The 288,358-nt window shown below is 42.9% G+C and overlaps 1 protein-coding gene, 1 non-coding gene and 1 pseudogene across 2 annotated transcripts; all 3 read right to left on the bottom strand.

Moving 5' to 3' along the window:
- Positions 1 to 62,392: 62,392 nt before the first annotated feature.
- On the bottom strand, positions 62,393 to 284,022 carry fndc1 (fibronectin type III domain containing 1). Its single transcript, XM_080182267.1, has 23 exons — positions 283,896 to 284,022; positions 227,811 to 228,005; positions 227,563 to 227,631; positions 179,536 to 179,604; positions 174,980 to 175,153; positions 174,662 to 174,760; positions 170,828 to 170,951; positions 154,910 to 155,100; positions 143,193 to 143,300; positions 140,566 to 140,754; positions 130,783 to 132,573; positions 119,853 to 119,971; positions 119,636 to 119,747; positions 118,496 to 118,900; positions 102,830 to 102,913; positions 96,960 to 97,088; positions 88,859 to 89,089; positions 87,221 to 87,332; positions 80,105 to 80,184; positions 75,267 to 75,296; positions 71,401 to 71,562; positions 65,111 to 65,233; positions 62,393 to 64,381 (listed from the first exon to the last, which is right to left on the bottom strand). The coding sequence occupies exons 1-23, from the start codon at positions 283,957 to 283,959 to the stop codon at positions 64,251 to 64,253; spliced, it is 4,791 nt and encodes a 1,596-aa protein (XP_080038393.1). The 5' UTR covers positions 283,960 to 284,022; the 3' UTR covers positions 62,393 to 64,250.
- LOC145337481 (U2 spliceosomal RNA) lies at positions 160,518 to 160,707 on the bottom strand. The gene has a single exon (XR_013885363.1). It is a non-coding gene; the product is annotated as a U2 spliceosomal RNA (small nuclear RNA).
- LOC145337474 (lysine-specific demethylase 4A-like) lies at positions 187,414 to 203,527 on the bottom strand (annotated as a pseudogene).
- Positions 284,023 to 288,358: the final 4,336 nt, after the last annotated feature.

Genomic DNA, 288,358 nt, shown 5'->3' with positions numbered 1-288,358 from the left:
GTTCTAGTTTCACCCACTAGTGGAGACAACTTCACTGCTTCTATCTTATCTATTGCCTTCATAATCTTATATGTTTCTATAAGATAGAAATCAAATCATAGAAATCGTACAGCCCATCGAGTCTGCACCAACCACAAACCCACACAGGCCCTATCCCCACATATTTACCCACTAATCCTTCTAACCTATGCATCTCAGGACACTAAGGGGCAATTTTAACATGGCCAATCAACCTAACCCACACATCTTTGGACTGTGGGAGGAAACCAGAGCGCCCGGAGGAATTCCCACGCAGACACAAGGAGAATGTGCAAACTCCGCACCGACAGTGACCCAAGCCTGGAATCGAACCCAGATTCCTGGAGCTGTGAGGCAGCAGTGCTAACCACTGTGCTACTGTGCTGCTCATCTCCCCTCATTATTCTGAATTCAAATGAGTATAGCCCCAGTTTATTCAGTCTCTTCTCATAAACTAATCCTCTCAATTCTGGAATCAACCTAGTGAATCTCCTCTGCACTCCCTCCAGTGCCAGTATATCCTTTCTCAAGTAAGGAGGCCAAACCTGTACACAGTACTCCAGGTGTGGCCTCGCCAGCACCTTATACAGATGCAACACAACTTCACTGTTTTTAAACTCCAAGCCTTCAGCAATGAAAGACAATTCCATTTGCCTTCTTAATCACCTGCCGCATGTGCAAACCAACTCCTTGTGATTCTTGCACAAGGACACCCAGATCCCTCTGCACAGCAGCATGCTGCAATTTTTTGCCATTTAAATAATAGTCCACTTTGCTGTTATTCCTACCAAAATGGATGACCTCAAATTTACCAACATTGTACTCCATCTGCCAGACTCTTGCCCACTCACTTAGACTGTCTATTTTTTTGCAGACTTTCAGCGTCCTCTGCACACTTTGCTCTGCCAAACATCATAGTGTCATCTGCAAATTTTTACACAACTCCAAATCATCTATGTAAATTATAAACAATTGCGGTCCCAACACTGATCCCGGAGGCACACCATTAGCCACTGATCGCCAACCAGATAAATACCCATCTACTTCCCACTCTTTGCTTTCTGTTAGTTAACCAATCCTCTCTCCATGCTAATGCATTACCTGTAACATCACTCACCTTTATCTTATGCAACAGCCTTTGGTGTAGCACCTTGTCAAATGCCTTCTGGAAATCCAGATACACCACATCCACAGGTTCCCCATTGCCCACTGAACATATAATGTTCTCAAATAATTTTATCAAATTAGTCAAACATGACCTGCCCTTCATGAACCCATGCTGCGTCTTACCAATGGGACAATTGATTAAGAGAAGTCAGCATGGCTTTGTGCATGGGAGATCTTGCCTTACAAATTGTTGGAGTTCTTTGAAGTGACCAGGAAGATTGGTGAGGACAAGACGGTAGACATAGAGTATATGGACATAAATAAGACCGTTGATAAAGTTCCACAAGGTAGGCTGCTATGGAAGGTTAGATCACATGGAATCCAGGGACAGCTGGCAAATTGGATTTACAATTGTCCTGATGGTAGAAAGCAGAGGGTAATGATGGAAGGGTGCTTGTCAAACTGGATGCCTGTGACTAGTGGTATGCCTCAGGGGTCAGTGCTGGCCCATTGCTGTTTGTTATTTATATCAACAATTTGGATGAGAATGTACAAGGCATGATCAGTAAGTTTGCAGATGAAACCAAAATAGATGATATTGTAGACAGTGAGGAAGGTTATCAAAAATTGTTGCAGGACTTTGATCAGTTGGGGAAGTGGCCAAGAAATAGCAAATGGATTTCAATACAGATAAATGTGAGGTGTTGCATTTTAGAAAGTCAAATCAAGGTAGGACTTTCACAGTGAATGGTAGGACCTTAGGGGGTATCGTGGAACAGAGGGACGTTTGGTGTTCCGGTGCACAGTTCTCTAAAGGTAGAGTCACGGGTAGATAGGCAGTGAAGAAGGCTTTTGGCATGCTGGCGTTCATCAGTCAGGGAACTGGGTATAGAAATTGGAAAGTTATGTTATGTTATGAAATTGGAAAGTTATGAAATTGGAAAGTTAAGGCATCTTGAGGGGAATTGCTTGATAGAGCAGACGCAGCACGGTTTCGTTAAGGGGAAGTCGTGTCTGACAAATTTACTGGAGTTCTATGAGGATGTGTCTAGGGCGGTGGATAGAGGAGAGCCGGTGGATGTGGTCTTTCTTGATTTTCAGAAGGCGTTTGACAAGGTACCTCACAAGAGGTTATTGCAGAAGGTCTGGGGACATGGAGTTGGGGGTAGGGTGTTAGCGTGGATAGAGGATTGGTTGTCAAATAGGAGGCAGAGAGTGGGGGTCAATGGGTGCTATTCGGATTGGCGGTTGGTGACTAGTGGAGTGCCCCAGGGGTCGGTGCTGGGGCCTCAGCTATTTACCATTTATATAGATGATCTGGAGGAGGGAACCGAGTGTATGGTGTCGAAATTTGCTGATGACACCAAGATTGGTGGAACGGCAAATTGTGCAGAGGGTGTGGAGAGTCTGCAGAAGGATCTAGATAAGCTGGGTGAATGGGCCAGGAACTGGCAAATGGAATTTAATGTTGGCAAGTGCGAGGTGGTCCACTTTGGTAGGAATAATGGTAGGAAGGATTATTACTTACGTGGCGAAAAACTGCAGCATGTGACGGTGCAGAGGGACCTCGGGGTCCTTGTGCATGAGTTGCAAAAACCCAGCTTGCAGGTGCAGCAGGTGGTCAGGAAGGCAAATGGGATGCTGGCCTTCATAGCGAGGGGGATTGAATATAAAAGTAGGGAGGCCTTGCTGCGACTGTATAGGGCATTGGTGAGGCCGCAGCTGGAGTACTGTGTGCAGTTTTGGGCGCCGTACTTACGCAAGGATATTTTGGCCTTGGAGGGAGTGCAGAGGAGGTTTACTAGGCTGATGCCGGAGTTGAGGGGGTTGAGCTATGAGGAGACACTGAATAAACTAGGCTTGTACTCGTTAGAGTTTAGAAGAATGAGGGGCGATCTCATTGAGACGTATAAGATGATAAATGGGATGGATAGGATAGAGGTGGAGAGACTCTTCCCGCTCAGAAAGGACAGTAGGACTAGGGGGCACAGCCTCAAGATAAAGGGGGGTGCGGTTTAGAACGGAGTTGAGGAGGAACTTCTTCACTCAAAGGGTGGTGAATCTCTGGAATTCTCTGCCCGTTGAAGTGGTGGAGGCTACCTCGCTAAATATTTTTAAGACGCGGGCTGATGGGTTTTTGATAAGAGAGGGGATTAAAGGTTATGGGGAGAGGGCGGGAATGTGGAACTGAGCCACGACAGATCAGCCATGATCTTATTGAATGGCGGGGCAGGCTCAAAGGGCTAGATGGCCTACTCCTGCTCCTATTTCTTATGTTCTTATGTTCTTATGTTGCAGTTGTAAAGGACACTGGTAAGGACACACCTGGATTATTATGTTCAGTTTTGGTTGCCTATAGAAAAGGCGTTATTAAACTGGAGAGAGTGCAGAAGACATTTACAAGGATGTTGTCAGGACTCAAGGGACAGTTATAGCGAGAGATTGGACAGGCTACGACTTCTTTCTTTGGAGTATAAGAGACTGAGGGGTGATCTTATAGAGGTGGATAAGATCATGAGAACCATGATAAGATGAATGCATTCAGCCTTTTTCTCAGGGTTGGGGAATTGAGAACTAAAAGGCATTGGTTTAAGTTAAGAGAGGGAAGGATTGATGGGAATCTGAGAAGCAACTTTTTTACACAGAAGAATGAGCTACCAGAGGAAGTGGTTGAGGCAGGGACATTGATAACATTTAAAAGGTATTTGGACAGATACATGGATAGGAAAAGTTTAGAGGGATATAGGCCAAATGTTGGCAAATGTGGTTAGCTTAGATGGGCAGTTTGGTCAACATGGACCAGTTTGGGCCAAAGGGCCTGTCTCCATGCAGTAGATTCTATAATTATATGATTAATGATTTTAATGTAATTTAATGACTCTATGACGATTTCTGTCAACAAGATTTTTAAATACAAATCTAAATGCAAAGTAATAAAATGAGAAATAGGTTTTAATGTGTAGTTATATTTTTGAGGTTCCACCAAAGAAATTAGATACAACAAATCAAATTTCATCATAAAATGCAAGGCTTAATTCAAATAACCAAATCCAGAGACTGGAACTAAATTTGTGAAGCACAGCAAGACTCAAAAATAGTGAATGGTATCTGGCATATGCTGCATTTCTATTTTGATTCAATTGGGGAATGTTTTTAAATATTCTTTAAAATTAAAGACCAGAGACCTTCAGGGACAATGGAGAAATAAAACAAAGATTTTAATTGACTATGAAGGATCTGTTAAAGTATTGAGTCCATTTCTGAAGTATAGGCTATTCCAAAGATGGTTAACATATTGGGTAGAAGTATAAGTTTACATACTCCCATGGTGAAGACTGGAGCTCATGTCAACTTTATCTTTATGATGAGTTGCCTGTCTCTTTCATTTGGGCCAAATCTCATTAGTACCAGCTCTAAAAATTGATGGCAGGATTTGCCACCTCACCACCCCTCCCCATGACATGTTTTGTATCAGTGGAGGGAGCCTGCCATTGGTTGGTGGTGGAAACATCCAGCCTCATATCATTCCAGTAAATCTACACTGCACTCTCTCTAAGGCCAATACATTGTTCCTCAGCTATAGTCCCCTGGATTGATAATAGTACTCAACGTGTGACCCAACCAGGACATTATAAAGCATGACTTCTAGACCCTTGTATTTGGGTCATCTAGATTCCATTAACTTTTTAAGTTATCTTTTGTTCATAACATTTTGTTGATCTGTGTATGCCCAAAACAGATGAGCCAATTGTCTACATCAAAAAATACTTGCCACTGTTTTGCCCAATCATTTAATCGATTTACGACTTGTAATTTTATGCTTTCAATGCTGCCTATCTTTGCATCATGGACAGATACGTCCCCATCTATGGTAAAATTATCTCAATCTCGTGTCTTTCAGAAAGAGTGGAGTGGAATGTACAATTTTTCAATCTAAAACAATGGCTCTTGAACTAAAATAATAATCTGGATATGACATACTTTTTTCTATAGAGGGTTACAGCATGGAAATAGGCCCTTCAGCCCAACTTGTCCATGCTGCCCCTTTTTTTTAAAATGCCTAAGCTAATCCCAATTGCCCGCATTTGGCCCATATTCCTTGATACCCACCATACCCATGTATCTAAATGCTTTTTAAAAGATAAAATTGTACCCGTCTCTACTACTACCTCTGGCAGCTTGTTCCAGACACTCACCACCTTCTGTGTGAAAAAATTGCCCCTCTGGACGCTTTTTGTATCTCTCCCCTCTCGCCTTAAATCTATGCCCTGTAGTTTTAGATTCCCCAACCTTTGGGAAAAGATATTGACTATCTACCTTGTCTATGCCCCTCATTATTTTATAGATCTTTATAAGATCACCCCTCAGCCTCCTACGCTCCTGAGAAAAAAGTCCCAGTCTATTCAGCCTCTCATAACTCAATCCATCAAGTCCCAGTAACATCCTAGTAAACCTTTTCTGCACTCTTTCTAGTTTAATAATATCCTTCTTACAATAGGGTGACCAGAATTGCACACAGTATTCCAAGTATGGCCTTACCAATGTCTTGTACAACTTCAACAAAACGTCCCAACTCCTGTATTCAATGTTCTGACCAATGAAACCAAGCATGCCGAATGCCTTCTTCACCACTCTGTCCACCTGTGAATTCACTTTCAAGGCACAATGAACATGTACTCCTAGATCTCTTTGTTCTAAATCTCCCTAACAAGAGATCTAGTTGATCTCTCCCAGACTTCTTGCCACACAACCTCAAACAGACCATTGTCCGCAGCAAACTACCCAGCCTTCAGGAGAACAGTAACCACAACACCACACAACCCTGCCACAGCAACCTCTGCAAGACATGTCGGATCATCGACGCGGATGCTATCATCTCACGTGAGAACACCATATGCTAGGACCACGGTACATACTTTTGCAACTCGGCCAGTGTTGTCTACCTGATAGCTGCAGGAGAGGATGTCCCAAGGCATAGTACACTGGGGAGACCATGCAGACACTACAACAACGGATGAATGAACACCACTTGATAATCACCAGGCAAGAGTGTTCTTTTCCTGTTGGGGAACACTTTAGTGGTCATGGGCATTTGGCCTCTGACCTTCTGGTAAGCATTCTCCAAAGTGGCCTTCACGACACATGACAACGCAAAGTCACTGAGCAGAGACTGATAGCCAAGTTCCACATACATGAGAACGGCCTCAACCAGGATCTTGGGTTCATGTCACACTATCTGTAATCTCCACAACTTGCCTGGACGTGCAAAATCTCATTAACTGTTCTGTCTGGGGACAATACACATCTCTTTAACCTGCGCTTAAAGTTCTCTCCACTCAGATTGTCTGTACCTTTAAGACTTGATTACCTGTAAAGAATCACATTCCAATCATTATTCTGTAAATTGAGTTTGTGTCTTTATGTGCCCTGTTTGTGAACAGAGCTTCTACTCACCTGATGAAGGGGCAGCAAGCACTCCAAAAGCTTTTGCTACCAGGTAAACCTGTTGTACTTTAACCTGGTGTTGTAAGACTTCTTAAGAACATAAGAACATAAGAAATAGGAGCAGGAGTAGGCCATCTAGCCCCTCGAGCCTGCCCCGCCATTGCAGACAAGAAGACATTTATTCAGACACTTATGCAGATACTTATTCAGACGCTTATGCAGACACTTATTCTGTCAAGAATCCAATTTTTATCCATTTAGATACCTCACCTGGATTCCGTGAGATTTAATCTTATGCAATAACTTACTATGCAGTACCTTGTCAAAGGTCTTGCTAAAGTCCATGTAGACAAGGTCAACTGCACTGCCCTCATCTATCTTCTTAGTTACCCCTTCAAAAAACTCAAATAAATTTGTGAGACATGATTTTCTACTCACAATGCCATGCTGACTGTCCCTAATCAGTTCTTGTGTCTCTAAATGCCTATAGATCCTGTCTCTCAACATACCTTCCAACAATTTACCCACCACAGATGTGAGGCTGACTGGCCTGTAGTTCCCAGGCTTTTCCCTGCAGCCCTTTTTAAACAAAGGCACAACATTTGCCACTTTCCAATCTTCAGGCACCTCACCCGTGACTATCGATAATTCAAATATCTTGGCTAGGGGACCCGCATTTTCCTCCCTAGCCTCCCAAGATATATCATGGGATATACCTCATCGGGTCCCACAGATTTATCTACCTTGATGCATTTTAAGACTTCCAGCCCCTTTCTTTCCGTAATATGTACACTCCTCAAGACATCAATATTTAATTCCCCAAGTTCCCTAACATCCATGCTTTTCTCAACAGTAAATACTGATGAGAAATATTCATTTAGGATCTCACCCATCTCTTGCGGATCCGCACATAGATTATCTTGTTGATCCTTAAGAGGCCTTACTCTCTCCCTTGATACTCTTTTTTATTACTCTACAATGCTTTAATTGCTTTCACTAAAACTCTGGGTTGGAAATCATCTGGTCCTGGGGATTTGTTGCTCTTTAATGCTGGTCAATTGTTTTCATTACTGTTAATTTGCTTGCAGTAAGTTTGGCCAGTGCTAGATCTCATATATACTGTATCTAGATTAGCCACCATACCAAAGGAGTGCCGTTTGTCAAAGATACCATCATTTGGATAAGATATTTAACCTAGCCTATCTATTCAGATAATTACTACAAATCCCATGCCACTATACAAAAAGACCAGAGATTTCACCTGAAGTTTTGGCCTGCACTTCTCTCTCAATCAACACCATCAGTCTTTTGTCTCATTGTTAAGCTCTGCTGTTCACAAAATATAGAATCATAGATACTTATAGCACAGAAGGAAACCATTTGACCCGATGTGCTACTAGAGGTGGAAAACTGTCATGTCAGCCAAATCCCACTTTTTAGCTCTTTGGTATGCAAGCATTGTAGGTTATGACACTTCAAGCTCAATTTCAATATTTGCCACTGAGCCAATTTTGGATCCAAATTGTTATTTTCTTATTTATTCCATGCGCTTTTATTTTCTGACCAGGCTTCCATGTGTGATGCAACTTTATCAACAACTTTGTTAAAATCCAGGTTCAATATATCAGATGCTTTTTGCTCATGGACATTCCCTGTTACCTTCTGAAAAAATCCAGTCAGTGGAGTCAGACATGACCTTCTCTTTACAGATTCAGCTGACTGTTCTTGATAAATCTGTGGTTTTCCAGATGATGATTTATACCGTTCTTCAGAATTTGCCCAATACTTAAGTTAAGCTAACTGGCCAGATATTTTTCTTTAATGGTACATTAATCAATCAGGGGCAGCAGGAAACAAGGCAGATGGACCTACTTAATTTTACTGGAAACAAAATATGAGGTTCTCAATGGAAGGATGAAAGTAGGAAATTAAGGTTGTGGTGGATTTAAGGTGGACTGAACTTCTCAATGGCAGGCCGCGGGAATCTTTTTGTAATTCATTAGCATGTCATGCATATTCATTAAAATGTTATTTCACTAGATTTAATGGTATCTCAGCAATGAACCCTGCAGTGAATGAGAAAGACACACCTTCAGATTCATAACTAATAAAAGGTGTTATGCAGTCTAAGAGGGTGTCTTCCTGATGGATAAGGCCTGCTTTTCTTCCATGGGGACTTTTGGTGGACCAGGGGAAAGCAGGCAATGGTGTATTGAAATTGGGTGCTGGCTCTGCATGGTTGACTCAGGGAGAAGGGATGGGCCACGGAGGACATACAAGGCCTCATAGGAAACAGAGAGAGGAAACTGGACTACACAGAGAAGGTCAATATCTACAGAATCAGGATAGTGGGGAGATCCAGTGTAAGAGGGAATTTCAATGGAGATGCCCTGTCATCATCAATTTCAATGATGATTTCTTGTCTGTGGAGAGTATCAGAAGGTGAAAAATGATGGAGGGACATCAATGAGGTTTTAAAAAAGGAGGGGATGATGCAAACATTATGATTAAGGAGGGGTGTGAAACATTTGAGGTGATAAACTTAGAGAAAGAGGAAATACTAAGGTCAAGGATAATGGAAGAGTATGGTGGGGGGCAAATCCAGGGTCCATGATAAGGTGGGGGACATGGATGCTGGAGTCAATAGTGATGGGCAGCAGGGGTGCCAGAGCCAGTGCTGATAGGGAGCAGCCTGAGGGTGAATGAATGTTGAGCAAAGATGTTGGGTCAGCGATGACAGGTAAAGAATAATCGAGTGAGGGTGGGGCTGATGAAGGAAAGGTCAAAGGTGACTGAGGGAAGGTGCAGGCTGATAGTTTCAGCTCCAAGGTCAAAATGGGGTAGTATAGGGATATAGCTGCGACAAACAAGATTTCTTTGAAGTACAGGTTGAGGACAGAGATGTTCACACAGTGCTGTGGGTGGACCCCAGGTTGTAGCTGATGCAAATGGATCCCCATTGGATAAAGGGCTTCATAGCAGGAGAGAATGGTCATAAGGATGATGCTGACCAGATATTCGCCTGCCTCATGTTCGTAGTTCATCTCAGGTGGATGAGGTGGGTCAAATGCATCTAGTTATTCTGCTAACTCTTGTGCAACTGGAGGGGAGCCAGCAGAGGACAGCGCAGTTCAAGCACAAAAATGGCTAGAATTCCAGTACGGTGCACTAGCAGAAAATCAGACAGTCCAGTGTGTTAGTAACCAGGAGCCAGTGAGTCAACAGACTCAGAGATTCCACTACATCAAGGCTAATTTTTAATCAGTAAGGGAATCAAGAGTTATGGGGATAAGGTGAGTAAGTGGAGTTGATAATTATCATATCAGATAATCAGATGGACCAGTGGGCTGACGAATGGCAGGTGGAATTTAATTTAGACAAATGTAAGGTGATGCATTTTAGTAGATTGAACCAGGGCAGGACTTATTCAGGTCATGGTAGGGCGTTGGAGAGAGTTACAGAATAAAGAGATCTAGGGGTACATGTTCACAGCTCCTTGAAAGTGGAGTCACAGGTGGACAGAGTGGTGAAAAAGGCATTCGGCATGCTTGGTTTCATTTTAACATTGAATACAGGAGTTGGGATGTCTTATTGAAATTGTACAAGACATTGGTAAGGCCACACTTGGAATACTGTGTACAATTCTGGTCACTCTATTATAGAAAGAATATTATTAAACTGGAAAGAATGCAGAAAAGATTTACTATGATGCTACCAGGACTTGATGATTTGGTTTACAAGGAGAGGCTGGATAAACTGTGACATTTTTCTCTGGAGCGTAGGAGTCTGAGGAGTGATCTTATCGAGGTCTATGAAATAATGAGGGGCACAGATCACCTAGATAAACAATACCTTTTCCCAATAGTAGGGGAGTCGAGAACTAGAGGGCATAGGTTTAAGGTGAGAGGGGAGAGATACAAAAGTGTCTAGAGGGGCAATTTTTTCACAGAGGGTGGCGAGTGTCTGGAACAAGCTGCCAGAGATAGTCAAAGAGGCAGGTTCAATTTTGTCTTTTAAAAAGCATTTAGATAGCTACACGGATAAGATGGGTACAGAGGGATATGGGCCAAATGCAGGCAATTGGGATTAGCTTGGGTTTAAAAAAAAAATGGCATGGACAAGTTGGGCCAAAGATGCAAAAGTTGGGCCAAAGATCCATGCTGTAAACCTCTACGACTCTAGCTTAGTTATGATCACATTGAATGGCAAATCAGATTCGATGGGCCATATGGCCTTTTTCTGTTCCTATGTCTTATGGTGTAAGAGGAATTTTCTGAAGGGTGTTCCCCTTGGGGTGCTCTGTGTTTGTTGAACCTCACTCAACCAATACATAGACTGTGAAAGACAGCATATATTTAAAGAACGAAAAGGAATTTATTTGCTAATGCATGCATCAGGAAAGAGACACAGTCTGTCTGACCTAATATTGCACGGTAAAAGTATTACATTATTCTGAACATTTCAATATCCCACTTAGTCTTGTCAATCAGACTGGAGGGCTCAATCACAATATTCAACACTATTACCTTAGCCAATGAAGTTCCACATGTCAACAGGAATAGGAGATTATTAGCTTATTGCCCACGTAGGTACCTTTGCCTTTACCAAGGAAACTTAACTCACATCATTACCAGTAACCAAGGCCATAATGAACACCTGTGATTTTTAATTGGTGAAAGGAGTCAGTCTTTTCCTGGAACCTGAGCCTCCTTTATCAGCTTGAGAAATTGCTCCAGCCTCGCTACCCACGAACGAATTTATTCCCTTAAGTAGCAAGCCTTTGATTAAATTTGCCTTTTGCATATCCAAAAATAGATAACAGAAGCTGCTTTTCTGTGCTCCATTGTATTCAAGAAGTTGGTCTGTCTACCACTGTTTCCCATCATGCTGCATTCAGAATGAAGTTGGCCAAGGCGCACAATACAGGGTTGAAAATACAGTTTAAGCTTATAATACTTGGTTAATTTGTGGATATACAATTTATAATACCTTTGCAATTTATAATATCTTTGCATATATTGTTCATATGGAAAGAGCTGCCAGCGGAGGTGATAGAGGCAGATATAATTACAACATTTAAAAGACATTTGAATAGGTACATGGATGGAAAAGGTTTAGAGGGATAGGGACTAAACGCTGGCAAATGGGAATAGTTTGGTTTAGGAAACCTGGTCAGCATTGATGAATTGGGCCGAAGGACCTGTTTTCATGCTGTATATCTCTATGACGATAACTATTCACTAATGCTGAGCAAATGGATGGCTGGTTCCTGTGTGACAGGTAATATCCACAGAAGACCTGGCTCATGCCACCTGTGCAAAACCCACAAAGCCTATCAGAGAAGAGATATAATATCATTAATGCCTCAATAAGGGCAAGAGCAGACTTTGGCCTATTGGAGATGAGGTTTCACTGTCTGGGCACTGAGCTGGAGTGATGCCCACAGGCTTCAGAGGGATCATTCAAAAAAGCCTCCAGCAACTCCATCTCCAACTTAGTGCAGCAAAAGATGAGGGATTGGCATTCTGAGGAGCTGAAGGTTCCTCAAACATGGAAGAAAAGCCTGATGATCCATAGGGACTGCTTGTTGCAGCTGCAGATGCCAGCCAAGTTTGTGACACCGTCATTGTAACTTGATTCCAACAAGAATGAAGTCTCCTGATCTCTTCCTCAATAGATGTCATGGCAGCAGTGCCAGCAAATTGCTTCCAGAACAACCTACATTCCTGTGGCCTCTGCTACTAGAAGGAAAACAACTGTTGTGGTATAAGCAAGCCCAAATGTATGGTTTTGTCAAAGCCACACACACCTGTTATATGGAAGGAAGTTGTACATGACTCAGTGACACTCAATGTAAACACTGCCAAGAACTTGTACGTAAGCCTGTAATATATGGAATACCTCAGATACAAACACAGCTTCTGATGGATGATTAAAGTGCTAACATCACAAAATGACTTGCCAGCCAGATTCCAAACCCATAACTCAATAAAAGTTACCTTAAATAGAAACCCACACATATCAAGAGACTCTAAGAGTCCATGATTTCTGAGGGCGCATGATAAATGGTGTTGCCATAGGTCCACATCACCCAGCATAGATCATCCATGGACATCCTTAAATACAACAGTTTGTACAGCTCCCTGCATGACCATTCAACACACATGAATGAAATGAGCCAAGCTATATATTTACATATAATTTATAATATCCAGAGAATGAAAAGACACAAGTGCCTCTTTTGTGTTACTAAACTTTTTTCACTTTACATTTCCTAAGTCCAATCCTGACATCTGCAGCTGAGGTTCAGGTAGCATGTAGAGTGCTATGCCCCATTGCCTGAGATGACCTTTGCTGCTCTCCTCTACTGGTCTGAGGCCTGGAGGACTTTGACTTGCTGAAGGTATCTTGCACAGGTGCTCCTCCTCACTGTCAGTATGTGATGGCCTCCCTGACTCCAGAAGGGAAATTTTGCCCCCCTTTCACTTAGACATCAATGTGCAGAACTCATGGCAGAGTGATGGAATGCAAGTTCAGTTGCGTATTGACAGCCACAAAGTGTTCTAGATGTGGCTCACGTGGGAGTCACCAACCTCTCCAAGAAGGAAGCAATAAAATCATATGCTGGAACCTTGCAAGAACTCATGGCTTTGATGGACACTGTTCGTTCAAAGTTGTGTATAACCTTGAGCATCTCAGATGTTCCTCTGCCTGTCTCTGCATCGCTGTGGCCATTCACAGAGGTCCATCATCATCCTGGGGCTTGGACCTGGCCTCCATCAGTCCTCCCATATTAGTTAGATCCTAAACTGTCACATCCTCTATCAGCTGTGGGGCTGTGTCAGAGATGCGATTACCAGATTGTGACCCCAAGTCTAATTGTGAAAGTATAATAACCAAGGTGACGGTCTCTGTGCAGGTGGAGGGGAGATGATGCAATAGTGAATCTTCTGACTGCTCCATTTCATCATCCTCAGAGGTGCAGGTCATACTTGCTGCAGGTTGCTTTCACTGTCTGCTGTGACTGTGAGTAGCTGTACTGGAGGACACAAAGAATCCACTGATGGTTATACACATTCCCTTTGCCCATCAATCTATCTTGTCTGTACCCTATATATACCAGGCTGGTGACATTCCCATCCAGATACCCTGAAATAGGGCCTCCCTGTCAAAACAGGATCAGTTACCATCTTCCCCTGCCAATCCCTTAACCTCCTCTTCAATGAGGATCTTGATTCTGATTTCTGGGAACTCTTCTGCTGATTTTACCCACTCCTGAATTACGCTCTGTCCTGCAGGCAGACAGAAGAACTGAATGTCATTTCAATGGTTTCCTAACCCCCGAGTGAATATGCAGATCTGTCACTGCCAAGGCAAACTAATGTCCGACACACGGACTGTCCTGCAACTGGTACAACTTTCAAAGTGTGAACTGGCTCTGACACATTAATGCACATGTTCCATTTGGTATTGATGCCTAGTTCCCACCCTCCAACCTGACCTCCTTTGTAATTCATTTACATTGATTGGGGTGGCACGGTGGCACAGTGGTTAGCACTGTTGCCTCACAGCACCAGGGACCCGGGTTTGATTCCTGGCTCGGGAGTCTGTGTGGAGTTCGAACATTTTCCTCGTGTCTGCATGGATTTCCTCTGGATGCTCCGGTTTCCTCCCACAGTCTAAAGATGTGCAGGTTAGGTCAATTGGCCATGCTAAATTGCCCCCCTAGTGTCCCGGGATACATAGGCTAGAAGGATTAGCGAGGTAAATATGTGGGGTTGTGGGGATAGGGTGTGGGTGTGATTGTTGTCAGTGCAGACTCAATGGGCTCAATGTTACGCCGCTGTTCAAAAAAGGTAGCAGGCAAAAGGCAGGGAATTATAGGCCGATTAGTTTGACGTCTGTTGTTGGAAAAATGCTTGAATTCATCATCAAAGAAGAAATAGAGAAAAATTGTTTGATCGAGCAGACGCAGCACAGATTCGTTAAGGGGAAGTTGTGTTTGACGAATTTATTGGAATTCTCTGAGGATGTGACTAGTGCAGTAGACAGAGGGGAGCCGGTGGATGTGGTGTTTCTCGATTTTCAAAAGGCGTTTGATAAGGTGCCGCACAAAAGGTTGCTTCAGAAGGTTAGGAGGCATGGAGTTGGGGGTAAGGTGTTAGTGTGGATAGAGGATCGGCTGTCTAATAGGAGGCAGAGAGTTGGTATCAATGGGTGCTATTCTGATTGGCAGTTGGTGACTAGTGGAGTGCCCCAGGGGTCGGTGCTGGGGCCTCAGCTATTTACCATTTATATAGATGATCTGGAGGAGGGGGCTGAGTGTAGGGTGTCAAAATTTGCTGATGACACAAAGATGAGTGGAAAAGCAAATTGTGCAGAGGGTGTGGAAAGTCTGCAGAGGCATCTAGATAGGCTGAGCGAGTGGGCGAGGGCCTGGCAGATGGAGTACAATGTTAGCAAGTGTGAGGTTATCCACTTTGGCAGGAATAATAGTAAGAGCGATTACTATTTAAAGGGCGAAAAGCTGCAGCATGCTACGGTGCAGAGGGACCTGGGGGTCCTTGTGCATGAGTCGCAAAAACCCAGTCTGCAGGTGCAGCAGGTGATCAAGAAGGCAAATGGGATGCTGGCCTTCATAGCGAGGGGGATTGAATATAAAAGTAGGGAGGTCTTGCTGCAACTGTACAGGGCACTGGTGAGGCCGCAGCTGGAGTGCTGTGTGCAGTTTTGGTCGCCGCAGTTGCGCAAGGATATTTTGGTCTTGGAGGGAGTGCAGAGGAGGTTCACTAGGCTGATACCGGAGATGAGGGTTAAAAAGAAAAAGGAGGCTTATGTTAGGATGAGATTGGAGGGCTCAGATAGTGCACTAGAAAGCTTTAGATTGGCTAGGAGGGAGTTGAAGAGTGAGTTGAGAAGGGCTAAAAGAGGACATGAGAAGACTTTGGCTGATAGGATTAAGGAGAATCCTAAGGCGTTCTATAGGTATGTCAAGAACAGAAGGTTGGTCAGGGCAAGATTAGGGCCAGTTACAGACAGCAGGGGGAAGTTGTGTGTGGAACCGGAGGAGATTGGAGAAGTATTGAACCAATATTTCTCTTCGGTGTTCACGCAGGGGGACATGAATATAGCTGAGGAGGACATTGGGTTGCAGGGGTGTAAAATAGACAGTATTACGGTTGATAAAGAGGATGTGCTGGAAATTCTTGAGGGGCTGAAAATAGATAAGTCCCCTGGTCCGGATGGGATCTACCCTAGGATTCTCTGGGAGGCTAGAGAGGTGATTGCAGAGCCTCTGGCTCAGATCTTCAGGTCGTCATTGGTCTCTGGTGTAGTCCCGGAGGATTGGAGGATAGCGAATGTTGTCCCATTGTTTAAGAAGGGGAACAGAGACTTTGCCGGGAATTATAGACCGGTGAGTCTTACTTCTGTTGTGGGCAAGGTTTTAGAAAAAATTATTAGGGATAGGATTTATAGTTATTTGGAGTGTAATGAATTGATTAGAAATAGTCAACATGGTTTTGTAGCGGGTAGGTCGTGCCTTACTAACCTTATTGAGTTTTTTGAGAAGGTGACCAAAGAGGTGGATGGGGGTAAGGCAGTTGACGTGGTATACATGGATTTTAGTAAGGCGTTCGATAAGGTTCACCATGGTAGGCTTCTGCAGAAAATGCAGATGTATGGGATTGTGGGTAATCTAGGAAGTTGGATCAGGAATTGGCTATCAGATAGGAGACAGAGGGTGGTGGTGGATGGTAAATATTCATCATGGAGTACAGTTACGAGTGGTGTGCCTCAGGGATCTGTTTTGGGGCCACTGTTGTTTGTAATTTTTATTAATGATCTGGATGAGGGTATAGTTGGGTGGATTAGTAAATTTGCTGATGACACTAAAATTGGAGGTGTGGTAGATTGTGAGGAAGGGTGTCATAGTCTGCAGGGAGACTTAGATAGGTTGCAGAGCTGGGCCGAGAGGTGGCGGATGGAATTTAATGCGGAGAAGTGTGAGGTAATTCACTTTGGTAGGAGCAACAGATGTGTCGAGTACAGGGCTAACGGGAGGACTTTGAATAGTGTGGATGAACAGAGGGATCTAGGTGTGTGTGTACATAGATCCCTGAAAGTTGGGAATCAAGTAGATAAGGTTGTTAAGAAGGCGTACGGTGTCTTGGCGTTTATTGGTAGGGGGATTGAATTTAGGAGTCGCAGTGTAATGTTGCAACTGTACACTACTCTAGTGCGGCCGCACTTGGAGTACTGTGTGCAGTTCTGGTCCCCGCATTACAAGAAGGATGTGGAGGCGTTGGAGAGGGTGCAGAGGAGGTTTACTAGGATGGTGCCTGGTATGGTGGGGAGGTCCTATGAGGAGAGACTGAGGGATTTAGGGTTGTTTTCGTTGGAAAGAAGGCGGCTAAGAGGGGATCTTATTGAAACATATAAGATGATTAGAGGTTTAGATAGGGTGGATAGTGATAGCCTTTTTCCTCGGATGGAGAAAGCTAGCACGAGGGGGCATGGCTTTAAATTAAGGGGGGGTAGCTACAGGACGGATGTCAGGGGTAGGTTCTTTACCCAGCGGGTGGTGAAGGATTGGAATGGCCTGCCTGCTGCAGTTGTAAATGCGTCTAGTTTGGGGGCGTTTAAGAGATCTCTGGATAGGTTTATGGACGAAAAGGGATTGGTATAGGCTAGTGGGTCATTGTTTTTGTAACTGGTCGGCGCAACATCGTGGGCCGAAGGGCCTGTTCTGCGCTGTAATGTTCTATGTTCTATGTTCTATGAGGGGGTTGGACTATGAAGAGAGACTAAACAGACTGGGTCTGTACTCGCTGGAGTTTAGAAGGATGAGGGGGGATTTTATAGAGACATATAAGATAATGAAAGGGATAGATAGGGTAGAGGTAGAGAGATTCTTCCTGCTCAGAAAGGATAGCAGGACCAGAGGGCACAGCCTCAAGATGGCGGGGGGGTCAGTTTAGAACGGAGTTGAGGAGGAACTTCTTCACTCAAAGGGTGGTGAATCTCTGGAATTCTCTGCCAGTTGAAGTGGTGGAGGCTCCCTCGCTAAATATATTTAAGTCACGGGTAGATAGGTTTTTGGTAGGCAAGGGAATTAAAGGTTATGGGGAGAAAGAGGGAAAGTGGAACTGAGCCACTTCAGAACAGCCATGATCTTATTGAATGGCGGGGCAGGCTCGAAGGGCTAGATGGCCTACTCCTGCTCCTATTTCTTACGTTCTTATGCTGAGTAGCCTCCTTCTGCACTTTATGAATTCTATGAAGACTCTATGATCAATACACTTTGTAGTGACTAAGCCATGCCACTTATAGGGGGTCACAGGAGGTCATTGGCCCTTGTTCTGCACTAGACTCAATTTCATTTGTGGATCCCATGATATCTAAACTCTATTGCTGCCTCAGTCCAGGCTGTCTTAATTAGACATGAGGACTTGCTGCTGCCATCACTGGGAAACAGGGCCAGTTGCATAGCCAAGAAGAGAACTGCAGGAAGATACTGTCACATGATGAGCCCACTCACACAGCCAAACTGATGCTGCAGGATTGTAGATGAATGTCTTACACTGCACTTTAAATATGGCTCCCAGATCATCAACCCTGTCAGCTAACAGTTAGATTTTGAACTGTCTGCCTCTGCCACAATTGGCTATACACCCCATCCATGAATATCTAATTGTTGTGTAGCCAGTCATCCCATCAATGAGAGGAAATCCCACAAACGTCTGATCCCACTGTTGTTATACTGCGACAAAATTTCAGCCCATGTCCAAATCTTCTTTCGCTACACACAAGTTAGATTTTTGGTCTCTAATTGGCTGCACAATTTTCTTAGTAATGCTTTTTCTTGTGATATATTTATAAAACATCTTTGATTTTACTTGCCAATACATTTTCAATGTCCTCTTTTTGATTTTCTAATTCCTATTTAATTTTACTCCTTCACTTTCTATACTCCTCTAATTAGGTTCTTGGTGGCAGACACAAGCTTCTCTTTTATGCCATAGCCTGTGCTTATGTTCCTTGATATTCAAGGGGCTCCAAATTTGGCAGTATTATTTTCATTCTGAAGCTTCACCTGATTGCCCCCTAATGCTGAGACACTGGCTATTATCTTTTACTCCTTAGATACAGAGGTTGTCCCAGGGGGCTGAAGAATTTCAAATGTTATATCCTTTTTCAAAAAAAAGTTTCAGGTTAAGTTAGCAACTGCAGGCCAGTTTAACTTCAGTGGTAGAAAAGTTTTAGGAATAATAATCCAGGACAAAATTAACAGTCACTTGGACAAATGTGGATGAATTAAGTAAAGCCAGCATGGACTTGCGAATGGCAGATCATGTTCAACTAACTTGAGATTCTAATAGGTCACAGGGAGGATTGATGAGGCTAATATGACTAATATGGTGGTGTATATGGATTTCCAAAAGACATTTGATTAATGATTAATAACAGGCTTGCCTGTGAAGTTAGAGCCAAAGGGGTAAAAGGGCCAAGAGAAAATTGGCAGGAAGCAGAGAGTAGTGGTGAATCGTTGTTTATATAGTGGTGTTTCCAGAGGTCGATATTAGGACCACAGATAGTCTGGATATACTTTAATAACCCAGGCTTTGGAATGCAGGGCACAGTTTCAATATTAGCTTGGAAACTGTTAGGAAGATAGTGATAAATTGAAAGAGGGCATTGACAGACTTGTGGAACAGGTGATCAAGTGACAGCTGAAATTTCATAGAATCCCTACTCTGCAGGAGGAAGCCATTGGGCTCTCTGAGGGCCCGATTTTACCATTAGGAGTCTCAGGGCCGGATCCGGGTGTAATACGGATCCAAGCCCGGAATCCTCTTTGCAGCGCGCCTATACGCTTTTTGTCGGCTCCAGTTCGACTCGCGCTGTGGGGCGGGGCTTAGCACTGCCGGAACGATCGGAGCTCTGAACTGTGCACGCACAGTTTGAAAAAAAGTCCGAAGCAGCGTGCCCTGGGGTGGGGGGGGGGCAGGTCAGATGTATCTCAGGGGTGGCGGGGGCGGGGGGGGGGAGCGGTGGGGTGGGAGAGGGTGGTGGCAGGTTGTCTGGTGGTGGGGGGGAGGTCTGATTGCTCACTAGTCGGGGGAAAGGGGGGTAGCAGTGGGGTCCGCTGTCACTCTGCAGGTGATCCCTCCTCCCCACCAGAGGAATGAATCCCTCTTCCTGGAGTGGCCACACATCCACTCCCCACCAATCGCCCACAGAGTGGCAACAGACGCCCTCCCCCCCACCCCCGCCCAACCAAGAGATCCATCTGCACACCCCCCCACGTCAGTGAGCGATTGGACCTCCCTCCCACCACCAGACAATGATCAGCTCTCTTGCCCCCTCCCCCCTGAGATACATCTGACCCGTCTCCTCCTCCCCAACCCCCGCAGAGGATGCTTTGACCCATCTCCTCCTCCTCCCCTTCCAGAGATACACCTGACCTGACCTGCCTCCTCCCCTGCCACCCACAGGATGATCTGTGTTGTTAGAGAGCCATTGCAGGCTCTGAATCCGCTTCGGAGGTTCCTCTGCATGGTAAAAATCGGCTTTGGATTTTTATTTAGTAGGTTGCTCACAGCGCGGATCTGGAACGGACCAGAAGATGGTAAAATGGGATTTGGTGGTAGAGTTGGGTGCGCGGTTCATTAAATCAATTTAAATGCATACAAATGCACTTAAATCATCGGCACCGCCCCCCCCCACCCAGCTTGGGCATGGACCAGATCCGCGCCCAAATTGGGTGTCGGTAAAGTCACGATTTGCTTGGACCCGGATGCAGACTGCGTTAAAGGCCCAATGCCCGAATTTACCGCGATTTTGCACCCAAAAACAAGCGCAGATTGTCGGTAAAATCGCCTGAAAGTGCATCTTACCCAGAACCATCTCCTGCAATAGCCCCTAAACCTGCACATTTACCACTTAACCCACACATCTTTGGACTATGGGAGGAAACCGGAGCACCTGGAGGAAATCTACACAGATACAGGGAGAATAGTCTGTTGCAGAGATTTGTATTAACTTGAAGAGTCAGTATTCAGAACACTTCCTTTGCTATATATAAATAACTTGGACCTTGGAAAATGGAATAAATGATCAAAATTTGATGATGATACCAAAATTTGCTGAGAGGTAGTGAGAATATTACAAATCTTTGCAACAGGACCAAGATAGGCTGACAGAATGGACAGATAAATGGCAGATGAAATTTAATATAGAGAAGTGTGGGGTTTTGCATTTTGGCTGAAGAGATAGGGAGAGGCAACGTAGATTTAATGGCACAAATCAAAAGAATGTGCAGGAATAGAGAGATGTGAGGTGCACGTGCATGTTTGAAGGTGGCAGGAAATATTGAGAGAATGGTGAGCTAAGTGTGTGGGATCTTGGGCTTCATAGACAGGTGCATCGAGTACAAAAGCAGAGACATTTTACTGATCCTTTACAAAGCTTTGATGAGGCCTCAACTAGCATAATGCATTCAGTTCAGGATCATCAACCTTTAGGATGTGAAGATCTTGCAAGAGTGAAGAAAAGATTTAGCAGAATATTTGCAGGGTTGAGGGATTTTAGTTACAAGGTTGGACTGGAGAAGCTGGGGATGTTCTCCTTGAAGCAAAGGAGATTGAAGGGAGATTTAAAAGTGGTATACAAGATTGTGACAGGTTTGGATAATGTAGACAAGGTAAAATTAGCTCATAGAGCAAGGACTAGGGGACACACAGATACAGTTCTGAGTAAGTGATGCAGAAGAAATGTGAGGAACAACACCTTTACCTGGTGAGTGGTAATGACCAGGAACTTGCTGCTGTTTTAGGACTCGAGGCAATCAATGATTTCAAAGAGAAATTGGATAGTCTCCAGAAAGAAATAATCTCAGTAAGAAGTCTAACAACGCCAGTTAAAGTACAACAGTTAACCTGTTGGACTTTAACCTGGTGTTGTGAGACTTCTTACTGCGCTTACCCCAGTCCAACGCCGGCATCTCCACATCAAGAAATAATCTTGCAGGACTACAGAGATGAAGTAGGAGCCTGAGACTGACTGGATTGCTCTGCAGATAGGCACCATGGACATGAAATGACTTCCTTCTGTGCTGTATATGGATCCATAGGGGTGATCTTACCAAAAAGATTCAAAGTGTCCTCCGAGCGTGAAAGCAGGAGAGGATCGTGTCGATTTTTTGGGCGAGCTCCCAGTTGCAGTTGTATGGCACTTAGATTGCCCTGGCTGATCCCTAGCCCCCTCCCCCTGTCAGTTACAGTTCCCCCCCCTCCCTACTACCGACCCCCACGGAGCTCCCCTATGCCTCCCTCGTCATGATCCCCCTTGCTTCAGACCCTGCCCCGTCAGGCCTGCCCCTTTATTTCCCACCCCCTTTCCTGTCCGGCTCAGGCCCGGCCCCCTTGTCATTGTCCAGTGGGCAGTGCCAGGATGCCAAGCTAGCAGTGCAGAGTACCTCCCTTTAGGAGACTTCTCTCTTAATTGTCTGTTTGTTAGTTTAGTTTAATTGGTTACTTAAAAGAATAAAAAGAAATACTTTTGTCCCATATGACTGTCTGTGCTTTGTCTGTAAGCATGTGCATGACTGTGTTTTCTGGAGAGGAGGCGCCTTGTGTGATCTGGTATGGTGCAATGTACTGCATCTGGTGGGCACTGCACTGGCTATAAGAACTAGGAGCAGGAGTAGGCTATCTGACCCCTCGAGCCTGCTCTGCCATTCAATAAGATCATGGCAATCATTTCATGGACTCAGCTCCACTTGCCCGCCTGCTCACCATAACCCTTAATTCCTTTACTGTTCAAAAATTTATCTATCCTTGCCTTAAAAACATTCAATGAGGTAGCCTCAACTGCTTCACTAGGCAGGAAACTCCACGGATTCACAACTCTTTGTATGAAAATGTTCCTCCTCAACTCAGTCCTGAATAGGGCGGCATTGTAGCACAGTGGTTAGCACTGCTACTTCACAGCTCCAGGGACGTGGGTTTGATTCCCGGCTTGGGTCACTGTCTGTGTAGAGCTTGCACATTCTCCTCGTGTCTGCATGAGTTTCCTCCGGGTGCTCCAGTTTCCTCCCACAGTCCAAAGGTGTGTGGGTTAGGTTGATTGGCTGTGCTAAAAATTGCCCTTTAGAGTCCCGAGATGCATTAGAAGGATTAGTGGGTAAATGTATAGGGATATGGGGGTAGGGTCTGGGTGGGATTACGGTTGGTGCAGATTTGATGGGCCAAATGGCCTCTTCCTGCAATGTAGGGTTTCTATGAAATCTGCTTCCCTTTATTTTGAGGCTTTGCCCCTAGTTCTAGTTTCTAGTGGAAACAACTTCCCTGCTTCTATCTTTTCTATTTGCTTCATAATCTTATAAGTTTCTATAAGATCTCCCCTCATTCTTCTGAATTCCAATGAGTATAGACCCAGTCTACTCAGTCTCTCCTCATAAACCAACCCTCTCAACTCTGGAATCAACCTAGTGAATCTCCTCAACACCCCCTCCAGTGCCAGTGTATCCTTTCTCAAGTAAGGAGACCAAAACTGTACACAGTACTCCAGGTGTGGCCTCACCAACACCTTATACAGCTGCAACATAATCTCGCTGTTTTTAAACTCCATCCCTCTGGCAATGAAGGATAAAATTCCATTTGCCCTCTTAATTACCTGCTGCACCTGCAAACCAACTCATTCAGATTCCAGGTCCCTCTGCACAGCAGCATGCTGCAATTTTTTACCATTTAAAAATAGCCCATTTTGCTGATATTCCTACCAAAATGTATGATCTCACATTTACCAACATTATACTTCATCTGTCCTCACCCACTCTTTTAGATTATCTATATCCCTTTGCAAACTTTCAGCGTCCTCTGCTCTCTTTGCTCTTCCATCCATCTTATTGTCATCTGCGAATTTTGACATACTACACTTGGTCCCCAACTCCAAATCATCTACATAAATTGTAAACAATTGAGGTCCCAACACAAGGAGTAAGAAGGACTAAAAGGGGGTCATGAAAAAGCATTGGCCAACAGGATTATAGAAAATCTCAAGGCTTTTTATACATATATAAAGAGCAAGAGAGTAGCCAGGGAGAGGGTTGGCCCACTCAAGGACAAGGAAAGGAATCTATGCATGGAGCCAGAGGAAATGGGCGAGGTACTAAATGAATACTTTGTGACAGTATTCACCAAGGAGAAGGACTTGGTGGATGATGAGTCTGGGAAAGGATGTGTAGATAGTTTGAGTAATGTTGAGATAAAAAAGGAGGAGGTATTGGGGTTCCTGAGAAACATTAAGGTAGACAAGTCCCCAGGGCTGATGGGATATACCCCAGAATACTGAGAAAGGCAAGGGAGGAAATTGCTGGGTCCTTGAGAGGAAACTTTGTATCCTCACTGACTACAAGGGAGGTCCCAGAGGATTGGAGAATAGCCAATGTTGTTCCTTTGTTTAAGAAGCGTAGCAAGAATAATCCAAGTAATTACAGGCTGGTGAGCCTTACATCAGTGGTAGGGAAAGTATTGGAGAGGATTTATTCCCACAAGGAAATAAGTGAACGTTATTAGTGAGAGGCAACATGGTTTTGTGAAGAGGAGGTCGTTTCTCACAAACTTGATTGAGTTTTTCGAAGAAGTGATAAAGATGATTGATGAAGGTAGGGCAGTGGATGTTGTCTACAAGGACTTCAAGTAAGACTTTTGACAAGGTGCAGAAGGTGAAGTTGCATGGGGTCAGAGGTGAGCTGGCAAGGTGGATACAAAACTGGCTTAGTCAAAGAAGACAGAGGGTAGCAGTGGAAGGGTTGTTTCTGAATGGAGGGCTGTGACAAGTTGTGTTTCTCAAGGATCAGCGCTGGGACCTTTGCTGTTTATAGTATATATCAGTGATGTGGGGGAAAATGGAACTGGATTGATTAGTAAGTTTGTGGATGACACAAAGGTTGGTGGATTTGCAGATAGCGATGAGGACCATCAGAGGATATAGCAGGATATAGACCGACTGGAGACTTGAGCGGAAAGATAGCAGATGGAGTTTAATCTGGGCAAATGTGAGGTAATGCATTTTGGAAGGTCTAATACAGATGGGAAATATGCAATAAATGGCAGAACCCTTAAGAGTATTAATAGGCAAAGTGATCTGGGTGTGCAAGTACACAAAATGGCAATGCAGGTGGAGGAGGTAGTCAAGAAGGCATACGGCATGCTTGCCTTCATTGGCCGGATATTAAGTTTAAAAATTGGCAAGTCATGTTGCAGCTTTATAGAACCTTAGTTAGGCCGTACTTGAAATATAGTGTTCCATTCTGGTCACCACACTACCAGAAGGATGTGGAGACTTTGGAGAGGGTGCAGAAAAGATTTACCAGGATGTTACCTGGTATAGAGGGCGTTAACTATGAGGAAAGGTTGGAAAAACTTGGTTTGTTCTCACTGGAGCGACAGAGGTTGAGGGAAAACCTGATAGAAGTCTACAAGATTACGAGAGGCATGGACAGAGTGGACAGTGAGAAGCTTTTTCCCAGGGTGGAGGAGTCAATTACTCGGTTTAAGGCGCGAGGGGCAAGCTTTAAAAGAGATGTACGAGGCAGATTTTTTTACACAGAGAGTGGCGGGTGCCTGGAACTCATTACTGGGGGAGGTAGTGGAAGTGGATATAGAACATAGAACATAGAACATAGAACATTACAGCGCGGAACAGGCCCTTCGGCCCACAATGTTGCGCCGACCAGTCTTATTTTTAAAAAAAAAACATTGACCCACTAATCTAAACCAATCCCTTTTCGTCCATAAACCTATCCACCAATCTCTTAAACGCCCCCAAACTAGGCGCATTTACAACTGCAGCAGGCAGGGCATTCCAGTCCCTCACCACCCTCTGGGTAAAGAACCTGCCCCTGACATCCGTCCTATAACTACCCCCCCTTAATTTAAAGCCATGCCCCCTCGTGCTAGCTTTCTCCATCCGAGGAAACAGGCTATCACCATCCACCCTATCTAAACCTCTAATCATCTTATATGTTTCTATTAGATCCCCTCTTAGCCGCCTACTTTCCAGTGAAAACAACCCCAAATCCCTCAGTCTCTCCTCATAGGACCTCCCCTCCATACCAGGCAACATCCTGGTAAACCTCCTCTGCACCCTCTCCAATGCCTCCACATCCTTCCTGTAATGTGGGGACCAGAACTGCACACAGTACTCCAAGTGCGGCCGCACCAGAGTTGTGTACAGTTGCAACATGACGCTGCGACTCCTAAATTCAATCCCCCTACCAATAAACGCCAAGACACCGTACGCCTTCTTAACAACCTTATCTACTTGATTCCCAACTTTCAGGGATCTATGTACACATACACCTAGATCCCTCTGCTCCTCCACACTGTTCAAAGTCCTCCCATTAGCCCTATACTCAACACATCTGTTATTCCTACCGAAATGGATTACCTCACACTTCTCCGCATTAAACTCCATATCGCAGTGACTTTTAAGGGGCGTCTTGACAAGTTCATGAATGAGATGGGAATTGAGGGATATGGTCCCCAGAAGAGTGGGAGGTTTTCGTTAAGTCAGGCAGCATGGGCAGTGCAGACTTGGAAGGCTGAAGGACCTGTTCCTGTGCTTTATTGTTCTTTGACATTATCATAAAGAAACACTTAACTGAGTGTGAATTTTAGCCCGCATTAGCTGTGATCACTGACATGGGCACAAAATCCAGTGAAAATCGGAAAGTGTGAATCTCGCTGGTAAGATTTCCACCCCACTCCCCAGTGAAATAAGATGAAACACACCGTGGGAGCCTCTCATTGGTGGAGAGCAATGTTTAGTAAAATAAGGCAGGATCTGGCCCGGGTAGGCCGGGAACAGCTACTTGTGGGGAAATCAATAGAGGAGCGGTGGGGGTGGGGGCGCAAGGATGGGAGGATGGAGGGCGGGGGAGGCATTCAAAAAGGAAAATGGGGAGTATACAAGCCCAGCATGTTCCTTCTAGGGCGATAGGAAGGAGTAACAAGCCCAAAGAACTATGACCAGGTATATTCAGGGTAAGAGGGGAAGGAAAAGACCCAGCAGGTACAAGGAGAGCAAATCAGCCTAGGTATTAGTGAAGTACAGAAAGTGCAGGGTGGAGCTTAAGAAAACAATTAGGAAAGCGAAGAAGGGGTATGAGAGATCTCTGGCTGCTAAAATCCCAAGATAGTCTGTAAATTTATCAATGGGAAGAGGATAACTAGAGAAAGAGTAGGACACATAATGGACCTAAGGAGAGAGTCTGTGGATGGAACCAGAGGACATTACAAATACTTCACATCCATCTTTACCCAAAAGAATGAGATTAAGGAATGGAATTCAGAGAGAGAGACTATGAGGTTTTTAAACAAATTAACATAGGAAACTGAGGTGTTGGCAGGCTTAAAAGTGGACAAAATCTCCAGGTCCACATGAATTGTGTCCCAGGCTGTTTGGGAGGCAAGGGAAGAGGTTGCAGAGACTCTGACTGAAATCTTAATTCCTCTCCGGTCATGGGGAAGGTGCCAGATGACTGGAGAACTGCTAATGTGGTTCTGCTATTTAAGAAGGGTTGTAGAGATAAACCCAGAGAAGTACACCTCAGTGGTATGGAAACTATTGGAGAAAATTCTGAAGTAGAGTATCTATCTCCACTTGGAGAGGCATGGCATGATCAAGGATTGTCAGCATAGCTTTGTCAGAGGAAGGTCACATCTAACAAATTTGATTGAATTTTTTTGAGGAGGTGACCAAGTGTGTAGCTGAGGGTGGTGCAGTTGATATAGTTCATATGGAATCCAGCAATGCCTTTGACAAGGCATCATTCTCCCAATATTGCTTTAGCTTACAGGCAGAGTGGCAAATATCGGGAAGGAAAGACAGCATCCCTCCTCAGGCTGCAAGGCAGACTGGAGGAGACCCATCATCTTCTATCCGAGGAGATGGTGCCATCACTCCAAGGCAACAAGGCCAATAGTGCAAACATGCTGTCCACAGTGGAAACTTTGGAGCATGAGCTGCACTCCATGGCAGGAGATGTCCACTCCATGGTTTAGTTCATAACTTCCATTGTCTGAGGGCATGAACTCCGTGGTGCAGGACTTCGACTGCATGGTGCAGGCACTGGTAATAATTCACAAATGTCGGTGCTAGAGCATCTCTGGTAACAGGGTGTGGAAGTCAGCAGGCCACCTAAACCTCCTGCGGTTACACCGAGACATAATGGGAGGGTGAGAAAGAGTAAGAAACAAGTGGCATCGAGTGAACCCAGTGTTATTTGGCTTTTAACATCTTGCAAGCATTCCAGTTTAATGAGACAAACAAGAACAGTAATTCAAGTATTTCTTTATTTAATACTTCTGTTACCAATTCAAACATAAACAACTGCAACTTATCAACTCTTTACTGAACTTTAACTGAACATCAACTCTTAACTGAACATTAACTCTTAATTGTACATTAACGTCAACCGAACATTATCTTTAAATATTTAACTGAAAATAAACATTTATCGTGTTTAGGAAAAACCTTGACTAAGAAATATCCTCAATGTAGAATCTGTCTTCTTCTCTGAGGGAAATTTGTGTTGGTTAGTCACTTCCAAGTTATTACTGGCAAACAAAGTCTGCAATGCCATTTATTGACAAATCCTCCACTTACTCCCAGAAGATTCTCTCATCCAGCCAACTGTGTAACCAGAAACCAATCACATGGCTCGAACATCCAATGAAATGACTTGCAAGCAATGCAATTATGTTGAGTTCAAACTGCATGTCCACACATAACATAATAAATCGAAGCCACAATGTCTGAGCCACATGTGAACAACTTCCCTTCTTTGCCCCACACAGGAAGAGTTTCAGATCACAGCTCCCAGTCCAGAGCCTTATCCAGAGCAACTTTATGACCTGCATCTGGCTTTAATTAATCAAAAATCCCAGCATGCTTAACTCTCACTCAGAAAAGTCATTTTAAAGCCACTATTGCCATTATTGTTGTTAAATCATTGTCATAGCCATTTTTTCGCCATCCACACCAGACACTAGTGAACAGAAGTCACCAATTGTAATGTTGCTCATGTACTAAACATCACATTGTTCACCTGCAGATCCTTCACCTTGCCATGCTCCACAAACACCCCCCACACACTTAGTGCTTGTAAAGAGTGAACATGGCAGTGCCAAATCTCTCTCGCAGTGATGATGCAGTAAAGGTGTGCTGCTGGCACTTGTCCTCCTAGACCCAATCCCCTTACCACCATCTATGGAACATGACAACTTCCCCTAGCATTAATGGTCAGGCCTCTCATGTCTGGCACTCCTCCAGTGATGACAAGATGAGGATGACAAAGGGTCATGCAGACTCAAACTTTGGCTCAATTCTCTCTCCACAGATGCTGTCAGGCGTGTTGAGATTTTCCAGCATTTTCTGGAGAAGCCTGGCAGTATGGGACTTGCGTAAGAGCAGAGATGTGAGGAGCAGACTGGGGGAACCATGGGGATTGGGGGCTTGGGTGAGGGAGAGGAGCCACGTGATAGGTGTTGGGAACTCGTGAGATGACTGCGTGAGAGATTACCATGGAGGTGGGTGAAGCGTATGTGAAGGGGTGCGGTCGAAAGCATAAGGAAGCAAACTTTCCTCGGATGTGCAAAGAAGATCATTCAACTTCTTGCAGCAATGTTGTTCCATCCTCTTCTACAGTGAGCTGCCACTCATTTTGGCAGCCACTACCTCCCAGACAGGGTGGTGACCTTGGTGTGTGGGAACTTGGGAATAGGATTTCCCACTTCTGCTCCACACTATCCAGGAGTTTGCTCAGGGTTCCCTGGCAGAATCTTGGTGGCTTCCTGGCAGCCATCCTCATGACTGGGTCTAGAACAAGCACTGGGAGGTATTTAAAAGAAGTGTCCCACTGATTGCAGAGATTAAATTTTCCTAGAGCAAGTGAACCAGTGGCAAGCTGCCATGAACGTGGCATGATTCCCGTGGGTAAAAAAAATTGTTAAAGAGGCTCAATATTCCCTGAGATTTCCCACTGCCAGTGCCAGTGGGATTCTCTCCAGTTTTCTCACTGGAATCAACACTTTGAAAAAATGTGGGGAAGTTCTGCCCCTTGGAATCGTGGTGTGACTGAGTTGGGAGGTATAAATAAATGTAAAGATTGGTTCAGTACAATCCTTCAACAACTGGATTTTTGGAGTAGAACAGCCTTAAACAGCAAGATGACCAGATCCAAAAACCTGCTTTCCACATGGCTCTGAGATACATTGCAGTGATGTCAGCAACTGATCTAGATCCAAAACCCCAGCTCCAGCTGGTGATACTTCCTGCCCATCTGCCCATCCAATATACAGAAAGCATCCAGTACTTCACACTTTGAACTGGATGTGTGTGTTTTAATGGGACTGCGGTTCCGGCTGTGTTTCCCGCTAAACATCTATCTCTGTTCTTTGTTGCATCCTCAGCTGAGGACAGGAGATCATGTCTATATAATATCACCATAGGGCAAATAGGCCCAAAAACTACCTGTACAGGGATTAAATCCTGGTGTTGGTGCTATTTTGCACTACACTCTAGCCAACAAATTAAACAATCTCCTAAAGAAAAGCCAAACTAGGGACTTATTCAAATTTATCTTAAAAAAATTAGCTATTCAGCAGCCCGCACCATCCATGGTGTTGGTGATTTTTTAAATCTTTTCTCACCGACACTTTGCCTGTACCATTCGGAACTCATTATACGTACATCTTATCTTAGAGCTCTTTAATTTCCAATCACCTATCTGCTGTCCTCAAACAGTTACCTCCTTGAAGAGCTCTGACAAAGGGTCACCCAGACTCAAAACATTAGTTCTATTTTTTCTCCACAAATGCTGTCAGACCAATACTTCCTGTTTTTGTTTTGGATTCCAGCATCCACAATAATTGACTTTTATTCTTGATGTTTTTGTTGGTTTGTTCTCACAGTGTTCTTCTCACTCTCTCCCCGCTGCTCCTCTTTATCCACTGTGCTCCTGGTCCTCCCACTGATATTGCAGTACTCTCCCTTTCTCCGTTTATTTGTAAACTGATTTTTTTTTTAATGAACCTGCATTCTATACCTGGATCAAATTGTTAATCAGCAGAGGATAATGGGTTTTGTGACTGTGAGGTTAAGTGTTTGGTATTTCTACAGACTTTTTCAGGTTATATTTCAGGTTTGATTAGGTTCACCATGGAAGGCTTCTGCAGAAAATGCAGATGTATGGGATTGGGGGTGATTTAGTTAATTGGATCAGGAATTGGCTAGCAGATAGGAGACAGAGGGTGGTGGTTGATGGAAAGTATTCGTCATGGAGTTCGGTTACAAGTGGTGTGCCTCAGGGATCTGTTTTGGGGCCACTGCTGTTTGTAATTTTTATAAATGATCTGGATGAGGGTATAGTTGGGTGGATCAGTAAATTTGCTGATGACACCAAAGTCGGAGGAGTGGTGGATAGTGAAGAGGGGTGTCATAGTTTACAGAGAGACTTGGACAAGTTGCAGAGCTGGGCCAAGAGGTGGCGGATGGAGTTTAATGCGGAAAAGTGTGAGGTAATTCACTTTGGCAGGAATAAAAGATGTGTAGAGTATAGGGCTAACGGTAGGACTCTGAATAGTGTGGATGAACAGAGGGATCTAGGTGTATGTGTACATAGATCCCTGAAAGTTGGGAATCAAGTAGATAAGGTTGTTAGGAAGGCATACGGTGTCTTGGCGTTTATTGGTAGGGGGATTGAATTTAGGAGCCGCAATGTCATGTTGCAACTGTACAAAACTGTGGTGTGTCCGCACTTGGAGTATTGTGTGCAGTTCTGGTCCCCACATTATAGGAAGGATGTGGAGGCATTGGAAAGAGTGCAGAGGAGGTTTACCAGGATGTTGCCTGGTATGGAGGGGAGGTCCTATGAGGAGAGACTGAGGGATTTGGGGTTGTTTTCGTTAGAAAGAAGGCGGCTAAGAGGGGACCTTATTGAAACATATAAGATGATTAGAAGTTTAGATCGGGTGTACAGTGATAGCCTTTTTCCTCGGATGGAGAAAGCTAGCATGAGGGGGCATGGCTTTAAATTAAGGGGGGGTAGTTATAGGACGGATGTCAGGGGTAGGTTCCTTACCCAGAGGGTGGTGAGGGATTGGAATGCCCTGCCTGCTGCAGTTGTAGATGCGCCTAGTTTGGGGGCGTTTAAGAGATCCGTGGATAGGTTTATGGATGGAAAGGGATTGGTTTAGGTTAGAGGGTCATTGCTTTTTTAACTGGTCGGCGCAACATCGTGGGCCGAAGGGCCTGTTCTGCGCTGTAATGTTCTATGTTCTATAGCACCTGTGACCACGATGGGGATGGAGGTGGAGATCGTGTCCCATGTGGAGTGCTGTGAAGGCACCGTGATGAGGAGGCACAGGTGTCCTGTTTGGGAGGATGCGTGCAGGGTTGGGGGATGTGGAGGGAGGACGTGTGTTTGAGGGTTTGGTCTGTGTGGGTGTTTTTGTGTCTTTGCTATATCTTTTTTTCTCTGTGAGTTGGTTTGGCCTCTTTCAAGCCCACTCTCTCTTTCTTGTGGTTTGTTCCTCGTGGCCAATGGAGAGACTTGGGGCCCTGGGGTGTGCCATCTGCCGATGTCAGGGGTTGGGGGAGACTCGCCAGTGAGGAGGGAAACAAGGCTACTGATAGAAATGTGGGATGCTGGCTAGGAACTTGGAGTGTTCAAGTTCATTAGCTGGAATAACAGAGGATTAAATCATCCAGTTAAGAGCGGTAAGATATTTCAACATCTTCGACAACTGAGTACCCAAATTGCCTTTCTCCAAGAGAGCCACCACAGGACAGTAGACTATTTTAGGCTCTGTAGAGAATGGAGGGGAATCAATGCTTTCACTCAACTTTTCACATCTAGGTATGGGGGCGGTGGCGATACTCATCCACAAGTCCTTACTCTTGGTAGTAGCCAATGTCATTTCTGACTTAAATGGCTGATACATCATTGTCAGGAGTAAATTATATGGGACATCACTGGTGTTAGCCAATATGTATGCCCAAACTGGAACTGAAAACCTTTTCCAGTTGATTTTTGGTGCTACTTCCAGATTAGAATCCACATCGGTTGATACCGGACAGAGATTTCAACTGTTGGCTGAATCCTGCCCGGGACCACTGTATCTCCCAAGTCAGCAGAAATTATTAAATCATTTTTCATAGAATATGCGATATCGGACCCATGGAGGTTTCTTAACCCAAGTAGGGAATATTCTTTTCTTCACCTGTCCACCGAACGTATTCACATATAGATTACTTTTTGGAAGATAATAAGTTGCTCCCGGCTGTATGCTCACGCTCCTACAAAATTATTGTAATCTCGAACAATGCTCCCTTGACAATGGACTTGGTAGTGGGGAGAAGGGTGGGCCTCCGTACGCCTTGGCAATTTAACACTTGTCTGGTCTCCGATGATGAATTTGTTGGATTTCCGTTAACCCAGATCGATGATTTCTTAGATGCTCCGGGAGTCTCAGCAGCTATCTTATGGGAGACAAAGAACAAAGAACAAAGAACAACACAGCACGGGAAACAGGCCCTTCGGCCCAACGAGCCCGTGCCGCCGTCCCACTGTCTGTGACCTATTCATGATTTTAGTCTACACCTAACGTGCGAGGATCAGGGAGGTCCAATTTAGGGACAATTTAGTACCCAATCAATCAGCCTAAAAGCACATCTTTGGGGGATGCGGGAGGAAACCGGAGCACCCGGAGGAAACCCACGCAACCACGGGGAGAACGTGCAAACTCCCACAGACACAGGCCCAAATCCATGTGTCCGCACAGCAACAGAGATAGTCTCTGAGCTGTCATGTTGCCCTCGAGATGGTCCAGTTTAAGCACACTAACGACATGAAGCAATAGGCAACTCCCGAAGACATTGAAGGCTTATTTAAGGGGCCAGATCATAACTTACTCAATGCACGAGGCGAAGCAGAGAGGTAGGAGGTTATCGGAATTGCTGGGGTGTATCACCACATACACTGTGGGCCCGTCAGCGGAGATATATAAGTAATGTTTATTAATACAGGCAGAGTTTGAGACCTTGTCCTCATGTCAATGGAAGAGATGCTGTTCAAATCTAAGTGTACACACTATGAGCATGGGGACAAGGCAAGCAAGCTACCAGCTCATCAGCTGCTCCAATTCTCTGCCAAAAGTCTAATACCATTAATGCAGACACCAAATGGGGTCTGTACTGATCCACAGCAAATAAGTGAACTGTTTAGCAGTTTTTACTCAACCCTCTATATTTCAGGGAGTACCGCCAATGAGGTGGACTTTCAGAAGTTCTTTGGGACACTGAATCTCCCTGTGACGGACAGGGGAGAAACCGCGGCACTGGAGAAACCAATCGATTTTGAAGAAATTGTTAGGGTGGCCAGAACTATGTTGAGTGAGAAATGTCCGGGACCAGATGGGAACCCAATCGAATTCTACAAAACATTTATGGACAGGGTGGCTCCCCTGCTACTGTGCATGATCAATGAATCATGAGAACTGTTCTCTCCCGCAGACTTTGAGGCAAGCGACAATTTCACTTATTCTTAAAAAGAATAAGGACCTGCAAATCTGCTGCTCTTATTGACCAATCTCATTACTGAATGTGGATTCCAAATTGATCTCAAAAATTCTGGTCATTCGCTTGAAGGACATTCTATCATCTCGCCTGATCAAACTAAGTTCATTAAAAATAGATATATGTACTTGAATATTCAGCATCTGTTTAACATTATATATGTGCCTGTCACCTCCAACCTACCAGAGATGTTAATCTCGCTGGACGCTGTAAAAGCGTTGGATCAAGTGGAATGGAATTATTTATTTTACGCTCTTGGGAGATTCGAGTTTGGCCCAAAACTCACCTCCTGGATCAAAATAATGTATTCTGCCCCTCTAGCTTGGTCCGGACAAACAACGTGCATTCAGCTTTTTTCCCTTTGTCCTGGGGCACTAGGCAAGAATGCCCCCTCTTCCCCATTATTTGCCATTGCTATTGAACTTCTTGCTGGAGCTTTTGGCAACTGCAAACGAGTGGTGAGGATTGGTCAGGAGGGAATCGAGAGAAGAATATCGCTGTATTCGTATGATCTACTATTGTATGTCGGCGACACGTCCAACATGGTTCCCAAAGTCTTATCTATACTAGAGAGGTTTGATCGTATTCTGGATACAAGCTTAACTTGAATAAGAGTGAGCTCCTTCCTTTGAATGCAGTGACTCGTAGCCTCCTGTTCCACACCCTGACTTTCAAGATTGTCACTAGGCAGTTTACTTACTTGGGAGTGTAAGTGACCATCAAGTTTATTGGGCTCTTTGGAGCTAACTTTGCTCCACTCATAGGGTGGACGGAACAGGATCTCAACATGAGTCCATCCTCTTGTTATCGTTTGTGGGCCATATCAATGCGGTGAAGATGAACATAGTTTCTAAATTTTTATCTCTCTTCCAGTCCATCCATGTGTGCATCCCCAAATCCTTTTGTCACAGAATTGATTGGCTCATTTCAAGCTTTGTCTGGAATAGAAAAACCCAATAATGCAGAGGACACCCTTGCAAAGCCCTAAATGGGAGGGGGTATGGGATTGCCCTATTTTCTATTTTATTGTTGGACAGCCAATATAAGAATGGTAGTGTATTGGGTGCAGAGAGAGAGGCAATAGGAGGTTCCTCATTGGCTGCAGTTAGAATCCTCGTCAAGTGCTCCATTTTCCCTGGCTGCCTTTATATGTTCCCTGGTAAACTTTCCCTTCTGCCAGGATACTAGGAGAGCACTTGTCAAATTAACTCTTAGAACGTGGACGCAATTTAGACGCCATTTTGGGTTTCAGGCTGGTCGCTGGCCTCCACAGTATTGGCTAACCATTTTTGAAGATCTGTATACACAATAATAATCAAACCACACTCATCAATTTTCACCATTACGTCATCAAAGAACACAATCAAGTTAGTCAAATATGATTTGGCTTTCTTTAACAAATTCATGTTGACTTTCATTTACTAACCAGTATTTTTCCAAATGTTAATTTATTTTGTCTCATATTATTGTCTCTAAATGTTTTCCAACTACACTGATCACTGATCTGTAATTTCTTTCTACCTTTTGAATATGTAATATTTTCAATTCTCCAGCCTCTGGCACCATTCCCATTATTAAACAGGATTGGTAAATTGTGGTCAGATCTCTGCACTTCAATCTTACTTCTTTCAACAACCTAGGATGCATCCCATCCATACCGAGCATCTTTTATGCTTTGGAGAAAAGCCAGTCTTTATATATTCCCTCTTTATCTATTTCTATTTCTATTCCAAACTGCAGGGGGTTATAGATATTCCAGTACACGAGTCACAAAAAGTTAGAATGGCTAATGGAATGCTAACCATTATTGCAAGAGGAATTGAATGTCAAAGTAAGGGTGTTATACAAGGCTAGTGTGACAATGCCAGTTATACAAGGCATTGGTGAGATGACATCTCAAATAGTGTGTGTAGTTTTGGTCTCCTAATTTAATGCACTTAAGATGGTTTATTTGATTAAGACCTGGTACGAGAAAGGTTAGACAGGCTAGGTTTGTCTGCATTGAAGTTTAGATGATTGAGAGGTGATTTAATTTAAGTTCTTAAGATCCTGAATAGTTTTGACAAGTGGATGGGGACAGAATGAGTCCAGAGAATTTGGGATCAGCCTTTTTGGACAGAGGCAAGAAGAATTTTATCGTCTCGGAGAGTTGTGTGACTTTGGAACTCTCTGTCTCAGAAGGCAGTGGGGGCGGGATGCAGGAATGCGGGTAGGAGCCAACTCTCAGATTGAAAAGGCCAAATTCCTGAAAAGTTAAAATGAGGCTGGACGATTAGTCTAGCTAGTGCTAGAGGAAGAATCTCTGGGGAATAAAATCTCACTGTGAAAGACATTTCTGAGGTTAACAATTTCCAGGATGAGAAAGGAAAAGAGTACAAGTCGACCCTTGGGAATTGAGAATAACCCCAGAGTGGATCTTGCCAAATTGAGTGCCTACTTAAAGGACATAAGAACATAAGTAGTAGGAGCAGTAGTAGGCCAGCTGGCTCCTTGATTCTTCTTAGGCAAGGGGACCAAAAGGTTATCAGGGTAGATGGGAATGTGAAATTCAAAGCACAAACTGATCAGGTATGACTTTATTGAATGGTAGAGCAGGGTGGAGGGGCCAAATGGCCTCTTTCTGCTCCTATTTTGTATGTTTGTATTGAGGTCTGCCTGACAGCAAGCTTGGGTGGTTTGATCCTTAGAGATTAAAGGAGGCCCAGATTATTTTGCTGCAGAAAAGGTGCAATATGTCTATACTTGGAGACCATGTCAACAGCCTGTGTGCTGACAGTGGATAGGCTGTAACTCTCCAACATACCAGAAAAATATTGAAAATATCGGGTCATAAACAGTTGTGTTTTACTAACAAAATAAAAGAAAGTTAGAATCTCGAGAATTCTTTAGTAGCATTTCTATTGGGATATTAGGCCTATGTGATTCATATTATCATGGATATGGGCTTTCAGAATGAAAGGATTTCTAAGATATCCTTTAAAATCACAGAAGTAGCTAGTGTGCCAGAACTGGGGAGAATGAGATCAGCAAGACGCTATGGTTCACCACGCAGGAATGTGGGTAAGAGCTAACTCTCAGATTGAAAAGACCAAATTCTGAAGAGTTAAAATGAGGCTGGACAATTAGTCTAGCTTGTGCTAGAGGAAGAATCTCTGGGGAATAAAATCTCACTGTGAGATTAAAAATTCCCAGGATGAGAAAGGAAAAGAGTACAAGTCGACCCTCAGAAACTGAGAATAATCCCGGATCTTGCCAGATTGAATACTTGCTTAAAGGAAATAAGAACATAAGAACTAGGAGCACATGTAGGCCATCTGGCCCCTCGGGCCTGCTCCACCATTCAGTAAGATCATGGCTGCTCTTTTTGTGGACTCAGCTCCACTTATCTGCCCGCCAACCATAACCCTTAATTCCTTTACTGTTCAAAAATTTATTTATCCTTGCCTTAAAAACATTCAATGAGGTAGCCTCAACTGCTTCACTGGGCAAGGAATTCCACAGATTCACAGCCCTTTGTATGAATAAGTTCCTCCTCAATTCAGTCCTAAATCTGCTCCCCCTTATTTTGAGGCCATGCCCCCTAGTTCTAGTTTCACCTACCAGTGGAAATAACTACCCTGCTTCTATCTTATTTATTCCCTTCATCATCTTATATGTTTCTATAAGATCTCCCCTCATTCTTCTGAATTCCAATGAGTATAGCCCCAGTCTACTCAGTTCTTCCTCATAAGCCAACCCTCTCAACTCCAGAATCAATTTACTGAATCTCCTCTGCATCCCCTCCAGTGCCAGTATATCCTTTCTCAAGTAAGGGGACCAAAACTGTACACAGTACTCCAGGTGTGGCCTCACCAGCACTCTATACAACTGCAACATAATCTCTATCCCTGTAGCAATGAAGGACAAAATTCCATTTGCCATCTTAATTACCTGCTGCACCTGCAAACCAACTCCTTGTGATTCATGCACAAGGACACCCAGGTCCCTCTGCACAGCAGCATGCTGCAATTCTTTTACCATTTAAATAATAGTCAATTTTGCTGTTATTCCTACCAAAATGGATAACCTCACATTTAGCAACATTGTACTCATCTGCCAGACCCTCGCCCACTCACTTAGACTATCTATCTCCCTTTGTAGACTTTCAGCGTCCTCTGCACACTTTGCTCTGCCACTCATCTTAGCGTCATCTGCAAATTTTGACATGCTACACTTGGTCCCCAACTCCAAATCATCTATGTAAATCGTAAATAATTGCGGTCGCAACACTGATCCCTAAGGCACATCACAAGTCACTGATCGCCAGCCAGGAATACACCCATTTAGCACCCCCCCCCCGCCCCCGAAATTTGATTTTCATCTGCTAAATGAAAAAGAGAACATTCTGTTTTGTGGTTCAGGATATGAGTTTCTTACAAATAAAGTGCTCTTAGTCCAGTTTTACAGTAAAAGTCTTAAAAACATCAAATCTTGCTGTGTCATTCTTTTTGTATCAATAGAACAGGTTACTGCTCCTTGTAAACATAAATAAGACATGTTACAAGCTTGACTGATTATGTCAGAGTATTGTACAAGTGCTGCTCAACAGAGAAGGAGGGGGGGCAATCGGGAGGGTCTACCACTCACCTCTGTCTCCCACTCGCCCCATCTCATCTCACCCCCCCCTTTCCTCTCACCCACCCTCTCCTGCCAGAGGGAGGGGAATGAGGAAGAGGAGGATGTGGGGACAGAGGACAGGAGTTAAAATGGGGTGGCCAGGGGAGGGGGACTGAGGGGCAAGCCAGAATGTCTGTGCGTGACACAAACCATGAGCATGGGAGTCAGATAAAAGGAGAATTGGCAAGTAGGATAGACAGTCAGCTGGAGGTTAATAGAAATAAGCAACATAAATTTTATGTTTTTAAATTTATTTTAGTTTAAAAGTTATTTTAAAAATGTATATAAGATAGCAATGTAAAGTCTTTCAACTTATGGAGTTTATTGTTATATTTTTTGATGAATAAAGTCCTACAGGACCTAACTATAGCTTTTACCTCAGTTGTAGTGAAAAAATCTGTTTCACCTCCTCTTTTATCGAAGCTGCACTTTTCAGGAATGCGGATATATTAAGTGAAGATTTACTATGTACCCTGTCTGTAATCTGGCTCATCAAAAACTGGAGTTGTGCAAAAGCCCACATACTTTGCATCAATCTCAATTGAGTAAAATATTACCTAGTTAGTTGACGCCAGACTTGTTATCCTTTTTGCCATTTGCACACTGATCTATTCCTTGCTCCAAGTGATCCTTGATCCACTCCACCCAATTTAGCTCTAATTGTCCAGGACCTGTACTGCCTGACTCCACATGCGACGAGATATGAATTTTGGCACAGCCTGGGAACTAACATTGCCAGTTTCCTGATACTGTTCCCATATTCATTTAAACAAGAGTCCTGCAGGCAAGTGACTGAATCTAAGCTACCGACAAATTATTCTTATAACAACAAGCAGAATAGTGGAAACTGCTACACTGTGAAAATTTGAAAAAGGAATTAGCATATTGATATAATTACCCCAGATTAGTCCAAACTTTACTGCAGTTAATGTGAGATTACTCTGTCTGGTTTGTCCTTTAATAATTTCCTACACTGTTATCGCCAATTTGTTCTATTGCTCCTTGAACAAAACTAATGACTGTAGCTGCCACATTGTACAAATTGCCTGCTGTTTTATGTCTGCACTTTTAGTGTCTTGATGGAAGGACAGCCAGTACATAGCACTTCCATTAGTAGGTGGGATCCCAGCCAATTAGGTATTCATGGATAAGATGTACAGCCAATCCTGTGTGGGAGATGGTGATAAACATGCTGTTACCTAATGAGAGCAAATGTCTATGCATCTTATTTAAAAGGTGTTTGTTCCCTGCAATTCAGTGGAATCAATCTGGCTATGGGAGTGGACACCTCGAGATCACAGCTGCTACTGGAACAATCTGACATTTTCCCTCAGATAACCTCTATTGATGCTAATTTCTACTGATCAATAAATACGATTGCTGCTACCACCAGAAGTGATGTCTCCAAAGAGCCAAGTGGCTCCTCAGTTTAGACAAGCAGAGTTTCCACCCGGCCAGAGAATGTCTGGTCTTGTTTCCCAATGATGGCAGCAGAGGCCCTCAAGACTGACCAAGGCAGTCTAGACAGAGGTCGTAGCAGAGGTTAGCAGTCAGGGGATCCACAAATGACACTGGGTTCAATGCAGAAAAAGGGTCAATGACCTCCTGCGACCCCTGTAAGTGGCATGGTTTAGTCATTACAAAGTGCATCAATGTAAATGAGTTGTGAAGAATGTCAGACTGGAGAGTGGAAACTAGGCATCAGAACCAAATGGAACACGTGGATTAATATGTCAGAGGCAGTTCACACTTTGAAAGTTGTACCAGTTACAGGGGAATCCATGTGTCGGACACTAGTTTGCCTCGGAGGTGACAGACCTGCATGTTCAATCATAGAATCCCTACAGTTCAGAAGGAGGCCATCCAGCCCATTAAGACTGTACTGACCACAATCCCACCCAGGCCCTATTCCCATAACCACTTATATTTACCCTGCTAATCCTCCGGACACTGTTGGGCAATTTAGCATGGCCAAGCCATCTAACCTGCACATCTTTAGAGTGTGGGAGAAAACCAGAGCACCTGCCATCATTGGGGAGAACATGCAAACTCCACATAGACAGTGACCCGAGGCTGGATTTGAACCCGGGTCTGTGGCACTGTGAGGCAGCAGTGCTAACCACTATCTCACCGTGCCACTCAGGCATTAGGAGCCCATTGAAATGACATCCAGTTCTTCTGCCTGCCTGCCGTTCAGAGAGTAATTCAGGAGTGGGAAAGGACAGCAGAGGATTTCCAGAAATCAGAATCAAGATCTTCATCAAAGAAGCGGCTGTGGAATTGAGAGGGGAAGATGGTAATTGATCCTGTGTTGCCCGAGAGGCCCTGTTTCAGAGTACCTGAGTGGGGATGTCTCCAGCATGGTGTATACAGGATACAGACAGGATAGATTGATGAGCAAAGGGAATATGTATAACTATCAGTGAACTCTTTGTGTTCTCCAGTACAGCTACTCACAGTCTCAGCAGACAGTGAAAGTAGTAAGTATGACCTCCACCTCTGAGGATGATGAACTAGATCAGTCAGAAAATTCACTATTGCATCGTCTCTCCTCCACCTGGGCAGAGACAGTCATCTCGGTGGTTACACTTTCCTAATTAGACTCAGGGTCATAATCTGGTAGTCACATCACTGACAAACCCCATAGCTGATCAAAGATGTGACAGTTAAGGTCCCAGCTGATCATGGGAGGACTGCTGGAGGCCAGATTCCTGCTGAGTCCCAGGACTATGATGGGCCTCTGTGAAAGGCCACAGAGATGCAAAGAAAGGCAAAGGAACATCTGGCAGAGATGTTCGATTCCCCCTCCCACGATCATCAGCCCCTTCTCCCCCAACACGATCGTCAACCCCTTCTATCCTCATCCATTGCTCCCTGCCCCCAAATGACCATCGCTGGCATCCCCCGCCTGTCAGACCATTCCCAGCCCACAACCACACCTGCATAAATCCGCCCCCCCAAGAAGGCTCCCAACCTGTGCCAAGGGACATTTGCAGAGGGCATTGCCAGGACACTGACTGACCATGTCCCTCTCCTCTGGGGGCCATACTTGCCTTTGCGTCCCTGGGAAATCCCTCATCACAGGCTCATATCTGGTTTTAGTGCCACAAGTAGGCTTACATTAACATTGCAATGTAATTCCCCTAGTCACCACACTCCGGGTATACAGAGGGAGGAAACCAGAGCGCCCGGAGGAAACCCACATGTACATGGGGACAACATGCAAACTCCGCACAGACAGTGACCCAAGCCGGGATTTGAACTCGGCTCCCTGGTGTTGTGAGGCAGCAGTGCTAACCACCGTGCTGCCCATATGGTGGGGTGGGGAGGGAGGGGGAGATTAATAATATTGAAATTGATGTAAAGCCATGTACATTGAGTCCATGCCTATTACGGACCTGATGGCATCACCAGTGAGGGTTGGAGAAGCTCCGAAGTTGTGTTCTTGCTAGCGAGAACTGTGACTTCTGGATCTTGAGCCCACACTGACAGCCTCACAGATAGCAAACACTGGCTCAAGATGCTGTTCATTATCTCTATTCTCTCGCCACAGATGCTGTCAGACCTGCTGAGATTTTCCAACATTTTTCTGTTTTTGTTTCAAATTAGAGCCTCTGCAGTAATTTGCTTTTATTTCAGATCATAACAACTCGCTGTGTAGAACTATTTCTCCTTATCTTGCCTCATATTGCTTTACAAATGACCTTAACACTGCATCCGTTTATTACTGACCCCGTTATAATTATCAGGCTTCTAAGCCTGATATTCTCCACACCACACCCCACCCCAGGGACACAGATTCAATTCCAGCCTCAGGTCACTGTCTGTGTGGAGTTTGCACATTCTCCCCATATCTGTGTGGGTTTCCTCCGGGTGCTCCACCACAGTCCAAAGGTGTGTGGGTTAGGTTGATTGGCATGCTAAATTGACCCCTATGCCAGAGGGATTGGCTGGGTAAATGAGGATTACGGGAATAGAGTGTGGATGGGATAGTGGTCAGTGCAGACTCGATGGGCCAAATGGCCTCTTCTGTACTGTAGGATTCTATGATTCTTCCCATTAGATTATCCATTTAAGTTAGAGAGTACTGCCCCTGATATTTCCCCTGCACTGCACATTGGCACAGCCTCCCCTCACTGTCCCTAGCACTGCTGCAGCATTGTTGCCAAATTATCCTCTGGTACTGCCCCAGCACTGCCATCTGGCACTGCTCCCTGGCACAGTCCCCACCACACTGCCCCAGCATCGCCACAAAACTGCCCCCAGCACTGCTGCAGCATTGCCCCCACATTATCCCCTGGTACTTCTCCGGCACTGCTCCCTAGCACTGGAGTGTTAGGGGGTGTTCCTAGTGGGGAGGGGGGGTGGAATTGGGAGTGGGAAGGTGGGAGGGAGAGTGTTGCATGGGTGGATGTTCTGTGGGAGGGATGTGTTGCTTGAGATGGTGAGTGTTTGTGGGGGTGGTTCCAGGGATGGAAGAGGGGAAGGGGAGGTGTTCTGTGGAGGGATGGCGGGCAGTGGGCAGTGTTCTATTTCTACTTCCCTATACAGGGGCGTCCTTTAAAAATGGGGCTCCGATCTTTTATAAGGGAAGTTGTTGGGGGTGGGGAACCTTGCCCACCAGCAAAATAAATGTTGTAGAATCCAGCCTTACATTTATTTTTTGGCTATGTGCCAAACGATACGACAGAAAACTGCCTTTAGGATTACCAACTTCCCCCTGTTCTTCCCACCCGCTGGGAAAACTTCACTAGATATTTCACCACCACCCTCTGCTTTCTGTCACTGAATGAATTTCCTGCTCATAGCACACTTTAATTCCAGAAGCTTCTATTCTGCTAACTAGTCTATCCACAACAGCTCATCAACACTGCCTGCTACTTCATCAAAAATCAGTTATTAAACATTATTATTTTTAATAAATCAGTGCTGAGTTTCAGTCATTAGTCCATGTTCTTCTAAATATCAACTAATCCTGTCCTAAATCGGTGGGCAAAAACCTCACACTAAAGTGATGACTGCTGGAACTACAAGATTTTAAAGTGCACTTACCTGTTTGGGTGGGAAAACTTCATTTGAAACTCCTGCTGGCTGAAGCAGTTTGGAACCGGCAGTGAAAGAGTCCCTCAGGATACTGTACAGTGCCAGTGAGGATGTGGATGTGCAGGCGTTGGACTGGGGTAAACACAGTAAAAAGTCTGACAACACCAGGTTTAATTCCAACCGATTTATTTGATAGTACACTCACTAGCTTTCGGGTTAGTCCCTTCGTCAGGTGAATGGAGAGTTCTGGCCTCAGACAGAGCATATAAAGCACAGACAGTTTACAGATTACTGATTAGAATGCGAATCCTTACACCTAACCTGCTGTTCAAGTCTTAAAGTGGCCGACAATGTGAGTGGAAGGAGCACTGATCACAGGTTAAACTGATAGCCAAGTTCCGCACACATGAGGACGGTCTCAACAAGGATCTTGGGTTCATGTCGCACTATCTGTAACCCCCGTGACTTGCCTGGGTTTGCAAAACCTCACTTACTGTACTGTCTGGAGACAGTACACATCTCTTTAACCTGCGATCAGTGCTCCTTCCACTCACATTGTCGGCCACTTTAGGACTTGAACTGCAGGTTAGGTGTAAAGATTCGCATTCTAATCAGTAATCGGTAAACTGTCTGTGCTTTATATGCTCTGTCTGAGGCTAGAACTCTCCATTCACCTGACGAAGGGACTAACCCGAAAGCTAATGGGGCCCAGTGAAGGTGATAGACCTGGAAGAAGGTAAGTGCCCAGGTAAGTAGATGGGATTTGACAGAGCGGGAGAGTTGTGCAGGTCAGCAGTATAGGTCAGCAGTGTGGGTGTCAGGTCAGGGAATGGGAGCTGTCGGGAAACTAAAGAGTGCATGATGAGTCAGGAGTGGGAGGTGGGGGGTGGGGATGTGGGGGTGGGGGAGTGTGTGTCAGGGGTATGTGTTGGAGGGAATGTGTCAGGGCAGTGTGTGTCAGGGAGTGTATGTGTTAGGCAGTATGCTTACTAACAGCAACCAGTCATGGTTGCACTCATCTTTTCGAAGGGCTCTCAGTTACTGGATCCTTCCCAGCTGCTCTCTGTGTCTCTAATTGAATGTCAGACTCAATCAGGCCCTTTACAGATGAGAATTGACATTGGGATCCTGACGCTGGATTGAAAATCCAGTCTATTAATTCAGTTTCTCTCCTCACAGTTGCTGCAAACCTTTTGAGAATTTTCATCTTTTTTCTCTTTATATGAAAAATATCATTTTCACAGAACCACATAATACTACAGTGCAGAAAAGGCCCTTCAGCCCATCGAGTCTGCACCGACGCATGAAAGGCCCTGACCTGCCCAGCTAATCCCACTTGCCAGCACTTGGCCTTGAATGTTATGACGTGCCAAGTACTCATCCAGGTACTTTTTAAAGGATGTGAGGCATCCCACCTCCCAGCAGTGCATCCCAGACCATCACCACTCTCTAGGTAAAAAAGTTTTTCCTCAAATACCCCAAATCTCCCACCCCTCACTTTTAACTTTTGTCCTCTTGTAACTGACCCTTCAACTAAGGGGAACATCTGCTCCCTGTCCATCCTGCCCATGCCCCTTAGAATCATGAACAGTTTTCTCTGCTCCAGAGGAAATCATAGAAACCCTACAGTGCAGAAGGAGGCCATTCAGCCCATCGAATCTGCACTGACCACAATTCCACACAGGCCCTACCCCCGTATCCTACACATCTCAGAACTCTAAGTGGCATTTTTTTAGCATGGCCAATCAACCTACCCTGCACATCTTTGGACTGTGGGAGGAAACCGGAGCACCCGGAGGAAGCCCACACAGACATAAAGAGAATGTGCAAATTCCACACAGACAGTGACCCAAGCCAGGAATCGAACCCAGGTCCCTGGAGCTGTGAAGCAGCAGTGCTAACCACTGCGCTACCAAGCCACCCAAATAACCCAAATCTATTAAACCTCTCTTTATAACTTAAATATTCATTCTAGGCAGCATCCTGGTGAATCTTCCCTGCATCCTTCCAGTGCGATCACATCTTTCCTATAACGTGGTGACCAGTACTGCACACAGTACTCTATACAACTCTCTGCTTTTGTAAATTCAAATTAAATAGTTTCACTGGAAAGGATTTCAAAGACAATCAATGTACTTTTTTTGGATTGGTGCAATTATTAAGTTACATGAGATTTTAAAATCACCCATGATGTAGCTTCAAACCTGCTTTCCACTTGAGGTTGGTGGTAGGAGGTGGTGAGAATGGGAGAAAGTGGGTGAGGACCAACTTCAAGGTCTTTGCATGTGAACGTATTTAGTTTTCCAATGGAGAATACAGAAGGTGCTTTTATAACCAGCATGTCAAACATAACCCAAGCTCACTTGCAGCTGCCAAGTAAAGACATTTGTCCTTTGATGTGCTTGTATTTCAGTTCCTTTTGATCATTGTTTTTGTTTGATGCTTTGTCCTAGTTTGTGTGCCTGAAGCTTTGAAAAGGGGTGTTCTTAGTATTGATGTTCTCATGGTGGATCAATCTTAAATCCTGCTAACATCAGCAATTTAGGTTTCATAGACTTAATTGACATTTTAGGGGGTTGATTTCACTCTTAGCCCTTTCTGCCCACCCCTGCCTCCCAAATGCAACACCAATAGGCTCTGAGGCCCAAAGATTACATTTGTGGGCGGCACGGTAGCACAGTGGTTAGTACTGCTGCTTCACAGCTCCAGGGTCCTGGGTTCGATTCCCAGCTCGGGTCACTGTCTGTGTGGAGTTTGCACATTCTCCTTGTGTCTGTGTGGGTTTCCTGCCACAGTCCACAGATGTGCTTGATTGACCATTAAGAAATTGCCCCTTAGTATCCAGCGATGTGTAGGTTAGAGGGATTAGTGGGTATGATATGGGGGTAGGGCTTAGGTGGGATTGTGTTCAGTGCAAAGTTGATAGGCTGAAGGGCCTCTTTCTGCACTGTAGGGTCCTATGATCTAAATACCTCCCTGTTGTGTCAGAGTTCTTCAGAATTTTCCGGAGTCTCCAGCCATCCTTCACATCCTGTACCAAACTCCTGACACTCCGCCGGTTAGGTATGGGGGAATTTAAGGTTGTATGGAAGACTGGAAATGCCTCTCTAGCTTCATATAGTTACTGGCCTAGTGCTGCCAACTGTCAAAATACATGAGCAGGCAGTGATACAAAGACTCTCTGCCGTGCCTCAGCCTGGGGCTTCTCTCGGGGCAACAAAGACGATATGTTCTCCAAAATGTGGCCCCTGAGGCTCCTTAGTATACATACGTGGCTCACAGAGACAGATACCTCAAAGAACTTCACGTCGAAAAATACCAATGTGATTATTCTTTTGTAATTAAAACAAAGTGGAACACAAATTTCAATAGAAAATTAACCCATTTAACAAATCTACATCAATAAAACATAAAGTGATCCACAGCACTTCGTACAGGGTCATGGAAATGTGATAAAAATCCCCTGTGAACTGTTGTTATTGTGAGCTGAATTGCAGCATATTAAAAGTCTCCTGGTGAGCATATGCATTTTTTCTGTTTGATCTTGCCTATCTATTTGCTGTGTCCCCATATGATCTTTCCGAATTCTCCAAAGCCCTTTCCATGCATTTCTCCCATAAATTGGATCAAGATGGTGAGCTCGTGCAGGTTTATTAACTTTTAATCATCTGTCTTTGAACAATGTTTTCTGTTTCCTGCATTAATGGATTATGGTTTAAAACATAAAAGCAAAGCTTCAAAATACATTTCATCATGATGGAACCACTTCCTTCATTGGAGTAGCCAATATTTCTAAACGGCACTGTGAACACTATCACATTTTTCTTTTCACCCTTGGAGCCTTAGTATCCAGTTCATAGTGAAAGATTTAGAGATTAGGATTACATTTGTGCAGACTAAATCCAGCTTTAACATGTCAAAGTCTGCTCCTCCTCATATTTGTTATTTTTTTTAGTGTGTTTCTTTCTTTAAACTATGGTCAAAAACAAAAAGAGAAACCAGGGTAATGAAGGTCTGCTTCTGTGACTGGAGGTCTGTTTCCAAGGGGTTCACGGAAACATCCTGCTTCCTGCCTCTCAGCCAATTTTGAAACCAATGTCCCACTTTGCCTTGGATCCCAGTCTGCTGTGAGAGACCTTATTGAAAAAGCCTTCCTAAAGTCCATAAAGGCCACATCAAATGCATTACCTTCATTAACACTCCTGGTTACCTCCTCAAAAAAATTGATTAAATTGCCAAACGTGACCTTTTCTGAAAAGGTCATGCAGACTATCCTTGATTGATCCATATCTACCCAAGTACAGATATAGTCATAGAAGTTTACAGCATGGGAACAGGCCCTTTGGCCCAACTTTTCCATGCTGCTCAGTTTTTACCACTAAGCTAACCTCAATTGCCCGCGTTTGGCCCATATCCCTCTATACCAATCTTAACCATGTAACTGTCTACTTTTTAAAAGACAAAATTGTATCTGCCTCTACTACTACCTCTGGCAACTCCAGATACTCACCACCCTCTGGACCCTTTTATATCTCTCCCCTCTTACCTTAGACCTATGCCCTCTAGTTTTGTGCGTAGGCCTCAGCCAGAGTCAGCTTGCCCAACTAATCAATACCCATTCCATCTGTAGCATCAATTTTGAATTTGGTATTCTTGCTTTTGTCTTAATGAGTGCAGGACAACAAGCCCAACAACACATCTCTCCTTTTTTTGTAATATTCTATGCTACCAAGCAATTCTTTAGGAAACAAGCCGTGGTTGGTGCCTCTCAAGCTTTAAACCTCTGGCAATGGACTAGTGACCTGTTCCAGGTAAAACATCATGGAATCAGATGGAAGTCTGCCTTGTGGACAAATATGTGCAGAAGAGAAACAACAGATGTCATTATAGGGCTCACTAATTCTATACAGTGTTGAGAGGATTAATGGGAATGGAAGTGCTATAACTTGGATTGGGATACGAAGAACCAAGGTGGTGAATGGAAGGGAATAGCTTGGCATCAGGGCATGAGGGGCAAAAGTCAGTGGGTAGAGAGGGCATACTTGGCATAGCAGACATGAAGAGGAGATTCTTAGCTTACTTTTTTAAAGGTCCCCTAATACAGACTCTTCCAAGGGTCCATGAAACAGAACTCTTTAAAAACCTGGCCCAGGTCCTTGTAAATTATGGAGAAATAGAACATGTCTATCTGGGCAAACACCCCGGCCAGGTCAAGAGTGCCAGGCATAAGTTTTGGACAGGAACTGGCGCACACTCTTTAAAGGCACTCCTGAAAACCAGACAGCCCAGGAATGGATTGGGGATCCCAGAACTGAGACCAGTTGGCATTTTTAAAGGGTTCCTGAGTCATCCTGACTCAATGGAAATTCAGCCCTTTAACCGTCTTGTTCTATAACTAATGGCCAGTGAAACAGAACACCTATTCTGTCAAGCCATATGCGAGTTCAATGAGTTTTAATGAGGCTTCCTGTCATTCTCCTGAACTTAAGAGAATAGACACTCTTTTACTCAATCTCATCATAGAATTAAGGAATCCCTACAGTGCAGAAGGAGGCCATTTAACCCATCAGTCTGCACCAACTCTCTGATAGAGAATCTTATTCAGGCCCTATCCCCATGACTCCATTTACCCCACTAATCTCCTTAGCCTTCACATCTTGAGATACTAAGGGGCAATTTAGCATGGCCAATCCACCTACACATCTTTGGAGTGTGGGAGGAAACCAGAGTGCCTGAAGGAAACCCACACAGACATGGGGAGAATGCACAAATGCCACAAAGACAGCCATTCAAGACTGGAATCAAACCTAGATCCTTTGAGGCAGCAGTGCTAACCATTGTGCTCTCCTTTTAGTACGGTCCTTTCATCTGAGGAATCAATTTTCATTGTAGTCCCACTAAGGCAATTATATCCTTCATCAGGCAAAGAGAACAAAACTGAATGCAGCACTTTGCCTGCGGTCTCACCAAAGCCCAATGAAATTACCTCATTCTTGAACTCCAATCCCATTGTAACAGAAGTTAATACAGAATTATTTCGAGCAGAGTTTCATATTTTTATTACACTAACCATAACACACTGGCGCATATATTCTGTTCCTTACAATTCTTTCTAGTAAGTTCCCCATCACTAAAGTTAGACTGACTGGTCTATCATTTCCTGGTCTATCCCTACAAAGGATTGGCATGGTAGCACAGTGGTTAGCACTGTTGCTTCACAGCTCCAGGGTCCTGGGTTCGATTCTCGGCTTGGGTCACTGTCTGTGCGGAGTTTGCACGTTCTCTTTGTGTCAGCGTGGGTTTCCTCCAGGTACTCCAGTTTCCGCCCACAGTCCAAAGATGTGCAGGTTAGGTTGATCGGCCCTGCTAAGAAATTGCCCCTTATAGTCCAGGGATGTGTAGGTTAGAGGGATTAGTGGGTATATTATATGGGGATAGGGCCTGGGTGGAATTGTGTTTGGTGCAGACTCAATGGGCCAAAGGACCTCCTTCTGCACTGTAGGGTTCTATGATTCTACTGGAGTTTCAAATCATACTTCTAGTGTCAAGAACGTCATATAGAACCAAAGAGGAATAGGCTGGACATTACACATTCTGCTATCTAACTTTAAAGCTGCTAATAGCACCTTCTTTGGTCTTCAATGCTATCATTAACAGTTCCTTTGTCTAGTGTCCATGACAACATTGTCACATCTCTCCTGACCTCCCACCTATACCTGTCTATATTATGACACCTCTTCAACAGTATAAAATCCATCACATCTACTTCTCTTTAGCTCTGAAGAATTCTATGGACTTGGAACATTAACTCTGTTTCTCTCTCTTGTTATGACGCAGAAGTTAATCCCCTTTACTTTGCTTTGTAATCTGGCAGAAGTGTTCAGGAAGGTATTAACTGTTCTACATTAACGTTCAGAGGTTCATTGCTATCAAGACCTGACAATCGTTTTAAGTGAATAATTAACAAGTCATTTTATTTAACCAACCATCAAGAACTTTCAGTAAAGAGAATTTTATTCACTATCTTAAACAGCTACTTCAATATTTGTGCTCTGCATACACTCCTGGGGAGAACTCCCTCACTCCCACCATTGTCATCCCTTATGTAACAGTGTTATCACATTCTGACGTGACTACTTGGCCTACAAGCACCAAGTCCATTAGCATTAACCTGTCAGCTGGGGAAGCACTGAATGAACTGGGAACTTTCAGATTTTCACATTTAGTTAAATGAGGAATTGATGATCAAACTACATGATTCACAACAGCTGCCAGCCATATCATTACCAAATCCCTGCAGTCTGCTTTACAACACAAGAAAATAATCAATCACAAGACTGCTACTAACAATTTGACAGTACTTGATAAAAACATAATCATGCAACCAAAATAATGTAATGGAAGATCTTAACTAGTATTATGGTTTGCATGCATACAATATACTAAAAAGCTTGCTCTGGGTTATGAAATTAATCAAGAGTGTTGCATAAATAGTGAAATGATTCATCAATGTGGGCGGCGTGGTAGCACAGTGGTTAGCACTGCTGCTTCACAGCTCCAGGGACCTGGGTTTGATTCCCGGCGTGGTTCACTGTCTGTTTGCACATTCTCCTCGTGTCTGCGTAGATTTCCCTCGGGTGCTCCGGTTTTCTCCCACAGTCCAAAACGTATGGGTTAGGTTGATTGGCTATGCTAAAATTGCCCTTAGTGTCCTGAGATACATAGGTTAGAGGGGTTAGTGGGTAAATATGTAGGGATATGGGGGTAGGGCCTGGGGTGGGATTGTGGTCAGTGCAGACTTGATGGGCCAAATGGCCTCTTTCTGCACTGTGGGGATTCTATGATTCTAATAAAATTGCTGGGAAAAACACATACTGAACCATTAACATGTTAGAGTGTAACCAGTTTCAAATTTGTATTGGATGTAGTGTGACCAATAGAAATAAGATGTAAGGGTCAGCTGACCCAGTAAAACATGGAATCAGAGTGATGTAATAGTCAGCTGACTTACTGATTCACTATAAATAAGGAGCTATGTAGAATTATGGGAAGCTTAGGATGAGGCCCCAAGATTGGAGTAATGATGTTTCTTTGATTTATAAGTTGGAGTAAGTTTTGTTGTTGTTTCATTAGCTGCATTTTGTAGAATTCCTTCTGAAGAAATATAGCACAAGGTTACCACGTTAACATCTTTTATCTGCACACACTTCATGCTTCTTAGTTTTCTGAATTTTTCATCCAGAAATACCTATATCCAAATTATATTGGGAACTACACAAGTAAACTTTTAAATACATTTTGCCTTTAATAATGATGCAATAGTGTCATCATTTTATGCCTTAGAACTTGACAGTGGAACCTCCATACTCTTACCTCCAGTATTTTGCTTTCCAAATTACTTTATTATACTAATGAACTATAAATCATGTTATAATTTGCTGGATAAATAATGCACACACACAACTAGCAAATTCAGGGGATTAAGAGAATTCCTATTATTTAGATCTTGTTGGATTTCGTAAGATCGTAGAATCCCTACAATGCAGAAGGAGGCCATTCAGCCCATAGCGTCCACACCGGTCAAAGATCTGACTATACTAATCTCATTGTTCAGTGCTTGGCCCATAGATCTGGGAGTTATGGCAACGCAAGTGAATATCTAAATACTTCTTAAAGGTTACGAAAGTTTCTGACTTAACCATCCTTTCAGGTAGTTAGTTCTGGAATTCCACCATCCACTGGGTGAAAAGATTTCTTTCAACGCCTAAGGCTTTTGCCTCTTCATTAAAATCTATATCCCTGGTTATTGACCCTCTACTAATGCAATGTACCTTCCTACCCACCCGATTTCCCTTATATCTTATACACCTCCATCGGGCTCCTCACAACCTTTGCTGCTCCAAGGAAAACAGCCCCAGCTATAGAACATTACAGCACTGTACAGGCCCTTCAGCCCTCGATGTTGCGCCCACCAGTGGAACCAATCTAACAACCCTCTCAGCTAAACTATTCCAATGTTATCCATATGCCTATCCACTGACCATTTGAATGCCCTTAAAGTTGGCGAGTCCACAACTGCTACAGGCAGGGCATTCCATTCCCTTATTACCCTCTGAGTGAAGAACCTCCCTCTGACATCCATCCTATAATTATCACTCCTCAATTTAAAGCTATGTCTCCTCATGTTAGCCATCACCATCCGAGGAAAAAGGCTCTCACTGTCCACCCTATATTCAATCTTTCCTCATAGGTCAGACCCTCCAGCCCAGGCAGCATCCTGGTGAGATGTCCCAAATTTGTGACCCAGGTGAGATCCTTTAATTTGTTACTTTTCAACTGGGATAATCCCAGATTGTGATGTCTCAGGTGAGGAGGGATGAACTGGCTCCCTTTCCATATTTAACCACCTCTTCTGGTCACAGAAAGATTAATTTACGAAAAAGGATGCCTCCCTTCACAGATGTCTTTTCCCAGTGCCAATATTTATCTTTTAGAAGGAGCCAAATTAGCCAATTAAAAAAAAACTTAAACAAGACATTTACCCACATTCTGACATGTGCTAGTAATGAAAATTAAAATCCATTCTTTAAAACCACTAAAATGAATTGTAACTTAAATATTCATGTAACTGCATCAAAGTTGTTAGTAAATCCATCAGATGAGAACAGTTAACACACCAGAGTTTTTACTTTCTGCTTTTAATTTTTGAGTTAAAGATAGAATGAGTTTATTAACTAAAGATAAGAAAATTATAAATCACAAACATATACAGGCAGCACGACAGCACAGTGATTAGTACTGCTGCCTCACAGGGCCAGGGACCTGGATTCAATTCCTGGCTTGGAGCACTGTCTGTGTCAAAGTTGCACATTCGCCCCGTGTCTGCTTGGGTTTCCTCCGCGTTCTCTGGTTTCCTCCAACAATCCAAAGATGTGTGGGTTAGATGGATTGCCCCTTAGTGTCATAGGGACTAGCTACAGTTAATGCAGGAGATTATGGAGATTGGGCCTGGGGAGGGGGAATTGTGGTCGGTGCAGACTCGATGGGCCGAATGTCCTCCTTCTGCACAGTATGATTCTATAATTCTCTATACATTCTTACAGATTAGAAGTGAGATCAGAGTCCAAAGTAAGTAGGAAAAGAAAAAGGGATACAAAACAGTCCTTGACAGTAGAAAGCTGAGTGTTGCGGCCCTTGTGATTTGAGACTCACCGACTTCAACAGGTGGTTTTGAGATTCCAGTGTTCTGAAATTTGGCGGAGAAGCCTTTCTTCCATTTCAGCCCAGCTCTTTGCTGTTGTGGCTTACCTCACTGATCAGTGAGAGAGCAAGAGGGAGAGAAGCAGGAAAAGGGCAAAAGTGAGAGATATGCAAATTACATTTGCAGGAGTGCAGCTGCCACTGACTGACTGACTTTTTTGGTGTGGCTCACATTCTGACACCCTAGCACTGATGTGGTAATATACACACATACCAGGGCAGCTTTTCAGCTTTGCAAATTCCTGGAAGATGAAATATACAAATCCGTCTAGACATTATGCCAAGGAAATCTTTTTATAAGATTCTACTCATCTTTCATTATGTCGCATGTCTCCAATGGAGGTAGCAATTCGTTTTTGTATGCTTCAGATATACCTCATTTGAAAACGGTGAGGGAGGGGGTGGAATTCCATCTCTTTTCAGAGTATCACTCCTCCAGCCATTCTGACTTCACATCTTTGGCTAACTTTGGTTTGTGTGTCCATTTTAAAAAATGGACATGTCTTACTCAAAGTTTAATATTTCCAGGTTGAATTAAATATTTTTCCTTCATTATGTCTTTGGACATTTAGCACAGCAATGTCCCACGTCATATGAAAACTTTGGTTGTGCAATGATGCACACAGCAGACTTCATCAGGAACATAAAGGGTATGTATTAACAAGGAAATACATGTACAGAGGCTGGCAGCCTCACGGGCCACTCTACATGTTTGCTGCATTCTTGATGCCTTCTGCCTAAAATAGGACTCCACTGCCTGGGGTGATTGCCCATTCCCAGTCCCGATTGGTCCCTCAAGATAGGTGACCTATTCATCAATGTTCTCCTTAAAAGGACAATCACCACTGGTTGTTATGTCAGCTTTTCTACTGAATGTTGAGCACAATTTCTGCTGGTTGGTTAAGGATTTTTTTCCACTAATTCTGATTTACGTTATACAGATGGATTTTTTTACGATCTGTTTTGTAATGGGTGTTTCAAATTATCGTTTTGTAGTGAGTGATGCATTGCAGATATGGCATAGAGGTTTTCCACGCTCAATGACAAATGCAAAATCTTCCTCTTAGTTTGCCTTAAAATTTATTTTCACCTTCATACTTCTGTTTCTTACAATTTGATGTCATTTTCATTCATGAAGTTTATACACTAAAATCTGAAGCTATTTAAATGTAACTTAGGTTTATGAACTGGAAAGACAATTTGTATTCTGAGCATGAGCATATTATGAGGGTCCTCATCCTCTGAATCTGAATGCCTTGGAATTTTCTCTAAAAGTCGTTCCAATTCAGGCAGCCTCAACAATGGCCCTTCGCCCAGGGTGCCAATCTCACCTTCTGAGGTTCCATTCTCTGGATTCCTGAGTACATTTAAGCATCAAATTACAAGATTAACATTATTCCATGAAACATAACTAGAGGATGTCTGACTGGGTTTCTGCATGGATTGGAGTGACTCACAAGCACACATCATAAATTATCTTGTAACCCATCCTTCATTTTAATGTTCTTGACCGCAACCTTCCACGATGCTTTCTGTATCCAAAATGGGAAGCCATTTTTGATATTAAATCATAGAATTGTTTTGGTGCAGGAGGTGGCCATTTGGTCCATAATGTCTGCACTGCCTCTCCAAGTGATCTTCATGACTTAGTGCTACTCCCTTGCCTTTTCACCATAACCCTGCAGATTATTTCTATTGAAATAATCATCCAATGCCCTTTTGAATATCTCAATTGAATTGCTCCTACCACAGTTCCAGGTAGTGCATTCCAGACCCAAATGATTCATATGAACAAGTTATTTCTCACATCACATTTGCTTCTTTTGTAAATTACTTTAAATCTGCCCCCTGTTGTTCTTGATCTTTTATGAGTGGGAACAGTTTCTCCCCATTTACTCTGTCCAGCTCCCTCACCATTTTGAACATCTCCATCAAATTTCCTTTTCCTCTCCATGGGGAACATTCCCAGCCTCTTCAATCTATATCCTCATAATCAAAGTTTTTCATCCCTGGAATCATTCTGGTAAATCTTTTGTGTATTCTCTCTAATGCACATCATTCTTGTAGTGTGGCGTCCAGAATTGTATACAATATTCCAGCTGAGGTCTAACTAGTGCCTTGTAAAGTTCAGCAATAACCACCTTGTCCTCTATGCCCCTATTAATAAAGCCCAGAATACTATATCCTCCTGCTCCCCACACTTGTCCCACCACCTTTAATTATCTATGCACCTATTCATTCAGGTCTTTCTGCCCTTGCATCCCTTATTTTATATTGTCTCTCCATGTTCCTCTACTAAATTGCATCGCCCCACACTTTACCACATTGGACTTCATCTGCCACCTGTCTGTCCACTCTCCATTAAAATGAAATAATGTAAAATTATGCTGAGTTGCAAAGCAGGTTTACAGATCTCCATTAAGGAAGTTCTCCTGTTGCACTGCAGTTTGCACCAAGAACACCAATGTGTAAAGTAAATGTGCTTTCTAAATCCGCCCCCCAAGTATAAAATTCTGAAAGATGACATTGAAAAGTTTCACCTGGTCCCAGATTGGATGTTGGAAATGGGGAGTAAGACAAACAAGATCACAATCATCCCTGCATGCTTTAGAAGATGCCCTAGTCAATAAAACATTGCATTCTAATTGCTTCTAACACATTGGACATCACAGCCCGGGTATTTTAAGTGATGTTTCTTTGCACCAGGAAGATAAAAGAATACCCAGGTATGTCTGTCACAGCTTCTCAACTGATTTAAGCTTAGTTAATCAATTCTAACCAGAATTCTCCCTAATACTGGCTACTTAATATTGTAGTAAGCATCCGAAAAATGCCACATGTATTCATTTCCCTTCTCATGCACCTGGTGTAAGTTGCAGACACAGAAGAATGCATGCTATGAGGTCTCAAACCGCCATCTGATTTTCAGCACAGTTGTAAAAATATATCTGAATTAGTACCATAGATGTTGTTTTGCATATATTAATACTTATAAATATGAAACATTAGTAACACAAAAATACATTCCATTGTTTCTGAGAAGGGAGGTAGGTCATGCAAATTAATAACGTATGAATCTTTGCATTCACACAAACAGATAAAGGCGGCAGTCTGGCCTTCATAACCCCTTTTCATGAAGCATCACAACAGAAATCGGGCATCTTTTTACAATATTTAATAAACATCAATTTTAAATTAACATGTTTCTTCAGATGCCATACTGCACAGTTATAAATTTTGCTGGAATGAAATGAAGATGAGTAATGCTGCTACAGGGAATGAATTCCACACTCACAGTCGGGAGCCAGTCTGGTAGGGAGTATGAGTTGAACAATGGGTGATGCAGTATGGTAAATAGCCTGATCTCTCCACTCTGAATGCAGATCACTGAACCTATCCTCAATTCCAGGTTACTCCTTCCTGGGGTCAAAATGAACCGTATATTTACAATCAAACCCTCCAATGTTTGCATAATCCTTAAAGCAAAATTCTAACAAATTACTTCAATAAAGTCAACCAGTCTAATTGCTCAGGCTTCCACCAATACTGTGGATTTAATGGTCCAGGAGCCCTGGTATTAATATCATGGGACACGATAGATAAAGAACTAGGGACATTTTAAACAAAACACAAACAGGTAATGTTGGTTGGAGGTTGGGAATTAAAGGTTTAAAAAGTTCAAAAGTCGTAAAGCCTCAACAAATCAATCAATTTAGCCAATTCCAACTTACACTTAGGCTAATAGGAGGGCAATGAGCTGGCACTTTATATATGATAATGAAGCTTTGAGCCCCATTTTCAGTCTGCCTTTCAAACATAATTGTTACCTGTTTGGTTTCCTGGGCTTCAGGATCCCAGCAGTTACCTCCAGGTGGATTCAGGAGGTTAAATGCCTTTATATCTATTTCTCAGATCCAGGGCACTTATTTGAAAAGCTTTCATCACGTAATCCCCAGCCCCTTAATGACCTTACCTAAGAAGCTTTCAATCCATTTCCCCACCAAGGCTGTTCATCCCCTCACTTGTTTCAAGGGTGCTTTTAGTGAGCTTGACTTAAGTCTAAAATAGAATTCGAAGCTGCATCAAGGAAGTAATTTGTATTCAAACCTTAATTTGAAATGCATTAATCTGCAAAGAACAAGAATTAAAAAGTAGGATTTGAGCTTCACTGCACTATTTAAGAAAGGAGGAAGAGAGAAAATGAGGAACTACAGACCTCAGTTGTAGGGAAAATGCAATAAAGGATTGGATAATAGTACACTAGGAATGTAATGGTGTGATGAGCATGGATTTACGAAAGGGAAATAATGTTTAACATAGATGATTTTGAGGATGTAATCAGCTGAATAGGTAAAGGGAAACCAGTGGATATGATATCACAAAATTATTATGGTGCAGGAGGAGGCCATTTGGCCCATCATGTCAGCACTGGCTCTCCAAATGAGTTAATGCCATTCCCCTGCCATTTCCCCGTCCGCCTGCACATTGTTTCTATTCAAGTAATCATTCCATACCCCCGGAATGCCGCGATTGAACCTATTTCTACTGTACTTCAAGCTAATACATTCCAGACATGAACCACTGTGAAAAAGTTTATTCTCACTTCATGTTTGTTTCTTTTCAACAGTGAGATCTGTGCCTTCTTGTTCTTGATCCTTAACGAGCAGCAACAGTTTCTTTCCTCCGTCTAGTCCCCTCATGATTTTGAGCAACTCTATCAAATCTCCTCTTAGCTCTCTTCTCTCCACTATTCTCATTACTGAAGTTTCACAAATGATATTAGTAAATAAAATTAAACATTGACTGAGAACAGGTTAATGGGCAGAATACAAAGTTGGAATGAATGGGTCATTTTCAGGTTGGAAGAACATGACTAGTGGGGCACCTTATGGATCAGTGCTTAGACCCCAACAATTCATAATTTTATTAATGATTTGGACATGGGAATTAAATGTTATCAGTGCTCGGTCCTCTGCTATTTGTGATTTTTATCAATGACTTGGAAGAGGGGGCTGAAGGGTGGGTTAGTAAATTTGCTGATGACACCAAGATTGGTGGAGTAGTGGATGAGGTGGAAGGCTGTTGTAGGCTGCAAAGAGTCATTGATAGGATGCAGAGCTGGGCTGAAAAATGACAGATGGACTTTAACCCTGATAAGTGCGAGGTAATTCATTTTGGTAGGACAAACTTGAATGCAGATTACAGGGTCAACGGCAGGGTTCTGAGGAATGTGGAGGAACAGAGAGATGTTGGGGTTCATATCCACAGACCTCTGAAGGTTGCCACTCAAGTGGATAGAGCCATGAAGAAGGCTTATAGTGTGTTAGTGTTTATTAACAGGGAGGTTTGAGTTTAAGAGCCATGGGGCTATGCTGCAACTATACCAGACCTTGGTGAGACCACATTTGGAATAAAGTGTTCAGTTCTGGTCACCTCACTATAAGAAGGATGTGGAAGCATTGGAGAGAGTGCAGAGGAGATTTACCAGGATAATGCCTGGTTTGGAGGGTAGGTCTTATGAGGAAAGGTTGAGGGAGGTGGGGCTTCTCTCTTTAGAGCGGAAGAGGGTGAGAGGCGACTTAACAGAGGTTTATAAGATGATGAGAGGGATTGATAGAGTGGACGTGCAGAGACTATTTCCTCAGGTGGATGTAATTGTTACTAGGGGGCATAACTATAAGGTTCATGGTGGGAGATATAGGAGGGATGTCCGAGGTAGATTGTTCACTCAGAGTGGTTGGGGTGTGGAATAGACTGCCTGTTGTGATAGTGGAGTCGGACACTTTAGGAACTTTCAAGCATTTATTGGATAGGCACATGGGGCACTCCAGAATGAACAGGGAGTGGGATAGCTTGATCTTAGGATTGGACATAGCTCGACACAACATTGAGGGCCGAAGGACCTGTACTGTTCTATGTTTCTATGTTATATTTGCAAGTTTACAGATGACACAAAACTAGGTGGAAGTGTGATTTGTGAGAAGGATGCAAAGATGCTTCAGGTGATTTGGGGAAGCTCAGTGAGTGGACAAGAACAGGCAGATGGAATATAATATGGAGAAACGTGAGGTTATCCACTTGGTAGGAAAAACAGAAATACGGTATATTTCTTAAATGGCAAGGAGCTGGAAAATGTTGAACTTCAAAGAGACTTAGGTGTCCTGGTTCATGAGTCACTCAAAGCTAACATGCAGGTACATCAAGTAATTAAGGCATTGGCGGGCAAATGGCCTTTGTTATAAGAGGATTTGAATATAAGAGTAAAGATGTCTTATTACAATTATATAGTTCCTTAATGAAACCGCACCCGGAGTATGTTGTGCAATTTTGATCTCCTTACCCAAGATATATTTCCCATAGAGGGAGTACTACAAAAGTTCATTAATTATTGGGATCCTGGGAGTGTCTTATGAGGAAAAATTAAATAGACAGGGCCTTTATTCTCTGGATCTTAGAAGAATGTTAAGATATCTCATTCAAACATGCAAAATTCTCACAGGCTTCTACAGTGTAGATGCATAGAACATAGAACATAGAACACTACAGCACAAACAGGCCCTTCGGCCCACAAGTTGCGCCGATCACATCACGTACCAACCTACAGACCTATCTATAACCCTCAATCTCATTAAACCCCATATACTCATCCAGAAGTCTTTTAAAAGACCCCAGCGAGTTCGCCTCCACCACCACTGACGGCAGCCGATTCCATTCACTCACCACCCTCTGAGTGAAAAACTTACCCCTAACATCACTTCTGAACCTCCCTCCCCGCACCTTAAATCTGTGTCCTCTCGTAGCGACCATTTCAAACCGGGGAAATAGCCTCTGAGAGTCCACCCTATCTATTCCTCTCAACATTTTGTAAACTTCTATCAGGTCGCCTCTCAACCTTCGTCTCTCCAGGGAAAAGAGTCCCAGCTCCCTCAACCTAACTTCATAAGGCATGCCTCCCAGTCCAGGCAACATCCTTGTAAATCTCCTCTGCACCCTTTCAATAGCTTCTACATCTTTCCTATAGTGAGGCGACCAGAACTGCGCACAATACTCCAAATGAGGCCTGACAAGGGTCTTATAAAGTTCCAGCATTACCTCCCGACTCCTAAACTCAATCCCTCGATTTATGAAGGCCAGTACACCATACGCCTTCTTGACCACCTCCTCCACCTGCGAGGCCGATTTAAGAGTCCTGTGGACCCGGACCCCAAGATCCTTCTGCTCCTCAACAGTACTCAGACTTCTGCCCTTGATAGTGTACTCGTTCATCCCGTTGGTTCTGCCAAAATGGACGACTACACATTTATCTGCGTTGAAGTCCATCTGCCACTTCTCCGCCCAGTCCTGCATCCTATCTATGTCCTGCTGCAACTTTTGCCATCCTTCCAGATCATCCACAACACCACCGACCTTCGTGTCATCAGCAAACTTACTTACCCATCCCTCCACTTCCTCCACTTCCACTTTCATGCAGAAAGGATGTTAGGGATGTTTCCCATGCTTTGGGGGAGGGGGTGGTTCTGAAACCAGGGAGACTGTCTCAGAATAAGGAACAGGCCATTTAATGAGAAGAGGAGGAATATCTTCACTCAGAAAGTGGTGAATCTTGAAACACTCTGCCCTAGAGGTCTGTGGCAGCTCAGTTACTGAGCATGTTCAAGACTGAGATAGATAGATTTTAAGGGTTATCGGAATAGTACAGGAAAATGATGCTGAAGTAGAAGACCAGCTAGGATCTCACTGAATGGGTTTGAAGGGCTGAATGGCATACTCATGCTCTGAAGGCCTCTGACCTTTTCCCAAAAGTGAGTTCCTCCCCAGGTCTCAGATCACCTCTTCCAGAATATCCTGGGATCAGCGGCCCCTCTGGGCTACCAGTCCCTTTCAGGAGATTTGACTATCCTCCGCTGGGATCAATTCCCCATCACCAACCCTATCCACAACTTGAACAAGTCAAGCTCAGGCCTACCTGGTTCCGGTCACTGACCAGTTTCCAGTCCAACTGGAAGCAAAGCCCGATGAGGCTGGTTTTCAAGTGGGGAACTGACCAGTGATGTCATCCAAATCCTGTGTAAACTGCAGAGTTTGCAGGGGAATCAGACTTCTGGGTTTCCAGAACTTTCTGTCAACCAAGTTAAGACCCAGGCCTTGAAGTTATAAATGTAACTGAGCATTGTAAATCAAATGAAAGACCAGTTTGACACAGTGTTGTGATGCAAAACAAGTTTAAAGTGTGTGATATCAATTCAACAATTAGAGCCAAAAGCACAAGATACATTTCCGATACCATATATAGACTGCTTATTAAATCCAAAGACTGCCATCAGATCAATTTGTACAAATTAATTGTTTTAGTGCAGCTGATAGTTAAAGCACTCCTTTTTTGCCCTAATATGCAAACCACTATTTTCAGCTGATCTCAGTTTTGAAGGTTTTTTCAGGTGCAACAGGTAACAACAGATCTGCACAACGGTTGGTTAAATGTGTGGTTCTCTATACAAAGCCACAAGATTTACAAGTTGGAAAAGCAGTAAATTGTTTGCTTGAAATTCCCAAATTCTATTTAAATATGGTCTCTAAACAAATATTATAGAATACATATTTTATTTAAAAAATATTATATTTTAAAGGGGTTTACTTTGTATAATTAATCAAAAAAAACATTTAATTCAAAGCACATCAGGTGAAATTCCCTGGTCCCAAGCTCCCAGTGAGAAACCATGTTTTAAAATGTGAATGGACCAGCTGGTGCCACAGTGCTGTAGCTTTATCACTGACTGCACCCCCACTGAGCGTAGCGATTTACTGGGAACTGCAATTAGCAAATTCATTCTCAAATATTGTTTTTTTGCGCCAGCGCAATGGATGAACACACAAGGAGTTACAGGTGATACTACTTCACTACATTGTTCTGTTTGGTGCTTTTTCAAAACACCATAAATTCATTGCGCCTGCGCAAAAAAGCTATCTTAAAACACTGCGCAAGTACTGAAAAATGCTTAAAGGAAATTGTGCAGGAATATAGCAAGTAAAACTCTCTTTACTTTGGTGCAGTAGTTTGAAAATTAAGCCCAATCTTTCCAAAACACTCAGTTTACGCAAAAAATGTTGTTTTAAAAATTCTTTCCAATGTAATGGACTTTCACAGATGTGAAAAATACACTAAGTATTCTGAACTGTTGGAATTAGCTAGAAAGTGTAAATAAAAAATAGCACCACATAGGTAGCTTATCATGATTGGCATGTGAAAATAGGTTTCTATTTCAGACTCGGCACTGAAAATATTGGTGAAGGGAAGTAATGGAATGCCAAATCCCGATGTTCATATCTAGCCAGTGATGCATTCAATGTAGGGTTACAATACAATATAGTCTCCTGTAGGTCTGAGCATGTATGATTGCATGTTCAAAAGCCAGCATTGTAGAGAAGATAAAGCAGTGCAATACTTGTCTGAAACTTACCATTTTTAAAACAGGAAATGTGTGAACATTCACGCTAGTCTTATTGATGAGAATAGATCATATACCATGTCAATTAATGGAATGACAGCAGCTACAGAAGTGAATTATAAGAATGAAAACATTGAAAAGAAAGTCCAATAGTGACAATTGTTAAATGAGAATGCTTTATGAAGTACTATTTGAATTTCCTCTAATAGCTTAACATTCTGTAACAACATATTTCAGTACAATGCCCTGACAGAGATTTATCATGAGCTTACAAAGCTGGTCTAATGGCCAGGTGGAATTTTTGGAGAGTTTTGTTTTATCTCATGTCAGCAGAGCTTTTACTTGTTAACTCAATTCCTTATCTGTAGATAGAAAATGGAACCACCATAACTGAGAGCAATGATATCAGGCATATTCAGTTCAGGCCCTGGTCCTCCATTTATATATATTAAAAGGAAATGCTGTATATTCCAATCAGACTGTAATAGAGACAGTATTTGAAGTTGTGTGAAAATCATCTTGATTATTCGACACATTGTCCGATATTCTATAGCAAGGAGTTCTCTTAGTACTCTGTTAATTCAGTTAAGTGCAAGTCCATTAATAAATCTTCCACGAGGATTCATTTCATTACCATTTTCCTGGAATAGGCACTCCACATTCATACCAACCCACATAGTAATTAGAAGTCCCACCAAACACTCCAATTCCACCGATAAGGCCAAATGTCACTGGCTCTTGGCGATAACTCCGATAATAACCTAAAAAAATTCATATTGTTAATTAAGACAGTAATAAACCAGAAAAAGAATGATCAAATCCATCAGGAAAAGAATGATCAAATCTAAGTCTTAATTCTTTACAAAAGCAAAATACTACAGCTGCTGGTAGCCTGAAATAAAGACTAAAAATGCTGGAATGCTCAAAACGTTAGGCAACACCATGTATGAGGAGCAAGAATTGAACATTGTAATGTCCTAACCATGTCAGGGGTTGTGGGTTTTAAACAAAAAGAAAAAGTTGTGGTTTGCACACATAGGTTCAAACTGTTTATTCTCGAAGCTCCTGCTTGTAGAGAGTAAAACATTAAACTAAAGTAGGAGCATGTGAAACAACCCAATGGCATCACCACATCAAATCATGTTACCAGCTCATAAAGCAATCATGCAACCACTTAAATATATAACAAACTCTCTAACACAAATTATACCCAACAGATATCAAGTATTGTAAGAACCAAAACATCCTCATAAGTAGTAACAATTATTTAAACTAATGTCTCCCAGTGAGAGATAACTGACAAAAACATTTCAAATAATGGATAAAAAGGACAGGTTAACTGTTGGAGACAAAGGTATGTAAGAGTTAAATATTCTATTATTGTATCAGCCACTGTGACATCTAGATATTTTTATACATCAGATCATTGAAAATTAGAGCATTTTCTTACAAAAGTTTTAGAATTTGTTATCCAGGATTTCTCTGATTACCTGGGATGATATGCAGGGATTGTGGATACATGTGTGTTCCTGTCCTTCCTTCCAGGAAAGAATCAACAAACTGGCAGTGGTCCTCCCCTTTTCCCCAAGCGTCACCAATGCTATAAAATGTATCTGAAAATGATAAAACGTAAATGACTCTGACAACTGGGCAGACATGAACAAAAGTCTCCAATCACTGCTCATGCATTAAACTTAATTCAATTAAACTGAAACAGTCAAACCAAGGCTAAAAATGTTGACAGCCTAGTAATTTTCACAAATGCAGTTTCTGTATGAAATTGTTTTATGACTGGTTGAGAAATGGTAGATTAAAATCCCCAGTACTATGATTTGCTATTCTTAATACTAACTCGACTCTTAATCATAGCTGTATCATCAAAGGAGGGGAAAAACTCAATGGGCGGGATTTTACGGCTTCACTCGGGCGAGACTGGAAATTCCTGCCCAAAGTCAACAGAGATTTTCGTTGTTGGACCCTCGCCTGTTCCAACTCTGTGGCGGGCGAGGTGGTAGAGTTCCGGCTAATGTTTCCTTACAAGAAATGAGTGAAATAAAGTAATCCATCCTCTACTGCATTTGTGTATTTTGGCTGGAGGTACTAACTTGGCATGGGAGATCCAAAGAAAGTAACTTAAAGATCCTCAATAAAAATCTGTATGAATTAATTTCCTGAGCACAATGATGTACGAACTACCAGAGGAACAGGTTAAAGCACTGGCCAACTCAGATTCCCCACCCATATTTGCACTGTTATTTTAGTAATAGTTTCAGGCTGGCTCAGACTTTTGATCCACCTAGTTCATATTCCCTTGCTGCATTTTCAAGAACTTGGAATCTTTTTTATCAACTATTTGGTTTCTTCTTGAAATCCATTAAGATGTCACGTTCCACCATCTATGCCAGTAATGTGTTCCACCCTTTTAGTTGAAAAAGCTCACCTTACAATTCCTATTTTATGTTGCCCCAAATTTGTAAATATGATCCCTTCTGCTTTGTACACTGCAAAAAGCAATCCAAAGCTATCATCAATATAAGAATTTCTATTATATCAAGTCTTCAATTATAAAGAAAGAAAAGAACTGGGATAATTATTTTTCCCTCATATGTCCTGTCTTTACCTCCCAGAATCAATCATGTCTTCTTCTTCTTAGGCAGTCCCTTGGGGTTAAGCTTGACTTGCTTCCACACTAAAAATGGGTTCTCAGGTGACTGAGGAATTCAACGCGAGTCTGTGTTACAGGCAGGCAGACTGTGGTGGAAGAGTGGGTGGATGGGATGCCTGATGTTCTGGTTGCTGTCAACAACTTGTTCTCAGCAAACTTAAGGGGGCAATATTTTACCATCAAGTTGTGCTTGAAAACAGACGTAAAAACTTGATAAGTCGGGCATGAGGTGAGTAGAGCGATCCGCGCCCGCCTCTGCCCCCAGTCCCCCTTTACCAATCGCTGAAAATGGTCGCTGTCTGGACCACACCCGAAAACGGTGAGGGGGTGGGCAGGGGTCAAATGGCTCTCTGGTGGGGGAGGGAGGGGGTACGTAGGGTCCACTGTCACACTCCATGTCATCATTGTGGGCGGCGGGGGGAGGGTGGGGTGGTGGGGGCATCCACTGTCACTCTGCATGTGATTGGTGGGGGCCACGACTGGTCTGGATAGCGGGTTGGGGGAGTGTTAAGGGGGATAGTTATGTTGTGGGGGTGGGTGGGGCAATGTCGGTGGAGGCACTGTCAGACCTGGGACCAATGTGGCAGGTGAGCATTTTTCAATTTTTTTTTTACTGTGCATACACAGTTGAAATGCGCCGGTGGGAGCTGCAGTATTTCGGTTGTTAAACCCCACCCACAGGCTTCTGCAGCGCAATTCAGAATCGCTGAATGTTTTTTCATGCAGAGTGTGCTGATGGGGATGCCCGAGAATGGGTCTAAAAGTCGGATCGGAAACACTTCCAGACTCAGCTTTTGGACCCAAAGTGTTCCGCTCCTTTCTGGATGCTTTTCCTCCACTTTGCCCAGCAATTCCCAGGTGTTGGTAGGGATGTTGCGTCTTTTCATTGACGGTGTCCTTGAAGCATTTACTCTACCCTCCCGGGGCTCGCTTGTCATGTCAAAGCTCTGAGTGAAACATTTATTTAGGGATTCTCACATCAGGCCTGCAGACAATATGGCCTGCCCGGCGTGGTCAATGCTTTGATGCTGTGGATGTTGGCCTCATTATGGTCTATCCTACCAATGGATTTGAAGGACCTTGCAGAAAGAGGCAGCACTAACATTACTTCTCCAGGGTTCTGGTGTGCCTGCTGCAAAGTCCCTGGGTGGAGTTTCCCCAGAATGTGGCAGAATATGGTATCGGTGGGAAAAGCAGTGTTTAATCTGCCAGTGGGTTTGTGCATCATATTTTAATAACACTTGGGGGGAAAAAAAATCCTCCCAGGGTTTCATGCCACCTCCATGGCAGGGCAGCCTCTGAATACACCTGCCCCATCATCAGTTAAGCACTTTGATTAGATTGGCGGTGGAAGGGGGGGGGGCACTTCATTTAAGGGTGTCCCAAAGCTTTCCAGCCACTTCTTCATGGTCCACTGCAAAGGATAGCTGCAAAGAGTTCTGCCCCTAAATTCTCAGAGGCCTCCTTCAGCAGACTACATGATGTAGTGGAGGTGTATCCATGCACAGGGCGTTGACTTGGCCCAAGCAAGGACATCAACCCAGTGCGGGAGGCGGTGGCAGTGGTGGTAATTGCCAACCCCCTGCAAAGGAGGACAGGCATCCAGTGCCAGAAAAGGATGGATGATCTCCTCCATTCTGCCAGGGTGACTTCTCACATCATTCTAACCTCGCACACTTAGATCCCATCACACTCACACAGGGAGCTCAGTCATTTCCAGCTCAAGGAACACCACCAATCACTCTTCACACACTTCTTCAGCTAGTCTATGGCTCGTCTCCTCAGCATCTCCCTGAGCTCATTCACTATCCACACATGCCAGGCACCCTGATCATGTGGATATTTTCCCTGGTTGTGTAATCTCAAATCAGGGACACAGTCTCAGGATATGGGGTAGATCATTTTGGGACTGAGATGAGGAAAGCTTTCTTCACTCAAAGGATAATGAATGGTGGAATTCTCCAACACAGTGGGCTTTGGAGGCCAAATCACAATGTATTGAAGAAATAGATTTGTTTTAGATTTTAATGGCATTAAGAAGTATGGGGAAGTAGCAGGAATATAGCATTGAAACGAAGGATCAACCATGATCATATTGGTTGGCAGGGCAGGCTCAAAGAGCTGAACGGCCTACTCTACTTCTAGTTTCTATCCGCCTTAGCATGTGTCCTGTTTATACTTTCGCCACCCGTCTTCATGCAAGACAAGTTGGCCCACAATAAGAGTGAGAGCTCCCAGACTGTGGAAGTATGCCTGAGTTTGAAGTCCCCTCACAGTGCAAAGAGAGAACCCTTTAGTTGTCTAGGGAGGAACTTGGCCACTGTTGCACCAAAGTGGGTGCTAATAAATCAAATGAGGATCCAGAACACCGCCATCGATCACATCAAATGAACACGAGTCATATCTCTTGTATCTGAGAGCCCCTGTTTTGTGCTAGAACATAGAATCATATATTCCCTTCAGTACAGAAGGTGGTCATTTGGCCCATCCAGTCTGTACCGACCACAATCCCACCCAGGCCCTATTCCCGTAACCCTGCACATTTACTCGATAACCTTCCTGACACGAGAGTCAATTTATCATGGAATCATAGTATCCCTATGATACAGAAGGAGGCCGTTCGGCCCATTCAGTTTGTGCCGACTACAATCCCACCCAGGCCCTATTCCCCCATTCAAGGATATGGGACAAGTGCTGGAAAATGGGATTAGCACAACTTTAATGGTAGTTATTGTCAGTGCAGAATTGAGGAGCCAAAGGGCCTTTTCTGCACTGTATGACTTCCCACGCATCAGCAACATAACATACAATGATTGAAATAAAAACAGAAAATGCAGGATAAACTCAAAACTGAAGAGTCATCCGCACTCAAAAGGTTAACTCTGTTTCTCTCTTCACAGGTTTGCTGAGTTTATCCAGTGTTTTCTGTTTTTATTTCAGATTTCCAGAATCTGCAGCATTTTGCTTCATACAATGATTGGAGGTTAGTGTTAATGAGGGGACAGTTTGTCCTTTTGCTATTGCCTATTTGTTTTTGTTTAATTATGACTACTAGTTGATAGATTTATAGTAAAAACTAACGTTTAAGAGGTATTTCTTTATTCAAGACCTTTCTGGCAAAGATTAAATTGACAGGATATTCTGTTTCTAATGTGGCTGCAGTTTACTAATGAAGCACACATAAAATCTCAGAATTGTTAAAACACAGGAGGAGGCCATTGCACCAAATCTCATCTGTGTTGGTTCTCTGAATGAGCAATGTGTCCAGTGGCAATCTCTGTAACGTTCCATTTCTTCCATTTTGGTTAATAATCAAATTCTCTCTTGAATGCCCCTACCACACACTCAGGCACTTATACATACTTACATACACACACATATATCTCCCATCATCAACAACCCTTGGAATGCATTGGTACATAGTCAAATTTCTGGTATCCAGCACTTGAATAGGCAGGATTCTGTATAAACTGGAACATGAAGAGGTTTTCCGATCAATTCCCTCCAAAAGCAGAAAAATCATTACGCGTGTTGCAGGAAATGGAGATACCAAGTCATATATGCCAGTCAGTGAAAATTAGTTCTGCATTTCATCCAATTGGAAAGCTCCAATGTGATCACATGGTTGTTGAGGTTTTATGACAGGTGCAGGAAGCGTGTAAATTGGAGCCAAGGGAACATCTGCTGCAGAACTGTGGGATGTTGGGACTGGAGTGAGGGTAGGCAGCTAATAGCAGCGACTGGTGAGTTTGACTCCTCCAGTCAAAAACAGGCTGCTCAGTTCCAATTAATACAGAATTCTGCCTAGTCAAGCACTGGATACCAGAAATTTAACTGTACATGCCAATACGTTCCTTGGGTTGTTGATCATGGAGTATGTATGCATATATATTATGCATGTTATACAGGTATCTGCATAAGTCTCAACTAGGTATTTAAATATGTAGTATATTCAGAAATACATTTGCAAACGCATGTAGATGCTGTTACTCTATCATGAATAGATTGGCACTCATTTGGATAGACATATTCATCAACAGAATATGCTCTCAACTGAAATATTGTTTCCAATTCCAATGGGCAGCTCAGTGGTTAGCATTTCTGCCTCTCAGCTCCAGGGACCTGCGTTCAATTCCTGGCTTGGGTCACTGTCTGTTTTGCATGTTCTCCCTGTGTCTGTGTGGGTTTCCTCCAGGTATTCCAGTTTCCTCCCACAGTCTGACAGACGTGCTAGTTAGGTACATTGGTCATGCTAAATTGCCTCTTAGTGTATCTGAACAGGTGCTGGAGTGTGGCGACTAGGGGATTTTCACAGCAACTTCAATGTAGAGTTAATGTAAGCCAGCTTGTGACTAATAAATAAACTTTACTTTTACTTTACTTTCTGGACGCCACATTTTAGGAAGGATGCAGAACTGATCTCTGATAATGTTTTTAAGGATGAGAGATTTCAGTTAGGTGTACAATTTGGATAAGCTGGGCAGTTCTTCTTGTGGAAGAGAAGTTTGAAAATTTGACCAAGGTATTCAAATTACTGAATGGTCTGGACAGAGGTAGATAGGGAGAAACTGTTCTCACTGCTGGAATAGTGAGATTGAGAAGGCACAGATTTAAGGTGAATGGCCAAAGAAGCAAAAGTAACACGAGGAAAGACACCAGAATGCAGCAAATACTTTTTAGCTGCAATGCACAGCCCGAGTCGGTACCTGAGGCATATTCTGTTTTAGCTTTACAAAGAATTATGAGGAAGGTAAAGTTTCAGGGACACGTGGAAGAAACTGGAGATTGGAACCAGCTGAGTTGTCAGAAAATAGAACCAGCACAGAGACAACAGTCTAAGTGGTCTCCATCTGTACTATAACCATTCTACGATTCTATATATAAATGTATTTATCAATTCACTTCTGTATCAGTCATATATATGCATTCATATGTAGATGAATATAGGTGTGCAATTATATATACTTCTGCATGCACAAATGTACATACATGTACATGTATGTACCCAAGTCTACAGGTCAATCTGTATTTGCATGTGCGCATATATGTCCCTGCACATTTGTGTATGTATCTGTGTACGCATAGACAGAGGATGCAGAAAACATACTCACTTACCTCTCAGGCTTTCAGCCAGGAAGATTTTGTATCTCAGTGAGTTACAGAGTACCACACCCACAAATTTGCGGTACCAGGTGCGTTTCACATACTGTTTTCCTGAGCATTCACTGGAAGAAGGTTCAAACTTGAACGTATAAGGAATCCAAATTGGCTCACCACCTGCAGGGACAAACACACACTAACATTTGTCATGTCACTTGCAATCAATGACCCAGTGAAATACATATTTAACCTATTAGTAAGGAACAGAGTTCTCAATTTATCCTTTCATTTGAGGTGTGAGAACTGCATTCTACGCAATTTTTGATATCAGCCAGTGTCTTTTTTCATTCCTTGATGGTGTGTGGGCAGATTCAATTGCAGGTTTCATTAACTGAACTTAAATTCCACCAGCTGCCAAGGTGAGATTTGAACCCTTGTCCCCAGGGTATTAGCCTGGGCCTCTGCATTACTACTCTCAATACACCACCATCTTCTCCCAAGTTCATTATGAAATAAATGCTGTTATATTATTCCAGTTACATAGTTTACTCAGCATGCAAAGTGACAATTGTCTGAAACATTTTCTCGAACATAGCCAACTCCTGCAACTTGGGCAGGGATTGTCCCAAAAAATATTCTAAATTCCCAACATGCAGGAAAATGGAATTGAATCCTGCTGGGTTTTTTTTAGCATAGTTTTCCAGAATGAATCTCCGACACACTGTGCATCAGAGTGTCCTAGCAGAATTCTCTCTGAAAAGTGGTAGATGGGGCCTATTCCTGTGCGAGAGGCCAGCAGCATAGTGCTGATCTGTCAGTATGGAATCAGTGCATGTGCAGCGGCCCCTCATTGTTGGTCTCTAGATTGGTAGCCAGCTCCACAACCGCCCATCATTGGCCTTCTGACTCCCCATACCCTGACTGCTGGCCTCCCAGGCCTTCTGAGCCAGCCCCTATGTCTCCCGCACCATCTGCCCAAGGGCCACCGCCTGACACCCCCCCTTGCCCCCTATCTCCCAGGGCGGCCTCAATGGCCTCTCTTCTGACCAGTGGGGTCAGGTTGCCTGTTCCCTGTTAGTCGGAAGAAGGAGTAGATTGCATTGGAGGGAACCACCCGACAGGGGAGGTAGGGGAGGAAAGATGCTAGCAAGCCCAGAGTATTCAGTCCCGGGCCCACTAATCATATGGAAATATCAATATGAATGATATGATAATCAGCTCCACACCAATTTTTTGATGTTGCCAGAAATCTTTGCCAGGGAGACACACGGAGGCCATGATCACCCAATGGGAATCCCGTGAAATGACTGCGATTGATGTCTTCCAGCCCACTGCGCTATTCAAGCGGGATGTGGAGATGATGGCGTTGGACTCGTGTAAGCACAGTAAGAAATCTCACAACACAAGATTAAAGTCCAACAGGTTTATCTGGTAGCACAAGCCACTTGCTTTCGGAGCGCTGCCCCTTCATCAGGTGAATGACTGAGTGCATTAAATACAGCAAAGGCAATGGGCCCTGACTATATTCTGACTGTGGTGATGTAGAATCATGCTTTAGAACTAGTTGTGCATATGCAAATACAGCTACAATATTGGCATCTACCCAACAATGTGCAAAAGGCAGGACAATTTCATCCAATCCATTCAATTATCATCCTATTCATCTCCATCCAATATGGTGAAAAGGTCAATTGTGCTATCAAGCGGCACATACTCATCAATAATGTGCTCGCTGATGCTCAGTGTTAGTTCTGCCAGGGAAATTCAGCTCCAGACCTCATTGCAGCCTATATCCAAACATGAACAAAAGAGATTAATTCCACAAGTATGGTAAAGAATGACTGCTCTTGCCATTAAGACAATCTGCACACTGCATCAAGATGCTGTAGTAAAATTGAAGAGATTGGAAATCAGTGGGAAGACTCCACAGATTGGAGGGTAATCAATTCAGTCCCAAAACATCACTGCAGGATTCCCTCAGGTCAGTCTCTTGAGCCCAACAACTTGCAGATGCTTTAGAATGACACTCTTTCTATCATATTGGAGGGCATTAGGGAGAGTTACAGAACAGAGATCTCAGGGTACAGATTCATAGCTACTTGAAAGTGGAGCCACAGGTGGACAGAGTGGTGAAGAAGGCATTCAACATGTTTGGTTTCGTTGGTCAGAACACTGAATACAGGAGTTGGGATGTTCTGTTGAAGTTGTACAAGACATTGGTAAGACCACACTTGGAATACTGTGTATAGTTCTGGTCACTCTATTATAGAAAGGACATTATTAAACTAGAAAGAGTGCAGAAAAGATTTACTAGGATGCTACCGGGACTTGATGGTTTGAGTTATAAGGAGAGGCTGGATAGACCGGGACTTTTTCCTCTGGAGCGTAGAGGCTGAGGGGTGATCTTATAGAGGTCTACAAAATAACGAATAGCATAGATCAGCTAGATAGTCAATATTTTTCCCCAAAGTTAGGGGAGTCTAAAACCAGAGGGCATAGGTTTAAGGTGGGAGGGAAGAGATACAAAAGTATCCAGAGGGGCAATTTTTTCACAGAGGGTGGGGAGTGCCTGGAACAAGCTGCTAGAGATAGTAATAGAGGCTGGTACGATTTTATCTTTTGTCCTGAGATGCGTTGATTATAGGAATTAGTGGGTAAATATGTAGGGATGTGGGGATAGGGCCCGGATAGGATTGTGGTTGGTGCAGACTCGATGGGCCCAATGGCCTCTTTCTGCACTGTAGGGTTTCTATGATTCAATGCCATCACTGATTCATAGGATCCCTACAGCGCAAAAGGAGGCCATTTAGCCCATCAAGCCTGTACCGATAATCTCACCCCAGGTCCTATCCCCATACTCCATGTATTTATCCTACTAACTTCCCTGACACTAAGGGGCAACTTGGCATGATCAAACCAACCTAACCCGCACATCTCTGGACTGAGAGGGGAAATCGGATTACCCAGAGGAAACCTATGCAAACCCTGGGAGAATGTGCAAACTCCACACAGAGAGTGACCCGAGGCCGGAATTGAACCCAGGTCACTGGCAGCAGTATTAACCATTGTCCCACCATCAACATCACCATTGACAGAAAGCTAACCAGACCCGACATATGAATGCTATGGTTAGAAGAGCAGGTCGGATGCTAGGTATTTTGTGGTGAATGTCTCAACTAACTTCCCAAAACTTGTCCACCATTTACAACGTACAAGTCTCCACTTGTCTAGATGAGTGCAGCTCTAACAACACTCGAAGCTTGACACCATCCAGACAAAGCTCAATTGGCACCCTATCTAAAACATATTCTCTCTCCAACTTGGTGCACCATGACTGCAGTGTATAACCATCTAGAAAATTCACTACTGCAGCATGCCCATGGTTTCTTTGAAGCAAAATCTGTGTCCTCAACCACCTTAAAGGACAAAGTTAGGAATATCTTCCCCAGACAGATTGCAGCAGTTCAAGAAAACATGTCATCACTATTTTCTTAAGTGTAATTTATGGGCAGCATTGTGGCACAGTGGTTAGCATTGCTGCTTCACAACACCAGGGACCTCGAATGACTGTCTGGAGTTTGCATGTTCTTCCCATGTCTGCATTAATTTCCTCCGGGTGCTCCGGATTCCTCCCACAGTCACAAAGATGTGCAGGTTGGGTGGATTGGCCATGTTAAATTGCCCCTTAATGTCAGGGGGACCAGCAGGGTAAGTATGTGTGGTTATGGGGATAGGCCCTGGGTATGATTGTTATTGGTGCAGGCGAAATGGCCTTGTGATGTCCACATGCAGTCAATTAATATATTAAAAAAAAGGCCTATAAACACAGACTTACAAAACAGTTAATTTTGTGATTGAAGTGAGATTTCGGGTGAACTTACCAGGTGGCCTGACAATAATCTGTGGATCATCTGTAAAAACAGAAAAAAAGTGTTCAAATATTGGTGGTATTTTGATTACATTAATGAAACAGTTGTTCAACATATTAACAAGTAACTCATCCTCTACATGAAAAACACAGGGCAAGATTTTCCAGCCGTTCATGCCAGTGGATTCTCTGGTCCTGTTGCAGTGAACGGAAATATGGCTAAGTGGCAAATTCTCCATCTTTGCTGGCAGCAGTGGCGGGGTGTGAACAGCCAGACAAATCTGGCCGTAGAATTGTAAGAACATAAGAAATCAGGCAATATGGCTTTGCCATTCAATAAGATCGTATCTGAACCTCTTTAAATTCCACTCTCCCATCCAATCTCCATTTCCACTGATTACCATGGTGTCTGTGAATCTATTGCTATCAGTCGTGGACTATATGCACCGAGTCAGCATTCACCGCCCTCTAGAGAATGCCAAAGATTGACAATCATCAAAGTGAATCAATTTCTTCACACTGAGTTTTTCAAGGAAATGACAAAGATGATAGATGAGGGAAAGGCAGTGGATGTTGTATACATGGACTTCAGTAAAGTCTTTGACAGGGTACCTCATGGTAGACTGATACACAAGGTGAAGTTAAGGGATCAAAGGAGAGGTAGCAAAATGGGTACAGAACTGACTGGGCCAAAGAAGGCAGAGGGTTGCAGTAGAGTACTTTTCTGAATGGAAGGCTGAAACTAGCAGTGTTCCACAGGGACCTTTTGTTGTTCATAGTATATACAAAATGATTCGGAGGGAAATTTAGCTGGTCTGATTAGTAAGTCCACAGATGACAAAAATTGTTGGAGTTGCGGGTAGCAAAAAAGATTGTCAGAGGATACAGCAAGATATAGACCGGTTCGAGATTTGGGTGGAGAAATGGCAGATGGAGTTCAACTGGGACAAGTGTGAGATAATGTATTTTGGAAGGTCCAGTGTACGTAGGAATTATACAGTAAATGGTTGAACCCTTAGGAGTATTGACAGGCAGAGAGGTCTGGGCGTACATGTTCAACGATCATTGAAAGTGGTAGTACAGATGGATAAGGTAGTCATGCTTGCCTTCATCAGTCAGGGCATTGAGTATAAGAATTGGCGGGTCATGCTGCAGCTATACAGAACCTTAGTTAGGCCTCATTCAGAATATTGTGTACAATTCTGATCGCCACACTACCAGAAGAATGTGGATGTTTCAGAAAGGGTGCAACTGTACAGGGTACTGATGAGGCCGCAACTGGAGTACTGTGTGCGGTTTTGGTCGCAGCATTTGCAGAAGGATATATTGGCCTTGGAGGGAGTGCAGAGAAGGTTCACTAGGCTGATACTGGAGATGCGGGGGTTAGCCTATGAGGAAAGATTGAATAGACTGGGTCTGTACTCGTTGGAGTTTAGAAGGCTGAGGGGGGATCTTATAGAGACATATAAGATAATGAAGGGGATAGATAGGGTAGAGGTAGAGAGAATCTTCCCGCTTAGAAAGGATAGCAGAACTACAGGGCACAGCCTCAAAATAAGCGGGGGGAGGGGGGGGGGGTGCAGTTTAGATTGGAGTTGAGGAGGAACTTCTTCACTCAAAGGGTGGTGAGTCTCTGGAATTCTCTGCCCACTGAAGTGGCAGAGGCTACCTCGCTGAATATATTTAAGTCATGGGTAGATAGGTTTCTGGTAGACAAGGGAATTAAGGGTTATGGGGAAAAAGCGGGAAAGTGGAACTGATCCACTTCAGATCACTCATGATCTTGTTGAATGGCGGGGCAGGCTCGAAGGGCTAGATGACCTACTCCTGCTCCTCCTACTTATGTTCTCATGTACAGAAGAGGTTTACCAGGATGTTGCCTGGTCTGGAGGGTATTAGCTATGAAGAGAAGTTGGATAAACTCGGTTTGTTCTCACTGGAATGATGGAAGTTGAGGGGGTGACCTGTTAGAGGTCGACAAGATTATGAGTGGCATGGACAGAGTGGATAGTCAGATGCTCTTTCCTAGGGTAGAAAAGTCAAGTACTAGGGCTGGGGTCACAATTATTTTCAACATATATTAATGATTTGGATGAGGGAAGTGATTGTACTATTGTCAAGTTTATGGATGACACAAAAATAGATAGGAAGGCAAGTGACGAGGATGACATGGTCTGTGGAAGGATATGGACGGTTTAAGTGAGAGGGCAAAACTTAGAGATAGAACATAATGTAGGAAAATGTGAAGTTATGAAGTTTAATTCTTTCCATTGAAGTGAATAATTTCACATTTCCATACATCTGCCAGCTTCTTGGTTAATCATTGAACTGGTCTCTGTCCCTTTGAAGCCTCATTGTACCATCCCCATCGCTTGCTTTCTCACCTAGCTTTATCAGAGTTATAGAGTTTTACAGCACAGAAAGTTAGCAAACCTGGATGTATTATTTCATCTTCTTAACTGTAATCTTAGCAGAGTAGATATTATTGTGATAACTGTTTCATTGGGAGGAAGGTGGATAAGTAGAGGATGTGGATTAGCTAATTGGTAAGAGGACCAGAGGATAGAAGAACAGATTTATTTTATGCCATGGGGTATCATGCATTGCCTGAAAGAGCAAATCCCAAGGTAACTTTCAAAAAGGAACAGGATATACTACGTGGTTGCAAAGGAAAACATGTTGCAATGGGGGAAAAGCAGGGGAATGGAACTAATTACATAATTTGTTCAAAAGGTCAACATGACAGAATTACCAAGTGACCTCACAATGGATCAAGTGTACTACGAGAGTTAGTAAAGTTATTATTTAAGTAAAGGAAAACATTAGAACAAAAAACAAAGAAAATTACAGCACAGGAGCAGGCCCTCTGACCCTCCAAGCCTGCACCAACCATGCTGCCCGACTTAACTAAAACTCCCTTCCCTTCTGGGGACTATATCCCTTTATTCCCATCCTATTCATGTACTTGTCAAGACGCCCCTTAAAAGTCACTACCGTAACTGCTTCCAGTACCTCACCCAGCAACGAGTTCCAGGCACCCACTACTCTCTGTGTAAAAAATCTGCCTCATGCATCTCCTTTAAACCTTGTCCCTCACATCTTAAACCTATGCCCTCTAGTAATTGACTCTTCCATCCTGGGAAAAAGCTTCCGGCTTTCCACTCTGTCCATGCTTCTCGTAATCTTGTAGACTTCTATCAGGTCGCCCCTCAATCTCCATTGTTCCAGTGAGAACAAACCAAGTTTCTCCAACCTCTCCTCATAGCTAATGCCCTCCATGCCAGGCAACATCCTAGTAAATCTTTTCTGTACCCTCTCCAAAGCCTCCACACCCTTCTGGTGGTGTGTGGCAACCAGAATTGAATACTATATTCCAACTGTAGCCTAACCAAGGTTCTGTAAAGCTGCAGCATGACTTGCCAATTTTTAAATTCAATACCGTGGCCAATGAAGGCAAGCATACCATATGCCCTCTTGACTACCTTCTCCACCTGCATTGCCACTTTCAGTGACCCGTGTACCTGTACACCCAGATTCCTTGAGACTTGGAATTTGTGAACATTCACTGCATAATGGAAAATTGCATGTATTTTGAGTGCTCCAGATCTAACTTTCCAAATGTGTTCTTGTATTATGAATCATAAATAGGGTGGATGTTGTGCAGAATTTCCTCTGCTGCAGTGTCAGGGGGCAAGGCCTCACACTGGGTGGCCAGGCTGGGAAGTTCAGCGAAATACAAAACTTTTAGAAAAGAATGCTGCCTAATTTTGAAGAGGTTAATTGAGGGAATTTAGCAGCCTGTCTTCATGCATGGGAGAGTGAGTCAGAGAATTAGCATCACAGCATTCATCTCTGACTAGTGCATAGTGTAATTAATCCTGATATTACTGTGATTGATAAAACATGTTCTGCATTGTGAATTACTCCATATAAAGCTCAACATTCATTTTGCATTTTTAGTTTTATTTCTGGGATATGGGTAATGCTGCATGTGTTGAAATCTTCAATGACAGAAGATTGCAGCCTCCTTCTTGATAGATTACATATAACCACTAGAGCATTAAGGTCTCAAATTTGCTGTTGCTGCCAGAGATAAGCATCAATGTCAAAATTCTGGCATGGAATCAGTTCTACAAAGCAAGGATGGGCCTGTGGAAGTATCACTGCCAAGTAGAGAAAGCCCATCACTTTTGGGGGAGGATTGCTTCACTTCAGCTCCTGCTGGAGCACTGTAAATAGACAGTTCAAGTTCAATGTTGGATGACAGTGAATGAGTCCTACTGGTACCTAAAAGGTAGCTGCAGAAGATAGAAGGAGAAGGCGATAGAAATTAAGATATCTTGCTGTAACAATGGCTTTACTGTGTCCCTAGTGCTTATCTTGCTGCGAGTTAAAGTACTGAATCAGTACTGAAGGGAATTCAGCTACAGTATTGTGCTCCTATCCATCTTTTAAATATGGGTGAAGTGGGAAGAGGGTAGCTGGCTGACATCGACAAGGAAGGGGGTGAGTTGTAGCAGTAAAAAGTATAGAGCCCAGTTTTAGGGTTAAGGGTATAATGGTAAACCTCCCCATCTCAACTTCCTTGCTGCTCTTCTCCAGGAAGAAATTTCAGGGAAAGAATCAACTGTATAGTATGGAACTGGAGTTACACTAGGCGAGGCTGAATCTGATGGCAGAGTCAAATCACTGAAACCAGTTGTGTTTCACAGTCATGCTTTCCTGGTGCCAATCTATAGGCTACCATAGGTATTGAATCTCACTACTTACATCATAACATTTGAAAATCTGATCCAAACTCTCAATCGCTGGGTGGTGAATCCAGTACCATAATCATTGAAAATGTCATACCTGATTCTGTTATAAAAGTCAAGGCTTCACTGATAGGGCCATAGCCATATGGGTTCTTTGCTTGAATTTTGAAATAATATCTGAAAGATAGCAAGTATTAGCAATTAATTATTTAACTCAAGTTTGGCTTACAAGATACCAATCCAATATTCTAGTTAAAACTGATAACATGTTCCATTCTATTTTGATAAATCAGAGTAGACAAAATTTAAATCAGTATTCAGTCAGGAGCATGCAGAGATTTACACGTCAGTCGCAAGCAAACTTCCTCAATTCGAGTAAGTACTCAGAAAATATGGAATTTTCCAGCTGTTCACACCCTGCTGCCGCTGCAAGCGAGGATGGAGAATTTGGTGCTCAGCCAAATCTCCATTCACTGCAGTGGGATCAGAGAATCTTGCTGGCATGAATGACCGGAATTTCATTCTGATTAATTAAGATGCAAAAACCTCTCAGCAAAGAATGCAATGTGCATCTTTCATCCCTGTCCCAACTTAAACAGCTGTTAGCTATACTTCTGAGGTAAACATAGAAGATAGGAGCAGGAGGAAGCCATTTGGTCCTTCGAACCTGCTCGGCCATTCATTACAATCATGGCTGATCGTCCAACTCAATAGCCTAATTTTGTTTTCTCTCCATAACCTTTGATTCCATTTGCCCAAGCGCTATATCTAGCCACCTCTTGAATACATTCAATGTTTTGGCATCAACTACTTCCTGTGGCTCATCATTCTTTGGGTTAAGAAATGTCTCCTCACCTCCTTCCTAAGTGGTCTATCCCAAATCCTCAGACTGTGACCCCTGGTTCTGAACTCCCACACCCGGAACACCTTCCCTGAATCTACCCTGTCTGGTCCTGTGAGAATTTTATAAGTCTCTACGAGTTCCCCCTCATTTGTCTGAACTCCAGCAAAAACAATCCTAACTTAGTCAATCACTTCTCATACATCAGTCTCACCATCACTAGAATCAGCCTGGTAAACCTTTGCTGCACTCCCTCAAGAGCAAGAAAATCCTTCCTCAGGAAAGGAGACCATAACTGCACACAATACTCTAGGTGTGGCCTCACCAAGACCCTGTATAATTGCAACAACACATCCCTACTCCTGTACTCGAAACTTCTCACAATGAAGGACAACATACCATTTGCCTTCTTTACCGCCTGCTGCACCTGCATGCTTACCTTCAATGATTGGTGCACAGGGACACTCAGGTCCCACTGCATTCCCCTCTCCCAAGTTCAATTAGTAACCTGTCTTCTTGTTTTTGTTCACATTTATCCAAGTTATACTGCAGCTGCCATTGATTTACCCACTCACCCAACCTGTCCAGATCATTCTGAAGGATCTGTGCATCCTCGTCACAGTTCACCCTCCCACCCAACTTGGTACCATCTGCAAACTTTGAGATATTACATTTTGTCCCCTCATCCAAATCATATATTGTCAATATATGGGGTCTCGGATCAATCCCTGTGGCATCCCACTAGTTACTGCCTGCCAATTTGAAAAGGACCCATTAATTCCTACTCTTTGTTTCCTCTCTGCCAACCAGTTTTCTATCATCTCAATACACTTCCCCCAATCCCATGTGCTTTAATCTTGCACGATAATCTCTTATTCAGGACTTTGTCAAACTCTCAACCTTGTGTTTAAACCATGCTATGGTTATACTCCTTCCCTATCTGTAAAACCTCTTTCAGCCCACAACCCTCTCCATTCTTAAATTTAAAGTTTACTTATTAATCACAAGTAGTCTTACATTAACACTGTAATGAAGTTACTGTGAAAACCTCCTAGTCACCATACTCCAGCACCTGCTCGGGTACACAGAGGAAGAATTTAGCGTGGCCAATGCAGCTAACCAGCACATCTTTCAGACTGTGGAAGGAAACTGAAGCACCCAGAAGAAACCCACACAGACACAAGGAAAATGTGCAAACTCCATGCAGATAGTTACCCAAGCTGGGAATGAACCCAGATCCCTGGAGCTGTGAGGCAGCAGTGCTAACCACTGTGCCTTGTATTTTCCTCTTGCTTCGCACCTTACTGGTTGCAATATTTCAGCCTAGCCCTATACTCTGAAATTCCCTCTGTAAACTATTTGTTGCTTCACCTCATTCTCCTACTATGAGACCCTCCTTAAATTTTCCCTTTTTAATTAAGCTTTTTGTTGCTCCCTGAAATTAATTTTTCCAACATCTCAAAACTTACTTTTAAGTTAAAGGTGTTAAAAACATATTAATGTTGTAATAATTGACATAATTAAAACATCCAATGAATGTTTTTTTTTCCCTTCCTGATGACACCATCTGGAGCACTGCTCCATAAATGTAGATAGCGGCCGTTTTTGCCAAACTTTCAATACTCAGTGCTACAGAGCATCAGAGTTGAACACAATCCACTTTTTGCCAGCCATTCACTTTCCATCATGCTTGGCAGGGTAGTAATCAAATACAAACACTATTTCCTTTAGCCTTAGCTCCTCACCCTGGCTGACGAAAGCTAATTTGGCACATTCTGGATATAGAATTTGGGGCCTGCAAATCTAGTTTATGGCACAGTAGATGGTGGGTAAAGCCACTAAGATTTGGTGAGGGTGGGGAGGAGGGAGAACTTCCTCCATTTTCCATCAGTTTCAGAAGAAAATGCATAGTATTTTAATTAATTTAAAACATTCGTACGGATGGCTGCAAGTTACATTCCCTGGATTCTCCTGACATAGATGATCCCTCCAAGTAAATCATTTAAACAAATGCAATTGCATCCATGCTCTTTAAATTAAATGTTAAATCAGCTATTTTTCATCATCCTGATGGCAATATTTGAAATCTTTGTCGATGGTACATAAGTAAAATGTTTGTTTGGTAATTGCTAGGTTTATTTATAACATTAAAAAGGAAGAATACAGATTAATCGTTCCGTGGAAATGAGGTTCTAATAGAATAAAATTAAATCCTAGAAGAAAAAATGAGATTCTTTGTGAAGAAGATAGAGTTTTGAATGATATTGTGACTGACATTAATAACATATATGCTGACTGGACTGCTGAGCCAATTTGTAAGGCATTTGTCATTTAATGTTCATAGGAACATGGAACATTACTGCACAGTACAGGCCCTTCAGCCCTCAATGTCGTGCCAAGCTATGTCCAATCCCCAGATCAAGCTATCCCCTCCCTGTAATTCTGGAGTGCTCCATGTGCCTATCCAATAACTGCTTGAAAGTTCCTACAGTGTCCGACTCCACTATCACAGCAGGCAGTCTATTCCACACCCCAACCACTCTCTGAGTAAAGAATCTACCTCGGACAGCCCTCCTATATCTCCCACCATGAACCTTATAATTATGCCCCCTAGTAACAGCTACATCCACCCAAGGAAATAGTCTCTGCACGTCCACTCTATCAATCCCTCTCATCATCTTATAAACCTCTATTAAGTCACCTCTCATCCTCCTCTGCTCCAAAGAAAAAAGACCCAGCTTCCTCAACCTTTCCTCATAAGACCTACCCTCCAAATCAGGCAGCATCCTGGTAAATCTCCTCTGCACTCTCTCCAATGCTTCCACATCCTTCTTATAATGAGGTGACCAGAACTGAACACAATATTCCAAATGTGGTCTCACCAACATCCAGTATAGTTGCAGCATAACTCCAGGCTCTTAAACGCAAACCCCCTGTTAATAAACCCTAACACATTATAACTTTCTTCGTGGCTCTATCTACTTGAGAGGCAACCTTCAGAGGTCTGTGGATATGAACCCCAAGATCTCTCTGTTCCTCCACATTCCTTAGAACCCTGCCGTTGACCCTGTAATCTGCATTCAAGTTTGTCCTACCTAAATGGATCACCTCACACTTATCAGGGTTAAACGCCATCTGCCACTTTTCAGCCCAGCTCTGCATCCTATCAATGTCTCTTTGCAGCCTGCAAAAGCCCTCCACCTGATCCACTACTCCACCAATCTTGGTGTCTTCAGCAAATTTACTAATCCACCCTTCAGCCCCTTCCTCCAAGTCATTGATAAAAATCGCAAGTTCAATTTATAGGTTATGACAAACCTCAATTTGTATATTGATTCATGTTTAAATTATGTTGATTCTGGGTTTTTCCGTTCAGGAGGTTATCTAAATTAGTAATTATTATTTGCTTTGCTTGACTTCTTTATATAATTTTTTTTAGACTGTGGATTCTTGTAGCTTTTTTTAGTAAATAGCTAGGATTTCTGACTTTCTTTTAAAATCACTGGTCTTGTCCAAGAGCAAAGCAATAATAAATGTCTAAGTTACTTAGAAGCACACAGAGGTACCATTGGCTGGAAAATGGCCATTCTCACTTGTGGGATCTTCCGGCCTTGCTAATGGTAAACCTCCACTGCAAGCTTCCCAGCGGCAGGAGGTACATACAGTAGGAGGCCCCATGAATAACAACAGGACCAGAAGATCCTGCCACTGGCCAATAGTGGGCTACCACCGCCCTGCAAAACACAACATGAGGAGGGAGCTCAGAAAATCCCATCCATTATACTGATCACATCAATAAATCAACTCCAAGAGCTTTGATGTGCAATGTGAGTCACAAGCATCTTATTTCTGTTTTGGTGTCATTCAAACCACTAATGGTTCCATCAAATTCCTTTGTAACAGAAGAGCAATTTCCACATTTTGTTCTAGTCTCTAAACTTGCATTAATTAAAATTCTGAAGCAAGCAATCTGTTCAAGAAGTAATCTGGATCACCCAAGATTGTTGCTAAATGACACGGGCATGAAAACAAATCTTGTATTTTATGAGAGATGTTTGCAAATCCAGTTGGTCTTGATTTAATTATAAGGCCATATGTAATCAAGCTGTTAAAAATAAAAAGCGTCAAGAAATAACTCATGATGAGATGGTTAAATGGAAAATTATATCATACCAGTTTGGGTTCCTTCCAATGGTATGAATCAGTTGACTTTGTTGCAATTTTAGTCAATGTGTGTGTTACATTTCACATTTTAAACTCAAAGATTTGCATTTGATGACATGGCAAAAATTGACGTTAAGAGAAGTAAATTCAATCAGAATTTTGTTCACTCCCATAAAGTTTCCGATAGCGTATCTGCATTAACATTAGTTGTGCTGCCAAAAAGGATATACTCTCCGGTCATAGTCTGTTGGTTAGAAACTGTTGTCAGGACTTATTACATCAGGTTATGTTCAGTGTCAAGGCTACTAGTCAGAAGTCAGCAGCTCTGAGAAGGGCTCTCTTACTACATATTGGAAAATATGGATCTAATGCAAGCATTCATTTGTACTTTAAGGAAGTGAAGTTCATACAATCAAATAATTGTGACCTGTATCATAGAATCATAGAACACTACAGTACAGAAAGAGGCCCTTTGGCCCATCGAGTCTGCACCGACCACAATCCCACCCAGGCCTTATCCCCATATCCCTACATATTTATCCACTAATCCCTCTAACCTATGCATCCCAGGACACTAAGGGGCAATTTTAGCATGGCCAATCAACCTAACCCGCACAATTTTGGACTGTGGGAGGAAACCCATGCAGACACAAGGAGAATGTGCAAACTCCACACAGACAGTAACCCGAGCTGGAAATCAAACCCAGGTCCCTGGACCTGTGCAGCAGCAGTGCTAACCACTGTACTACCGTACTGTCCGTATCAAGTGAATTAACTATTCTCCATCTAAGAAAAAAGAGGTTGACATGAATTCGCCCAATTTCCTGAAAATCAGCGAGGGCACTTTTTGAGAACAAAGGTACAAAATTGTGCTCCTTTGAGGATGAGATTGCAATTCCTTTGATTCTAATTATAAGCAAAACTCTTTGCTTTGCAAACCAAGGTTCTGTTTCCATAACATGCAAGAATAGGATCTGGAAAACAAAACTCCATTTATGAATGCATTACACCTACTGTGATATTGTTTGGCTTCACTTCTAGTGTTAAAAATATACTGTTGATGATACTAGAAATGTTGAAATTCTCAGTCAGATCTGTTTAACTACAGGTATGTCACTGGTAATTTAAAGGTGAACCACCAGACATCTCAAGCTAGAATTAGGACCAATATTCAAAGTTTGAATTATTAAATATTTCACTGCTGGTAACAAATATTGCAATATCTTGATCTCCCTGGGATTTCCTATTCGATGGCCAGATTTTGAAACTTTCCCCTCAAATTCCAAAACATATTTAATCTGCACCATTTTTTCTCAGTTTTAGTAGTTGGGCCTGCATTAATCATCAGATGGTTTCCAGATCACTGTGACTCCATTACACCCTACGTGAGCTCAAGCTTTAGGAATGTCGTAAACGTATCAGTTCTGTCAAATTCCAGTGAAGCAACAGAATATCTCCTAAATATAACACAGATCATTTAAAGTTGCCCTACATCATTGGAGAGCGTCTCTGAAAGATCAATATATTGATGTCAACAAAATAAGGAACTGTATCTGGAACTGCCAAATACCACAGTCCAGTATAACATTAAAACCACTGAGACTAAAAAGTCCCAATACGCTATGTGAGAGGAACACTTAAATATATATATATATTTTGGAAGGGGGTGGGGACAGTGGCGTGGAGATGGTTTTCTATCTTTATGTGTAGTCTACCAATGACTACAGCTTTTCTATACGACATCTTTTTTAAATGGCATAGCAAATCACTCAGTTGCAAAATATGTTGAATACCAGAAAAAATATCAGCTAAACCTCTTGGTCACAACCCACTACATCACAATATGTATCGAAGTTACTGTGATTACAGAACTTAGAATTCCTTATTTAACTCCATTGTGGGAGAACTATCACACAAGGATTGCACTGGCTAAAAGCGACAATCCAAACTCGCTGAGGATGGCTTGCCAGCATCATTCATACACTGAGAACAATTTTTTTTTAAATCTAAGGATTGTGTACATTTTACCTCAGAACCGCATGCGGGGGTAAAGTGAAGTAGAGTAGCAAATATTGGAGTGGAACATAAACATCAGTTTGGTAAAATAGTCTGTAAAACTGTTGGGGGTGGGTCAAATACACAAAGGAAAGTTCATAAAACTGTACAAAGGAATGTTTTGCAGGAAATCACATGGTTTCTCCAGAATACCTTGTATTTGGCTTCAGATTTTCAATAGGTAAGTGTGTACTGACTACTGTAGGCTTTGTAGACCATTTGTTCTGCAGGATATCATCATAAGAAGCACTATAGACAAGATAACCTGCAATTGAAATTAAGAGAAGTAAATTCAATCAGAATTTTGTTCACTCCCATAAAGAAAATCAGTTTCAATTGGCAATCTTTCAATTTGTCTTTAATTAGAGGTTAAAATTTCCTTTCATATTCTCTCAGATTAAGCAATTTCACTCGTGAAGGAACCCACTGCTATCCACGAGCTACTTGACTGTGGATGGCTGCATCAACATCATGGCCCTGATGGAAACTTGGCAGAGCGGTGATGGTACCTTGTCCTAAAATGAAGTCTTTCCACCTGGCAATGTTTCCACCACTAGCTTTGCTGAGGCTGTGGAAGTGTAGATTCTTATCACCAAATCACACTTACCCGTGTGAGAGCCAATGGCTCATTTAGTAGCATTCTCACCTCTGAATCATAAGATTTCAGAAAGCCCATTCAAACTTAAGCACAAAATACTCACAATCCAGTATGTTACTAAGGAAACATTGCACTGTTGAAGGTGCCATCTTCCAGATGAGCTGGGGAACTGAAACCCCCAACTGTCTGCTCAGATGGATGTAAAACATCCACCCACCGCTGTCTCACGGCACTAGTGTCCCAGGTTCAATTCCAGCCTCGGGTCATTGCCAGTTTCCTTCCGCAGTCCAAAGGTGTGCAGGTTAGGTTGATTGTCCATGCTAAATTAACCCTAGTGTCAGGGGGATTGGCGGGTCAAATGCATGGGATTATGGGAACAGGGCCAGGGTTTGTGATCAGTACAGACTCGATGGACTGAATGGCCTCCTTCTGTACTGTACAAAGAACAAAGAACAACACAGCACAGGAAACAGGCCCTTTGGCCCTACAAGCCCGCGCCGCCCATTTTAACATTCAGTGAGTGCCACTTTCCAATCTTTCTTCTACCTACGACTTTTGTCTACGCCTCTTGGACTCCACAATAAAGGGGTGCAAATTTAGGGATTCTATTTATGAAAGTTAACATATGATAATAGTAAGGGGGAAATTAATGGCACTGAGGAATGATAGAATCATAGATTCCTACAGCTAAACGCCCAGGTCCAGATGATTCCTATTGCTCAGTGTTTTAAAAAATGTAGGTGAGAACAGTGCTGGTGCCCTAACGATAATCTTCCAAAAGTCTCCTGTCAGGAACCACTGTTTTAGATTGGAAAATTCTGCATGTCACACCTCTATTTAAGAAAGCAGAGAATTATTGACCACTTAATCTAATATCAATTGTTGGAAATTGCTAGAGTCCATAATTAAGGATAGAGATTTTCAGTTGGTCAAGGGGAGGCCAGTTCAGTTTATACCTTTTGCCTGAGAATGACTCCTATGAAGCATTTCAGGCTTGAAGACACTATACAAATACACTTTGCTGTTGTTGTAGTAATGATGTTCCTCAACAAAGAGATCTCTACTACCTCTACCTAGCCCAGCATACATGTGACCCAATTTGTATATACTTAAAGCCATCAGAACAATTGGGGATAGGAAATAAATATTGACTTGTGCAGCTCAAGAGAAAATACGAATAAATTCATCTTTACCTGTTACAAATTCATCGTTTAGAGGCTTTGCCCAGTCAAGAATTATGAAGGAATGGCAACCTTCAACAGCCACAATGGTGATGTTGTGTGGAGCTCGGGAGGGAGGGATGCTTTGGATCTGCAGATCATCTGGAATAATCTCCACCAGTGAATCCACTTGAAAGTGTTCCAATGCTTCTGTCAATGAACATGGGGCGGCTGGATCTTTACTGATGTAATTCACGTGAGCAGCTGCAACAGGTCAAAGCATTTATTAAAAATCATTCAGAAAAACTTCAGTTCTCAATGACAAAATACACAAAACAGGCCCTTTATAGATTTACAAGCTCACTGAACAGTATTTAGGGGCTAAAGATCTTATACAGCGATGATATTTCAACGTTTAGTTTTGGCGGGTTTCTAGTCATTGATGAAAATATAATTTGGAAGGAAGGTAACTTCATACAAAATTGATGTACTTTTATACATATGGCTGGGGAAGCAGTTATATAGTACAATGTCAAGGTGAACTATCCATTTGGCACTTCAGATGAAGCAGTGCGAATACTTGTCATACCATCAGGAATGGATCTCTTGAGGCAGAAGTTCAGTACATGGGTGATTGCCTAACTTGGATGGCCATAGTCACAATTTGAGTTGTTACACTTGTGGAGCAAGTGGCCACATCTTCCCTGGACGTGCATAGTATTCATAGAATCCTACAGCGCAGGAAGTGGCGATTCAGCCCGAGTTCACATCGACCACATGGGGCCAACTAGACTCCATCCCCACAACCCAATGCATCTACCCTAGCTAGTCCCCCTGACACCAAGGGGCAATTTATCATGGCCAACCCACCCAACCTGCACATCTTTAGACTATGGGAGGAAACCAGAGCATCTGGAGGAAATCCACGCAGACACGGGGAGAACGTGCAAATTCCACACAGGCAGTGCCCTAAGCCAGGAATCGAACCCGGGTCCCTAGCGCTGTGAGGCAGCAGTGCCAGCCACTGTGCCACATTAAGTAAGTTAATTGATGGGACACATCGATGTAAATAAATTGGATCTGAAAGTCATTACAGAGAGCTGGCTGCAGGAGGACAAGGATTGAGTCTAGAATATTCAAGTAGAATAAGGAGCTAAAGTAAAGGTAGAGTCATTGGTAATTAAGAACGGCATTATTGTAATAGTTAGAGATGACCTTCATTCAGGAGATCAGGATATAGAATCAGTTTAGATAGAGATGAGGAATAGTAGGAAAAAGAAGTTACTAGTAGGAGTCGTCTACAGATTCCCTAACCATTCATTAGATTCATTAGCGAGAAGAAGGTTGCGAGGTGACCTAATTGAGGCATACAAGATGATCAAAGTATTGGATATGGTGGACAGTGAGAGCCTTTTTCCTCGGATGGTGATGGCTAACACGAGGGGACATAGCTTTAAATTAAGGGGTGGTAATTATAGGACAGATGTCAGAGGTAGGTTCTTTACTCAGAGGGTAATAAGGGCATGGAATGTCCTGTGTGCAGCAGTTGTGGACTCGCCAACTTTAAGGGCGTTCAAATGGTCAGTGGATAGGCATATGGATAATATTGGAATAGTTTAGGTTAGAGGGTCATTAGATTGGTTCCACTGGTCGGTGCAACATCGAGGGCCGAAGGGCCTGTACTGCGCTGTAATGTTCTATGTTCTAACTGCAATCACAATGAAGAACAAAGTGTGCAAGAAGGAATATTGGGGACTTGTGATAAAGGAGCAGCAACAACCATGGGTGATTTTAATCTAGAGTAAGCCAGAAAATTCAGAATGGCAGTAGTAGCCTAGATGAGGAATTCATAGAATGTTTTAGAGATTGTTTCTTAAGAGCAGCATGTTCTGGAACCAACCAGAGAATAGATTATGCTAGACTTAGCATTGTAATGTGACAGAATTATTTAAAGACCTCAGAGTAAAAGCATCCCTAAGTATCAGTGACCACAATAATATTGAATGTTACAGCCATTTTGAAGAGTGGGTCACAAACAAGTATTTTAAACTTAAATAAGGGCAACTACGTGGGCATGAAATCTGAGCTGGTTGAAGTGAACTGGGTTACTAGGCTGGAGGATGAATCAAGAGAGGAGCAGTGGATAGTTGAAAATACTTAGAATAAATATATTCCTACTATAAAGAAAAATTCTAATGGGAGTACCCATCCTCTGTAGTTAACTGAGCACATTAATAGAGGCATCAAACTTAAGGGAAAAGCACATAATTGCACAAAGGTAAGTGGCAGGTCAGATGATTAATGGGAGTATAAAGAAAAGCAGAGACTGACTAAAAGGTTAATCAGGAGGAAGAAGTGGGGAGTATGAGGAAGATGGCTAGAAATGTAAAAAAATGGATAGCAAGAGTTTCTACAGGTACTTGAAAAGGAAACGAGTAAACAAAATGAGTGTTGGTCCTTGAAAGGATAAGAATGGGGGGCTAATAGTGGACAGTAAGGACTGGCAGATGAAATGAACAAATATTTTGCTGCTGTCTGTACTATATTGGACACGAAAGATATTCTAGTAATAGCTGTAAATCAGGAAGATGACGGGATAGAGGAACCTGGTGAAATTATGATCACTGGGGGAGCAGTACAGAGCAAACTGATGGATGACAAGTCTCTGGCTCCTGATAGACTTCATCCTAGGGTCTTAAAAGAGGTGGCTAATGAAACAATCTCTAAAACATTCTATTAATTTCTCATCTGGGCTACTACTGCCATTCTGAATTTTCTAGTTTATTGTAGATTAAAATCACCCATGGTTGTTGCTGCCCCTTTATCACAAGCCCCCAATATTTCTTCTTGTTCTTCATTGTGATTGCGGTTAGGGAATCTGTAGACGACTCCTACTAGTAACTTCTTTTTCCCACTAATGAAACATGTTGGTGTTAATTTTCTAAAATTCCTTGGATTCTGGAAAGTTCCTTCAGATTGGAAAGTAGAAAATATAACCCCTGTATTCAAGGAGGAAGGGAGGCAATAAACAGAAAAGTACGGGTCAGTTAGCTTGACATCTGTCATAGGGAAGGTGTTGGAATTGTTTATTAAAGAGGTTATAGCTGAGCACTTGAAGTCAAGGTAATCAGAAAGAGTCAGCGTGGTTTCATGAAAGGGAAATTATGATTAACTAATTTATTGGAATTCTTTCAAGGAGTAACATGTGCTATGGATAGAGGGGTGCCTGTAGATGTACCGTACTTGGAATTTCAGAAGACATTTGATAAGGTTATTGCGGAAAATTAAAGCTCATGGTACAAGAGGTAAGATACTAAAATAGAAGGTCCATAAATCAGAATAGAAGATAGAAAAACAGTGAGATGGAATATAGGAAAGAGACGAAGAATCTGGTGAATTGGTGCGATGACAATAATCTCTCCCTCAATGTCAGTAAAATGAAGGAGCTGGTCATCAACTGTAGTAAACGTTGCGGAGGACAAGCCCCCACCTATGTCAGTGGGGATGACATGGAAATGATTGACAGCTTCAAGTTTCTAGGTGTTCAGATTACTCATAATTTGTCCTAGTCCCTCCACACTGATGCTACAGTTAAAAAAGCCTGCTAATGCCTCTAATTTCTGAAGAGACTAAGGAAACTTGCTAGGTTCATTATGGCTCCCACCTATCTTTACAGATCATAGAATCCATGGCTTAGAGACAGGCCCTTCATCCCAAACTGGTTCATGCTGACCAAAAAACTCATCTAAACTAACTCCATTTGCCTGCTTTTGGCCTATATCCCTCTAAACCTTTCCTATCCATGCATCTGTCCAAATGCCTTTTAAATGCTGTCAATGCCTTGCCTCAACCACTTCTGGCAGCTCATTCCACATAGCCTCGGTGCAAATAAGTGGATCCACGGGTTCCCATTAATTCTTTTCTCTCTTAACTTAAACCTATACCCACTAGTACTTGATTCCCCAACCCTGGGAAAAAGACTGAGTGCATTAACTCTATCCATGCCTCTCATGACCTTATACACCTCTATAAGATCACCCCACAATCTCCTGCACTCCAAAGACAAAAGTCATAGCCTGTCCAATCTCTCCCTATAACTCAGTCCCTTGAGTCCTGGCAACATCCTTGTAAATCTCCTCTGCATTCTGTCCAATTTAATAACATCTTTCCTATAGCAAGGCAACCAAAACTGAACACAATATTCCTGGTGCAGCCTCACCAACATCCCGTACAACTGTAACATAACTTCCCAACTTCTATACTCAATATCCTGACTGATGAAGGCCAGCATGCCAAAAGCCTTCTTCACTGCCCTATCTACCTGTGACTCCACCTTTTGTGAACCAAGCATCGAACTTCAAGGTCCCTCCGTTGTAGTCCTTAAGGTCTTAGCATTCATCGTGAAAGTCCTTGATTGGCCTTTCCAAAATGCAACATCTCACACTTATCTGTATTGAACTCCATTTACGATTTCTTGGCCCACTTCCCCAGCTGATCAAGATCCTGCTGCAATCTTTGATAAGCTTCCTCATTCTAAATACCATCTATTTTAAAATCATCTGCAAACTTACTGATCATGCCTTGTACATTCTCATCCAAATCACTGATATAGATAACAAACAGCAATGGGCCCAACACTGACCGAGACACGCTACTAGTCACAGGCCTCCAGTTCGACAAACATCCTTCCACTACTACCCTCTGTTTTCTATCAAGCCAATTGTATATCCCATTTGCCAATTCTCCCCTGATTCCATGTGATCTAACCTTCCAGAGCAATCTACCATGTGGAACTTTATTAAAAGCTTTATTGAAGTCCACGTAGACTACGTCTACTGCCTTGCCCTCATTAACCATCCTGGTCACTTCATCAAAGAACTCCAACAAATTTGTAAGGCATGATCTCCCATGCATAAAGCCACGCTAACTACTCCTAATCAAATCCTATCTTTCCAAAGGCCTATTTATCTTATCCCTCAGAACCCTCTCTAGTAACTTACCTTAGGCTTACTGATCGATAATTCTCAGGTTTTCTTTGCCGTCCTTCTTAAATAAGGGTACAACATTTGCCACCCTCCAGTCTTCTGGTACCTCAGCCATGGCTAATGATGATGCAATTATCTCAGCCAGGGTTCCTGCAATTTCTTCTCTAGCCTCACGCAGAGTACGTCCAACATCTCCTCTACTGTAATGTGGACTGTCCCCAACATATCGCCACTAACTTTCCCACGTTCCCAAGACTTTATGTCTTTCTCCAGGGTAAACACAGAGGAGAAATATTCATTGAGAACCTCGCTCATCTCCTGCAGTTCCCACGTGTGTCCACTTTGATCCTTGAGGAGTCCTATTCTCTCTCTTATTATTCTTTTTCCTTAAATATACTTAAAAGATCCCTTTGGACTCACCTTAATCCTCTCAACCAAAGCTACCTCATGCCCCCTTTTTGCTCTCCTAATTTCCTTCTTGAGTATATTCCTCTATCCCCTCCACACCTCCAGGAATCCCTTGATTCCAGCTGCTTATAATTGAGGTATTCAAAATTGGCTTGATGACAGAAGCCAGAGGGTTAGGATTAGGGTTAGAAGGTTGTTTTTTCAAACTGGAGACCAGCAGCGTGCCTCAGGAATCGGTGCTGGGTCCACTGTTATTTGTCATTTATATTAATGATTTGGATGAGAATATAGGAGGCATAGTTAGTAAGGTTGCAGATGACATCAAGATTGGTGGTATAGGGAACAGTGAAGAAAGTTATCTCGGATTGCAATGGCACTTTGAATAATTGGGCCAGTGGGCTGAAGAATGGCAGATGGAGTTTAATGCGAGGCATTTTGGTAGAGTACATCCCTGTCCTGGTTCAGAGTAGGGTATTGGGGAGAGTTACAGAACAAAGATCTAGGAGTATAGGTTCATAGCTCCTTGAAAATAGAGTCACAGGTGGACAGAGTGGTGAAGAAGGCATTCAGCATGCTTGGTTTCATTGATCAGAACACTGAATACAGGAGTTAGGACGTCTTGTTGAAGCTGTACAAGACATTGGTAAGGCCATACTTGGAATACTGTTCTAGTCACACTATTATAGAAAGGTTATTATTAAACTAGAAAGAGTGCAGAAAAGACTTAGTAGGATTCTAATGTGACTTGATGGTTTAAGTTATAAGGAGGGGCTGGGTAGAGTGGGACTTTTTTCTCTGGAGCGTAGAAGGCTGAGGGGTGAACATAAGAACATAAGAAATAGGAGCAGCAGTAGGCCATCTAGCCCCTCGAGCCTGCCCCGCCATTTAATAAGATCACGGCTGATCTGAAGTGGATCAGTTCCACTTATCTGCCTGCTCCCCATAACCCTTAATTCCCTTATCGATCAGAAATTTATCTACCCGTGACTTAAACATATTCAACGAGGTAGCCCCCATCACTTCAATGGGCAGAGAATTCCAGAGATTCACTACATTCTGAGAGAAGTTCCTCCTCAACTCTGGTCTAAACTGACCCCCCCTTATTTTGAGGCTGTGCCCTCTAGTTCTGGTTTCCTTTCTAAGTGGAAAGAATCTCTTTACCTCTACCCTATCTAGCCCCTTCATTATCTTATATGTCGCTATAAGATCATCCCTCAGCCTTCTAAACACCAATGAGTACAGTCCCAGTCTATTGAATCTCTCCTCATAAGCTAACCCCCTCACCTCCGGTATCAACCTGGTGAACCTTCTCTGTACTCCCTCCAAGGCCAATATACCCTTCTGCAAATAAGGGGACCAACATTGCACACAGTACTCTAGTTGCTGCCTCACCAGTGCCTTATACAGTTGCAGCAAGACCTCCCTGCTTTTATATTCCAACCCCCCGCAAAAAAGGCCAACATTCCATTCACCTTCTTGATCACCTGCTGCACCTGCAGACTGAGTTTTTACGATTCATGCACAATGACCCCCAGATCCCTCTGCACAGTAGCATGTTGTAATTTTTCACTATTTAAATAATAGTCCATTTCACTATTCTTTCTTCCAAAGTGGATAATCTCACATTTGCCAATGTTATACTCCTGATCTTATTGAGGTCTATAAAATAGTCAGGGGCATAGATCAGCTAGACAGTCAATGTCTTTTCCCAAAGGTAAGGGAGTCTAAAACTAGAGGGCATAGGTTTAAGGTGAGGGGGAGAGATACAAAACAGTCCAGAGGGCAATTTTTTCACACAGAGGGTGGTGAGTGTCTGGAACAAGCTGCCAGAGGCAGCAATAGATGCAGGTACAATTTTGTCTTTTAAAAAGCGTTTACATGGGTAAGATGGGTATAGAGCAATATGGGCCAAGTGTGAGCAATTGGGACTAAGGGTTTAAAAAAAGGTGGCATGGATAAGTTGGACTGAAGGGCCAGTTTCCACGCTGTAAACGTCTATGACTCTAGCCAATACTCACGTGGCAGGCGTGGCGAGGGGTTTGGAGTTACAACTCGCTCCAAATGGGAGTGTGGAGAAGAGCTCCTGAGGCCTCAGTGGTGGGGTGGGATGAGGAGTAGTACAGTTTTGATTGGGGCACCCTTTATAAATGGTGCCCAACTTCTCAGCAGCTGGAGTTTGCCGGCATGTTAAGCCCTGCCTACCTTTATAATGGGGTGAATCACAACCCTGGCTCCCCCCAAAAATTGTTTTGGCAGAGTGTGGTAAAATCTGGTTTCTCTGGAGCAAAACATGCCAGTTTTCACTCCAGAAACAATGATGAAACCATGATCATGAGCTGGGAGGGGAGAGTCAATGACCAGGCAGGTTAATCGCCCAGTCTGAGGAAGAGTCTGGGACTTGACCACAGCAGGTATGTTCATAATGTGGCTTAGCAGGTTGCTTGTCAACCTGTAATTCCTCCCACTATTCCCAGGGCAGACAGAGAGAGAAAAGTCTCTTGGTCAGCCAGAATCTGCATGGCAAACCATTGCAGTACCTTGCCAAACATAACCATGGACCAACACACGGGAATCCTTGGGTCAGCAACACCCTCTAAGGGCATGGTACCTGAATTGAGAGAGATAGAAATATACTGAAAGCTGTCATTAATTCTGTGAACCAGATCCCACTTTGCTACCTAACAGAGAATGCATTGAGTAAATGAAAGAAAGTAGTAAAACTTTTAAAGTGGTTTACATACCTATATATCGTTCGTTTCCTGATACGTCAAACTTTGACTGGGGAATCGTGTGGAATGCCCTTGTCACAGGCTCTCTCGTTGTCTGAAGCTCAGTTGTTGTGGGTAAAGTAGTTGTAACCAATTGAAGACCTTAGAAAGCACAAGATAATCTCAATTAAAATATTTTAAGATGCGATTGATATGAACATCCAGCACAAACTTGGTTTCAACCCTGCCATCCCAAGAGGGCCCATCAATCTGGAAAACCTCAGTAGATTTACTCAGTCTCATTTACCCTGTGTCCTAAAACTAAAGTATTAGTCAATTATGAATTTGAAAGAGTGAGTAAGAGAGATATCCAAACGAGTTGCCATGAACACAAAATCTGTCCTTTTAGTTGAGTTTTTAGTCATGATTGGGGCAATCTTGAGCCCACACTTTCTGTCTGCAAGAATGGCAGCAGGGGCTCAAGATCCAACAAAATCCAGGAATTGTGAATCTTGCCAGTGAGATTCCAATCTCCAATCTTCACTGCCCTTTGTCAGCTATGTAATCAGGTTCATGTCCATGATTTAAGAACATGTTAATATAATTAAAGAACCTCCTCATCACATTATTGACCTCTAACTGCATTTTCATATCTTACTAACATCAAGTTGGCACGGTTGACAACAGGTTTGCCCAGATGAGAATCTGTCCTGGAGTTCCCCTTCGGGGTGGGGGGTGGGGTGGGGTGTGTGTGTAGAGGTGAGTATAGCCCTCAAGCAAGAGGGACATAACTAAGCAGTGCCCTGGCAATGACCCCTGGTTAAAGTCCAACAAGTTTAACAAGGTTAAACTTGTTGGACTTTAACCTGGTGTTGTGAGACTTCTTAGTGTTTACCCCAGTCCAACGCCAGCATCTCCACATAATGTCCCCTGGCACAGGATAACAATGCGAGATTGGTACCCGAGATGGGGACAGTGCCAAGGGCAAACCCTAATGGGAGCCTCATCGGGGAGGGTGGCTCATTTCTTTGTGGTAATGGGGGGGTAGGAGCAGAAGTGGAAGCTGAGGGGTTGGAGGTGATGACTATTGGCGGGGGAAGATGTCCAATACTAATGATGACTGTTAGTGATGGTTGTGGGGGTGGGGGGAATCATAAAATCCTATAGTGCAAAAGGAGGCCATTCAGATTATCATGTCTGCACAGACCCACAATCCAACCCAGGCCCTATCCGTACAACCCATGCATTTACCCTAGCTAGCCCCCCTAAAACTAAGGGGCAATTTAGCATGACCAATCCACCTAACCCACACATCTTTGGACTGTGGGAGAAACCGGAGCAAATCTACACAGATTAGGGAAGAGCCATGTGGTCTGGAGAGAAAACCAGCCTTTTTAGTCAGTTCCTGATAATCATTTTTTTGGTAAGATTCTACTCTCTGTCTCTGAAACATTATATATGGGTCCTTCGCAATCCTAGATCCAAGCTCAAGTTCAGCATCCCACATGTAATGCTTTGACAAGATTTTAAAGGTTTAACAATAACGGGGCACCCTTTCAAAAAAAAGGAAGCAAATTAGTTTTGGTCTCCAGGATGGACTCAAATCTTTTCAGGGTTTTGATATTCACATGATACATGCTTAAGGCATGTCAAATGGTTTTTGTTTTAAAAAATCCACCGATGCTTGAAAACAAATCTTTTAACAGCAAAATAAATTTTGAGCTTTTGCTTGCCAAATTAACACCAGTTGTAATCAGCAGCTTGTATGCAATGTCTTCAATCCTGAAACTGTTGGAATGCCACATCTCCTGTGTAAAGTGAATTGGACTTTATTCCTCCCCTTTTTGATCACATTCATTATGTAATGCAAACTGCTGTAAATGCAAATTGATAATAATGTCAATGTCTTATCTGGGATCTAACCAACATAGACTTGGGCACAATCTCCTTTACCAATGAAACAAAATGATCATGGAAGAAATAGAGTGAATGATGGAGATAAAAAGGAAAATTTAAAAAAGCAGCAGCGAGTAAGTGAAAAGAGGACACAGAAACAGTAACCATCATTTTCACCCTGGTGAAAACTGGACCCAGAAGCAATAAGCATAACTTAGATGGAGGGGCAAATACAATTCAGTCCAGAACACAGTAGCCCCAGTCTGCTTCTCTGTGATTTGGAGAGGCAGCAAGCCATTCTGACTTCAACAGGAGATTGAAAAATCAAATCATAACATCACAGGAAAACTGCAAGTTCATTAATTAGTAAGAAACTGCTGTTTGGTTCTGTTTTTAAGTTGCTGTAAATTGGAGAATTGTATTATTTTTAAAGTAACTAATTGTACTTGAATATAAATGAGAAACACCAGGAATAAGGGACAGTCAGAACCCATATAATACAGTAATCCAAACTAAACTAAAGTTAATGTAAGAGAGGGAAAGTAATGACAGGGCAGCTCGGTCAAGTGGAATGTGTGTCCTGTGATATGTGGAAAATCATGGGCATTAACAGTTTGTGCCAGAAGTGCTGCCAGCTGCAGAAACTTGGGCTCCAGGCTTCAGAGTATAAGCAGCAACTGGAGTCACTGTGCCTCATCCGCAAGGCATGGAGCTACGTTGATAGCATGTTCAGAGAAGTCATACTGCAGTTTCAGAGCCTGGAGAGAGGGAATGAATGGCTACCAAGCAGTTCAAGGGAACCAGGCAGGTAATGCAGGGCTTCCCTGAAGTCCTGCTCACAAATTGGTTTTCCACTTCGGAAGTTGGTGAAGGCACTGGGTTCCTCACTGGAGTGCAGTTAGAGGCAGGTTTGTGGTATCATGAGTGGCTCAGCTGTACAGAATGGAAGGAAGAAAGGATGAGAAATAATAATGGGGATTCATGAGTAAGGGGAACAGATGGGCATTTCTGTGACTTTAAGAGGCGACTCCAGTAGGTATGTTGCCTCCCTGGTATCAAGGTCAAGGATGTTACTGACTAGTTGTAGGAGATTCTTCTGGAGGAAGATGAACAGCCAGAGGTTGTGGTCCACATTGGTACCAGTTACTTAGACAGGAAGAGGGTATGGGGATGCTACATTCAGAATTAAGATTTGTTTTCAAGCATTGGTGGTTTTTTTAAAAAAACATTTGACATCCCTTAAGCATGCATCATGTGAATATCAAAACCCTGAAAACATCTGAGTTTTTGTTTTGAAAGGGGGCTAGGTTAAATTAGCAAGCAGGATGTCAAATGTAGCAATCTCCAATTACTCCCAGTGCTATGTGAATAGGGAAATGAGAGAATTAAGGCAGATGAATGCATGGCTGGAAAGATGGTACAGAGGAGAGCTTTAGATCCCGAAGCTAACTCTGCGGAAGATGGCACGTGTGCAAGCTGAATGGGTTACACCTGAACAGATCTGTGACTTGTGTTCCTTGCTAGTTGTGCTCGTACTGTTGGGATGTGAGTACTAAGGGGTGTGAGAACCAAGAGAGAATATGAGAGAGAATTACCAGGATGTACAAAATGCAGGAAGAGTCCTTCTTAAAAACGTGCAATGTTTTGGCCTCAAATGCTTTCTGTGGTAGCAAATTCCATAGACTCACTGGGTGAAGGAATTTCTCCTCATCTCAGTCCTAAATGGTCTATCCTGGTTCAGGACTCTTCTGCCATTAGGAACATCCTTTCTGTATCTACTCTGTTCAGTCTTGTTATAATTTATAGGCTTCTATGAGATCCCCTCCGCCCATTCTTCTAAAGCCCAGCAAATATAATCTTAATCGACTCAATCTCATACATCAGTCCTGTCATCCCAGGAATCAGTCTGGTAAACCTTTCTCTGCACTCCCTCTAGAGTAAGAACATTCTTCGTAAGATGAGACCAAAACTGCATACAATCCTCCAGGTGTGGTCTCACCAAGGCCCTGTATAATTGCAGCAAGACATCCCTCTTCCTGTACTCGAATCCTCTCATGATGAAGGCTAGCACTCTATTCGCCTTCTTTGCCACCTGCTGCACCTGTATGCTTACTTTCAGCGAGTGTGGACAAAAACCCATATTCCCCTCTCTCAATCTATAACCATTAGGATAATAAACTTTTTCCTGTTTTTGCTACCACTCACTTAACTTGTCAAAATCAATTATCTTCCTCACTGCTCACCCTCCCACCTAGCTTTGTGTCATCTGCAAATTTGGACATATTACATTACTCCAAAGACGCGCAAGTTGGATTGTTTGCCCATGCTAAATTGCCCCTTAGTTTCAGGGGAATTAGCAGGTTAAATGCATGGGGTTTCGGCAAAAGGACCTGGGTGGGATTGTTGGTGCAGGCTCGATGGGCTGAATGGCTTTCTTCTGCACTGTAGGGATTCTATCATTCTATTCTATGTAGATGCAAATGTTACAGAGTAATTATAACGGGGGATTTTAATTACTCAACTGCAGGCCGGGACATTGGCAGTGTAAAGGGTGGAGAGGGACAGGTGTTCCTAGATTGTGTTCAGGGTAATTTTCTGTAACAGTACAAGTCCAGTCCAACAAGAAAGGATGCACTGTTGGATCTGGTTCGTGGAGATGACCTGGGCCAAGTAGATTCAGTGTCAGCGGCGGAACATATAGAAAAAGACATTGGGCAACCCAGAGTAAGAATATTTAATAGAGGGAGAGCAACTTCAATGGAGCAAGATTGGAACAAAAGGTTGGTGGGAAAAGCTACAGCTGAACAAAAAAGTAATGGTTAGGGCACAGTCAAAGTATGTTCCCTTGAAAGGCAAATATGGGGGAGGGGTCCAAAGCAGGGATCAGTCTGGGTATTTAAATGCTGAAGTTAGAAGGGTTGTTATTTCTCTAACTTTTTCTGAGTAACTATTAGTGTAACCTTGGCTGAACCATCCAAATTCAGTGACTTAACCAAGGGAAGTTCCAAGAGCAATTCCCCAGTGCATCTTCGGCACGCACTCCAAATCCGATGCTCGGGGCCATGGAGGATATGGCCCAATATATTGTCCTATCCATCCAAGTAAATGGAATATTGTGTTTTCTTCTTAAAGTCTTTTTTATTCTCTTTCTTTAAAATAATTTTTTTGGGCAAAGTTCCTGCCAGAAAAAAACTACAATAGATGTTGAAAGAAATGGAACAAGGTCAATTAAAGCACTTGGACAATAATTTCTCATGTTACCAAATCCATTTTGTTTCATGCTCAAAAGCTATGGTTTGGGTCCATTTCTTGTTTCATTATTCAAATTGGTAAGCTTGTCGCTATTTTCAACCATACAGAAGATGAATCATACCAATGGTAAAATAAGATTTGATAAAACATGGAGCTTATTTGCTTAGACTAGCTAAGCACATGTAACCTAACCTATATTCTTGAGGTTTCATTCCAATATACTACAAAAGTACAATTTATTAACTGGCACAATAAGCAAGCAGCCAGTTTTTTTTTCAGCTGGAGAAACAACATCAGAAATGTACTCTTTCTGGTCCAAATCGTCATACACATGTTTCTCAACAGGACTTGGCATGTTTTAGAGTGTGCTAAATTACAAGAGAAGCAGAAAACAAGCACACAAACCAGAAAACAAAAGGAATTATGCGAATCAGGAGTATCAATTAATTGAAGTTATATGGTTAACTGAGATCACTAGTAAGATTCCACTGATTTTAAAGCAGCAGTAATCACCACCTTTGCAGTTAGTCCTCACAAATGATTTTAATATAGTTTCATGTAACTTATCTAGTACATACAAATCTGACTGTTCTACACAGTATTAAAATTAGTACAAGCAAAGTATTGAATTGAAAAAAAAATGACATCTGGTCTTTAACCTCAAGCACACTAGAATTTCTACACATCACAGAGAGCGCCAGCATACAGAAAGTTAAAAACTACAGCACAAAAAAGAAGCCATACCCAAGCAGTACCTTCTTTAATGGCTAAAACGTCCAGTGAATCACGTTCTGTGGCAACTGTTACCATCATGTCAGTTTCCATCCCTGAAGATTCTTCTATTGAAGTAAGGCAAAGTTGTGCAAAAAAAAACTACAGTGAGAATTTGTATTTTTGTACCACGTCATTTCAAGAACCTTACACAATAGAAATGGAATTTCATTTGGATACTGAGAATTTAGATTTTTCATCCTTTGCAGATCACTGTGAAGCTACATTCAGTTGAATATGCAAATAAAGCTTATTTAATTTATAAAGAATAAAGTTGCCATAGTCCCAGATAACCACTGGAGAGAGCTGACAGGTAATGATTTAACCTGAGGATCACCACACCTCAGCTGAAAGGCAATGTTGAAAACTTCATGAATAACCTCAGCCGGTACAGGAACTGAACCTGCACTGTCAGCGTCACTCTGTATCATGAACAAACCATCCAGCTAACTATTATGTAGAGGGTCCAACATATGCTGATATTCGAGAGCCCAACAAGGGAAGAAGCTGTGCTGGACCTCATTCTAGAGAATGAAGCTGGACAGGTGGTTGAGGTGGTGGTGGGAAGCATTTCAGTGATAGTGATCACAACATATACAATTTAAGCTTGTTATGGACAAAGAAATAGAAAAGTTGTGTACTGTGTGCAGTTTTGGGCGCCGTACTTACGCAAGGATATTTTGGCCTTGGAGGGAGTGCAGAGGAGGTTTACTAGGCTGATGCCGGAGTTGAGGGGGTTGAGCTATGAGGAGAGGCTGAATAAATTAGGCTTGTACTTGTTAGAGTTTAGAAGAATGAGAGGAGATCTCATTGAGACGTATAAGATGATGAATGGGATGGATAGGATAGAGGTGGAGAGACTCTTCCCGCTCAGAAAGGATAGTTGGACTAGGGGGCACAGCCTCAAGATAAAGGGGGGGGCGGTTTAGAACGGAGTTGAGGAGGAACTTCTTCACTCAAAGGGTGGTGAATCTCTGGAATTCTCTGCCCGTTGAAGTGGTGGAGGCTACCTCGCTAAATATTTTTAAGAAGCTGGTTGATGGGTTTTTGATAAGAGAGGGGATTAAGGGTTATGGGGAGAGGGCGGGAATGTGGAACTGAGCCACGACAGATCAGCCATGATCTTATTGAATGGCGGGGCAGGCTCGAAGGGCTAGTTGGCCTACTCCTGCTCCTATTTCTTATGTTCTTATGTTCAAAGGTTTTTTTTTAATTGGGGAGAGCAGACTTTAGTAAAATAAGGCAGGATCTGGCCACGGTAGACTGGGAACAGCTACTGGTGGGAAAATCTACAGAAGAGTAGTTAGAGGGGCATTCAAAAAGGTAACGGGGAGAGTATAAGCCTAACATGTTCCCTCTAGGGTGATAAGGAGGAGTAACAAGCCCAGAGAACCATGGATGAGCAAAGATATTGAGAATATGATGAGAAGGAAAAGAAAGACATGGAGCAGGTACAAGGGGAGCAAATCAGCAGAGACATCAGTGAAATACAGAATGTGCAGAGTGGAGATTTAAGAAAGTAAAGATGAATGCGTAAACTCTGGCTGGTAAAAATAGGGAAAATCCCAAGATACTTTATAAGTATATCAATGGGAAGACGATAACCAGGGCCTATTAGAAACCAGTAGAGCAGTCTGTGGGTGCAGCCAGAGGACACTGGTAGGATGTTCAACAAATACTTCTAATCTGTCTCCACCAAAAGAAAAAGAGGATGAAGGTATGGAATTTAGGGAGAGACTGCAAGGTTCTTGAGAAAAATGACAAGGTATCGGAGGTGTTTGCAGACTTAAAAGTGGACAAATCTCCAGATCCGGATGAAGTGTGTCCCAGGGTGCTGTGGGAGACAAGGGAGGAATTGAGGAGGCTCTGGCCCAAATTTTTACTTCCTCTCTGGCTACAGGGAGGTGCCAGAGGACTGCAGATCAGTTAATGTGGTTCCACTATTAAGAAGGGTTGCAAAGAAAAGCCAAGGAACTACAGACCAATGAGTCTTACGTAAGAACATAAGAACATAAGAAATAGGAGCAGGAGTAGGCCATCTAGCCCTTCAAGCCTGACCCACCATTCAATAAGATCATGGCTGATCTGTCGTGGCTCAGTTCCACTTTCCCGCTTTCTCCCCATAACCCTTAATCCCCTCGCTTATCAAAAACCCATCAACCCGCGTCTTAAAAATATTTAGCGAGGCAGCCTCCACCACTTCAACGGGCAGAGAATTCCAGAGATTCACCACCCTTTGAGTGAAGAAGTTCCTCCTCAACTCCGTTCTACACCGCCCCCCCACCCTTTATCTTGAGGCTGTGCCCCCTAGTCCTACTGTCCTTTCTGAGCGGGAAGAGTCTCTCCACCTCTATCCTATCCGTCCCATTCATCATCTTATACGTCTCAATGAGATCTCCCCTCATTCTTCTAAACTCTAACGAGTACAGGCCTAGTTTATTCAGCCTCTCCTCATAGCTCAACCCCCTCAACTCCGGTATCAGCCTAGTAAACCTCCTCTGCACTCCCTCCAAGGCCAAAATATCCTTGCGTAAGTACAGCAACCAAAAGTACAGCACACAGTACTCCAGCTGCGGCCTCACCAGTGCCCTATACAGTCGCAGCAAGACCTCCCTACTTTTATATTCAATCCCCCTCGCTATGAAGGCCAGCATCCCATTTGCCTTCCCGACCACCTGCTGCACCTGCAGGCTGGGTTTTTGCGACTCATGCACAAGGACCCCCAGGTCCCTCTGCACCGTCGCCTGCTGCAGTTTTTCACCACGTAAGTAATAGTCCTTCCTACCAAAGTGGACCACCTCGCACTTGCCAACAGTAAATTCCATTTGCCATTTCCTGGCCCATTCACCCAGCCTATCTAGATCCTTCTGTAGACTCTCCACATCCTCCGCACAATTTGCCGTTCCACCAATCTTGGTGTCATCAGCAAATTCCGACACCATACACTCGGTTCCCTCCTCCAGATCATCTATATAAATGGTAAATAGCTGAGGCCCCAGCACCGACCCCTGGGGCACTCCAGTAGTCACCAACCGCCAATCCGAATAGCACCCATTAACCCCCACTCTCTGCCTCCTATTTGACAACCAATCCTCTATCCACGCTAACACCCTACCCCCAACTCCATGCCCCCTTACCTTCTGCAATAACCTCTTGTGAGGTACCTTGTCAAACACCTTCTGAAAATCAAGAAAGACCACATCCACCGGCTCTCCTTTATCCACCGCCCTAGACACATCCTCATAGAACTCCAATAAATTTGTCAGACATGACTTCCCCTTAACGAAACCGTGCTGCATCTGCTCTGTCAAGCAAACGTCAGTGATAGAGAAGCCACTGGAGAAAATTCTGGAGGTGAGTATCCCTCTCTACTTGGAGAGGCAAGGCTTAAATCATTGAACCCTACAGTACAGAAAGAGGCCCTTCGGCCCATCAAGTCTGCACCGAACACAATCCCACCCAGGCTCTATCCCCCTTATCCCTTCATATTATACCCACTAATCCCTCTAACCTATGCATCCCAGGTCACGAAGGCGCAATTTCTTAGTATAGCCAATCAACCTAACCCTCACATCTTTGGACTGTGGAAGGAAACTGGAGTACCCAGAGGAAACCCACGCAGACACGAGGAGAATGTGCAAACTCCACACAGAAAGTTACCCCAGCCAGGAATCGAACCCAGGTTCCTGGAGCTGTGAAACAGCAGTGCTAACCACTGTGCTACCATGCCGCCCCAGGGCTTGATCAGGGATAGCTAGCATGGTTTTACCGGACAGAAGTCATGCCTAACAAATGTGATTGAATTTTTTGAGGTGATGACCGGGTGTGTAGATGAGGATAGTGCAGTTGATGTAGTTTACGTGGATTTCAGGAAAGTGTTTGACAAGGTCCCACATGGGAGATTCATAAAGAAGGTAAATTCACAGACGATACAAAGTAATTTGATAAAGTGGATTTAACATTGGCTCAGTTGTAGGACAGTAAGAAGTCTCACAACACCAAGTTAAAGTCCAATACGTTTATTTGGTAGCAAACACCACTAGCTTCGCTGCATTGTGAGACTTCTTACTGTGTTTACCCCAGTCCAACACTGGCATCAGTTGTAGGAGACAGAGGGTAGTGACAGATGGCTGCTTTAATGACTGGAGGCCAGTCTCTAGTGGCATGCAACAGTGATCTGGGCTGGGTCCCCTATTATTCATCATTTATATAAACGATTTGGATGACTACGGATGACTAGGGATAGGATTAGTAAGTTTGCAGATGATACAAAGATTGGCTGGGTGATTAACTATGAGGCTGAGTGCCTTGGGCTACAAGATGTAGACGGGATGATCAAATGATGGAATCAGATGGAATCTAACCCAGAAAAGTGTAAGGTACTCCTTACTTTGAAAGGAATAATTTGACAATGAATGGCATGGAACCACATCATGGAGCAGAAGGTCCTTGGCATGATTGTCCATAGATCTCTGACAACAGAAGGGCATGTTAGTACGGTGGTGAAAAAGGCATATGGGATACTATCAATCAAGACACAGGTTACAAAAGCTGGGAAGTCATGAATTGTATAGAACATTGGTGATGCTATAGGTGGCTCTGCCGTTTTGGTCGCCATTTTTTTAGGAAGGATCTGATTGCGTTGGAGGGGGTGCAGAGGAGATTCACCAGGATATTGCCTAGATGGAACATTTCAGCTATGAAGAGAGGTTGGGTAGGCTTGGGTTGTTTTTGTTGGAGCAGGGAAGACTGAGGGCTGACGTGATTGAGGTGTACAAGGTTATGAGGGGCATGGACAGAATGGATATGACACTGCTGTTCCCCTTAGTTGAAGGGTCAGTAACAAGGGGACATAGGTGGAAGCGAGGTGCAGGAGGTTTAGGGGGATGTGAGGAAAACTTTTTTACCCAAAGGGTGGTAGATGCAAGTTGCCTCTTTTTCCTTTAAAATGTACCTGGATTAGCACTTGGGCAAAGTGCTGTGAAATGTGGTTAAGTGGGAGGTCAGGTTTTTTTGAGTGTTGGTGCAGAATCAGTGTGCTGAAGGGCCTTTTCTGCACTCTGATTCTATTCTATGGGGGCCTTGTGTGATGACTTCAGCCAGGCTTGCTAGAATATGAACTACCTAATGAGTCTGAATTGATGGTTAAATCAGAGAGTCTCACGCTCCCTATTTAAAGTAGGTGTGTCAGACTCCCAGCCTCCATTCAGCAGGAAGCAACTGGAGAGCTGGCTGTGTACAGATGAATGGTGTAAATAAATTAACTCGGTGATGAGACTTTCGCCTCCATGGAGTTACTACAGTGGTGATGAGGAAAAAGCAGAGATCTGAAGGAACTTGGTGAACCACCACACATAATGAGTGTAAGCCATTGTTGTGAAAACATGCCGTTGTTTGGGAAATTGGACTGTCTTGACCTTACAATGGAGGACTGGGCCTAATATGTAGAAAGGATGAAGTATTTCTTCAGGACAAACAACATAATCTCACATGACTGCGTGTGGACCAGCAGTTTTCGCGATTATGCACAATTTAACTTTCCTGGAGGCACCGGACACAAAGTCCTCCCGAGAGTTGTCAAACTTAGTTCAAGAATATTATGACCCAAAGCCACCCCTGATCCTGCGAGGTACTGTCTTACTCCATATTTAGAGAAGCAGGGAAGTCAATCATCAGTTTCTTAATGAGGCTAAGACATCTGGCAGAGGCTTGTGAATTTGGAGGCGGGGGAGCACTAAACGAGATGCTCTGAGACTGGTCTGCAGAAGTAATGATATGACTATACAGAAACGCCTGTTGGCATAAGTCCAGCTGGACTGTAAACAGGCATTACAGCTGGCCTCGTCATTAGAACAAGCGGAGCGCGTGAGTTCCAAGGTATCCTGATGGAGGTAGAGGCCAACACCAGGGAGACTGAGTTAGCAGACTACCATTATGGGGCATGCCACTACATAGCAGCCCTCTGAAAAGATTCCGATATGAGGGAGGCCAAGTCTGCTTATAGAACCCCACATAGACAAAGTCAGGTTAAGCCCAGAATGACAGCACTTCCTGTAGAGCTCTGCCCAACATGACATTGCTGTGGTTGACGGTGTCAGGATGCACAGAGGAAAAGCAAGTCTCCTAAACCAACATGGCTGAAAAGAACACACAGGCCGAGGGACAGGAGAGTGCACAACCTGGAAGCTCTCCCTACCTCTGACAAGGAACAGCTCCCAAGCACAGCAATGACAAAATCAGAACCCATCAAACTGTCAGTGAAACAAATGGACGTCTTATTTTAATGGAAGTCGATACAAGCGTAGCCATATCAGTCATAGGGGAGACAGTGTTTAGCAAGGTACGCATGGGTTCTCAGCAAGGCTGAGAACTTATACGGGGGAAACCACTGAAAGTGACAGGTACAACCCATGTGCCAGTTGCTTACAGGAAACAATTAGTTAGGCTTCCATTAACGGTAGTGGAAGATTCAGGCCTAAGTCTCATTGGGCGAAATTGGCTAAAAGGGATCCAGCTAGATTGGACAGCTATCTTCCAGCTAGAAAATGGTCGCCTGAATGACACCCTGAGCAAATATCCAGAGGTCTTTCGGGAAGGCCTAGGAACAATCAAAAGAGTCAAGACAAAATTGCACATCGGCCCAGAGGCTGTCCCAAAGATCTGCAAAGCCTGACTGGTACCATTTGCGTTAAGGGGAAAGGTTGGTGCGGAAATCAAAAGATTACAGCAGAAGGAATAATAAAATGGTCCAGTTCGCAGAATGGTGGTTTCTATCTTAAAGCCAGATGGCTCAGTGGCCTTTGTGGCCATTTCAAACAGATGATAAACCATTGCTCTTAGCTAGACAAATACCCAATTCCCAGGATTGAGGACCTGTACACAAAGTTGGCAGGACTCCTATTCACAAAACTGGACATGAGCCATGCATACCCGTAACTATGGCTGGATGAGGATTCGCAAAAATTCGCCACAATAAATACACTTAAAAGCTTCTTCCAGTATAAAAGATTGCCCTTCAGGTTTTGTCAGCTTGTGCCATATTCCAAAGGACCAGGGAAATCATCCTATAGGGGCTACCACGGGGTTGCCATTTACCTAGATGATGTCCTCATTACGGGTAAAACAAGGGCAGAACATCTGCAGAACGTGGTGGAAGTTCTCAGGAGATTTGCAGCAGCGGGAGTGCGTCTGAAAAGGGAGAAACATGTCTTTTTAGCATCACAAGTAACCTATCTTGGGTACAAAATGGACAAGTCGGCCCTACACCTTCTGGACGATCGGGTGCGAGCAATAAAAGCAATAAAAGGCTCCCACAACCATCCAGGAGCTACGGTCGTTTTTAGGACTGGTAACATACTACGGGAATTTCATAAAGAATAGGGGCTCTATTCTGGATCCCCTCCACCAGTTGCTAAAAAGCGGACAAACTTGGGAATGGTCGGCCCACCAGGACAGGGCCTTTAAGAAAATTAAACAGCAATTCTCATCCAAAAATATATTGGTACCTTATGACCCGAAGAAGGAATTGGTACTCACCTGTGACACTTCTCCATATGGAGTGGGCGCAGTCCTGGCACATGTGGCAGAACTTACAAAAATAGCCAATAGTGTATGCCACCAGGACCCTGGCAATGGCAGAGCGAAGATATGCCCAGATTGAAAAGGAAAGACTGGCAATAATCTTTGCAGTCAAAAAATTTCACCAGTATTTATATAGGTGAAAATTTACGATCGTAACAGATCGTAAACCCTTGGTGGGCCTACTGAAGGAAGACAAAGCAGCGCCGCGGATAGTGTCAGCCCGGATCCAGCATTGGGCATTATTGCTGGCGGCACGTTAGTATCAATTGGAGCACCAAGGACTTGAGTGGCCAATGCTTTAAGCTGGCTACCGTTACCAGATACCACATCGCTGGCACCCAGAATGGAGGAGACTGCGATGGCGTTAAACTTTATGGATACCCCCCTGGTGGATGCACACAATGTCCGCCAATAGATGCAGAAAGACCCTGTATTGACAAAGGTAAAGCACCTGGTGCTAATAGGGCAGCTGGAAAGACCGGTTCATTCACAGTTCCACCCATACTGGAGTAGGAGGGAACAAATGACGGTGGAAGATGGGGTACTGCTGTGGGGACCACAGGCCATCGTCCCAAGGCAGGGTCGTCGGGCCATATTGGCTGAACTACACCATGGACATCCTGGAGTATTAGAAATGAAGATGCTGGCCAGGAGCTACGTCTGGTGGCCAGATCTGGACACAGACATAGCAAAACTGGTAGAACAGTGCCAGAAATGCCAACTGGGGCAGAAGGCACCACCAGTAGCCCCGCTGCACCTGTGAGAATGGTCATGACTCCATATCGAATTTGCAGGCCCATTTATGGGGTCCATGTTTCTGGCGATAATAGATGCCTATTCCAAGTGGCTAGGCATCTATAAACTAAACTTGCAAACACAATGGTAACTGTTGAGAAACTGCACACGTTTCCCAATAATGGTTCAGTGTTCACCAGCCTAGAGTTCACAAAATTTATGAAATCAAATGGGACCTGGCACATCAAGGTGGCACCTTATCACTCAGCATCAAATGGGCTAGCGGAGAGAGCAGTTCAGACATTAAAGGACAGGTTCAAAAGACAGCCAGCATCCTCATTAGAGATGAAACTCTCAAGGTGATTATTTGACTATAGGATCACTCCACATGCCATCATGAGAACTGTGCCAGCAGAGTTACTGATGGGCAGACAGCCCCACACCAGACTGAGTCTGTTGTTGCCAAACCTGGGAGGAAAGACGGAAAGACACCAGAAAATCCAATGCAGGGGCCATAACAACACTCGCCGAGAGAGGAACTTTGAAGTGGGTGGGGGAAGAGTTTGGGTCAGAAATTATGCGTATGGACCCATCTGGGTAACTGGAACAATAGAGTCCAGGACCAGATCAGTATCCTATCATAGGCAAGGCAGTGGTAAGGAAACACCTGGACCAGGTCCGGGCTTCAGGCTCTCCACCTGTTCCGGAGCCGAGTCCGCCCTGCAGCCCCCTCAACAAGTCAGTACCACCTCCCCTGCACCCTTGATGGGGACCTTAGTGTCCGAAACAGACATAGGACGAAGCTGCAGCAATTCCTCTACCAACTGAAGTGGACGAGGAACCAGACCCCCGGCATTCACGGTGGAAGAGACGGGCATCCAACCATTACTCACCACCGACATCAGAGGCTGAGTTGGAGAATCCTGACCTGGCGCTCAAGTGGAGGAAAAGACCCCTGAGAAGCAAACCGAGGGGATTCCTTGCACTTTTGGGGGGCAGAGCATGATGACTTCAGCGAGGCTAATGAGGTTGGCTTGCTGAATATGAACTACCTGATGAGTCTTAATTGATGGTTAAATCAGGGAACCTTATATCCCCTATTTAAAGCAGGTGAGTCAGACTCCCAGGCTGCATTCAGCAGGGAGCACCTGGAGAGCTGGCTGTGTACAGATGTGTGGTGTAAATAAAGTAACTTGGTGATGGGGCTTTCAACTCCATGGAGTTATTACATCTTGTAAATCTATAAAATCTAACAGTTTTCCTACCCATCTTCAACTCCTTCCCAAATAATCAGCCGCGGAACGGACAGTTCTGCCAATAAGCAGAAATGCACAACTTTCACTATTTAAAAACTACTTTGTACTTGAATTTTACTGTCACTCCTGAGCCGATTTTTCATTTGCTAACTGCAAGCTCTCTGTGGTACGCAGCGATCGGGAAATAACAACCCGGAGCCTTGGATTTCCTGTTCATTAATTGAATAGGACTGAAAGAGTTGCAATTTCTCATTTTTGGAACATGTGAATATTACTCAGTTCTGGAAACAATTCCGTGATCATTTCAGGCACATCAGGTAACCACTGATTTTACTAGCACCAAATAAATCTCCTTCCAGTTAAGGAAATGCTACATATTAAACTTCCAATTTCAGGAACTGATTAAAAAATATTTATTAATGAAGTATACTTATTTGCAATGTTATGACATACTCCCTCTGTGGACAAGAAGCACATTGTTTTAAACAGGCTACATCACTATTTAATGAAACCAAGCTACAACCTGCAATCAAAAGACATTGTGCAGCATACTATTTTCCTGATTGTTGTACAGTTGGCTGCATTTTGGATTTGCACGTTTGCCCCTTTTAACAATATGTAGTAGAAATGCTGGGTGATTTTATACTTTTCTTATAAGCATGAATAAAACAGAGGTTACCATGTCTCCCTGTTCTACTCTCACTCTGAGAATAGGACAGATAATGATATTAAACTGACAGATATTACACCTAGCCTATTCAGTAAACATTCATGGCTTAGGTACCCACTTTGCTCCTGGAATCTGTCTGCCTCAGATTTACGTATCGGATACAAGTAACAAGGCTCTGTTTCTATTGTGGAAATTTTCACTATGGAACCATGGATACCATGTATCCAATTTTCCAGGTTTTTGATTTTGAGAATATCTCAAAAGGCTATATTGAGCTCTATACTCACGAACTGGACTTGAACAAAGCTCTACACTGGAACAGCTGTTCAAAATTTGACTTGGGTGTTAGATTCAAACACTTGTGAGGTCTGAGATTAATGAAATCAGTCAATTATTGAAAGAATAGATGTAACAAGGTGTTAAAGATAAACTCATTTCCAATCATTAATGTACAAGGATAAAGGAATATTATTATTATGCTGGAACAATATTGAACAAGTAAGAACATAAGAACATAAGAACATAAGAAATAGGAGCAGGAGTAGGCCATCTAGCCCTTCGAGCCTGCCCCGCCATTCAATAAGATCATGGCTGATCTGTCGTGGCTCAGTTCCACTTTCCCGCCCTCTCCCCATAACCCTCAATCCCTTCTCTTATCAAAAACCCATCAACCCGCTTCTTAAAAATATTTAGCGAGGCAGCCTCCACCACTTCAACGGGCAGAGAATTCCAGAGATTCACCACCCTTTGAGTGAAGAAGTTCCTCCTCAACTCCGTTCTAAACCGCCTCCCCTTTATCTTGAGGCTGTGCCCCCTAGTCCTACTGTCTTTTTTGAGCGGGAAGAGTCTCTCCACCTCTATCCTATCCATCCCATTCATCATCTTATACGTCTCAATGAGATCTCCCCTCATTCTTCTAAACTCTAACGAGTACAAGCCTAGTTTATTCAGCCTCTCCTCATAGCTCAATCCCCTCAACTCCGGTATCAGCCTAGTAAACCTCCTCTGCACTCCCTCCAGGGCCAAAATATCCTTGCGCAGGTGCGGCGCCCAAAACTGCACACAGTACTCCAGCTGCGGCCTCACCAATGCCCTATACAGCTGCAGCAAGACCTCCCTACTTTTATATTCAATCCCCCTCGCTATGAAGGCCAGCATCCCATTCGCCTTCCTGACCACCTGCTGCACCTGCAAGCTGGGTTTTTGCGACTCATGCACAAGGACCCCGAGGTCCCTCTGCACCGTCGCCTGCTGCATTAATGGAGTAACATTAATGGAGTAACAGTAACAGTAATGGAGTAACAGTCGCCAGTAACATTAATGGAGCAAGCCATTCTAACATTTTCCTGATTGCCTGGAATTTTATTCCAAATTTTGATTACATTTTTAAGCCACGTGCTTTATTAAATTTAATTTAACAATCTTGTGACCAATCTGATTTCTTATTTTTTAAGGTCCAATGATCACTTATGGCAATAGTGTTCACACCCGGGATCTTAAAACACGTCATGGTTTATATATAAAGGGACTATGTTCTACCAATGGTCAGCACTCAGGAACTCTGGATCATGCAGTGCAATCCCCATTTCACCTACAAAGCATGATTCTTTCAGTCAAATGTGGAACCAGGAGGAGCACATTAAAGTAAGCAAAGTAAAACATAGCTTTCCCAAATATAGAGAAATATAGAGAACACATAAAGAGAAAATGTGCAGGAAAATTACAGACAAGTGCAACAATTACAGAACAACAATAATGGTGGGATTTCAATTATCCAAGCAGTAAGTGGGATAGTAATAGTGTGAAGGGCAGGGAAGGAGAAGAGTTTCTGAAGTGTAATCAGGAGAATTTTTTTGGCCAGTATGTTTGTAACCCAATGAGGGAGGAGGCATAGCTGGATCAGGCTCCAGGGAATGATGGGAGTCAATTAGACAAATTGTCAGTAGATTTTTTTTAAGAAAGTACCCTATAGAATTAAAATACTCATTTAAAGGATGGGTGAACATGAGTGAGGTGTTGGTGGTGGCTGGAAATGAACCTATCCTGAATAAATTTGGATCAAAGATTGGCAGGTAAAATTGTAATGGGACAATGGGAGATGATTCAGGTAAAACTGAGGTACATCCCCTTGAGGAGGAAATGTAGGGCAATCAAAGCCAGAGCTTGCTTTGTGATGAAAGGGATAAGGGAATAGGGTTAATAGAAAATGGGTTCATAAGGCATAAGAACAGGAAAACCTGGAGTGTATATGCACAAATCATTGAAGATAGCAGGGCAAGTTGAGAAAGTGGTTAAAAATGAGAATATAGGGGGCATGGTTAGTAAGTTTGCAGATGACACCAAGACTGGTGGCATGGTGAACAGTGAGGAAGGTTATCTCCAATTGCAGTGGGATCAATTGGACCAGTGGGCTGACGAATGGCAGATGGAGTTTAAATGCAAGGTAATGCATTTTGATAGACTGATCCTGAACTTACTGAGTTAATGGTAAGGTGTTGGGGAGACTTATAGAATAAAGAGATCTAGGGGTACATGTTCATAGCTCCTTGAAAATGGAGTCACAGGTAGACAGAGTGGTGAAGAAAGCATTCGGCATAAGAACATAAGAAATAGGAGCAGGAGTAGGCCATCTAGCCCTTCGAGCCTGGCCCGCCATTCAATAGATCATGGCTGATCTGTCGTTGCTCAGTTCCACATTCCCGCCCTCTCCCCATAACCCTTAATCCCCTCGCTTATCAAAAACCCATCAACCCACGTCTTAAAAATATTTAACGAGGCAGCCTCCACCACTTCAACGGGCAGAGAATTCCAGAGATTCACCACCCTTTGAGTGAAGAAGTTCCTCCTCAACTCCGTTCTAAACCACCCCCCCTTTATCTTGAGGCTGTGCCCCCTAGTCCTACTGTCCTTTCTGAGCGGGAAGAGTCTCTCCACCTCTATCCTATCCATCCCATTCATCATCTTATACGTCTCAATGAGATCTCCCCTCATTCTTCTAAACTCTAACGAGTACAGGCCTAGTTTATTCAGCCTCTCCTCATAGGTCAACCCCCTCAACTCCGGTATCAGCCTAGTAAACCTCCTCTGCACTCCCTCCAAGGCCAAAATATCCTTGGGTAAGTGCAGCGACCAAAACTGCACACAGTACTCCAGCTGCGGCCTCACCAATGCCCTATACAGCTGCAGCAAGACCTCCCTACTTTTATATTCAATCCCCCTCGCTATGAAGGCCAGCATCCCATTCGCCTTCCTGACCACCTGCTGCACCTGCAGGCTGGGTTTTTGCGACTCATGCACAAGGACCCCGAGGTCCCTCTGCACCATCGCCTGCTGCAGTTTTTCGCCACATAAGTAATAGCTTGATTGGTTTCATGCTTGGTTTCATCAGTCAGAACATTGAATACAGGAGTTGAGACGTCTTGTCAAAGTTGTACAAGACATTGGTAAGGCCATACTTGGAATACTGTGTGCAATTCTGGTCACTCTATTATAGAAAGGATATTATTAAACTAGAAAGAGTGCAGAAAAGATTTACTAGGATGCTACCGGGACTTGATGGATTGAGTTACAAGGACAGACTGAATAGACTGGGACTTTTTCCTCTGGATCGTAGGAGCTGAGGGGTGATCTTATAGAAGTCTATAAAATAATGAGCATAGACAAGGTAGATAGTCAATATCTTTTCCCAAAGGTAGGGGAGTCTGAAACCAGAGGGCATAGGTTTAACGTGAGAGGGGAGAGATACAAAAATGTCCACAGGGGCAATTTTTTCACACAGAGGGTGGTGAGTGTCTGGAACAAGCTGCCAGAGTTAGTAGTAGAGGCGGATACAGTTTTATCTTTTAAAAAACATTTAGATAGTTACATGGGTACAATGGGTATAGAGGGATATGGGCCAAATGTGGACAGTTGGGATTAGCTTAGGGGCTTTTAAAAAAAAATAAGGGCAGCATGGACAAGTTGGGCCAAAGAGCCTGTTTCCATGCTGTAAACCTCTATGACTGTAAATAATATGGGATCCTGGCCTTTATAAATAAAGGTAGCAAGGAAGTTATAATGAAGCTTTACAAAATATTAGTTCAGCCAATTCTGGATACCTCATTCTAGAAAGGATAGGAATGCTTTAGGGCGGATGCAGAAAAGTTTCACTATGAAGGTTCCAGGATAAGGAGGAAATACTGAGAGGAACTTTATAGATTTATTCATGTATTATGTGGGGTCTAGACAGTATAAAAGAGAGAAATTGCTTCCATTGGCAAAAGGTTCAGAGATTACTGATTAAAGGAGATTGGTAAAGAACTAGAGGCAACACGAGGTAAAAACATTTAACACACAGCAAGAGGGTTTTGGAAGCAAATTCAATTACGGCTTTCTGAAGGGAATTGAATAAGTACCAAAGGATAAAAAAATTGTAAGGCTATAGAGAAAATATTGGTAGTGAGGCCTGTTAGATTGCTCCTACAGACAGCTATCATTGACCTGATAAGCCAAATGGCCTCTGCCTGTTTAGTAACCATTCTGTGATTCAAGCAGCAGATCCTGTACAGTAGTATTCGCAGAGTCAGTGGCAGCAATTGCCAGGACTAGAATTACAAGCACTCCCCAGATTCTACGTCCCGAAGTCCAGGCCAAGGCAAGTGCAAGCGGATCTCATGGCAACTAGAAGAAGGTTAGCCCAGGATAGGTTGGGAGAGTGTGGGGTGGGTACTTGATGGAGAAGCCAAGTGGGAGGAGATTGCACTCGCTGGGCAGACCTTGGACTGGGCCACCCAATATTCCCACCCAATCATGGTGGCCTGCCCTTCCCCCGAAACCCTCCCACCAGCCTCAATTGACACTTATATAACCAATTAAAGGCCTCATTTAGGGTGAAGGTGGGCAGGCTACCCTATAAGCCTTGCCGGCACCACATAAAATTGCTGGCAGATCAAGGATGGACTGGAGGGCAGCAGGAAGGTCACATGAGAATTTTACAGGCTCTCGTCCTGCAAAACTGCCATTGAAGAACCATCAAATCCTGCCCCAGAAAAAGAAGGCTCATGATCTATTGTATACTTTTATTGTTCCCGTTGAGCACATAGCCCCAAAATCCTTTCTTTCCTCGTTGTCAACCTGTCTGTTCTGATGGGTAGATTCAAAATTCTAGTGATCTCCTTAATGACTGTTCTATTCTTACGTTAGCCAGCACAAACACTCCAGAATGCTCTTAATAAAGAAAGTACCTCCTTTCAAGCTGTGCCTTGGAATATTTAGCAACATGGTATCAAATCAAAGGCAAGTATTGCTAACGGGTATCTTATCAGAAATAAATAAAAGATAAATATTACAAAGCTAATTTCAGTAGCAACTTGACACATTTTGTTCATTTTGAAAGCTGCTTTCACAGTATTTAACAAAATAGTTCTTACCTTCAGTGAAGCATTCAATGGTATTGGCAGGACCTAGAATAGGATAACCATCTTCATTCAGTCTTATATTACTGCCTACGGGACAGGTTGGAATGACAGTTGTGAGCTTGGTTGTTGCCTCTGTTGTAGTTCTTGTGGTCGTTGCCTCTGTTGTAGTACTTGTGGTCGTTGCCTCTGTTGTAGTACTTGTGGTTGTTGCAGCCGTGGTAGTGGTAGTTGTAGCTGTAGTTGTAGTGGTAGTGGTAGGCGCAACTGTCGTTTCTAACGGGCGGATTAATCCGATGACAGGTTTGCCTCCGACTGATAAGACTGGCTTTCCTTTTGGATCCACTAAAGGCTTGCTGTCTCTCCCATGTCCAAACAGAGGTAATCCATCAGGACTCAGGATTGGGGATCCTTGTTGATCTTTAAAATTAAAATTAAACAGAAACATGGCAGCTATTTTACTACAAGGTGTTAAATACCTTTTTTTTCCCCTCATAATAATGAGCATTGTTGGCAAGGCCAGAATTAATAGCCCATCCCTAATTGCATTGAGAAGTAGCACTTGTGGTTGACAGGTGGACTCTGGTCAAAGATTGTGAAGTCGTCAGAGCTCTGGGGCAAATTTGGTGCTTTGCTGGCTCTCTTGCTGAGGATAATGCTAAGGACTATACTAACAAAGAATTTAAGATTATCAACCAGCCATTCAATATGGCTCATTTATGCTATGTAGAAGCTAAACATGTCCATACTCATGGACCGCTCATCTGAAAATAGAAAGAACACATCCAGACTTTGCATCCTTCTCAATTAAACAAAAGAAGACAACTGTTCCTGGTGCATTTCTCCATCAGTGTTGTCTCACCTTTTTTAAAATTTAAACAGAGGTTTGGGAATAACTCTTCCCTGATGCATTTTCCATGACAACACTTTAAACAGAGACCGCTTGCCAACCAATTAGCACCCTTTTCTCATGCAATATAAATTGTTTCCTTTGAAATTTGGTATTTTTATGTCAGTCCTGAGTAAGTCAAAAAGCTTCTACAGCATATTTATTTTTTCAGCAGTAGATATATTAATTATCAAGTACTGATAAGAATTACTTTTCCTTTTGGAATCAAATTTATTTTAAAGAGGTCTGACTGGAATTGCACAAACCTAGTACAGTTCGTCCATCTACTCCCAGTTGTACTTGGAGGGGCTTTCCCTCTGTATCCTGGAGGATTTGTCCTTCAGGATTCATCAATATTCCTTGATCAAGATCTACAATCTGTTTTGGAAGTTAAAAACCATTAATAAATCACATTTTTCAATTGATTTAACTTTGACATTGATTTGACAATTTCTTGAATCAATTATACAAGAAATACTCAACCCATTTAGTATTCTGAGGTCCAGCGATGACCCTACGCCCAGTCGCTTTTTCATTACTCCCTTTGTTAGCTGAAACTTTGCTCTCTCTGTCAGCTGTTAAATTTGGTTTCCCATTTTTCCCTGAAATTTGACACAATATTTAAATTCATTCATGAATGATATTGTCTGAAAGTCTATATTTATTATGAATCTTGTCTCAAGTATTTCAGCAGATTATTGGAATTTTTTTAATCTTATGAAAAATTAATGTAAAATACACCTTTTTTTAATCTGAACATAATCTTGCTCATTGTCTGAAAATATGGCAGGATGTGCTCAAGAATGTCTACCATTCCCAACTTTCCCTGAATTGAACTCAATTGATCATTCAGGGGTATTGCTGTGCATGAAAATTGAGTAAAAAGTCTGACAACACCAGGTTTAAGTCCAACCGATTTATTTGATAGTAAACTCACAAGCTTTCGGGGTTTGTCCCTTCGTCAGGGACCAGTCCAACGCCGGCTTATCCACATCATGAAAATTGAAACATAGGAGCAGAATTAGACCATCCATCCCTTTGAGTAATTAAATTAGATCATAGTTGATTTGTATCTTAACTCCATGTATCAATCTTGATTCTCTAACTTCCAACACGTTTACCTCAGAAAAGTCTATCAATTTCAGTTTTGAAATTTTCAATTGAACTTTTTAGGTGAGAAGATTTCTCTATTCTGTGAGAAACCTGTTACGTATGCTGGGGTATGCCCTTTTAAGAGAACGGGTCAGGTGATCTGGGACAAGCCAGTCTTGTGCAGAATGCGCCAGAGATATGACATGAAAACAAACAGTTCCAGTTAGTTTACTCCTACTTACCTCGTGGTCTTTTCTTAGTCCATATTAAACCTCATATATAATAATTGCCAACGAGGCTGAATTACGGCCGACAGACTGTACGGCACCAATGATTCTTCGGAAGGAGGGAAGATTGACATCATCCTAGATTCCGAAAACAGTGCAAATCATCCAGAGTAGACTTGAGGGAACAGGCCTAGGTGTCGAGGGAAGTGGTCACAAGGGGACTCGGGCTACATTCGATGGGAAGAGTGGGAGAGTACAGAGAGAGCAGCAGCACAAAGAGAGGCAAAAACACATTAAATGTGGCTATAAAAGATGAAGGCAGATAATGACGGGTCAGTTCAGGGTAATGGGGCCATTCGATAGAGGTATGGACAGCTGTATGCTATATGGAGAACTAGATGTTATACACAGAGCATTTTCACTAACACTTAAAAGCCAATAAAGATGAAGAACGCATGGTAGCAATCCTCCTGCGTACTACCGGGAGTAAGACATTTGCTACACTAAGAAGTCTCATACAACTCAAAGTCCACAGAAAAACCCCTAGCAGAGTTGAGTAAGGCACTAAGAAACCCGTATATCCCAAAGCCACTTATGATAGCAGAACATTTTCGATTTTATAAAAGAATACAGTTGGAAGAAGAATCCATCACACAATCTGTGGCAGTGTTAAAAAGAGAGACAGAACACTGTGAATGTGGCAAGTTCCTGTAAGATGCTTTGCAGAGCCATTCAGTTTGTGGGCTACGCAATGAAGTGATCCAATGGAAACTTATCACAAAAGTGTTCTTAGACTTTAAAGTGGCCTTTGAAATTGCTACTGCTGTGGAGTTAGCTGCAAATGAAGCAACACATTTGGGTGGCAGCAGAATATGGTGTCAACTGCAGAATGTTGCCACGGTTGCAGGTCTGGCCAAAGAGTCAATATGCTGAACTCCTGAAACCCAGTGTCACAGCTGTCAATGCATGGGGCATATAGCCCAAAATTAGGTCGCAACTGAAAGGAAAGGGGAGTCGAACAGAGACTGACGGCTAGGCACAAGATAAATGTTGCCAGACAAGAAGGGGACAGGGAGTCCGCCTGATCTATGGAAGAAGCAGAAGAACCTAAATCTACAAAGTTCTTGCTTTATATGTAACCAGTTCGAGGAGAAGCTGATAAATTCTGGGTCCTTCCCAAGGTAGAAGGGAAAATAACTAAAATGGAAGTGGATACGGAGGCAGCATCATCGCTGATTCCGGACTCAGTATACAGAGACAACTTGAAAACACTACCTTCAAAAATCACCTCAAGAAGAAGAAAAAGGCACATGATATGCATAGGCAGCTGGGATCAAGTGAATCTCTTGAAGAGTATAAAGGGTGTAGGAATAGAGTTAAAAGAGAAATCAGGAGGACAAAAAGGGGATACGAAATTGTTCTGGCAAAGAAGAATCCAAAGAGCTTCTACAAATACATAAAGAGCAAAAGAATAATAAGGGAGAGAGTAGGGCCTCTTAAGGATCAACAAGATCATCTATGTGCTGATCTACAAGAGATGGGTGAGATCCTAGATGAATATTTCTCAACAGTATTTACTGTTGAGAAAAGCATGGATGTTAGGGAACTTGGAGAAATAAATAGCGATGTCATGAGGAGTGTACATTTACAGAGAAGGAGGTGCTGGAAGTCTTGAAGTGCATCAAGGTAGATGAATCCCCGGGACCTGATAAAGTCTATCCCAGGACATTGTGAGAGCCTAGGGAGGAAATTGCAGCTCCCCTAACCGAGATATTTGAATCATCGATAGTCACGGGTGAGGTGCCTGAAGACTGGAGACACAAATGTCGTGCCTTTGTTTAAAAGGAACTGCAGGGAAAAGCCTGCAGGCCAGTGAGCCTCACATCTGTAGTGGGTAAATTGTTGGAAGGTATTTTGAGAGACAGGATCTACAGGCATTTAGAGATGCAAGGACTGATTATGCAAGGACTGTTGCATAAAGTTAAATCTCACGGGATCCAGGGTGAGGTATCTAAATGGATACAAAATTGGCTTCTTAACAGAAGCCAGAGGATGGTTGTAGAGAGTTGTTTTTCAAACTGGAGGCCTCTGACCAACGGTGTGCCTCAGGGATCAGTGCTGGGCCCACTGTTATTTGTCATTTGTATTAATGATTTGGCTGAGGGTTGACCTTATAGAGGTCTACAAAATAATGAGGGGCACAGACAAGGTAGTCAATATCATTTCCCATAGATAGGGGAGTCTAAAACTAGAGGGCATTGGTTTAAGGTGAGAGGGGAGAGATACAAAAGTGTTCAGAGGGGCAATTTTTTCACACAGAGGGTGGTAAGCGTGTACAATTTTATCTTTTAAAAAGCATTTAGATAGTTGCAAGGTTACGATGGGTACAGAGGGATATGGGCCAAATGTGGGCAATTGGGATTAGCTTATGGGTTTTTAAAAAAAGGGCGGCATGGACAAGTTGGGTCGAAGAGCCTGTTTCCATGCTGTAAACATCTATGACTCTATGACTTACACAAAGCAAGTGGTGCCACTGAGAGGAAACATACTGGTACAGGTACAACTGAAGGACCAGTGTGTGGAGCTACCATTGTATGTTGTTAAGGGTGCCCACCCTGCTTTATTTGGATATTCCTGGTTGCAGAAATTAAAATTAAATTGGTGGTGTGGTAATTTGGCTGGCAGTTTCGAGAACAAGTTTACAGGACCTTCTGGGGAGATATGAGGATGTGTTCAAGGGGACCCTGCATCATAGAAACCCTACAGTACAGAAAGAGGCCATTCGGCCCTTCAAGTCTGCACCAACCAAGATCCCACCCAGGCCCTATCCCCATATTCCAAATATTTACCCACTAATCGCTCTAACCTATGCATCTCAGAGACCCTGCATGAGATGAAAGGGATCAATATTAAAATTCAACTGAAGTCATGAGACTCGTCCAAGGAGTCTGAATGTGTGTCTGGCACCATATGTCTTATGGCCAAAGGTGGAGATTGAATTAGAATGACTGACGAGCATGGGGTGCTGGAACCAATCACCACCAGTAAATGGGCCACTCTAATTGTTCCAGTTTTGAAGACAGACAGCATCTTGAAAAGCTGTGGGGACTTCAAGGTCACTGTCGACCCAGCCCTGTGTGCAGATCAATACCTGCTTCCACTTATTGTTTAGTGGATTTGGCAGGAGGTAAGAAATTTTCGAAGATGGACTTGCCTCAGGCCTATCTCCTAATGGGGGTCACAGAAGAGTCCCAACCACCTCTGATGATAACAACACATTGGGGTTTTTTCCATTACAAGCGTCTTCCCTTCAGCAGCACACCACCACAGCCCTTTTCCAGGGGGCAATGGATCCAATTCTAAGTGATTTACTCAGGATCTGGTGTTACTGGATGATAATAATGTCAAGCTCTACCAAACAAGAGCATTTGAAGAACTTAGGAGACCTTCAGAAAGTTGCAGAAGCATGGCCTGCAAGTAAAGAAAGAAAAATGCAAATTCTTTAAAGATTTGATTGAATTCCTGATGGTGAATGTCTGGAACGTGCTGCCCGGGGAGATGGTGGAGGCAGATACCATAGCAGCACTTAAGGGGCATCTAGACAAATACATGAATAGGATGAGAATGGAAGGACACAGACTCTGTAAGTGCATACGGTTTTAGTTTAGGCAGGCATCATGATCAGTGCAGGCTGGGAGGGCCAATAGGCCTGTTCCTGTGCTATACAGTTCTTTGTTCTTTGTACCTGGACCACATCATTGATAGTGAGGGACTCCACGGGGCACCCAGGAAAATGGATGCCATTATAGAAGATCCTAGACCAGAAAACGTATTGCAGTTGCGATTGTTCTTTGGGGCAGTCGATTATTATGGCAAGTTGGCAGCAAATCTGGGTACTGTATTTAAATCGTTACACCGACGGCTTGGTAAAGGCTGACCATTGAGATGGACCCAGGACTGTGAAGGGGCTTACTGGGAGATACAACAAAGATCAGAAGCGCTAACCCATTTCGACCCAAAGTTGCCACTGCAATTATCCTGTGATGCCTCGTCTTATGGGATTGGTACTGTATTGTCACAGATACTGTCCAATGGAGAAGAAAGGCCCTACCTTTACGTCAAGGTCTTTGACAAAAAGAGAGAAAATTATGCCCAGGTCGAGAAGAAAGGGTTGACAATCATATTTGGGGTGAAGAGATTCTCACATTTCCTATATGGCCGTTATTTTGTGCTGTTAACTGACCATAGACCTCTCCCCACCATTTTTGGGTCAGTACCAAAACACCATACAGAGTGGCAGCATGCGTATAAAGATGGGTCCTACTGTTATAAGCATACTCCTATGGTATATGGTATCAAGAATCAGACAGCTTTTACAAGGCTGCCTCTGTCTGCAGGAATGGATGTTCCCGATTGGCATTTGAAAATTATGTATTTTCAACTAGATGATAAGGCACCAGAGCCTGAAGGCCAGATCTGAAATGCCAAAACAAATGTTGTATTAAATGAAGCAAAATAAAAGTTGTCTTAAGTGAAGCAAATGATTTAGTTTTGAGAGAAAACTATTCATAGAAATCAGCTTGATTTGCGTTCCTACCTGTCCAGGAGGTGGGAGTTGTCCATAACAGATTGGCGTGTATTGTGGGGAAAAGTGTCATCAATCCTCCCTCATTAGGAGGAAGAGTGCTGGAACAAGTACACCAAAGACATCTGGGAGTGTTGTGAATGAAGGAGATTGCCAGGAACTATTTTTGGTGGCCAAGTGAAGACTCCCAGATTGAGGCAGGTTTGTATGAATCTTGCACTATAGTGCACAAAGCACCACCATTGTTGCCCCTCCATCTATAGGAGGGGCCTGAAGCTCCTTGGCAAAAGATCCATGTAGACTTTGCAGGTCTAGTGGAAGGAAAAATGTTATTGGTGGTGGTCAATACCCACTCAAAATGGCCAGAAGTAGCAACTATGAAGTCAGTGTCTGCATGTGTGACAATAGATCAATTCGATGAACTGTTTGTTCAACTTGGAATCCCAAACAACTGGTGAATGACAACGGGCCACAGTTTGTAGCAATGGAGTTGGGGGAATACCTTGACCATCAAGGAGTACAAGAGGTGAGGCTGGCTCTGTGTCACCCTGAGACAAACGGCCAGGTAGAAAGGTTTGTTCAGATCTTAAAGCATGCGCTTAAGGTTTCCCAAGGGGTGAGTGAATCAATTTCTAAATACCTATCATGACACACCTCATGCAACGACCTAATGTTCCCCGGCTTCGGTGATATTTGGTTGCAAATTATGGACCACTTTGACCCAAAGTGGCCAGAGGAGCTGAGAGAAGTGGTGGCAAAGAACCAGGAAGGGCTGGTGGCCTGAAGGGAGAAGAATTCCAAGTTAAGGAAGGTCAGGAAAGGAGAAATCTGTTGGTGAGGAACTACATGTTGGGTGAGAAATGGGTTCCAGTGACAGCGGTGGCTCAGATGGAGCTATTGTCATACATTGCACAGACCCAAGATGAGGGTCTGGAAGTTGCACGGATCAGCTGGTGGCCACTCCACATCAAAAAAGGGAAGTCCTTCCTGATCTGGACACATTGCAGGCGGAGCCAAAGGAACCGACTTAGTCAAGTGTACCTGAAGCAGAAGTATTTTTTCCCAAAGAGGAAACATTGGTAAAGTCTACAGGAGACAGTAACCAAGCAAGAAAGGAGGCTCGTGAGCTTCTGGAAATTCAGGAAAGAATGCCCGAGAAGACTCCTGAGGCAAGAAGACATTTGTCCAGGAATCATCGTCCTCCAGATAGACTGATTATGTTGACATTTAAGCAGACATTGATATTTTAATTCACTGTTCATGTTTTTGTATACAGTTGAAGTGTGTATGTATATATGTTTGGCTCAATCATTATATAAGTGAGTTAAAAACATATATATGCTATATTGGGGGGGGGGAGGTTTGAAGTAAGAGGGGACAAATATTGTGTATGTTGGCAGCATGCCCTTTAAGAGAACAGGTCAAGGGCATGTCCCTTTAACAGGTGACCCAGGACACATGTTCCACCTTGGGTGGTGCTCGCCAAGCCAGTTTAGTATTGACTGTGCTGGATTTACAATGTATTAATAAACAGGTCCAGTTAGCTTACTCCCACTTAACACATTGTCTACTAGTCCAAGTTGGACCTCATACATAATAAAATCGAGCTTTTTTTTTGAGATTCTTCCCCCCTTTTCTGGACATGCCTATGAAAGGAAATAGATTCTCTGTATCTGCCAAATCAACTCCTTTAATCTCTTAAACACCTCAATCAGAAAACTCATTAATCTTTTATATTCATGGCAGCATTTTTGATACCATTTTTATATCTCAAAGTCTGCAGGGACAATTGCTTGTACCAAGATTTGCAGCTATAGTTGGTATCAGAATGGTGAGTGCGGGTGGCCAGGATCTCGTGCCAGCTAATTTCCTTGACATAGAAGATCTACCATATCTATCATGCCTATTGACTATCACTCTCGGAGCTATTACAATTGCTTGTAAATTTACGAGCTACCTTTCATATCTGCTCTTGTATCATCTTCCTATTCTTATGAAATCTTGCAAATTCTTCAGTTACAATGATTTTGCAGTCACATTAGTCTGCTTTTGCTTTTGTCGTAAAGATTAGAACAAAGAAAATTACAGCACAGGAACAGGCCTTTCGGCCCTCTAAGCCTGCACTTACCATGCTGCCCAACTGAACTAAAACCCCCTACCCTTCCAGGGACCATATCCCCCTATTCCCATCCTATTCATGTATTTGTCCAGATGTCCCTTAAAACTCACTATTGTATCTGCTTCCACTACTTCCTCTGGCAGCGAGTTCCAGGCAGCCACCACCCTCTGTGTCAAAAAATTTCCTTGTAAATCTCTGTAAACCTCGCCCCTCGCACCTTAAATCTATGCCCCCTAGTAATTGACTCTTCCACCCTGGAAAAAAGCTTCAAAAAGAAAACAAAATAAGTCTGTATTAAGACAGTAACAAAGGTCGCCAGAATTATCCAGCTCTTCTGCCAGTGTGATCTTCCAGTTCCACCAATGGCCAACCCCAGCTGTGAATTAGCCAGAAGCATGGGGTGCAGCAATAGGCCAGGACCAGAAAATTCCACTGGCTACCATGGCGGGTCATCTCCACCACCGCGAAACACGTAGTGGGGTGGGCAGAAAAATTGGCTGATCTTTGCAAATACCTAAAGGGATGCAAAAGACAGTAATTGCTGGGAATCTAACTTCAAAACAGGAAATGCTTCAAACACTTGAGGCAAGCAGAATCTGTGGAGCGAGGAATAGAATTAGCATTTCACAATGCTGTCTCTCCTACACTGAGGAAATCAAACACAGCCTGGATCATTACTTTGCTGTACATCTCTAGCTATCTGCAGGTAGGGCCCTCAGAATTTGAATATTTACTTCCTTAATTCTCTGACCCGACTTCCACTCTAACACAAACACCTCTGTCATTGACTTTCTGCATCAAAGAACAAAGAAACGTAATGCACAGGATTAGGTCCTTCGGCCCTCCAAGCCTGCACCAATCATGACACCTGCCTAAACTAAAACCATATGTATTTATGGAGTCCGTATCCTTCCATTCCCATCCTATTCATGTATTTGCCTAGTTGCCCCTTAAATACCGCTATCATACCTGTTCGCACGACCTCCCGGATGTTACAGACATTCACCACCCTCCATGTAAAAATCTTGCCTCGCGCATCTCCTCTAAACTTTTCCCCACACATTTTAACTAGTGTCTGACTTTTCTACCCTAGGAAAGAATCTGATTATCCATTCCGTCCATGCCACTCAATTTGTAACAGGTCACCCCTCAACCTCCATCATGCCAGTGAGAACAAACAAAGTTTATCCAACCTCTCCTCATAGCTAATACTCTCCAGACCAGGCAACATCCTGGTAAACCTCTTCTGTACCCTCTCTCAAAGCATCCACATCCTTCTGATAGAACTGACCAGAATTGTATACAATATTCTAAATGAGGTCTAACGAAAGTTCTGCACAGCTGCAGCATAATCTGCCAATTCTCAATGCCCAATGCACCAAACGATGAAGAGAAGCATGCCGTTTGCTTTCTTGACCACCTTATCCACCTTCACTGCCACGTTCACTGATTAGTGGACATGTACGCCCAGATCTCTCTGCCTGTCAATACTCCCAAGGTTTCAACCATTACTGTATAATTCCAACATGCATTGGACCTTTCAAAATGCATTATCTTACATTTGTCCAGATTAAACTCCGTTTGCCTCTGCCTAAGTCTCCAATCGGTCTACATCTTGCTGTCAATTATCTTCACTATCCGCAACTCCACCAATTCTTGTGTTGTCTGTGAACTTACTAATTAGACCAGTTACATTTTCCTCCAAATCATTTATATACACTATGAACAACAAAGGTCCCTGTGGAACACTCGCACCTCGCTACAGCTACCCTCTGTCTTCTATGGCCAAGACAGTTCTGTATCCATCTTGCCAGCACTCCTCTGATGTCGTGTGATTTCACCAGTCTACCATGAGGTACCTGGTCAAAAGCTTTACTGAAGTCCACGTACACAACATCCACTGCCTTTCCCTCATCAATCATCTTCGTCACTTCCTCAAAAACCTTGATCAAGTTAGTGAGGCACAACCTCCCCTTCACAAAACCATGCTATCATTAATAAGTCCATTTGTTTCCAAATGTCAGTAAATCCCTAAGAATCTTTTCCAATAATTTCCCTACCACTGCCCACCAGCCTACAATTTCCTGAATTATCCCTGCTGCCCTTCTTAAACAATGGAACAACTTTGGCTATCCTATGGTCCTCTGGAACTTCAGCTGAAGCCAATGAGGATGCAAAGACTTCTGTCAAGGCCCAGAATCTTCCACCTTTGCCTCTCTCAGTATTCTGGGGTAGATCCCATCAGGCCCTGGGGACTTACCTACTTTAATGCTTTTTAAAATGCCCAATACTATCTCCTTTTTGATATCGACATGACCCAGAATATCTGCACACCCTACCTTAGGATCCTCATCCATCAAGTTCCTCTCTTTGGTGAATACTGAGGCAAAGTATTCATTTAGTATCCCGCCCATTTTCTCTGGTTCCATGCATAGATTGTGTCCACTATCCTCGAGTGGGCCAACCCTTTCCCTGGCTACCTCTTGCTCTCTACATACATATAAAATGTCTTAGGATTTTCTTTAATCCTGTTTGCTAAGGACATTTCATGGCCCCTTTTAGCCCTCCTAACTCCTTCCTTGTGCTCCTTCCTATGTTCTTTATATTCTTCACCTGTCCTAAGCCTTTTAAACTCATGAATGTTTTGTTCTCTTTTTGATAAAGCTCATAATATCCCTCATTATCCAGGGTTCCCGATACATGCCACACTTATCCTTCATCCTCACAGGTACATGCGGGTCCTGAATTCTAATCAGCCGACACTTGAAAGACTCCCACATGTCGGATGTTGATTTGCACTCATACAGCCTCCCCTAATCTACACTCTCCAGATCCTGCCTAATGTCGTTGTAGTTTCAATTTAAGTTTCAATTCAGGAACAAACCTCATCTTTCTACTATGCACTTAAATGTTTTCTGTCCTTAAAATTAATTTTAAGAACTGTAGATCTTAACAACTGTTCCTCATTTCTCAAACAGAGTGGTTACTGGGAGTAATGAATGTGGGGGGCTGGTATTTGGGATGGGGATTTGTTGTCTATACATAGCTAACAAGTTGGTCTGCATTTCCGAAGTCATGTTTCTACATCGTGCAAATTACTTCTCTTTGCTAGATTTTCTAGGCATTTCTTCTTCCCCATGACTATTTTGCTATAGGCATTTAGACCTGCTCTGGGTTCATTTTGCCTTGCACAATCATTCCTTTTGTCATTTAATCACAGATGTTTCCCTTTTGCTCTTCCCTCATTCCTACTCCCTCTTTTTCTGTTAGTGCTTTTTCAATATTTTCCCGTTTTGATGGATAATCATGGGCCTTTTTCTCTTCCCACAGATGCTGCAAGCCCTCTCAAGTGTTTCCAGCATACCCAATTATTATTTTGTGCCTACTTACATTGATTTGGAGGAGACTTCCCAAATTTTCGAAACCTTCCTGTACGTAAAAGGTCTCCTATGTTAGCTGACCTGGAAAGAAATCGTGTTCGTAGCCCTGGTAAACGCTGCTGAGATGAAAATGGAGAGCGTGAACGTAATGCAGGAACTTGTGGTGAGGATGGGGAGAGGGGCCGTCTTCTAGCTGTTTCCTTGGAGCCAGAAGGAAATGAAGATGCTTGTTGTGTAGAATGTTTTGAAGATGGCAGAACATATGGTGAAGGAATAGATTGCGTTACAAAAGAGGTAACTGGTTTTGTTGGCAGACTGGCTATAAAGTCTCTGTTGGCACCATTGGGGCTTAAGTAGGAATTTGCTAGTTCAGCTCGATGAGAGGATCCCTGTGAAGTTGAAGAGGAGGTAGTTCGTAATGGTACTGAAGAGAAAGATGGCTTACTTTTATTGTCTGGTATCCTAGCATTGGCAATACTGGAGGTAGAAAGTCGATTTGACGGCAAATATGAATGTGAACTTCCTGAAGGTACAGAGGAGGAGGACTGGACTGATGAAGATTGATGGGACTGAGAGGAAACTGGTTTTCTTTCAGCCCTTGATGTCAGCATGGTATTAGAAAGACTAGAACCTGTGTGAGGATTCAATTGTGAAGATTTGTCTGAATTTTCTAAGGGTGTAGCAGCAGACTGAACTGATGAAGATGGAAGATGATGAGCAGGACGACTGGAAGTAGTTAGTTTTCTTTCAAAGGAAGATAACGATGTTTGCTTTCTATCAGTACTGGAGCGAGGGTCTGCCCAAGAAGATCTATGACTTCCTAAGGATGATGAAGACGAGGGTAAGACAGGAAAAGGATTAGATTGTGGCGAAAATGTGTTTTTTGGGATCCCAGACACAAGTTCATTCTTAACAAAACTGGATCCTGATGAAGGATTTCTTTGTGAAGGTGAGTGCGAAGATGATATGGAAACTGGCTTTTTATCATGATTACTAATTGCTGTTCTTCTATTTGAACTAGGCCAAGATAGGGAAGATGCAGTGTCAGAAGAACGTAAATTTGAAGCTGTTCTTGTGAAAGGTCTAGGATCAGGAACAGGGAATGATTTTGGTGACTGGGAAATTGAAGTCTGTCTACTCAACATTGAATTATGATTAGATTGCTTCAACTGTATTAAAATGCGACTCTTTTTTTTGTTACTCTCTTTGGGTTTTTCTTCCTCCTCCTCTTCACTTTCCTCTTCCTTATCATCCTTAGAAAACACAGAAGTAGATCTCTCAGAAGGATAAGTCGATGTAGTCAGAAGTTTTGACCGATCTCGATTTAGTTCTTTTGTCTCATTTTGTGTTTCAACAGGTGATGATCCAGAAGTAAATTGTTTTCGAAGACTTGCTTTGGAATTCGGCATTCTTAGCTGAGTTGGATTTCTATCGGATGGGATTGCAGAAGAGGCAGATCTTGTTAACAGTTGATTGTTCTCCCTGGAGCTTGTCGCTGAATGTTTTGACGGTGTTGAGGGAGGGGCCGGAGGGATTAATGAAGAGGAGAAAGGCAACTTTTGGGCTGTTTTTGTATCAGAACGAGAAAACTGCAATGATGGTGAACGGGAGACAGGAAAGGGAGAGGAAGGCTTTCTCACATTTGGTCTGAAACCAGAGATGGGTTTAGAACTAGATGAAAAAGATGGTGAGTTTGATGAAGGCATTGTGGGTGAGAACTTGGAGGCTGAAGAGAATTCCGATTGTGGAGATGTTTGAGATTTGTCATGAGTTCTATGATGGGAACTTGCAGCAATATTGCCTACCAAAAAAAAATCAGAGCATATTGCTGAATATAATGCTAGTTTTCTGTAAGACCAAGTACATAATGAAATAATAAAACAACTGATTAAAGATATTGAAAACTTGCAGAAGGGAATAGTCATGCTCTATCATACAATCAGAGATTGCTTTATTTTTTTCAAAAATTGCAATGCAAAGCAAACATTCAAAAACAACAGGCTGGAAACTCAAAATAGCACAACAATCTACAGAAAATGACAACAAATGTTGCATTGGATACCAATTAAAATTTCTACCTCAGAATGCTTACAGTTCTTTGAATTAACTGTGAATGTTTAATCATAAAATCTGATGCGGAAGATAAGGATCATGATTCATTTTATAGGCTACACCTCCAAACATTCTGGGTGAATAACTGCCAACAATTTAAGTGCTTACCTCTTCTACACTAACTGTCTCCTTCCAGCTTAGGATGCTTTTCTCCTTTATTAACTTTGGTTTTTATGACGACAGAGAAATATAAACTGTAAGAAATCATAGAATCCTACAGTGCAGAAGGAGGCTATTCAGCCCATTGAGTCTGCACTGACCACAATCCCACACCGGCCCTATCCCCAGAACCCTTTGCAGTTACCTACTTAATCCCTCTGACACTAAGGGGCAATTTAGAACGGTCGATCCACCTAACCGCACACCTTTCGACTGTGGGAGGAAATCGGAGCATCCAAAGGAAACCCACGCAAACAAAGGGAGAACGTGCAAACTCCACACAGACAGTGACCCAAGCCGGGAATCGAACCCAGGTCCCTGAAGCTGTGAGGTAGCAGTGCTAACCACTGTGCCACCGTGCCACCAAATAACTAGAACAAATAAGCAACAATTCTTTTGAAGTATCAAATCTACCTGCTTTTAATCTGTTCCTCAATCCATCTGCTTGTTGAGCCATTGCCGATATAATTCTCTGGCGGGTTTGCTAGTGCTGTTGGGAGGAGTTTTAAAATAATTTGGCAGGGCGAGGGGCACAGACTGTGAACAGAATAAGGGCACAGCAATCAAATCAGAAGGAGTACAATTAGGTATTAGGTTTCAAGGCAAGGCTGGATGGCCTCTATTTTAATGCCAGGTGTTTTACAAATAAAATAGATGAGTTAAGGGCGATGATAAACATGTGGAATTGTGATACAGTAACCATTACAGAGACGTGGCTGAGGGAGGGGCAGGACTGGCAACTCCACATAGTGAGATATAGAATCTTCAGGTGAGACAGGGAGGGGGTAAAAGAGGAGGGTGCATTGCATTATTAGTTAATGAATCAGTTACTGCAGTAAGGATGTCCTTGCAACAGAGGGAGTACATTGAATGTTTACCAGGCTGATTCCTGGGATGGCAGGTCTGTCATACGAGGAGACTAAATTGGTGAGGATTATATTCACTGGAGTTTAGAAGAGGGAAAGGGGATCTCATAGAAACTTATTAAATTCTAACAAAGTTAGACAGGGTAGATTCAGAAAGAATGCTCCCAATGGTGGGGGAGTCCAGAACTAGGGCTCATAGTTTGAAGATATGAAATAAACCTTTTAGAACTAAGGCAAGGAGAAATTTCTTCACCCAGAAGGTGATGAATGTGTAGAATTCACTACCACCAATGTAGTTGAGGCCAAAATGTTGTGTGATTTCATGAAGAAATTACATATAGCTGTTGTGGCTAAAGGAATCAAGGGATATGGGGGAAGCGGGGGATCAAAATATTGAATTTGATGATCAGCCATGATCAACATGAACGGTGGAGCAGTCTCAAAGGGTCAGATGGCCTACTCCTGCTTCTAGTTTCTATGCAAGGAGAGGTGATATCTTGGAGGTGGCATTGAATGAGGCTTTGTGAGTAGAGCTGAGGAATATATTGCCAGGTGTTTATTGTAGACCCATACATAGTCAAGCGGGAAATTAAGGAACAAATACCTGCACAATTTACAGAGGTGTGTAAAAACGACAATAGTGATAGTTGTACAGAGGCCCTTCTGCCCTTTGTGTCTATACTGACAGTAGCTACCATTTGAGGTGAGCTAATCCCGTTTTCCAGCACTTATCCCATATCCTTGAATGTTATGTTTCAAATGCTCATCCAGATAATTTTTTAAAGGTTGTAAGGTTTCTGGCCTTCACTACCTTTTCAGCAGTACACTCCAGATTCCCATCACCCTCTGAGTGAAAATTATTCTCACTCTTTTGAATTATTTTCATTCTTTTGAGACTCTTTTGAATCTCCTGCCTCTTACCCTAAAACTATGCCCCCTCTGTCAAGTAGCTAAAGTTATTCCTCTGTTCAAGGAGAAAAGGAATATTCCAGGAAAATATAGACTGGTGAGTCTCACATTGGCAGTTAGGAAGCTACTGTAGGAGATTCTTAGAAGTAGGATTTACGCACATTTGGAAAAGCATGGGCTTAATTAGGGAAAGTCAGCATAGCTTTATGCGGGGCAGGTCATATATTACCAACTTGATTTTTGTTTGAAGGAGGAGATAAAGTTAATCGATGAGGGTGGAGTGGATGTTGTCCACTTTGATTTTACTAAGGCTTTCGACAAGGTCCCTTATGCTAGGCTCATCTAGAAGATTATGATGCATGGGATCCAAGGTTACATGGCCGCTTGGATTCAGAATTGGCTTGCCCATAGAAGTCAGGGTAGTAGTGGTGGGAGGGTGCTCTTCTGCGGTGTTCCATAACTAGTGGTGTTCCGCAGGGATGGGTGTGTTAGTACGTTTGCTGACGACACAAAGATAGGTGGAGTTATGGATAGTGAAGAAGGTAGTCAAAGGATAGAGTGGGATTATAGACCTTTTGCAGAGAAACAGCAGATGGAGTTTAATCTGGACAAGTGAGATGCTGCACTTTGGGAGATCAAATGTTCAGGGTGAGTACACAGTTAGTGGCAGCACCCTGAACAACGATGATGTACAGAGGGATCTTCGGGTTCAAATCCATAGTTTCCTGAAAGTGGCCACACAAGTAGATAGGGTGGTAAAGAAAGAAAGTGTATTGCATGCTTGCCTTTATTGGTCAGGGTTTGGAGTATAAGAGTCAGGATGTCATGTTGCAGCTTTATAAAACTCTGGTTAGACTGCAGTTAGAGAACTGTGTTCAATTCTTGTTGCCACATTACAGGAAGGATGTGGAGGCCTTGAAGAGGGTGCAGAAGGGGTTTGCCAGGATGCTGCCATGATTAAATGGTATGAGCAATAAGGACAGGCTGGACAAACTAGGATTGTTTTCTCTGGAGCAGCGGAGGCTGAGGGGAGACCTGATAGAAGTTCATAAAATTATGAGGAGCATAAGATAAGGTTGACAGTCAGAATCTTTTTCCCAGAGTTGAAATGTCTAATATTTCAAGGTGAGAGGGGAGAGATACAAAAGAGTCCAGAGGGACACTTTTATTCGCCACAGAGGATGGTGAGTGTCTGGAACGAACTGCCAGAGGTAGTAGTAGAGGTGGATACAATTCTGTCATTTAAAAAGCATTTAGATAGCTACATAGGTAAAATGGGTATTGAGGGATATAGGGCAAATGCAGGCAATTGGGATTAGCTTAGTGGTAAAAATTGGGTGGCACGAACAAGTTAGGCCAAAGGACCTGTTTCCATGGTGTAAACCTCTAAGACTCTATATGAGGGGCATAAGATGTGAGGGGGAAGTTCAAAGGAGATGCGAGAGGCAAGCTTTTCCTTTATACAGAGTGATAGATGCCTGGAACGTGCTGCCAAGCGTGATAGTGGAGGCAGATACAATAGGCATATTTTAGGGGCTTTTTGTACATGAAGGTGGAATGAATAGTGGGATATGGACCAAGGGCAGGCAGAAGGGATTAATTTAATTTGGCATCATGTTTGGCACAACATGGTGGACTGAAGGGCTTGTTCCTGTGCTGTACTGTTCTATACTCCATGTAATTGACCCCCCCGCCCGCCAACTCCCTGCACAGCCAAGGGGAACAGTTGATTCCTACTCACCCTCTCTGTCATAATCTTATATACCTCAATCATGTCCACCCCTTCAGCCTTCTTGGCTTTAAAGAAAACAATCCAAGTCTAACCAGTCTCTTTGTATAGCTCTAATGTTCCATCCCAGGCAACATTCTGGTGAACCTCCTCTGTACCTCCTCTACTGCTATCACTTCCTTCGATAGTGAGGTAACCAGAACTGCACACAGTACTCCAGCTGTGGCCTAACCACCTTTCTGTACAGCTCTGACATTACCTCCCTGCACTTATAGTCTATGCCACAACTGATAAAAGCAAGTGCCCCATATGTCATCTTAACTACCTTATTCACGTATTTGCCCAGTGACTCTGACATCTTTAACCTTGATGTGGGTATGCCGGCGTTGGACTGGCGTAAACACAATCTTTAACCTTTCCATACACCGATCTGAGGTCCCTACCTGCTTCAAGATGACGACAAAGAAAAGAAAAACCTGGCCATGTGCATTAATGACTACCGCCCACTGACTCTGACATCTATCATTATGAATTCTTTGAAAAGATAGTCATGGGACATATCAACTCCGGTCACCCAGATTGCCTGGATCCATTACAGTTCGCCTATTGCCACAACAGGTCCACAACAGATGTCTCCCTGGCCCTACACTCAATCCTGGAACATCTGGATAACAAGGACACTTATGTCAACTCCTATTTATTGACTACAGCTCAGAGTTCAACACCATTATTCCTACGAAATTCATCTCCAAGCTCCATGGCCTCGGGCTCAACTCTACCTTCTGTGACTGGATCCAAGACTTCCTAACCGATAGACTGCAATCAGTAAGGTTAGACAACAACACATCCTCCATGATTATTTTCAATATTGGTGCCCCACAAGGCTGTGTCCTCAGCCCCTTACCATACTCCTTATGTACCTATAACTGTGTGGCCAAATTTCCGCTTCAACTCCATTTTCAAGTTTGCTGATGACATCACTCTAGTGGGTTGGATCTCAAACAATGATGAGACAGAGGACAGGAAAGAGATTGAGGATGTGGTGAACTGGTGCAATGACAATAATCTCTCCCCCAATGTCAGTAAAACGAAAGAGATAGTCACTGACTTCAGGAAGCATAATAGAAGACATGTCCCTGTCGACATCAATAGTGATGAAGTGGAAACAGTCGAGAGCTTCAAGTTTCTAAGTATTCAGATCACGGACAATCTATCCTGGCCCCTCCATGCCAAGGCCATATTTAAGAAAGCCTACCAATGCCTGTACTTTCTCAGGAGGTTAAGGAAATTTGGCTTGTCCGCTACAACGCTCATTAATTTTTACAGGGTGAGAACGTGCAAAATCCACACAGTCACCCAATGCCAGAATCGAACCCGGCCCCTGGTGCTGTGAATCAGCAGTGCTAAATACTGTGCCTATAGAACTTAGGAGCCAGAATTGGCTATTTATCCTTCTGAGGATGTACCTCATCCAATTAAATCACGACTGACCATCCCCTTCATCACTTACTTTCCCAGACTATCCTTTATTGCTTGATGTCATTAGTGTTCAGGAATTTATTATTTTCTGTTTTGACTATGTTTGGTGATTGAGTTTCCATAGCTGTCTGAGGTAGAGAATTCTAAAGATTCATTACACTCTGAATGAAGAAATTGTTCTTCACTTCATCTTAATGGATAAAACTTAAATGAATAAATAACCCATTCTGAGACTGTGTCCTCTGATTTAGACTCACCAGTCTGGGGAAATCAGATAATCTCACAGGCTACTCTTTTCAAACCAATCAAATCCAAACTACAAAGGCTTATGTATGTATGTTTCAAATTTATAATATTTATTATGCATATTTCTCAAAATGTTTTCCTTTAATGATTGACTTCTTTTATATCTGTCAAAATGCCAGTAGATAATCACATATAAAGCTTTATTACATGTGTAATTTAATGTTTTGAACATATTTGCAGTAAAACCAAAAGTTTCAAAGTTTCGACTATATGCCATGTGAAATGCAATGAGCTAAAATTTCTGATTCTCAACAGACTGCGGTTTTTTGCCTTACATTTATAATAAAAGTAAAATTCAAATATGACAAAACAATCACATATTATTAAACTTGTACAAGCAGAAATCCACTCTATAATATTTTACAAAATAGTGCGCCAGAACAAAGCCTTTGGATTGGAAATGATGCAAGGGCTTATTATCCAAATACTGACATGCACGCCCTTGCTCTACGTCAGCTGTGTTTTTTTCAACGGTAATATTCGTTCTTTGGATGTAGTTTAGCATTTGCTGTCTATCCAAAGTTGCCCTAAGAACCTGGCAGTTTGATACAATTTGAGTGACTTGGTTAGCCCGAGGACAATGAGTCAACTACATTAAGACTGGTTGGAGTTGTTCTAGAGAGATTTCATCAGATGATCACCAACCATCCCATTTCCACTCAGTGTTATGATTGCATGACATGTCCATCTTTGCATCTTCTCATACAAATTAAGAAGCTAAAAGGATCTTTGTGATCCATTTGAATGATTCCTGACTCCTGGCTAAAGAGTCTTTTCCTTCATCTCTATCAATAATTCTTTTACAATTAATAAACAAAGTAAATTGGCAAAAAAAGGACTGAGTGGTCCCATGACTTTTCTGTCAACTTGCTCATAAGATTTCTATAGAGATTCTTCAGTTGTTCCTGATCAATCCTGGAAGGTTGCCATTCCTATGAGGAATAAAGTTGTACATAGGCCCAACAAGATAAGCGCAGCAGGTTTGCTTCTTGAAAGGACATGAGTAAATCAGTTGGATTGTTATGAGTATCCAATAGATTCATTATCACTTCCTGTTATCAACTTCTTATTTTTGTTTTTTTTATAATTCAGGTTTGAATTCAAATTCTCAAGCTGGTATGGTGGGATTGGGACTCACATTTGCTGGATTATTCTGTCCCATAGAGTAACTACATTTCTGTCACCCATAATTCATATCATCTATCTCATTCTTGCAATTTAATAAAAACCTAGATTCTCTTGTAAACATAACTCACCATGATGCCAATCAAAGCCATTGTACAAACAGAAAATAATACATACAACAGAAGAACTAGAAACATGCAGTAGATCAACTTATGTAAAGACTAATCACTCCTAGAATTAACAAAAGCAAATGACTGCAGATGCTGGAAATGTGAAATAAAAACAGAAATATTGGAATAACTCAGAAGATCTGGCAGTATCTGGAGAGGGAAACAAAGTTAACGGATTGAGTCCATTTGAGTCTTCTACAGAACCAGGTCCATAGAAGAATTATATCAACTTGAAATGTTTACTCTTTCACAGATGCTGCCAGATCTGCTACATTTATCCAGCATTTTCTGATTTAATTCCTGGAACTGATCTGTCTTTTCCAGCTATTTAGGTTTTCATATTTCAGGCAAGTGCTGTTTCTAGACCAAAAGCAAAATATTGGGAACGCTAAAATCTGAAATAGCGAGAGAAAATGCTGGGAATACTTAGCAGATCTGGCAGCACACATGGAGAGCAAAGCAAAGTTAATGTTTCAGGTCTTCGAAGAAAGGTTATCAACCTGAGACATTGGATGGGATTTTATTCATCCCGAAAGGTAAAATCCTGACCTTCCCATTGTTCACCTCTCACCTGCTCTGATGCTTGTGGCAGGCAGGATGGCAAAATTCCGGCAATTTGCTCTATTTCTCTCCACAGATACTGTCAAACTGCTGAGTATTTTCAAAAGGTTTCTGTCTATTATTTAAATTCCATTCTTGTATTAAGGTAAAACTAATGGTCCAATTTTACTTTGGAATACCATTGTATAAATAGTTGGAATTGTACAACACACCTATAATATAAGAGGGTCCATAATTTTTAGTGCAACATTAGTTGTGATTAACTGTGATCAGATAGAACTTACAAAGCAGCCAAAAATGTCATCAAGATGGTGTTTATGCCAGCGATAAGCTTGGAGCTGATAGAGGCCCACATTATAAAGGAATACAATACTTACTTATTTGCATAGCAACACTGAGGGCTTTAGACTGAGGACCTTGTCCTCTCCGGTTTGCTGCTCGAATTTTGAAAATATAGCGCTCCCCAGGCTGCAGACCATCAACTATAGCAGTTGTAACATCCCCAGAAAAAGTAACAGTCTTTGCTCCGAATGGTTTGAGAGCCGGGGCATATGATATAACGTATTCTGAAACGATTTGGCAGATGGTTGGAAGAAGACAACTGAAAACAACTCTGCTTTTCCACTGGAGATACTGTATGGGAAGAATGAATCACAGGGTGCATTGCTAATGTTTACTGATTAGCAATGCACTAAACAACTGGAGTCTATTACAAAAATTAGATAGTAATAAGACGGGATCTGAATCGCTGACCAAATCCATGAAATCCACAATAAACTAGATCAGCAATATACTAAATACACAAGAACTATTACATTTAAAGAAATATTATGAATATGAATACACAATTAATTGGTATGGATCTAATTAAAACAATTACCGTAACTTTTATAACATAATAAATGACCTTGATATTGAACTTTTCTCCACAATAGCTTTCCTCTTTTATTTTGAAGTTAACACATGAGAATAACATGTAACATTTAGATCTTCAGTATAATTGTACATAATTAAAACATAAGTTTAAATGTAAATCAATTAATATTTGAATGGACAGTAGTTATATTTAGAGGACATGATCTTTATCTCACCAATTTGTTTTAACCATGTATTCCCTTCACGCGTCTCCTGAATGTTTTATTGGTATGATCCTACAGGCAGCAGGGGCTTCCCAGTAATTTTCCCAAGTGGCCAATATTGATTTTGATAAGGTTCACCATGGTGGGCTTCTGCAGAAAATGCAGATGTATGGGATTGGGGGTAATCTAGGTACTTGGATCAGGAATTGGCTGGCAGATAGGAGACAGAGGGTGGTGGTTGATGGTGAATATTCGTCATGGAGTTCGGTTACGAGCGGTGTGCCTCAGGGATCTGTTTTGGGGCCACTGCTGTTTGTAATTTTTATTAATGATCTGGATGAGGGTATAGTTGGGTGGATTAGTAAGTTTGCTGATGACACCAAAGTCGGTGGTGTGGTAGATTGTGAGGAAGGGTGTCATAGTTTGCAGGGTGACTTAGACAGGTTGCAGAGCTGGGCCACGAGGTGGCGGATGGAGTTTAATGCGGAGAGGTGTGAGGTAATTCATTTCGGTAGGAGTAACAGATGTGTTCAGTATAGGGCTAATGGGAGGACTTTGAATAGTGTGGAGGAGCAGAGGGATCTAGGTGTATGTGTACATAGATCCCTGAAGGTTGGGAATCAAGTAGATAAGGTAGTTAAGAAGGCATACGGTGTCTTGGCGTTTATTGGTAGGGGGATTGAATTTAGGAGTCGCAGCGTCATGTTGCAACTCTGGTGCGGCCGCACTTGGAGTACTGTGTGCAGTTCTGGTCCCCACATTACAGGAAGGACGTGGAGGCTTTGGAGAGGGTGCAGAGGAGGTTTACCAGGATGTTGCCTGGTATGGAGGGGAGGTCATATGAGAAGAGACTGAGGGATTTGGGGTTGTTTTCGCTGGAAAGAAGGAGGCTAAGAGGGGATCTTATTGAAACATATAAGATGATTAGAGGTTTAGATAGGGTGGATAGTGATAGCCTTTTTCCTCGGATGGAGAATGCTAGCACGAGGGGGCATGGCTTTAAATTAAGGGGTGGTAGTTATAGGACGGATGTCAGGGGTAGGTTCTTTACCCAGAGGGTGGTGAGGGATTGGAATGCCCTGCCTGCTGCGGTTGTAAATGCGCCTAGTTTGGGGGCGTTTAAGAGAGCTGTGGATAGGTTTATGGACGAAAAGGGATTGGTTTAGATTAGTGGGTCACATTTACCCACACTGTACTCCATCTGCCAGACCCTCGCCCACTCACTTAGACATACCTCGCTCGAGATTAATTAACTGGAAAATAAAACCCTGTGCTCTGAATACCATAATCTTTGAGCAAAGATGTTACATTGACTTTAAAATATCTGCATAAGTGGAAAACGGGACAACGGAAAACCATTTGAAATATCTATGTGGAACCCGGATTCAGAATCCTTGCTACAAATGACATAAAATGTTAGGAATTATTTCTTAGTCAGGAAAAGCATTCACATCTACGTTTCAGGCTGTGTGCCTTATTTTCTATGCACCTACTGGGGATTTAGCACGAACAAGATAGGAAACATTGGAATTCAAATTGGTACCATCCGGACCTGATACAGAGTCTCACCTGATAGTGGAGCAAATCAGAGGCCAGGGCATGGCTACCTAATCACTGGTCTCAATTCTTTAGTCTGCTGTCTCAGCAAGAAGCACTTATAGCCACAAACTCATGAAAACAAGTAAATTTCATTGGTTTAATGATGTTATGTTTTCCAGAAGCTTTAACAAGTATAAGACACGAACTATTGAGTTTGGGTTTACCACAATAGTTGCCCTCGTTTCCATGGTGGAGATTTTATTTGACATGGTATTACAAAAATTCACTTTTTATCTCTGTATAACATCTTGTAAAGCAGAAAAGAATACAATAGTCAGTTGGGCATTATTCCCTGATTTTAGCAATACTGACATAAAATGTCCTACCTGTGACCTTTCCCTTGCTGTCATTAGGAGGATCCCAGGATGCAGTCACTGCTGTTCCTTCCCTACCTAATGGTTTCACCTCAAAGTTCTCAGGACTGGAAGTAGGAACTGCATTTGAAAGTCGGTGGAAGAGTTAATTACAACAAAGAACAGGACAGAAAAGATCTCTTATTCAGTTAAAATTCACGACTCTAAAAAATACTTGAGTTGACAAATGTGTTATTATGGATCAGATATATTCAGTGCTCAGAATCAACCATGGTTCTTTACTCAGAGGGTAGTAAGGGCATGGACTGCCCTGCCTGCAGCAGTTGTGGACTCGCCAACTTTAAGGGCATTCAAATGGTCATTGGATAGGCATATGGATAACATTGGAATAGTTTAGGTTCGAAGGTCATTAGATTGGTTCCACTGGTCGGTGCAATATCGAGGGCCGAAGGGCCTGTACTGCGCTGTAATGTTCCAAGTTCTATGGTTAATATTTACTCCACTTAGAATTTTCTATGGATCATCTATACAAAGCCTTCAGGCACCACATCTATATTGCTCAATTAATTCTACACAAAGTTGTGAGTGCTTTTCTTGTGCTTTAATTTATTTGATATCCGGTAGCAACTAAGTACACAGGTGCATAATTTCCAATTTAACATAAGTTTTAAATGGACGCTTTCTTAATTTCAAATCAAGGGAAATAATAATCCCACTCTCACATTTTGTGTACGGAATACTAAGCTGGACAACTGGTGCAATTACACAGATTGGAATGTCTGAAATATTTATTTCAACTCTTTTTATTTGGAGTCAATTACTATATCATTTTATTTATACTTTAATTTTTTCTGTAATTTTGTAATGTCTTGTGACATGCTGACTGTGTTATGAAATTGGTGCATGTTAAAATCTATGCATCGTGTTTCCAAATGTCTATATCTCACACGCGGATCTGCACGTAATCGTACTTCATTCTCAAGGTTTGAAGGCAAGGTTTGGCTGAACCAGGCTAAGGGAACCCACCAGGAACATACAGATAAGGACCCTCTCCCTCCTCATCTTTCCTCCCTCTCCCGACATCCCTGCTCTGTGGGGGGTACATGCCTAGACAGAACCATGGCACTGTCCCTTGTCTGTGGCGGGGCGGGGGAGGGGGGGGGGAGGTAGTTGAGTTTCTCGTTTCTTATCCAAGGGCAGGGCACCCTTATCTCAGGATTGCAACCATTGCTGACTTTTCCCAGCCCCACCCTGCCAGTATGATGGCATGTGCACCAGTCACTGATAGCCAACCAGAAAAACACCCATTATCCCCACTCTTTGCTTTCTGTTCGTTAACCAATCATCTCTCCATGCTAATGTATTACCAGTAACACCATATATCTTTATCTTGTGTAGCACCTTGTGTGGCACCTTGTTCAATGCCTTCTGGAAATCCAGATACACTACATCCACCAGCTCTCCATACTGTCCGTCAACCTCATACTGTCCTCAAAGATTTCCAGTAAATTAGTTAAACATGACCTGAAATATTCTCACGTGACTCTCACCAACTTTTACAGATGCACTATAGGAAATATTCTTCTTGTTCACATCACAGCTTGGTATGGCTCCTGCTCTGCCCAAGACCGCAAGAAACTACAAAAGATCATGAACGTAGCCCAATCTATCACGCAAACCAGCTTCCCATCCATTGACTCTGTCTACATTTCCTACTGTCTTGGCAAAACAGCCAGCATAATTAAGGAACCCATGCACCCCAGACATTCTTCTATCTTCTTCTGTCGGGAAAAACATACAAAAGTCTGAGGTCACGTACCAACCGACTCAAGACCAGCTTCTTCCCTGCTATCGTCAAGACTTTTGAATGGACTTACTTGCATTAAGTTGATCTTTCTTTCCACCCTATGACTGTAACACTACATTCTGTACTCTCACATTCCCTTCTCTATGTATGATATGCTCTGTTTGTATACAGTGCAAGAAAAAATACTTTTCACTGAATGCTAATACATGTGACAATAATAAATCAAATCAAACCTTTCATGAACTCATGCTGCGTTTTCCCAATGGGATAATTTCTATCCAGATGTCTCGCTATTTCTTCCTTGATGATTGATTCAAGCATTTTCCCCACTACAGAAGTTAAGTTAACCAGATATAGTTATAGTTACCCGCCTACCTCCTTTTTTAAACATTGGCGTCATATTTGCTGTTTTCTAATCTGCTGGAACTGCCTTAGAATCTAGCGAATTTTAGTAAATTACCACAATTTGCTATTTCCCTGCCATCTCTTTTAGTACCCTGGGATGCATTCTATCAGGACCAGAAGACACGTCTACCTTAAGGCCATTAGTTTGCCCAACAATACATCCTTCATGATAATGATCGTTTCTAGATCTTCACCTGCCATAGACACCATGTCATCAATCTTTGGTATGTTATTTATTTCTTCCAATGCGAAGACCAACACAAAATACCTGTTCAATGCCTCAGCCATTTTCACATTTCCCATTATCAAATCCTCCTTCTCATCCTCGAAAGGACCAGTGTTTACCTTAGCCACTCTTTTTCATTTTATATATTTATAGAAACCTTTGCCATCTGTTTTTATATTGAGCTAATTTACTCTCATAATCTATCTTACTTTTCTTTATAGCTTTCTTTACTTTCTGGTGAACTTTAAAGATTTCCCAATCCTCTAGTCTCCCACTAATCTTTGCCACTTTGTATGCATTTTCTTTCAAATTGATACCCCATTCTATTTCCTCTGATACCCATGGCGGATTATCTTTTTATCTACAATCCTTCCTTATCAATGGTATATACTTTAGCTGAGCAATGCGAAAAACAGTTTTGAAAGTCCTCCATTGTTCCTGAATTGTCCATCTTTGTTCCCAGTCTACCTCAGCCAACTCCTCCCTCATCCCATTGTAGTCTCCTTTATTTAAGCACAAGAGTTTACCAAGCGCTACACACCGGCCTTCTCCTTGTAGCCTTCCACATACTTCCGTTACTTTGCTGGTGGGATGGAAAGTTGATAAATTCCCTGCACCTGACGATCTACACCTCAAAGTGTTAAAAAGAGGTGGGCGTAGAGATGGTGGATAGGGCAGCAAGGTAGCACAGTGGTTAGCACTGCTGCTTCACAGCTCCAGGGACCTGGGTTCGATTCCCGGCTTAGGTCACTGTCTGTGTGGAGTTTGCGCATTCTCCTCGTGTCTGTGTGGGTTTCCTCCGGGTACTCCGGTTTTCTCCCACAGTCCAAAGATGTACAGGTTAGGTTGATTGGCCATGCTAAAATTGCCCTTATTGTCCTGAGATGCGTAGGTTAGGGGGATTAGTGGATAAATATGTAGGGATATGGGGGTAGGGCCTGGGTGAGATTGTGGTTGGTGCAGAGTCGATGGGCCGAATGGCCTCTCTCTGCACTGTGGGATTTCTATGATTTCCTTTTCAGATAATAATAAACAGCTAATCTCTTTCTTCCCCAACCTACACAAGTGGAGAATAAGGAAATGAGAACCCTCCATGACATTTGTCATGTCAGAGAGGTCATAGAGGTTTCCAAGCATGGAAACAGGCCCTTTGGCCCAACTTGTCCATGCAGCCTTTTTTTAAAATCCCTAAGCTAATCCCAATTGCCCACCTTTGGCCCATATCCCTCTATAGCCATCCTATCCATGTAATTATCTAAATGCTTTTTAAAAGATAAAATTGTACCACCTCTACACCAACTCTGGCAGCTTGTTCCAGACACACCACCCTCTGTGTGAAAAAAATTGCCTCTCTAAACACTTCTGTATCTCTCCCCTCTCACCTTAAACCTATGCCCACTAATTAATTGATCATCATATCTCTCATGGGTAAAACAGCCTCTTTGTAGAGAAGATGTTCTGATGCTTGTTATACTTATTCCTGCCTAATACACTTGCAGTAAGTGTTAGCAGCACCATTGCTTCTCAGCTTTTTATTGTAGTATTGACATGTGTGCTTGGTTGAAGTCATTAGGTTACATTTTAGCTTCATTTGAAGACATTTTTAAAAGTGGCATTTCGGCCTTTTGGCTAAATGCAAATGAGATCAAGCTTTGGAGGAGGAGCTACACCTACTCCAATCAGCTTGGATTATGTAGATCAAGCCCAAGACACGAGGTGGGAGCCCCGTCTTGTCAGCTTGGATCAGGAATGTCTCAACTTGTTGGGACTCTGAATTGGACTGGATTTGATTGAATTGGAATAAAAACAAAAAAAAGTAACAATAGTGGCGCCCTCAAAGTGTTTACCAGGTAATTTCAAAGGTTAGTAAATATGTCTTCTTAAGACAGTCAGTTTTGGGGAATCTCCTCGCCAACAAGTGGCAAATAGACAGGGAGACACGGAGATCCCTATTAAGTTAATTAAAAATTTAGAGAGAGGGCTGTGGGAAACAGCCTGCAAGTAAAGAGGGATGCCGGGGCAAAGGTATCCCTTTGGGGCAGAGGTGTTTTTTTTTGCCATTGTGAACTAGTGTGTGAGTCTACCTCAGAATCTAGGGAGAAGGAACTTTGGAATGAGAGGTTGAAATATTGTGAGGGAGGGCATTGTTAAAGCCATCCAAATAGACCAATATTTGGAGAGAATGCCAAAGCAGGATCTTCAAAGGTAGAGAAAAACCAAACCATCACAAGAAATTCAAAGTTTCAGTGAGCTTGACTGATTCCCAGTGGGACGAATGTCTGGCTGATTTGTTGAGAAAGTTATGAAATCTGTTTCAGTTGCATCTGTCATTTACTCTGTAATGCCTGACTACATTCTACCTGTTAATTTACAAGTACCTCATATGTACTCTGAATGTTAGAGTATAAGAGACATATTTTAAATTGTTTTATCTTCCTGAACTTGTATGAAAGTTTGTTTTCATTTGTTTGTAACCCATGGAATCTTACAGCTTTATTGCAAATCAGGTGTCCTGAATCTCAACTGTTATCTACTTGAAACAAACACTATTGGTCTCAAACTGAACCTCCCTCACCCACGTTCCGGCCATGGATTATAACATCAGTCACCTCCTCTGATTGTTTGACGGTGCTGCAGTGCTCTACAGTCCACTCCATAGTCATCTTCTCTCCCCCCAACACTGCGTTCTGCTCTCTCTCTCCCCCAACACCACACTCTGCTCTCTCTCTCCCCCAACACCACACCCTACTCTCTCTCTCCCCCAACACCACACTCTACTCTCTCTCTCCCCCAACACCACACTCTGCTCTCTCTCCCCCACACCGCGCTCTGCTCTCTCTCTCCCAACACCGCGCTCTGCTCTCTCTCTCTCCCCCAACACCACACTCTGCTCTCTCTCTCCCCCCCACACCGCACTCTGCTCTCTCTCCCCCCACACCGCGCTCTGCTCTCTCTCCCCCCACACCGCGCTCTGCTCTCTCTCTCCCAACACCGCGCTCTGCTCTCTCTCTCCCCCCACACCGCGCTCTGCTCTCTCTCTCCCCCCACACCGCGCTCTGCTCTCTCTCTCTCTCCCCCCCACACCGCGCTCTGCTCTCTCTCTCCCAACACCGCGCTCTGCTCTCTCTCTCCCCCCCCACACTGCGCTCTGCTCTCTCTCTCTCTCTCCCCCACACTGCGCTCTGCTCTCTCTCTCTCTCCCCCCACACCACGCTCTGCTCTCTCTCTCTCTCTCCCCCACACTGCGCTCTGCTCTCTCTCTCTCTCCCCCACACTGCGCTCTGCTCTCTCTCTCTCCCCCACACTGCGCTCTGCTCTCTCTCTCCCCCACACCGCGCTCTCGCTCTCTCTCCCCTCCACACCGCGCTCTGCTCTCTCTCCCCCCCACACCGCGCTCTGCTCTCTCTCTCTCTCTCTCCCAACACCGCGCTCTGCTCTCTCTCCCCCCCACACCGCACTCTGCTCTCTCTCCCCCCCACACCGCGCTCTGCTCTCTCTCTCTCTCTCTCCCAACACCGCGCTCTGCTCTCTCTCTCCCCCACACCGCGCTCTGCTCTCTCTCTCTCTCTCTCTCCCCCCCCCACCGCGCTCTGCTCTCTCTCTCTCTCCCCCCCACCGCGCTCTGCTCTCTCTCTCTCTCTCTCTCTCCCCCCCACACCGCGCTCTGCTCTCTCTCTCTCTCCCCCCACACTGCGCTCTGCTCTCTCTCTCTCTCCCCCCACACTGCGCTCTGCTCTCTCTCTCTCTCCCCCCCACACCGCGCTCTGCTCTCTCTCCTCTCTCCCCCCACACTGCGCTCTGCTCTCTCTCTCTCTCCCCCCACACTGCGCTCTGCTCTCTCTCTCTCTCCCCCCACACCGCGCTCTGCTCTCTCTCTCTCTCTCCCCCCCACACTGCGCTCTGCTCTCTCTCTCTCTCCCCCCACACCGCGCTCTGCTCTCTCTCTCGCTCTCCCCCCCACACCGCGCTCTGCTCTCTCTCTCTCTCTCTCCCCCACACCGCGCTCTGCTCTCTCTCTCTCTCTCTCCCCCACACCGCGTTCTGCTCTCTCTCTCTCTCTCTCTCCCCCCACACCGCGCTCTGCTCTCTCTCTCTCTCTCCCCCCCACACTGCGCTCTGCTCTCTCTCTCTCTCCCCCCACACCGCGCTCTGCTCTCTCTCTCGCTCTCCCCCCCACACCGCGCTCTGCTCTCTCTCTCTCTCTCTCCCCCACACCGCGCTCTGCTCTCTCTCTCTCTCTCTCCCCCACACCGCGTTCTGCTCTCTCTCTCTCTCTCTCTCCCCCCCAACACCGCGCTCTGCTCTCTCTCTCTCCCCCCACACCGCGCTCTGCTCTCTCTCTCTCTCTCCCCCCACACCGCGCTCTGCTCTCTCTCTCTCTCTCTCCCCCCCACACCGCGCTCTGCTCTCTCTCTCTCTCTCTCTCTCTCCCCCCCACACCGCGCTCTGCTCTCTCTCTCTCTCCCCCAACACCGCGCTCTGCTCTCTCTCTCTCTCCCCCCACACTGCGCTCTGCTCTCTCTCTCTCCCCCCCACACCGCGCTCTGCTCTCTCTCTCTCTCCCCCCACACCGCGCTCTGCTCTCTCTCTCTCCCTCTCTCCCCCCACACTGCGCTCTGCTCTCTCTCTCTCCCCCCCACACCGCGCTCTGCTCTCTCTCTCTCTCCCCCCCACACCGCGCTCTGCTCTCTCTCTCTCTCCCCCCCAACACCGCGCTCTGCTCTCTCTCTCTCTCCCCCCCAACACCGCGCTCTGCTCTCTCTCTCTCTCCCCCCAACACCGCACTCTGCTCTCTCTCTCTCCCCCCCACACCGCGCTCTGCTCTCTCTCTCTCTCCCCCAACACCGCGCTCTGCTCTCTCTCTCTCTCCCCCCACACCGCGCTCTGCTCTCTCTCTCCCCCCACACCGCGCTCTGCTCTCTCTCTCTCTCCCCCAACACCGCGCTCTGCTCTCTCTCTCGCTCTCCCCCCCACACCGCGCTCTGCTCTCTCTCTCTCTCTCTCTCTCTCCCCCACACCGCGCTCTGCTCTCTCTCTCTCTCCCCCCACACCGCGCTCTGCTCTCTCTCTCTCTCTCTCTCCCCCCACACCACGCTCTGCTCTCTCTCTCTCTCCCCCCCACACCGCGCTCTGCTCTCTCTCTCTCGCTCTCTCTCCCCCCACACCGCGCTCTGCTCTCTCTCTCTCTCCCCCCCAACACCGCGCTCTGCTCTCTCTCTCTCTCCCCCCCAACACCGCGCTCTGCTCTCTCTCTCTCTCCCCCCCAACACCGCACTCTGCTCTCTCTCTCTCCCCCCCACACCGCGCTCTGCTCTCTCTCTCTCTCCCCCAACACCGCGCTCTGCTCTCTCTCTCTCTCCCCCAACACCGCGCTCTGCTCTCTCTCTCTCTCCCCCAACACCGCGCTCTGCTCTCTCTCTCTCTCCCCCCACACCGCGCTCTGCTCTCTCTCTCTCCCCCCACACCGCGCTCTGCTCTCTCTCTCTCTCTCTCTCTCCCCCCCACACCGCGCTCTGCTCTCTCTCTCTCTCTCTCTCTCTCCCCCCACACCGCGCTCTGCTCTCTCTCCCTCTCTCCCCCCACACCGCGCTCTGCTCTCTCCCTCTCTCCCCCCACACTGCGCTCTGCTCTCTCTCTCTCCCCCCCACACCGCGCTCTGCTCTCTCTCTCTCTCTCTCTCTCTCCCCCACACCGCGCTCTGCTCTCTCTCTCTCTCCCCCCACACCGCGCTCTGCTCTCTCTCTCTCTCTCTCTCCCCCCACACCACGCTCTGCTCTCTCTCTCTCTCCCCCCCAACACCGCGCTCTGCTCTCTCTCTCTCCCCCCCACACCGCGCTCTGCTCTCTCTCTCTCTCCCCCAACACCGCGCTCTGCTCTCTCTCTCTCTCCCCCCCACACCGCGCTCTGCTCTCTCTCTCTCTCCCCCAACACCGCGCTCTGCTCTCTCTCTCTCTCCCCCAACACCGCGCTCTGCTCTCTCTCTCTCTCCCCCCCAACACTGCGCTCTGCTCTCTCTCTCCCTCCGACGCTCCCTCTGTTTTCTCTCTCTCTCGTGCTCCCCCGTGCAGCGCTCTTTCTCTGTCCCCCATGCAGTGCTCCATTCTCACTCCCTCACGCAGCGCTCTGCCACCTCTCCACCCACGCCCCCATACAGTGCTCTGCTCGCTCTCTCTTGCTCCTCCATGTGGCACTCTGCTATCCTTCTCGCTCCTCTCGCAGTACTCTGCTCACTTGCTCTCTCTTGCTCCCCCATGCAGCAGTCTGTTCGCTCCGTTTCTCTCGCTCCCACATGTGGTGCTCTATTGCTCTCGCTCCTCCATGAGGCGCTCTGCTATCTCTCTCTCACTCCCCCGTGCGGCGCTCTGCTATCTCTCTCTCACTCCCCCATGCGGCGCTCTGCTATCTCTCTCTCACTCCCCCGTGCGGCGCTCTGCTATCTCTCTCTCTCACTCCCCCATGGGGCGCTCTGCTATCTCTCTCTCACTCCCCCATGGGGCGCTCTGCTCTCTCTCTCTCACTCCCCCATGGGGCGCTCTGCTATCTCTCTCTCACTCCCCCATGGGGCGCTCTGCTCTCTCTCTCTCACTCCCCCATGCGGCGCTCTGCTCTCTCTCTCTCACTCCCCCATGGGGCGCTCTGCTATCTCTCTCACTCCCCCATGCGGCGCTCTGCTATCTCTCTCTCACTCCCCCATGCGGCGCTCTGCTATCTCTCTCTCACTCCCCCATGCGGCGCTCTGCTCTCTCTCTCTCACTCCCCCATGCGGCGCTCTGCTCTCTCTCTCTCACTCCCCCATGCGGCGCTCTGCTCTCTCTCTCTCACTCCCCCATGCGGCGCTCTGCTCTCTCTCTCTCACTCCCCCATGGGGCGCTCTGCTATCTCTCTCTCACTCCCCCATGCGGCGCTCTGCTATCTCTCTCTCACTCCATGCGGCGCTCTGCTCTCTCTCACTCCCCCATGGGGCGCTCTGCTCTCTCTCTCACTCCCCCATGGGGCGCTCTGCTCTCTCTCTCTCTCACTCCATGCGGCGCTCTGCTCTCTCTCTCTCACTCCATGCGGCGCTCTGCTATCTCTCTCTCACTCCCCCATGCGGCGCTCTGCTATCTCTCTCTCACTCCATGCGGCGCTCTGCTCTCTCTCTCTCACTCCATACGGCGCTCTGCTCTCTCTCTCTCTCACTCCCCCGTGCGGCGCTCTGCTCTCTCTCTCTCACTCCATACGGCGCTCTGCTCTCTCTCTCTCACTCCCCCATGCGGCGCTCTGCTCTCTCTCTCTCACTCCCCCATGCGGCGCTCTGCTATCTCTCTCTCACTCCCCCATGTGGCGCTCTGCTCTCTCTCTCTCACTCCCCCATGCAGCGCTCTGCTCTCTCTCTCACTCCCCCATGGGGCGCTCTGCTCTCTCTCTCTCACTCCCCCATGCGGCGCTCTGCTCTCTCTCTCTCACTCGCCACACGTACTCTGCTTGTTGGCCCTCTCTCGCTCCCCAGGTGTGCCCTGCTTGCTCTCACTCCCCCATGCAGCGCTCTGCTTTCTCTCTCTTGCTCCCCCATGCAGCGCTTTGCTTGCTCTCTCTCTCACTCCCCAATGCGGCATTCTGCTCACTCTCCCTCAAGTGGCGCTCTATCGCTCTCGTTCCCCACGTGGCACTCTGCTCTCACTCTCTCTCTTGCTCCTCCATGAGGCACTCTGCTTGCTCTCTATTGTTCCCCATGCAACCCTCTACTCGATCTCTCACATGGCGCTCTATCACTCTGGCTCCCCACGCGGTGCTCTGCTCACTTGCTCTTTCTTCTGCTCCCCGACATGGTGTTCTGCTATCACCTTGTCCCCCATGTAATGCTCTGCTTGCTCTCTCTCTCTCTCGCTCCCCACCCCCCCCACACACAGCACTCTGCTCTCTGATGCTGCTGCCATGTTCTGCTCTATATCTCAGTCCTCTCCTGCAATGTTTTGTTCTCTCAATAGCTGTCTGGAGGGCTACTCGGAAGAGTTATCATTTGAATTGTTGTCCCAGCAAAAGGCAGTGCCTAAAATTAGAGGGGCAGTCAGGAAAAAAAGGGAAACGGAAGGAAAATAATTTTCCAGGGCATGGCGAAGCAGCAGGAATGTGGATAACCAGATAACTCTGCAGAATAGCAGACACAGGTACAATCAGCCAAATGGGCTCCTTATTCTGTATCATTTTACATTAGTGGGGTTGCAGGTCCTTATTTAAAACATGCTGGAATAACGGACAGGATTTTTAAAACCATTTCTTGTAAGGCAGTTTCAGAATTAGTAATTTTTTTTAAGAACTCTGACCTGTTAAAGATTAAAAAACTCAAGGTTTATAAAACATCTGTCAATCTATATTAGTTTACATTTGGAAAAAATAGTGACTCATGATTTTTATGGAAAATCTTTTGATCTTTAAGTTTGTCTCTTGATTTATGAGACAGTGGGATTGGCATTACTGTGTCTCTGGTGACTGCAAAGAATTTTAGTAATGCACTGTATTTCTTTACAGAGCTCACTTCCTTTATTTGATTCTCTGTACTTATTTGCCTCACAGAAATGACAATCCATTGTAAAATTTTAATCAAAGCACACAACAGATAAAACCTCTTAATTTCCACACAACTTCTGATATCTTTCAGCACAGCAAATATATACAACAACAAAGCCATATCTTTCCAATTTAACATGAACACACACACACACAAACAAAGCTTTTGACATTCATGGGTTGTAAACAAGGCACTCAGAAGCCGATTGTCATCAGAATTAACAGCCCACAGGAAGGTTATTGAATGAAGCATCACTAATTTCAATCCTTCTAATTGGAACTTATTTATTCCTGACAACTCTACTTCATTTGAATTACCATAATTTCAATTTTTAACATGAAGAATAACTTAAAGTTTATTCCGTCAGTGTCACAAGTAGGCTTACATCAACACTACATTGAAGTTTCTGTGAAAATCCCCTGGTCGCCACACTCCAGCGCCTGTTTGGGTACACTAAGGGAGAATTTAGCACAGTCAGTGCACCTAACCAGCACATCTTTCTGACTGCGGGAGCAAACTGGAGCACCCAGAGGAAACCTATGCAGACATGGGGAGAACGTGCAAATTCCCCATTGATAGTGACCCAAGCCAGGAATTGAACCTGGGTCCTCGGCACTGTGAGGCAGCAGTGCCAGCTACTGTGTCCCCTTGGAACTATCAGCAGCAGGTTGTAAAGATAATTGTAGTTTGAACATAGTGCTTTATTTGGAGTAACTTTTCAGTACCAGGCATTAAAAACATACCAGATTCTGGTGTTCTTTGGAAAACTGAAACACTCCATTTGCCATCTCTGTCTCCTTGTGAAGTCCGAACAGAAAATTCATATATGGAATCTGATGTGAGCTTGTCAATCAGAACTCGCCTGTATAACTTAGATATTTTATATTCCCATTTGGCTGATTCTCCTTTCTCTCTGTATCTAACAGTGTAATATCTGGAAAGATAAAAAGAATGAAAATATTAGTCTTGCATGAAATTTACTGCTTTGAACCATCTCTTACAGGTAATCCATGGTGAGTGCATAAAAAAAACGACAGGTTAAAGACAAATTCCACCAGTCCAGCACTGCAAGTCATTTAGACTATTTGCTTCCTCCATCTTTGAACTATTGTTTGATGCCAAACGGCAATTTCCAGTCAAGGATATGACTACTAAGGTAGACAATCTTACTTCTCCTTAATCAGGTGTTGATTCAAAGTATATTCAGCACATGCCTGTAAAAAAAAACTTCATTTGCCCCACGCTTACCCAGATCACAAACCTACCATTTATGGAATCACTGTCAACCCTTGGCACTGAGATACAGCAGTGTGCCACCCTGCCACCCAGTGAATGATTTATGATTAAATGGATATTTTGTGGCTTCATATAGTCAACTTCTGGCTGTGCAAATGCACAGCTCCAGCTAGCTACAGAGAAGCCATATGTAGTCACATTCTCTTGTCAATGTACCTTAACCCAAGCCCCACACTAAAGCTATTCAAATCAACAGACCAATATCAGAGAATAAAGATTCCCCTCTGGTGCAGATCAAGTAAGACGAGGCATGGTTTGTTTAAACATAAGATGTCATCTAAAGTTCACAATGTTTTAGCCATTCCTTGAAACTGATTTACAAACACCTCATCGTTTTGGCCATTCTGACAGCTTCAGCTCCAGGCTCGATGGAGCTCCGTCATAAAATAAAACAATTTTGCTTCTTCACGCACAACTGCTTTCCTGTGCACATCTTCATTGTTAATTGTACAACAGAAAGTCAAATCTGAACCATTTGTTATTAAACTGTAGTTAAAGTAAATAAAATCCATAGATATTACATGTTCTAAAAATGAGAATTAGCAAAATGTTATAGGATTTTGGATAGATTTGAGAGGGTGGAACTGTTCTTACTTGTGAAACGATCGAGAATGAGGAGGCACAGGATTAAAATAATTGGCAAAAAGAGCTAAAAAGTGATGAGAAAAGCTTTTTTGAGCAGCAAGTGGTTAAAGTCTGGAATGCCCTACTTGTGGGGGGTGAGGGTGCAGATTAAATCAAAGCATTTAAAATGCAATTAGACTATTATCTGAAAAGGAAGAATGTGCAAGGTTACAGGGTGAAGTCAGGTGAATGGCACTAAGCGAATTGCTTATTTGGAGAGCCAGTGCAGACACAATGGGCTGAATGACCTCCTATGCTGTAACAATTCTGTGATTCTGTTTCACACAGCCATGAAAAAAGGCTGAGAGGAGATTTGATAGAGATAATAAAGATCATGAGGGGCGTAAGGTTTGGGGTTTAGAGGTCTAAAGCCCTTCTAACTAAATGTGCATTTGTTGTGATGGAATATAAACTTCTGGTGTTTATGATTCTGGAGTTTATGATTCTGGCCGTGAAAATTTTTGTCTTATTCCCTCAACTATTAAATCTCCTATCACTGTTGCTCTTCTCTGTGCTCCCCTGTACAGCTGAGCTAGCTGTGGTGCCATGGATTTGGCTCTGGCTGCAGCCCGGATGTCTTATTTTAATAAGCTATTTTTATCAAATACAACCTTAACAATCATGTTCAAAACTTTCTTATCATTTTCTTTTTCTGTTTCTCTCGTCTATCCCATTTATCTTTTACCTCTTTGTCAATCACTGCTTATTGGACTCCCTTAACTGGAGACACCGTATGGGTACTAGACTTGCTGACATTTGTAAGTGGTGGTGGTGTAGTGGTCTTATCACAGGGACAGCATATCCTATGGGGAACCAGTGCATCCCTGAAACTAACTTGCGAAATTTCGCACTTAACTGTTGAGATGGATCCAGATATTACTGTCAGATTCACAGGAAAAATCAGAACAATTTCACTGTAAAATCTGGACCAGTGTCTCATCAGAAATGCATAGAAACAACAAAATATCAAAAGAAATGTTTTACAAGACCCCAGTTTATCAGGTATGCAGCTGTCACATGTTGAAATTCTGGGCCTGATTTCCCTGTGATTTCCTATCTATTAAAATCAATGGGTAGAATCTAATCAATTTTCTGATTTGGTTAACTGTGTTCTATGATTCAATGGACCTGGCAGTGTATGGCCCATCGAGATCAGTGTTTCAATGTATTTAAGAGCACTGAATTACATATCAAGTTACCACAGCTGACTTCTGAAATGACCAAGTAAGCTGTTCAGTTGTATTAAACAACTACTAAAATATATGAGAATAAAATTGGATGAACCACTTGTCATCAACCTAATATCAGGGAACAGCTGCCAAAATTGTGAAACCAGTTCCACAAAGCAGTCAAACTGCAGCTTGACATTGTCATTCCACTGGCAGGTCAGACTTATAGCAGAGATAGCGGCACAGAGATATACAAGGAATGGCCCTGGGAATCTTCAACACAGAGTCTGAAGGAAACCTCCTGCAGTTTCCTTCATTAGCTATGAGGAGAGATTGGAAAAACTTTATTTGTTCTCACTGGAACAACAGAGGTTGAGGGGGAACCTGATAGAAGTCTACATAATGATGAGGGGCATGGACAGAGTGGATAGTCAAAGCTTTTTCCCAGGGTGGAAGAGTCAATTATTAGGGGACATAGATTTTAAGGTGCGAGAGGCAAGGTTTAAAGGAGATATACGAAGCAAGTTTTTTTATACAGAGGATGGTGGGTGCCTGGAACTCATTGCCGGGGGAGGTAGTGGAAGCAGATACGATAGTGACTTTTAAGGGGCTTTTTGACAAATACATGAATAGGATGCAAATAGACATATGGTCCCCCGAACGGTAGGGGATTTTAGTTCAGTCAGGCAGCATGATTGGTGCAGGCTTGGAGGGCCGAAGGGTCTGTTCTTGTGCTGTAATTTTCTTTGTTCTTTGAGATGTGAATGGTGATGGACAATTAAATAACTGGAGGAAGAAGGTGTCTGGATGCACAGAGCCATCCTCAAATGATAGGTAAACTCAGTACATATTCAGATGAGACTGAAGTATTTGCACCCATCTTCAATCAAAAGTGCCAAATGGATAATGCATCTTGCCCCCCTCCTTTAAATCTCACAATCACAGACTATAGTCTTCAGCCAACATGATTCACTCAAAATGATATCAAGATCACACTGGATATGGCAAAGCCCACAGGCCCAATATCACCATGACTATAGTGCTCAAGATCTAGATGCATCTTTATCCAAACCGTCACAGATGCCAACACTAACATTAACTCGACAAAGGGAATATTGTCTAGTTAAGTCCTAGCCACAAAAAACATGGCAAATTCAATCAGGTTGATATGCCCCTCCTTCCCCAGCCCAAACGACCCTTGAAATAAAGGCAACATTTGACAGTAAAGGAATTCTAAAGAATCAGAGTGAAACCTCTCCACCAGCTAAAGTCATGTCCAACGCAAAAGAAGATAATTATGGTTGTTGCAGGCATTCAGAACATTGCTGCAGGAGTTCCTCAGGGTATGATCTTTTAGTTTAACTGGTTTCATCCATTACCTTCCTTCCACAGAAGATCAGAATTCCAGATGTTTATGGATGACTATATCTAGATTCAGTACCATTCACTATTTCTCAGACACAAAAATACTTTGTGCATCATGCAGAAAGGTTTGGACAAGATTCAGGCTTCAGCTGATAAGTGACATGAAGCATGTATGCCTTTCAACTGTGAGGCAATGATAATTTCCAGCAAGTGAATCAAACTACCTTTCTTTGACGTTCAGCAGCATTATCGTCACTGATCCCCCTTCCCTTGTGTGGTCCTCCTACACAATCAAGATTTAAGGATCACTAGTGATCAGAAACTGAAAGAGAACAACCCCATCAATACTTTAACTACAAGAACAGATCAGAAGCTAGTATTCTGTGCCGACTCCCTACAGCTTGTCCGCTAACTACAAGTTACAAGTCAGGAGTGTGGTAGATCATTCTCCACTTGTCTGGATGAGTACACTTCCAACAACACTCCCAAAACTCAAAACCATCCAGAACAAAACAGCATTATTTATCAGCCTTATCTACCGCCTTAAAAATTCACTCCTCCATCACCAATGTACAGTGGCTACAGTGTGTTTTATCCGCTTCAGCAACTTGCCAAAACTCCGTCTAAGGACTTCTCAAATCCACAATTTCTACCTAGAAAGTCAGGGAAACAGTTGCATGAGAAAATCACCATTTTCACATTCCTCTTCTAGTCACACACCAATGGTTTATCACCTTCTCATGGGCAATGATAGGCAATACTGTGTTTGACACTGATGCCTATGTCCAGGAATGAATAAAAGCATAATTTAGAAAGTATTTTGTGTTATTAGTCTAAAATGATAGCAGTGTTAAAACTTCGCGTTCATGGTAGGAAGGCATTTCCGGGCCTGTAATGATAATTATCTGACTCTAGTTTAATAGCTGTCTGAAGAATGTATTGTAATAATTTTTTTTTTTACAGAAGAATGGAATAAATGGCAATAGTCTGCAGAGGGTTTGAAGTTCAAAAGTTACCATGTCATCAAGAATTTCTATAAATATTCAGATAATTCTGGCAACTTTGATCACCAGAGATAATAGTGCAACTAAAATTTTAAGAATATGTGGGCATGCATCCAATTAAAGAAATGAGTTTGAAGTCACTGTATCATTTCTGTTGGCTTGAGCAATTTTTAATTCCAAATGTTTAATGCACTTCCCTTTCTCTCCCTAGGGCATTAAACATTTTGCTATTTCTTTTGCAGACAAGAACGGCTTAATCCTAGTGTGCTGTATTTCTGTTGCCACATCTTCACTGCACTGTGGCAGTGGATGAATCAGAATATATACATGTCTCATTGACAAATACTTTCATTCTGAAAGGAATTTCAGTTTAGAACAGAAACACTTAATGCTATTACACAAAACCTTCTTCTATATCTATTTACACACACATACTAGACTCCAGAGTTGAATAATTTCTTTATTTAATCAAACTAATCATCACTGCATTCTTTCCATTGAATATATTCTCTGGGAGGTGGAACAGCAAAGGAACTAGTATTGTCACAAATGTGTAGTTAAGTTGTAGATTTTGAAGGACCACTGTTTGAAAAGCACATGTTTACTCAACAAAAAAAAACTTTTAAAAAGCCTTCATTAAGAAAAGGGACATAAGGACTTACAACCTGGCACCTTTATTGATGGTTTGAAATCTTGTCAAATTGCTTATCTCAAAAAAATCACAAAAATCATTTTGAAATTCAATGAATGTTCACAAGTGTAAACAAGATACTTCCACTTGCTAGACTTCTTCCAGAACAAAGACAACTAACTGATCAATGATCTGAAAAGAAAATGACCCCAGGTCAGAGAAAAGCTGTTTGATTTGATTTATTCTTGTCACAAAACATTCTTGTTGCTGCACTGTTCCTGGAGGCACTGCAAGACCAGACCGATGCGTGGGGTAGAAGGAGCAAGCCCCTTTCCCACCATCTGTTCCAAAAATCTGCTTAATATTTGGTCCCCAGATAGGGGACGTATCAGTTACTAAACTGATAAGAACAGATACTACACTTGATCTTAGCCAAAAGGCCACGTATTAGTATACAGTAAGATGTATTGTTTCTTGCAGAAATAGTATACAGACGATGCATATTGTTTATTGATAAGGAAAGGGTGCAGAATGGCTAGGGCATAGAAAAAGATCAACTTAATGCAAGGTAGGTCCATTTAAAAGTCTGATGGCAGCAGGGAAGAAGCTGTTCTTGAGTCAGTCGGTACGTGTCCTGAGACTTTTGTATCTTTTTCCCAACAGAAGAAGATAGAAAAGAGCATGTCCCAGTTGCGTGGGGTCCTTAATTATGCTGGCTGCTTTTCCAAAGCAGCAGGAAGTGTAGACAGTGTCAATGGATGGGAGAGTGGTTTCCGTACACATTTAGAACAGAGTAGTTTCATTATCAACAGACAACATGGTTTTGAACATGGGAGGTCATGCCTCACAAATTTGGTTGAGTTTTTTGAGGAGACAAAACTGATTGACGAGGGAAGGGTCAGGGATGTCGTCTACGTGGATTTTAGTAAAGCATTTGACAAGTCCCTCATGGCAGGCTGGTGCAAAAGGTTAAATGTCATGGGATCAAAGGTGGACTAGCTAGATGGGTACAGAACTGGCTTGGCTATAGAAGAGGGTAGCAGTGGAGGGGTCTTTTTCTGATTGGAGGTCTGTGACTAGTGGTGTTCCACAGGGCTCTGTACTGAGACCTCTGCTGTTTGTGATATATATATATATATGTATATATATATATAAATGATTCGGAAGAAGATTAGCTGGTCTGATTAGTAAGTTTGTGGACGACACAAAGATTGCTGGAGTTGCAGATAGCAATGAACATTGTCAGAGAATACAGCAGGATATAGATGGGCTGGAAAATTGGGCAGAGAAATGGCAGATGGAATTTAATCCAGATAAATGCGAAGTGATGCATTTTTGTAGATCTAATGCGGAGGGAGCTATACAATAAATGGCAGAACCATCAGGAGTGTAGACACACAGAGGGATCTGGGTGTGTAAGTCCACAGATCCTTAAAGATGGCAACGCAGGTGGAAAAGGTGGTGAAGAAGGCATATGGCATGCTTGCCTTTATTGGATGGGACATAGAGTATAAAAATTGGCACACGATGTTGCAGTTATACAGAGCATTGGTTAGACCACATTTGGAATACTGCATCCAGTTCTGGTCGCCACACTACCAGAAAGATGTGGAAGCTTTGGAGAGAGGGCAGAAAAAGTTTACAAGGATGCTGCCTGGTATGGAGGGTCTTAGCCATGAGGTGAGATTGAGTAAACCAGGGTTGTTCTCCCTGGGAAGACAGAGGTTGAGGGGCGAGCTAATAAAAGTTTATAAAATTATGAAGGGTATACATAGGGTGAACAGTTGGAAGCTTTGTCCCAGGTCACAAATGACAAACACAAGAGGTCACAAGTTCAAGGTAAGGGGGCAAGGTTCAATACAGACATACAGAGGACGTATGTTACACAGAGGGTGGTGGAGGCCTGGAATGCATTACCAAGCAAGGTAGTTGAGGCAGGCACGTTAAGATCATTTAAGACTTATCTAGATAGCCACCTGAGCAGACTGGGAATAGAGGGATACAAACGGATGGTCTAGTTAGGAACACAATCAGTATAGGCTTGGAGAGCTGAAGGGCCTGTTCTTGTGCTGTATTGTTCTTTGAATGATTGGCTGGGCTTTGTTCATGCCCTTTGTAGTTTTTTGCAGTCATGGACAGAGCAGGAGCCATACCAAGCTGTGATACAACCAGAAAGAATGCTTTCTATGGTGTACCTGTAAAAGTTGGTGAGAGTTGTACTGGACATGCCAAATTTCCTTAGTTTTCTGAGAAAGTAGAGGTGATGGTGGGCTTTCTTAATTATAGTATTGGTATGGGAGGAACGAGGAAAGGTTGTTGGTGATCTGGCACCTGAAAACTTGAAGCTCTTGACCACATCTACTTTGTCTCCATTGATATAGACAAGGGCAGGTCCTCTGCTATGCTTCCTGAAGTTGAAGTGAAAACTTCACTCACTCCCAGGAACTGTTCTGTTGTTGAGTCTGCCATGCCACCCACATACCAACTCTCCACAAAGGGAGTGAGGATTCACAGGTCAGGGACCCTACCTCCAATCTTCTCCCACTCCCTCCACTTATGTGGGCTATCTTATGTGGGACAAAAAGAGGTAAACGACCAGCTCGGTGAGCCAATAAGGGCAATGATTTCAATGAGGCCATTGAGGTTGGCCTATTGGAGTAAGAGCTCCCTGATTAAGGATCCAATTGATGGGCTAATCAGGGAGTATTTGCCTTGTACTTAAACAGGAGTGACAGTTCCTCCGACCACCCTTGGAGATAGACTGCTCATTACTGGCACTCTGTGTACTGCTGCTAGAGTTTGTAAATAAAGGGATTTTGGTTAAGGGACTTCTGCCTCCAAAGACAGTGGAGATGAGGGGAAAGGAACTATCCAAACGAACCTGTTTGCGATCAGCCGCAGCATGTTGGGGGTAAGGCACTGCCTGGCAAACATGCCAGGAAATTGGATGCTTTTGATCCTGCTGTGGAAGAGTGGGCCCATTATGTAGAACGGATGAGTTATTTCTTCAGCGCTAGTGACATAGTCTCAGGTGAAAAGAAACGGATTATTTTGCTGACTGCTTGTGGACCAACTGCTTTCGCAGTTGTGCACAGTTTAACACTTCCGGAGGCACCAAATACAAAAACCTTCCAGGAATTGATGGACTTAGTAAAAGAGTATTATGACCCTAAGCTACCTTTGATCCTGCGAAGGTACCAGTTTTATTCAGCATTCCGAGAGACGAGGGAGTCAGTCTCTAGTTTCCTAACAAGGTTAAGGTGATTAGTTCCAAAACCAACATTTTGGAAATTGACATAGAGACCAGGGTACAGGAGAATGCATACCTTGGAAACTCCACCTACCTCCGACGAGGAACAATTGCTTTGCATAGCAATGACCAAATCAAAACCTATTAAATTATCCATAAGACTGAATGGATGTCCAATATTAATGAAGGTTGACACTGGCTCGACCATATCCATGGTAGAGGAAACAGTGTTCAACAAAATTCGCACTGAACCCCAACCCTTATCGTTAACTGAGACTTCGGCAAGACTGAGGACTTATACAGGGGAACCACAGAGTGTTGGGTGCAACACATGTGCCTGTTGCTCATGAAAACAACTGGTTAGGCTACCATTGATGGTAGTGGAAGATTCAGGACCAAGCCTATTGGAACGGAATTGGCTGAAGGAAATTCAACTAAACTGGGTAAACATTTCAGTTGGAAAATGGTCACCTGAGCAAAGTCCTGCTCAAATACCCAGAGGGTTTTTCAGAAGGACTAGAAACAATTAAAGGAGCAAAAGTGACATTACATGTCGATCCAGAGACAGTCCCAAAATTTTGCAAGGCCCAGCCGGTGCCATTTGAATTAAGGGAAAAGGTGAGCCCAGAAATCAAAAGATTAGAGCGTGAAGGCATAATAAAACTGGTCCAGTTTGCAGAATGGGCAGCACCCCTGGTGCCTACTCTAAAGCTGGATGGCTCAGTTCACCCTTGTGGAGATTTTAAACAGACAATAAATTATTACTCACAACTTGATAACTACCCAATTCCCTCGGTTGAGGATCTATAGGCAAAGCTGGCAGGAGGACTCTTATTCTCTAAAGAAGACATGAATCATGCATACCTCCGGTTGAAGCTGGGCAAAGATTCACAAAGATTTTCCACCAGCCATGAATTCACCAGACTGATGAAGTCGAATGGGGGTCAACACATCAGGACAGCACCATATCATCCAGCATTGAATGGGCTCGCAGAGAGAGCTGTCCAGGCCTTAAAAGTTGGGTTAAAGAAATAGCCAGTGGCAGCAAAAGAAACCAAAATCTCCCGCTGGCTGTTTGGTTACAGGACAACCTTATACGTCATCACAGGAATAGCCAAGAGAGGCATTTCGATGCTGGTGAAAAAGTCTGGGTGAGGAACTTCACAAATGGTCCGGCATAAATAGTGGGAACAGCCAAACCCAGGACGGAACCTGTATCCTACTGGATTCGCGTGGGAGAGACCTTAAGAAAGCATCTAAACCAGGTGCGGGCCTCAAGTTTGTCGCCCATCCCAGAGCCGATTCCGACCAGTGGGCCAAGGACTGAGGAGAAACTTACCCACCGGCCAGCCCTACCTCTCTAGCACCCCTGGTGAGAACCTTGTATTCCTAGATGGACGTGGTAGATGAAGCTCCAGCTACTGCTGGAGGGAGGGGGCAAATCAGCCCTCCGGTGCTTATGATGGAAGAGACAGGTACCTAGTAGATACACCCCTCCTACATTGGATGCCATATTGAAGGATCCAGACCTGGCAATGAAATGGAGGAGGAGACCTGTGAGGTACTTGGACCCCCGAGATTCCTTGGATTACTTCAATCAGGCCATTGAAGTTGACCTATTGAAATGTGAATTCCTTGGTTAAGGATCAAATTGATGGGCCAATCAGGGAGTCTTTTGCCTTGAACTTAACTGAGTGTGTCAATTCCTCTGACACCCCTAGACAGAAACAGCTAACTACTGGTAATCTGTGTACTGCTACTGTTAGAGTTGTAAATAAACGGATTTTGGTGAAAGGACTTCTGCCTCTGAAGATTTAGTACAGTACTACGTACAGAATGAAAAATCGGGTTCTCACCCAGTTTCTCGCCATAAGCAATGTTACCAACCCTGTTTTGCCACCAAGATCAGCTTTGTGCTCTTTTTGATTTAAATATTAATAAGATGCCGAGGATGTCATTAATAAATCCAACACGGTGTCGTCTGGCCTCCTCGCCAGTCAGTCCACTAGTGAAAACCCCAGATTTTGATGGCTTCACTGGGGAGATTGGAGATCATTGAAGCCCCCGGGTGGTTAAAGTTTATTTATTAGTTACAAGTAGACTTACATTAATACTGCAGTGAAGTTACTGTGAAATTTCCCAGTCACCAAACTGCACCACCTGTTTGGGTCAATGCACGTAACCAGCATGTCTTTCTGACTGTAGGTGGAAATCCACACAGCACGAGGGGGCACGGCTTTAAATTAAGGGGGGGTAGTTATAGGACTGATGTCAGGGGTAGGTTCTTTACCCAGAGGGTGGTGAGGGACTGGAATGCCCTGCCAGCTGCAGTTGTAAATGCGCCTAGTTTGGGGGCGTTTAAGAGATCTGTGGATAGGTTTATGGACGAAATGGGATTGGTTTAGATTAGTGGGTTAGTGTTTTTTTTTTAAAAAGCTGGTCGGCGCAACATCGTGGGCTGAAGGGCCTGTTCTGCGCTGTAATGTTCTATGTTCTATGACTCAGGAGAACATGCAGACCCAAGGTGAGAACTGAACCCAGGCCCCAGTGTGTGGGGGAACAGTGCTAACTACGGTGCTGCCGTGTCACCCAGTTGGCGGCATGAACAGGTGGTGATCGGTGGGAGGGGAGATTGATTGGCAGGGGTTATGCAGGGGAGGGATGATCAGCGGGCAGGGACTGGCACAGGATGTGCAGGTGGAGCACCAGAGGGTGTTTGATGGGGGACGTGTTGGCTAGATCCTGATGCTTGCGACCTGTGTTACCATTGGCAGCTTGGAAATTACAATGCGCCGATGATGGGGGGGCTGGTGCTGACTGGGGTGGGGGGTGTGAGCAGGAAGTGTCCCTGTCCACTGTGCAGGCGGCCTGATCTCCCAATGACCGTCCCTAGCAGTCTGCAGCCAGCTTCACCGGAGTGCTTAGGCTCTATACTCTCCCCTCAATAACCACCCCCCTCCCCCTCCCCAAACTGGTAGATTGCTCTTCTGTCCAAGAAAGTGAAATAAGATTGCATTTTCAAACTTGCCCAAAAAACAAGTCTGAAATTCACCCATTTTCTTACTTGTTTGCCACTTAGAATTTTTTCAGAAGATTGTGTCCTTAAAAATTTTGGGGGAAAATTCCACCCCTTTTTTTAAATATCACTTTTTTTCCTTTTATCTGCATTTTAATTTTTGTATCTGTATTTCAGTATCATTTTTATACAAGTAACTTTCAGCAGTAGCATTTCTAAAAATGTAACCTTTTACCTCGTTCAAGACTAAAGCTTGTTTGCTGGGTAATTTTTATACTCACTCACTTATTTGAAACCATAAGCAACAGGAAGCTGGGTTTTAATAAAAAAATACAAGCAATAAATTAAGGTGGCTACAGTTGATGCATAAGTCCGGAGGGTTCGAATTGGCAGAAGTTTATGTCTAAAGACACTAAAGACCATTGCTAGGCAGGTAAAATTTAAGATCCCCAGTTAGAAAAAGAGGCAGGAATTCCTGAAAATGTTGGCTGAATATTTTGAATTCTGTCCAGAGTCAGAAGAGGCAGCGAAAGCCGATTCAAAACCAAACTGAGTTACTCCAGCCAAATTAAACTGGAAAAGCTGAGACTGAACTGTTGCAGCAAGATTCTGAAAAAGGCAGAGACACCCTGCAGCAGCAAACTCAACCCATGATGGTTCAGTCAGTGGAGAAAAGTCCACAGGATTAAATAGGAACCAGTCAGATCCCCCAACAGGTAAAGGGACAGTGAGGGAGATGCCCATTTAGTCAAAGCGCTTGAACATAGAACATAGAACATTACAGCGCGGAACAGGCCCTTCGGCCCACAATGTTGCGCCGACCAGTCTTATTTTTAAAAAAAAACATTGACCCACTAATCTAAACCACTCCCTTTTCGTCCATAAACCTATCCACCAATCTCTTAAACGCCCCCAAACCAGGCGCATTTACAACTGCAGCAGGCAGGGCATTCCAGTCCCTCACCACCCTCTGGGTAAAGAACCTGCACCTGACATCCGTCCTATAACTACCCCCCCTTAATTTAAAGCCATGCCCCCTCGTCACTTGACAGTTAAAAGGGCTCAAGCCAAGCCCTGTAAGTGGGAAGCTGTAGAAAATGGACCTGCAGAACTCTCAAATAAAGCAGCACAAGGAGTTACCACACCCATCAGGCTGGAGTCAGAATACAGCTGAGAAACTAAGACACTGAACTCAGTTCAAACAATGATTTTGATTTAAAAAAAAGTTACGACTTTTTTTTTTACTGTCCTTGAATTGGACAGAAAAAAAAGCCAAAACTCAAAAAACAGAAGCTGTCAAACTGGGTCTGAACAATCAATCAACATCATGGAGATGTTCTAATTCTCCCAATTAGAAAGAGTGCACTATGAACTAGCTCAGAGCATGCAGCTAATGAAGCAACCTTGTCAACAAAGTTTGTTTGTTCAGTTTAACAAGCCTCCAGGAGTACACCTTCATGCATATATTTGCTCAACAATAGACTTTTAAAAGCCTTCATTCAAAAGCACATCAAAGTAGATAAACCCCAGGACCTGATGAAATGTATCCCAGGACATTGTTGGAGGCTATGGAGAGAATTGCGTGACCCCTAACAGAGATATTTGAATCATCGACCGTGACAGGTGAGGTACCTGAAGGTTGGAGGGTAGCAAATGTTGTGCTTTTATTTAAAAAGGTCTGCTAGGAAAAGCCTGGGATCTACAGACTATCACAGAATCATAGAACCCTACAGTGCAGAAAGAGGCCATCTGGCTCATTGAGTCTGCACCGACCACAATCCCACCCAGGCCCTACCCCCATATACCTACACATTTACCCACTAATCCTTCTAATCTACGCATCTCAGGACTAGTGAGCCTAACATCTGTAGTTGGTAAGTTGTTAGAAGGTATTAGAAGGATGTGGAGGCTTCAGAGAGAGTACAGAAAAGGTTTACCAGGATGTTGCCTGGTATGGAGGGTCTTAGCTATGAGGAGAGATTGGGTAAACTGGGGTTGTTCTCCCTGGAAAGAAGGATGAGGGGCGACCTGATAGAGGTGTATAAAATTATGAAGGGCGTAGATAGGGTGAACAGTGGGAAGCTTTTTCCCAGGACAAAGGTGACAAACACAAGGGGTCACAAGTTCAAGGGGGGGGGGCAAGGTTTAACACTGATGTCAGGGGGACATATTTTACATAGAGGGTGGTGGGGGCCTGGAATGCACTGCCCAGCAGGTGGTTGAGGTGTACATGCTGGGATCGTTTAAGACTTATCTGAATAGCCACATGAACAGACTGGGAATCAAGGGATACAAACGAATAGGCTAGTTGGGCTCATGAACGGCACAGGCTTGGAGGGCCGAAGAGCCTGTTCCTGTGCTGTATTGTTTTTTGTTCTTTGTTAAGACTAAAACTTGTTTGCTTAATCATCTTTAAATAGAAATGTTCAAATTAAAAGTAGGGCTTCATACACACATACAAATTCTGAGCTTATAGACCACTCCAGGGGAAAGCTTTTCATGTGATTATGACAGGCATCCAATTGCAATTCATCCAAAAGCCTGAAAACAATTTTACACATGGCATTGATACCGTGTTTGCATGTTAGTCACATTAGGATAATTTGGGAACTAGATCACAAATTTAAACACGAGCATTAGATTTATAAAATTGCAGTGTTGGGTTCACGGGAACTGAAAGGAGCCAGCAAGGACAGGATTACTGAAAAAGCAAGTCTTACTGAGGAATACGATATGAACAGCAGAATTTTACATGTCTGACAGTACTGTCATGGCTATTGGATGAGCAATCTAAGGACCTGCACTACAATCCAGAGGATTTGAGTTCAAATTCTGCTGACAGAGTTTGATTTCAGTTTATTTTTAAACGTGAAATATAAACAAAACTATAAAGAACAATACAGCACAGGAGCAGGCCCACCTAGCCTGCACTGATACATGATGCCTTTCTAAACTAAGATCTTTTGCCTCTATGTGGTCCGTATCCCTCCATTCCCTGCCAATTCATGTATCTGCCAAGGTGCCTCTTAACGTGTCTATTGCATCTGCCTCTACCACCTCCTCAGGCAGTGTATTCCAGGCATTTACCATCCCGTGTGTAAAAAAAAATTGACTCTCATCTCCTTTAAATTTTCCTTCTTTTATCTTAAACCTATGTCCCCTAGTAATTGATATTTCTACCCTGGGTAAAAGTGAAAACTCCTACTATCCCTGCCTCTCATAATTTTGTAAATTCCTATCAGGTCGTCCCTCAGCCTCAGACATTCAAGTGAAGACAAACCCAAGTTTGTCCAATCTCTTCTCATAGCTAAGACCCTCCAAACCAGGCAACATCCTGAAAAATCTTTTCTGTACCCTCTCCAAAGCCTCCACATCCTTCTGGTAGTGTGATGATCAGAACTGTACGCATTATTCCAAATGTGGCCGAACTAAATTTCTACATAGCTGCAACGTGACTTGCCAATTTTTACACTCTATGCCTGCCTGATGAAGGCAAGCATGCCACAGGCCTTCTTGACCACATTATTCACTTGTGCTGCTACTTTCAAGGAACTGTGGAACCTGTATGCCTAGATCCTCAGTATGTTTGTGCTTCTAAGGGATGTGCCATTTATTGTATACTTCCCTCCCACATTAGGCTTTCCAAAATGCACCACCTCACACTTGTCCAGGTTAAATTCCATTTGCCATTTCTCCATCCTGGTGTCCTCCTTTCACACGCTTCCTGAGGTTCTGCTGATGTCCTGGTGTTCCAGTATTCATAAAAAAACACAAAGATGGTGACAAAACCCCAATTTGTTCACTAATGTTCCAGTGGGAATGAAATCTGCTATCCCTTTTCAGAATACTTCAGTTCCCCAACAAAATAGTTGACTGTCAGTTGCTGTTTGAGGAGATCTAGCAAACCACACAGCCTTATCAAACTAGTTCAAAGACACCTCCAAAATAGAAAACGTAGGGTACAGCAGCACTTGAATTGTTGGGAGATGACAATAGCACGGGTGAGTGTTTCAGCAACAGATGAACTCAGATGATAGCAGAGTAAGGTGACGATGAAGTTATGAATATGGCTCCACTTACAGTCCAGTAGAATTCAATGTAGTGAACTATCTGTTTGGCATGTGTGCAACATTGAAACATGCTAACTAGACTTTGGTTCTCATCAATTTCTCATAAACAGCTGTGAGTATGCAGCATACAGTTCATTGCCAGAAACTGGTGCTTTCATATAGCTCAGGAAAGGCAGCCAAACAGGAAGCAGAGATTAATTAATCGCAGTGAAGACTGCAGTGTGTTGTTCACGTACCTGTCTGAGCCAATGCCACGATTCTTTTCCTGTTGAAGTGCAGGATCGACCCATATAACGAGAACAGATTGTGGACTCATAACTCGAACTGTGATGTCTCTGGGTTCATACAATTCATTATTCTCTAAATCAATAACAGAGGTGATCATCAAAAGTATTTAGAGCAAACGTGAGGATGAAGTTGAAAATGCAAAATTAAAATGTATGTAAACAGTATGTTAGGTATTAAAGTCCTGAGAAAGTTCCATTACCACAAATATATAAAGTAAACTTTGAAGCTTCCTGATATTGAGTCTCAGTTGGCAGGAGCATGGATTGAGAAGCAGGTATTTGAGGTACTCAGTGTATAGTTTCTACATTTAATTGACAATTTGTATTTCTTCTTTGGGAAAGGTGGTTTCATTTAGAGTTTTTATTGTGAGCTTGGTGCCAAGAAGTCTGGAGGCCCTGTTTGGGGCAGCAAGGTGGCACAGTGGTTAGCACTGCTGCCGCAGTGCCAAGGACATGGATTTGATTCCTGGTTTGGGTCACTGTCAGTGTGTAGAGCTTGCACATTCTCTGTGTGTGTGTGTGGGTTTCTTCCAGTTTTCTCCCACAGTCCAAAGATGTATGGGTTAAGTGAATTGTTGGGGACTAGCTAGGGTAAATGCATGGAGTATGGGGTTAGGGCTTGGGTGGGATTGTGGTCGGCACAGACTTGACAGGCTTAATGGCATCCTTCTGAACTGTAGGATTCTATGTGCATTTTTACTGAGGTTTTACAGACCCAGAAATGAGGTGGATTTCAAAGGGGTTAGGAATTTAGAAAAAAAACAAGTAGAAAAATACTGTGCTGTTGCTTAGCGACAACAATCCAAGGATATATAAGACACAGGGAAAGACAGAAAGGCAGTCCAGTCAATGGGTGTATGTTAGATTGAAGGCAGAACTCTTTAGTAAGAAACCTTGAAAGACTCTCGGGAACTGAATTTAGGGAACACATGTTTGCTCTGAAGTTGAAACAATATTGAGTTTCGATTGGGTTGTGTGTGTGTCTTGGGGAGAGATACCAGCTAGGGAAAATAATCTACTGAATGTTCAGAGGTTCACCAGAAGAAAACTATTTGCACCTGAGCCAGCCTAAGCAAGAAGCTTTGGTGTTAAGATAGTAGCTACATCTTCACTGGAGTTGTGTCTGTAAGAGTATTGTTGGGATGAAATGAACACAGAGGTTGAATCATTTTCTGGTGTTTGTCTTGAAATCTTTCCAACCTTTTTGTCTCGTGTGATATACACTGTTCACACTGCGCAATTTTCTTGTTTAACAATCTTTGTATAAAAAATACACCGACAGGTTCTTGTGAATGTGATCAGTCCTGTTCAGACTCTTGTGAATGTGTTCAGACCTGCATGTTTTCTCAAAAAAAAGTTAGGATCCGCCAGGCCAGATTTCATTTTGGGCTGAGACCCATCAGTATTATCAGTTGGGATCCTGAATTTTAGGCCATAAGACCATAAAACATAGGAGCAGAATTAGGCCACTTGGCCCATCAAGTCTGCTCCGCCATTCAATCATGGCAGATAGTTTTTTCATCCCCATTCTCTTGCCTTTTCCCCATAACCCCTGACCTGTTTATCAATCAAGACCCAGTCTATCTCTGTCTTAAAAGCACTTAATGACCTGGCCTCTACAGCCTTCTGTGGCGAAGAGTTCCACAGGTTCACCGCTCTCTGGCTGAAGAGATTCCTCCTCATTGCCGTTTTAAAGGATCGACCCTTCAGCCTGAGGTTGTGCCCTCTGGTTCTAGTTTTCCTTCTCTATCCAGGCCTCGTGGTATCCTGTAAGCTTCAGTAAGATCCCCCCTCATCCTTCTAAACTGCAACAAGTATAGGGTCCTCAACCATTCCTCATATGACAAGCTCTTCATTTCAGCGATCATTCTTGTGAACCTCCGTTGGACCCTTTCCAAGGCCAGCACATCCATCCTTGGATGTGGGGCCCAAAACTGCTCACAATATTCCAAATGGGGTTTGATCAGAGCTTTATACAGCCTCAGCAATACACCCTTCTCTTGTATTCTAGTCCTCTTGACATGAATGCCAACATTGCATTTGCCTTCCTAACTGCCGAGTGAACCTGCACGTTAACCTTAAGAGAATCTTGAACAATGACTCCCAAGTATGTTTCTGATATCCTAAGCATTTTCCCATTTAGAAAATAGTCTATGCCTCTATTCCCCATTCCAAAGTGAGTAACCTCACTTTTCCACATTGTATTCCATCTGCCACCTCTTTGACCACTCTTCTAACCTGTCTAAGTCCCTCTGCAGCCCCCTGCTTCCTCAATACTATCTGTCCCTCTACATATCTTTGTATTATCTGCAAAGTTAGCAACAGTGCCTTCAATTCCTTCCTCCAAATCGTTAATCTATATTGTGAAAAGTTGTGGTCCCAGCACTGACCCGAGGCACACCACTAGTCACCAGCTGTCATCCTGAAAAAGACCCCTTTATCCCCACTCTCTGCCTTCTGCCAGTCAGCCAATCCTCTATCCATGCCATGATCTTCCCCTTAACAGCATAGGCATTTGACTTATTTAACAATCTCCTATGTAGCACCTTGTCAAAGGCCTTCTGGAAATCTAATTAAATCATGTCCACTGGTTCTCCTTTATTTAACTTCCTTGTTACCACCTCAAATAACTCTAACAGATTTGTCAGACAAATTTCTGCTTATTAAAGGCAATGCCTGGAAAATTAGCTGCAGTGTGAATCATCTATGGTTCAGTGAAGGTCAATGCAAGCTCAATGAATAACACCTCATCTTCTGATTTAGTACTTAACAAACCATGGTCCTCAGCTTTGAGTTCAACTATCTCAGATCATAATGACTAAACACACTTTTCACACTGCAGGTACTGAAAATGATTCCACTAATGCTCCTTAAATGTCCTTTGAACCCATTTCTCAATCAGCTTATTACCATCGCTTTTTGCCATGCACTATTATCGATTTATAATTGCAGAGCTTCCCCTTTTTCTTTGTCCTACCCAGCTGACCTGCTACCACCCCTTCCCAGCACCCCATTCCTCCCAATCCCCAATCCTTTACTTAGGCTTGGACTTGTTTAAAAACTGTAAAATGGCAACTGCATCTAGTTCTGGTTATAAATCACCTGCCTGAAATATTACCTCTCGCTCTGAAAGTCTATTTCAGGCCTATTAATTAATTAATATATTTCTATTAATTAAGGCCTTGGTTTAATTAATCTGTCCTGTCCAGTGGATGGTTAACCAATATATCCACACTGTATGCCAGTTAACTTGTCCTGTCCAGCACATGGTTAACCAGTATCTCCACTGTGCATAGCAGTTAACCTGTCCTGTCCAGTGGATGGTTAACCAGTATCTCCACTGTGTATAGCAGTTAACTTGTCCTGTCCAGTGAATGGTTAACCAATATCTCCATTGTGTATAGCAGTTAACCTGTCTTGTACAGTGAATGGTTAACCAGTACCTCCCATGTGTATAGCAGTTAACTGGTCCTGTCCAGTAGATGGTTAACTAGTATCTCCACTGTATTTAGCAGTTTGCTACAAATTCAAATGGTAACAATTTCACTGACAAAATTTCTACGCTTATCCAGGCATTCTCAATTTGAAATCCACCTCCACATGAAAGCCCCAACAAATAAGAAATGTATGTCATTTACTTGTTAACAATGAAGATGTGAACACTTTTATGAATAAGAATATCACAATTAGAGTGGTGCATTTACATGCAACGTGTAACCTGTGTAGAGAAGTGAAAAATTTCTACGATTACCTCAGGCCAATAGGTTTTCCAGCCAAACCCACCTGGAACTTTGTGTTTTATTAGGGTTGATCTGTAAACAGGTTCCCTCTGTCCTAAGGCACTCCGTGTCCGAGGTGCCATCCCATAGAGCGATTGCGGAACTGTGGGAAGACAAATGTACAGGGAAAAGAAAACCAAAGAAACAATTTCACTCTTCAATGTCTTATGTGTGGCAAGTTGCAATACTGAGAAACAATTTTCAAAACCATTATTTACTACTGCATTCAAAATGGAATTGCCTCAGTAATGAAAAGATTTCTACAAAATTGTCAAAACCGTTTCAATGTTACATGTGTTAGTGCAGCAGGTGAATGACTCACCGATTTTCTGTACTTCATGTCTCCTTTGTTCTTTTGGACGTGGTGCATACTTCCTTCTCCTGCCAAGCAGATATCTTCGAGCTTGAGGGGTACGAGGTGATCTCATTCGAGGTGAAACCTTCTCGTCAGAAGGTCTGACTCGCAGTCGATGAGGTCCCTTTGATACACTTCTATCTAAAACAAAAGACGTTCCTCAAGTTAATTTTATTTTAATTAGTTGCTTCTAATTAACAACCCAAAACTAGATTGGACTTTTGGAAAGAAAAAGTTCTACGTTGCTTTCCAAAGTCTAAAAGGAAAGATGTGTTTTAAGCAAACTTTCTAAAGGAGAAGGGATGAAGAGGCACTCAGGGATGGAATCCCAGAAAGGGTTAAGTTGACTAATAGGTACAGCGGATGATGGACAGAAGATTAGGGTGAGGAAAACAGACTTCTTGGGAGGTTGTAGGGCTGGAAAAAATTGCAGAGAAAGGTAAGGGTGAGGTTATGAAGGGATTTCAACAAAAGATAACATTTGTAGTTAGTGCTTATGGAGGCTTACAGATCAAAGTAGGGGTAATGGGACTCAGTGATGGATCAAATACAGGTAGTAGAGTTTTGGATCACCTAACTTTCACAGAGGACAGAGGATGGGACGCCATCTAAGAGAGTACAAAAGTTGACTCTGGAGGTAACAAAGACATAGCTGAAGGTTTCAGCAATGACTGAGTAGAGCGGCTCAACTGCTAAAAGTATAGAAGTAGATGATCTTTTTAATTGAAAGGATTATGAGATTGGAAAATCAGCTCAGGCTTCAATACTTAGGCTCATCCTAAAATTCTAACGCGGAGGAAGATGGAATCAATGACAAGTGTTTGTGGCAGGGGCCAAAGGCAATGATTTATCTTACCAAAGCTGGAGGAACTGTGGCCTACGCAATGCTGAATCTCAGATTTCATAATAGAGATAGTGGAAAGGTCAAGACAGTCACAGAGAGGTAGAGCTGGGTGAAAAAGTACTTATGTCAATTGACCTCACGTTTTCACCAGCAACAGTGTGTTAATAAGGAAGGAAACAATATTAATCCCCGGTGGACTCCAGTGATAATGCTGAGGAAGAAGAAATGGGCAAAATGGTCTGGTTACAATTGGTTAATCAAGAGTGGAACTAATCGAGGGCAATCTCACTGAGATGGACACTAGAGCACAATGATGATGTTGACTGTTTTAAAGACTTTAGAGATAATAAACCATGGTCATATTCACAGCAGATGTCATTTGTTACTTCAGACTTAACCATTTCAGTGCTGCAACTGGGACCAAAACTTGCTGAGTGAGATTTGAACGGGGAGTTGCAAGAAAGGTGAGCATGGTTTAAGACTCACCAACACATTCAAGGATGGTAGCTTGCACTGACAGACTGATCAGTGACATCCTACAGAATAGCGGCGTGATAATGGGATTTTTTTCTAAAGTACATAAAGAGGGAGCACAATTTATGTCAGCTAACACAGGGACCAGGCAGGGAAGTTTACGATCAGCAATTTTACAAACATGCGTAGAAAACAATATGTGTGTATCTGACCATTAGAATGAGGCCTGAAAGGGGATTGGAATGTGCAGGTTCAGCTCTAGGTCAGGGCTAATGGTGGAGCTGAACTGATACATGTCACAAGACTACTGAATTGCTTCTTTCTCACCAAGCTCGTGAACTCATCACACTTGTTATTGGAGGAATGTTAAAAGACAGTTGGTTATGAGAAAAGAAACAAGGGGTAATATTTACTCTCTGGCATCATCCTGTAGCAGAAAGTGCTTTTAACGGAACAGAGGGAAACCCAGCAGTACTTGGTATGGTCCTGTCACATTTGGTGATGTTGGCTGTGTGATACTAATACAATAGTGAAAATATGTTGTTGAAGTCCTTTGTTATTTTAATGGAGGCTTGAAATCTGATTTTACATGCATTTAATGCCAAATTAAAACAGCAGAGAAAAGAATTTGACAAAGATTATTCATATAGTAACATCCTAATGTAACTTCCAGATTTACTGGCCTCATCTTCTGCTACTAATGATAGCAAATTACCATAAATAAAGCTGTTTCATGGCTTTCACTACATGTAAATGTGCATATGTTTTTATTTTGCATTTTATATATTTACATTATGTACACATATACTAATAAAAAAGAGGAAGCAGGAAAGAAAATGTCAAATGTACTTGTATATAAATCTAGTTAATGCAAACTGTTGGCAGTGGATGAATGTATCCTAAACACATTAAAGATTATCTTGATAAAGCTTTTTCTGCTGTATACAAGTCTGGAAATAATCAGCATTTTACTTGATTTGTTACAAAGTCCCAATGAACTTCTGACATTTACATTTTGAATTTTATGATTCTTTCATTGTCAAAGTCCAAAATTTGTATCTCTTAAATATTTACCTATGGGTAGATCAATTTTTTTTTGTATTCATTCGTGGACATTGACATCGTGGGCTGGCCAGAACTCATTGCCCATCCCTAGCTGCCCTGTTTACCTGTGTCTACGAAATCATACACCCTGAATGAAATAAAAAGGGACTCATGAGTCGAGTTTATTAAACTTCTTAATGGACCCAAACCAATACAGTGCAGCAATCAAGCCTTACACAATGTTTATTTTAGAAACCAAGAACTATTGAATAAAAGTCAGATTAAATTGTGATCACAATGTGTAGTGCTCTGCCCAGTTTACACTGAAGAAGGAGCGATACTCTGAAAGCTGGTGCTACCAAGTTTACACTGAACCATGCAGGAATTGAACCCAGGTCCCTGGTGCCAGCAGTACTAACCACTGTGCCACCGTGCTACCCTGCATACACATCATTCCTATAGTGTGACATCCAGAGCCGTATGCAATATTTCAGCTGAAGACTGACTAGTGTCTGGTATACATTACTTCCTTGCTCTTGTATTCTATGCCACTATGAATAAAGACAAAATGCTAGCTGCTTCATTTAACTGTTCCCACCACCTATCCTGCTTCCTGCAATGATCTATATACATATACAACCAGGTTTCTCTGCTCCTGCACCCTTTTAAAAATTGTACCCCTTATTTTGAATCGTCATTCCATGCTCTTCCCATAAAAATGCATCATCTCACACTTTCCTGTATTGAATTACATCTGCCACCTGTCTACCCATTCCACCAACTTCTCTATGCTGACACTATAATTAAGAAAGCCCACCAACGCCTCTACTTTCTCAAAAGATTAAGGAAATTTGGCAGGTTAGCTACAACTCTCACCAACTTTTACAGATGCACCATAGAAAGCATTCTTTCTGGTTGTATCATAGCCTGGTATGGCTCCAGTTCTGTCCAAGGCCGTAAGAAACTACAAAAGGTTGTGAATGTGGCCCAATCCATCAAGCAAACTAGCCTCCCATCCATTGACTTTGTCCTCAGCAAAACACCAGCATAATTACGGACCCTGTGCACCCCAGACATTCTCTCTTCCACCTTCTGTCAGGAAAAGGATACAAAAGTCTGAGGTCACATACCAACCAACTCAAGAATAGCTTCCTCCCTGCTGCCATCAGACTTTTTAATGGACCTCCTAGCATTAAATTGCTCTTTCTATACACCCTAGCTATGTCTGTAACACTACATCCTGCACTCTGTTGTTTCCTGCTCTCTGAATGATATGCTTTGTCTGAATCGTGCACAATAAACAATACTTTTCACTGTATACTAATACTTGACAAAAATAGATCAAATCAAATATGTCCCTTTGAAGTTCTACACAGTCCTCTTCATAGTTTGCAATATGTCAAAGTTTTGCGTCATCCGCAAACTTTGAAATTGTCCTCTGCGCAACAAACTAATTAATATATAGCTGGAAAGGCAAGGGTCCAAATACTGGTGGGAAGTTTAACAACAGTATTGCACAAGTTTCCAGAAACAATTATTTTGGATAGAATTAGTATTCACAAGGAAAAATAAGAGTTGATCACACAAGTATTTACAAGCTATGGTGATAATTTAGTGGTGTTTTATATTATACACACACACAGAAACACATACACATATAATTAATTGTTGGGTGTTTGTATTCCCTTGTTAAACAGTAATGATCTGCAGCTGGATCATAACATTCAAAGAGTTGAAATGGTGTGCCAATTGCAAACTAATGGATTGTAAGATGGAAGTTTTTCAATTATAATATTAAAATTACAATTTCTGCTACTTCACACAGAACAGCTGAGTATTAATAAGATAAGATGGTGTTTATGAGACTTGCCCCCAAGATGTTCAATTAAATGAAATCAAATTGGAAAATGCTCAAACAACTACGCTATGAAATAAAACAACATAAAAACAAAACATAGAAGATAGGAGCAGGAGGCAGCCATTTGGTCCTTCGAGCCTACACTGCCATTCATCACGATCATGACTGATGTCCAATTCAATAGCCTAATCCTGATTTCTCCTCATGACCTTTGATCCCAATTATTACATATTCAAAATAATCCCTCTCGCAAGCAACTTCTGTTTTCATCCCAGGCTGGAATAAAATTACTTGTGAATGCACCTGTGATGGTTTCATTGAGAGTTTGTGGATCGATGTTGGAAACCCCATCTAGATTCATCCGTTCTCTCCCTGTAAACAAAAGAAAATTGACTCAGTACAGGAAGGGGACATGCGTTTTAAAATGTTAATTTCTAACAGTCCTTTACTTCATCGCTCACTTTACACCCACTGTAAAATAGAAACTTAAACATTGCTGCTTAACATAAGAACATAAGAAATAGGAGCAGGAGTAGGCCATCTGGCCCTTCGAGCCTGCCCCGCCATTCAATAAGATCATGGCTGATCTGTCGTGGCTCAGTTCCACTTTCCCGCCCTCTCCCCATAACCCTTAATCCCCTCTCTTATCAAAAACCCATCAACCCGCTTCTTAAAAATATTTAGCGAGGCAGCCTCCACCACTTCAACGGGCAGAGAATTCCAGAGATTCACCACCCTTTGAGTGAAGAAGTTCCTCCTCAACTCCGTTCTGAACCGCCCCCCCTTTATCTTGAGGCTGTGCCCCCTAGTCCTACTGTCTTTTTTGAGCGGGAAGAGTCTTTCCACCTCTATCCTATCCATCCCATTCATCATCTTATACGTCTCAATGAGATCTCCCCTCATTCTTCTAAACTCTAACGAGTACAAGCCTAGTTTATTCAGCCTCTCCTCATAGCTCAACCCCCTCAACTCCGGTATCAGCCTAGTAAACCTCCTCTGCACTCCCTCCAGGGCCAAAATATCCTTGCGCAGGTGCGGCGCCCAAAACTGCACACAGTACTCCAGCTGCGGCCTCACCAATGCCCTATACAGCTGCAGCAAGACCTCCCTACTTTTATATTCAATCCCCCTCGCTATGAAGGCCAGCATCCCATTCGCCTTCCTGACCACCTGCTGCACTTGCAGGCTGGGTTTTTGTGACTCATGCACAAGGACCCCGAGGTCCCTCTGCACCGTCGCCTGCTGCAGTTTTTCGCCACTTCTTTGAGGCATTACCATTTGGATCCCAATAAATTATAAACATATCAGTTAGGGCTTTCTAACATGGCTTACGGAATAAAAACATCAACTAGTATACATAAGAACATTAGAAATTGGAGCAGGAGTAGGCCATCTAGCCCCTCGACCTGCCCTGCCATTCAATAAGATCATGGCTGATCTTATCGATATTAAGCATAGATAAGGGTCATGGGTGGAGGGGGGACTCGTAATGTTAAGATGGCGGCGCAGGCTCATTGGGCCGAAGGGCCTGTTTTGTTCTTTGTTGATAGTGGTTCAGTTCCACTTACCCGCCTGCTCCCCATAACCCTTAATTCCTTTATTGATCAGAAATCTATCTACCTGTGACTTAATCATATTTAACGAGGTAGCCTCCACTGCTTCAAAGGGCAGAGAATTCCAAAGATTCACTATCCTCTGAGAGAAGAAGTTCCTCCTCAACTCTGTTCTAAACTGCCCCCCTCTTATTTTGAAGCTGTGCCCTCTAGTCCTTGTTTCCTTTCCAAGCAGAAATAATCTCTTTGCCTTTACCCTATCTAGCCCCTTCATTATCTTATATGTCTCTATAAGATCTCCCCTCAGCCTTCTAAACTCCAATGAGTACAGGCCTAATCTACTCAATCTCTCCTCATAAGCTAACCCCCTCACCTCTGGTATCAACCTGGTGAACCTTCTCTGTACTCCCTCCAAGGCCAATATACCCTTTCGCAAATAAGGAGACCAAAATCTTATTGAAACATATAAGATGATTAGAGGTTTAGATAGGGTGGACAGTGATAGCCTTTTTCCTCGGATGGAGAAAGCTAGCACGAGGGGGCATGGCTTTAAATTAAGGGTGGGTAGTTATAGGACGGATGTCAGGGGTAGGTTCTTTACCCAGAGGGTGGTGAGGGATTGGAATGCCCTGCCTGCTGCGGTTGTAAATGCGCCTAGTTTGGGGGCGTTTAAGAGATCCGTGGATAGGTTTATGGACGAAAAGGGATTGGTTTAGGTTAGTGGGTCATTGTTTTTTAACTGGTCGGCGCAACATTGTGGGCCGAAGGGCCTGTTCTGCGCTGTAATGTTCTATGTTCTAAAATTGCACACAGTATTCTAGTTGCAGCCTCACCAGTACCTTGTATAGTTGCAGCAAGACCTCCCTGCTTTTATACTCCATCCCCCTCATGATAAAGGCCAACATACCATTTGCCTTCTTGATCACCTGCTGCACCTGCAAACTGAGTTTTTGCAATTCATGTACAATTCACATTTGATAGAGGCAGCCCCAAATTCAAGCTTGTAGTCACTACTTTGAGTTGTCAACTAATCTCAACCAAAGCAATATTTGAAGTGCTATCATTGCATTTGATACCTCTGAGCTAGGAGGGAGGGGGGTGAAATTGACAACTGTCTCCATACAGTGATTTGCTGGAAAGTGTACAAGCAAGTATGTGGACATCCGGTGAAAACAAGTTTCATCTTGGCAATATTACTCACAACAGTTAAATAACCTGCAGCACAAACTAGCAAAACTCATTGTCTTCAGAAAATTGGAATGATTGTTGGGGGGAATGAAAATCAATAATCGATGAGGTGGAACAAAAAGAAAATCACTTGGAATAAGTTGTAATTAATTTCACCACATCCTCATTAGAGTTGAGAAATGTATTTTGTATAGAGCACTCATGTAATAATTCATTTTAACCAATTTAAACAGCAGCAAAACAGCAAATCTGGTATACATTAGTGTCAACATTTGTAACAAAACTCACATTACTGAGCAACATAAAAGCAGCATCTTAACCTCTCCTTATGTAAATTCTTAGTTATGGCAAATAATATTTATTTACAAAATTTTGTAATTCAAAGCATAAATAGAAAATGTAATATTTAAACATATGGGAAGAAGAGGAAAAGAAGAAAACAAGTGACACATGATTTCTCAACCTATTCATGTTGAAGCGGAAGTTCATTTGCGACATATATACAAAATGTACAAGCAAAGGTATCAGAACATAGAGAGGTGTCAAATAAGTGAATAATAGAAATACTTTATTCCAAACAGAATTTAAGTAAATCTGGATTGTCCTTTTAGTGCTTATCTACAAAACATTTAAATAAATATTAAATAACAAGTGGCACATGAATCTAATATTTTCAGGTCCTAAAATCTTGCGACATAGAAATCAAAGTTGCCAAGACCTGTGCCTGCAATTGTGTAACATTAATTTTGAGATATGAGATAAATTTAGAAAATCAAACCTGCAATAAGTACACTATTTTTGTTGACTCTTTTCAGATTTTACACAACTATGTTCTACGTTCCATGTTCTCTCTCTTTTTTCAGGAGTTTTCCAAGAAATTATCATGTCAAATACTTGAAAATGTCCAGATGGAGAAATGAATAGATCACAGAAGCCTCCTTCCCCTTAAAGTGATTTATATCTGATACAAAGAAGATGTTCATGGAAAAGCTTCACATACTATAATAAAAGAGAACAGTGGACTATCAAGTATGAGCAGGATACTGTACTTGAAAAACTACAGCCTATATTTATAACAATTTTGATAACTGTTTGCACTCCCCTTCCAGTATTGTCATATAGATTACCAGTGGCTGAATTATCCCAATTCTTTCTGTTGATACTTAAAAGTGAGGTATCCCATTGTGTATTTACATTCTACGCTCATGTTCTGACCCCTTCAATTTCCACCCTTTCCACAGCCACATCAGCTCTTCATTTTTGGCAGACAACTCATCCAAGATCTTAATGGCTTGTTGCTATCTGAACCCATTAATGTTGATGTGGAAGAGTCATCAGTGGAAATAAAAGGGCAAGACTTTTGTTTAATTAATGTTGGAGTGGAAATTAATTTGATATGATGAGAATTGGACTTTGTAAATTTTTGAACATGTGAAAGCTGATCTTGTTCAAAAGTAGTAAGTTATGGCTTATCAATATTTACTTGTGTTTAAAGAGCTGTACATGTATTTTTGTCTTACACATTGTAATATTATAAGATATGAAGCAATAAAACATGAGTTTGATAAAACTCTTTTCTCACTCACCAATGAATCATTAGGAGTCACAGGATGTGTCTGGTCCATGTTACATAAGGTGGAATATTGCAGCTACCCACATTGAGTTGGTGCATCAAAATGTTTGTAACTTTCTCTTTATTATTAAATGCAGTTCTTTTTTGCCAAGTTCTAAATTTTCAGTTATTATTGGCCTTTTTAAGTGACCTCAGGTACTTGAATTACTTTGGAAATTTGTGATTTTTCTGACAATAACATTTGAACTGCATTTGCACCTAAGATTTTATCTTTGTACCATATATCTTCCTTGGATAATCTGTTCAACTCTTCATTGTCCTGTGAAATATTAATGAGCCCAAATTTGAATGCAAACTGAGGTACATTGGTGAGCCACTGTTCCACTGGATTCCCATTTTATACAGTGGGTCCTTGGCTAACACATTTATACATTGGACACATTTTCAGACAATGCATACACGTACATAGTGAGATACACTGTAATAGGACAATTCTAAGCATGAACACAATATGAAGTACTATGGTCAATGGGTAAAGGACATGGAAGATACTGTACATGATTCATTAAAATCTGCGACCAATCTTACAAGACTTTTATTATAGTAAATAGGATGTTTAACTATTTAGTCAGGACAATTAAATGCAAACCAGGAAATATTGGGTGGAATTTTCCCCAAAAAAGGGTTGAATTTTATGAAAAAAAATTCTAAGTGTCCAATGAGTGAGAAAACACGAATGTTTCAGACTTGTTTTGTGAGGCTGCTTGCTAAGCTGTAGGAGGGCTGTTGCGCAGGTGCCCTGACCTTCCAACGGACTGGGAGATCTCCTGCTACACCCCATGGATATTGGGGCCACCCCAGCAGAATTTCCCCCTTCCCTCCCACCTAAAAATAGAACTGATAGGCAGAAAATAGCTACTACAAACAGCTCCTCATGGAGCACAGAGGACCAGTTAGAACTCAAGTTTCAAGGTTGCAAGAATATTCACGTTAGAATTGCAGAGTCTAAAAACTAAAACTAAAACTAATAAACAAATAGCAGATAAACAAACAATGGTTGAGGTTAGTAAGTTAAGGGAGTCAGTCAATAAATCCAAGATACTTGGTGAGAATATACAGGATAATTCCAATAAATGGAACCAAATTCTTTAGACATAAATGTGGGGGAAGTGGTTAGTAATCAACTGAATAACGAAAGGCCAATTAGTTTATAGTTTAACGAGAAGAGGTCAAAGAATCCTGATTATATTCATAGTAATAAAGTGACTAATTTAGGAAAGATGGTGGACTCCATTTTAGAATTGATAAAACAGGATGCTAAAGGTTGCAATAAAGTAGAAATAAATGATACTTAACAAATTGATTAATTCAGAATTCAGGGAAGTTTGTATCGCTAAGGATATTAAAAAGAAAAATAAACATGAACTAATTAAGATTTAAAAATACTGGGGCCTTAAAACTTAGAGCACTGAAAAAATACCTATATATGACAACACAAAAATGATACAAATTCAATAGGAAGGCCGTAGCTTGACAGTTGATTGGTGGGAGAGGGGGATGCGGGGGATCTGCAACAATTGACGTGCCCCTTGTCTATTTCCGAATAAGAAAAATATTTTACCAAACGGTTAACTTGTGTAAATGATTGGTCTGATATTGACAAATTTAGTGAATTCAAAGGCAAGGCTAATGACAAGGCATTGACGAGTGTGATAAAAGATTTTGAAGCATTAGACATTCGGAATCAATTTAAACAAGAGAAAGCACCAGAGCCCTATAAAATTAAAATTGGGGATTTAATAAAATGCTAGATTAGATATCCTGGTGTGATAGCTAAAATGTATAATGTGTGGCTATTGATTCAGTTAAAATAGCCATGATGTGAAGAGCCAGCACTGGACTGGGATAAGCACAGTAAGAAGTCTCACAATACCAGGTTGTGGTGTTGTGAGACTTGTTAACCTGGTGTTGAGAGACTTCTTACTCAGTTGAAATAACCAGAACTATATTAATACCAAAGTCAGATGATGAAGATGCCTTGCAAAATATTGATAATTGAAGGTCACTAACAATTAGATGCATATTATTGAGGGCGTTTACTAAAATTGTTAGTAATCATTTAAACAAAGTGGCTATTCTAAATAATAGTCAAAGAGGTTTCACTGCTGGAAAACCTGGATGTCATGAGAATATTACCATTCTAAGTAATTGTTACAAAGGGGCAAAAATAAATAAGAAAAATCTTGGGGTGGTATTTATTAACTGAGTTATTTTTTAAAGATTTTAGTCACAAGTAAGGCTTATATTAATCCTGCAATTAAGTTACTGTGAAATTCCCCTGGTCGCCACACTCTGGCACCTGATCAGGTAAATGCACCTAACCAGCACGTCTTTCAGACTGTGGGAGGAAACTGGAGCACCCAGAGTAAACCCACGCAGACACAGGGAGAATGTGCAAACTCCACACAGACAGTGACCCAAGCTGGGAATCGAACCTGGGTCCCTGGCGCTGTGAGGGAGCAGTGCTAACCACTGTGCCAACTACTTCGCTAAGGCTTTTGATTCCATCAACGACATATAAATAATTCAAAATTTGAAAGGAATGGAGTCATCCAAGGAAATGGTTAGATTAATTGAGAATTTGTATTAAAGTAGGGAATGATAAAAATAACCTCAGCCCAATCGAAAGGGGCAGCGTAGTGGCACAGCGGTTAGCACTGCTGCCTCTCAGGGACCTGGGTTCAATTTCGGCCTTGGGTGTCTGTCTGTATGGAGTTTGCACATTCTCCCTGTTTCTGATTGGGTTTCCTCCAGGTGCTCTGGTTTCCTCCCACAATCCCAAGATTAGGCAGATTGGCCATGCTAAATTATCCCTTAATGTTAAGGTGTGTAGATTGTGGGATTAGTGGGATAAATGCATTAGGTTAGGAGGATAGGACAGGGGGTGGATCTGGGTAAGACATTCTATTGGAAAGTCGGTGTAGACTTGATGGGCCAAATGGCCTCCTCCTGTATTGCAGGGATTCTATGATAAAAAGTTGATCTGCTCTTCCCCTATTAGTTATTGTTACAGATAGTTTGCTTTGTTCTTTAAATGATATCTGGTGAACACTATTTAATATCCTGAGGCTGTAAGATAATTTTAATTATGTCCCTTGCTTTTGCTCACGGTATTGCGGTACTTAGCAACTTCCATAAAGAAACCTTGGTATAGTAGAGAAATTTTGTACCTATACCAGATTAGAGATTAATCTGAAGAAAATGGCAGGATTCCTTATGTAATCGAAGAAAATAAATCTTCTCAGTAATGCAGAGGCACCGCAAATAAAGGTAGTGTCAATTAATTATAATGAACCAGGTAATATCGACCCATAGATTGGTCCTAAAAGAAAATTCCTGGGAAACAAAGTTGCAAGGATGGATTGATAATCTAATGGTTGGCCGTTAAAACCCTCCCAACTATTTAACATTTTAAAAAGAAACTTTGTACCATGCTTTTATCATTTAATTTTAGTCAAATCATCATAAAGCATTTTAATCATGCTTGATAATATGATCAAAAAAACATGCAGATATTTTACATTTCCCTAAAGAGATTGCCCACCAAAGAGATTTCGAACCAAGACTAAAGAATGCTTGAAAACAGCTTTGCTGAAATCCCAAGATATTTGATATTTTGAGTTCCATGGGAGTGTTGTTAATGAAGTACCCTTGGTGATGAAGAGTAGTTTTGTTGCTGTAGGGATTAGAACTCTGCTGCACCTCAACTGCTTTCACATATCTACAATAGAACCATATACGAAAACCAAACTGTCCCAAGGGTTTCCATGGGTGAAGTTCGGAACAGTTTCCGTAATGAGAGTCACTTTACTCCATAATTGCACGGTACAGAGATGGCTCAACATAGTCCCCGTGATACCTGGAGTTCAAAACTCACTGTCACTTTGACACAGGTGCGACCTCCTCTTCTGCAAAAATTCCAGTGAAGCTCATGTCTGACACGACAGACAGCCTGGACTTGACTTTTTTGGGGAGTTCCTCATTGAGCGTGTACACATCCTCTCTCTTCACCATCAGTTGGGATGCATCTTCAAACTCCACCTGTTAGAGCTGTATAACATGTGGTGCTATAAACTGGGCTCCATATACTAGCCCATCGGTCCATCTGACTTGTACCACCACTCCCCATTCAGGGGGTTCCAACTGGAGGCAGTCACGGCTCACAATGTCCTCTGGATACAAGTTGTCACTGAAGGAACCATCTTCAAAATTCACTTCACAGAATGTTTCTTTACTCAATCCCACCACCTCGCACTGATAAAAGCGTCCATTCTTGTGCTTCGAAATGACCTTCTGCCCAACTTCAATATCATTCAAAGATGATTTGGCATACTCTGTTTAGTTGTGTGTCTTGTGCCTGCAGCAAGTAATGAAGACCACAAATGGCCAGTCATCAGACTGCATGATCACTCCAGCACAGGTCACATGAAAGGAAGTGGGGCAATGGTCGTGGGAACATTGTACACAGCAACCACCAGTCGTCTTCATCTGTTTCTTACAGTAGAAGCATTTCAGTTTCCAGCGTTGTGGTGGTATTGGGCTGACGCTCACAGTGCTGCGTTCTGCAACACTGACAAACCATATCTCCTGCACTGCAGTAGATGAACCCACCTGTTGTTGGTTGTTTTCTAAAGTGCTCCTCCCCGAAGGGTACATAGACAACAATCTTCTGCAAAAGCATTAGCTGCACACCTTGCACAGATCCAATCATCCGTCACTTTCTCAGAAGCCACTCCATAACAACTTGCATGATTACATACACAGCACTTTGCACACGTCACAAGAATGCTTGTTCCATCATCGTCAACATAAGAGGTGGGGAGAGTTAGGTCTACATGGTCACTTCCAGATGTGAAGCACATCTCTGGGACCAATAGTTTGCTTTTCATTTAATTTCTGGGTTTGCCCATGTCCGATGGTTGGCTTTTGACTCCAGCACCCTGAGTCTCCTGACAATCTACCTGGTACGACTGGAAGAATGCACAAATTGAGCAGTAAGGCATCTGCTGTGCCATTATGCAGTTGTATTCCCATTCTGCAAGGAAGTTCTGGAGCCTGTTTTGCCACAGATGAGCAAGTGGCTTTGCCCATAGTTCCGATTCCATTGGGTCATCTTCTACTGTCAAGTCTGGCATTTCTTCATCACTAACGCAGTCCTTCACCACAGAAAGTGGATGGTGCCACGGTGGTTTACTCAGAGGCTGGCGCCAACTCTTGGCTTTCTTCTCAGATTTTATCTCTTTCATATATTGCTCAGCCATCTCTGCGGGATCTTGTTCATTGAGACTAGTCCCAATATTTGTTTTAACTGTTTCATTCCAATTTGGGCTATAATCACAGTCCTCTGCAGCACTCTCGACTTGAACTTTGAGTACATAGAACATAGAACATTACAGCGCAGAATAGGCCCTTCGGCCCACGATGTTGCGCCGACCAGTTAAAAAAAAACAAGTGACCCACTAACCTAAACCAATCCCTTTTCGTCCATAAACCTATCTACAGACCTCTTAAACGCCCCCAAACTAGGCGCATTTACAACTGCAGCAGGCAGGGCATTCCAATCCCTCACCACCCTCTGGGTAAAGAACCTACCTCTGACATCTGTCCTATAACTACCCCCCCTTAGTACTTGTAGTCTCTGAATCAGATGAGCTGGATTCATACAATTTCACAAATGGGACGCGAGTATTTTGGGAAGGACTGGCCACAGAGAAGTTTACCACAGTAACAGGAGTGTCCACTGCGCTGGACATGGTTCGCTTCAAGGTAAGCTTCTCCTCTGGTGGACTATTTTCACCATGTGGTTCAACTTGTGCTGGACCAGGTTCTGGAGCACTGTCGACTTCCACTTTACAGCAGCCCCTCTGATCCTCTTTCAGTTCTTCCTTGAAGTCTTCAGACTCAGTGGAACAGGATTACACTCTTCACTTTCCTTCAAGATAGCAGAATTGTCACTTACTTCCTGTGGCAGCTCGAGGCAAACCTTGTGTCTTTTTGTTCCTATTTGATGTTTTACTGGACTTCTAATTTCATCAACATCTTCCTGCTGGGAGTGTTCTTCTTTTTCAACTTTGTCATCGGATTCCATTTCAGCTTCATCAGCCTCCTGGTCCTTCAAACTCTTCGCAGTCACAGAGTTAAAAATGTTAGAAATAGTGATGGTGGCTTTAGACTGCCTGAATTACAATCGGAGGTTCCTATTGCTATTTTTAAAATATTAAAAGCTTTTATATTAAGTTCTGATCCCTTAGTCTCAGCTTCCTTTTGATTCTGTGGCGTTGATTTGGACACCAAATGAGGAGTCTTGGAGTCATTCAGGAAATAGAGGCCTATGAAGATCTGTGATTATTGCTTTTGGACGTCCAGATGAGGATATTATTTTAAAGTGGTGCCAATTTGAGGCTCACAGGTGGCAAATTTAAAACATCAGGGAATTGGAACATCTTATTTTATTGATGACCTCATATCTAATTGCTGGCTACATTTTAATTGATTTAAAGAGTTGAATTTTATCAATACAGCGTTATTACGGTGCAATGCCTATTCTACTAAATACTACTTTGCCTTTGGGATGGCAGTTGCCATGAAGTATGGCTAATAAATGATTGGCCATACTTTCAGTTATTGTTCATATATCAAGAATGCCCATATTTTTAGGCATAATAAAATTTGACACTTTTTAAAACAGCAAGTTTTGAAATACCATTTGAAAATTTTAATGGAATCCCTATTTAAACCCGACATCTTAATCTGTAAAGGAGATAATGTGGCTGTAGTGGGTGTAACTGTCTGGTACAAAGATAATAATGTTTCACTTGGAAAAGCATGGCAGGAGAAGACTGACAAACATAAACATCTCACAAAGAAGACTGTCAAATTGACTGGGGGCCACAGTATCAAGTTCTTCGGATTCGTTATTGGTGCCCATGGCAAATGATACAAACAAAATGACACTTTAATGAAATTCCTTAACATTTCCAATTTCAAAATGTTTGCTGAGCAAACTACCAGACTCGCATTATTATAAACTATCAAAATGTTACAGATATTTATGGACAATTATTTTTGCTTTTAAAACTTTTTAATTTTTTAAACTGTACTTCGTTGTTGTTTTAGTATTGAATATTTCTTTAAATAATAAAATTTACTGTTTTTGTGCCTTTAATAATTTGCTACAACATATTAAATGGGGAAGGAAATGTAACAAATGTCTATTTGACAGGTCTGTTCATTAACCTTTTTAGTCAATGGTAAATTCTGTGGCTACAAAGGCTAAGATTTTACTGTACCTCTTTACCCTTGGTTTTACTATTTTAACATGATTTAGCCCTGGTTCTGCTAGGAGGAGGAAGTTTTCTCTATGGACATTCCACATTAATATTGTCAACTGTATTGATAGTACAAGTAGCAGGACAGGTTAATAAGGTGGCATACGGAATCCTTCCCTTTATTAGCCAAGACATAAATTTTAAGCACAATAAGAAGTCCAACAGATTTATTTGGTAGCACAGGCTTTCGGAGTGACACTCCTTCTTCAGGTGAGTGAGGAATTGTGCTCACAAACTGCATTGTCGTGTGTCATGAAGACCCACCTTGGAGAACAACATACGAGAACACAGAATTGCTGAGCAGAGACTGATAGAACATAGAACATTACAGCGCAGAACAGGCCCTTCGGCCCACGATGTTGCGCCGACCAGTTACAAAAACAATGACCCACTAGCCTATACCAATCCCTTTTCGTCCATAAACCTATCCATAGATCTCTTAAACGCCCCCAAACTAGGCGCATTTACAACTGCAGCAGGCAGGGCATTCCAATCCCTCACCACCCGCTGAGTAAAGAACCTACCCCTGACATCCGTCCTGTAGCTACCCCCCCTTAATTTAAAGCCATGCCCCCTCGTGCTAGCTTTCTCCATCCGAGGAAAAAGGCTATCACTATCCACCCTATCTAAACCTCTAATCATCTTATATGTTTCAATAAGATCCCCTCTTAGCCGCCTTCTTTCCAACGAAAACAACCCTAAATCCCTCAGTCTCTCCTCATAGGACCTCCCCACCATACCAGGCAACATCCTAGTAAACCTCCTCTGCACCCTCTCCAAAGCCTCCACATCCTTCTTGTAATGTGGGGACCAGAACTGCACACAGTACTCCAAGTGCGGCCGCACCAGAGTAGTGTACAGTTGCAACATGACGCTGCGACTCCTAAATTCAATCCCCCTACCAATAAACGCCAAGACACCGTACGCCTTCTTAACAACCTTATCTACTTGATTCCCAACCTTCAGGGATCTATGTACACATACACCTAGATCCCTCTGTTCATCCACACTATTCAAAGTCCTCCCGTTAGCCCTATACTCGACACATCTGTTGCTCCTACCAAAGTGAATTACCTCACACTTCTCCGCATTAAATTCCATCCGCCACCTCTCGGCCCAGCTCTGCAACCTATCTAAGTCTCCCTGCAGACTATGACACCCTTCCTCACAATCTACCACACCTCCGATTTTGGTGTCATCAGCAAATTTACTAATCCACCCAACTATACCCTCATCCAGATCATTAATAAAGATTACAAACAACAGTGGCCCCAAAACAGATCCCTGAGGCACACCACTCGTAACCGAACTCCATGATGAATATTTACCATCAACCACCACCCTCTGTCTCCTATCTGATAGCCAATTCCTGATCCAACTTCTTAGATTACCCACAATCCCATACATCTGCATTTTCTGCAGAAGCCTACCATGGTGAACCTTATCGAACGCCTTACTAAAATCCATATATACCACGTCAACTGCCTTGCCCCCATCCACCTCTTTGGTCACCTTCTCAAAAAACTCAATAAGGTTAGTAAGGCACGACCTACCCGCTACAAAACCATGCTGACTATTTCTAACCAATTCATTACACTCCAAATAACTATAAATCCTATCCCTAATAATTTTTTCTAAAACCTTGCCCACAACAGAAGTAAGACTCACCGGTCTATAATTCCCAGCAAAGTCTCTGTTCCCCTTCTTAAACAATGGGACAACATTCGCTATCCTCCAATCCTCCGGGACTACACCAGAGACCAATGACGACCTGAAGATCAGAGCCAGAGGCTCTGCAATCACCTCTCTAGCCTCCCAGAGAATCCTAGGGTAGATCCCATCCGGACCAGGGGACTTATCTATTTTCAGCCCCTCAAGAATATCCAGCACATCCCCCTTATCAACCGTAATATTGTCTATTTTACACCCCTGCAACCCAGTGTCCTCCTCAGCCATATTCATGTCCCCCTGCGTGAACACCGAAGAGAAATATTGGTTCAATGCTTCTCCAATCTCCTCCGGTTCCACACACAACTTCCCTCTGCTGTCTGTAACTGGCCCTAATCTTGCCCTGACCAACCTTCTGTTCCTGACATACCTATAGAACGCCTTAGGATTCTCCCTAATCCTATCAGCCAAAGTCTTCTCATGTCCTCTTTTAGCCCTTCTTAACTCCCTCTTCAACTCCCTCCTAGCCAATCTAAAGCTTTCTAGTGCACTACCTGAGCCCTCAAATCTCATCCGAACATAAGCCTCCTTTTTCTTTTTAACCATCGACTCAACTCTTTTAGTGCACCACGGTTCCCTAGATCTACCAAGTTCTGCACACGAGGATGGCTTCAATTGATAGCCAAGTTCTGCACACGAGGATGGCTTCAACATGATCTTGGGTTCATGTCACACTATCTGTAATCCCCACGACTTGTCTGGACTTGCAAAATCTCACTAACTGTCCTGTCTGGAGACAATACACGTCTCTTTAACCTGTACTTAACCCTCTCTCCACTCACATTGTCTGTACTTTTAAGACTTGATTACCTGTAAAGACTCACATTCCAACCATTATCTTGTAAATTGAGTTTGTGTCTGTATGTGACCTGTTCGTGAACACAACTCCTCATGCACTTGAAGAAGGAGTGACACTCCGAAAGCTTGTGCTACCAAATAAACTTGTTGTTTAACCTGGTGTTGAGAGACTATTGTGCTAACCTCAGTACAACACCGGCATCTCCACATCATAAGCATCAAGAACAGGGAAGTTATGCTGGAACTATATAAAACATCAATTACGTCACAACTTGAGTACACAGCGTGCAGTTTCCGTCACCTCATTTATTAGCGTCTTTAATATTACTATTTTGCTACAACATTTGACGTGTCTCTTGCTCATTTATCTCTTTAGTCTATGGTCTCGCCTTCTACAGGGGAGGCCATCACGTCTGGACTCAGTTGATAGGGGACACTAAGTGATCCTCGCTGGAGAAAACCTCCCCCCAGCGAAGCCACACAGGCATAAGTGAGTCCTGATGATTCTGTTCTGGGCTTGCTAATCACACTTAAATAAGATTTAAAATAAATTTAAATAGTCTATTCAGCCACGTGCCAAAAATGGGCGCAAGGTTGATCGTGCCGGAAATCCAATGCTGGTAAGATCGTGAGAGGCAACAAATTGGGCAAAAGCCTGATTTCTCGGCTCTCTCGCAATATTACCGAGTCACCCCATTCAGCATTGTGTTTGGTGCAGACTCGATGGGCTGAAGGGCCTCTTCCTGCACTGTAGGGTTCTATGATTCTATGATCAGCCAGCAGGGTGCAACCATAAGATCACCCCCATGGTCTTTGATCAATGGTATAGACCAATGAAATTGGAGCAAGGGTTTGAAAACCCTAGAGGAAAGTTACCGGAAGCATTTGAAATAGTATTCCTTTCAAAATAAGGTTCACACAGAGAAGCTGGAGAGATAAACTAGCTATTAATGAACATGATGCTAATGATCACGAGGAGATAGCAGAAATAAAAGGATAGGCAATACTCAAAATAGTAAAATGTAGAGAATAGGGTTGACTCAAGAAGATCAATATATATTTATCGTCGTAAGTCAGGACATGTAAAAGCAGACTGCGGGAAGTAAAGACCAAAGCTAGCAGCTTTTGAGTGTGTCTGGTGTTTCTGTAGGGAATGTTATCAGTAGGTGGAGCTGGTGAAAAAATAATTTACATCTAATATATTGACAGTCGATGTGAGTGAACGTAAAGGATTATAGGAATTGTGCATTTAAGGGTGAAGTACCTTGAACCCAAAAAGATTATCCTTGGGGATAGACACAGGTTTGGTTCAAAGCTTGATGTTAACAAAATATGTGAATTTTTCCCCAGACTATTCACAAAACAGAAAATAGGCTTTTATTGGAAGTTGTTCCCCAAATCAATGTGTAAAGTGAATTTAAACAGCTTTAGTCAATGGGTCTGTAATAGTTGAAGTAGTGTATGAATTGCCTCTTAACAATGTTAATTTAATACTCAGTATTTAATATTTGATACACCTCGAGAGGAGTAAGGTGTTAGCATCTCCTGGGATGGCAGGCAAGTCTACTGAAATTGATAATGTATTTAAAGGATCAGGAGCTATTTGTAATCTCGCTGTAAAAAGTATTGTTTCCACTAATGCTAGCAAAAAACAAAAAGTTCAGAATTTTGAGAGTGAAGAACGCTTAAAACCTCTGACTGGCAGCAAAGTTAAGGTTAAATGCAAACAAACTGAATCTGTTTCGAACATGCCTGCAGATCTTAGGTCACAGGTGTCAAAACATAATACAGCAGCAATGCCCCAGGCTGATGGGCAACCAAAGAACAGTGCTCTGACACAAAAAGATTTATTGGTAGCTAATACCGGTACACTAGAATTATGAACCCACCTTAAAATTCTGGAGCGGAAAATAAAATTCCAAAAAGAAGCACCTGTGACCTTTGCTCAGAAAGAATTGGGGCAAAGTTCATCCCAAATGGGGAGAAGGAAAACAAAGAATGCAGAAAAGTGCGAGAGATAATTAAGAAAGAAAATCAAGAATTTTTGTCAGAACATAAACACAACAAAATTCTTAATGCAATGAAGGGTATGATGATACTATGCCTTTAAGAAATGTATTCATAACATATTTCTTATGGAGGGGTATGTTTGCAATTCAGCTCTGTTTTTCACGGTGCCAATTTGCCTGCACCAGCTAGCTCAGATGCCGAGAATGGATTCTACTGTGTTTGATTTAACCCGAGTTACTGCATTTTTTGGATTTTATTTTGTCCCCTGGTGTTTCAGAACAGGGCTTTCATTAAGCTGACTGACAAAGGCAGGGTCACATGAATGGGCAGAGCTAAGCTTGCAGGGAAAGCATAGTTTTATTTTAAAACAGTTAGTTAAGCTAATTAATGTTATAATTAAATTGTATTGTTAAATAAAGTTTGTTTTGATAAAAGCTTCCTAGTGAGTCAAACTTCACATCTGTAATGAAACACCTCATCATCACGCTATTGCCAAATAGAAAAAACCGTTGGAGTCTAGTTGGGCTTCATAACATGCTTTTGGGTTTCTGCTCTGGGTGCTCTGATACCCTGACAAGGAGAACGATATCCTGTGTCTGTACAGGAGAAAGACAACTCAGATGACTGCTTAGCTGAAATATCTTCAGCAGATTCACAAAATTGTTAGACAGAAAGATGCCATTCAACTCATCATATCTATACTGGCTATCCAAACGAGCAATTCATTTACCAACATTTCCTCTCCTCCTTCCCGTAATCCTGTATTTTTTTTTAGACAGACATTAAAAATCTGCAACCTTGAAAGAAACTAGAAGTCAAATCTTAAAACTTGGACCAAGCGGTCCACCAATTCTGAAGAAAATTAATAGGAAACACTGAATCCAGAGGATAAAAAACATCACAACAAATATTTTTTTCTGAACCTACACTTTAGACCGGCTGGTATCAAAAAATCCAGAATTACTATCAGATGTCAGCAATATTGCTTTTGCCAAAGTTTCCCAGATTGACTCAATTGTGCCATGCTTTAACCAAGGATATTGCAACAAAATGTTCTTTAATTGGCATGAGAAAGGAGCCAAGTAACAAAACATCATTTCAGAGGAGGGATTTTAAAATCACCAGTTGGACAACTTTAAATTTAAACTATTTCATGTATTTGTTTGATACAGGTTAAACATTGTGATGCAGTTTAGCACACTAGGCAACACCTGAAGAGAATGTTACTCACGCTGTATGTAGTAAGTTCATTGTAAATTGGTTGTTTAAGTATATGGAATATTATTAGGATAATATTTATAAAATCTTTCATCCTTTAAGATGAGGTATTATAATAAAGCTTATAAGAATTTTAGGACAATAACTCCAAATTTAGGGTAAATGCATGGAGTCATGTGGCCTATTTTGAAGTCTGTCTGACAAAAAGCCTGGAGTCGTAGAGTCATCAAGGTTTATAGCATGGAAACAAGCCCTTTGGCCCAACTTGTCCATGCTGACCTTTTTTTAAACCACCAAGCTACTCCCAATTGCCTGCATTTGACACATATCCCTCTATATCCATCTTTCCCATGTAACTGTCTAAAGGCTTTTTGAAAAGCAAAATTGTACCTGCCTCTACTACTACCTTTGGCAGCTTCCTCCAGACACTCATCACCCTCTGTGTGAAAAAAATTGCCCCTCTGGACACTTTTGTATCTCTCCCCTCTCACCTTAAACCTATGCCCTCTAGTTTTAGAATCGCCTACCTTTGGGAAAAGATGTTGTCTATCTAACTGATCTATGTGCTTCATTACTTTATGGACCGCTGTAAGATCGGCCCTCAGCCTCCTATGCTCCAGGAGAAAAATGTCCCAGTCTATCCAGTCTCTCCTTATAACTCAATCCATCAAGTCCTGGTAGCATCCTAGTAAATCTTTTCTGCACTCTTTCTAGTTTAATAATATCCTTTCTATAATAGTGACCAGAACTGTACACAGTATTCCAATATGGCCTTACCAATGTCTCGTTCAACTTCAACAAGACATCCCATCTCCTGTATTCAATGTTCTGACCAATGAAACCAAGCATGCCGAATGTTTTCTTCACCACTCTGTCCACCTGTGACTCCATTTTCAAGGAGCTATGAACCAACACCCTTTGATCTCTTTGTTTTATAACACTCCCCAATGTCCTACTATTAACTAAGTCCTGCCCTGGTTCAATCTACCAAAATGGATGGTTTGACTGTTAGAAATCAAGGAAGGTTTATGTTGTTTTACTGAGATGAAGGTGAATGATATTTATACTTGGCAACAGTCTCTGAGTTTACGACGAGGAGGATTTTAAGCCTTCTGAAGTGTTGCTGGTTTTGGATTATAAAGAGTTGTGCTGTAAACTGTTCATTTACTGCTAGGATTAATGAAAATTGGGAATTAGAAATGTCTAATTAGTATTTCTACCTAGGTACAAGGTTAGCATGTTTCATGTTGCCATGGTGAAGGTGGCAGAGGAAATCAGTCTATTGTACAACTTAATGAATATTACACACCAACAGAGGTTTTTTGGTCAGCAGAGATAACATACTGCTCAACTTTGTGAGCTACCAAGGCCAGACGTGGAAGCAAAAGGCCTCTCGTTCAAGAGATACATCTTCAGTCTTGTAAGGATTCTGCAAGATTAATTCTGATATGACTGGGGAAAATGAATCATCGCAATAGGCTTTTTGTTAGTGATGGATTTAAGAAACTCTGAAAATTGAGAACAGCACCTGGAGACAATGTTATCGCTTGGTAAAGTGGAGAAGTAGAAAAATTGGAGCGAGAATTTGGATGATAAAGTGGATGAATGAGATGAAGTGAAATGAAATAAAATAAATGGAAATGGCGGAGGGGAGAGTTTATGCCCTGAAGTTGTTGAACTTAATATTTAGTCCGAAAGGCTGTGGAGTGCCCCATTGGAAGATGAAGTGCTGTTCCTCCAGTTTGCCTTGGGGTTCACCAGAACAGTGTAAAAGGCCAAGGACGGACATGTGGACAGGAGACCAGAGAACTACACCTCATCTTCTGACAGGGTAGTGTACTGAAGTGCCAAGTGACAGGAAAGTCTGGGTCCTGCTTGAGGATGGACCAAAGGTGTTCAGTGAAGCAGTCACCCAGTCTGCTTTGGGTCTCTCCAAGGTAGAGTAGACTGCATTGGGAGCAGCAAATGCAATAGATCAGCCTGAAGGAGGCGCATGTGAAGTGAAAGGGGTGTTTAGGACCTGGGACAGTGAGCAAGGAGGAGGTCCCCCTGTCAGCATTCCAAAGGGACCATTCTCTCTGGGGCATCCTATCCACTCCTCCATCACACCCAACACCTCACCCCTGCTCATAGCACTTTCCTATGCAATCAAAGAAGTTCTTAGATCTGATGAAGGATTGTCTAGACTCGAAACTCTTGCTTCAAAGACTGTATTCCATTGAGAGGGTGCTTCATGTTAAACATCAAAAGGGGAATGCTCCTCTCTATACTTTAAAATAGAACATGCCTACAAAAAAGAACATAGTGTAGAGCCAATAGTGAACTTTGGTCATTTGTTACATCAAACTTGTTAAAATGTGAAATCCTTGATGTTACATATTACAGAGGAGGTGGTGCTGGAAGTCTTAAAGTGCATCAAGGTAGATAAATCCCCGGGACCTGATGAAGTGTATCCCAGGACATTGTGGGAGGCTAGGGAGGAAATTGCAGGTCTAGCCGAGATATTTGAATTATCGATAGTCACGGATGAGGTGCCTGAAGATTGGAGACTGGCAAATGTTGCGCCTTTGTTTAAAAAGCCTGGGAACTACAGGCGAGTGAGCCTCCCATCTGTTGTGGGTAAGTTGTTGGAAAGTATTTTGAGAGAAAGGATCTACAGGACATTTAGAAACGCAAGGACTGATTAGGGACAGTCAGCATAGCTTTGAGAGTGGAAAATTATGTGTCACAAATTTGAGTTTTTTGAAGGGGTGATCAGCAAGGTAGATGAGGGCAGTGCAGTAGGTGTAGTCTACATGGACTTTAGCAAGACCTTTGACAAGGTACCACATGGTAGGTTGCTGCAGAAGGTTAAATCTCGCAGGATCCAGGGTGAGGTATCTAAATGGACACAAAGCTGGCTTCGGTCGGGTGGTTGTAGAGGGTTGTTTGTCAAACTGGAGGCCTGTGACCAGCAGTATGCCTCAGGGATCAGTGCTGGGTCCACTATTATTTGTCATTTATATTAATGATTTGGATGACAATATAGGAGACATGGTTAATAAGTTTGCAGATAACACTAAGATTGGTGGCAAAGTGGACAGTGAAGAAAATTATTTCCAATTGCAATGGGATCTTGATCAATTGGACCAGTGGGCTGACGAATGGCAGATGGAGTTTAATTTAGACAAATGTGAGGTGATACATTTTGGTAGATTGAACTAGGGCAGGACTTACTTGGTTAATGGTAGGATATTGGGGAGAGTTACAGAACAAAGAGATTTAGGGATACATGTTCATAGCTCCTTGAAAGTGGAGTCACAGGTGGACAGAGTGGTGAAAAAGGCATTCAGCATGCATGGTTTCATTGCTCAGAACATTGAATACAGGAGTTGGGATATCTTGTTTAAGTTGTACAAGACATTGGTAAGGCCACACTTGGAATACTGTGTGCAATTCTGGTCACTCTATTATAGCAAGGATATAATTAAACTAGAAAGAGTGCAGAAAATATTTACTAAGATGCTACCATGGTTAGCACGGCTGCCTCACAGCTCCAGGGACCTGGGTTCGATTCTCAGCTTGTGTCACTGTCTGTTGGAGTTTGCATGTTCTCCCTATGTCAGCATGAGTTTCCTCTGGGTGCTACAGTTTCCTCCCACATTCTGGAAGATGTGCTGGTTAGGTGCATTGACCTGAACAGGTGCCGGCTGTAGCAACTAGGGGAATTTCACAGTAACTTCATTGCAGTGTTAATGCAAGTCTTGCTTGTGACTAATAAATAAACTTTTAACTTTTACTTTAAACATACTTGAAAGATAAATGCACAACTCTTTCAAACAATTTGCAGAGACAAAATAAACCCAATGGCCTTCTCCTGAGGGGAACTTAAGAAAACAATTAGAAGAGCAATAAGGGGCATGAACAGGATTAGGGAGAATCCCAAGCTATTTTATAAATATATTAAAAAAGAGGTTAACCGGGGAAAAAGTAGGACCCATTCGGGACCAAGGGGGCAATCTAGAAGGGCGTTAAATCAATACTTCTTAATAAAAGCAAATTACTGCAGATGCTGGAATCTGAAACCAAGAGAGAAAATGCTGGAAAATTTCAGCAGGTCTGGCAGCATGTGTAAGGAGAGAAAAGAGCTAACGTTTCAAGTCAAAATGACCTTTTGTCAAAACCTACAGATGCTGCCAGACCTGCTGAGATTTTCCAGCATTTTCTCTTTTGAAATCAATACTTCTCATTAGTCTTCAATCAAGTAAAGGAGAACATAGGTACAGAATTCAGGAAAAGGGACAGTGAGAAACTTGCACGGTTTGATATCGGAAATGGAGAGGTATTAAATACTCTGATGGACTTAAAAATGGATAAATTCCCATGCCTGGATGAATTGCATCCCAGGCTACTGTGGTAGGTGAGGTGGGAAATTGCAGGGGCTCTGACACAAATTTTGAATTCTTCTCTGGCCACGGGGGAAGTCACGATGTGGAGATGCCAGCGTTGGACTGGGGTAAACACAGTAAGAAGTCTCACAACACCAGGTTGAAGTCCAACAAGTTTATTTGATAGTAAACCCACAAGCTTTTGGAACGCTGTTCCTTCGTCAGGTGAGTTACACAGGGGGAGTGCCAGACAACTGGAGGACAGCCAAGGTAGTTCCACTTTTCAGGAGGACAAACCAGAGATGAACCAGGAAATTATAGATCGGTGAGTCTCACGTCAGTGGTGGGGAAACTATTGGAGAAAATTCTGAAGGAGAGAATTAATATCCACTTGGAAAGGCATGGGTTAATTAGGGATAGACAGAGGGAGATCTGGCCTTACAAATTTGATAGAATTTTTCAAAAATGTGATCAAGTGTGTGGATGAGGGAAGTGCAGTTGATGTAGTTTATATGGATTTTAGCCAAGCTTTTGATAAGCCCCCAAATGGGATTCTGATTCAGAGGGTTAAAGCACATGGAATTCAGGGAAACTTGGCGAGATGGATCGAAAACAGACTTAGTAGTAGTTCACAAAGAGCAAAGAAAAGTACAGCACAGGCACAGGTCCTTCAGACCTCCAAGCCTGTGCTGACCATGATGCCCGAACTAAACTAAAAACCTGTGTGCCCTTACTCCGACTGTATCCCTCTATTCCTTCTCTATTTATGTATCCATCCAGATGCCTCTTAAATGTTGCTATTGTGCCTGCTTCCACCACCTCTTCTGGCAGCGTGTTCCAGGCGCTCACCACTCTCTGCATAAAAAACTTCCTCCACACATCTCCCTTAAGCCTTCCCTATCTCACCTTGAACCTGTATCAAAGGGTAGTGATAGAAGGCTGTTCAAGTAACTGAGGCCGGTGTCCAGTGGTGTACTACAGGGATTATTATTGCAACCCTTATTGTTTGTTATATAATAAACAATATAGATAAAAATATGGAGGAGAGTATTATGCAAGTTTGCAGACAACACCAAGATTGGTAAGGTGATTACTAGTGAAGAGGGTGGTTGTAAGTTACAGGAAGATATAGATGAATTGGCCAGATGGGCAGAGTAGTCATAGAATCATAGAATCCTACAGTGCAGAAGGAGGCCATTCGGCCCATTGGGTCTGCACTGACTACATTCATACCAAGGCTCAATCCCCACAACTCCATGCTAATCCCTAGCTAGTGCCCCTGACACTAAGCAGTAATTTAACATAGCCAATCCACCTAACCTGCACATTCTTGGACTGTGGGAGTTTCCGGAAGAAATCCGGGCAGACACAGGAAGAATGTGCAAGCTGCAAACAGACAATGACCCAAGCTGGGAATCGAAGCCACGTCCCTGTGCTGCGAGGCAGCAGTGCTAACCACTATGCCACAGGTGGTATTTAACCCTGAATGCGAGGTGATGCGCCTTGGATGAAGAAACAAAATGAGAGAGTATTTAAAGAATGGCAAGATTCTGGGAAGCTCAAAGGCACAGAGGGATCTTGGGGTAATTGTTTCCAAATCCCTGAAGGTGGCAGAGCAGGTGAATTGGTTAGTTAAGAAGGCATATGGGATACTTGTTTTCACCAGTCGTGGTGTACAGTATGACAGCAAGGAGGTAATGGAGTTGTACAGAGCACTGGTTAGGTTCTGGTCACCTCACTATAGAAAGGATGTGATTACACTAGAAAGGATACAGGGGAGGTTCATTGGGATGTTGCCTGGGATGAAGAATTTGAGCTAAGGGGGAGTCTGGATAGGCTTGGGTTGTTTTCTTGAGAGCAGAGGAGGCTGAGGGGCGAGATGACTGACGTGTATAAGATTATGAGGGATGTAGATAGGGTAAATAGGAAGTAGCTGTTCCCCTTGAGGGGCCAATCACAAGGGGACATAGTTTTAAGGCAATGCAGGAGATTCAGAGGGATCTGAGAAAAATCTTTTTCACTCAGAGGGTTATGAGAATTTGGAATGCATTGCTTGGGAAGGTAGTGGAAGCTGGAACACTTACAACCTTTAAAATATATTTGGATACACACTTGAACTGTCATAACATTCAAGGATATGGAACATGTGCAGGATAATGAGATTATGACGCCTTATAGTGTAGTTGTCAGTGTAGACTCGATGGGCCAAAGGGCTTTTTTTGTGCTGTATGATGCTATGACTCTATGTCTCTATGATGAGCATAAATTCATTTATCATACATGGTTTATAATTTTGGTCAGCACGCTTCAAAAGCAGAGATGCATGAACTAATGGAGAACAAGAAAGCAACAAGTCTGATCCCAAAGGTAGAGATGAAGTTTAAACTAACAAATTCTCTCTCAAATTTCCATGATAATTAATAAAAAATGAGGAATTGATATGGCAAGCACATACGGGTGCATGTACTTCATCGTTACGATGCAGAGGCTGACCCCCTAAAGAAGTAACGCCAAATCCCCAAAGAGGAATACCTCACCTCATAATCTGTTAAAAGTATGCGAGAAGGTGCGAACGGTCCTTCAGTAATGTTTAGTGGTTAACAAACAGAAATACCTGACACTTACGTTAAAATAAATACATAACAATTTATTTATTGAACAGGGAACCTTAACCAAACAAGTAACATACTGAATAAAAATAAGATTTTATTGGAATGCTGTTCAAATAAATACAATGCCCATTCACTAACAAAAAAAAAGAACTTAGACACGCTCAAAAAAAACATACAACCAGGTTGTCTCTCTTTCGGAACCTTTTGGAGTTTCTCAGTTGATTTCTCTGTCTGAAAGTTTTGTTTGGTTTGCTACCTTTCGCTGATTAGGTGGTGTATTCTGTTAAGAGATATATAAAACTGGCAGAATGGAGAGCTGCTCTCTCCCCCTCGAGTCTTGAGAGGTGGCAGTTACTAACTCCTGTTTTTGCCCCTCTTGCACCCTCTTTTATATCTGTGATGCCCTCTCAATTTTCCGACAACAGGATTGGTCTGATTTTCTTCAGCGTCATCAAATTCAAATCTTATATGTTCTTGGTAGCCGAGTGCCTGCTTTAAATTGATAGGGCAAAATTCAAACATTCAAATGTCTAAAGCTTGTTACCAAGATAACCCTGTTGACTGGCCTTGGATATAAATGTTTCAACTTGGATTCACTATGTACTGTGCATTTTAAATCTGCAAGCACTGAAACCAAAACTAGTTTTTAAAAGGACCGTGCAATGTTTTTCCCTCTAACATTTTTACATCGAATTGAATCCCTACAGTACAGAAGGCAGCCATTCAGCCCATCGAGCCTGCACTGACAACAATCCCATCCTATCCCCCAACCCCACATAGCTACCCTGCTGATCGCCCTGAAAGAATGTACATGCTTTACATTTTTACAAACGCAATTTTGCAACAATTTCGAACCATAACCAGCATGAAGCAGTGTCTTCAGGGGAATAAGGAAGAAAGAATGGAGAGGAGAGAACAGTACCTTAAAAATCATATTCCACTCTGAGCCAATAACCTATCACGTATTTATTGCTGTGAACAGGCTGAAATAATAAGTGTGCTCATCATTAGCTATGCTTCAACCCCACCACTTACAGCTACCCAGTAATTGACAGGACAGGCAATCCAGCATCCCAATACAGGGATACTTGATGCTAATGAAAATGGTAATTCTGGAAAAATGAAAACAACATTTTTTTCAATCTTCATGGATTCAAGTAACAACTCAAATGGATCCTTAGGTAGACTCCCCTTTATCTCATATCTGGCTTCTAATCTAATTGATGGCTTTTCTGTTGCAAGTTACGGCTGGAGTGCACCACTGATTACTGGCCACAAGCAATTCAAGCTAACTTACTTTTGGGCAGCTGAATGAATTTATAATAAAGCACTCCACATTCTGTTACATACAGATGGATCGTGCACATAAACTGAAGATTCCTGCCAATTCAGTTCTGTGGTATACTTCGTGCAGCTCCCAGATACTGCATTGTATCATAGCATTTAACTGAAGGAGATCTTTGAAATCAACACAAATATATTAACTTTTACAAATGCCAGAGGTAAAACAGAACCCATGAAGTGCTAAAGATAATTGCATGTCACACAGTTACTCTGTACACACTATTTCTACTTTGAATGCCTTCTACTGACCTGGCTTTGATTTATCTTCAAATATCTATTCCCAATTCTAGAAGTAGACCAGAACAGCTACTTGAATGTAAATCAGTGCCAGATCCAATGTGAGGTATTCAAAAAAGATGGTGAGGATTCAGAGCAAGTACAAATCCAGAGCCCTGAGATGGCAAGAGGCTTACGAGAGGATAAAGTGAAAAAAGGAAGCTTGTGACAGATATCAATGGCTCAATAGTGCAGAAAACTGCGAATGTAAAAAGTGTAGGATGAAATTAGAAAGGAAACTACAAAAGCAAACAGAGGTGTGAAAAAATGTTTGCAAGTAAAACTAAGGAAAATCCAAAGTTATTTTAATACTTTAAGAGGGAGTGGATAACTAAGAGTAGGACTTCATAGAATTGTAGAATCCCTACTGTACAGAAGGATGCCATTTGGCCATTGAGCCGACACCAACAACAATCCCTATCCCCATGACCCCACCTATTTACCCTGCTAATCCCCTTGACACTTGGGGCAATTTAGCACGATCAAACTACCTAACCTGCACATCTTATTAGGATCAAAAAGGGTAATGAGAACAATAATGGCTCTTAAATGAATAATAAGTCTATTTTCACAAAAGACAGAGATACAGACAATGCAATCAGGAAAGAGCACTGCCAAAAATTAGATAAAAATGACATAGAAAGGAGGAAAATATTAAGGAATGAAACAGCTTTGGAAGTGGATACATCCCCTGGCCCGGACAAAATACTTCCCTTGACAGCTGGGATACTGGAGAAGCAGCAGCAGAGGCTCTGACCATCATTTTTTAATTCTCTCCAGCTACAGATGAGTTGTCAGAACTGCACTAGAGTGGAAACAGAGGAGATTTAAGAGGATGTTGCATGGACTGAAAGCATTCAGTTATAGGAAAGAATATGTTAGGCTTGTTTTCTTTGGAATAGAGGGAGAGGCCAGGTGGAGGGAGACCTAGTTGATGTGTATAAAATTATGACAGGTCGAGACAGAGCGGATAGAAAAACCCTAGTCCCTTAGGTTGAGGGGTCCATAACTGGGAACACAAATTTAGGATTTGAGGTACAAAGTGGCAGGGATCCAAACTCACTCCTTGAAAGGGTAGTGGAGGAAAGAATGTAAACATTAATTGATGATGGACTTTAAGTGCCATAATGTACAAAACAACAGAGCAAGAGCTGGAAAATGGGATTAGGTTGGATGCCTATTCATCAGCTGATGAGAATGATGGGCCAAATGACCTCCTCCTACGCTGCAAATGTTTGATTTGATGCTATACAATGGACTACAATAGTGGCATGTTAGAACTGACTACTAACACGTTCCAGATTTGAAATCAACAAAAATAAATTGCCATGAAAGGAAAAAGAAGATTTAAGACTGAAAAAGATCAATCTTCTTTAACTTAAGAATCAAAATAATCAAATAGTCATTTGGCAGCGCAGAATGCGAGTATCACTGGGGAAAATAAACACATAATAGCATCCTAGAGTCCCTATATTACAGACGGAGGCTATTCGGCCCATCAAGTCTGCTATAATCATACCCAGGCCCCATTCCCGTAACCCCACATATTTACCCTGCTAATTCCCTTAACACCAACGTCAATTTAGCATGGCCAATCCACCTAACCCACACATTTTTGGATTGTGGGAGAAAACTGGAGCACCCGGTGGAAACCCACACACATATGGGGAGAATGTGCAAACTCCACACAGGCAGTGACCTGAGGCTGGAATTGAACTCGGAACCCTAGCACTATGAGGCAGCAGTGCTAGCCACTGTGGCACCGTGCGTGTCAAAGCTTTCCATTTTGCACTCAAGACAATTCGCAAGAATACCAAATGAAAGGGAACAACAATTCATATTTGATGAGAAGAGTGAGATCATTGGTTGGCAACTAGACTCTGATTGGAGAGGCATTGCCATGAAGAATGCACCAGTAAACTGATGTCTCACTGTCAACTCCAAAGCATTGTTTTACTTCAAGCCAGCAGGTTGACTGGTTAAGGCAATGCACTGAGGAATAAACCAGAGAACGATTGTTGCTTATTTTCAGTTGGAACAGGCACAATGTGCATGCTTGCTCTGTCTGTCTGCAAAGAATAGGACTTTGTATATTAAATATATAGTTTCAAGCACATGTCAGTGTGCCACACTGCAAGCCGGATTGGTTGTCAGTGTAATTTTTAGCATACTGAGGATTGTTTACTAAATATTGTCTGATGACAGAATCTCATGTTGGACCTTGTGTTTTGAGGTTTTCAAGCACAGGCTGATTGGGTACAGTCTGTACCTTGCCCATTGCAGTTGGCCAGTTCCATTTGCCAGTCTTTGGGACATATGGCCTACATACTTAGCATCATACTGGCACTGAAATTCACCTACTACATGACTTATTTGTGCGCATAGATGCTGCATAGCAGCTGAGAGAAACAGCTAGCTTCATCTGTTAGTTAGATTTTTGAGACACCTTGCCTGCCCAGGGACATCTGAGATAGACGGGGCACTTCTCAGGACCAAAATTAGCAGCCTTACATAGAAACTAGCAGCAGGATAGGCCATTCAGCCTTTGAGCCTGCTCCATCATTCATTTTGATCATGGCTGATCATCGAATTCAATATCCTGATCCCCCTCTTTCCTGCATATCCCTTGATCCCTTTAGCCCCAAGAGCTATATGTAATTTCTTCTTGAAATCAGACAACGTTTTGGCCTCAACTACATTCTGTGGGAGTGAATTCCACACATTCACCGCCCTCTGGGTAAAGAGATTTGTCCTCACCTCAGTTCTAAAAGGTTTACCCCTTATCATCAAACTATGACCCCTCGTTCTGGGCTCTCCCACCATTGGGAACATTCTTTCTGAATCTACCCTGTCGAACATTGTTAGAATTTTATATGTTTCTATGAGATCCTCTCACTCTTCTAAACTCCAGTCAATATAATCCTAACAGTCTTGGTCTCTCCTCATATGACAGATCTGCCACCCTGTCTGGTAAATCTTCGCTGTACTCCCTCTATAGCAAGGCATCCTTCCTCAGATAAGGACACTAAAATTGCACACAATATTCCAGCTGTGGCTTCACTAACACCCATATACAACTGCAGTAAACATCCGTATCCCTACACTCAAATCCTCTTACTATGGAGGCCAATATACCATTTGCCTTCGTTACTGCCTGCTGTACCTGTGCATTTACTTACAGCGACTGACGCACGAGGACACCAAGGTCTTGCTGAGTATCCGCCTCTCTCAATTTACACCCATTCAAGTAATAATCTGTCTTCCTATCATTGCTACCAAAGTGACTAACCTCATATTTATTCACATTATACTGCATCTGCCATGCACGTTAGCTCACTCAGCCTGTCCAAGTCATACTGAAGCATTTCTGCATCCTCCTCACAGCTCACCCTCCCAACCAACTTTGTATCTTCTGCAAATTTGAAGATAATACCTTCAGTTCCCTCATCAAAATTATTAATATGAACATGTGAACAGTTGGGGTTGCAGCACAGATCTTTGCAGAGTCCCACTAGTCACTGCCAATCAGAAAAACACCCATTTATGTCAACTCTTTGCTTCCTATCTGCTAACCAGCTTTCTATCTATCTCAAAACATTACCTACGATCCCATATGCTTTAACTTTACACACCAGTCTGTTATGTGGGGCCTTGTCAAAAGCCTTCTTGAAGTCTAAATTAACCACATCCATTGATTCTCCCCGGTCAACTCTACTAGTTACATCCTCAAAGGATTCCAATAGAATTGTCAAGCATGGTTTTCCTTTTGTAAATCTATGATTATACAACTGCCTTCCAAATGCTGAGTGATGAAATCCTTGATAATAGACTCTAGCAACTTTTCCTGTACCAGGCTATGTTTTTGTACGTACCGGGCTATGCTCTGTTTTCTTTCTAGCTCCTTTTTTGAACAGCGGGCTTACATCAGCTGCCCTCCAATCTGTAACTATTATTCCAGAGTCCAAAGAATTTTGGAAAATAACTGCCAATGGATCTTCTATTTCCAGGGCCTCTTCCTTAAGTACTCTGAGATGAAGTCATCAGGATGAGATTTATCCACCTTCAATCTCATCAATTTTCCCAAAACCATTTGTCTATTAAGGCTGACTTCCTTCAGCTCCTCACTAAAACATGTTTCTCTCAGCACTTCTGGTACATGATTTGTCTTCTTTTGTGAAGACTGAAGTACAAATTTAATTCCTCAGCTATTTTTTCTTCTTCTGATTCTGACTGTAAGGGGTCTACATTCATTTTTGTCAACCTTTTTCTCTTTACATACCAATAGAAATTTTTACAGTCAGTTTTTATGTTCCTCGCTGGCTTACTTTCATATTATATTTTTCCCTTCTTAATAAATCCCTTGATCCTCCTTTGCTGAATTTTAAATTGCTCTCAATCCTCAGGCCTATTGCTTTTTCTTGCCAGTTTGTATGTTTCATCCTTGAATTGGAAACTATCTCTAATTTCCCTTGTACGCCATGGTTTGACCACAATTCCCTTAACACTCTTGTGCCAAAGAGGAATAAACAACTTCTGGAGTTCACCTGTTTGTTCTTTAATTGCCTGTCCACTGTCTTTCCTTTCAGTCATGTTTTCCAGTCCATCATGGCCAATTTATGCCCAGATCATCATAGTTACTTTTATTGAGATTCAGGACCTTGGTTTAACTACATCATTACCCACCCTGCCAAAGAATTCTACCATATTATGGTCACTCTCACAAGGGTTCTCTCCCAATTAGATTGCCAACTAATCCTTTCTCATTGCACAACACCCAGTCCAAGATAACCTTTACCCTTGTTGGTTCCTCAATGCATTGTTCCAGAAAACCATCCCATATTTATTCCAGAAATTCCTCCTAATTTTACTCTCCCAACCTCAGATTAAAGTCACCCAGAATCACAGATGTTCCTTTAACACATGCATCTCTAACTTCTTGTCTAACGCTTTTCCCAACATTCCCATTACAGTTTGGTTGTCTGTAAACCACACCCACCTTTTTATTTCACCCCTTGTTTCTTAACTTGACCCATACAGGTTTCACATTATCTATGCTAATCCATTTTCCTCAGTATCCTATCAATATCAACTTTGATCAACAACGCAACTCCACCTTTTCCTTTCTCTCTGTCTTTCCTAAACACTGAATAGCCCTCAATGTTTTGTTCCCATCCTTGGTCACCTTGGAGCCATGTCTCCATAATGCCAACTATATCATACCCCTATCTGTGCAATTCACCCATTTTGTTTCGAATGCTGAGCATTCAGGTCCAAAACCTTAAGGTGGGCACTTTTAACCTTACTTTTCCCTTTCCTACATTTTTTACTCAGTCCTTATCTGACTCTGGACCTTGATTTCTCTGCTCATCACTTGCCTTATTTTCCTTACTGTCTTCTCCTTTTGTTCTTAACTCTCCCTGTTCTGAATCCTTACAAAGGTTCCCATCCCCCTGCCATATTAGTTTAAACCCTCCCCAGCCACTCTAGCATATACCCCCTCCCCACCACCTCCAAGGACATCAGTCCTGATCCTACCAGGTGCAACCCGTCCAGTTTGTACAGGTCCCAATGCCCTAGGAATCTGAAGACTCTTCCTCTCACACCATCTTTTCAGACATGTATTCATCCTACGTATCCTGCTGTTTCAACTCTGACTAGCACATGGCACAGGTAGTAATCCTGAGATCACTATTTTTGAGGTCCTACTTTTCAGCTTGCTTCTGAACTCCTGATATTCAGCTTTTAGGACCTCATTCCTATTTTTTAAAACATATGTCGTTTGTATCAACATGTACTACAATCACTGGCTGTTTGCCCTCCCCCTCCAAAATATCCTTGTACCCAGTCCAAGGCATCCTTGACCCTAGGGCCAGGGAGGCAACATGCAATCCTGGAGTTTCGTTTGTGGCCACGGAAAGGTTGATCTATTCCCCTTTCAATTGAATCCGTTAAACCATTGCATTCCCACACTTTGTACTTCTCCCCTCTGCAGCAGAACCAACCGCGATGCAACAGATTTGGCTGCTGCTGTTTTCCCCTCAACAGATTTCAAAATGGTATGTCTGACTGGCAAGGGAATGGCCACAGGAGGTTCCTGCACTGCCTGCCTGGCTCGCTTGCTCTGCCTGGTGGTCACCCACTCCCTTTCAGCCTGTGGAGTCTCAGCCACCGTGCTATCCATGATACTTTCCACCTAACAGATGCTCCACAGCGTCCCTACTTGCCATTCCAGCTATGCAACTTGGGCTTCCAGCACCTGTAGCTGGAGACACTTCCTGCACACAGACCAGCCCCAGATACTGGTAACGTTCCTGGCCTCCCACATGGAGTACGAAGAGCTGACCATGGCTTGGAGCTCTCCTGTCATGTCTTACCACTTTCAATCAAACCTTTGAAGGATTTTTTTTCAGATTATATCCAATTCTCTAGGGCCCTTCTTTCCTGCTTCTCGTTACTACCGAATTAACCTTTACAAACAATAAACCACAGAAATTACCTCTGATGCGACAAGTGATGAATTATTAAATACTCATTCAACCTTTCTACTTGCCAATCAGCTTCTTCCCTTGTTTCCTCTACTGCTGCAGCAAGATCACACCTTGTTTTTACCTTGCTAGTCCTCCTCACAAACCCTCTTCTTTGGTTACAGGAGAAGGGAGGGAAATACTAATGTGGTGTCTCATGCTTAACGCTCCTTGACACCAGTTCTTCCATTCCCCACTATACAGGCAAGGTGACAGCGGCGCCTTCTCCCAGAGTACCCCTCAACGAAGTCTCTCTGCCACCTCTGCAGGTTCATTCATGAGTTTGTCGCTATGCAGTGAGCAATGATTTGATCACGGTAGCCATTATCCCACAGGTTGGCTTTGATGTGTCCTATTTCAGCATCAAGCTGGCACAGTGAGCAAACAGCTTGGGCCCTTTTAAGAGGGGCCAGAAAGGCCAATCTTTTGGCATGCGGAACTGTAGGAATCTCCACATGTATACTGACCAGGCGGCTTGTAGCAGGCGCTAGTAGAGAAGCTTCTATCAGATTTCTCAACAAGCACAAGGAAAGGGAGCAAATCCGATTGCTCCATTTCATGGGTGGGGTAGAATGCACTGGTCCCGTTTGCCACTGGCAGGCATCCCGATGCTCTGCTGAATGGGGTATTGGCCAAAAACTTTGAATTCCCGCTGAGCGTGTAGACAACCGGGACTCATCTGACCTGCCTGGTTGATTTTGATCAGGTTCCTGCCAAGGACAGGTGGCAACTCAATTATTATTCAAAACTCCTGTTTTAAATCTCATTGTAATAAGTCTCACTGCACCAGGTTAAAGTCCAACAGGTTTATTTGGTAGCACCAGCCACTAGCTTTCGGAGCATTGCCTCTTCGTCAGGTGAATGAGAGTTCTGTTCACAGTAAGAAGTCTCATAACACCAGGTTAAAGTCCAACAAGTTTATTTGATAGTAAACGTCACAAGCCTTCGGAACGCTGTTCCTTCATCAGGTGAATGGAAAGTTCTGATCAGAAACCCGGTGTTATAGAATCATAGAACCCTACAGTGCAGAAAGAGGCCTTTCGGCCCATCGAGTCTGCACCAAACACAATCCCACCCAGGCCCTACCCCCATATCCCTACATATTATACCCACTAATCCCTCTAGCCTACGTATCCCTGGACACTAAGGGACAATTTCTTAGCATGGCCAATCAGCCTAACCCACACATCTCAGTGGATAGGCATATGGATAACATCGGAATAGTTTAGGTTAGAGGGTCATTAGATTGGTTCCACTGGTCGGCACAACATCGAGGGCCGAAGGCCATGTACTGCACTGTAATGTTCTATGTTCTATCATTGAACTGTGGGAGGAAACCGGAGTACCAGGAGGAAACCCACGCAGACACGAGGCGAACGTGCAAACTCCATACAGACACTGACCCGAGCAGGGAATCGAACCCAGAACCCTGGTGCTAACCACTGTGCTACTGTGCCGTGTTGTGAGACTTCTTACTGTGTTTACCCCAGTCCAACGCCAGCATCTCCACATCAGCTCTGTTCACAAACAGGACATATAAAGACACAAACTCTATTTACAAAATAATGGTTGGAATGTGAGTCTTTACAGGTAATCAATTCTTAAAGGTGCAGACTTTCCACTCACATTGCCTGTACCTTTAAGACTTGATTAGCAGCTTGAAAACCAACACAACGTTCTCCTTCCTCCCCAGTGGGATCGACACCAGATGACTTTTGTTGCTGGTAATGACCAGCATGGACCTGGTGTGCTGAAATCCAAGACTAGGGCACCAAGACCTCTGACCAGTGGGGCTGGCTGACGCAATTCACAGGATGCATAAATTTGTATCCATCAGGTGGGAGAAAGCCATCTGACAAATGGCGCCAGCGCCAGCAGGAAACACTCTCATTTTCACATCAGTGGAAGCACTTCAGCTGAAATGGGGTCATTCCAGCCATGAAGTATAATTTGTTGTTCCCTTTTAATTTGGTATTCTTGTGAACGTCCTGATGAACGTGAGACAAAAGGCTTTGGCATTACTTTTCTCAGCAACGCCCAAAACAGATAAATATTACTAGTCTAGGCAGTAATTTTGCACTTCACTTTCAAACAACCTTTTATGAATACACATTCTCATACCCAATAGTTTTCATTTTTAGGGCATGCACAATTTATAATTAATAATTGTAAATCAACCCAATTCTCTGGGAGTACATTTTAAGTAAGTCTCATTCACGCAGAGGTACATGAGAGCTGGGTCATGATAATTAATTATAGTGAAAGAATGCTGCTGGTTTGCACACGAATGGAAAGTTAGTCATCCTCAAACTGGATTCCAGAAAGAGCCTCCGGGCTCTACAGCATATGGTAAGCATTAGGAGTGGGTGACTGCCCAGTATTCTACGGTCAAGACTATACTGTAGATGGAGATTTGCTTTGATCTGCTCTGCACCAGTTGTTTAGACTTTTTTTATATTCCTGTTTGCTCTGTGTTCAGTTCTCCCCATGATCCTGCATTCCTATAATCTGCTCCCAGCGCTCCTGCTTTTCCTCTTGCCCCCAAATGCTCTCTGCAAATTTCTGCCAAGCATTTATAGACTCTGTAGTGAAAAGCAGGTATACTCATTCCACTAATTTATGTAAGTAATTTACAATATGCCTGAAGGCAGTGAAACATTCTCTACTGTACCACTTATGTATCGCAATTTAGATTTGGGAAGTGAGTGTGGATGCCCATGGCTGCTAATCCATTTGAAAAGAGTCCTTTAATCAAATAAAGCTTGAAGACCATTATGGTAAATATAAAGAACTAAACTACTCACAACTGTGCCCAGTCCAACTGTACCATATCATACAAGATTATAACGGTAGTGAGTGAGGTTATTATTCAACTGCTTCATAGCAACTAATGAGTGATAAAGTTGATGTAGTGATAATGTTATTCCAATATCAAAAGTAGTTTAGTGTGGGTTATGGTCTGATTGATTGTTGTTGAAGACCTTCCAGTTTTTATAGTAAATCCTTGAAAATATCTCGCAGCGGATCTAAAGATGAGTTTTGGACCTTCCCAGCGTTAAGTAACAGAGGATGACATATCATTCTCAATGTCAGTTTTTGGTCTCAATGGCATCTTCTCCTACTTTAATAACATTCTTCAAGAGAAAGTAACCCTCTCAGGATTGGAATCAGCTGATACAATGAATGCAGCTCATCAGTGAAAGTAATAAGGAGACGGTTGTGTCAACTGCTTTTAATAGCAGAAAAACTAGAAACAGCATGACTACAGAGACACATTCAGAACTTTAACAGCTTTAATAATTTTCATTGTGTGCTCTCATGACTTCACAAATTGCTAGTTACAGTGGACTATGATTCAAAATGCTTGTTAGAGAAGGTTCTCAAAATAATATTTCATATTTACTAGGCGCAAAATGTTCAGACTTCATGCAGTCACTTTTTTTTGTTATTGCGATCTTGTGATCCAACCATTGTTTAATGTTAAAAAATGTTTTATTTTGTTTAAAAAAACAAAATGTTTTATTTTTTAATTCTCTGCCCTTTGGAACTTGTCAATTTTATTTACGATATTAGTCCAAATCCTTTTGCAAAATTTTGTTTTGAACAGATTTGGTACCAAAGGCCCTAGTCATCTCTTTTTCAGACTACGTCTTCCATTCTGACTTTCACCATCAGTACAAGATATAATGCTCATTAGTATAACTCATTTCTGTTCTCATCTCACCAGTATCTGATTGGATGTTTGGAAGTTTAACAGTAAATTTGTGGATACCCAAATATCTGAAATTGGCCAAAGTCTATATAAAAGATAGAATCCACAATGCAATGAAGGAGGAGTTCAATAATTGCAGAAACTGCACCTAAAGGCTGGAGAATGGCTGATGTGACTGTATATATTTTTTTTTAAAAGAATGAGCCATAACTGAGGGATCTGTGACTCGTTATTCCAGAAGTGGGATTGGTTAATGAAGTGATTTTATAGATCATTAATGCTCTAAGGACTGAAGGGGCTATACAGGACAATCATATTTAGCAGTGTGTAGGTTTGAATACAACTATATTTGCAGCAGACTTATGAGTGATCTCCCACATTGCAGAAATGCCCTTACACAAGTTTCATTCACATAGCCAAAACAATTCCCTGAATGGGGATAATCCAAGCCACTCCATGATGTTCACATTGATTCAAAAGGTTTCCTCCAGGAATAATGTCCTGAGTTTTAAGTATCGCTTCCATAGATTGCACTTTTACATCTTTTCCAGATAGGATAAGGTCTTAGTGAAGGCTATGTTGAAGAGAGCAGTTACCCCTGAGCATGCACACAGCATAGATTTATCACAGTAGAACATAGCAAGATTTTTCACTAGAGCTTTCTCAGATCAAATTTGACACTGAGCCACATAGAAATATCAGGGCAGGAGCTAAAAGCTCAAGTAAGTTTTAGGAAGTGACTTGAAGGAAGACAGCAAGTGAAATGGAGAGGTTTAAAGAAGGAATTCCAGAGCTAAGACAGTTGAATGTTAAAACCGTTCGTACATTGAGGAAAGGGTGAATTTGAACTCAGTATTTTCCTTAATCTAGATTAAATACATTATCAGTTCTGAATTAAAGTGGTAATGCATTAAATGCAGAGACCACAAGGAGGACAGAGGGCAATGGACAGGAAAACCCCAGATAGTGGGCAACTCTCAAAAAAGTGTCCATAGGCAATGCAAGATCTGAGAGGAGGCAATAGACCTCAGAGAAGAGGCAACAGGTCTCAGTGAAGAGGCAAAGGAAGACTCCAGACAATTCTTGAATCTTCAGTGTCTTTCAGATCCAGACTAAAGATTGTAATCATTGGAAATAGGATTTAATGCGAAGGAATGTAATTCACTTTCATTTTTTTTTAGGCAGCAGCAAATGGAAATGGGTTTATTGAGCAATATTTCTGATGCTATTGGAAATTGATACAGTCAAGTTTGATATTCTGGAGCCTGCCATAATCCACATCTCCGTGACAAAAAAACGAAGAGAGTTTTTTTTCCATGATGAACATCTCTATAGTTAGATAACAATCGAAAATCCGAAAGTAACCCTCTTAGTTATGTAGCCAACTGGTATTCCAGTTCTTGCAGCAAATAACTGTTTCATCTGGCTCCTTTATCTCAATAAGCAATACTATTTTCAAAAACAGGAGGTTCCAAATGAAGTTTAAATTTAACTCTTACACAGTTATAAATTCTTTATTTATAAAGGGTTTTTAAAAAAATGACTTTTTATTCAACAAGACTTCATCAAGATAGGAAAACACTACATCAGTAAACATGAGTAAAAGCACAACACGATTTTTGAACAGAGGTGGGTCTGGAAGGCAACAGGAAAAACTCTGATACTCAGTTTAGTAGCAGTTATACTTCGGTCTGTTTTTGCTAAGGCTCATTCTATGCTATAAACAAAATGAATTTACAAGCATTGAATTTGCTAGCTGCTTTTGAAATTGGACGTATTTTAAATCTGATATTAAGTACAACAATTTTTATTTTGTGCCAACGTCAACAGTAACTGTATTGTCCTCCCCAGGAAATTAATCCAAGCAAAAGCTTTGCCAAGAGGGAAAACACAGATCATCTTTGGAGGTCTAATTAGTTGAGCTACTTGTCAGGAATTAACGGGAGAAAATCCTCTCATCGTTGAGTGATAATGCAATGATTAGGGATAATGGTGGAAATCTGATGTCACTTGTGTTAAGACTACTTGCGTTATCCTCATGAGAATGTATCAGGTAATACTTTAGTTAACTATTTGGCTAGAAGAGATAATGAGCAATCCATTTGTAACTCTCTTGGAAAGCACTGAAAAAAAATTACAGGGTGATTACTTTCTTTATACTACATTCTTCAAACAGACTGACTGAATTATTTTGCCGCACTTCAGAAAGTCCCCACCTCACCAAAGAAGTGTTAAAGCTTTCAGTGCTATAGACCATAGAACCCTTACGGTGCAGAAGGAGGTCATTCGGCCCATCGAGTCCGCACCAATCACAATTCGACCCAGGCCCTGTTCCTTTAACCCCACACATATTCACCCGCTAACCCCCTGACACTAAGGGTCAATTTAGTATGGCCAATCAACCTAACCCGCACATCTCTGGAGTGTGGGAGGAAACCAGAGCATTTGGAGGAAACCCACACAGACATAGGGAGAACATGCAGACTCTGCACAGACAGTGATCCAAGCCAGGAATTGAACCTGGGTCCCTGGTGCTGTTAGCCACTGTGCCACCATACTGCCCTATTTCCCAGTTTCACTCCGGGTGCCGGGGAGGACTCCACTTTGGAAATAAATCATATTTTAATACCGCGCCCCCCCCCCCACCCCACACAGCACAGGTAGAGTTTCTGACTTGTTCTCCATCAACATACAATTAACTGGGACTGGAGGTCCACCCCCACTCAAAAAGGGCAGGGAATGAAGGGAAATATCTTGTCAAAGATGAAAATGGAATTACCATATTTACTTGCAGCTTCCATTCGTTGACTGGACCATTTGCTTTAATTTAGTGTACTTTTTTTCCTTTATATGGCAGGAAGAATTGTACTGATCTTTCCTCTTGTGACATTGGGCTTATGTCTAATATTGCTTGATGGGCACAGCAAATAATAGAACCTAGCTCCAAAAGTAATATTTTGAGGAAGTATTATCCTTATTTAAAGAAATGTTCCACGGACAAACCACGATCGTATGTTTGTTTCAATTCTCTCTCTCTCTCTCCTCTCCCCCAGAAATCCCACAGAAATAGTGTAAATTATGTTTTAACCATTTCTTGGGACTTTTGCAGATCATCTGAAGTTGCACTGAACTCCCCACAGAAATCAAATCCCAATTTCTGCATTATAACTCAAACGTAACAATTCTTCTCAATTTAAACTGAAATTCAGTCATTTTGACCTTAAAAACACATTTGACCTTCCTTACTGATACACAGTTGTAAGTATTTCAACTGGTTTGAAATCTGCACTACTTTACATATTTTTTGTATTGACATCTCTGCAGTAGCAAAGCTGTGCTTTGTAAAGGAGATGGACCCGGAAGTGACGTTGTAGGATATTGGCATTGTTAGTGCTCTGAGCAGAAGTTTATGAAGCCCGACTAGGCCCCAACAGGTTTTCTACTTTGGCATTAGTGTGAAGATAAAGTATTTTACTCCTCATATGACTCTACTGACACTAGGAAGCTTTTATCAACATAAATTTCTAAAAAATTCTAAACTGCTAACTTAATATCTGTTACTTTTAATTCAAACAATATTTCTCCTAGCAACTTAAACATTCTTCAAAATCACTGAGCAAACAACACAGGCTTACGTGTTTAACTGAGAACCTTTTGAACACCTCTGGAGAGGCAGGAAGAGAGACACCTTTTGCTCCTTTCAGGACTGGACAGAAACTGCTCGTCTTTCCCTGTAAGCACAGCTCCTCCTATTAGCATGTGACTCTGTTTGTCAGTCAACCAAATCAAACCCTACTCTGAAACCCAGAGGAAGAACCCTAAAAAACTGATTAAAACAAATACCCCATTGGCTAAGATCAATTACAACATGGGAGCTATGTGGTGCTGATAAATCGGCACCATGTAAACAGCTGAATTTTAAACATACCGCTCAGAAAGGCTATGTGATTCCCACAGGTAACAGCCTCCCTGGGTGCAGTCAGGACAGCTCAGGGCAAAGGAGCACCCACTGGATTACATGCCAGTTGGAGATCAAGCTACAAAGTAAAAACTCAAATAATAACCCTTCTCCTGACCCCCAGATTTTACACTCACACCACACCTCCCGCTCTCTCACACATAGGCCTGCCTGGCCCCCCACTCTCTCACACACATTCTGGCCCAGCCCCCTTCCCCCTCCTCAGTCTCTCACGACAATCTGGCCCCCCGCTCTCTCACACACAGCCCGCCACCCCCCCCCCCCCCCACTCTCTCTCACACAGCCCAGCCTCCCGCTCTCTCACACACACCCCCCCACTAGTATTATTGTAAATACAGCATTGGTCACAGGTACAGTGATTGTCACAGTGATGGGGCAGCAGCCTCTTATCAGTTGGGAAGATGTATCATTGTGGAATGTGGTTTGAGAGGGTGTGTGTGTGGGGGGGTAAGAGTATGTTGAAGGGGATGGTCTAAGAGTGTTGATGCGGGATTGGCGAGGGTGTATCATGAGAGTGGGAGAGTATGTTAGTGTAAGAGGATGGCCACGTGGCACAGTGGTTAACACTGCTGCCTCTCAATGCCAGAGACCCGGATTCGATCATGGCCTTGGGTCACTATCTGTGTGGAGTTTGCACGTTCTTCCTGCGTCTGCTTTGGTTTCCTTGGGGTGCTCAGTTTCCTCCCATGGTACAAAGATGTATGCGTTAGGTGGATTGGTCATGCTAAGTTGTCCCTTAGAGTCAGGGGGCTAGCAAAGGTAATGCAATGGGGTTACAGGGATAGAGACTGTGTGGGATTGTGGTCCGTGCAGACTCAATGGGCTGAATGGCCTCCTTCTGCACTGTAGGATTTTAAGAAACATGATGCAAATACATTTCTTATAAAAAAATTCATTTTCTCGATACACTACTTTATAGGAGACCTGAAATCTTTATTTTAAAACAGAGTTAATGACTCAACACAAACAAGAGAGCAAGTTCAAACAAACACAACGTTAAATATCACAATTTCATTTTTTTCATAATTTCCCCATGTTTTTGATAGTACATTTAAAAATTAAACGAGAAGTACTTGAAAATAATTCAAATATTCATCATGCAAAAAGGGAACATTTGTAGATTTTAGACACATAAAAGCTCTTGGAATAAAAAACATCCTTCAAGTCAATTTCAGAATTGTTAAAATCTGAAAACATTAGTCCTGTCAAAACAATTAATAATAATTAGGACAACTCAGGATTTAACCAAAAAAGCATTGCAGTGGGGAAAAGACAGTCCAAAAAAGACCAAGAACAAACAAAGATGATAATATAAGTGATAATAAAGCTGGAAGAGATGAGTAGTCTGAAATTCCTTATGTTGTTTTTAAAATGATATACCAAAATATGAAATTGAAAACAACTTGTATTTATATAGCACCTTTAACAAAACAAAATGTTCTACGATACACAGTACCATTGAATAAAATCTGACACTGACACACAAGGAGGTTGTTCACTCTATCTCATTCACTCTTTTTGCAGTGTATAAATGAACAATTATCTAGAAACTTATTTATCCTCAAAGTTATTGGCAGCGACCAAAATATGAGGAGGATTTCGACATGTTTTATTCCATGGGTGCCGCTCTCCCTTGCTAGGATTTTTCTGTAACATGTTAGCTATAATGGCAGCACCAATTTAACCTATTGTGGCTTCAGTATCTCTCCTATAGGTATATATCCAGTCTCTCAAAGAGTCAGTGTTACTGAAACCAATGTACTTTTAAAAACATTTCTTATTTTCTTGACTACCCAAGCTAAAGGACATTCAATATCCTTGATCATAAGTAATAATATGAATTTGTGAAAGCTGTCATTATTTCTATGCAGATGGAATTAATGGAAACTTTTACAAATTCAAAATTACCATCTCATAAGAAATCATTAACGTGCATTATGTGATACCAATGAAACCTTGATGGATTTGCTTTCAGCTGAACACATCATATTTTCAGCAAGACAGATTTCACCAAAATATCATATCTGGAAATATTATGCAGGTCACAGACACATTTGAGTTTCAATGGTTTTCCTTCCACATCTGCTGCCTCCTTAGATGATTTCAGAAACATTTTTCTCTGAAATGCGCCTTTTTTGTCAATTGATCTGTGCTCCCATGAATGTGACTGAAAGAGCCAAGAAGATGTTTATTACATTTCCAGCTATGGGAGAGTTCACTTCAACATCTGCACCACTCAGTTTCTCTTTAAAACCTACTAACCTAGGTTTAACCTTAAATCCCATCTGCAAGGGTCAATACAAACCCCTCTATGTGTGATAAAGCTGGCTGATCTTTATCTGAATAATCAGAATAAACTTCATATTTTATCCAATCATCTGAATCTGTTTCGTCTCTCCCATTGTTTATTCTCAAGTTTATTGGCAGCCATCAAAACACGATGAGGATCTTGACAGGTTTTGTCCTGTGATTGTGATATATTTTTTATTTCATTGTCTGATCTATTTAAGCTATGGCCTCTATCTCCATTTTTATATCTGTGGGGACTACTACTGTGAGACCTTCCTCTTGAACTATTTTCCTGTAGTTTCTAATTGTTTTCTGATGTTCAGGATTCACCATCGCTATTTATTCCACACTTCCCAAATGTTCAATCCATTCTTCCAGTCCATGGACTCCATGCTTTGTCATTCATCATCCTGAACATTCAACCCAAATTTAGATTTACCAGTAGTACAGCCTGTACACCCTATACTCATTACATCTTTCCATTCATTAGTGTCCTCTGGAACATATTATCTTGTGTGCCCATTGTGATAATTTTCTTATGAATGTAATAACACTTATGATCACTTATATTACAGGTCTCAATCTATTGTACTCTCTTCCTCTGGATGTCCACCACAAAACACTGCTACATTTCAGATGCACTGGCTACTTCTATCAGCTGCTCCACTGATAGAAGATTTTATAATTAATTGAGGGGTGAACTCAGCTTAACTTCAATGTTTGACAAGTATTGACCCCACTAACATCAGTTACCAGTGCCTTTGCATTCCCTATTAAAGTGCAAGGAGCTATAAGAATGGATATGCTAATCTAAGGGGCACATGATGATATAGGGAAACATGTGTGTTACATTTACACTATTTAAAGAATGGGGAAGCGATGGCTTGAAGGTATTATCACTCAGTTGAAGGGCAACTTGGGATCTCTCCTCAGGGCTGCCTATCTGTAGAGATGGGCAACCCTGAGGGGAGTTCCCTAGTTGCCCTTGAACTGAGTGGCTTGCGAGGCCATTTCAGAAAGCAGCTGAAAGTCAACCACTTTGCTGTGGCTCTGAAGTCACATATAGGGCAGACCAGGTAAGAACGACAGATTTCCTTCCCTGAAGGACATTGGTGAGCCAGATGGAGTTTTCTGATAACCCACAACTGTTTCATGGTCATCAGTTGATACTTAAACGTTTTTTTTACTGAATTCAAATTCCACCAGTTGCCACGGCAGGATTCCAACCTGGGTACACAAAACATTAGCTGAGTTTCTGGATTAATAGTCGAGCGATAATACCTTCAATCCATTGCTTCCCCATTCTTTAAGTAGTGTAAATAAACTAGTTTTGAGTAAATACATCTGCAGCTCTCCCTTGCTAGAGGCCTAGCACCTTTTACATCATGGTAGCAGTAGCGGCAGCACTAGTTTATCTTTGATTGGTGCCATAAAATGAATACACACAGTCAAAGATGGAATGTCCAGTTTTGGCAAGATGTCTCTTCAAACATCCCAGTGACACATTCACTGTAGATTGGTCATGATGGTGGCAATGCAAGGAGAGTCAAGGCCCCCACCTTAAGCCTCAGAGACTTGTACAGAGATTACTGTAGGAAGATGCACTGTTGGAAATATCCGCTATCAGTCCAGATCAACTCTTTCCTTCCTTTTGTGGGACCAAATCTGGTATTCCACCTGGACCAAATCCTCCAAAATGGTACAAAAGCCAGGAAGCCACTCCACTGTCACTTTGAAATGTTTGCGCTGTGGTGCAGGATGACAACATAAACAACAGGATTGCCCAGCAGAGGACAGAGCGTTAGCAACATAGTAGGATGGGACACTGCCAGTATTTCTATTCTGTTAGAGTCTCTAAAACAGGGCAAACAACAACACCACCAGAAGTTAACACTTTTTTCACATTTCATAAGCAAAGTTCAATAGCATTCCCAGGACTTTTGGTTTGCCAATTTAGAGGTCAGGAGTTCTCAACACTCTTCAAACCTAACACAGGTACAGGGTATCTGCACTGGATGATCAGTCCAAAGATGTGCAGGTTAGGTTGATTGGCCATACTAAAATTGGCCCTTAGTGTCCTGAGTTGTGTAGTTTAGACAGATTAGCAGGTAAATATGTAGGGATAGAGAGTAGGGCCTGGGTGGGATTGTAGTTGGTGCAGACTTGATGGGCCAAATGGCCTCATTCTGCACTGTAGGGTTTCTATGATTTCAATGATTCACCTTGCATGGCTCTGCACAATCCTCCTTCAACCTTCCACTCAAACTCCAGGAGCCTGTTCCAACAAACCTAATCTAAAGGGTATCGTTACCTCCACACTGTGCCATAAGAACCGATAGCTCACAGAAATCCTTTGTTATCTGTAACCAAACCATTTTCCTACTTAGCAAGAATGCTTGTGTACAGCTCAGCATCACACAGAGTCAATGAGATTCTCCCATCTAGTGCCAAGGTCACTTTTTGCCATGAATTTCCATAACATTTTGATGGATTGGGGAAGCTGAAGATCATACAGTCATAGAGGTTTACAGCATGGAAACAGGCCCTTTGGTCCAACTTGTCCATGGCGCCCTTTTTTGTTTAAAACCCCTAAGCTAGTCCCAATTGCCTGCATTTGGCCCATATCCCTCTATACCCATCATACCCATGTAACTATCTAAATGCTTTTTAAAACACAAAATTGTACCCGCCTCTACTACTATCTCTGGCAGCTTGTTCCAGACACTCACCACTCTCATCAGTTTGTTCACTCCTAGGTGTTGCTGAAGGTTAAGGAGGAGCCTGATTTCATGTTACACAGAGGCAAAATTTCCTTGGTCACACAACCAAACCATTGATGTTTAGGTCTGGTCACTGTACCCAAGCCCTATGGCCATCTCTGGCTTTGTTTGGATCTTATGTGAATTAACAAAGCCACATAAAGAGGTCTACCAATGGAGTCAGTAGGTGACAGTTTGGCCAAACTTGCTATAGCATCCTTTTACAAAGCTTGATGTGAACAGTGGGTTTTTTCCCTGAGCAAGGAATATAGGCTCCTGCCAATGTTCATCACCCTTTAACTGCCTTCCTTTCAGCATTTTGTCTGCCACAGATATTTTGATGTCCAATGTCAACAATCCTTGAGGGCAAACAAGGTGATACGGATGACATACTTATCCATTGTTCTAAAAAGAGCCAAACAAGCCAAACATGACTTCAAGTTAAGAGAGGTCCTCAGTAACCTTCATGAAACAGGCCTCATGCTGAATGACAAGTGAGAGTTCACCATCAACTACTGAAGATTTCTTGATCACATTGTCCAATGGCATAGTATTAAGGTCAATCCTTAGAAAATAAAGGCCAATACTGAGTTTCTCCAGCCAAAATTTACCACTGATATTAACCTTCCCTAGCAATGATAAACCAAGTGGCAAAGTTTATTCCTAACTTGGCCATACTCACTGCTGAAGGGCCAATAATGGCGTTGGGGTCAAAATTACTCAAAACCTTTCAATCTATCAAAACTCAACTAGTTTCCTCAGCTGTCTTGGTGCAGTGACCTTGTGTTGCCTATTGTAGCACAACCACTTCTTCTCTGGGCCTCAGTAGTGTTCTCATCCACCTGCATCTTACAATGCAAGAAATCTGCCTGTTTTGCTTCAGGAACCCATATAGAAACTAAACAAAGGTATGCCACTATTGAGAAAGAATCACTAACCATAGAACTACGGAATGGTTAAGGTTGCAGGAAGAGGCCATTCAGCCCATTGTGTCTGCACCAACAAAAAGAGAGAAAAAAATTAGCTGTTCCTTTTAAATTGACTTTCCAGCACTTGGTCCATTATTTTGCAGGTTACAGCACTTCAGATGCAGATCCAGGTATCTTTGAAATGAATTCATTTCAAGGTGCCTGGATCTGCCTCAACCACCAATTCAGGCGTGAATTCCAGATGTTTATTATCCCCGGGTGGGAAAGATTTTCATGTCACCTCTAACCCTGCTATTAATCATGTTGAATCCCTGCCTCTGGTAATTGATTGACTCTGTCTACCCTATCGAGGTCCCTCAATTTTTGCAGAAATCAATTAGATCACTCCTCAGGCTCCTTTGCTTTAAAGGAAAACAACCCCAGTCTGTCCAATATTTCCTCATTGCTGTAATTTTCAAGCTCTGGCAACAGTCTTCTAAACCTCTTGTGCACTCTCTCCAAAGCAATTATGTCCTTCCTGTAATGCGTGGACCAGAACTGTACACAAGTTCCAGCATTACGAAGAACAGTACTGTATGGGAACAGGCTATTTGGCCCATCGAGCCTGTAATGGCACATGACACCTTTCTAAAGGCCTTTTGCCTCTATTCATATCTATTCATGTCAGGATGTTCCTTAAATTTTGCTATTGTATCTGCATCTAACACCTTCTCTGGCAGCACATTCAAGACAACTACCACCCTCTATGCAAAAAACTTGCTTCTCACATTCCCCTTTAACCTTAAACCAATGTCCCCTCGTAACTGATATCTCTACCCTGGGAAAAAGATTCTGCCTATCCATTCCATCCACGCCTCTCAAAGTTTTGTAAACTTCTATCAGGTCGCCCCTCTGCCTCTGACATTCAAGTGGAAACAAACCAAGTTTGTCCAATCTCTTCTCATTGTTAACACCTTCCAAACCAGGCAGCATCCCGGTAAACCTTTTCTCCATCCTCTCCAATGTCTCCACATCCTTCTGGTAATGTAGCAACCAGAACTATATGCAATATTCCACTAACTCTGTATACAGCTGCAACATGACTTGCCAATTTTTATACACTATGCACTGATCATTAAAGGCAAGCATGCCATACACATGCTGCCATGTGAGACCTTGTCAAATGCCATACTAAATTTCATGTATATAATATCGTTGCACTAGCCACATGAATTCTTCCTCAAAAAATTTGATTAAGTTGAGAAGTCATAATCTTCCCTTAACAAAAACATGCTGACCATCCATGTTCAATCCACGCCCAAGTGATAGTTTGTCCTGTCAGAACTATTTCTAATAATTTGCCCACCATTGAAGTCAGACTGATCAGCTTATAATTTCTGATCTATCGCACACGCTTTTGAAATAATGGTACAACGTTCTTAGACTTTCAATGCTCTGGAACCTCTCCTGTATTGAATGAGGGTTGGAAAAAGATACTCAAACCATCTGCTATTTTCTCTATGCTTCTGGATAACCAGGAGCTCTAGATTTGCCAGTACCACCCTTTTTCTTTGTGGGCAATCATAGAATAAAATCTTTACAGTGCAGCAGGAGGCCATTTAGCCATTGAGTCTGGACTGACAACAATCCCACCCAGGCCTATCTGTGTAACCCCATGCATTTGTTCTGTTAATCCCCCTTGACCATAAGCAGCAATTTATCATGGCCAATCCACCGAACTTGCACATCTTTGGACTGTTGTAAACTCTTTGGGAATGTCTTAATGATGTGATTCAATGCAAGTTCTTCCTTGGCATAATTATTGATGTTGAATGGATGTAAGCATTCATCCAATTCAGTCACCTATATACTATGAGATATCTTGGTGAGCAAACTAAATCAAGTTTATTTTTCTGCAGAGTAACATAATTGAGTATTATTCAGACACAAGTAAGCAAATATTGCATGAGTCAGAGCAGCTGTAATGAACTAGCACTTACTTAAGTACATGCTAGATGCAAAATTCATCAAGAAATAGGTGTTTCATTTTTCTCATGTTTTCCTGCTATTAACAATTGATGGATCAGCATAACATGCAACTTACCAGCTACAAGACTGGGTCTGTGCGCTCCAACTTCTGCAGTCACCATCACAAAATACATTTCTCCAGGCTCTGAAACATATGGCTTACATCAGTAAATCATCAAAAATTCAGGAAATTAATAGTCTGAATTGAAAGCCAAATCAATTCATTTGCACTGCTAATAAAAAAACTTAAATATCTGAGGAATTCAAATGTGTATGGCTGATATCTCCACATCACATCACAAAAGATGTCAGTGACCCACTTACCTACATCCTCTAATATAAAAGTTTGTTTGTCCTTTTCCACTTGGATGAACTTGAGGTTTTGCAGAGTTTTACCATAGGCAATGGTGTAATGGTTTACAAATCTCTTGGATAGATCTTGCAGTGGCTCCCACAGGACTTTCAGTCCCGTTTCATAAGGCAGAACCTTTACATTCTTCAACTTCAAGGTAGAACTGACTGTAAAGATAGGAGATTGAGAACACTTGTCAGCTTGTACAATCTAGAACTTCTTGGTAACATTTATTTTCAATTGTTGCCCACCTGTTTGAGAATTCTGAAGTAAAATCTGCAGGTGCTGGAAATCTAAAATAAAAACAGAAAATGCTGGAAAGACTCAACAGATCCGGCAGCTTCTGTCGAAAGAAAAACAGTGTTAACATTTCAGGTTGTGAACTTTTGTCTGATAAGAGGTCATGACCTGAAACGTTAACTCGGTGTCTCACTGTGCTGATGCTGTCAGACCTGCTGAGTATTTCTAGCATTTTCTGCTTTTATGTGTTTGAAAATTATATTTTCCTATACATATCAGGTCGACAAGATGAGCCTAAATTTGCAAAACACTTGTATCCAATAATGTCACATCTACAGCATATGCCATTATTGTGATGCAGAAGTTCCAAGTAGTTATGGTGTGAATGATATATACCATTCCCTAGATCACAGTGTAATTGTTTGGGACTTTAGTGTATCGGGTGACTCACCGATTATCATTGCTCCATTGCATTAGAAATCAATGATGAGATTAGGTTTGCTCCAATAGTGGAACAACTGCAATGTCATGTCATTACAGAATGGTGCTGGTCAGCTCAGTGCTCTTGGTAAAATCATAGATAGGGAGAACAAAAATGTTTTTAAGTGTACATGATTGACGAGGTAAGTGAACTAATATTTGCAGTAACTAAGTGATAGCACCATACTTAGTGATCTATTGAACTGTTAAATAAACTACTTAAAAGTTGCACCAATCCATTATTGCATCATTTCACATTATCCCAACAAATGAAGAGAGCACTCAGAAGAGTGCAAACCTCTGCCATGCAGTGTTAACTGAACAGTATTACAATTACACAGCTCTTCAGAAGGACGTTCACTGTATAAATACAAAACTGAAAAAAATATTTTTATTACGAGCTTCCATCTCAGAGGATGCTTTAGTCCAATCCACATCTAACAATCTGCTGTGAAAACTCTGCTCACACTTGGTGGGGGAGTGAAGAGGCAGTAGTGTGATGGTAATATCACTGGACTAATAATCTGGAGCCCATACTAAGGCTCAATGGAGATGGATTCAATCCCACCATGGCAGTTGGTAGAATTTAAATTCAGTTAATGACTCTGGAGTTAAGAAGCTAGGCTCAATAATAGTGACCATGAAATATTGTTGACTGGTTAAAAAAAAAATCAATTTGATTCACTAATGTCCTCTAGAAAATAGAAGTAGACCATTCAGCCCTTTGAGCCTGCTCTGCCATAATCATGATTGATCCTATATCTCAATGCCATATTCCCATTTTCTCCCCATACTCCCTGATGCCACTGAAACCTATTATCTCTTTTTTGAATACATTCAGTGACTTGGCCTCCATAGCTTTCTGTGGTAAGAAATCTATAGGTTCACTACCTTTGAGTTAAGAAATTTTTCCTTACCTCAGTCCTAAATGCTGAAACTGTGCAGCCTGGTTCTCCTCAACAGTCCCCCCAACCCCAGTATCAGCCTACTGAATCTTCGCTGCCCTCTCTGGCAACTATATTTGCTCTTTGGTAGGAAGACTAAAATCGAATGCAATACTCCTGGTGTGGTCTCACCAAGGCCCTGTATAACTGCAGTAAGATATCCCTATTTCTAAACACAAACCCTCTTGCAATAAAGGCCACCATTCAATTTGCCTCTTGATTGTGTACTGCACTTACCTCTCCACTTTCATTGACTAGTGCATAAGCACACCCAGATTTCTTTGTCCATTCACACTTCCCAATATACCACCATTTAAATAATGCTCTTTTTTGCTTTTCACCCCGTAGTGTAATTTAGCCATATTGTACTGCATCTGCCATGTGTTTATCCACTCACTCAACTTGTCTAAATCAACTTGAAACCTCCTTGTATCCTCCTCACAACTCACAATTCCACCCAGTTTTTGTAGATTAAGGGGAGGAAATCGGCTGCCCTTATCCGGTCTGACTCCAGATGCACTCTAGCGAGGCCATTCAGTTATATTGAAACTACTATAAAATCTACAAAAAGGAACAAACTCAGAGCGATCATCTCACATTAATAGAGACAGTGGAAAATTCAGCTGTGTCAAACCTACAATGTTCTACTTACTAACATTTGGGTGCACATTCCAAAATTTGGAGAGTTGTCCCATAGGCTAATCAAGCAACAATCCTACAAAGTCATACTCAGAGTTCTACCTTAGACAATATCCTAGACACTACCATTACCACTCCTGGAAACTTCTTAATCCACCAACCGGATAGACCACCAGAGAAACAGTTTAATGGTGTACAGTTGGGAGGGAGTAGCTCTGGTAGTTCTCAGCATCATCTCTGGATGCCGTGAAATCACATGGTATCAAGTTAAACATAGGCTGCACCCCTCAGGTAATGAATCAGCCCTCCTCCACGTTGAACAACACTTGTAGGGAGCACCGAGGGTGGCTAAGGCACAAAATGTACTCTGGCTACGGGGCCTCAATGTCCATCACCAAGTAACACCACTACTGACCAAGTTCTAAAAGGCCATCGCTGCAAAACAGCATCTTTGACAGGGAGTGAGGAAGCTAACAAGAATGTAAAGCCTGAGCCTCGCCAACCTACCTGCCACAGATGCTTTGTCCATGATACTATTGGTAGGAGTGACCACCACACCATCCTTCTGGAGTGGATGTATTGACTTCACATTGAAAAAATCCTCCATCATGCTTCATGGCATTACTAGTGGCATAGTGGACAGTGAAAAAAGTTCTCTCGGATTGCAACGGGATCTTGATCTATTGGGCCAGTGGGCTGATGAATGGCAGATGGAATTTGATTTAGATAAATGCAAGGTAGATTGAATTTTGGTAGATTGAACTAGAGCAGGACTTACTCAGTTAATGGCAGGGCGTTGGGGAGAGTTACAGAGCAAAGGGACCCGGGTTACATGTTCATAGATGCTTAAAAATGGAGTTACAGGTGTACAGAGTGGTGAAGAAGGCATTCAGCATGCTTGGTTTCATAGGTCCGAACACTGAATACAGGAGTTGGGACGTCTTGTTGAAGTTGTACAAGAGATTGTTGAGGCCACTCTTGGAATACTGTGTACAGTTCCAGTCACCCTTTTATAGGAAAGATATTACTAAACTAGAAAGAGTGCAGAAAAGATTTACTAGGATGCTACCGGAATTTGAGAGTTTGAGTTATAAGGAGAAACTGGATAGACTTTTTTCTTTGGAGTGTAGAAGGCTGAGGGGAGATCTTATAGAAGTGTATAAAATAATGAGGGGCATAGATCAGCTAGATAGTCAATATCTTTTCCCAAAGAATATATGAATATATGGGACATATATGGGGACATGAATATAGCTGAGGAGGACACTGGGTTGCAGGGGTGTAAAATAGACAGTATTGCAGTTGATAAGGGGGATGTGCTGGATATTCTAGAGGGGTTGAAAATAGATAAGTCCCCTGGTCCGGATGGGATTTACCCTAGAATTCTCTGGGAGGCAAGAGAAGTGATTGCAGAGCCTCTGGCTCTGATCTTCAGGTCACCGTTGGTCTCAGGTATAGTACCGGAAGATTGGAGGATAGCGAATGTTGTCCCATTGTTTAAGAAAGGGAACAGAGACTTCCCCGGGAATTATAGACCGGTGAGTCTTACTTCTGTTGTGGGCAAGGTTTTAGAAAAAATTATTAGGGATAGGATTTATAGTTATTTGGAGAGTAATGAATTGATTGGAGGTAGTCAGCATGGTTTTGTAGCGGGGAGGTCGAGCCTTACTAACCTTATTGAGTTTTTTGAGAAAGCGACCAAGGAGGTGGATGGGGGTAAGGCAGTTGACGTGGTATATATGGATTTTAGTAAGGCGTTTGATAAGGTTCACCATGGTAGGCTTCTGCAGAAAATGCAGATGTATGGGATTGAGGGTAATCTAGGAAATTGGATCAGGAATCGGCTAGCAGACAGGAGACAGAGGGTGGTGGTTGATGGTAAATATTCGTCATGGAGTTCAGTTACGAGTGGTGTGCCTCAGGGATCTGTTTTGGGGCCACTGCTGTTTGTAATTTTTATTAATGATCTGGATGAGAGTATAGTTGGGTGGATTAGTAAATTTGCTGATGACACCAAAGTCGGAGGTGTGGTAGATTGTGAGGAAGGGTGTCATAGTTTGCAGGGAGACTTAGACAGGTTGCAGAGCTGGGCCGAGAGGTGGCGGATGGAGTTTAATGCGGAGAAGTGTGAGGTAATTCACTTTGGTAGGAATAACAGATGTGTTGAGTATAAGGCTAATGGGAGGACTTTGAATAGTGTGGATGAACAGAGGGATCTAGGTGTATGTGTACATAGATCCCTGAAAGTTGGGAATCAAGTAGATAAGGTTGTTAAGAAGGCATACGGTGTCTTGGCGTTTATTGGTAGGGGGATTGAATTTAGGAGTCGCAGCGTCATATTGCAACTGTACACAACTCTGGTGCGGCCGCACTTGGAGTACTGTGTGCAGTTCTGGTCCCCACATGACAGGAAGGATGTGGAGGCTTTGGAGAGGGTGCAGAGGAGGTTTACCAGGATGTTGCCTGGTATGGAGGGGAGGTCCTATGAGGAGAGATTGAGGGATTTGGGGTTGTTTTCGCTAGAAAGAAGGCAGCTAAGAGGGGATCTTATTGAAACATATAAGATGATTAGAGGTTTAGATAGGGTGGACAGTGATAGCCTTTTTCCTCGGATGGAGAAAGCTAGCACGAGGGGTCATGGCTTTAAATTAAGGGGGGGTAGTTATAGGACGGATGTCAGGGGTAGGTACTTTACCCAGAGGGTGGTAAGGGATTGGAATGCCCTGCCTGCTGCAGTTGTAAATGCACCTAGTTTGGGGACGTTTAAGAGATCCGTGGATAGGTTTATGGATGAAAAGGGATTGGTTTAGATTAGTGGGTCATTGTTTTTTAACTGGTCGGCGCAACATCGTGGGCCGAAGGGCCTGTTCTGCGTTGTAATGTTCTATGTTCTAATGTTCTATGTTCTTAAAGGTAGGGGAGTCTAAATCTAGAGGGCATAGATTTAAGGTCAGAGGGGAGAAATAGGAAAGTGTCCAGAGGAGCAATTTTTTCACACAGTGGGTGGTGAGTGTCTGGAAGAAGGTGCCAGAGATAGTAGTAGAGGAGGGTACAATTTTGTCTTTTATAAAGCATTTAGACAGTTACATGGGTAGGATGGGTATAGAGGGATATGGGCGAAATGTGGGCAACTAGGATTGGCTTTGGGGTTTTAAAAAAATGGCGGCAAGGGCATTTTGCGCTGAAGGGCCTGTTTCCATCCTGTAAATCTCTATGACTCTACTGCCATGATAAATGGGATAGATTTCAAACAGATTTAGCAACTCAAAACTGAGCACTGAGGTTAGACCAATTACAGAAATCTAACCACCAACCCTTCAAGATGGTGTAGACAATGGGGCCTTAAAAGACCCCATATTAAACAAAGTCCTGCATAGGCTTCTACTAGGGCCCATTTACCAACTGCTGTGGTGATGGAGATTTGGCTATGGGAGCAATACTGCGAACATAACTCCAAGAAAAATGTCAATAACCAAGATTGGACGGGAGGTTAAAGAAGAGATAGACAGGATGCCCAAATGGGCAGATAAGTGGCAGATGGAATTTAACCCTGAAAAGTGTGAGATGATAACTTTGGAAGGAGCAATTTGACAAGGAAGCACTCAATGACTGGTCAGATACCAGGAAGGTCTGTGGAACAAAGGGACCTTGGCATGTTTTTCCACAGATCCCTGAAGGCAGAAGGGCATGTTGGTAGGGTAGTGAAAAAGGCATGTGGGAACTTGCCTTTATCAATCGAACATAAATTACAAAAGCAGGGAAGTCATTCTGGAATTGTATAGAATTTTGGTGAGGCCATAGCTAGAATACTATGCGCAGTTCTGGTAATCACATAGTAGAAAAGATGTGATTGCACTGGAGGGGGTGCAAAGAAGATTCACCAGAATGCTGCCTTGGATGGAACATTTAAGTTATGAAGAGAGGTTGGGTAGGCTTGGGTTATTTTCATTGGAGCAGAGAAAACTGAGGGGCAACTTGTTCGAGGTGTACAAGATTATAAAAGAAATGGACAGAATGGATAAAGAGCAGCTGTTCCCATTAGTTGAAGGGTCAGTCACAAGGGGATATACGTTCAAATTGAGGGACAAGAGGTTTAGGGGGGATGCAAGGAAAAACATTTTACCCAGAGGGTGGTGATGCTCTGGAATGCGCTGCCTGGGAGGGTGATGGAGGTGAGTTGCCTCACATCCTTTAAAAAGAATCTGATGAACATTTGGCACATCATAACATTCAGGGCTATTGCCAAGTGCTGGCAGATGGAATTAGGTGGGAGTTTAGGTGTTTCTAATGTGTTGGTGTGAACTTGAAGGGCCAAAGGGCCTCTTCTGCGCTGTATGATTCTATGATCAGAACAATAGATGGAATTGAATCAGAATCAAGGAACTGCTGCAGCACAAAGAAGACCATTCATTTGGTTGTCTGTACTAGCTTTCTGCAGGAGCAAAATACTAATGCTAACTTCATTGCCTTCTCCTCATAGCCCTGCATGTTTATCCTTTTCAAGTAACAATCCAATTCCCGATTTTTGAATGCCCAATTAAACCTGCCTCCACCATATTCTCAGGCAGTGCATTCCTGATCCCAATCACTCACTACGTAAAGTTTTTTTCTCAGGCCATCATTGCTTTTTTTGTTAATTACCTTATACCTGTCCCTTCTTGTTCTCTACCCAATTGACGATTAATTTTGCCCTAGAAACCTTCCCCACCAACAAGGCTTGTAGTTGCTGGACTTATCTTTACATCCTTTTTTGAACAAGGATATAATATTTGCAGTTCTTCAGTCTTCTCCTACCTAAATCTAATGAAGGTGCCTTCGCAATTTCCAATCTCACTTCGCTCAGCATCCTTAGATGTATTCCCATCTAATCCTGGTGTCGTATCAATGTTCAGCCAATACAATAACATCTCCTTATCAACTTTAAACACTTCAAGTATTGAAATCCTCTTTTTGCCAGGATGTGCACAGCATCTTGTTGCTAACCACTGTAACACTGTGCCACCCCTTAAAACCTCAGCCATGCCCCTTGCCAACAAATACAAATTCTCATTTTGTCCCGAATCCATCTCACCTCCTGTTACCACCTTTTTACTATTTGTCTATAGGAATTTTAGAATTCCCTTTTATGTTTGCTGTTAGTCTCTTTTCATACTCTCTGTTTCCCCATCTCATTTGAATTTTTTTTTACTGAACCTCTAAATCTTCTACATCCAGCCTGGTTCTTGAATTGTGCACCTGTCTTTTTCACAAGCACAATTTTTCTTCATCTTACTTTCTATCTCTTCTGTCATTCAGGGAGCTGTGGATTTGTTTTCCCTATAATTCCATTTTGTGGCAATATATCTTGTATGTGTCCTCACTCTCTCTCTCTACTCGAGGCTGCCCATTCTTAACCAGAAACTCTTTTTTGCATTAATCAACCTGACCCAAAATCTCAAGGCTCCGTGAATGTGCTCTACAGATTTTTATGTTCACGAAACTCTCAATCCTGCAACTGTTTCATGATGATATGACTGCAATCGGCACGAGCAGCATCTCTGAAACAATCCTTTCAAAATCAAGTAAGGCTGGTCTCAGCACCACCAACCCCTCCATTCCCCCATCCCATCCTATCTACAATCTGAGGGTGGCTAATCATCTCAAAGCTCAGCTGCCCCCTGGTGTGAGTATTAAATATTGCCCAGATTGAAAACTTTTTAACCTCACTCACCTCTGTGCCAAAACTAATCTGACCATTTTAAAACATACATGATCCACAGTTTCGCAGATGACCCCAGCAGTGCACCAGATTTGAAAGCCACTCTCATCTCTTCAATTCTGAATACTAGAAACTCAACTGATCTTGGATGTTGTCAAAACTAAACTCACATCAACACAATGAGCCAAATATTCTGCACGGTGGCACAGCAGTTAGCGCTGTTATCTCACAACGCCAGGGACCCAGGTTCAATTTCGGCCTTGGGTGACTATCTGTGTGGAATTTGCATGTTCTCTGTGTCTCCATAGGTTTCTTCCCACAGTCTAAAGATGTGCAAGTTAGGTGGATTGGTCATTCTAAATTGCCTTTAGTGTGTAGGTTAGCTATGATGGATGTGCTGGGTTGATGGGATGGGGCAGGAGGGTGGACTTAAGTGGGATGCTTTTCGCAGAATCGATTCAGACTCAATTAGCTGAAAGGCCTCCATTTCTAGAGTAGCACTTCTATGATTCCAATACGTTCCCATAAACTTGGGAGCCACTTCTTTCAAAAGGCCACCATTGATGTGAAGATCCAACAGTGGATCAACTATGCCAGTTCATCCTTCTACAAACTATGGCAATGAGTGATTTACAACAAATACCACCACAAATTATCAAAAATCCTGTTGTACAGAGCAGTTGTCATCACCACACTCCTATACTGCAATAAGACCTGGTCGGTGCATCAGTGACACGCAATAGAACTAGACAAATTCCATCAGCAATGCCTCCTCACATCTGTTGATTCGATAGAAAGACTGTCCAAGACAAATGCTAGCATGCCTCTTGAATCCAGCTCCAGAAGAATTTAGCAAAACATCTACAAAACTTCCCTATCGATGGCCTCCATTTCTACCACATCCAGAAGCAGCAAGTTCCAGGAGGACAAGTGAACCCACAGCTAATGTCCACCACCTGACACGGTGGCACAGTGATTAGCACTGCTGCTTCATAGCTCCAGGGACCTGGGTTCGATTCCCGGCTTGGGTCACTGTGTGAAGTTTGCACATTCTCCTCGTGTCTGCATGGGTTTCCTCCAGGTGCTCCGGTTTCCTCCCACAGTCCAAAGATGTGCAGGTTAGGTTGATTGGCCATGATAGAAGAATTGCCCTTAGTGTCCTGAAATGCGTAGGTTAGAGGGATTAGTGGGTAAACATGTAAGGATATCAGGGTAGAGCCTGGGTGGGATTGTGGTCGGTGCAGACCCAATGGGCCGAATGGCCTCTTTCTGTACTGTAGGGTTTCTATGATTCACCTGAATAGACTGGGAGGTGGTCAAAGATGATTCTATTATAATAAACAATCAATACGGAATCACAGAATTGGACGGTGCAGAAGAAAACTATTCAGCCCATCATGTCTACATTGGTTCTCCAAATGAGCATCATGACTTAGTGCCATTGCCCTGTCTTTTCTCCATATCACTATTTGATTAGAAACAATCAATTTATGCCCTCTAAGATGCCTCAGTTGAGCCTGTCTCCAGTACACTTTCAGATAGTACATTCCAGACCCAAACTGCACACTGTGTGAAAAAGTTATTTCTCACCTCGCATTTGCTTTTTTTGCAAATCATTTTAAATCTGTGCCCTGATGTTCTTGATCCTTTTATGTACGGGAACAGTTTCTCTCTTTCTACTCTGTTACGCCCTCTCATGACTTTCAATATCTCCATTAAATCTCTTCTTAACCTTCTTCTCCCAGAAGAACAGTCCCAACTTTCCAATCTATCCCCATAACTTAAGTTTCTCATCCCTTGAGCCATTCTCGTAAATCTCTTCTGCAATATCTTCAATGTGTTCACATCCTTCCTATAGTGTGACACCTAGAACTGTACACAACACTCCAGTTGAGGCCTAGCTAGTGTCTTGCACAGGTTCAGCACAATGTCCTTTTCTTGAATGCTATGACCCTATTAACAAAACCTAGAATATTATATGCTTTATTAAGTACTCTCCACCGGTCCTGCAACCGTCAATGATCTATGCACATATACGCTCAAATCGCTCTGCTCCTGTACCCTCTTAATGGTTATTCCATCAAACAGCAAGGGCCGGTGGTTAAATTCTCTCTTATTGGAGATATTAATTGCCTGGCATTAAAATGTTATTTGTGCTACACATCAGCCCAAGCCTGAAACGTGGTCCAGATCTCACTGCACAAGGGCAGAGCGTTTTATAAAACAGAATTGCTTCAATAAATAAGAAAAGTGACAATCCAGTAACAAGAGTGTTTGATAAAATGCCACATAATAGAATTGTCTTTTCATTCCAATTCAATCCAATCAAGTCCAATTTAGAATCTCAACAAGTTGGGACATTCCTGATCCAAGCTGACAAGACAAAGCTCTCACCTCCTGTCTTGGGCTTGATCTACATGATCCAAACTGATTGGAGTAGGTGTAGCTCCTCCTCCAAGGCTTGATCTCATTTGCATCTTAGCCAAAAGGCTGAGATGCCGCTTTAAAAAATTGCCTCAAATGAAGCTAAAACGTAACCTAATGACCAAGTACAGCATGTCGATACCACACTTTAGAATGTTTCAATATGGATACAAAGTTGGCTGGGTGATGGGAAACAGAATAGTGGCAGAGTTGTTTTTTCAGACTGGTGGAATGTGTACAGTGGATTTCCTAATGTACTGATGACAGAAACATTGCTTTATTTGAGCTGCATTAATGATTGACACTCAGGTGTGTACGGACATATTCAAAATTTGTGGATGACACAAAACTTGGGAATATAATGAACAGTGATGAATACAGTGGAGTATTGCCAAGAGGGTGAAGACAGGCTAATGAGATTGGGAGGTAGGGGGCAGGTGAAATTTAACACAGAATGGCAGATACAAGTGTGATTTAGGGTGCTGGAGCTGAGGGACCTGGCTATATACATCACAAATCATTGAAGGTCGCAGAGCAGTTCAAGGAAGCTGTGAACAAGGAATGTGGGATCCTGTGTTTTTTTAAGAGTACAAAAGTTAAGGAAGTTATGGTGAACCTTTATAAAACACTGATTTGGCCTCAGCTGGATTAGTGTGAATAATTTTGGGCATCATGGCTTTGGAAATGAGGTGCAGAAAATATTTAAAAGAATAGTTTCAGGAATTTCAATGACAAAGATAGATTGTCAAAGTTGGGGTTGTCCTTCCTAGAAAACAGAAGGTTCAGAGGAGATTTATTAGAGGTGTTCCAAATCCGAAGAAGTCTGGACAGTGTAGATAGAGAGAAATCAAAGTATGGAGAATCAGAGGGCACCACATACATAAGAACATAAGAAATAGGAGCAGGAGTAGTCCATCTAGCCCTTCGAGCCCTCCCCACCATTCAATAAGATCATGGCTGATCTGAAGCGGATCAGTTCCACTTTCCCGCTTTCTCCCCATAACCCTTAATTCCCCTGTCTATCAAAAACCTATCTACCCGTGACTTAAATATATTTAGCGAAGTAGCCTCCACCACTGTAACGGACAGAGAATTCCAGAGATTCACCACCCTTTGAGTGAAGAAGTTCCTCCTCAACTCTGATCTAAACTGACTCCCCCTTACCCTGAGGCTGTGCCCTCTAGTCCTGCTATCCTTTCTAAGCGGGAAGAATCTCTCTACCTCTACCCTATCCATCCCCTTCATTATCTTATACGTCTCTATAAGATCCCCCCTCATCCGTCTAAACTCCAACGAGTACAGACCCAGTCTATTTAGTTTCTCTTCATAGTCCAACCCCCTCATCTCCGGTATCAGTCTAGTGAACCTCCTCTGCACTCCCTCCAAGGCCAATATATCCTTGCGCAACTGCGGCGACCAAAACTGCACACAGTACTCCAGCTGCGGCCTCACCAGTACCTGTACAGTTGCAGCAAGACCTCACTGCTTTTATATTCTATCCCCCTCGCTATAAAGGCCAGCATCCCATTCGCCTTCTTGATCACCTGCTGCACCTGCAGACTGGGTTTTTGCAACTCGTGCACAAGGACCCCCAGGTCCCTCTGCACCATAGCATGCTGCAGCTTTTCGCCTTTTAAATAATAATCCCTCCTACTATTATTTCTGCCAAAGCAGATAACCTCACACTTGCTAACATTATACTCCATCTGCCAGGTCCTCGCCCACTCGCTCAGCCTATCCAGATCCCTCTGCAGACTTTCCACACCTCCACGCAATTTGCTTTTCCACTCATCTTCACATCATCAGCAAATTTCGTCACCCTACACTCAGCCTCCTCCTCCAAATCATCTATATAATTTAAATTTAAAGCAAATGGCAAAAGAACACAAGGAATCATGAGGAAGGTTTTGTTTTACACAGAATGTAATTAGGTACTGCAATGCACCAAAAATGTGGTAGATTCAGAATCAACTTCTAAAGGGTAAGAAATCTCAAAACACTAGGTTAAAGTCCAACAGGTTTATCTGGTATCATGAGCTTTCAGAGCACTGCTCCTTCATCAGTGAATGGGAGGAGCAGTGCTCCAAAAGCTTGTGATACCAAATGAACCTATTGGACTATAACCTGATGTTGTGAGACTTCTTACTGTGCCCAGCCCAGTCCAAAGCCAGCATCTTCACAACACCTTTTAAGAAGGAATTGGATAATTTTCTGAAAATAAAACAAATTATAGAGGAGAGGGGACCAACTGAGTAACTCTTGCAATGAGCCTACACGGCTGACTGGCTTTCTTCTGTGCTGTAAGCATTCAATGACTCTACGGCTGGGAAAATATAGGGGAAAAAAAAACAAAGAAAATATTGGGTTGTAACTTCCTCAGAGTGGCAATCAGCATCGGATTGCCACTCATACCCACTTACCCAAGTCAAACTGGGTGGGTTTGGAGGTTGAGAGTCAGGCCCAGGCCAGGGTTGATATTGAGGAGACAGTTGTGGGGACATTGAATCATCCTACGTGGGTGGATGGAGTCCAATGGGGTGGTGGATGTCAGACTGTCCCCTTGAGGGAGCAGGGGAGGGGGGGCAGCTCAGCCTGGATCCTTAAAATAGTTACCCAGAAGTTAGAAGAGGTCCCAATTCTTCTCAGTAACTGTTGGTGTAACCCATTCGAAGTTTGTGACTTAAATTGTATCTTCAGATAGATCACATTGTAGGCCAGGGGAACTTTGCACTTCTGGACAATTGCCATGTAAATACTGACCTGTGAAGTTCTGAAAGGGAGTCCCCAGCACATCTTTGGGGTATCCTCAATCTGATGCTGGTGACCCTGGAAGTTATGGCCCATAAGAACTGTAAGGAGGAATACAAACCTTGATGGTTTGATTTTTAAGGAGAGAGTGGATAGACTGGGAATTTTTCCCCTGGAATGTAGGAGGCTTAAGGGTGACCGAATAGAGATCTATAAAATAATGAGGGGCATAGATAAGGTAGATAGTCAACATGTTTTCCCAAAGCTAGGGGAGTCTAAAAATAGAGGCATGGGTTTAAGGTGAGAGGGGAGAGATACACAAGGGTGCAGAGGGGCAATTTCTTCACACAGAAGGTGGTGAGTGTCTGGAACGAGCTGCCAGAGGCAGAAGTAGAGGTGGGTACAATTTTGTCTTTTAAAAAGCATTTGGACATGGGTAAAATGGGTATAGAGGGATATGGGCCAAACATGGGCAATTGGGACTAGCTTAGTGATAAAAACTGGGCAGCAAGGACAAGTTGGGTTGAAGGGCCTGTTTTCATGCTGTTATCCTCTATGACTAAGAATATCAAGCTTAATAATAAAAGTTTTTAGAAAAAGTAGTCAGAGAGTGGAGAAGGTATATTTGGGCTCAAAAAGTCAGACACAGGTTGCACAGAAATGAACAAGGCAATAGAGGAGCATTCTGTTTTAATTGGAAAGAAAGAGGATTAAGTGACCTAAACTAAAAATAAATCAAGGCTGATTGGACTGAACAATAGTAACAAAACAGGAATGGGAAAAAAAATTGTATTTTGGATAGCTACTTCTCCAGGACCACAGGGCGTTAAAACAGTAGCTGAAGAATTTACTGAAGAATTAGCCATAACCTTTTAAAGATCTCATGATTTGGGAATCGCGCAGTCAGGTCAGAAACTTGTTAGTGTTTTTCCATTATTTAGAAAAGTGGAAGGAAACCAGTCAACTATAGGCTTCAGTTTAATACAAGAAGCTCCTAGAGACTGGTATTAGGGCTTAAATAACTTAAGGGCTTGAATTAACATGAACTGATCAGACTGAGGGAGAATCGACATGGGTTTATTGAGGGCATGTCACATCTGACTAATTTAACTGAATGAAGCAGATGAGAGTGTGTTTACAAACATTATTGATATTGTGTGTCAGAACACAGTAAGATTGCAAACATGATTAGTAGCAAAAATGAGTGCACACAGAAATTTTGATTTGGATTGTAACCGTAACCTGCCTACAAACTCCAGCCTGCAGCATCTGGCATTGGCAAGGTTTCAACACAAACATTATTACAGGCATTTTAAACAAAAGAAAATGCTAAGGTATATCAAATCATTTTCTAAATGTCATTTATATTAATCCCCATTTTTAAAAAAGCACAAGTAGTGAATCTTCAGGTCAGTGAGGAAATTGAGGAGATCAAATGAATTTTCAACATTATTTGTAGAAATTTGATTAATCCTCGTGTCATTTATTGATTCACATCCATAACTTCCTATTTTGCATTCACAACATCCATAACTTCCCATTTTAGAACATAACAGCTGAAGTTTTTATTTTCACTTGCTGTTCCTTGATTGACAGAAACATAAGAACTAGGAGCAGGAGTAGGCCATCTGGCCCCTCGAGCCTGCCCTGCCACTCAATAAGATCATGGCTGATCTTTTCGTGGACTCAGCTACACTTACCTGCCTGTTCACCATAACTCTTAATTCCTTTACTTAGTTATATATTATACATATCTTGTACCATGTGACAACCGCACATTCAGGAGCGTCAATACTAGAAGAGTTCAAACTCCACGTTTCAGAGCTTGTGCAGCTGTTGGCATCACCACAGCGCATTCACAAAGCAGAGTTATATGGATAGCACGTTGTAGGTGCTGGTAATCCAGCAGCTAAAGACTTTGCAGGAAGAGAGGGAATGGCTGACCAGAGAGAATGACAAGACAGACAAGAAGGACCAGGCAGGTAATATGCCCCAGAGCACATCTTGCTCACTAACTGCTTTTTGGTTCCAAATACTGGTGAGGGTTCCTCTGGGGCTTATAATCAGAGAGTGAAGTGCAAGGCACTCAGCAATATGGGGAAGGAAATGGGTTACAGGAAACATACCAGCAATATCACAGCAGTTAGGAAAACAGGCAGATGCTTCTACACCTGTAGCCATGAATCCAGAATGCCTTCCTAGTCCCAGGGACAAGGATGTTAGTGAGCAATTGCACAGAATTCTGTGGGGTCATGGTCCATTTCAACTGTTTGGATAAATACCTGCATTCAAAGGGATTTACCTTACTAGTGGCCATGATATCATGTGTAAGTAAAGATTTTAGGGCAGGAACCATTTTAAACACTACATGGAACATGGTGCCAGGAGGGTGCAGCTGGGATCAATTTGATTTTGATAGTTGCAAGAGAGACAGAAAATATAAAAATAAATCACAGAAGAATTAAAAGTTCAGTTTACAACCTTGTACAGGCCATTGACAGTTAGATGAATCATTATGGCTGCGAATATTCTAATATCAACTTCTATGGAGATGAAGGGGACCACGGGACTGGTTTGGAAACCCTTGCAGTCTCAACAGCAGAATTTGAGATTGCCACAGAGCTGGACAAGAATACAAGAAACTTGAACAAGAGAGTGGCAACTTTGTTAGCAGTAATGGGAAATAGTGCTACAAGTGTATGAGCATCAAAAGACCCATACTTGTGAAATTTTGGACGCCTAACCCTTTACTAATGTGGCCAAATGGGCTGCCTAAAATGGCGATTTATAAAGCACTCTGGGACAATTGGGCAAGAACTAAAACAACAGGCTACAGCTCAGATGACTGAATACACAGGATATGGGCCACCTCTAGGACAAAGGGGACTTCCTGGTCAAACTGAGTTTTTTTTAAACCAGACATAGGGCACTGTAACCCTTTATTTGGGAGGGAGGTCTGTGTCCTACCGACATGGCCATTGGGTACACACCCAAAGATTGGTGTGGCAGTACCTGATTGGACTTTATCGATCAGGGTGATCAAGTCCTTATCAATTGGTTGGCAATGACCAAAAGGAATGCGAAACCCAATGGGGTATAAAGGGTGCTGAGCAACCAAGAATCTCTCTCTCTCTGACCTCATGAACGAGCTACAACAACGGTGACCATCGCCAGCGACAACCAGCGCGAGGAGAGCCACCACACCTGAGAAGGAAGGAAAGCCAGAGCGCCAGACCAAACCAAAGAACCAGACTACACATAGGACAATCGAGACCAGCGCACACATAAAAACCAATATCTGCTTGGGTACTTGCCAGTCACGCAATGTTGTCAAGGTCTAGTGTTGGACTTGAGCTTTAGTATTTTCTATAACTTATTGTTGGTTGGGTGGGTGATTATTGATTGTGTTTTAAATACATATTGGTGCACTAACAAGTTGTCTACTCGCAAGTCTTTGTCCACCATTAAGGGTTTAAACAGACTGTGCAGCAGGCACAACAAATTGGCAATTCTAGTGGGACATCAACAAGAAGTAACTTTGTTGCTCCGATATCAAATCCCACAGAATCTGTATTGAACAATCATTAAAACTCAGAACCAACAGGTGTAAACTCCTTGTGGGAATTGTCATTGTGCATGCATTGTTACTAACAAAGAGGATAAGGTAAATTCCGTAGGTTTACATTAGAATCTGGAGGGATTAGAACTGGAACAAAGCTGTACCCGCAGTCCGATCAACTCCCTACCCCTTGTCATTGAATACTGAATGGCAGGAAACAGCACCGAGACGGAGAAGTGTTCCATATGGGAAACAAAAATCAGTGAATTTATTAAAAAGAAAAGGGTGGCCCCTATGGGCAGAATCTTGTGCCAATACTGAGATGGGACTGGGATCCCTAGGGAAGAAGTATTGGGACGATCTAAGGAAAGTTCAGGAAAAACACACAACCAAACGTGAGAAAGCGATTGCCATTGTGAGCTGTTTAGGACAGCTGCTTAGAACAGTAAAGAGATTAAACACAGTTCGTAAGGAGCTAGAGAACACGAAGTGGGTACAAAAGGAAAAGGAGGAGATTAAGAAACTAAGGGAACAGCAGCAGGAGAGGATAGAACAAATAAGGGCCAAAATGGACAGAGAGGTAGACAAATTAAAAGAGAACCAACCAGGCAAACTTATTACATCTGGGTAATTTTCAAACCCAGTACGAGAGAGCCTATCAAGACACCCAGTGATCTGTCTTGGCGAAAGATGAACCCAAGCAGGCGGTAGCACGATTGGAAGCCAAGTGCACTGATCTGCAGGCAGCAATAAAAGCGTGACATCCACCAGTAAAGGACAGAGACAGGCAACCGCTGACCGCTCTGAAGGCCAGTGAGAAATTTCACAGCTGGAATCGCTGTTATCAGTTCAAAACGGATTTATGCGTACCTTTGGGACACTAGAGGAAAAGGAGATAGAGGATGCAGACTGGAGAGAGTTAAAAGAGAATGCTAAGCTGTCCGTTACACAAACCGAGGATTGGGTTCCACCATCACCTTTCCCAGAAAAAGTCATACTCACTGCGCCCCCAAATTCACCTCCAGTACCGATGCACCCAGTGACGACTGCACATCGGGTAGGAGAGTCTCGGGGCCCAGCTGTTACATACACAACCCCGTTTTCAGTGGTACAATTGGCTGAGATCGCAAAAAAAATCACAACCTTTGAACCATCAGCTGACCCACATGGCTTCTCTGGGAATGTTAGGCAGCAGAAGACAATGTATGGGCTGGATGAAAGGAAAGAAGTGAAGCTGATAGTCATGTGCTTAAGCAAGTCTGTACGGTCTGCCCTGCTGCCCGTCAAAATGTTGGCAAAGGAACATTAAATGAAACTCAGGAAGCGATATTAAGCACGGTAGAATTTAATAAAGGGGATCCTATAGATGGGTTAAATAAATGTAGACAAAGGAAAGGGGAACATTCGACAACATTTGTGGTACTTTATGGATCCACTTCACAGGAGTATATGGGAAATTAGATCGGGCTAGATTAAAAGAAGCTGATTCATCCAAATGGGCTGGGACATTGGTAATGCACACTAATGCAAGAAAGCCTGTGCTAATTTTGACCCTGTAGAGACCACACACAATGAAGCATGGATTCTCTGATGGTTAGCTTGAGCCTGGGAACAGGAAGTTCAGGGAGCCCCAACATCATGGTCAGAAAGGGAGGTGAGAATGCTGAGGTCAAGCCAGGGTCCAGTATAGAGGAACGAAGGTAGAGAGGATCCCCAACACCAGAAAGGTACAGCTCCACCTTACACAGCAGCCCCAGGGAGAGATAGAGGGGCACGTTGTAACTGGGGGCAACCAGGACACTTTGCCCGAGATTGAAGAGACCCCCACCACCATATACACGGTCCCCAAGACTACCAGGACCACTGGCTCCACCACTTAGGCCTGCTCCGAGGTACGAGAGAGAGCACCTGCCACTGCCGATAGAAGGTCCTGGACACCCCATGCATAACCATAAACGCTAGCGCACCATTATATCCAACTGTCCTCGCCAGGAAACCCCAGATTGACAATGTCCGGCTCCCCAACCTGATTCTGTAGCATCATATGGGACAGCGTAGGGAGACCCCTAGTTAACGGTGAGGTAAGAGGCCACCTCGTAGAATTCCTTTGGGACTCGGGAGGCTCCCGAACTACCCTGAATGTATCAAAATTAAAAACACCCCTTAGCCAACTATGGGCACAATCACACTCAGTGAATTCACAAGACACTTGCAGGAAGGACACATTACAGCCCCTGTACAGGTCCACCTAGGTAGCATGGTGTGCAACCATTTGATGGTATTAGTTGACCTTCCCCCAAATGCTGAACACATTCTTGGGTCCGATTATGTGAATAAGTGTAATCTTTCATATGATCCAGCTGATCAATGCATTTGGCAGATGGGTACGATTATCAGAGTGCCAATCATTCCATTCAGGACATATGCTAATAGGGTCAGCACAATAGGGGAATTCTGGTTTGATCCCTTAACAGTTAGTAGTGATCCGGCCATCAGGAAGATGCTTCAAACAAATAATGTCGTGTTTGCGCAGCATAAGCACGATGGTGGCCATGATGAGGAAGTGTTAAATGAAGGGCTGGACCCAAAACCACAGAGACAATACGGTTTCCCCAGACAGGCAAAGGGAGAGGTGGCCAAAGTAATTAATAGTCTATTGCAGCAGCAGGTGTCGAGACAATTGGCATCCATTGATATGGCCTGTGAAAAAGGCAGATGGATCATGGAGGTTAACGATCGATTATCGGGAATTAATAAAGTTACCCCATTCACGGCCCCCACAGTAGCCACAAGCCCTGTCACCATGATGAGATAGGAGCCCAGGCAAAGTTTTTCACGGTACTAGATATGGCTTCTGGTCCATCCCTTTAAATTGGTCCTGATAGTACAAGTTCACCTTTAACTTGCAGCGTCAGCAATACACGTGGACTTGCCTACCATAAGGGTTTCCATAATTCCCCATCCATCTTCACAAGCGACTAGCTACCAGACTAGAAACGTTTTCCTGACCTGAGTGCTTGGTCCAATAGGTAGACGATTTATTGATACAGACTAACACCAAAGAGGAGTATGGAACATTGCTAGATGAATTACTCGCACTGCTCCACTTATTAAGCTGCAAAAAGACCCAAATTTTGCAACCCAAGGTCATATACCTAGATACAGTGATTACCCATGGGAAGAGGGAGATCGAACAGAAAAGGATAGATTCCATAGTGCACCTCCCACTGCCCCGGGATGAGCGCACCCTCCGATCTTTCCTAGGTCTAGTAGCAGACTGTCGGAACCAGATAGACGGCTTCGCCAAAAGCAGCTCCACTTTCTGAACTGCTAAAGAAAAACACAATCTGGAAGCGGACTGCACAGCACACTGCTGTAGCGCAGTCTCGCCACAGCGCCAGCCTTACTCGTCCCTGACCCAGATCCACCATACACCTTAGAAGCTGCAGCCACCGATCACACACTTTCAGCAGTGTTACTAAAAGAAAGACATGGTAGCCCAGTCCCAGTAGCCTATGTCTCACGAGTATTAGACCCAGTCGAACAAGGTTTCTCCGGGTGTGAACGACACCTGCTCACGATATTTTGGGCCGTGCAGCATTTCACTGATATCACCAAACTGAACTCAATAACCGTCCTCACTGAACACACTCCAACCCAGCTTCTGCTGGATGGCTGCCTTAAAGACAGCTCAGTAAGTCAGGTCCGCGCTGCCCATTGGACACTACTACTGCAGGGTAGGGTCATCACTGTAAAATGAACCAAGGTGCCCACATTCCTGGCAGATCATTTAAATTATGGGGGAGATCTGCATGAGTGTCAGGTTATAGCCACAAAGCACCCCACAGTCCATTTATCCTGAAACAACAGGAGAGATGGTCAGGAACAAACCAGGCAGCCACCCAACAGACAGACTCAGCCATGAGAATTTATGTAGTTGGTTCATCCACCATAGAGGATGGGACCAGAATTACAGGATGTGGCATTTATGTGGAAAATCAACAGTGTCAGCCACTAATAGAACTCACCCTCAAACTACCCAGCCATTTGAGTGCTCAAGCTGCCGAACTAGCAGCAATCACATACATAGTGAGTCACCCAGACCTATTTCCAACCCCTGGCAACATACACTCCGATAGTATGTATGTGTGCAACAGCCTGACTGAGTTCCTACTGTTATGGGAAGCCAGAGGTTTCGTATCTGTAGACAGAAAGCCCCTACTGTCAGCCCCCTTATTAAAATACGTTCTGCAGCCCACTGAAGACTGCACATACGGAATTATTACAGTTAGAAGCCACCACAAGACCCCCCCCCACCACCTGACTACTGCCAGGCTGGTGCCCATACAGGACAGTTTTGGCAGCCACCTGTAGGAGAGCAAATAAATGCTGTGGCCATCTGCCAAACTAATATAGCCGACCTGGTCCAGGGACAGCGCACTGACTGTGCCCTAAAATTTTAGAAGGAATCCACCCAGCCCCATTTGAGAAATGAAAGGACAAAATACAGAATCAGGATGGTATGATATTAAAGACAGATACATATGTAGTCCCTACCCAGAACAGAAATCAGCTCATCTACCAGTACCACGACGGATATAGTCATCAGGGCATAGAGACAACAATCGAGTGATTAAAAGAATTATGTTGGTGGCCCGAACTGCACGATGATGTTGCCCATTATATAGGCAAATGTTTAATTTGTACCCAGAACAACTCCGATAGATATGCCAGAAAAGTGGAGCTAAGACACATACGCCCAGGAGAAGGCCCCTGGACACATCTCCAAATTGATTATATCAGCCCACTGCCGCCATGTAGGAATGGATTTAAATATGTCCTGGTAATAATAGACACTTTCACCAGATGGGTCGAGGCATTCCCCACTAGATCCAACACAGCTAACGTCACCGTAAAGATATTAGCTCAACAGGCTAATATCTTTAGCCCAACACGATGGGGTCTTCCCCGCAGCATAGTGTCCGACCAAGGACACATTTCACCGGGAGGGTGATGCAGAACGTTATGGCTGTGTTCGGCATCAAGCAGAAATTCCACATCGCCTACCATCCACAATCCAGTGGAATTGTAGAGCGCATGAACCGGACGCTCAAAGAGATCATTCGAAAGTCAGTACAGCAAAACAACACAACATGGGATACAGTACTTCCCTTTGCCCTCATGCTGGGACGTAACACAGTTTCCAGTTCTACTGGATTCACCCCCCACAAATTAATGACTGGCCGACCTATGAAGGGAGGTGAATACTTATTGGAGTTTGACTTAACTGCTATTACAGCTCACCCACGAGAAAGCCATCCAGCACACCATAAGAACATAAGAACATAAGAAATAGGAGCAGGAGTAGGCCATCTAGCCCTTCGAGCCTGCCCCGCCATTCAATAAGATCATGGCTGATCTGTCGTGGCTCAGTTCCACTTTCCCGCCCTCTCCCCATAACCCTTAATCCCCTCTCTTATCAAAAACCCATCAACCCGCTTTTTAAAAATATTTAGCGAGGCAGCCTCCACCACTTCAACGGGCAGAGAATTCCAGAGATTCACCACCCTTTGAGTGAAGAAGTTCCTCCTCAACTCCGTTCTAAACCGCCTCCCCTTTATCTTGAGGCTGTGCCCCCTAGTCCTACTGTCTTTTTTGAGCGGGAAGAGTCTCTCCACCTCTATCCTATCCATCCCATTCATCATCTTATACGTCTCAATGAGATCTCCCCTCATTCTTCTAAACTCTAACGAGTACAAGCCTAATCTATTCAGCCTCTCCTCATAGCTCAACCCCCTCAACTCCGGTATCAGCCTACTCCGGTAACACCAGTTGGAGACTTGGGCAGAGAGATGGCAGATGGAATTTAATCCGGACAAATATCAGGTAATGCATTTTGGAAGGTCTAATACAGATAGGAAATATACAGTAAATGGCAGAACCTTTAAAAGTATCATCAGGCAAAGAGATCTGGGTGTACAGGTACACAGGCGACAGGAAGTGGCAATGCAGGTGGAGAAGATAGTCAAGAAGGCATACAGCATGCTTGCCTTCACTGGCCACGGCACTGAATTTAAAAATTGGCAAGTCATGTTGATGCTTTATAGAGCTTTAGTGAGGCCGCACTTGGAATATAGCGCTCAATTCTGGTCGCCACACTACCAGAAGGATATGGAGGCTTTGGAGAGGGTACAGAAAAGATTTACCAGGATGTTTCCTGGTCTGGACGGCATTAGCTATGAGGAGAGGTTGGGGAAACTTGGTTTGTTCTCACTGGAGCGATGGAGGTTGAGGGGAGACCTGATGGAAGTCTACAAGATTGTGAGAGGCATGGACAGAGTGGATAGTCAGAAGTTTTTTCCCAGGGTGGAAGAGTCAACTACTAGGGGGCATAGATTTAAGATACGAGGGGCAAGTTTTAAAAGAGATGTACGAGGCTTTTTTTTTTACAGAGAGTAGTGGGTGCCTGGAGCTCATTGCTGGGGAAGGTAGTGGAAGTGGATATGGTAGTGATTTTTAAGGGGCATCTTGACAAGTATACGAATGAGATGGGAATAGAGGGGTATGGTCCCCGGAAGCACAGGGGGTTTTGGTTAAGTTGGGCAGCATGTTTGGTGCAGGCCTGGAGGGCTGAAGGGCCTGTTCCTGTGCTGTAACTTTCTTTACTCTTTGTATAACCAAAAGCATTAAAGTAGCCCAGTTAGTCACGGCTGACAGATTAAGAGTTAAAAAGAAACAGAACATAAGAACGTAAGAACATAAGAACATAAGAAATAGGAGCAGGAGTAGGCCATCCAGCCCTTCGAGCCTGCCCCGCCATTCAATAAGATCATGGCTGATCTGTCGCTGCTCAGTTCCATTTTCCCGCCCTCTCCCCATAACCCTTAATCCCCTCTCCTATCAAAAACCCATCAACCCGCGTCTTAAAAATATTTAGCGAGGCAGCCTCCACCACCTCAACGGGCAGAGAATTCCAGAGATTCACCACCCTTTGAGTGAAGAAGTTCCTCCTCAACTCCGTTCTAAACCGCCCCCCTTTTATCTTGAGGCTGTGCCCCCTAGTCCTACTGTCTTTTTTGAGCGGGAAGAGTCTTTCCACCTCTATCCTATCTATCCCATTCATCATCTTATACGTCTCAATGAGATCTCCCCTCATTCTTCTAAACTCTAACGAGTACAAGCCTAGTTTATTCAGCCTCTCCTCATAGCTCAACCCCCTCAACTCCGGTATCAGCCTAGTAAACCTCCTCTGCACTCCCTCCAAGGCCAAAATATCTTTGCGCAGGTGCGGCGCCCAAAAATGCACACAGTACTCCAGTTGCGGCCTCACCAATGCCCTATACAGCTGCAGCAAGACCTCCCTACTTTTATATACTTTTTTACTTTTATATACCTTGCACTATCACCTAACTGCCAGCTAGAAACAGGTGGTATTGTTGGAGTAGTACGTGGCTGAATGAGCGTAACTGTGATTATCTTTGGCATTCTAGATCACAGTGAGTTGAAGCCTGGCCGATGGTCCCGCAGGGTATGCAGAACCTTAGTCTGGCAGAAGATTGTTCTGCAAGGAATTCAACTAGCTGAGAATCGCCATTATACTGTACTGGTAGTCCCTTCGGGGGTCGTAAAAAACTTTGAGCAAGGTATATTTCGATAACGGGTACACCTGGTAAAATATACGATTGGCCAGCAGGTAATGATCTCCCTCTACAACCCCAGTTCTTTCTTGTCCCTGAGATATGCAGGTCCTCACACCGAAATAAGCCCCTCGGTGTATAAAGTCCTAATCACCAACAGGAAAACTGGTTGGTTCCACGTCAATCAACTCAAAGCTCATGGGACTCAGAATAATCTCTCCCACCATCTCACATTAGAGATAGGGAAGGATGACACTAGATGACCGGAATGGCCTCACCCAGGAAATATATTTCCTCAGACACCTTCTCATCCAGTTTCAGGTTCAGACCAGACCCTTACCCCTACTACACTACAGCCCAGAGCCTCGTCACACCTGAAATGTCCCTAGGGGTACTGATCGACCCAGACATAACAGGAGACTTGCGCACCCTAGAGGACTGGTGCAAGTGCTAGTTATTGGCCCTCACAGCATTATGGATTCCCCTATAAACATAAGCCTTATTAGCCCCAGACCCAACAGTGAGGCCCTGACTAAATGACACCAGGTTATTTTGATGGGGACTCCTGATGCTGTATTCCCCTCCTGGGTAAGGGACCAGACACATAGATTAATTAGACAGGAAGACGAGGATAAAGGAGCCCCGAACCCAGATCCAAATGCAGACCCACACTGCAGTCCAATGAACAGACGTGAGTATGAAGGCCAGGTGAGGAGATAATGATGGAGCCCCGTGAGATAAATGATTCAGAAGATGAGTCTCTGTTAGGCAATTGGTTAACAGAAATGCTGAACGTAGGACTCTAAGGTGCCCCAAATGATGAAATTCAGCCTACAATGCAAACCAATGCAAGGTACAAGAATCTCTGATGGAAGCACCCACTTAAAACCCCACAACCTGCAGTCTACCTTGACTGACCAACAGTAAAATGTCCACAGTTAAGTACAACCCACTCACTCCCATACCATTTGTATACTGCTTGTATGATTAACCAGGTTATTTACACAGCCCAAAACAGTGCTCTTTGGCCATCCAGTGTAGACAGATCATTGAGGCAACCGCGCCAAACTCTGAGACCATTAAGGCAACTATAAAAATCATTGAGGCAGATATGCTACATTTTAAAATCACTGAGGCAACTATGCCAAATTTTAAAATGGTCAAGGCGACTGGGCTACATTTTCAACTCTTAGAGGCACTTGTGCTAAATTTTAAATGCCTTCTGCCTTCAAACTCCAAGACACTCATGGAACGGACACCTCTTCAGGTCATTACAGATCGATTCCAGTGATATTTGAATCCCTAGGGCTAATGGTGACTGCTGCTAGACTAAAACAGGCCACCTTGATTTTGCTGACCAGTTAAACAAGCTCTTTTCCAGCCACTTACATAGAACATAGAACATAGAACATAGAACATAGAACATAGAACATAGAACATAGAACATAGAACATAGAACATTACAGCGCAGAACAGGCCCTTCGGCCCACGATGTTGCGCCGACCAGTTACAAAAACAATGACCCACTAGCCTATACCAATCCCTTTTCGTCCATAAACCTATCCAGAGATCTCTTAAACGCCCCCAAACTAGACGCATTTACAACTGCAGCAGGCAGGGCATTCCAATCCCTCACCACCCGCTGGGTAAAGAACCTACCCCTGACATCCGTCCTGTAGCTACCCCCCCTTAATTTAAAGCCACTTCACAACTTATCCATTTATCGATCTGAACAAAATTTTGCTCGGCAGTAGTTCACAATTAGAATTTTAAAAAACTACAACAAGCAAGCAACAATCAATATATCCGCATCCTCCTGACCACACTACTGTTGAGAGTGTTCAAAAAAGTGGGGAGGGACATGGACAGTTTAAATACATGAATATATCAAATATTGGATGCGATAACAGCAGAAATTACATAGTCCATCATTGTCCTGAGGAGATCAGTGACAGAGACGCAATCTACGATCTACCTCACCAGACTCATCATCAGGATACGCACACAGGACATTCCAAGCAAGGTGAACTTTTGGTATCCAGGTTATTTATGGTTTGTCCCACCTGACGTGAGGGAAGGTGAGGAGGGCATGTTGTGGGTGCATTCCGATAAGAGTATAGTGTTTGGGTGTAACAACCAGCAGCTAATATTCAAAAAACCAAATGGCAGTTCAACTGAATGTTATCTGAGTGTCACCATAGCAGGGGATTGGTGGGGATTTTCAAACAATGCGTGCCCTGAAATAGAATATCTGGCCAACAGCCCAGAAAAAGGATTAGAGCTCGGGCAGCGGTGCCCTGGGATGCTTATAGAGGGAAACTTTGCATTATATAAAATAAGAACTGGGCTGAAGCCAACCCCAGAGCAATCCCACTCTGTCCTGACGCCACCCCCGGACCACAGAATGGATTGATATTAAAACACACAGAGAAGCCCCGTATGACAACATCTACCACAAATTGGTACCTGTGGTGGTAGATATAGCTGGGACCCAACTGCCAGAGTGGTACTCTCCCCAGTTTGAGAGATTATATCTCCACTTAACTCGCAGACCGCTCAGGCGGAAAGTAGGAATGGACGAAAGACAGGGAAGATCCAGGAGGGAGTTAGTCAATGACATGGTCACAGCACACGGGGCAGGGTAGCAAACATCAACACCCTTGAGTTAGCCGACCTGGACAATAAACCTAGGATTCTAACACAACAGGTTAAACAGACACTAAGTTCTATCAGTAAGGACAATCAGCAAGATGCTGAAGGGGAACTGACTGGGAACACAGCCAGCAGCCACGTGGTAGCTGTGTTAGAAGACATGCCAAGACAGTCAATCAAATTATCAGGGAAAAATTAGAGGATGATGATCGACAACAGAACTGGAACTTCATGTAGTGCATATGGACAGGGAATGATAGAACAGCTAAGGGAAAACCTACAGCAGATATGCAATGGACGGGTTCCATCTTGGATTAGTGACAAACAGACGGAACCAACTTACGGGTAAGAAACACCCCGGGGTATCTGGCTGCCAGATGTGACAGTTGACTAAAGTCTGGTTCATTGACGACCGCAAAGGGACTCCAGGGAAAGCCCTGGGAATGATCTTAGGGCTCCCCATAATCATTGATGACCTGGTTGGGCTGAGGATTTTTGAAGTGGAAAATATAGGGACTATCCGTAAGAATATTTGAATAGAGTACGACGGCACTTTACTGTATGCAGTGGAAAAAGGAGACTCATCGGCGCTACTCTGGACAGATGTCAGCAAACTGATGAAATAGTTGCATGCCCACACCCAGGTTACTTAAAGCAGCATGCACTGTGCGGCTTCAGAACAAACACTAGCCTAAATTGCTCAGTAGAAGCTCTTGCTTGGACACAGACATAACTCGGGTAGTTTACAATGGAGCAGGGAGATACTGTCTCACCACTTCCCTGAAACAATATCAGTATGGCACGATGCATTGTAACATTACTAACACTGCATTCTATATCAAACCAGCCAGGGTGGGCCTCGTTCAACTAATAGACATCCATAAGAGGGAGGGGGTAGATTTGAACGCCACTGATGAGCTCCGACAGACTCTAGGAGAGTACCATGAGAAACATGACACAAGCCTAAAACCCTTGCTGGAGGAATTGAACCAGATTTGGGTAAAACTGGCTACAGCCCATAGAACCTTCACCAAAGTAATGCAGCAGACCCAAGTCGCGAAAAGAGGAATCAAAGAAATTAAAGTTACCTCTTGGTTACCTTTGGAACTGAGGCTCAAAAATCCAAATCCACCCATTTGTTCACATAATGTCACACCTGGCGGTAGTACTGATTTTATTCACCCTTGGTATACCTAATCATCCTCACAGTCCAACTCAGCTGATGAAAAAAAGAGGATCACCTGGAAGCAGGATGTAGGGTTTGCCCTTGAACCATGGTCCCCTCTAATTCAGTAGAGCAATATTTATAGGAAACCGGCCATTTGCACTAATGAACCTTTGGAAATCCTACTATCAAAATGTGCCTCAGATCTGCAAATGTTTTATTGTAACATTTGATTGAATGTTGGTTTATAATTAGCTTACTGTAATAATGGTGTTTAGAACATGTGGTCGTTTGTATTTGTAGAGCATTGCTGTCTGTAGCTTCTGGAATGTAAATCTGTTGTAGGGATGTATCATTATTGTACATGCCAATGCCTGGGCCTTGCTTGACTGTTGGGTGACTGGGGAATTCCTGATCTTGAATTTATGATCCATCACACTTCATGTTCAGGATCAAAAGAGGGGACTGTAGCCAAACAGGCCGCCTAAAAGGCAATTTATAAAGCACTCTGGGACAATTGGGCAAGAACTAAAACAGCAGGCTGCAGCCGAAAGGACAGAGATATAAACAGGCTGCAGCTTAGATAACTGAATATACAGGATACAGGGCCACCTCCAAAGGACAAAGGGGACTTTCTGGTCAAACTGGGTTGTTTACCAGACATAGGGATATCATAATCCCTTTTCTGGGAAGGAGGTGTGTGTGTCCTACGTGCCTCCAGCACCTACAAACATGGCCGTTGGGAACACACCCAGAGATCGGTGTGGCAGTACCCGATTGGACTTTATCGATCAGGGTGATCAAGTCCCGATCAATTGATTGGCGATGGCCAGGAGCGTGAAACTCGATGGGGCATAAAGGGTATTGCACAACCAAGAATCTCTCTCTGACCCCACAAACGAACTATAACAATGGTGACCATCGCCAGCGACAACCAGCACGAGGAGAGTCACCACACCCAAGAAGGAAGGAAGGCCACAGCCCAAATGCCAAACCAGACTACACAGAGGACTAAAGAGATCAGCACACATATAAATGCCAATATCTGCTTGGGTACTCGCCAGTCACACAAAGTCAAGTCAAAGTCTGGTATTGGACTTGAACTCTAATATTTTCTGTAAGAAAACTTATTGTTCATTGGGTTGGTAATTACTGATTGTGTGTTTTAAGTAAATATCGTTGCACTAACAAGACATCTACTCGCAATTCTTTGTCTACCATATAAGGGTTAAAACAGATTGTGCAGCAGGCACAGCACTAATGTCATTAAGAAACACTATGTGTTCGACAGTAGAACTCAGGAAGAGAGGAAGAATACTAATCAGTACGTGACAGCACTAAGACACCTAGCTGAAGTTGAAGAATTTGGTCAACAAAAGGGTAAATGCAGATGCAGGGCTGTTTTGAGAATACAAGATCATGATGTGAGAGCTTGTCTGCTGAGAGAATGGAAAGAAAATCTCAAGAAAACACGTGCAAAAGCTTTGTAATAGCTAATCATCAACTGAAATGTATGAATGGGAGAAATAACATCATTTTACACTTTATGCAAGACAGTCTAGCCCCCCAGCCACAAGATAATGATTGAAAGGAAAGGAAACTTACAGCAGGGCCAACAGAAGTATCAAGACCAGAATACTGAATAGAAATACTGTGGAGGGCACCACAAGAAAGAAAAGGATGCATATCCAGCATGAAAAAAAGCAGTGCTTTGACTGAAAGAAGCTGATCCACTTTGCACGCAAGTGTCTTACTGAAAAGAAGAGAAGCAAGCCAATAAAGGAGGGTCACTGGAGAGACGTCAAAAAAAACTCCAAACCCGAGAATGCATTGGCATCATTAAGTCCCAAGACAAAAAAATAATTTGTGACTGTTGAAATGTGCAGCAGAATGTCAAGTCAATGTGAAATAAAGACTCAAAAAATAATAATCTCCAAAGTACTCCTAGTATTTTGAATTACTAGGTGCAGAAATACATGGTAATGCAGATGGATGGGCTTTAGATTCCAGAGCACTGGGACAGGTAGTGGAGGAGATGGAACCTGCACAAGCTGGGCAAGGCCAGGACCAGCGTGACAGGAAAGTTTGGTGTTTTCATAGCAAAATACTGCTTTGATGTTAGAAATCTAAATCAAAAACAGAAAGTGCTAGAAATACTCAGCATATCTGGCAGACTCTGTGGAGAAATAGAATTAAAGTTTCAAGTCAACAGCCTTTCATTGGAACTGCAAAGGGTTTGAAATGTAATAAGTTTGTTACATTTTAAGTATGCCGAATAGGAAAGGGTGGGAAAAGGCTAGTAATAGGATGAAAGATAGAAAGTTAAAGTTTATTTATTAGTTACAAGTAATGCTTACATTAACACTGCAATGAATTTACTGTGCAATTCCCCTAGTCGTCAGACTACAGCACTTGTTTGGGTCAATGCACCAAAGCAACACGTCTTTCAGACTGTGGGAGGAAACCGGAGCACCTGGAGGAAACCCACACAGACAAGAGAACGAGCAAACTCTACATAGACAGTGAGTGACCCAAGCTGGACTCGAGCCTGAGTCCGTGGCACTGTGAGGCAGCAGTGCTAACCATTGTGCCACTGTGCCATTCCACAGAAGGCATTAAATGAGGAAAAAAAAAAATTTCTTGCAGCAGAACCATGGGCTAATGGGTGTGAATGGCAGCATAAATGAACAGCAACTGTACAACAGCAAAAACAAGAACAATATTAAGACTGGCACAAAGAAATTGAAACAAATTTCAAAATCGGTGCAAGGGTTTGGAGATTTGAAATTATTGAATTCAATATTAATCCAATAGACTACTGAGAGACTAATCGAAAGATGAGGTAACTGTTCCTCAAGCTTACACGGAGCTTCACTGGAACAGTGGACAGAAAGTTAGAATGAGTGCAAGGTGAAGAATTTAAATGGCAAGCCACCAGCAGTATGCCTGCAAACTGAACAGAGGTGTTCTACAATGCAGTCACCTAATCTGCACTGGTTTTCTTCACTGTGGAGCAGACTGCATTATGAGCAAAGGATGCAGGATATACTAAATTAAAACATGTACGTGTACACCAACGTTTCACCTGCAAGGAGTATTTGGGGCTGAGGGACCAGAGGATTTAAAATGGCAGTTGTTGTGCCTCCTGTGTTTACATTTAAGGTGCTGTGGGTAGCAAACAAAGTGTTAGGGGCAATTGATGAGTAGACAAGGGTGCTGCAGAGGGAACAAATGCTAAAAGGGGAGCTGGAGATGTGTTTGGTGGTGGCATCCTGCTGGAGTTGGCTGATATTGTTGAGGGTGGTCCACATGATATGAAGACTAGTGAGGTGGAAGGTGAAGATGAGGCAAAAACTATTGTGGTTCCAGGAGTGTGGGAGCACAAACAGGTGAAAATGTTCAGACATGATTGAAGGCCCTGTCAACCACAGTGGCATGGAATCCACAGTTGAGGAAAATGGAAGACATTTCAGATACACTAATCTGCAAGGTTGAATTCATCAGAATAAATATGACAGAGAAAGAGACACTGGGGGAAGGGTGGAAATTGGTATCAAAGGTGATTAAAAACATTCTTATTTCATGGAACGTGTGTGTCTCTGGCAAGGCCAGCATTTGTTGCCCATCCCTGGTTGGCCGTGAGGTGATAGTGAGCCATCTTCAGTCCATCTGGTGTACATACATTTGCTGGTAAAAACGCACAAAAAATACTTTATTTAAATATTGCAGGATCTGTCAATTACTCAGATACTTCAATACACACCTCGGTTAAGACAGAAGGTAATAGGCACATTAGCAATAGCCTGTACAAGAAATGATGCTAACTTGGGAATATGTGTTTATGCTACCCCTTTGACAAAGAGTCATTGGGACACAAAACGTCAGCTCTTTTCTTTCCTTAGGGATGCTGCCAGACCTGCTGAGTTTTTCCAGCATTTTCTCTTTTGATAAGCTATTCATTAGTTGTTCAACAGTGATAATTTCTCCAGCAGCAATCATGTTTGGGCCTGTATATAGGAATTATCACAATTCAATCTGAAATTCCTTCAGGCACATCTGATTGAAGGACAAAGAACATAAAGCACAGGAACAGGCCCTCTGGCCCACCAAGCCTGTGCTGATCACATTGTCCTATCTGGGCCAACTGCCTGTATCCCTCTATTCCCCATTTGTCCATGTGTCTATCCAAATACGTCTTAAATGTTGCTAACGTGTCTGCCTCAACCATTTCACTTGGCAGCGCATTCCAGGCCCCCATCACCCTCTGTGTAAAAACTTCCCTTGCACATCTCTGCTGAACCTTTCCCCCCTTACATAGAAGATAGAGTGACCTTTCAAATCTTCTCCACCATTCATCACGATCATAGCTTATCACCCAACTCAACAGCTTAATTCTGCTTTCACCCCATAACCTGTGATCCCATTTGCCCCAAATGCTATGTCCAGCCACCTCTTGAATACATCAGCTACTTCCTGTGGTAATGAATTCCACAGGCTCACCAGTCTTTGGATGAAGAAACATCTCCTCATCTCCGTCCTAAATAATCTACCCTAAATCCTCAGACTGTGATCCCTGGTTTGGACTCCCCCAGCATTGGGAACATCCTCCATGTGTACCCTGTCAGGTCCTGTGAGAATTTTATAAGTCTCTATGAGATACCCCCTCATTCGTCCGAACTCCAGCGAAAACAATCCTACCCTGGTCAATCTCTCCTCATACACCAGTCCCACCATCCCCAGAATCGGCCTGGTAAACCTTCACTGCACTCTCTTGAGAGCAAGAACATTCTTCCTCAGAAAAGGGGACCAAAACTGACACAATATTCTAGGTGTGGCTTCACCAAGGCCCTGTATAATTGTAACTTGAACTTGAGCCCCCCTGTAATTGTCATTTCTGCCCTGGCAGAAAAGGTGAACATTTGGAACCTATTTATGCTCCTCATAATTTTATAAACTTTTTCCAGGTCACCCTCAGCATCCATCTTTCCAGGGAGAACAATCCCAATTCACTCAATCTCTCCTTTATAGCTAATACCCTACTTACCAGGCAACATCCTGGTAAACCTTTTCTGTACTCTCTCCGCAGCCTCCACCTACTTCTAGTCGTGTGGCAACCAGATTGGACACAGTATTTTAAGTGTGGCCTAACTAACATTTTATATAACTGTGACATAACTTGGCAACTTTTATGTTCAATGACCTGGCTAATGAGGGCAAGCAAGCCACGTGCTTTCTTCATCACCTTTTCTACCTGTGCTGCCAGTTTTAAGGCTTTGTGGACTTGCAGTCCCAGATTTCGATGTGTCTATGCTTCTGATTGTTCTGTTATTTATTTTATAGCTCCCACCTGAATTGGATCTACCAAAATGCATCAACTCACATTTGTCCGGATTAAATTCCATCTTCCATCTCTCTGCCCAATTTTTCAGTCTACCTATATCCTGCTGTATTCTCTGACAATCCTCATCACTATCCGCAACTCCGCCAATCTTAGTATCAGTGGACCAAGTCTTTCTCTAGCTACCCTCTTGTTTCTGAACTATATATAAAATGTCTTGGAATTCTCCTTAAACCTGCCTAAAGATATCAAGTGCATGTTGTTGCATTCATTGAAAGCAGAAATTGAAGTCACAAGCTGGTATTTGTACTGGAGCTGCCATAAGCAGCAAGGCAGAAAGCCACCATGATGAGTTGATTGGCTTTTGATGACAGAAGGGATGTGTCAGTGATTTTGGCCAAATCTAATATAGTTTGATCCAGCAGGAAATCATCAGCCATGTTGAGATCCCAATCGAATGCAAAAAAGTCGGATGTTATCTTTGTGCATCTCACAATATTTAGCAAACCTATTGAACGCCAGGAGGAGTTTGCCTGAATTGAGTGACTAGATTAGTGGTAACCTGTAAATATAGTATTGTTGCTGATATGGAAACATGGTTAAATGGTTCAGGAGGATTAGTATTCCAAAACATAAAATCACACATTTCCAACATTTTCTACTCCAATTTCCAGCAGTTTTCTCCAATCACTGCCATTTAATTTTTGATGTATTTGTTCCATCTTTGAAGTAACTTAAAAAATCAAAATTAACTAGTAATTTAAATTATTTTGCCTTTGTTTGTTGTGTTGTCTTGCCCTTTGTGTAATATTCTCTTAAGGTATAAAGCTGCAACATATTAATTCTCTATTCAGTTGTTAGAATTAAATGGAAGAAGTAGTTTCTCCTCAACTGTGTTTTAAATTTGCTATCCCTTATCCTAAAACCATGACCTCTCGTCCTAGAATGCCCCACAAGAGGAAGCATCCTCTCCACGTCCATTTTATCATTCTTTTTATCATCTCAGACACCTCAATTTGATCTCCCCTCATTCTTCTAAATTCCAGAGCGTATAGGCCTAAACCATTCAATCTCTCTTCATATGACAAACCCCTCACCTCTGGAAACAATCTAGTGAGTCTCCTCTGAACTGCCTCCAATGCCACTACATCTTTCCTCAAATAAGGGAACCAATACGCTAGGTGCGGCCTCACCAATGCCTTGTATAGTTGAGACAATGCTTTCTTACCTTTGTATTCTATTCCTTTAGCTATAAATGCCAATTTGCCAATAGCTTTCCTTTATTATCTGCTGTACCTGTATGCCAGGAAGCAGAGAATATAAAAACTGACTGTAAAAGTTTCTATTGATGTGTGAAGAGAAAAAGATTGACAAAAGTAGACCCCTTATAGTCAGAATCAGGAGAATTCATACTGGGGAATAAAGAAGTGACTGAGGAATTAAATTTGCACTTTGCTTCAGTCTTCACAAGGGAAGATATGAATAATGTACCAGAATAGCTGAGAGAAACATGTTCTAATGAGGAGCTGAAGAAAATGAGCATGAATAGAGAAACTGTTGTGGGGAAATTCATGGGATTGAAGGTGGATAAATCTCTAGCTCCTGATGAGCTTCATCCCAAAAGGGAGGTACAAAGAAAACAGGGAAATATAGACCAGTGAGCCTAATGTCGGTACAAGGGAAGTTGCTAGAGTCTATTATCAAGGATTTCATAACTCAGCATTTGAAAGGCAGTGGTATAATCAGACAAAGTCAGCATGGATGTACAAAAGCAAAATTATGCTCGACAAATCTACTGGAATTGTTTGAGGGTGTAACTAGTAGAATTGACCGAGGAGAACCAGTGGATGTGGTTTATTTAGACTTTCAGAAAGCTTTCAACAAGGTTGCACATAAGAGACTACTATGTAAAGTTAAAGCGCGTAATATCTTGCAGGTAATATTTTGAGATGGATAGAAAGCTGGTTAGCAGATAGGAAGTGAAGAGTTGGTGTAAATGAGTCTTTTCTGATTAGCAGTCAGTGACTAGTGGAGTTCTGCAGGGATCTGTGCAAATCTGTTCACATTATATATTAATGATTTGCAAGAGAAAACAATGTATTATCTCCAAATTTGCAGATGATACAAAGTTGGCAGGAGGGCGAGTTGTGAGGAGGATGCTGAAATGCTTTAGCGCAATTTGGATAGGCTGAGTGTGTAGGTATCTGCATGGTAGATGCAGTACAAATGTGAATAATTGAGGTTATCCATTTTAGTAGCAATAATAGGAAGACAGATTATTACTTGAATGGATATAAATTGAGAGAGGTGGATACATGATGAGTCCTTGTGCATCAGTCACTGAAAATAAGTGCGCAGTTACAGCAGGCAGTAAAGGTGGTCAATGAAACACTGGCCTTCATAGAAAGAAGATTTGATTATAGGTATCGGAATGTTTTGCTACATTTGTATAGGGTGTTGGTGAGGTGACACCGGATTACTGTTTGCAGTTTTGGTGTCCTTATCTCAGAAGGGATTCCTGGGATGACAATTTTGTCATACGAGGAGAGACGAAGTCCCTTAGGATTATATTAACTAGATTTTAGAAGAGTGAGAGGGGATCTCATAGAACATAGAACATAGAACATAGAACACTACAGCACAAACAGGCCCTTCGGCCCACAAGTTGCGCCGATCACATCACCTACCTACCTACAGACCTATCTATAACCCTCAATCTCATTAAACCCCATATACTCATCCAGAAGTCTTTTAAAAGACCCCAGCGAGTTCGCCTCCACCACCACTGACGGCAGCCGATTCCATTCACTCACCACCCTCAGTGAAAAACTTACTCCTAACATCACTTCTGAACCTCCCTCCCCGCACCTTAAATCTGTGTCCTCTCGTAGCGACCATTTCAAACCGGGGAAATAGCCTCTGAGAGTCCACCCTATCTATTCCTCTCAACATTTTGTAAACTTCTATCAGGTCGCCTTAAGATTTCAACAGGGTTAGACAGGGTAGGTTCAAAAGAATTCTCCCAATAGCGGGAGAGTTCAGAATTAGGGGTCAGAGGGATGTCACAAGATTAACAGGAGTAAATATGTGGGGTTACGGGAATAGGGCCTGGGTGGGATTGAGGTCAGTGCAAACTTGAGGGCCGAATGGCGGCCTTCATCACTGTAGGATTTTACAATTCTATGAACACCAGCAACATCACTAACCAGTGAGACAACATGAACACCAGCAACATCACTATCCAGTGAGACAACATGAACACCAGCAACATCACTAACCAGTGAGACAACATGAACACCAGCAACATCACTAACCAGTGAGACAACATGAACACCAGCAACATCACTAACCAGTGAGACATCAACACCAGCAACATCACTAACCAGTGAGACAACATGAACACCAGCAACATCACTAACCAGTGAGACAACATGAACACCAGCAACATCACTAACCAGTGAGACATCAACACCAGCAACATCACTAACCAGTGAGACAACATGAACACCAGCAACATCACTAACCAGTGAGACAACATGAACACCAGCAACATCACTAACCAGTGAGACATCAACACCAGCAACATCACTAACCAGTGAGACAACATCAACACCAGCAACATCACTAACCAGTGAGACATCAACACCAGCAACATCACTAACCAGTGAGACAACATGAACACCAGCAACATCACTAACCAGTGAGACAACATGAACACCAGCAACATCACTAACCAGTGAGACATCAACACCAGCAACATCACTAACCAGTGAGACAACATGAACACCAGCAACATCACTAACCAGTGAGACAACATGAACACCAGCAACATCACTAACCAGTGAGACATCAACACCAGCAACATCACTAACCAGTGAGACAACATCAACACCAGCAACATCACTAACCAGTGAGACATCAACACCAGCAACATCACTAACCAGTGAGACAACATGAACACCAGCAACATCACTAACCAGTGAGACATCAACACCAGCAACATCACTAACCAGTGAGACAACATGAACACCAGCAACATCACTAACCAGTGAGACAACATCAACACCAGCAACATCACTAACCAGTGAGACAACATCAACACCAGCAACATCACTAACCAGTGAGACAACATCAACACCAGCAACATCACTAACCAGTGAGACAACATCAACACCAGCAACATCACTAACCAGTGAGACAACATCAACACCAGCAACATCACTAACCAGTGAGACATCAACACCAGCAACATCACTAACCAGTGAGACAACATGAACACCAGCAACATCACTAACCAGTGAGACAACATGAACACCAGCAACATCACTAACCAGTGAGACAACATCAACACCAGCAACATCACTAACCAGTGAGACAACATCAACACCAGCAACATCACTAACCAGTGAGACAACATCAACACCAGCAACATCACTAACCAGTGAGACATCAACACCAGCAACATCACTAACCAGTGAGACAACATGAACACCAGCAACATCACTAACCAGTGAGACAACATGAACACCAGCAACATCACTAACCAGTGAGACATCAACACCAGCAACATCACTAACCAGTGAGACAACATGAACACCAGCAACATCACTAACCAGTGAGACAACATCAACACCAGCAACATCACTAACCAGTGAGACAACATGAACACCAGCAACATCACTAACCAGTGAGACAACATTAACAACATGTGGGCGGCACAATGATTAGCACTGCTGTCTCACACAGCCTTGGGTCACTGTCTGTGTGGAGTTTGCATGTTCTCCCCACACCTGCATGGGTTTCCTCTCAGTCTAAAGATGTGTGGATCAGTTTGATTGGCCATGCTAAATTGACCTTAGTAACAGGGTAAGTATGTGGGGTTATAGGAATAGGGCCTGAGTAGGATTTCTGGTCAGTACAGACTCAATGGGCCAAATGGCCTCATTTATCACTGCAGAAATTCTATGAACACCAGCAGTACCATTCACCAGTGAGCCAACATCAACAACAATGGCAACGCCACTCACTAATGAAACACAATTGAGGCGCCAGCTAATCAACAACACCACTAACGAGCGAGAGAACATCAGAAACACAGCAACATCACTAACCTGAGTCAACATCTACAACATCACTAACCATTCAGGCAACAGCAACAACGTCAGAAGTCTCATGACACCAGGTTAAAGTCCAACAGGTTTATTTGGTAGCACAAGCCACTAGCTTTCGGAGTGCTGCTCCTTCATCAGGTGAGTGGGAGTTCCGTTCACACACAAGGCATATAAAGACACAAACTCAATTTACAAAATAATAGTTGGAATGTGAGTCTTTGAGGTAATCAAGTCTTAAAGGTACAGACAATGTGAATGGAGAGAGGGTTATGCGCAGGTTAAAGAGATGTGTATTGTCTCCAGCCAGGACAGTTAGTGAGAGTTTGCAAGCCCAGACAAGTTGTGGGGGTTACAGATTGTGAGATATAGAACATAGAACATTACAGCGCAGAACAGGCCCTTCGGCCCACGATGTTGCGCCGACCAGTTAAAAAACAATGACCCTCTAACCTAAACCAATCCCTTTCCATCCATAAACCTATCCACGGATCTCTTGCAGCAGGCAAGAACCCAAGATCCTGGTTGAGGCCGTTGTCATGTGTGCGGAACTTGGCTATCAATCTCTTCTTAGTGACTCTGCGTTATCGTTTCGTGAAGGCCGCCTTGGAGAACGCTTACCCAAAGGTCAGAGGCCGAATGCTTACCCGAAGGTCAGAGGCCAAATGCCCATGACCACTGAAGTGTTTGCCAACAGGAAGGGAACAGTCTTGCCTGGTGATTGTCAAGCGGTGTTCATTCATCTGTTGCAGTAGTATCTGCACGATCTCCCCAATGTACCATGCTTCCAGACATCCTGTCCTTGCAGCGTATCAGATAGACAACGTTGGCCGAGTTGCTAGTATATGTACCCGTGTACCTGGTGGATTGTGTTCTCACATGAGATGATGGCATTCTTGTTGATGTTTCGGCATGTCTTGCAGAGGTTGCTGTGACAGGGTTGTGTGGTGTCGTGGTCATTGTTCTCCTGAAGGCTGGGTAGTTTGTTGTGGATAATGGTCTGTTTGAGGTTGTGCGGTTGTTTGAAGGCAAGAAGTGGAGGTGTGGGGATGGCCTTGGCAAGATGTTCGCCTTCATCAATGACACGTTGAAGGCTCCAGAGAAGATGTCATAGCTTCTCCACTCTGGGGAAGTACTGGACGACGAAGGGTACTCTGTCCACCGTGTCCCGTGTTTGTCTTCTGAGGAGGTCAGTGTAGTTTTTTTGCTGTGGCGTGTTGGAACTGTCGATCGATGAGTCGAGTGCCAAACCCTGTTCTTACGAGGGCATCTTTCAGTGTCTGGAGGTGTCTGTTGCAATCCTCCTCAAGTGAGCAGATCCTGTGTATACAGAGGGCTTATCTGTAGGGGGTGGCTTCTTTAACGTGTTTAGGGTGGAGCATCGTGATGTTATCCATGGGCTTGCGGTACAGTGAAGTGCTGAGGTGACCGTACTTGCTGGAGATGCATGTGTCCAAGAATGCAACCGATTCTGGAGGGTAGTCTATGGTGAGTCTGATGGTGGGGTGGAACTTGATGTCATCATATAGTCGTTACAGTGATTGTTCGCCATGAGTCTAAAAGGAAGAAAATGTCATCGATGTACCTAGTGTATCGCAACGGTTGAAGGTCCTGTGCAGTGAGGAGACCTTGTTCGAACCTGTGCAAGAAGATGTCGGCATATTGGGGTGCGAATTTGGTCCCCATGGCTGTTCCACGCGTCTGGAAGAAGAACTGGTTGAAGGTGAAAACATTGTGGTCCAGGATGAAGCAGATGAGTTATAAAATTGCCTCTGGAAACTGGCAGTTGTCAGCATTAGTCACTGAGGCAGTTGCAGCAATGCCATCGTCATGGGTGGTGCTAGCGTAGGGTACCGAGACATCCATCGTGACGAGGGGTGCTCCTGGTTCAACTGTTCAAACAAGACCTCTTCACCACACAGGACCTTCAACCGACGCTATACACTAGATACATCAATGACATTTCCTTCCTTTGGACTCATGGTGAACAATCACTGAAACAACTATATGATGACATCAACAAGTTCCATCCCACCAGACTCACCATGGACTACTCTCCAGAATCCATTGCATTTAATAAGAGATTAAATGCAGTGGAGGAACAAAGAGGTACATAAATCATTGAAGTAATAGCACAGGTTATTACAGCCATTAATAAAGCAAACAGTGCAATGAGGTTTACTTCTTCAGGGATAAAATTTAAAAGCAGAGAAATTATGCTAAAATTGCATTGAACATTGGTTAGACCACATTTGGAAATACAGTTCTTGTCTCCATATTAAAAGAAAGAATAATGAGGCATTAGACAAGGTGCACTCAGTTCCTGGTCTTATAGCCTTGGCTCAAACATAGACAAAAAAGAGTTGAATAATAGAGGTGAGGATGAACCTGTATCTGGGGGTCACCATTGCAGATGTCAGAGCAGCTTTCTCGAAGGTCAACCCATGGAAAGCAACTGGCCCGGATGGGGTACCCAGATGAGCACTCAGATCCTGTTGGGATCAGCTGACGGGAGTATTCACAGACATCTTCAACCTCTCTTTACAACATTCTGAAGTCCCTATCTGCTTTAGGAAGATGACCATCATCCCGGTGCCTAAGAAAAACCTCTGACATCCATCATTATGAAGTGCTTCGAAAGGTTAGTCATGGCACGAATCAATCCCAGTCTCCCGGACTACCTGGATCCACTACAATTTGCCTATCGCCACAACAGACACCATCTCCCTGGCCCTGCACTCAACCTTGGAACACCTCAATAATGAAGACACCTAAGTCAGACTCCTATTTATTGACTACAGCTCAGCCTCCAACACCATTATTCCCACAAAACTCATCTCCAAACTCCATGGCCTGGGCCTCGGCACCTCCCTCTGCGACTTCCTAATTCACAAACCACAATCAGTAAGGAAAGGCACATCTCCTCCACAATCATCCTCAACATCGGTGCCCCACAAAGTTGTGCTCGCAGGTCCCTTGTATACTCCTTATAAACCTATGACTGTGTGGCGAAATACCCCTCCAATTGGATTATCAAGTTTGCTGACAACCCCACCATAGTGCAGTGGATTTCAAACAACGACGAGACAGAGTACAGGAATGAGATAAAGAAACTGGTGAACTGTGCAGCGACAATAATCTCTCCCTCAATGTCAACAAATCGAAGGAGATTGTCATTGACTTCAGGAAGCTTAAAGGAGAACGTGCCCCTGACTACATCAATGGAGATGAAGTAGAATGGGTTGAGAACTTCAGGATTTTAGGTATCCAGATCACCAACGTGTCCTGGTCCCCCCAAGGCGATAGTTAAAAAAGCCCACTAACACCTCTACTTTCTCAGAAGACTAAGGAAATTTGGCATGTCAGCTATGACTCTCACCGACTTTTCCAGATGCACCATAGAAAGCATTCTTCCTGGTTGTATCACAGCTTGGTATGGCTCCTGCTCTGCCCAAGACCACAGGGAATTACAAAAGGTCGTAAATGTAACCCAATCCATCACACAAATCAGCCTCCCATCCATTGACTCTGTCTACACTTGCCGCTGCCTCAGCCAAGCAGCCAGCATAATTAAGGACCCCACGCACTCCGGACATTCTCTCTTCCACCTTCCTTCAGGAAAAAGATACAGAAGTCTGAGGTCAGGTACCAACTGACTCAAAAACAGCTTCTTCCCTGCTGCTGTCAGACTTTTGAATGGACCTAATTTGCATTAAGTTGATCTTCCTATACATCCTAGCTATGATTGTAACACCACATTCTGCACCCTCTCGTTTCCTTCTCTATGAATGGTATGTTTTGCCTGTATAGCATGCAAGAAACTTCTCACTGTATGTTAAATATATGTGTCAATAATAAATCAAATCAAAGCAATGTTACCAAACAGTGAAACAACATCAGCACCACAAGCATAACGAATCAGTGAGTTAAGATCAACACCACCAGAAACATGACCAACTAATGAGGCACCATCAACAACGCCAGCGACTTCATTAGCCAGTGAGACAACATCAATAATACCAGCAACATCACTAACCAGTGAGACAGCATCAACACCAGCAACAGCACTAGCCAGTGAGACACCAGCAACATCACTAACCAGTGAGACAACATCAACACCAGCAATATGACCAAACAGTGGGACAAAATCAAGAACACCAGCAACATCACTAACCATAAAGACAATATCAACACTGGCAACAGTACTCTCAGTGAGACAACATCAACAACACTAATCAGTAAGACAACATCAATAGCAGCAACATCATGAACCATTGAGACAACATCAAAACCAGGAACATCACTAACCAGTGAGTCAACATCAGCAACATCACCAACCAACCTTCCACTATGTCCGGGGATACACTTCATCAGATCCCGGGGATTTATCTATCTTGATGTGCTTTAAGACTTCTAGCACCCCCTTCTCTATAATATGCACACTCAAGACATCACTGCTTATTTCCCCAAGGTCCTTGACATCCATGCTTTCCTCAACTGTAAATACCGATGGGAAATATTCATTTAGGATCTCACCCATCTCTGTGTATCTGCACATAGATGACCTTGTTGATCCTTAACACCAGCAACATCACTAGCCAGTGAGACACCATCAACTCCAGCGACATCATCAACCAGTGAGACAGCATTGACAACACCACTAGCCTGCGAGACAACATCAACATCAAGAACAACTCCTGCGATACCAGGAGCAAACAGCTCCTGTACAAAGTGTAATAGGACATCGTCTGCAAAATCTCCAAGATGATGCACTCCTGAGGAAGTAACCTGACTAGGGCAGGACATTTAAATGGCAGGACACTGGGAAGCTCAATGTAACAAATGGATCTTGGGGTATTTATTCACAGATCTCTGAAGGCAGCAGAGCAGGTGATTAGGATAGTTAAGGCAGCGTATGGTTCACTTGCTTCTATCAGTCATGGCATAGAGTAGAAGAGAAAGAGCTGTTGGAGTTGTACAGAACATTTGTTGGGCCACAGCGTGCAATTCTGGTCACCTATTGGAAGGATGCGATTGCACTCGAGGGGTTACAGAGGACATTCACAAGAATGATGCATGGAATCGACATTTCAGCTGTAAGGAGAAACTGGACAAGAACAAAGAACAAAGAAAATTGCAGCAAAGGAACAGGCTCTTTGGCCCTCCAAGCCTGCACCGACAATGCTGCCTGATTTAACCCCCTACCCTTCTGGGGTCCATTTCCTTCTATTCCCATCCTATTCATGTACTTGTCAAGATGCCCCTTAAAAGTCACTACCATATCCGCTTCCACTACCTCCCCTGCAATGAGTTCCAGGCACCCACTACTCTGTGTAAAACATCTGCCTTGTACATCTCCTTTAAACCTTGCCCCTCACACCTTAATCCTATGCCCCCTAGTAATTGACTCTTCCACTCTGGGAAAAAGTTTCTGACTATCCACTCTGTCCATGCCTCTCAATCTTGTAGACTTCTATCAGGTCACCCCTCAACCTCTGTGCTCCAGTGAGAACAAACCAAGTTTCTCTAATCTCTCCTCATAGCTAATGCCATCCAGACCAGGCAACATCCTGGTAAATCTTTTCTGTACCCTCTCCAAAGCCTCCACATCCTTCTGGTAATGTGGCAACCAGAATTGAACACTATATTCCAAGTGCAGCCTAAACTAAGATTCTATAAAGCTGCAACATGACTTGCCAATTTTAGAACTCAATGCCTTGGCCAATGAAGGCAAGCATACCACATGTCTTCTTGAATACCTTCTCCACCTGTATTGCCACTTTCAGTGACCCGTGTACCCGAATACCCAGACCTCTTTGTCTATCAATACTCTTAAAGGTTCTGCCATTTACTGTTTATTTCCTATCTGTATCAGGCCTTCCAAAATGCATTACCTCACATTTGTCCGATTAAACTCCATATGCCATTTCTCGCCCAAGTCTCCAACTGATCAATATTCTGCTATATCCTCTGATGGTCCTCATCAATATCCATAAACCCATCAACCTTTGCGTCATCCTCAAACTTATTAATCAATCCAGTTACATTTTCCTCCAAATCATTTATATATATTACAAACAGCAAAGGTCTCAGCACTGATCCCTGAGGAACGCCGCTTGTCACAGCCCTCCATTCAGAAACACACCCTTCCACTGCTACCCTCTGTCTTCTTTGACCGAGCCAGTTTTGTATCCACCTTACCAGCTCACCTCTGATCCCAAGCGACTTCACCTTCTGCACCAGTCTGCCATGAGGGACCTTGTCAAAGACCTTACTGAAGTCCACGTGGACAACATCCACTGCCCTACCCTCATCAAGTATCTTTGTCATTTCCTCAAAAAACTCAATCAAGGTTCGTGAGACATGACCTTCGCTTCACAAAACCACGTTGCCTCTCACTAATACGTCCACTTATTTTCAAGTGGGAATAAATCCTGTCTCGAAGAATCCTCTCCATTAATTTCCCTACCACTGATGTAAGGCTCACCGGCCTGTAATTACCTGGATTATTCTTGCTACCCTTAAACAAAGGAACAACACTGGTTATTCTCCCATCCTCTGGGACCTCCCCTGTAGCCAGTGAGGATACAAAGATTTCTCTCAAGGCCCCAGCAGTTTTCGCCCTTGCCTCTCTCAGCATTCTGGGGCATATCCTGTCAGGCCCTGGAGGCTTTTTATCTTGATGTTTCTCATGAAACCCAAAACCACCTTGATCTCAACACAACTCAAACTATCTACACATCCTTTCCCAGACTCATCATCCACCAAGTCCTTCTCTTTGGTGAATACTAACGCAAAGTACTCATTTAATAGCTCGCCCATTTCCTCTGGCTCATGCATAGATTCCCTCCCTTGTCCTCGAGTGGGCCAACCTTCTTGCTCTTTATATAGGTGTAAAAAGCCTTGGGATTTTCCTTTATCCTGCTGGCCAATGCTTTTTCATGACCCCTTTTAGTCCTTCTTACTCTTTGTTTAAGTTTCTTTCTACTTTCCTTGTATTCCACACTTGCTTCATGTGTTCCCAGCCTCCTAGCTTTGACAAATGCTGCCTTTTTCTCTTTGATTAGGCTCACAATATCCTTCTTTATCCGAGGTTCCCAAAACTTGCCATACTTACCTTTCATCCTTACAGGAATGTGCTGGTTCTGAATCCCTGTCAACTTTCACCTGAAAGCCTCCCACATGCCAGATGTTGATTTGCCCTCAAACATCTGCCCTCAATCTACATTCTTCACTTTCTGCCCAATATTGTTGTAATTGTCTTCCCCCAATTTAGCACCTTAACTTGAGCACTACATTTATCTTTATCCATCAGTACCTAAAAGCTTACTGAATTGTGGTCACTGTTCCTGAACTGCTCCCCTACTGAAACATCGACCACCTGGCCGGGCTCATTCCCCAATACCAGGTCCAGTATGGCCCCTTCCCTAGTTGGATTATCTACATACCGTTTCAGTATGGATAAGCTTGGATTGTTTTCTATAAAGCAGAAAAGGCTAAGAGGAGACATAACTGAGGTGAACAAGATAATGAGGGGTGTGGACAGGGTGAATAGAAAGCAGTTATTCCCCTTGACTGAGGAGTAAATCACAAGGGGCACAGATTTTAGGGTAAATGGCAGAAGATTCAAAGGGGATTTGAAAAAGCATTTTTCACTCTGCCTGGGAAAGTAGCAGAAGCTGGAAATCTTGCAATCTTTAAAAAGTATTTTGACGAGCACTTGAAATATCATAGCATTCAAGGATATGGGACAAGTGCCAGAAAATGGGATTAGCACACCTTTAGTGATAGTTGTCAGCTTATGCCCCAAAGGGCCTTTTCTGCAGCGTACAACTCTATCACTCTGTGCCCTTTCTAATCGCATCTTCCTGCACAGTTGTAGCCCTGTAACTTACAGCACTTAAAAAACAAAGGACAAGGAAAATTACAGCACAGGAGCAGGCACTTCGGCCCTCCAATCTTGCACCAACTGTGCTACCCATCTAAACTAAAATCCCCTACCCTTCCAGGGACCATATTCCCTCTATTCCCACCTTATTCATGTATTTGTCAAAATGCTCCTTAAAAGTCACTATTGTATCTGTTTCCACTACCTCCCCCGGCAACGAGTTCCAGGCATCCATCATCCTCCTAAAAAAAAAACTTACGTCGTAAATCTCCTCGCCCCTCACGCCTTAAACCAATGTCACCTAGTAATTGACTCTTACACCCTAGGGAAAAGCTTCTGGCTATCCATTCTGTCCATGCCTCCCATTCTTTGAGACTTCTATCCTGTCGCCTCTCAACCTCTGTCATTCCACTGAGAACAAGCCAAGTTTCTCCGACCTCTCCTCATACCCTCCATACCAGGCAACATCCTGTAAATCTTTTCTGTACCCCTGCCAAAACCTCCATATCCTCTGGCTGGAATCTGCAGAACCAGGTACTTTTTAAATAAGTTTAAGGTCTCTGCCTCCACCACAGATTTTTCCTCATAGTCTCTAATCCTCCTGCTACTTTAAGCGAATCCATGACCCCTGGCTTTTGAACTCTGTCCAGAGAAACAAGTTCCTCCTGTCTATTCCATCTCTACCCCTCACAATTTTGTCACCTCAATAATGTCACCCCTCAGCCTTTTCTCTTCCAAGAAAAACAATCCCAACATCTCCTATCTGTTCTTGTAGCTACAGTTCTCCAGCCCTGGAAACATTCTGGTAAAACTTCTGTGCATTCTCTCCAGAGCAATTATGTTCTTCCTGTAATATGGTGACCAGAACTGCACACTATACTCCAGCTGTGATCTCAGCAGTGTCTTGTACAGTTTCATCAGTATATTCCTACTTTTACATTCTATACCTCTGACAATGGAGGAGGGTATTCAGTATACCTTCTTTACAACATTCTCTATTATTTCTGTTCATTCTTTATTCGCGTTTACTGTTTGATGTCCCTAAACTCCATCTGCTACTTCATTGCCCACTCCAGCATCCTATCTATATCATTTTAGAGGTTACAGCTATTCTCTACACTATCCACCACATGGCCAATTTTTGTGTCACCTGCAAATTTCCCAATCATGTCCCCCACATTCAAGTTCAAATCCTTACCAAGAGTCCCAACACTGAGCCCTGTGGAAGACCACTTGAAATAGCTTTCCGTTAGCAAGAGTAGCCATCGACCATACCTTTGTTCCCTATGGAATTTTGGATCCAATTCACTATATTATCCTGTATCCCAAGAGCTTTTTCTTTATTGACCAGTGTGCCAAATGCCTCACTAAGATCCATATAAACAATATCCACTGCACTACCCTCACCATTTTCTCAAAGAATTCAACCAAATTTGTAAGGCACGGCCTTCCCATAACAAAACCATGCTGACATTTAGCCCACCATCGTAGTAAGACTAACTGGCCCATAATTGGTTGCCATTTTCTCTTTTTTAAACAACGGAACCATTTTCGCATTCGTTCAGTCCTCAGGTACCTCACCTGTGCATAATGATGATTGGAAAATCATCCTCAGAGTATTTGTTATTTCCTCCCAGACCTCCTCCAACATTCTAGGTAACAATCCATCCGGACTTGGTGGCTTATCCACTTTCAAGGTTCCAACTCCTCTAACACTTCCTCTTTCATGATGCTTATTTGATCCAATATTTCACACTGCTTCTCTTGGATTATTATATTCACATCATCCCTTTCCTTTGCGAATACAGGGACAAAAAAAATTTAAAACTCTTTCCATATCGTCAGCATCTTCACACAAGTGCCCTTCTTCATCTGATAGGTCCCACGTTTTCCTTAACTATCCTTTTGCTCTTTTTATAGTGGTAAAATATCTTTGAGTTGCCCCATATCCTGCTTGCTATTATTTTTTCATGCCCTCTCTGATTTCCTTGTTTCTTTTTTACATGATCCCTATACTTTCTATACTCCTCTTGACTGTCTGCAGTGTTGAGTTTTTTGTGACTATAACAAGCTTTCTTTTTAATCTTACACTGTACTTTTCTAGACAGCCATGGGGGTCTAGATTTGGCAGTACCATTCTTATTTTTGGAGGGGACATGTCTGCTCTGTACTGTAAGGGTCTCACTTATTTGTGCTTCCCACTGGTTTATCACTGATTTATCCTTTATCAGTCTTGTCCAATCCACCCCAGCCAAATCACTTCTCAGTTTTGTAAAACTTCTCCCAGTTTAAAATTTTTACTCCTGATTTTTTTCTCTGTTCTTTTTCATAATAATATTAAATCGAATCTAATTGTAGTTACTATCCCCGATACGAACGCCCATTGTCACTTCACTCACTTACCCATCGTCATTTCCCTAAACGAAATCTAGAATTGTACCTCCTCTCATTGAGGTTGTCACAAAAATTCCTAAATTATTCATCATCAATGGCCCATTTGTTTCAAAGCCGGTTGATATTAGTATAGCTAAAGTCTCTTACCATTACAGATAAGCTGCAGAGCTGGGCTGAGAGGTGGCAAATGGAGTTTAATGCGGAAATGTGTCAGGTGATTCACTTTGGAAGGAGTAACAGGAATACAGAGTACTGGGCTAATGGTAAGATACTTGGTAGTGTGGATGAGCAGAGAGATCTCGGTGTCCATGTGCACAGATCCCTCAAAGTTGGCACCCAGGTTGTTAGGGTTGTTAAGAAGGCTTACAGTGTGTTAGCTTTTATTGGTAGAGGGATTGAGTTTCGGAGCCATGAGGTCATGTTGCAGCTGTACAAAACCGTATTTGGAATATGGCGTACAGTTCTGGTTGCCGCATTATAGGAAGGATGTGAAAGCATTAGAAAGGGTGCAGAGGAGATTTACCAGGGTGTTGCCTGGTATAGTGGGAAGGTCTTATGAAGAAAGGCTGAGGGGCTTGAGACTGTTTTCGTTAGAGAGAAGAAGGTTAAGAGGTGACTTTAATAGAGATATATAAGATGATCAGAAGATTAGATAGGTTCACGCTGACCACCCTTTTTCCTCGGATAGAGATGGCTAGCATGAGGGGACATAGCTTTAAACCGAAGGGTGATAGATATAGGACAGATGTCAGGGGTAGGTTCTTTACTCAGAGAGTAGTAAGGGCGTGGAATGCCCTGCCTGCAACAACAGTGTACTCGACAACATTAAGGGTATTTAAATGGTCATTGGATAAACATATGGATGATATTGGAATAGTGTCGGTTAGATGGGCTTTAGACTGGTTTCACAGGTCGGCACAACATCAAGGCTAAAGGGTCTGTACTGTACTGTAATGTTCTATTATTGTCTTCTTATTCCTACAGGTAGAAATTTGTCTACATATTTGTTCTTCTATCTCATTGTCACTATTTGAGGGTCTGTAGTATACTCCTAATAACGTGGCTGCTTCTTTTCTATTCATGAGCTTAACCCATAAAGCCTCATTTGTTAACCCACTTAGTATGTCATCCCTTCTCACCACTGTAATTGATTCTTTAACCAGTAGTTTAGTTTACTCGTGTCACAAGTAGGCTTACATTAACAATGCAATGAAGTTACCGTGAAAACCACCTAGTTGCCATATTCTGACACACAGAAAATTTAGCATGGCCAATACACCTAACCTGCATGCCTTTCGGACTGTGGGAAGAAACCGGAGCACCCGGAGGAAACCCACGCAGACTCTACACAGACAGAGACTCAAGCTAGGAATCAAACCTTGACGCCGTAAGGCAGCAGTGCTAACCACTGTGCCATCATGCTACACTCACTTAGTCGATCCTGCCCGAAAACTCTTTAATGTGGAAATACTGGTGTTGTACAGGGGTAAGCACAGCAAGAAGTCTCACAACACCAGGTTAAAGTCCAACAGGTTATTTGGCAGTACAAGCTTTCGTAGTGCTGCTCCTTCATCAGGTGAGTGAGGACTTGTATTCACAAACAGGGCATATGCAATCACAAACTTTAGGACCTGGTGTTGTGAGACTTCATGCTGTGAAAACTCAATATCCAGGAATATTGAGCAGCCAATTTTGTCCCCATTTTAGCCAAGTTTCTGTTATAATAACAACATCATGCTGCAATGTGTCTACACGTGCTCTTAGTTAATCTGCCTTGTTTGTTATGCTCCTTGCCATAAAGTGTAAACAGCTCAACCCTGTCAATTTCTTTTGTTGGCTGAGTTTTAGCCCTCGTTTCTTTGGTCTGAGCTACTGACTTCATCACTAACTAATATTCTACCTCCTGTTTCCTGATCTGAATCTGACTCTTATCCTTTGGTTCCCATCCCCTACTATGCTAGTTTGAAACCTTCTGAACATAACTAGCAAAAGCCCCTGCTAGGCTATTGGTCCCAGCTCTGCCCAGGTGCAACCTGTCTGGCTTGTGCAGGTCCCACCGCCTCAAAATCTAAACCTTTCCCTGGTGCACCATTTCTCCCGCCATGCATTCACCGAATCTATCCTGGTATCTTTGCTCTCGCCAGCACATGGTACTGGGAGTAATCCTGAGATTACTGCATTTGAGGCCTTGCATCTTAATTTATCTCCTAACTTCCTATATTCAGCTTTCAGGACCTCATCCCTTTGTTACTTATGTCATTGATATCTATGTGTACCACTATCACTGGCTGTTCACCCTCCCTCTCCAGAATGTCCTGCAGCTACATTCCTGACCCTGGCACCAGGGAAGCTACGTACCATCCTTGATTCACGTCCAGCCGCTATGTCCTTTAGGAACTGGTCAGCTCAGTCTGTGATGGTACTACCGAGCCACTCCTGGTGATGGACATTGAAGTCATCCATCCTGAGGGCACCCTTGCTATTCTCAGTGCTTCCTCCGAATTGACTTCATCATGGAGCAGTACTGATTCATTGGCTGAGGGCAGGGTGGGGTAATGGTACGTGGTGATCAGCAGGAGGTTTCCTTCCCTGTGTTTGACCCGGTGAAAGGATATTATCAAACTAGAAAGACTGTAGAAAAGATTTACTAGGATGCTACCGGGACTTGATGAATTTAGTTAAAAGGAATAGGCTGAATAGACTGGGACTTTTCTCTCTGGAGCGCAGGAGGCTGAGGGGTGACCTTATAGAGGGCTATAAAATAATGAGGGGCATACACAAGGTAGATAGTTGATATCTTTTCCCAAAAGGTAGGGGAGTCTAAAACTAGAGGGCATAGGTTTAAGGCGAGAGGGGAGAGATACAAAAGTGTCCAGAAGGGCATTTTTTTCAGAGGGTGGGGAGCATCTGGAACAAGCTGCCAGAAGTAGCAGTAGAGGCAGGTACAATTTTATCTTTCAAAAAGCATTTAGACAGTCATATGGGTACAATGGGTATAGAGGAATATGGGCAATTGGGATTCGTTTAGGGGTTTTAAAAAAAAAAGGGCAGCATGGACAAGTTGGGCCAAATTGCCTGTTTCCTTGCTGTAAATCTCTATGACTCTATGGGGTCCAGAGTCGATGTTGAGGATTCTGAGGTTAACTTTCTGCCAACTGTATATCACTGCGCCACCACCTTTGCTGGGTTGGTCCTGCCAGTGGCACAGGACATACCCAGGAATACTGATAGTGGCGTCTGAGACATTATCTGTATGGTACCTATTGAAAAGTGAGAGCTTGTGCTGGAAATGTTGGAAAAAAGTTTACATTTTAGTTCTTTCCTGAACAGCATAGGAAAATTATGAGCATACTACTTGTTTTTGTATAAATGCCCAAAAAGACGCAATTCAGTCACATAAAGAAAAATACTGTGAATCTATTGAACAGACTTGTTCTGTCCCATACCCCACAGATTACCAAATAATGCAACCCAATGTCAGTCAATTAGGCATTCCTTTTGGACAGGGTTTTGCTGTCCTTCCAATAATAACAATAGTGTCACCTGTGACAGAACCCAGAAACAGTCTTCCACTTCTTCACAGGAGAGGTTGAACAGAGCCAGTCCAATCTGATGCAATTTCCATATTTATTCAGAACTAATCTTTTTTGATATATTTTCCAATTTTAAAGTTTGGCCCTCATCCATAAATAAAGTTTCAGCAGGAAATATCAGTTCTTGAATCAAGAAAGTATGTCTGAATGGAATTTTAAAAATGATTTCCAATAGATTTGGGCGGCACAGTAGCACAGTGGTTAGCACTGCTGCTTCACAGCTCCAAGGACCTGGGTTCGATTCCCGGCTTGGGTCACTGTCTGTGTGGAGTTTGCACATTCTCCTCATGTCTGTGTGGGTTTCCTCCAGGTGCTCTGGTTTCCTCCCACAGTCCAAAACTGTGCAGGTTAGGTTGATTGGCCATGCTAAAATTGCCCCTTAGTGTCCTGAGATGCATAGGTTAGAGGGATCAGTGGGTAAAATACATAAGGATTTGGGGGTAGGGCCTGGGTGGGATTGTGGTCAGTGTGGATTCGATGGGCCGAATGGCCTCTTTCCATACTGTAGGGTTTCTATGATGAAACTATGATTCTATGCTGTTTAAATTCCCTGTAATTAAATAACCTCCAGAAAATGACAGTCTGAATATTGTAAAACAAATTAAAATAGGTAGCCCCACTTCATTCAATATATATAAATTTATGAATAATAAGCTGGGGTGGAATTCAGTCATTTCAAAAGCAGATTTAAACAAGGAATACGTCTGCAACATGATTGTCTACAACTCAAATGTCAGGCTTTGGAAAGTTAATTCATACTGCAGGGATCTACCTTTTTCATTCATTTGCAGGATATGCACTTCACTGGCTAGGCCAGCATTTATTGTCCGTCCCCAATTCCTTTCCAAACCACTGCAATTCAGGGGCAACATGGTAGCACAGTGGTTAGCACAGCTGCCTCAGCCCCAGGGATCCAGGTTTGATTCCTTACTTGGGTCACTGTGTGGAGTTTGCACATTCTCCCCGTGTCTGAGGGGGTTTCCTCCCACAGTCCAAACATGTGCTGGTTAGGTGGATTGGTCATGTTGAATTACCTCTTAGTGTCAGGGAACTAGCTAGGGTAAATGCATGGGGTTATGGGGATAGAGCCTGAGTGGGGTTGTGGTTGGTGCAGACTTGATGGGCTAAATGGCCTTCTTCTGCACTGTGGGATTCTATGATTCTAGGTGTAGGTACACCCAAAATGTTGTTAAAAAAGAGTTCCAGCGTTTTGTCCCAGCAACTGTGAAGGATCAGCAATATAGTTCCAAGTCAGAATAAAGTATTGCTTGGAGGAGATCTTGCAGATGGTGATATTTGTATGTATCTCTAGAATTCCTAGTCTTTGACGTGCTCTTGTAGTGACAGAATTTATATGGCAAATCCAGTTCAGTTTCTGGTCAACGGTAACCCCCAGGATGTTGATTGCACAGGATTCCGCAATGTTAATGCCATTGAATGTTACCAAGTGGTGGTTAAACACTCTCTGGTCGGAGATGGTCATTGCCTGATGCAAATATTACTTGCTACTGTAGCCCAGGCTTGAATGTGACCTAAATCTGCATATGGATACTGACTATTGCAGTACCTAAGGAATCACAAATGGTGCTGAACACATCAGTGAATATAACAACTTCTGGCCTTAGGATGGAAGTTCATTGATGAAACAGCTGAAGATGGTTGGACCTAGGACACTACCCTGACGAACTCCTGCAGTGATGCCCTTGAGCTGAGTTGATTGACCTCCAAAATCCATTTCCTTATGCCAGATATGAGTCGAAATAGTGTAAGAGTTTCACCCCCCACCTTCCCCAGCATTTCCCCATTCCCTCATTCCCACTGATTCCTGTTTTGCTAGGACTCCTTGATGCCCGACTCAGTCAAATTCTGCCTTGATGACCAGGGCGGTTGCTCTCGTCTCAATTCTTGAATGCAGTTCTTTGTTCCGCATTTGGACCAAGGTTGTAACGAGGTCAGGAGCTGAGTGACCCTACCATAATCCAAACTGAGCATATGTGAGCAGGTTATTACCAAGTAAGTGTCATTTGATAGAATTGTTGACAGCCCTTTTCATCACTTAGTTCATGATCCAGACAGATGGGGCTCTAATTTGTCCTGTTTTCTTTTGGACAGGACAAACCTGGACAATTTTCAACATTGTCAAGTTGATGCCAGTTTTGTAGCTATGCTCAGCTTCCTAGGGGTGGAGCTAGTTCTGGAATACAGGTTTTCAGTACCATTGCTGGGATTGTTGACAGGGCCTATATCCGTTTCAGTACATTTAGTTATTTCTTTATATCACATGGGGTGAATCAAGTTTGTATCTGTGTGCTGGGGACTTCAGGAGAAGGCTGAAATGGATCATCCACTTGGTACTTCTGGCTGAAAATGATTACAAATGCTTTTGTGCTGGGCTCCCCAATCATTGAGGAAAGGAATATTTGAAGTTCCCTTTCCTCTGGTTAGTTGTTTCATTATTCCCCACCATTCACAATAATCTCATATCTCAACAAAGTGCTGGTGACTCATTCAGTATTGAGCTAGAATTAAACACTTTTGTCACATTAAACTTGAAGCCAGTTGTTAAAATCAGATTTCCTCAATTGCACTGGTGCTAGAACTTACCAATAACCGGGGTGTCAATGGCGATCATAACTTTAATAAAAATGATACTTAATTGGTTTTAAAAGTAGGATATGTTGGTTCTACTTATTAGTCACATAGAAGCAATAAAACAAAACTCTCAACTAAATGATTGCCACTTTCCTGTGTAATTTATAAACTGATTTAGAGGAACAGTAGGAAAGGACTGTCAACAACCAATCAGACCAGACCAATTTAAAAGACGGAAAATTCAATCAAAACATTTTTGAAAACGTTTTTCACGTTCACTTTGCTACAGAAATCCGTTTCCACTAAGGACTATGGCTCTGCCCAAGTCTCTCAATCTGGCCAGCATTCACCTAAAGTCTACACGTTTATTTTAAAAGGCGACTGTAAACATTGCGAATTGGGGCAATGTAGGAAAAGCATGTTTATGATAGTTTAAAAATGCAAAGCTTGAAAATAGTACTTGCAAATTCGAAACTCTGCTTATTTCGCAAATTTAAAAATAAATTGAAATTAGCACGATTCTAACTGAAGTTCTAACTGAAAAGATAGGATTCTCAGGAGACAACAAGTGAGGAAGTACAAACTCAGTCTGCACACTACATTCAACTTTGAATCAGTTGCTGGGATGACTTCTGTGTCTTCAGTTTCAACCCAGTCCGTAATCAAAAGCGTTTCTGAATAATTAGTTCAGGGGATCCAGCCTCATTTAAACAGTCCATTCAACAGGGCTGAAAATAACATCGCATTCAAAATAAATAAAGCGAATTAACCCAAATTACTCCCCAGGTAGAACGAAAAAATATTTTACCAGACAAAATAATCATTCGTTAAAAAAACGTTTTATAGTTGTTCTTTCCTCTGACAAATCTTTGCAAAACTGAACATTTTTAAACGTTTCTCATAAGCGTTCCTTTGCTTCGTTTAAAAATAATATAAGAAAATGTAGACTTCCCCCTACCTTCCTGCGGCTCTGCAGCAATGAGTGTGGCCATGAAGGTGAGACAAGTTACCGCTGTGAACATATTAGGTTCGGTGCCGGGAACTGGGGCAGCAGCTACTACACTCTCCGCTCGCAAGGAACAAGTTGTTTCAGGTATCCCACAAGAGGAAGGCTGTCCCACACGCACACACGCCAATAACCTCTCCTTTCCTTCCCAGCTCTCAATAACCCAATAACCACTGTCTCCCTCCTCCGACAGCCGGTGGAAACACCGATCTCCCTCGACCCACACCCGCTATCGATCATGTGATATCCTGAAACCCCCTTCCACTGTCCTCACTGAGAAACTGCGTAAAGCTATGTTGCTGGGCGAGAACAGATTGCCCCAGGCTGGATACAACTGGGAAGTGCACTGATGGATGCTGCGCACAACATACAGGTACAACATGAATTGCCATACACCTGCAGATTATGTACCGAGATAGTGCGTTCAGCATCTATTCTCTCTGCTCTCTGCAGTGTTTTAAACTCGCGGCTTTTTTCAATTGCTATATAATCAGACATTCCAAAGAGGACTTTCTTAAAATAGATACCCAATTGCTACTCATCTTAATTTCTCCTCAATGTATTTTAGATCGCAAAACACCTGGTCCCACCCACTGTCTGACAGTGATAAATAGACCTTCTTGATCTACCTGGGGTTGCAATGTTTATAATGCTCCACTTCTCCAGCTTCCACCCTAAACACGTTAAAGAAGCCATCCCCTACAGACAAGCTCTCCATATACACAGGATCTACTCAGATGAGGAGGATCGCAACAGACACCTCCAGACGCTGAAAGATGCCCTTAGAAGAACAGGATATGGAGCTTGACTCATAGATCGACAGTTCTGATGCGCAACAGCGAAAAACCGCACTGACCTCCTCAGAAGACAAACACGGGACACGGTGGACAGAGTACCCTTTGTCACCCAGTACTTCCCCGAAGCGGAGAAGCTACAAAATCTTCTCCGGAGTCTTCAATACGTCATCGATCAAGAAGAACATCTTGCCAAGGCGATCCCCATACCCCCACTTCTTGCCTTCAAACAACCGCACAACCTCAAACAGACCATTGTCCGCAGCAAACTACCCAGCCTTCAGGAGAACAGTGACCACGACACCCACACAACCCTGCCAAAGCAACCTCTGCAAGACGTGCCGGATCATCGACACGGATGCCATCATCTCAATTGAGAACACCATCCACCAGGTACACGGTACATGCATTTGCAACTCGGCCAACATTGTCTACCTGATATGCTGCAGGAAAGGATGTCCCGAGGCATGGTACACTGGGGAGAACATGCAGATGCTACAACAATGGATGAATGAACACCACTTGACAATCACCAGGCAAGTGTGTTCTCTTCCTGTTGGGGAACACTTCAGCGGTCACGGGCATTCGGCCTCTGATCTTCGGGTAAGCGTTCTCCAAAGCGGCCTTCACAACACATGACAACTCAGAGTCACTGAGCAGATACTGATAGCCAAGTTCCGCACACGTGAAGCCAGCCTCTACCGGGATCTTGGGTTCATGTCACACCATCTGTAACCCCCACAACTTGCCTAGACTTGCAAAATCTCACTAACTGCCTTGTCTGGAGATACCGTTTTAACCTGTGCTTAAAGCTCTCTCCACTCACGTTGTCATACCTTTAAGACTTGATTAGCTGTAAAGACTTGCATTCCAATCATCATTCTGTAAATTGAGTTTGTGTCTTTATATTTCCTGTTTGTGAACAGAACTCCCACTCACCTGACAAAGGAGCAGTGCTCCGAAAGCTAGTGGTGTTTGCTACCAAATAAACTGTTGGACTTTAACCTGGTGTTGTGAGACTTCTTACTCTATTTATAAACCCGAGAATCCTATGAGTCATCTTAGCAATTATTTCAACTTGCCTGACCACCTTCAGAGAATTATGCATTTGAATCCCGACGTCCCTCTGCTTGTACTTCCCACAAAGTTGTGCCATTGAGTCTGTATTGTCTTCCCATATTTTGTCTATCAAAATACATTATCTCACATTTCACTGCATTGAAATTCATCTGCTAGATGCCTGCCCATTTGACCAACTGATGAAATCCCTCTGTTGTCACTCAGTGTCATCCTCACAGTTCATTAGCTTAATATCATTTGCAAATTTAGAGATTTTGCTCTCAATACCCACCTTTAAATGATTTGTATAAATCAGAAAAAGCAAGAGTTCCACATCGAACCCTGGGGAGCATCACTTTTAACATGTCTCCAGTCTGAGAAATGCCCATTTTTTCCTACCTAGATCTACCCTGGACTTACACTGTAGCATTGGATGATATACCAATGTTTTGCTTTGATAATTGCTGCATTAAGTTAATTAACCAGAGAGATGTGGTTGCATTATAGAAGTCGTAGTTTATAGAATCTCAGATATGCTGATGACACCATACTCATAGCCTGAATAAAGGAAGAGCTAGAGCCTATGGCAACCTAATCAAAAGATACAGTGAGACGTTAGGACTGAACATGTATGAGGCAAAGACCAATGTTATACTTTGAAGTGTGATGTAAGAGACACCAAGGTAGAGGCAGCAGACAAATTCAAGTACATTTTGTTTTTGGTTTTGCAAGTGTGGTCAAGTTGAATATGCTCTATAGTTACACTAACAACTAATTTAAGATAATCTGTCCAAGCTTATATAATGGCTCATTTATGCTTGTCAGAAGTGACATGTGCAGATGGCACAGTGGTTTACATTGCTGCCTCACAGCACTACAGATTCTTGTTTGACTCCCGACTTGGGTCACTGTGTGGAGTCTGCATATTCTCCTTATGTCTGCGTGGGTTTTTTCTCCGGGTGCTCTGGTTTCCTCCCACATTCCAAAATGCTGGTTAGGTGCATTAGCCATGCTAAATTCTCCCTCAGTGTACCCGAACAGGCACAGGAGTGTGGTGACTAGGGGATTTTCACACAATTTTCATTACAGTATTAATGTAAGCTGACTTGTGACACCAATAAACTTTAAAAAACTTAAATTCCATTATTCTCACTATTATGACACTTCAAAATATTTTGGGAGAATTCCACCCTACTGGATTGTGATCTCTACATTCAAAGCTCTTGCTTTGGAATTCCCTCCAAACATTGTAAATAATGTTGAAAATAAGGATGTAAATAAGGTTGAAAGAGTGCAGAGAAGGTTCACGAGGATGTTGTCGGGACTTGAGAAACTGAGTTACAGACAGAGATTAAATAGGTTGGGACTTCATTCCCTGGAGCATAGAAGAATGAGGGGAGATTTGATAAAGGTGTATAAGATTTTGATGGGAATAGATAGAGTGAATGCAAGCAGGCTTTTTCCACTGAGGCTAGGGGAGAAAAAAAACAGAGGGCATGGGTTAAGGCTGAAAGGAGAAAAGTTTAAAGGGAATATTAGGGGGGGGCTTCTTCACGCAGAGTGGTGGGAGTGTGGAATGAGCTGCCAGATAAAGTGGTAAATGCGGGGTCGCTTTTAACATTTAAGAAAAACTTGGACAGGTACATGGGTGAGAGGGGTGTGGAGGGATATGGTCCAAGTGAAGGTCAGTGGAACTAGGCAAAATATGGTTTGGCACAGACAAGAAGGGCCAAAAGGCCTGTTTCTGAGCTGTAAATTTTCTATGGTTCTATTGCTCCAAGTCAGATGGCTTCAATGATGGCCCACCTTGCAGGCTTTCAATCTAACCTTCTGAGAGTCCATTTCCCTGGATCCCCAAGTTCACTTAAGTACACAAAGCATCAACTTGCAAACACAATTACAGATCTTCTGCCCTGTCAAGCAGTTCACCGCAGCCCCAAAAGAATAGCTTTGCCCCAACAGTCCGCAGCATAGGTTCATCAAACTTTGACTTGGATCTTCACAGCTTCACAATTGCTCTCTTTGATTACCAGGGCATCTCCTGAGCACACGTCACCTAAAGCCTGCTCCCTGCAACTCTTTATTTAATTGGAAAATGTTTCTCCTTTTCTTGACCTAGCTGAGACCTGTTCCTGTCCTCTCTCTCTTGTCTATGGGTGATTTTTTTTTTGGGACCACTCCCTATCCCCCTCCATTATCCCCAACTTTAAAACACTTACCTGATTCTGGTGCTCTGCACCTGAGTGCACACACCATTCTTTTAGTCTTTTGCACAGGGCCTATCCTGGCCCTGAAGAATGTGAAATACCTGAAATGTACATATGCAGTCAGGTCCTGGCTGGCACATACATGGGCGATCTGAAGTTTGTCAGGAATTGGAATTCCCAACCTCATCAGTAAATCTGTGTTTCTTAAGCAGTAAACATTGGTAAACAATGTTTCTAGATCATCAAAAGATAGTGCTAATGTAGGCAATAGTATAAATCAGGAAATTAGCGGTGCATGTAACAAGGCTAATACAGTAATCGTGGGGGACTTCAGTCTACATAATGATCGGAACTC

This window comes from Carcharhinus amblyrhynchos, unplaced genomic scaffold, assembly GCF_965287045.1.
Source record: "Carcharhinus amblyrhynchos unplaced genomic scaffold, sCarAmb.v2.hapA scaffold_50, whole genome shotgun sequence".
In the NCBI taxonomy this organism is placed as follows: Eukaryota; Metazoa; Chordata; class Chondrichthyes; order Carcharhiniformes; family Carcharhinidae; genus Carcharhinus; species Carcharhinus amblyrhynchos.
The sequence above is the reverse complement of the archived record's forward strand: the minus strand, read 5'-3'. Positions and strand labels throughout refer to the sequence as shown.

Coding starts and splice junctions, on each gene's coding strand:
- fndc1 (XM_080182267.1), bottom strand. CDS start 283,959: ATGTTCACAGCGGTAACTTGTCTCACCTTCATGGCCACACTCATTGCT. Junction 179,605..227,562: donor CAGACCCAGTCTTGTAGCTG/GTAAGTTGCATG, acceptor TTTTGTTTACAG/GGAGAGAACGGATGAATCTA. Junction 102,914..118,495: donor CATTGAATGCTTCACTGAAG/GTAAGAACTATT, acceptor TTACTTCAATAG/AAGAATCTTCAGGGATGGAA.